The following is a 282,240-nucleotide window of genomic DNA, read 5'->3' as shown; positions in this document are numbered from 1 at the left end:
TTTTTGAGATATGCTAGTCACAGTAAAGCCTATAGGTTCTTAGTTATAGAATCTAATGATTTCATAGAAGTCAATACCATAATTGAGTCTAGAGATGCCATTTTCTATGAAAATAGGTTCACTTCAATTCGTAAAGAAATTGAACCTACAACTTCTGTAGAACAACCTTTAGAATCATAAACAGAAGTTGGTAAACCTAGTGTACAACCTAGTAAAATAAGAAGAAGTTCAAGAGATAGAAGGGATAGGAGTTTTGGCCTTGACTTTGTAACCTACCTGGTAGAAGGGACAAGAGAAAAACTCCAAGGTTCTGCCTTGTTAAACTTAAGCATAAAAAGTGACCCTCAAACTTATGAAGGAGCCATAAAGTCACAAGATGTTGCTTTTTGGAAAGAAGCCATTAATGATGAAATGGATTCTATTATGGGTAATAAAACTTGGATTTTGGTTGATCTACCACCTGGGTCTAAACCTATATGATGTAAATGGATCTTCAAGAAGAAGAGTAAAGTAGATGGGACCATAGGAAAATTTAAGGCAAGGTTAGTTGCTAAAGGGTTTACTTAAAAATTCGGTATTGATTACTTTGACACATGCACCAGTTGCTAGAATATCTACCATTAGAGTGTTGATTGCTCTTGCTTCCATATGCAAACTTCACATTCACCAGATGGATGTTAAAACCACATTTTTAAACGGTGAACTTGCTGAAGAAGTGTATATGGAACAACCTGAAGGATTTATTCTGCCAGGCCAAGAGCATAAAGTATGTAAGCTAATCAAATCATTGTATGGCCTTAAGCAAGCCCCTAAACAATGGCATGAAAGATTTGATAAAGTCTTAATGTCAAATGGTTATAGGATACATGAGTCAGATAAATGTGTGTATAGTAACTTTAAGGGTGGCAAAGGTGTTGTTATTTGTTTATATGTTGATGACATGTTAATATTTAGTACCGACATTGAAAGCATTCAAAGTACTAAATCATTTCTTTCTCAAAACTTTGATATGAAAGACATGGGTGAAGCTGATGTGATTTTGGGTATTAGAATCATAAGACATGATAATGGTTTGATTCTAACACAATCACATTATATTGAGAAAGTTCTCAAAAAGTTTAACCATATTGATTGTACACCCATTTCAACACCTTTTGACCCAAATATGAAATTGTATCGTAATTCTGGTAGGACTATCTCTCAACTAGGTATGCTAGTGTGATTGGTAGTCTTATGTATATTATGACTTGTCCTAGGTCAGACATAGCATTTGCTGTAGGTAAACTTAGTAGGTTTACCAGTAATCCTAGTTTTTCTCATTGGAATGCAGTCTATAGAGTTTTAAAATATTTAAAGAAAACTATAGACTATGGTTTATCTTATAGTGGGTATCCAACTGTAATAGAAGGATACACTGATGCTAGTTGGATAACTGAGCGTATAGACCATTTATCAACCAGTGGGTGGATTTTCACGCTTGGTGGGGGAGCAGTCTCCTGGGCCTCTAAGAAACAGACATGCATAACAACTTCAACTATGAAGGCAGAGTTTATAGCTCTGGCAGCATGTTGTAAAGAGGCAGAATGGCTTCAGAATTTGTTATTGAAAATTTCGTTATGGCCTAAACCAATGCCATTGATTTATGTCTACTGTGATAGTCAGGCCACACTATCAAGGGTATATAATCATGTGAAGGGAATATGATCTGTTGGTATGGATTTGAAAGAGGGGTTTAATGGAGGAGCAATGGAGGAGGGTCTGAAGGTAGGGGTAGTGGTAGTGGTGGTGTAGATGGAGGTTGTCGGATTCCGATGAGAATCCGATCGGAGAAGAAGGGTTTGGTTGGAGGGAGTGGCCGGATTTAATAGTGGTGGTTGGAAGAAGAAGAGGATTAAGAAGAAGAAAAAGAAGAAGAAGAATATTAAGAAAAAGAAAAAGATGAAGAAGAAGAAAGTGGTGGTGGCTCTTCTCCTCTCCCTCTCTGTTTTTCTCTCCCTCCCTCTCTGTTTTTTCCAGAAAATGGGTTTTCTTCTCTAAAACCATATTTCGTTGGGTTTTATCAAAGGGAAACGATAAATTTGACCCCCCCTATTTCATGGACAGCCCCCTTGCAATGCATTTTATACATTCTCTAACCTACAGGGGGCCTTGGGTAAGACAAATCCAAAGGGAAATGATATATTTGACCCCCTCATTCCTTCCATGAACAGCCCAATCTAGTGTATTTATAACTATTTTTATACTAGCAGGGAGGGATCAAGCAGAAGGGGGGAATATTTTTGAGAAAATATCTTCTCCCCCCTTTTGATCCTAGCCCTTCAAATCAGTTTTTTGTTTAAGGGTTGGGATCAAATGAAGCCTAACCACCTAGGAAGCTTCCTAAGATTCCCTCCTAACTAATTCTAGTTCTAAGCCCTTCACTAACCTAGCTTAGGGCCTAATGGTAACTTGGAGGGGAAGAAAAACATCTTTACTATTTACGAAATTGCCCTGGTTCAGGAAAATACACCCCCTAATTATGCTACACACTAATTCGCACACCCCTATATTTTCCTGGACAACCCATTACGAAAAATTTGAACTGGTTTTTCAGGTTCCAGTGCACCCCTATTTCTGGCTAAATCGCCATCCTTATTCCTACACCACACTATACTACAAACTTCGCTCGTTTGGTAGGCAAACCGCGACGGATTGGGATGAAAATTTACGGGGACCTAAATGAGGCCCTAACCTACCTTAAGAACAAATTGGAGACACTAAAACACTACTTTGATAGGGTTTCTATCCTACCGACGCTTATTAGGGTTCGGTCAAAATGGGGTGTCTACAAGTTGTTTTTATCAAGTAATTGTTTTAGAGTTATAATAGGACTGTGAAAGTAAAATACGTGTGGTGCTTTGCTCTGTTGCACGTATGGAACAACAAGCTTTAGTTAAAGGGTGATGTAGTAGTTATTTGCTGTGTAAATAAAATACGATTCTAAAAAGAGAAACGATCATCTTCTATTCTATCTTCTTCTTGTGCATTATTTTTTTCGTTCTTAGAATTCTACAAAGTGGTATCAAAGCAGAAGGTCTTGGGATCTCTTAATCGAGTAGAGAGTAGAAAAGTCAGGGCGAATTCAGAAAATACCGGTAAGGGTTCGGTAAGTTCGCAACATGGCAGGTAATACTAATTCCTCAAATTTTCAACAAAGTGTTCCTTTATTTAAAGGTGAAAATTTTCAATTTTGGTCAATTAAGATGAAGACGTTATTTATGTCTTATGAATTATGGGAATTGTTGGAGAATGGGTATGAAAATTTTGCAGAAGTTGAAAGATTGACCACGGCACAAAAGAACGAATTGAAGGAGAGTAAACAGAAAGATGCAAGGGCTCCTTTCCTCATCCAACAAGCCATGGATGAACCAGTATTTCCAAGGATCCTGGCTGCAACTACATCAAAAGAAGCATGGGATTTACTTCAAGAAGAATATCAAGGTACTACGAAGGTAAACTTTATTAAATTACAAACCCTTCGTCGTGATTTTGATAATTTGATTATGAAAAATTTTGAATCAATTCATGTGTTTTTCTCTAGAGTGAGTTCTATTGTAAATCAAATAAGAACTTATGAGGAAAAATTAGATGATCAAAAAATTGTTGAAAAAGTTTTAAGGAGTCTTCCTCCTAAATTTGATCATGTAGTTGCTGCCATAGAAGAGTCAAGATATTTATCTACATATTCTATGAATGAATTAATGGGTTCTTTGCAAGCACGTGAGCAGAGATTGAATAGGACTGCAGAAAATCCATTGGAACAAGTGTTCCAATCAAAAGTGGATTGGAAGAAAAGATCAAATGATTCAAATAAAGGTTTCCGAGGAGGAAGAGGTCATAGACGTAGTGGATTCCGCGGCAGAGGAAGAGGTAGATGCCAATTCAATGGTTATCAAAGAAATCAAAGTGGAGGTAACCATGAGTCTACTTCTTTATTTTGTTCTATTTGCAAAAGATCAAATCATAGTGATAAGGATTGTTGGTATAAGGATAGTGAAAATCAAAATAGAAATTTACCACAATATTTTTATTGCAAAAAGTATGGTCATATTGAAAAAAATTATCATCAAAAGGCTAGGGAACAAGCAAACTATCATGAAGAGAAAAGTGATTAAAAAGTTGAAAAAGAAGATAACGTACTTTTGTCATGTCTAACTGCCAATGTTGAATTGAATGATGAAATATGGTATTTAGATAGTGGTTGTAGTAACCACATGACCGGGAACAAGGATTATTTTCTTGAAATAGATGAAACTGTCAAACCACGAGTAAGGATGGGTGATAACATTCATGTTAATACCCATGAAATTGGTTCCATAATGGTTTCTACAATGGTTGGCAAGAAACAAATTCAAGATATTATGTATGTTCCTGAGTTGGCTCAAAATTTGCTAAGTTTGGGCCAATTGATAAAAAAGGGGTACCATGCTATCTTTGATGAAAGATAATGTAAACTCTATGATAAGAAAAGTATGAAACTAGTTTTGTCTATTAAGATGACAGAAAACAAGATGTTTTCACTAGTATTTTCAAAACTAGTATTCAATGTTTTTAGTGCATGTGATGATGACTCTATGTTATGGCATAAGAGATATGGATATTTGAATTTTGGTGGATTGTCTTTAGTGCAAAAATTGAATATGACTGTTGGTTTTTCTTCTTTGAAATATGGTGGAAAAGTGTGTGGAGCTTGCGTTTTGGGAAAACACCACCGTGAGCAATTTTCAAGTGGTAAGTCTTGGAGGGCATATAAGCCTTTGATGCTTATACATGCTGATATTTGTGGCCCTATGCAAACTTTATCTTTGAGTGGGAATAAATATTTCATTCTATTTGTTGATGATTACTCAAGGATGACATGGGTATATTTTCTAAAACAAAAAGATGAGGCTTTCTCAATCTTCAAACAGTTCAAGGCACTTGTCGAAAACCAAGTGATCATTCTATTATTACTTTTTGTAAGTCCAAGGGTGCAACCCATTCATATTTTGATTATCAACAAACCCAAATTGATGGTAGATTACTAATGGTTCCTCCAAGACAGGAATCATTGAAGTCATCATTAGAAGCAAAGAGAACAAGGGCTCAACCTGGAGCAAGTCAAGCCTTGGTGGTCATCCTACAAGCATTGAAGACTCAAAGAAACCACATGCACAAAAGCAAGATAGAAGACTCTTCGAAGTGAACATCTCATGCAAATGCCTAGAAGACAAAGACTCAAGAAGACACAAGAAGACTCAAGGTTCATGTAGTATGTAATAGAGCCCTCTTGACATAGAGTCATTTGCATGGATTTATGTTTTCAAAACCCTTTAAAACATATTTTGACAAACTTATAAAAGTATTTGAAAACATAGGACAAAAGCCCAAAGACCTTAGCCCATTGCCCTATAGTTTTAAATTGTAAAGCTAAATTTTAAAGTAGGGCCAGTCGACCGAGGTACCTAGGTCGACCGCGGAAGGGTTGCTGGAATTCCAGCAATTACCTTTCAAAAGCGGGCCGATCGACCGAGGCCAATGAGGTCGACCGTGGATATGTAGCTGGATTTATTGGAGCAATCCAGGAAGGTCTTTGCGGTCGACCGCCACTGTCTCGGTCAACCGCGTATAGGTTTTGAATGAAAAAAATAAAACAAATAGGAAGCCCTCGAAGGACGACCGCGGACACCCCGGTCGACCGCGGCGGTTCGAAATTCAAAATTAAAAATGAGTGCCTGATACGGGCGGATGACAGCCGTAGCTCGGTCGACCGCCCCGGTCTGGTGAAAGAGCCGTTGGGGTCATAAAAACACTTGGGCTATTTAAGCCTCATTCAAGACCTTCCAAAGAACCTTTTTGAACAATCATTTTGCAAACCCTAGAGCTTGTACTCTCAAAATCAAAATGATTCTTCTTCAACCTCTTGAAAGCATTTAACCTTGCATTTACTCCTTGTCAAGAGGACTCCATAAGACTTTGATTTGCAATCATTTGGAGTTGTTGTGAGCTTGAGAGATTTGTATTTGCCGATTTAGAGGCTTGTGAGCTTTCATTTTTCCTTTTCTTTCTTGTATTTGCAAAGAGGAGTTAAACCCTTTGAGGCGGTGTGCGAAGATGGTTGATTCCTTGGAGGCGGTTATTACGAAGAGGGTTTGTTCCCTTGGAGGCAGATTTGATTGTAAAAGCAGGCGCGTGAAATCTCAACATAGTGAAGATAAATCCCAAGGAAAAGACAAAATACTTGGGTAGTGGAGTAGGTCCGTTGTAACCGAACCACTATAAAAATCTCCGAGTGGTCTCTTTACTCTTCCCCTTTTCTCTATGGTGTTTGGTAATTTCTTTTCTTAACTTGAAATATCATCTTGAACAAGGGTTAGCATAATTTAGGTTTAAATCTCACACTCCTTGTAGCTTTTAGAAGAAAATTTTAAATAACCCAATTCACCCTTTCTTGGGTTGCCCTTTGGGATTTCACTATTCGTACTGACCGTGGTGGTGAATTTATTTCCAAAGAATTTCAGGATTTTTGAAAAGAAAGTGGAATCAAAATATAGTTGACAACGAGCTATACTCCACAACAGAATGGAGTCATTGAGTGGAAAAATAGAACCTTTGTTGAGGCGGCAAGGAGCATGCTAAAAGACAAGTGGTTGCCAAATGACTTTTGGGCTGAAGCAATGGCAACATGAGTATACATATGCAATCGCGCTCCTACAAAAGCAGTTCAAGGAAAAACTCCATATGAGGCTTGGAGTGGAAGAAAACCCAATGTGAGTCATTTTAAAAATTTTGGTTCTATAGCCTATGCTTTTGTTCCATCTGAAAAAAAAAGACAAAAGTTAGATGATAAAAGAAGAAAGTGTATTTTTGTTGGCTATAGTGTGGAGACAAAAGGGTACCGACTTTATGATCATATTTCCAAAAAAAATGATCATAAGTCGTGATGTTATTTTTAATGAAAAAGAAGCTTGGAATTGAAAAAACGATGTTGAAGCCCCCTTATGTGTGTGGACCCCGATCCGAGGATGATGAGGAAACGAGTCCCTACATCCTCTAGATCTCCACAACGAGAAGGAGAGTTCTACCAAAGAACTCTTGAAACTGTTGACATCCTCTTGGTCTCTTATGCCATTTATTTATTAACTTCGAAAAATTTTTGGGCAAAATCATGTGAAATGGGAACAAAATATCCCCGGGAAGACGTCTACCTAATCATGCATGACCAGGGGATAAAATAATAAGCACACACAAAATAAAATAAAAGATGTGTCACCTAATGACAGCTAGGTTATGGGTGACATGCCTAACTGATGTCTAAGTTCTGGTGAACAAACACATACATGTTACAGCTAAAGGTATAGGATCAGTACAAGAAAGGAAATCTAAAATTAGCAGTTGATCATGAATAGTAAATGAAATACGGAACAAACAAAAATGTCAGGCAAATAATAGAATAATGAAATAAAAACCTATGGCGTGCATATAGCGCCTATTTACAATGGGGCGAATACATAGCACCTAATATAAAATCCTAACGCATCCCATCTAGAAAACAGTAAATGACAGATAAAAAAATGCAGTAATACAGTAAAGTGCTACAGCCAAGAGGATAAACCTGTGCAATGAGCAAACGTCAGTAGATGATAGTAAAAGATAATAATAAAAAACCTGATAAAGATAGAAAATTACAGCTAAGCACGTGAGAACTACAGCTAAGCAGGTGAGAGCTACAACTAAACAACTAGATAAAACACATAAGCAGATAGATGCTATAGCTAAGCACGTAAATAAGCAAGGAAATGAACACACGCTGCCATGATCCTATGCGAAAATCATCATCAATATGCAAACATAAACCCTCAAGTGCTAATAACAGACCCAAAGACTCTAACGATTTCGCCCGAGTCTTTGGATGGTCTGATGTTCATCCAAAGAAGCCTACGTATTCCCGCCTCCACGAGAATCAAGGCAACGTAGTTCTTCGCACATATTCTAAAATATGATGCCTAAGACACTTAGACATCTATCTTAGACTCGATCTAAAAGACCGGACTAGTTCTTAAAGCTTCTTGTGCGATTGTTTAAATTCCAATAGATTGTAGATTTTAGGACACCCTATATGCCCTAACTGAATGCAGGTTAGCCCTAACCTAATGCAGGTGGTTCCTACAACCTACGTGTAACTAGGCTGTATGTCCTAAGGAAAATAATAGGATTGCTAGCGTATCTAAGACCTAGTCATCAGTCGGCGGTGTGAATCGCCAACTGACCGGAAGGAGGCGCCCCTAGCTAGGACAAACTCTTAACTCTAACACCAACACACAACAAGCACACAACAAAAGACAAACTCCTAACTCTAAAACTCTCTATCTAGGACAAACTCCTAACTCTAGAGGAAGAGCTTTTGAAAACAAGGTTTTAAAGTTGTTTATTCACAAAGGTTTAAAATGCTATTTACAAAAGTTTGGCTGGACTTGGGATAAAGATCCCAAGCTGCACTACGTACCTCGTGAGAGAGGATCAAGCCAACGTAGAGGTGATGGATGAAAGGGGTAAAGGGATTTGGAGAAAATGGCAGAGGTGATGGATGAAAGGGGTTTAATAAAGATGGATTAGAAATAGAAAAAAAAAGGGTAAAAACAAGGGATGTGGGTGGCGTTAATGGTGGAAGAAATAGAGGTGGCGGTGAGGGATTATGCCCGGAGAAAATGGAGGGTTTTCCAGATGTGGGTTTGAGTGGTAAATAAAAAAAAGAAAAAAAATGGTGGAGGTAGGTGGTTGGGGTGAAAATGAAGAGGGAGGAGGGTTTGGGATGTAGGGATAAGGATTACAGGGGGTTGGATCTTGGTGATGGAGGGGATAATGGAGATGGAGATGGGTTAGATTGCAGAGATGGGGTCGGTTGGAGATGGGTGGAGGTGGCTGGGAAGAGAAAGAACAATTAGGGTTTGGATGGAGGAAGGAGATGATGGCTGAGGGTTTAGGTTGCAGAAATCAGAAATGGAAGTGGGTTTTGGGTCCAAAGGAAGAGGTTGAAGGAGGTGGAGGAGAATCGGGTAAGGGTGATGGTGGCCGGGCTTTCCTTTCTTCCTTCTCTATCTCGCTTCTCCTTCATCGCCCTCTCCCCTGCAACTCCCTCTCTTCCTACGCTTCCCTGTTGGGAGCCGCAAATGGGGCTCCCCTGTTGGGAGAAGAAAAAACCGAAAACCCCTCTCCTTTGGAATCCCTAGTTCATGGGTTTTATGCAAGGGGAAATGGTATATTTAGCCTCCTTTTCTCCCATGGGCAGCCTCATCTAGTGTATTTTTAGTACTTTTTCACAGCAAAAGGGGTGGCTCGGGTGGAGAAAGGAGGAAGAAACAAAGATGAGAAATGATATATTTGACCCCTTTCTTCCCAGGGACACTCCCCTTTTAGTGTATTTGTGACTACTCTTTTAGACACGGGAAGGTGGTCTGGGTAAGAATGATGGGGAGGTAAATGCTCTCACTTTTCTTTTTTTTATTCTTGTGCACAAATGGGGACTGGTATGGGCACATCCTTACCTTGATATTTCACCCCCCTTCTAGCCTTTTTTTTAACTAAGAAAATGATATGAGGACAACCATTTTATTTTTTTTGTAAACGCACTCCCCCAGGTCGCCATTTCTCTTTCGGGTTAAAAGTACACGGGAATTGACATGGGAACATCCCCGCTTCGATAAGCCACGCAACATTGAATGAAGGAAAAGGATATTAGTACCTCTTTCCGGGTTTTCAAATAATGTTTTTGTAAACGAGGGAACTTTGGACTTTTCAGGTTCTTTCGCACTCGAAACTAGATTCTTTTTAGAAATTTCGAGATCGATTTTGAGAATTTGAAATTGACTCTGAATTCGGTTTCGAAACTCGGGTTTTGGGAACTTTATTCAATTTCAGGCACTTTAGGGTCCGGTCAAAATGGGATGTCTACAATGTGTTCTAAATGAAAACACGTCAAGTGAAACTCCTTCTCTTGATGTTTGTTTACCAAATCCTGAGGAGTTACTTAAGTAGATCTACAAATCCAAATTCAATGCCGATGGTTCTCTCTAAAGGCATAAAACTCGGTTAGTTGCAAAAGGTTATGCCCAAAAGCCAAGTATTGATTACTTTGAAACATTTGCACCTGTTGCTAAAATAGATACTATTAGAACTGTTTTGGCTTTAGCAGCTCAAAAGAATTAGCAAGTTTTTCAGCTTGATGTGAAATTAGCCTTTCTTAATGGAGAACTTGAGGAAGAAGTATATGTGGAAGAACCTCAAGGTTTTGAAATCAAAGGCATGGAGCATAAAGTATACAAATTGACGAAGGCACTCTATGGGCTTAAACAAGCACCAAGAGCATGGTATAGGAAAATTGATAGGTATTTTCTTGAGAGCTCATTTCAAAAGAGTGCTAGTGAACCAGCTCTTTATGTTAAAATTCATGATAATGATATCCTAGTTGTTTTCTTATATGTGGATGACATGATATACACGGGGAGTTATCTTGATATGATTAAAGAATTTAAAGAGAACATGTTGAAAAAATTTGAAATGTCAGATTTGAGTATATTGCATTATTTTCTTGGAATTGAAGTTATTCAAGGATCCAATGGGATTTTCATATGTCATAAAAAATGTACTTTGGATTTATTGAAAAAATTTGGAATGGCAAATTGTGCACCTGCTAAAACACCTATGAATACTACTAAGAAATTTACTTTGCAAGATGGGGTTGAAAAAGCAGATGAGAAGAATTTTAAAAGCATTGTTGGCGGTTTGATTTATCTAACTCATACAATGCCAGATATTATGTTTGCAGTTAGCATTTTTTCCAGGTTTATGCATAGTCCAATCAAGCATCATCTTGGGGCAGCAAAGAGAATTATGAGATACATCCAAGGCACAATCAATTTTGGTGTTGTGTACTCAAAAGTCGCTAACAATAAATTAATTTGTTTTTATGATAGTGATTGGGCGGGTTTCATTGATGATCGTAAAAGCACAACGGGCTATTATTTTAGCCTTGGATCGGGTGTCATAGCTTGGGCATCCAAGAAGCAACTTTCTACGGCGCTCTCAAGCACGGAAGCAGAGTATATTGCTGCTACAACTACAGCTGCTCAAGCAATTTGACTACGAAGGATTTTGCGTGATTTGAAGGACGAACAAAGCGGACCTACGTTGATATTTTGCGACAACAAATCCACAATTGCCTTAACAAAGAATCCAATTCATCAAGGGAGGACGAAGCACATTGAAATTTGTCACAATTTCATTAGAGAAGTCACAGCCAAAGGAGAAGTTGATTTAAAGCATTGCAACACTGAAGATCAAGTGGCGGACATTTTCACCAAAGCTTAGCCAGAAGAAAAGTTCAAAAAATTTCGTCAGATGATGGGAGTACAACCATTCACATAGTTTGAATTAAGGGGGCGTGTTGGAATACTAATTCAAACGGTGGTGAAGTAGTGGGTCCCACCCTAGCTAAGGTTTGAGAATTTGGTTAGAAGTAGCCTTCTAATGCGGTCGGTTGTAGCTTTCTAGAAGTTTAAATTAGTTTTGATTTATGATGGAGTCTATCATCTAATATTCAGGGAGTTGTTTTTATCAAGTAATTGTTTTAGAGTTAAAATAGGACTGTGAAAGTAAAAAACGTGTGGTGCTTTGCTTTATTGCACGTATGGAGCAACATCATCTGTTTGGTTGCTGGGTTTTTTTTGTTCCTGGGAGTTATGTGGGAGAAAAAAATATCCTGGGAGATAGGTGGGAAAAAAAAAGTCCTAGAAGTATCTTGGTAAAATAAAAATCCCATGTTTGGTTGACCGGATTATGGTGGGGAAAAAAAAAACCTTTGTTTGGTTGCTTGAACTGTTGGGTAGAAAAAAAATTCTTCTCAAGCTTATTTTTGGTTCCTGAGTTTATTTTTGTTCCTGGGGTTATTTTGGGATGGGATGAAAAGGCAATCATTACAAAAGTGGGATTAAAAAATTCACCCCACAAGTAATCATTACAAGAGTGGGATTAAAATAAACCTAGTGCTAAAAGGCAACCAAACATGGGATGGGACCAAAATTTAACTAACTCTTCCTGGGTCAAAAATTTAACTGGCAACCAAGTTAAAGGGTGATGTAGTAGTTATTTGCTCTGTGAATAGAATACAATTCTAAAAAGAGAAACGATCCTCTTCGATTCTATCTTCTTCTTCTTGTGCATTATTTTTTTGTTCTTAGAATTCTACAAGTACCTGGGTTCACAAGGGCCCCACTACAGAGTCAAGCTCAGAAAAGTCCATTGGCCTGACGACTAAAACCTGCTTGGAACGAAAGTTCATCTACCATGGTTCATCATTTTCTCCCAAGAGAGTTTCTTGAAGCCCCAAAAGGAGATGTTCAGAATGTTCAGTTTTCTCCGCTCAAAGATGTTTCAATTGCTCTTACTTTCTTCTCTCCTCTTCATGCTCCCAACCCACACAACGCCCGCACCCGTCTTCCAATTTTGCTTGAAGACAGGTAATTACACCTCTAATAGCACATACCGGACTAACCTCAACCTTCTCCTCCCTACTGTCTCCTCTATCGCAACCCGCACTGGGTTCTACAACGCCACCATCGGGCAAAGTCCTAACACAGTATTCTACGACGGCTGTCATTTACGCTACTCCAACCCATGGTTTAAAATTTCGACCGAAATCCGAAATTTCGGATACCGGTGGGGACCGAAACCAAAATTTTCTGAAATTCAATTTTTCGCCATTTACCAAATTTCGGACCGAAATTTCGGTTTTATGACATTATTTATTTTTTTAAAAAAAGTGTTACAAAATTTCGGCCCAAAATTTCGGAATTTGGAACCAAATTACCCAATTTCGGTTTTTGATGGGGTCCGAAACGGTTACCGAAACCGAAATTTTAAACCTTGCTCCAACCTACGGATATCCCCCACGGATAATTCCCCACGCTTTTATATGTGGAATACCCAGAACGTCTCAAACCCAACTCGGTTTAATGAGACGTTGGGGAATTTGATGAATACTCTAATTTCTCGAGCAGTGGTAGCTTCTTCACCCCGTAATTTTGGGTTTGGACAAGTTAACTCTACAAGCCTTCAAACAATATACGGGCTTGTGCAGTGCGACCCAGATTTAACTGGAAATGAGTGCAGTGGATGCTTAAAAAGTGCTGTCTCTGAAATTCCAACGTGCTGCTGTGGGAAGCAAGGTGGGAGAGTTGTAGGAGTCATTTGTAAGTTCATATACGAGATCTACCCTTTCGTTGAATGGACAACTACCGGGGGTAAGATTTTCAGGTCCTCTTCACCTTAACTCTCAATTACTTAAAACGAATGACTTGGTCCGTTTAGATCCTGGATCAATGCGGGCCCTGCTTTACTTCTTGAAAAGTAATAAAAACTCTAAATTTTATATGCTGTGTGCGCGCCAAGCCTAGTAGTTTTCAAAAAGTACATGAAGGCCCGCTCCACTTGGTAGGATGATCCAAACCACCATTCATTTGTTGGTAGGACTGCAACTTGGGTCAGGTTCAACCCGAAAAATCTCCAGTCGGGTTTTCCTAACCCCGGTTTAGTACAGGTTCAATCTGAGTGAACTGTGAACCCGACATTTTTTCACCATTTTTTTTGTTTTTAGATTTTAGTGAGCGTAAAAACTCAGGTTGGGTCAGGTTGGAACTCGGGTCAGGTTTGCATAAAATGATTCCTTGGGTTGGGTCAAGTTGGAACTCAGGTAGTAGGCTGTGACCATAAATCATCTCCATAAGATGATCCTAACCCTCTGCAGATCGAAGGTTAGGATCATCCTATATATATGATTTACGTTTACAGCCTCGTTATAGATAATGTATGAAAATGATTTATGGTGTACAGCCTACATGTGACCCAATGAATGAACAGTTTGGATCTACCTATGACGTGAGCCCCACTGTGCCTTCGCGTGCACAACATATAAAATCTCATAAAAACTCACGCAACTCCACTTTCTTAAATATTTTTTTTCAGTCCAGTAATATCATGGAGAAATTATATGTGCCCGAGCATTACCCTTGATATTTGATCCGACAGCAGGCTCTTAAAAAGTGGGCCACGGTCAGGTCAGATCAAATATCATGGGTGCTGCCCCCTGTACCGGACTTAAACGCATGGGCAGCATATAAAAAACTTGGTATCATGATCTCGGAGGTGGTCTGTGTTACGTGCCTAATCGGCCGTAACACCCCAAACAAACGGAAAATAGAAAAAGAGGTTGATTCGAGCCAACCGGACCTCCTAGCGGATCGATTCGAGAGGAACCGTGACTCTCCAAAACAAAGTCTCCTTTGCTCTTGTAAAAATCTTCTCTCTTTCATTTCATTAGATTACTACTACATAAATACAAGCAAGAGAGAGTGCCACATCACAAGCACACTTACCCACTAATAAGACACATAACAAATAACTAACACCCACTACCCTAAACACATACACCATAACTAACACCCTTAACTCTAAAAACACATTCCCACAACTAGATAATAATTAGATTATAACTATCCATATGCACCATAATTATACGCACATAACATTCCTTCTCCCTTAGAATCGACCTTGTCCTCAAGGTCGAATTACTGTAGAAAAGATTGTATTCCGCCGGGGTCTCAAATCTTGTTGGGCACACTTCGATTGAGAAACACAGTCAACTTTAGACCTCTATATTCTTTAAAAGTAACGACTGTGATCTTTCGAACCCCGCTTTCAAAATTTGTTGCTCTCAAAGTTAGAAAGGAATATAATTTTTCATCGTAGTCGTCATTGATTTTCACAATTTTCTCTACGTGAGCATCAACTTTCTCAAGATTTAACTTTTCTCCGTCTTTACGCATTTCTTTGATCTCTTTGCTGATTTTTTCCAGCCTTCCATGATTCGCCAGTGCTCCTCCATCATTTTAAAAAACTTCACTTTGATTTGCCGCGTAGGGATTCCAAAAGCTCTGACGGCACAGCCATGGCGCAAGATCTATCGCTCTAATACCAATTTATTACGTGCCTAATCGGCTGTAACACAAGCAAACAAACGGAAAATAGAAAAAGAGGGGGGGGGAGGGGGGGGGAAGGGGGAGGTTGATTCGAGGCAACCGGACCTCCTAGCTGATCGATTCGAGAGGAACCGTGACTCTCCAAAACAAAGTCTCCTTTGCTCTTGTATAAATCTTCTCTTTCATTTCATTAGATTACTACTACATAAATACAAGCAAGAGAGTGTGCCACATCACAAGCACACTTACCCACTAATAAGACACATCACAAATAACTAACACCCACTACCCTAAACATATACACCATAACTAACACCCTTAACTTTAAAAACACATTCCCACAACTAGATAATAATTAGATTATAACTATCCATATGCACCATAATTATACGCACATAACAGTCTGACTCACACACAAGGAGTCCAAGGATTGAGAGTCCCGCCCATGGCGTCTTCAGATTGACTATTGGCTCTATTGGTTTTTGGCATCTATAAGTGGCTTTAACATTTCCTAAGAAAATAGGGGAGTGCAGATATCATGTTGTTTCAACCTTCTCACTAAAATTAGTAGTGATATTTAGCAAAAACCTATGATCCGTGGACACCGACACGGTAATCCTTCAAAATTTAAAAACAGGAACACGGCTAATATATATATATATATATATATATATATATATATATATATATATAGAGAGAGAGAGAGAGAGAGAGAGGAAAGTGTTGGTGAGCTTAAGCTCACCAAACTTATGGTGAGCTTAAGCGCCCAATCACATGGGTCCCACATTTTCTGTGGTGATCCAAATCATTCATTTGCAAGGCCCTATCATAGATAGGGTGTGTACCAAAAATCAGCTCCATAGGATCATCCTAACCCATCCATTTGTGGATGTCAAAATGGACAGACATTATTTGTCCACAAATCTGCCCATTTTTGTCCTCCACAAATGGAGGGGTTAGGATGATCCTATGGAGCTGATTTTTGGTACACATCCTATCTATAATAGGGCCTTGCAAATGAATGGTTTGGATCACCACAGAAAATGTGGGACCCATGTGATTGGGGCGCTTAAGCTCACCATAAGTTTGGTGAGCTTAAGCTCACCAACACTTTCCTCATATGTATATATATATATGTATATATATATATATATATATATATATATATATAGAGGAAAAGGATTGTGAGCAGGGCCCTTACATAGATAGGGTGTGTACAAAAAATCAGCTCCATAGGATCATCCTAACCCATCCATTTGTGGAGGTCAAAATGGACAGACCACAAATCTGCCCATTTTTGCCCTCCACTTTTGGAGGGGTTAGGATGATTCAATGGAGCTGATTTTTGGTACACACCCTACTATGATAGGGCCTTGCAAATGAATGGTTTGGATCCTCACAGAAATTGTGGGACCCATGTGATTGGTGCACTCAAGCTCACCATTTCCTATTAGAGCTTGAGCGCACGAACATATTCCTCATATATATATATATATATATATATATAGAGAGAGAGAGAGAGAGAAAACGGTTCCTACACATATGTGTAGAGAGTTCTCTACACACTAGCTTAAAATACAGTGGGGGCCCACATTGTTTGGGTGATCCAAGCCATTCATTTTAAAGGCCCTCACATAGATAGGGTGTCTACAAAAAATCAGATCCATAGGATCATCCCAACCCTACGATTTGTGGAGGTAAAATGGATGTCTTTAAACCTTCACAAATTAGTCCATTTTTTGCCTCCACAGTTCGAATGGTTAGGATGATCCTATGGATCTGATTATTTATGGACACCCTATCTATGTGAGGGCCTTAAAAATGAATGGTTTGAATCACCCAAATAATGTGGCCCACATTGTATTTTAAGCTAGTGTGTAGATAACTTATCTACACACATGTGTAGGAACCGTTTTCTCATATATATATATATATATATATATATATATATATGAGAGAACATTTCCTACACACTTGTGTAGGTAAGTTACCTACACACTACCTTAAAATACAGTGGGGGCCCACATTGTCTGGGTGATCCAAACCATTCATTTGAATGGTCCTCACATAGATAGGGTGTCCACAAAATATCAGATCCATAGGATCATCCTAACCATTCAAACTATGGAGGCAAAAAATGGACTAATTTGTGAAGGTTTATACACGTCCATTTTACCTCCACAAATCGTAGGGTTGGGATGATCCTATGGATCTGATTTTTTGTGGACACCCTATCTATGTGAGGACCATTCAAATGAATTGTTTGGATCACCCAAACAATGTGGGCCCCCACTGTATTTTAAGGTAGTGTGTAGGTAACTTACCTACACAAGTGTGTAGGAAATGTTCTCTCACTCTCTCTCTCTCTCTCTCTCTCTCTCTCTCTCTCTCTCTCTCTATATATATATATATATATATATATATATATATATATATATAGAGAGAGAGAGAGAGAGAGTTTATAATAAAAGAGGTAAACACAATATGAAATAATAAAACATAATGTTACACTTGACACGACATAAAAAGATGTCTATACACCCACATTAAGTCTAACACTTGTAGCTATATATTTAAAAGTGTCCAAAGGAGTGTCGACACGGGTGGGCAAGTGTGTCGTGTCGACACGGGTGGGCAAGTGTGTTAGCAATAACTTCAAAGTGTCGGCTAAATCATAGGCCTAAACAAAGTATTTTGCTTTCTTCGCAAGGTTAAGTGCTTTACTTAGATGTTTACTTGAGTGTGTGGGGTTTATCATGCTGCAGGCGAGTGCTGTGACATACGTGGCATGTCTTCTCTGCTCAAAGAAAGGACTTGCTTCATACAATGCCCACATGATTTCACTACAGATGACTGCAACACATGCAAAGGCATTGAAATCCATGGAAACATCCCTGGGCTGCCCTGTAAATGTAAGAGGACTAAGCTCGACCGTTACAATGTGGAATCAGCAGCACTTCCTCCTCTTCCTTCTCCGTCAACAAGCCCAACTACGACAGGTAAATCCTTTAAGTTCTCTCCAATAATTTATTCCAAACATAAATTCATTTATTTGAGGTTCTCAAAATCTTTCATGATAGAGTAATTGAGAGCATTATGAGTCAAATTCTATAGAAACACGAACAAGAAACTAAACAAAAGTTACAAATCGACAATACAAAGGATTTATCAAATTCATTAGGGGCGGAGGCACATGAAGCATGAGGGGTAAATCCAACCCCCCACAAACAAACCCCCCCCCCCCCCCCCCCAAACACACCCACACACAATGACTTGCAAAATCCCTTTTATATTGCATGGATGTAAATGCATGCTTAGCTAGTTCAGTGGCCGCTAACCCCAATTACCAATGCAGCCAGGTGTAAATTAGTCTAGCTCCCCCAAGTGTAAATTCCTGGCTCCGCCCCTGAGATTCATAACATTATTTTTTGCAGTCAAATAGCTTCCAAATATTGGTGAAGATTATCAAGTACTAGATATCCACTACGACTTAATATAGATTTTTTTCAACACATTAAATTCACCCAACAGGGTTAACTCCTGGCGTGCTAACTTATCGAGGGACCCTTTAAGCTCTCATTGCACGGGAGAAAAGGAATGTACTTTGAAAAAAATATCAGGTGGTGGATGGACGAGAATATGACGTTGAATGAGAATGCTTCAAGGCCCATTATAACATTGCTTCCCTAAAGCTAAGTTTGGTTGTGCCAGGGTGGCTAGGAGAGTAGTAGAATAAGAAGTCAAAAGGGAAGAGACAAGCATTATTATTAACAAATAATGTTCAATAGAAACACAAAGAAGAAATTTAATAAAAATAAAAAGATCAACAACACAAAAGATTTATGTGATTCTTAACATAAAGTGACTACGAATACAGTTAGCAATCCAGGAGCTTCCACGTATAGGTGAAAATTTCCAATTATCGGATACCCAAAATGTCCACGATCAAGATTCTATATAGATTTCGAGTTTTATTCCAGCACAATATATAAAGTTCACATGAACACAGGTATGAACTTTTCAAATAGTTTGTCCTTCGAAGCAGTTGGAACCCCTGGCTAAGTTATTCAAAGACTCTTTGGGATCACATTGTAGGAGAACATTAGAATATACATGGGATAGAATCTCCTTACTAAAAGCAGAGCATCCTATTAAAGATTGAATGGAAATTTGTTTCCTCCTTCCTTCTTCCACTCTTGCTCTTTCATTCTCTATACTTGTTACAGGAAAAGGGAGACAACCACCAATACGAAAAGGAAGACAACTATCAAGACTTATAATCTTCAGTACTCTGGGAGGATTACTAGGGCTAAGTCTCTTGGGTTTCTGTGTCTACTGTTATCTACGGCGAAGGAAGAGACCACAAGAAGGTAAATTGGTAAAGAAGGATGTAGCCCTTAGAAACATTTTAAAACTCAAAAACCTATATTACATTTACTGTTTTTCTTTACAGGGGGGAATAGGGAAAATATTCATGCTCTATTACATCATTTGGGGCCTCCCACAGGCAGAGATTTGCCATTAATTGATTTTGACAATCTGAAAGTAGCTACAAACAACTTCTCAAATGCAAATAAGCTTGGGGAAGGGGGTTTTGGCCCTGTTTACAAGGTACCAAACATTTTCTAAACTAATGGGTGATTATATCCCCAGTAGTCTTTCTAATTAAAAACTAAGACATGGAACTTATTTCAGGGCATACTGCCCGATGGACAGGAAATAGCAGTTAAGAGGCTTTCGAGGAAATCTGATCAGGGTTTGGCGGAGTTCAAGAATGAGGTGATGCTAATAGCCAAACTTCAACATAGGAATCTTGTGAGGCTCTTGTGCTGGTGTATACAGGAAGAAGAAAAGCTGCTTATATACGAATATATGCCCAACACCAGCCTTGATGTCTTCCTCTTCGGTGAGTTGAATTTGATTGTGGTAGGCAATTTTCGCTAGTCTATCTTTAAGCTAGAGTGATTAGTTAATCGCACAAAGCAAATAGTTAAATTTGGTCTTTACCAGACCCGACCAGGCATGGAGAACTTAACTGGAGGAGACGGCTTGATATTATCATGGGAATAGCACGGGGCCTTCTCTATCTTCATGAGGACTCTCGACTTAGAATCATTCACAGAGACCTCAAAGCCAGCAATGTGTTGTTGGACCAAGACATGAACCCCAAGATATCAGACTTTGGCATGGCCAGGATTTTTGGCGGAAACCAAATGCAAGCTAATACAAATAGAGTCGTCGGAACATAGTAAGTTATTTTTTTTAAGGTGATTGTGTACGAGAGAAGACCAATGCCCTCAGTTGAAAAATAGATAGGATAATAGTACCCAAACATATCAATAAGAAAGTCTAAAGGAAGCTGCGGTGCTACCGTCATTCATATCTTGTTAGGTGAATGATGTTACCATTGCTAATATCTTGTTATCTTTGCATCTTTAATGCCCTAATCTTTCTAACCTCATTTTGATCCCGGACAGTGGATACATGGCTCCTGAGTATGCTATGGAAGGTCTATTTTCTGTGAAGTCTGATGTTTTTAGCTTTGGAGTTCTCCTTCTAGAGATTATAAGTGGGAGAAGGAACAGTGGTTTCTATCGCTCTGAACATGCTCAAAGCCTCCTCACATATGTAAACTTTTCCTAGCCTATAGCTATAGTTTCTCTTCCATTTAGTAACTTTGGGGTAGAAAATTTCTCCTAAATAATACTCTGCCAAAATGCAACTATTACAGGCATGGAGATTATGGTTGGAATGCAAAGGCCAAGAATTGATAGATCCGTCAATGACCGACACATGTCCGCCAAGTGAAGCATTGAGATGCATCCATATCGGGCTGTTATGTGTTCAAGAAGATGCAGCAGACAGGCCTACCATGTCATTGGTCGTTCTCATGCTGGGAAGTGAATCTCTAGGTCTTTCCCAACCTAAACAGCCAGCATTTTCGGTCGGAAGAGGAGCAATTGTAAGGCATCAATCTTCAGAAAGTTCTAAAACATGTTCTATCAATGAAGTAACGGTTACTAGTGTCGAAGTTCGGTGAATGAACGACCCGATGGGGTTGATTCTTTTCTTTGGATGGGTTCAGATCATAACAATAGTATCATGATTTACATCCTGACACACAATGTGTTTGATTTAACATACAGTTTGTAGTATCTAGTGTTTCCTAGTGAGCATGCATCGTGTGAGCTTTACCCAAATTGGGCAAATATTTCTCCAAGGAAAATTTTCTTTGCACCCAAATTACCCATGAAATTCATCCATACCAATGTTCTTGGTTCTCTTTTGTTTTAGTAAAATTACACATTGGAGACAAGAAAATGTTTTACCGAATGCGGGGATTTATGTTACCTATGTGGAATACCCTAATGGGACAAAAGGAAGCTGTTCGCATTATTGAAGCAATTCTATTCTCCTTAATATCCCATTCGTTTTATTTAAATCAAATTCTTCCAATTTGACTTTAAGAAATAAAAAATTGGATAAAATGGTATTGTTTTTGGTGCTCTGAAGTGTTCATCTGAAAGATCGAATCAAAATAGGCCCAAAATCAGAATTGAACTAATCAAAACGTCTTAATTCTCTAGATCATGCACACGGTTGGTGAATTAGATGAATTGGATTGTCCTACAATCTTTTGGGCAATTCTAAGCATTAGAGTAATATGAATATTTATCATCCTTTCTTTAATCCTTTGTTTGAAGGCAACTGATTAAAGAATCAAGATCAACTGATTGGTGTAATTTTTTTAATGTGGCTAACCCACAAGTAGGGGCCACTCATTGAACACCAAGGAAACCTCAGTTCAGATATAAATTAGAGATTGGAGCAGACAATATACATCAGTCCGCTTAGGAATTACTCTCACAAATAACATCAAATTGAAGACGCCGAGATTTAGAGAAGTGTTCCTTGCATTTCCTTGATATGAATTTATTTTAAATACAATACAAGAGATAAAGAGGTTGCAGTAGAGCCCTCAATACATAAAGGAAACTACACTAATCAAATAGAAATAAAATGTAAGGCAATATATTTAGCAATTAAGTAGGAAAGTCAGAGGGGAATGCGATAAGCTAAGCTAAGAAAATTGGAACATATGGGTGTGTTTGGCAAGGCTTGGCGAAACGAATTGATGAGATTATGGGAAGCAACGCCGAGTTGCTCTGAAGAAGCCCATCTTTTAGTCGTGTAAAACATGTAAAGCAAAGAAATTTTGGAAACAGGCTTTGTGCGTGGGGGTGACCCGAAATTGTCACCTTTTTTTCTTTCTCTAAAAAAGAGTCGGAAGTCCATTAAGCATGCTTTCTATACTTTATCACAAATCTTTACTGGTTTTCTCTTTCACAAAAGAGCAGACAACTTATTTTCCATTCAGGGCGGCTTGACCATAAATGCACACAAAGAAATTGTGGGTGGGCCCGATTCGAGCTTCTCCAATGGTTCCGATAATTCATACTCTGCCAAAAGTCCATTGAAAGGTCCTTCAACCATAGTTCATATTTCTCACAAAAGCCCCGTACCCTTCTCCTCCTCTTTATAGTCTAGTGAAGCCCCAACAGTTGATGTTTCAATTCCTCCTTTCTTTTCTTTCCAGTTCAAAAACGTTTTCTCCATTCAAACATGTTTCAATTGCTCATTCTTTCTCTTCTTCTCAGCGTGCTCCAAACCCACACTACTGACGAATATCGAACCTATTTTTGCTTAGAAACAGGTAATTACACCTCTAAAAGCATGTACATCATTAACCTCTACAGACTCCTCTCTTCTCTCTCCTCTAACGCAATGCCCACCGGCTTCTACAAGGACAGTATCGGGCAAAGTCCGGACAGAGTCTTCGCACTCGTTCTCTGCAGAGGCGATGTTACCCCCCTCGAGTGCCAGAGCTGCATCAACACAGCGGGTAAACGTATCATACAAGAATGCCCCAACAGCAAATCTGCAATTATATACTACGACTACTGTCTCTTACGCTACTCCAACCAACTCATAGTCTCCTTGGTTTTTTTTTTTTTTTTTTTTTTTTTTTTTTTTTTTTTTTTTTTTTTTTAACCCGGAAAGGAATGCGACCCCGGGGCGGGCCTCTGCATATTATTTATTGAAGGCACAATACAAGAGGAGGGCAAACAACCAGCCCTCTAGACCGCGACAAACAAAGGGGACCCAAAGACCCTACACAACACCACCTGCTTCGTTCATTTGCTTGGGCGAATATTTGGAAAACCATTAGTGTCGCATCTTGCAGCCCCCCGGGCTATGCGAGGCATTTCTGACCATCCATGGAAAATTTGATGAGATCTAGCTTTGCAAGCTTCATTTGCAAGAGCATCTGCCACTTGGTTACCTTCTCTAAACTGGTGCTGATGATGAGGGCCCATGAAGTCCATGAGGTCTATAATTTCGGGCCAGAAGAAAGAGATGGACCAGGGGTGGCTTCCTTTCTTAGAGATGAAGTCCATGAGAACTTTGCTGTCTGACTCTACTACGAAATTCTTGAACCCAAAGGCTTTGCATAGCCTAAGGCCGTCCAATAGAGCTCTCGCTTCAGCCACCATGTTGGTAGATGTCCCGTAGAAGAACGCAAAAGCAAATATAACTTTTGCTTTGGCATCTCGCATAACTCCACCGCCTCCCGACTCTCCTGGGTTTCCCTTGGCTGCTCCATCAATGTTCAATTTGAGCGAACCAATCATCGGACGTTCCCACCAAATCCAATTATCCCTGCTGATCTTTTGCCTCTGCGGATCAATCTGGATTTGCTCCAAAGCTAAACACTCCACCATATTGTTTTCTTTGGTGAATTTTTGGCTAGAGCTCACAGTTTTTAACTTATTTAATATTTGCTGAATCACCCAATTTGTACTTCTCTCTTTACCTTCCATTCTTCTATTACAACGTTCCTTCCAGATTTCCCAAGGGATAATCAAAGCTGACATGCCAAGGAGAAATCCAGCTTGGGTGCTCCTTTTCCTGCCATATGATATCCAAGCAAGCATCCTGCTCCTTACTGGTTGCAATGGAAGAAGTTTCATGGCCCAGAGGTCTGCGAAGAACTCCCAGATTCCCCTTGCTAGGCCACTGTTACCTAACAGATGATCAACTGATTCTTCTTTACTGTGCTTACAACATTCACATTTGGATGCCATCTGGATTTTGAGATCTTTGATTCTGCTGTCCACTGGAATGGCATTGAGGAAAAGTTTCCAAGAGAAACAACCCATCTTAGGTGGGATGGAATCCCAAATACCTTGCGCCCAACTCACTTTAGGGCCACTCCTTCTACATACTTCCCAAGCCGATTTAGAGCTGAAATTACCTGACGATGTTTTTGCCCAAATGAGCTTGTCAGGCGATCGGTTGATGACGATCTTAACCTTGTCCATAATTGCATCCCAACCACCAGGAAAAAAAGGCAATATATGACTCTTCTTCCACTCTCCATTCTCATTGATCATGTCTTTGATTTTTCCCTTAAGATCGATTCCTTGGAATCCTGTTGTATATTCCACCAATGGCTTATTCCCTATCCAAATATCTGTCCAGAAAAACACCTCTCCTTTTCCAACAGTCCACCTCGCATTTTCTTGCCACAAGGGTTTTGTAGCAATAATATTTTTCCATTGTTTTGATGAGACTGCATTTGGCTCCACTAAATTTAAGTGTTTACCCCTGCTGTAGGTAGATTTCAAGAATGAGGCCCATAGCCCATGGGATTGGTGAAGCCTATGAAGAGCCTTCATTCGGAAAGCAATACATAGGTCCTCCATAGCTTTTATGCCTAATCCCCCTTCGTCTGTTGGCTTGCAAATTTTCTTCCAAGCAACCCAATGGTTTCTAGCCCCAAATTCTGAATTCCCCCACCAAAAGTTGGCCATTATACTGTCAATGCGCTGGAGAACCTTTTTTGGAGGGGTTAATGTTGACAGGATGAAGATGGGAAGGCTTGATAGAACATGGTTGATTAATATAAGTTTTCCTCTAGAGGATAACATTTTCCCTTTCCATCCTTCAATCTTTTTCCGAACTTTATCTATTAGCCCATCAAAGAAACTCGCTTTAAGACGACCCGTGAATAGGGGAGCTCCTAGATACATTATAGGGGACTTCTTTTGCATGTACCCTGTACTTTTGCCAATAGCTCTTTGCCTACTGAGAGTCATCTTGTCTGATGTGGTAAAGCTGCTTTTGTTAGCGTTAACTAGCTGGCCTGACATAGCTTCATACCGCTTTAGGAATCTCATAATCTGGTTCAAGCTTGCTTTCCCTCCATTTGAAAAGATCACGGTGTCATCTGCAAACAGACAATGAGATATTGGGGTGCTATCTTTACTTCTCAAGAAATACTTAGCCTTACCCTCACGGAACAGTTTAGATATTCCTCTGCTTAGGACTTCTTCGGCAATAATAAAGAGGCAAGGAGACAAAGGATCGCCTTGTCTGAGACCCCTCGAAGATTTAAAAAATCCATTAGGTTCCCCGTTCAAAACCACTGAGAACCAGCACTTCTGGGTTGCTTCTTCGATGAGCTTTCGCCAAGACTCCGAGAATCCAAATCGCGCCAACACTTTTTGCATGAAATCCCAATTTAATCTATCATACGCCTTGGCCATATCAATTTTGAGCATTACATTACCTCCTCGCACTTTCCTACCTACTCCCACCATCATTTCCTGGGCAATTGATATATTGTCTGAAATGCATCTTCCTTTAACAAATGCTCCCTGTTCTGGAGAAATCAGGTTAGGCAAAACTTTGGCAAGTCTTGTTACAATAATCTTGGCAAAGATTTTATAACAGAAGTTACACAAACTGATTGGTCTATATTCAGAAAAGTCCTTTGGGTCTTCCACTTTCGGAATTAACGTAATTAGAGTGGAGGTATAGTGTCTCGATAACTTACCTCCGGCAAAGAAGGCTTTTGCTGCTTCCACCACTTCATTTTTAATTACCTCCCAGCAAGCTGTGTAGAAAGTCCCATTAAGACCATCTGGGCCAGGAGCACTCTCCTCTGGGCAGCCAAACACGGCTTCCTTGACTTCTTCTTCTGAGGGAGCTTGAATCAGCGAGACATTGACCTCTTCAGATACAAGACAAGGAATAGCTTCGAGCATTTCTTCATCTTCTGAAACTCCCTCCTCTTGAAAGGCTTTGAGGAAGAACTTAGCAGCCAACTCACGTATTTTCTGAGGGTCCTCCTCCCAAGAGTTATCTTCCATAATCCTCCTCATTCCACAGTATTTCCTTTGCATTTGAATTGAGGCATGGAAGAATTTTGTGTTTCGGTCCCCCTCTTTAAGCCACTTGTCTTTGCATTTCTGTCTTAGAAAGATTTCTTCCTGGAGAATGGCCTCGTTCAACTTTGCCCTAGCCCCATCAAGGCTTGCAGTGTTTACTTGGTTTGGAAGTTCCAGATGAATACTTTCCGCTTTTATTACAGAGTCTTCCGCATCTTTAACATTCTGATAAACATTACCAAAATGCTGCGAGTTCCAAGCTCTTAGGTTTCTTTTTGTGTTCTTTAGCTTTATGGACAAGATCTCAAGGGCGTTCCCATCTACCGGCACACTCCAAGCTCCTCTGACCACCTCCTGAAAGTTCTCATGCCTGCACCACATTCTTTGGAATTTGAACGACCCCACAGGAGGATTGGCATTGGACCTGAAGCTCACAAGTAGCGGACAATGGTCTGAATTGGTTCGAGATAGGTGAGTAACTTTTAATGCTAAGAATTCTGTCATCCACAATGCATTAACAAGAACCCTATCCAATCTAGCCCATACGCACCCTTCATTCATCTGATTATTACATCTTGTGAACCTATTTCCCGAGTATCCCACATCAATCAATCCTGCTCCTTCTACTGCATCTTGGAAGTCAGATGTAGATCGGCAGTTAGGAGGATGTAATCCCAGTTTTTCTTCCGCACTTAATACGGCATTGAAATCCCCACCCACCATCCACGCATCAGTAAAGTATTGACTGCAGTCAAACAGGTAGCTCCAAAGAAGTCTTCTTTCGACTACTGAGCAACTTGCGTATACTAATGTCATGAAAATAGACTTTGCCGAATCCCGATGGCGGGCTTTCACTGATAGAGCTTGCTGAGACGAAGATATTATATTTATATCAATCATATTATTCCACATCAGCCATATTTTTGAGTTTGAGTCTGAGTTTGTCATGTGATAATCCATATTTAACAGATTGGCCACCCCTTGAATCGCTGCTTCGTTTAGAAATGGTTCCATAATTGCGATGAAGCATGGCTTGTGCATCTTATTAATCATATTTAACCTGCTACGGGAGCTCCTGCTCCTAATTCCCCTTATGTTCCATATAATTCCTGAAATCATTTTGAAGGCTTCCCCCATTTCTTTCCTGACCTGGTGGTAAATTCAGATTGAGCTTTGGCTGATTCCTGAGATGAAACTCCCAACTTAGCTGATTCTTCTGTAATCATTATCTCCAGGCAATCTTTCTCCAGTAACAGAGCACTTCCCGTGTTCTCCTGCCTAACTGTGTCCATAATTGCTTGAATTCTGGCTTCAACATTAACTCCTAATTTGATTAGCTCCCTTCTAGGATCTGTTGACTTTGGACTAGCTCCAGCCGAGACTGTGCCTTCTTCAATGTCCCTTCTTGGATTTTGTAATGGAACAGAACTCGAACCAGCCTGATTTCTAGGTGAAATTAAGAGATGAATCTCTGAACCGTCTTCGACGCTTGTGCTAGTTTCCTTCTCCGAGGATGGGGTTAACGACTCTCTTGTTAATCTCCCGGGTTCTGCTCCCTCACTATAATGAACACGGCTTGGAATTTCCTCCTCCGGTTCTCCTGCTTCTGGGATCATCTCTGAATTTTCGGGTCTAACTTCCCTTGATTCATGGTTTAAAGGACTTTCCTCAGCTAGCTCCGTCCCTAGAGATTGGTCTGATGCTGAATGTGCCAGAGACTGTTCTCCTTCCTCATGGGTGCCTGATGGCTCTATTTGGGTGAACTGAATTTGTCTTTGCATATCTTCCTTGAAGGCTATCCTTGCTGATATTTCATCTGCAAAAAATTCTGTTTGGTTCATCAAATCCTCCTCTTCATTAAATCTTGTCTCTTCCAATCCTGTAACCATTTGATCAATATTCTCTTTGTCCTGCATGGTTCTGGTGTCCTCTGGATCTCTTCGATCGGAGAATGATTTTGTTACCCAGGCCTTCGTAGACTTCCCCACCCTGCCAGAGTTCTGCTTTTCACCTTGATCTGGGGCCGAGACATCTGCTGCCCTGACCCTTCCTTCCATTGAGAGATCCTTAAGAGGATTAATTGATTCGTGTTCTTTTTTTGATCTGCATTCTAGTTCATAATGCCCAAATTTGAGACAGTGATCACAGTATTTTGGGATTTTTTCATAGGTCACCTTCTGCCATCTTCCTCCACCGCCCGGGGTGCCAAGCCAAAACTTTTCGTGGAGCTTCTCCCTAATATTGATCTCTATGCAGATTTTTGCAAATTCTGTTCGAGTGCCCTGGATGGTGGGAGCATCAATTTTCAACATTCTCCCAAGCAGCCCTCCTACTGAGGCTAGGTAATCTTCATTGAATAAGTACATGGGAAGGCCCGGAAGCGTTACCCACACAGGGGCAATAGGCGGTTCAATACCTGGCTTGAAGTCCGGTGACCACCTCAGGAACCTGAGGAGGTAGCCCTGTATCTTCATGTTATCTGAGAGCCAGACCGAGAGGAAATCTCGTTCCGTGCCAAATCTGATCAATAAATGCCTTTGATCCAGGATTGTAACAACTGGTTCCACAGAAATATGGAATTTTTGTTTGATCGATTCCTTGACCACATATAGGGGAGGGCGCCCATAAGAACATTTGGCAACTAAAGCTAGTTTGAAAGGAGCAGACCCCTTTCTGACTTCTTCTTCACTGAGAAATAGGGCAGGAATACCAGAGGCAGTTTTGGATGGCTTTAACAACCCCAGCGAAGATTTCGGCAAGAACAGGTTCCTAGCCATTGCGTCGGCATAGCTGCGTCCCAGAGAGGGTGGTTGAGGCGCAGGTTTTGATGCAATAACAGGGGGAGGAGGTACCAGGTAGGTGGCGCCTGCAAATCTGGTTGGAGAGACACGAAGGGATTCTAGAGGAAGAGGAGTCTCCCCATGGGGAGACTCCTCGGCAGAAACCATCGGGACTCACTGAATCATACCAGCACACGAGGACAGCTTCTCGGAGGGTTCCTAGGGTTTTTGAAGCGGGTCAAGGTTGGTTCGCACGGTCCCTTCAAACATTTTTGAAGCGGGTCAAGGTTCGCACGGTCCCTTCAAGGTTGGTTCGCACGGTCCCTTCATAGTCTCCTTGGTTGATAATTCCCCAACAGAGTTTTATATGTATAATCAACAGAATATCTCGACCACCCCTCTAGTTCAAAGAAGGAATATATCTGAAACAGATCGGTTTACTCGGCTGATCGAAGGTACAATGACTGGTCTTGCTTCCCAAGCAGCCTACTCTTCTGACCACATGTTTGCCACTAGAGAAATCATGTTTACAGAGTCTCAAAGTATGTATTGCCTCGTACAGTGCGCCCAAGATTTGACTGAGATTAACTGCAGTTCATGCCTCCACCGTATAATCTCTGAAATGCCAATATGGCTCGAAGCAAGGAAGGGTGGAAGAATCCTTGGGCCGAGTTGTAACTGTAGGTACGAGACGTACCGTTTCTATGCAGACTCACTTGGATCAGCAGCACCCACTCCTTTTCTTGCTCCTCCTCTTCACCTTCCATCATCAACTAACACAACTAGGCAGGGTAAGTTCTTGAATTTATCTCCATTAATTTAGCATAAACTTAAAGTTATTTACTCGTGGATCTCTAAATCTTTCATGACAGCATAACTGATAGCATTATTAGTCCATTTTTAACGAATCACCACAAAAAAGCTTTTTACCAGACTGCCAGTAAAAATCACGTCATCTGCTAATGAAACTTACACCGGCGGATTAGGCGCGGTCAACAATCCGCTGCTAAATGAGGCATCCCCAAGGTTTTACCTGTGGACAAACATGACCGCTAGTGTATATAGGCTTTTTACCGAAGATCGGGTCCCCCTCTACAGAGCTGATGGAATTGCTAAATGTACATTTAAAGTGCGAGCTTTGAATTCAAAGGACTCAGTTACATCGACCGCCGGTGAAAATGAATTAATAATTTAAAAAAAAATACTGACGGTCATGACTGCCAGCGAAAATAGAAATTTCAAAAAATATATATATTTAAGTTTTCAAAAATCTCAAAAACTGGGTACAATATACACTAGTCTACATAAAGCACAACCTGCTTGCTTTCAATCACATCCTGCTTACATTCAATGACAACCTGTTTTACACAGAATATAAAGCTTCCTGTTTACATTCACAACCTGTTTAATTACATTCCTATGCACATAACTACAATGTAGTATTTAGGAAAACAACCTATTTCATTAGAAAACTTGAAAGAAATAACGGCACCATCTACCTCCTCGGAGCTTTCATCCTCATCATCACATTGGTCTTCTCCTCGAAGAATGACCGCATAAAACCTTGAGTACCCATATGATGAAAAATGAGGGTTTTCAGCACATGCGCGGAAGCATAACAATAAGAACAATAAGAGAAGGTAAAATGCAATCATACTACTAATGAAGTCATAAAATAAAAGGTAAAATGCTATCAAAGTACTTATAAATTGCTACAAGAGAACTAAAGAATCATCAAAACATCACACAACAAGAACAATAAGAAATTCGCAATGCCCAAATTAAAGGATAGAAGAAAAGCAATGCAATCATACTACTAAGGAAATTATAAAAATCACAACCCTTCCATCCTGGAAACTAAATCTCTATAAAGATCAAAAAATCGAACTTGCGCATGTAAATAAAGTGATAATTATACTAAATGGATAACCAAAAGAAATTCAGATTGGGAAGTTAAAACATCGATTGAAGAATCTTGTATACTAACTGAATCCATTTGAGCACTGTTAGTCACAATATTCAACTATTACATGCTTTGAGGCTCATGCATCGAGAGGAACAGGGGTTCTTATGCATATCACTTCGAAAGAGGAACAACTTAGCTTTTCCACTTGTGTCAGTTATAAGTGACTCATGTTGAGATCACTTACTGGCATCTATAAACATTCATGTGCATTTATGTGCTTATGTGTATACATCTAACGAAATTCAGCTTGTGGACCAATATTCACTGGCCGGCATGCACATGCTATACAACAACCACTTTTTTTTTAATGCAAAACAAAACACACAGCAATGTAACAACCAGTTTCTTTGAATTCCAAACAAAACACATAGCAATGTAACAACCAGTTTCGCTGAATGCCAAATAAAACACAGTAATGTAATAAACAGTTTCTTAAAATTGTTCAATAGAAACATAAGCAAGAAATTTAACAGAAATAAAAAACCAACATTGTAAAAGATTTATGTGATTAATCACATAGTGTGACTACAACTATGGTCAGCAATCAAAGACCTTCGACGTAGAGGTGAAAATTTTCAATTCTGAATACCCAAAATGCCTATGACCAAGACTTTATATAGATTTCTAATTTTAATTCCAGCATATAAGTTCACCCAAACACAGGTAGATATGCACTTGTATGATGAAAACCTTATGTTGTCCTTAAAAGGAGTTAGAGCCATTGGCTGGCCGAGCTATCCAGAGACTCTTTGGACTCGCATTGTTAGAGAGCATAAGAATATACAAGGGACAGAATTTCATACGAAAATACAATCTTGTTGCTTTATAAAAAGCACGCAATTGTAAACATTCAGGAGGCTATTGGTCTTCTAGAATCATCCAATCAGCAAAAATTAGATATTAGACACTCACACTTTGTTTCCTTCAATTGCTTGATGCGAAAAACAAAATAGATGATGCAGTTTATGCCGATTAATTGCATTTGTATTGGCAAAATGTTTGATTCTAAAAGCAGGGAAAGGGAAGCAATCATCAAGACTTGTAATCTTCAGTACTATAGGAGGATTGCTAGGGGTAGGTCTCTTGGGTTTCTGTGTCTACTACTATCTATGGCAAAGGAAGGGACCGCATAAAGGTAAATTGGTAAACACCACGAATGTAGCTGTGAGAAACATTTTAAAAGTCAAAACTTATATTACATTTGCTGCTATTCTTTACAGGAAATAAGGAAAATATTCTTGTTCATTTAGGGCCTCCCACAGGCATAGATTTGTCGCGGGTAAATACACTTGGTGAGAATGATTTAAAGACTCAAGAATTGCCATTGATCGATTTCAGCACTTTGAAAGCCGCTACAGATAACTTCTCAAATGCAAATAAGCTTGGGAAAGGAGGTTTTGGCCCTGTTTACAAGGTAACAACCAATTAACTTGCAACATTTGATTATTTTTTTTGAAAAGGGCAACAGATTATATATATATATATATATGTAAAAACAGAACCGAGGTGGTCCTGAAGGAACAAAGATAATACAAAGATAGCAGTACAATAATTCAAGGAGGTAGATAGTCAAAGCACTCAAACGCGGCCCGAAAGACTCCTTTCTTGGCAAGGGAGTCTGCTTCCGCATTGGCTGATCTCCTGACATGGCGAAAAACTATTGAGGAGCCCTTAGCCCTGTCCTCTATTTCCTCTAAGAGAGGCAAAAATCGCCAAGGGGGAGAAGCGTTACCCGAAAGCCAGCGAATAACATTTAAGGAATCCCCTTCGACGATAATTTTGTCGCACTCTAGACGAGGCATCGAGAGAAGCCCGCTATGAACGGCTCGGACCTCTGCCTCGTTTGAGTCTGCCACTCCGATAGGTCCCGAGTAGACCCAGAGGACTTCCCCTTTGTGGTTTCTACATAACCCCCCTACTCCTGCCATTCCTGGATTGCCGATAGACGATCCGTCAAAGTTAAGTTTCAGGGATCCCGGAGGAGGAGGAATCCAGGAGGGGAGGATTTTCACTTTGGTAGCCGATTCCAAGCATATGATTGACCATCCTTCCCAGAGGTCGAAAGCTGAAACAAAACGAAACAGAGGAAGGCTTCGAGCCCAGGATATGACCGCAGCTATCAACTGAATATAAATCCAATAGGGAGATCTAGCCTTCCCTTCAAAGATACGAGCATTCCTCTCTTTCCACAAGAACCACCATGAGGCCAGGAGACACATCTTCCACAGCGTTCTGCCTTTCCTTTTCCAAGGAGTCCAGGCCCAACTCTGAATGAATTCAGCCATAGAGTTGGAGGGGACCCAACTGATTCCAAAACGAGAAAAAATAAGACCCCAAATATGGCGAGCAACCTTACAGTGTATGAAAAGGTGGTCAATGGATTCCCCAGCGGATAAACATAGAGGACAGTGATCTACCAACCACATTCCTCGTTTCCTCAAAAAATCCATAGTTTGAATGCGGCCCCAGCTAACCGACCACCCAAAGAAAGCAACTCTCAGAGGGCAAGATTGTCTCCAAAACGAGGAGGACACATGCTCCACTGAAGAAGGGATCAGATGGTTATAAAAAGATTTGACTGAAAATATCCCCGAAGGATTCCAAATCCAAATCCGACGATCTACGCCCGAAGACTTGATGAAGCAAGAATCCAATAAGGAGAGGAGGGCGTTGTAAGAGTTTAACTCCCTAACAAAGAAGTCTCTGCGAAACTTAAGAGACCAAGCCACCTTCCCATGTTCCCTTACAAAACATTCCGACACCCAGGCCTCTTTCTGAGATGAAACGATGAATAAGTCAGGAAACATCACTTGAAGAGGATCGTCCGAACACCAAGGATCCTGCCAGAACCGAATCCGATCCCCCCTATATACTCTGAATCGGACGCCAGGAGCAAATAACGACTTCAACTTCAAGATGTCCCTCCAAGCCGTGAGACCTTTGAGTTTAAAATTATCAACAGAGTCCCAATGCCCATGATCTGAACCATACTTACTTCCAATAAAATTACCAAGGATCCTGCAACATTTGATTATATATCCATTAGTAGTAGTCCTACTCCAGATAGGCTTTCTCATTGAAAACTATGACATGGAACTTATTCCAGGGCATACTACCTGATGGAAAGGAAATAGCAGTTAAGAGGCTTTCGAGGAACTCCGGACAGGGTTTAGAGGAGTTCAAGAATGAAGTGATGCTAATCGCCAATCTTCAACATAGGAATCTTGTGAGGCTCTTGTGTTGTTGTATACAGGAAGAAGAAAAGCTGCTTATCTACGAATATATGCCCAACACTAGCCTTGATGTCTTCCTCTTTGGTGAGTGGAATTTGCTTGCGCTAGTCAATCTTTAAGCAATTAGGTAATCTAACAAAGCAAATGGTTAAATTTTGTCGTTAACAGACCCGACCAGGCATGGAGAACTAAACTGGAAGAGACGGCTTGACATTATTAGGGGAATAGCGCAGGGACTTCTCTATCTGCATGAGGACTCTCGACTTAAAATTATTCACAGAGACCTCAAAGCCAGCAATGTGTTGTTGGACCAAGATATGAACCCCAAGATATCAGACTTTGGCATGGCCAGAATTTTTTTCGGAAACCAAAATCAAGCTAACACAAACAGAGTCGTCGGGACATAGTAAGTTATTCTTTTTTAAAGTGCTTGCGGGTGAGAAGACCAATGCTTTCAGATGAAAAATGGAAAGGATACGTAATACTTACTACCCAAGCAAATCAATTAGAAAGGCTAAAAATAGCTGTTATTATATACCAGAAATTAATCATAGTAAAAATTTATTTAGGAGCCATTAAAATTGAGATGATCATACATCGTTGCTTTGGAGTTTACTGTGCAAAATGCAAAGGGATTTTGTGTGGCTGACATCAGACATGCTTTTTTGTTGTTGTTAATATCAGCCATTCACATTTTTTGAATGGCAGTGAAACAGATATCCGAAGCAAGAGTGTTTAGACGACCTCATTCAAATGTTGTCTTCTAAGTAAAGTTATTCAATGATTAAAAATACTCAGAGACAGCATATACTAGCTTAGAACCAAAGGCAATAGTTTTATTTTGCACATAGACTGCCAAGGAGTCATTGGGTAAAGAACAATCCTTTACCGTATCAGTTGAATGATGTTAGGATTGTTGTGTGGGTCTAACAGTCTACACCACATGGCCCCAAACCCACACACAAATCCTTCTGGAAACCTATTTAGAATAGGAAAAATGAGATATTAGTTTCCCATTTGAAAAATGAAACAAAAGGAGAGAGAAAAAAAATGCGTGCATTGACTGTGAGAAGTGAAAAATCGTGAAAAGAAGAGGGGAAAGAGGGAAGAAAGGAAAAACAAGGGTTTCTTGTGTGTTTTACGGGTTTTGAACGGGGATCAAAACCTATTCCTTTTGGCCACTCTTCTTGAAGATTTTCACCGCGTCGTTAAATCCTCTTGATGCACGGATATTGCATGTGAGGATTGATTTCTCCACCTTGAAGATCGGAATGCGAATTTGCGGTGAGAGATTAAGAGTTGTTGTCCCTATAAAGGTAACCCTTGCATTCTTCTACTTTCTTGTATTTCCTTGAGATTTGGGGCTTAAACATGGGAGAGGCAATGTATACACATTTTAATTAGTGGAGATTTTTCGTCGGATTTTCCCCGTGGTTTTTCCAGGAGGGTTTTCCAGGTAAATCTTTTGTGTTAAAATGTTTGAATGATCTCTTGCTATTTGATTCTTTAATTCACATATCGACTTGCTTTGGAAATTTTAGTGCTTTGTATTGAAAAAACCGTACAGCGAGTACTTATATCTTGTTATCCTTCCGATTTTAATGCCCCCTCATTTTGATTTCGGACAGTGGCTACATGGCTCCTGAGTATGCTATGGAAGGTCTATTTTCTGTAAAGTCTGACGTTTTTAGCTTTGGAGTTCTTCTTCTAGAGATTGTAAGCGGGAAAAAGAACAGCGGCTTCTATCTCACTGGACATGCTCAAAGCCTCCTTGCATATGTACACATTCCTTATCCTATGACTATAGTCTCTTTATCGATTTAGTTAATTTCAGGAAGAACATTTTTGCAAAATAAAACTCTTCCTCTAATGTTAATATTACAGGCATGGGGGTTATGGGTCAAATGCAATGGCCAAGAATTGATAGATCCCTCATTGATCGACACATGTCCGATAAGTGAAGCATTAAGATGCATCCATATCGGGCTGCTCTGTGTTCAGGAAGATGCAGCAGACAGACCTACCATGTCATCGGTTGTTCTCATGCTGGGAAGTGAATCTCTAAGCCTTCCACAACCTAAACAACCTGCATTTTCAGTGGGAAGAGGAAGCATTGTAAGGCATCAACCTTCCGAAAGTACTAAAATCTGTTCTGCCAATGAGGTTACGGTTTCTAGTGTCCAAGCTCGGTGAGCGAGTGGGTCGATGGGGTTGATCCTTCTCTTTGGATGGGGTCAGATCATAACAATTGAATCATGAGTTACATCGTAACACACTTTGTGTTTGATTGAACATAGATTTTGTAGTATCTAGTGTTCCACACATCATGTGAGCTTTACCCAAATTGGACAAATATTTATCCAGCAAAAACTTTCCTTGCACCCAAATCGCCCATTACATTCGTCATTACTAATGATTTTTTTTTGTTTTCTTTTGTTTAAGTAACATTGGATCTTGCTTATTGTATATCTTTTGGTCCTCTTAGTACAATCTGGTAGGGGTCTGCCTAACCCCAGCTTACCCATAAAAAAAAACAGTAACATTGGATACAAGAAAATGTTTCACCTAATGAGGGGATTTATACTACCTATGTGGAATTGGATGCTAGGATTGTATGACTGGGGTGACTTTTGGCCATGTAAGATCCAACAAAGGATCTATTAGAAGGGTGATCTAGATCAATCAAAGGTAGGAGCCACTATGGAATAAGTGGCATGCTTCCTTGTGCTGAAATGAGGCTGCACACACCATGAAGCATTTCTATTCTCCTTAATAACCCATACTTCTAAATTAAATTTTATTCTTCTAATTTTACATTAAGAAATCAGAAATTGGATAAAATTGTATTGTATTTAGGGCTCTGAAGTGTTTATCTAAAAGATCGAATTTTATATGAATGAAGAAATTTAATTGATAAATCACAACACTACTAAATGAAGAAAGGAAAAATCTTCTTTTTTCCCTTGAATTTTCGAATTTATGAAATGGGATGGGAAGGGTTCGAATGGTCGTTTCTTCGCTCGCTGGCTTTTGAAAAATGGAAAATGGTATTGAGACACGCGTGTGTCAAGATCATTCCAAACAACTGTCATTATATTGCCACTTGTCTAACTTAAAAAGTATCATTAGTTAATGTTCTGTCGTACAGGCGCGATAGGGAGAGCTGTTAGGGACATCGGTGATATGAGAGTGTCTTTGGAAAAAAGAGAATCGTTTTGTATGGGTCCCATATGGAGACATTTATATGAGATCAAGACCGTTGATCTTGTAAAACATCACGAGGTGACTCAAATGGCCTTGTAAAATTTAGAATTAAAAAAAAAAAAACTGCAGTTTTAACTTTTGTCTGCAGAGAACCCTAAATCATGTTTCGGAAATGTGTGATTTCGGTTTAAGTCTCCACCGAAACCCGAAATTTTAGACAAAATTTAAATCCATGGAAGAGTAGAGATCAACATGTCCCACCCTGCGTTGTATAAAGGTGCAACTTGGGTCGTGCCCAACCCAAACTTGACAAGTACAATCCGATTTTTGCTCGGGTTGGGTTGGCATTTCCTCATTAGGTTGGGTTAGGGTTATGCTTTTTTTGGTATCTTTTTTTGCCCTTGCTAACCGACTCAATCCGACCGGATTTGCCAAAAAACAAGTTGGACGGGTTGGATTAGAGTCGAGAGATATTTTAGAGGCAGATTGGGTTAGGTCGACCCATTTCAACCCGAAGTGTTGCACACCTAGGTTGTAAGAACATCCTCCATTGTTGTTACCACCCACCCCCCCCCCCCCCCCCCCCCCCCCCCCCCCCCCCCCCCCCCCCAACACACACACACGCGCACAAATTGCACTCTATAATTTTCTGGTTTACAGTTTTCTAAAGTCTGGGTTCCAGGGCAAGAGAAAGGCCAGAGAATTTTGGGTATAATGAGAATAAGCCCAAAATCATAATTTCTCAAATTGAATTGTCTAAACCATCTGCATCATGTAAGATGGTTTAGAATATCCTGTAGTATTTTCCGGTAGTACACTCTTTAGAATATCCTGTATACTTTTGGGCAATTCTAAGCATTATAGTAGAATTTCCAACTGAATATGATCATTGATGATCCTTTGTTTAATCACTTGTTTAGAGGCAATTGATTAAACAATAATGATCATTTGCTGTTGGGTTAGATAGTCTAGATTATCCTGCAATCTTTATGATCAGCAACTCTAAGCACTAGAGTAGTAGAATTTCCAATTGAATATTACCATTGATCATCCTTTGTTTAATCAAGTGTTTAGAGGCAATTGATTAAACAATAAAGATCATCTGACTGATGCAATTTTATAATCTGGCCAACGGACAAATATTCGGCTATACACACCTAGGCTACTTGGTTCAGATATAAAATGGAGATTGGTCCTAGGAATTACTCTCTCAAATACCAACTGATCTTATTGTTTTTTCTCTTTCACAAAAGAATAGACAAACTTTAGTCAAGTAACTGTCGCCTTTACTACATTTCCATGACCTCTTCCATTTTCCTCTACAATCCATCTGCACGTTTCATCCACGGCGGATTTTGTCTTGTTGATTTAATTAGTAAAAAGCCGTTTGCGATGCCCCGGAGGAACAAAATGGAGAGCAGAGAGCATGGTAACCAAATGAAAAAAAAAAGGAGCGGAGACGAAGAGAAAGAGAAAGGTGAATCTGGCGTTTCGGCTACTACAATAGCGTATTCCATCTTCTGGTAGGGGTCCTTCCTAACCTCAGCTTGCCTATAAAAAAAAATATAGCGTATTCCATTGGCCCTTGTTCTTGGAAAGTGCCTCTAAACCACAATTCCTCGTATTGAATTGTTTTAGCCATCTACATCATATAAGAGACTGGTAGCACATTCTGTAGATTATCCTGCAGTCTTTTAGGCAAATCTAAGCATTAAAGCAGTAGAATTTCCAATTGAATATGACCATTGATCATCCTTTCTTTAATCATTTGTTTAGAGGCAATTGATTAAAAATAAAGATGATCGCTTGGTGGGTTAGATTGTCTAGATTATCCTGAAGTTTTTTTTGGGCAATTCTAATAGCAATTAGAGGAGTGGAATTTCCAATTGAATATGGCCATTGATAATCCTTTCTTTAATCATGTGTTGAGAGGCAATTTATTAAACAAATCTGGCTAACGGAGTCATATGGCCTACACCGACCAAGGCAACCTTGGTTCACATACAAAACTGAGATTGGAGTAGACCATCCCTAGGAATTACTATTTCAATATCATCCCATCTTAGGTTTTTCTCTTTCACGAGAGAATAGACAACTTTAGTCCCGTCACTATAGGTTCCTCAATCCAAAGCCTTTTATCCTCCCCATTCCTTTTAATGTAACAACCCTCAAGAAGGGCCCGCAGGCTAGAGACCAATTCCACCTCCCACTCAAAATATGATCTTCTAAACCCAGGGTTCCACACAAGAATACTCTCATTCCACTCAAAGCAATCGCTAACAAAGGCCTCCCTATTTGAAGCCATATTGAATAATCTCGAAAATCTACACTTAAAGGACACATCCCCACACCACACATCCCGCCAGAATGATATTCTATCACCCCTATACACTTTAAATCTAACCTTTAACTTGAAAAGAAAAGACATTTTTAGATGTCCCTCCAAACCGACAACCATTTTTTTGCAAACAAGTCTAAGGATTCTCATCTCCCCATATCACATCCATACTTACTACCAATGACTTTGACCCACCAACGATCATGCTAATTCCCAAATCTCCATAACCATTTACCCAAGAGCGCATGATTAAAATATCTAATTCTCCTGATACCCAAACCACCCAACTTGATGGGGACATAAACCTCCTCCCATTTGACCAAAGCAATTCCTCTCTTATCCTCTTTCATTTTCCTCTCCAATGCATCTATACTCTTCATCGGGCGGCTTGACTAAAAACCCCACAGCGTGTGGCTGTGACTTGGCCACATAAATAGACTGTCAAATAGTGTTGTTAGCGATACTATGAGAACCCTCAGCCTGAGAATCCCTGATCCGAGCCCGACCCATATGACACTAACATGATCTGCACCCTTAATCGGTATGATCAAGGATTGAGATGAACATGACCTCAAAATCTAGAGTGATTTTCAAGTTAATTAGGCTCTCAGATGTAGGGTACCGATCATGCCGAGATCAACTGGTAGGCCCAATTCGTCCGTTTATAGTATCTCATCTCTGTTTCTCTCCCAAAGAAAAGATTTTATAACCAACGAGGTGGGATATTTACTCTTCCTTGCCTCATCTCTGTGTCACATGACGTTAGTACCTGGGTTCCCAAGGGCCCCACTACAGAGTCAAGCTCAGAAAAGTCCATTGGCCTGACGGCTAAAACCTGCTTGGAACAAATGTTCATCTACCATGGTTCATCATTTTCTCCCAAAAGCCCCGTACCCTTCTTCTCTAGATAGTTTCTTGAAGCCCCAAAAGGAGATGTTCAGAATGTTCAGTTTTCTCCGCTCAAAGATATTTCAATTGCTCTTACTTTCTTCTCTTCTCTTCATGCTCCCAACCCACACAACGCCCGCACCCCTCTTTCAATTTTGCTTGAATACAGGTAATTACACCTCTAATAGCACATACCAGACTAACCTCAACCTTCTCCTCCCTACTCTCTCCTCTAACGCAACCCGCACCGGGTTCTACAACGCCACCATCGGGCAAAGTCCTGACACAGTCTACGCTCGAGCCCGCTGCAGAGGCGATGTTCCCCCCGCCGAGTGCGGGAGTTGTGTCGACACAGCAAGTCAAGATATTATTCAACTATGCCCATACAGGAAATCTGCAGTTATATTCTACGACGGCTGTCATTTACGCTACTCCAACCTACGGATATCCCCCACGGATAATTCCCCACAGTTTTATATGTGGAATAACCAGAACGTCTCGAACCCAACTCGGTTTAATGAGACGTTGGGGAATTTGATGGATAATCTAATTTCTCGAGCAGTGGTAGCTTCTTCACCCCGTAATTTTGCGTTTGGACAACTTAACTCTACAAGCCTTCAAACAGTATACGCGCTTGTGCAGTGCGACCCAGATTTATATGGAAATGAGTGCAGTGGATGCTTACAAAGTGCAGTCTCTGAAATACCAAGGTGCTGCGGTGGGAAGCAAGGTGGGAGAGTTATTGGGCCCACCTGTAATTTCATATACGAGATTTACCCTTTCGTTGAGGCCACACAAGTAGCACCAGCACCTGCTCCTCTTCCACCACCTCTTCCTCCTACTCCACCCAACAATACCACCGGGGGTACGTAAGAATTTCAGCTCCTCCTCCTACTCCGTTACACTTACACTTATAGATAGTTTTTAACCATTCATATTCAAAATAAGAAATACTAAATATTTGATTTTACAATTGGATTGGATGATTGATTTGATTTTTTAGGCTATAGTGTATCCATAACAAGGCTTGTCAAATAGAGGGTTCTTTTTATTTATGAGAAACAGAGGGTTCTGATCAACCAAATAAGGAACCCATTTCCTCATAACCATCCGATCATAAATCTTGTTCTTTCCACACACTTATCAACGAGATTACACTACTTCACACATAGCTTCTGTAGCTTCTGTAACTTCTTCAGCAATAACCTTTTCTTCTAGCAGAGTTAAGCAAATTGTGGTGATCTTTGTTGTTCTTTTTTTACTGCTTCTTTATATAGTGTTTCACTGTAAAATCAGCTTTAAATTGAAAGTATATATTGTTTATTTAGGAAGCAAGCGAAGTTCATCTGGGACCATTATTGCTATTGTCGTTCCACTAGTTGTTGCAGCCGTGCTCCTCGCTGCAATTTGTGTTTGTGTACTACGGAAGAAGACAAAGGCAGCAACTGCTGGTAAATAACCATGACCTGATCCTTGAAACCAAGCTCTTAACTTTTAAAGGAGTTATTCATTGCATTTTTGCATGATTAGAGAAATGGGTATTTTCTTTTTTCTAACAAAGTCTCTTGAATCCATTATCTGTTATTTTTTACTCTATGTAGATGGGGATGAAACAATTGAGTCCTTGCAATTTTCATTGGCTACAATTAGAGCTGCCACTAATAACTTCTCTGAAGAAAATAAGCTTGGACAAGGTGGATTTGGTGCTGTTTTTAAGGTATTAACATAATTGGCTAAAGATACTTCAATTCAAATACTGGACTTCTTAGCGATAGTTTTTCAATAATTTGGAATGAAGTAGAGAAATTTCTTGGTTTCTTTTCTATACATTTGCAGGGTAGAATGTCGGATGGGCTAGAAGTAGCTGTGAAGAGGCTCTCTAGAAACTCAGGGCAAGGTGTAGAAGAGTTCATGAATGAGGTATCATTAGTTGCTAAGCTCCAACACAGAAATCTTGTTAGGCTCTTGGGTTGCTGCGTGGAAGGAGAGGAAAAGCTATTGGTCTATGAATACGTTCCCAACAAAAGCCTGGACAATTTTCTATTTGGTTTGTCCCCAGTTCTCTAATGCCCTGTTTGTCTTCGATTTTGGGAACCAATTGCGAGTCCAAAACTGATTATTGGACTCAACAATCATTCCAATATTCAGTTTTGGACTCGCAATCGGTTCTCAAAATTCAAAACAAGAGGGGCTTAAATATTTGAATGATTGTCCTTTCATGAATTATATCTAACTCTCATGGTATATGGAATATCACTTTGCCCTGTTTTCCTTCTAGTTAGCATTTAACATCTCCCTTTTCAGTCGGGTATGCCAGAATTTTCTTCTTTGTATGTTTCGCCTCTTCATATAGATCTTCTGGATTAACTATCAAAGTGAAACGGTACCGGACAAAAATGTAACCCCTGATTTTTTGGGGAATGTCTATTTTTTGTTGAGTTGTGCTTCTTTCGCATTGTTTAACTTGCAAAATTCAGTGTGTTCTAAAAAAATCTTTCAATGACCCTTTGAAAATCTAATTCTTCATTTAGCAGAAGCATGTAATAGTGGTAATCATATCCTTGTAACTATTGTGTATGGATGTGTGATGAATTACTTGCTAAACTCATTTGGATCCCAACTTGACCCATGTTTGGATGTGTGTACAGATCCAACTAAAAAGGCACAACTGGACTGGCAAAAGCGATACAAAATCATAGAAGGGATTGCTCGAGGCCTTCTTTATCTTCACGAAGATTCTCGACTAAGGATTATTCATCGGGATCTCAAAGCTGGCAATGTTTTGCTCGACAGGGAGATGCATCCCAAAATTTCAGATTTCGGCATGGCAAGAATTTTTGGAGTTGACCAAACTCAAGGAAATACCAACAGAATCGCTGGGACATAGTAAGCCTTTAGACCTTGAATCTCATGTTTCCTTCCTTTATCTACTGAACTTAGTTAACGTTCTGGAATTCAAATCTCCTCAAAATTTAACAATGGAATCTAATTATTTATATAAATATAGTTAAAACAAATATCAGCATAATTGAAAAAGATCTTTTATTGATGACAACTTGCAGTGGATACATGTCCCCAGAGTATGCAATGCATGGACTTTTTTCAGTTAAATCAGATGTGTTTAGCTTTGGTGTTTTACTTCTAGAGATTGTCAGCGGTCAGAAGAACAGTAATTTCTATGAATCAGATCGTGCCGAGGACCTTCCAAGCTATGTAAGTATGACTTTTTTTTTATCTTTTCATGTTTGACTGAAATGTGGTGAATTCTGTTCTAACCACTAGAATACTAGTCCTTCTTCACCCAAAGTTTTGCGAATGCAACTTGGGTCGGGTCGGGTTGAGCTTTTGCTAAAGAAATGAATTGGAAACAACCCGAACCCCAACCTGAATTCTCAAAAATCAATCTGATTAAACCCCTTCAAGAACAGTGTCTAAATTCAGATGTTGACAAGTATGAATTTCTACAGGCATGGAGAAACTGGAATGGTGGAACAATTTTGGAGATGATTGATTCATCAGTGAGGGAATCTTGTCCCGTAAGCGAAGCAATGAGATGCATCCACATTGGGTTATTATGTGTACAAGAAGATGCAGCAGATAGACCAGCCATGTCGTCAGTCGTTATGATACTGAACAGTTTCTCTGTAACACTCTCAGCACCATCAGCACCTGCATTTTTTGTGCCTAGCAGAATGGATTTGTACATGAATGATTCTCGAGCAACCGATTCTGAGCAGTCTCTAGGTAAGCAAACACCTTTCTCTGCCAATGAAATGTCAATCACTGAATTAGAGCCTCGTTAGTGTCATTAGAGAGTGTACTTGAATGAGAGCAAGTATATGCGCGGAATTGCTGAACTATTATGATAAAAGAAAACTGTCTATTTGTATTCCACCTCATTTTGCTGTGAGTAGATATTTGAATGTATAATAATGATGTTCACACTCTTTTGTTTTGGTATTGGCACTTCTTTGTTTCTTTCAAACTTTTCTAACAGGGATAAACACTCTCTTGTCGGCACTCTCTTCATTCGACTCCTTGTTGGTACTCTCATTCTCCCCCCTTCTCTTTTTTCTCCCCTCTCATTCTGTGAAGATAACATTTTGGGAAAGTGTATTTGTATTGATATTGAACGAGAATATACGTAAGGTGAAGAATCTATATCCTCCAATCACATTCCTTGATTGGGAGAGTAAATGGTGTATACAAAACAGTTACATGACTAAACTAAAGGGGAAGATAATCTAACAAATGGCATCTATCTCTAATGCTCCCAGTCGAGGTGGAGTGTGTAGATTTGACATACCCAACTTGTGAACCGTACTCTGACAGGCCTCTTTGCCTAAAGGATTAGTGAAAAGACCAACACATTGGTTGGATAAAGAAATACATCTTGGATGAAGAAGCCTTTCTGAATCTTTTCGTGAACAAAATGGTGGTGCAATTCAATATGTTTGGTCCTTTCATGGAGTGCTAGGTGGTTGCGATATGATGTGCAGCTTGATTATTGGAAAACAATGTCACTGACCCCGTGAGTTACTCCATGATCATATGGTAAATATTTGAGCTATTGAAACTCACAAGTTGCCATCTCCATAGTAGAGTATACTGCACAATAAGAGACAATGTTTTGTTTCTTTGTTTTTAATGAAATTGGTAAATGACCAAGAAAGTACAATTGTGGCTAGTAGATCACGTAGTCATGAGATTATTGGAAAAACCAGAGTCACAAAAAGCAGTCAAGTATAGCAAGATGTCACAAGATAATAAGACGCCTTAATAGAAGATAATAAGATGCCTTAGTAGGAGTTTTTCAACCTTGAGGTCAGAGGTTCGATCCCAGCTTATCTACCCCTAAAGAAAGGACGTCTTAGTAGGGATTAGCCTCTAGCTTAATGCTCAATGCTTTGCTCTTCAACCTAGAGATTGGAGGTTCAAATCCTAGCTTACCTACCAAAAAAAAGGAAAAATTACCAACGGGGGACTCCAAAATACAAGAATTGTGAACGGGACACACTGTTGAAAAATTGTTAGAGAGGGACGAAATTGGGGTTATCAAGTCTCTAAAAGGGGGTTATCAACCCTCTAAATGGGGTTATCAAACTCTCAAAAGGGGGTTATCAACCCTCTGTAACAATTTTTCAAAGTTGTGTCCTCCGTTCACAATTCTTGTATTTTGGTGTCAACCATTAGCAATTTTTCTGGGATGCCTTAATAGAGAGTGCCATTTAAATACATTTACCAATCCTAAACCAGCATCATATGTAGTTTTGCGAGGTTCGGGCAAAAATGAAACTTATAATATGTACCACATGAACATTGTTAGGGGCCTGGTTTAGGTATTGGCACTTCTCTATTTCTTTCAAACTTTTCGAACTTACTGTTGATAGCTTTGTTTGAATCGTATCAGAAGGACGAGAAAAATGGAAAATAAAAACGGGATTGATGTGACCATTGATTTCACCTTTTAAAGATGTATCTATTGTTTTTATGAGGATTTGAGCCCCTTCCTTTGTCTTTTAGTGGAGGTGGCTCCAATGAATTATGCCCTCTTTTTTTTTCACAAAACGAATTCTTGTTTTCCTAGCAGTGCTCATAAAGATTGTTAGAGAAATAATTATGTATCTGTTGGAAAGAAAAAGCAGTAACCAGTTTGCTTCAAGGCGCGAAATCGCTTTCCTTAAGACAGATTTCGCCCCCACTAGAAGTGTGCAAAGGGGATCCGCGAACTGCCTCCAAGATACAATGAAGCCAGTAGGAATGTCCTACTAATTTGACGACGCTATGCACAAGCGGAGTCAAATCCGAAATGCCCTTAGAATCTTACAAGCCTGAGAGAATCAGTCTAATTTCTGTTACTGCAGTATAACAGTAATTAGATAAACAATAAGAAAATAGTTTAGTAAAACGAATTTTGGTGGGAGCAAAAAAGAGAGTATAATCACTAGAAGTCTTAAGAATTTATCCAGAAATGGGTAAATTCGATTGTACTTTGAAATGGTTGGGTTCTGCAACTTTTATAGAGCCTCTGGTGTCTTTTCAGTGTGAAAAGCACCCCTGTATAGAGTCTTTCCAGATCGATTTGAATTCTGGCCGTTAGATCGCGCCCATACGCGATTCAACGAACCAGATCAATCCTAGAGAGTCTGTTGGGATATTTAAATTCCCGTCCTCCCATCTAACCGTTAGATGATCCATCTATGGTACAGATCGCACCCCTTAGATCCTTGACCGTTGGGAAGGGACACAACCCAATGGATCGCACCCACTGACCGTTGGAGCACTGGGCCCGCTGGGCCGACCGTTGTGCTCGAATCAAAGCCCAACCCAATCGAACTATTCGACACTGGGCTTGGGCTTGATGGGCCTTTGAACTATTCGGCCCACCCACTAGACCGATCCACAATCGTCTAGATCCAACGGTCCAGATCAGATCTGGAAAAATTAAAGGCTCCAATCGCTCCTCGCTACGATTTTATACTCTGGCTAACGGACTCGTCTTCGGCCTACACACCTAAGCAACTTGGTTGGGATATAAAATGGAGATTGGAGAAGACCATCTGCATCAGTCCTAGGAATTACTCTCCTCATCTGATCTTACCGTTGTTCTCTTTCACGAATGAAAAGACAACTTTAGTCTTTACTACATTTCCATTACCTCTTCTATTATCCTCTCCAATCCATCTTTACTCTTCATCCAGGGCGGCTTGACTAAAAACCCCACAGCGTAAATAGACTGTCATATAGTGTCGTTAGCGATACTATGAGAAGCCTCAACCTGAGAATCTCTGATCCTAGCCCGACCCATATGACACTAACATGATCTGCACCCTTAATCGGTATGATCAAGGATTGAGATGAACATTATCTCAAAATCTAGACTGATTTTCAGGTTAATTAGGCTCCCAGATGTAGGGTGCCGATCATGCCGAGATCAACTGGTAATATCTCAATCCTGTTTCTCTCCCATTTTATAACCAACGCGGTCGATATTTATTCTTCCTTGCCTCATCTCTGTGTCACATGACGTTAGTACCAAGGGCCCCACTACAGAGTCAAGCTCAGAAAAGTCCATTGACCTGACGACTAAAACTTGCTTGGGACAAAAGTTCATCTTTTCTCCCAAAAGCCCCGTACCCTTCTTCTCTTGAGAGTTTCTTAAAGCCCCAAAAGGAGGATGTTCAGAATGTTCAGTTTTCTACCTTCAAAGATGTTTCAATTGCTCTTACTTTCTTCTCTCCTCTTCATGCTCCGAACCCACACTACCGCACAACTCCTGGACTATTTTTGCTTAAATACAGGTAATTACACCTCTAATAGCAGATACCAGATTAACCTCAACCTCCTCCTCACTACTCTCTCGTCTAACGCAACCCGCACCGGGTTCTACAACGCCACCATTGGGCAAAGTCCTAACACAGTCAACGCTCGAGCTCGCTGCAGAGGCGATGTTACCCCCGTCGAGTGCGGGAGTTGTGTCGACACAGCGAGTCAAGATATTATTCAAGTATGCCCATACATGAAATCTTCAATTATATTCTACCACAACTGTCATTTACGCTACTCCAACCTACGGATATCCCCCACTGATAATTCCCCACGCTTTCATATGTGGAGTAACCAGAACGTCTCAAACCCAACTCGGTTTAATGAGACGTTGGGGAACTTGATGGGTAAACTAATTTCTCGAGCACTGGTAGCTTCTGCACCCCGTAATTTTGCGTTTGGACAGCTTAACTCCTCAAGCCTTCAAACAGTATACGGGCTTGTGCAGTGCGACCCAGATTTAACTGGAAATGAGTGCAGTGGATGCTTAAAAGGTGCTGTCTCTGAAATACCAACGTGCTGCGGTGGGAAGCAAGGTGGGATAGTTGTTTGGCCCAGTTGTAATTTGAGGTACTCGACTTACTCTTTCTTTGAGGCCTCACATGTAACACCAAAACAGGCTCCTCTTCAACCACCGACTCCTCTTCAACCAGTGGCTCCTCCTCCTCCTCCTCCTCCTCCTCCTCCTCCGTCATCCAACACAACTGCCTTGGGTAAGATTTTTATGTCCTCTTCACCGCAGACTTGGAATTACTTCTTTTGAGGAAATCATATCTGTACTCATTTCATTTGATTAGGGCACTCTCACTTTGTTATACACTTTTTATGGAAAACAATTCCAAAACGGGATACCGTCTAGGTAAAAACGTCGAAGGGGATAATGGCGCGAATTGCCTTTTCCAAGGATCAAATTTTCAGACAAAATGCCAATACCAAAACAGTTACCAGGAAATCGGATGCCAAAAACACTGCCAAAATTGTGGTGTTTCACTGATCTTAGCTGTCCATCTTATAGGCCTCGATTGATCTCCTATGGCCCAAAAATACAGCCAATAATGCAAGGGAAGTGATATATCGGCCCCTTTTGATTACTTGGGACACCCAGCAGCAGAATATCAATGACCGCATAGGGGCTGATGTACTTCATGTCAGAAAGATTCAATGGGGTTGATTGCCACATACACTGCTGCTGGGTGTCCCAAGCAATCAAAAGAGGTGGATATATCACTTCCCTAATGCAATCCTAACAGCCAATAATTTGTATTTTCCCTGCTCGTTTTGGCTTTTGACAACTGATTATTGGCCCAAAACCCATTATTGAATTCAAAATCATGTTTAATTTTCAGTATAATAATCGGTTTTGGACTCACAATCGGTTGTCAAAATCTAAAATCGTGAACCTATGGATATAGATTGTTTTTATCCATCCAAGTTCATGAACCAAAAATACAAATTATTTTACAGGGATTTGGAAGACAATTTTGCACAAAGCCATTTCACTGCTGACTTTTGCACCAGAGAACAACCACACAGACTTAATTTCTTAGTATATTTTGTCTTATTAAAAGGGGCGTCGATATTTTCCGCCCCCTGCAGTACACATTCACCCCCTTACAACGTGAACAGTGGGCAACTTTAACGCTTTTTTTTACCCCAGATCACGTTAAAAAGGGGGGGGGGGGGGGGGGCAGTGTATCAATGACTGCAGAGGGGGTAATGCACTTAATGTCAGAAGGATTCAACGGATTTGATTGCCACGTACTCTGCAGTTGGGTGTCCCATGTGATGAAAAGGGGCGCATTAGACACGTTTCATCTAGATTGCACTCCTTCATAGATGGCTTCTATAACTTCTTTAACATTAACCATGTCTTTTGATAATTAAAGTAAGCAAATTGTTATGATCTTTGTTATTCCTATTTTGAGCCCTTGATATATTGCTCCACTGCAAAATCAGTTTTATATCTAAATGGAAAATATTGTTTGTTTAGGAAGCAACCGAAATTCATCTGAGACCATTATTGCTATTGTTGTTCCACTAGTTGCTGTGGTGGTGCTCCTCCCTGCCATCATCTGCATTTGGGTACTAAGGAAGAAGGCAAAGACAACAACAGCTGGTAAATAACCATGACTTCATCATTACTATATTAGAGAAAAACTGCATTCTTCCAAATTTAATGGAATTATTCATGTTGCTACGAACTCGAGAAGATCAAACAGCTAGTCCTTTGGGCCTTCAATTATCCATGAAAACAAGTTCATAACTTTTAAGAGAGTAATTCATTACATTTGTTGCGTAATTATAAAAATGGGTACTTGTCCTTTTGTTACGTGCCTAAATAGCCGTAACGCAAATAAACAAAATAAAAAAGACATAAAGGAGGAGAGGTTGATTTGAGGCAACCGGACCTCCTAACGGCTCAATTCGAGAGGAGCCATGACTCTCCAAAACAAAGTTTCCTTTGCTGCTGTAGAATTCTTCTTCTTTTTCATTTCATTGAATTGCTACTATATAAATACAAGCAAGAGGGAGTGCCACATCACAAGCACACTTACCCACTAACAACAAACATCATAAATAACTAACTCCCACTACCCTAGACACATTAGCCATAACTAACTCCCACTACCCTAGACAGATTAGCCATAACTAACAGTCATTACACTAAAACACACACCCACTATTATGCACTAACTAACCCCACATACATCATAAGAAAATACACATAACACCTTTACTAACAAATTCTGTTGAATACACCTCCCGCTTATCCTCCTTCCTAACAAATTATTTTGAGTACATCTCTTGGGTTAGGGCCTTTCCAAGCTTCCAATTTATTTTGGCAAATGATTTATGGCGAGGTTGGTCCGAGGTATGCCCCAGCAGTGAGCATAGGCTGGTTTTTTTTTTTGAAAATTTAAAGGTGGTGGTCTAATTGAGTCCAGCCCTGAGGGCACTATTGGGAACGACCCTCGTGAGTGAGCTCGGCAGCATAGGCTGGTTATTGCAAAGGCATGGGAGCCTCCAACTTGTGGACACTTTAAATTAAACCTTGATGGATTTAGCCAAGAGACCCCGGGTCGGCGGGTGTAGGCGGGCTACTTAGAGATCACAGTGGTGAAACAATATGAGCTTTCTCAGGCCCCATTGGGGTTTCATATTCCACTAAGACAGAGATTAGAGCGGTTCATTAATGCACTAGGATGATTGAGCCCGGTGTTCTGAATCAGGTTAAAATGGAGGGAGACTCCCTGAATGTGATAAATTAGGTGAAGGGGTGTCTCTCCCATCCTTCGAGGTTAGCCCATTCGATTGAAGAGATTTTGGATCATGTGGGTGGATCCTCTGTCTCTTTTCATCACGAAAGAAGATTGGCAAATAGTGAGGCCGGTAAGCTAGCTAGGCGGGGAGCTTCTAGAGGCTTTAAAAATCTTTGATTTCCTTCTCCCTTGGTCTTGTATTCTTTCTTTTTTTTTCTTTTATTCTTTTGTTCTTTGTTTTTTCTCCTTTTGTGCCTTTGTTCCCAATCTTCTCAGTTGGCGGAGCGCTCTCAGGCTTCCTTTTTGCTTGATGTAATTCTTTTCTGTTAAAAAAAATCAGTTGAATCCATTTTTTGTTATTTGTTACTCTGTGAAGATGGAAAAGAAACTATTGAGTTCTTGCAATTTTCATTGCCTACAATTAGAGCTGCCACTGAGAACTTCGCAGAAGCAAATAAGCTTGGACAAGGTGGATTTGGTGCCGTTTTTAAGGTATTTACATCTTGCCATACTGACAAAACTAAAAATTGAATAGAGCAAAGATACTTCAATTAAAAGGGATTTGCTAGCGTCCATCGTAGAAGGCATTTCGCAGATGGTCTATTGCATCTGACAGCAGCCACCTGGTGAATGAAGACAAAATCTGCTGAAAAGTGAGCCTATGTGGCTGCTGTCAGATGCAACAGCCCATCCGTGAAATGCCTTCTGCGATGGACGCTAGGAAATCCCCAATTAATGTATTACTATATTTTTTTGCGATACTGTTTCAATAATTTGGAATGAATTATGTAGGGAAATTTCTTGGTTCCTTTTCTATATATTTGCAGGGAAGGCTATCGGACGGACATGAAATAGCCGTGAAAAGGCTCTCTAGAAACTCAAGGCAAGGTGTCGAAGAGTTCAAGAATGAGGTAGCATTAGTTGCTAAGCTTCAACATAGGAATCTTGTTAGACTCTTGGGTTATTGCGTGGAAGCAGAGGAAAAGATATTGGTCTATGAATACGTCCCCAACAAAAGCCTGGATTATTTTCTATTTGGTTTGTCCCTACTTTCATATATAGCAGTTCTCTATATATTGGAATGATTATCATTTGATGAATAATATCTGTCCCTCTTGTGGTATAAGGAAAGTCTCTTCGCCATATTTTCCTTTTAGTTCTCATATAAAAAATATCTATTTTTCCGCTTAGGTATGCCATAATTTCTTGTTTGTATATGCTCTGCATTAGAGACCGAAGAGAAACCGTGTTTGGAAATCATGTTTACAAAGATTGATATAGTAGTGTTTTCCATAGTCACAAGAAACTTCCGACTTTGGGAAAGACAAGTCCCTTTTTTCACTACAAATATCCATTTCGATCTTAACGTTGAAGAAACCCAAATCCTTGTGAAGTCTCCGTACAACAAGAGACTCAACATCGCTGTGAAAATCTCCAAGAAGAACGCTCCAAACCCTAGGCTTTGATCCTGATGTAGATCTGGTTAGAGTTCTTGCTAGATGCAAGATCTAACTCAAATAACATGGATTAACCCTCTTCTAATTCTTGATTCAAAAGAAACTCAAATGAATCTAAAGCTAACGACAGATCTAGGTCAGATTTGGTATAAGCAAAGGAAAAGATTCAAATTAACTCTTGGATCTATGACTTATGTAGAAGAAAAGAGAAAAAAAAAACTCATTGGACTGTAAAAGGAAGGAAAAAGACTATAGGAAGAAGAAGGATTTTATAACAGGTCTGTAACAAGAGGTACATGAGGTCCTCACCTGAACTAACAGGGAAGAAGATGAGAAAGAAGAGAGCCTTCTGCTACAGGAGCTCCTCCTTCAAAATCCATAACTCCGTCTCACTATTAAAGAATCCCAAATCACTTTCTGAACTGAAATTACCAGCAAGAGAAAAATTGCAAACAATGCCAAGGAAAATTCGTCCCATCTTCTCCTCCTCCCCCCCTATTTATAGGTGAGGGCTGGGGTATTGAGGCCCATCAAGCTTGCTAGATGGCTGCCACTTGTCAGCTTGTGGTCTCACTACAAAGACCCCTCAAATGCAATCAAATTACATCCCTAGCCTCACTACAAATGCCACTCAATGTTTCAAACAATTACATCACATGCCAACACCTACAAGCTATGTACAAATGTACAAAAACAAGCATCCCTTCTCTACAGACTTACCACTCTGTTTCCTCTCTTGGCTGCCTTGTCCTTCAACCTTTCCGATCGCCTTAGAATTTTTGGATGATCTAATCTTTGCATAATCTTCTCCTCTGCCTGTACAGCCATGTCGGATGTGGGGTCAAGAGTAGGATCCACATCAGATCCCACACAAAAGCCCCAAAAAAGAGCACACAAAGAAACCCTAGTTTCTTTCTTTTGCTTCTTCTTCTCTCTCTCTCTCTCTTTTCTTCTTTCTATTTACGTTTTCTCTCTTTTAACGTTTTGAGAAAAACGTCACGCGCACACACACACACGGCTCTGTCTCTCCCACTTTCCCTCCTATTTCAATAGGATATCTGATGTGGGTGTGGGGCCTTCATGGGCTGGACCCCATAACATTTTTCAAACTTTTCGTACACGTTTTGTTAGGTGAATATTTTCTCCTTTTGATAATGTCGAAGGATCATATTTGAAAAAAAAATGTATTTAAAACTTGAAAACTCATTTTAAGTTTCAAATAAAAATTATGTGGATCTTTTTCCAAAAGGTTAAACATTAAATAAACATGAATAAAACATGATAAATTGTACGTTCCGAAAACTTATGATTCTAATTAGACAAAAGTCGTACATTCCTAAAACTTATTATTCTAATTAGACACAAAGTCTTCTTTTCTACTTGTAATTTGTACCAATATTAGCTTTTCATCCCTAACCTACTACAAACGTGCTCTTTCTGTGCACTTCTCATTGGCTTCCAATGAGGCTTATCACATATTTCATGTTAACTTCTAATGATGTGTCCCACCCATTTTCACTCAATTATCTTTTGAAATTTTCGCTTCTCGCACTCACTTCCCATCCTGGCAACTATGGTTTTATTCACAAGAGAAAAAAATGAAACCCATGATCTTTCAACCTGGCCCTTTTCAGATGTTATGTCTATTTTTTTAGGAGTTCTACTTCTTTAACATTGCTTAACTAGAAAACCTTAGTTCTAAAAATAATGCAATGACCCTTTGAAGAAATAGTTCATTTTTCAGAACCATGGAACAGTGGTAACCAAATACATGTTACTGATTTGTATGCATGTTAGAAGAATTACTTGCTAAATTCATTTGCATTCCAAATTGACCATTATTTGGATGTGTGTACAGATCCAACTAAAAGGGCACAACTGGATTGGCAAAAGAGATACAAAATCATAGAAAGGATTGCTCGGGGCCTTCTTTATCTTCATGAAGATTCCCGACTAAGGATTATTCATCGAGATCTCAAAGCTAGCAATGTTTTGCTCGATGGGGAGATGCATGCCAAAATCTCGGATTTTGGCATGGCAAAGATTTTTGGAATAGACCAAACTCATGGAAACACGAAAAAAATCGCTGGGACGTAGTAAGCTTTCAGTCCTTGCCTCTCTTATTTCCTTCATCAACTGAACTTATTGCAGGAGATCCAAAGCTCCTCAAAATTTTGTTGGAACTCTATGCGAACCATTTAAGAATCCAAATGATTTGTCCTACAGTAAGTTATTTTAGTTAAATTTGAAGTCATTTGAGTAATACAACAACTTGATATTTATTCTTAGTGCCTTTGGCTTCAAGGAAACACGTTTCTTCTCTTGAATCTCCTCCATCTAGTTGGTTTCATTTCAACAAATTTCACAATAATGAAATCTAATTATTTATACAAATATGGTAAAATTAAAAATCAACATAATTGAAAAAGATCTTTTATTGATGACAACTTGCAGTGGATACATGTCCCCAGAGTATGCAATGTTCGGACAATTTTCTGTTAAATCAGATGTGTTTAGCTTTGGTATTTTACTTCTTGAGATTGTCAGCGGTCAGAGGAACAGTAATTTCTATGAATCAGATCATGTGGAGAACCTACCAAGCTATGTAAGTAGGATTTTTAATCTTTTCTTGTTAGACAGTGTTAAAGTATATAAATAACGCCTTTCTCCAACAGCGTAACCTTTTAGAGAAGTTGTTAAGTTAACAGACAGTAAGCTTTTGGAGAAATTGGTAAGTTAACAGACAGTAATGTGGCGAATTCTGTTCTAAACATTAGAACATTTTCCCTTCATCCAAAGTTTTGGAGAACATTATCTATGTTCATAAGTTGATGCATGTCTATGAATTTCCACAGGCATGGAGACTCTGGAAAGGAGGAACAATTTTGGAGCTAGTAGATTCTTCATTGAGGGAATGCTGTCCGGAAAGTGAAGTGACGAGATGCATCCACATTGGGTTATTATGTGTTCAAGAAGATGTAACTGATAGACCAGCCATCTCAAAAGTAGTTTTGATGCTGAACAGCAGAGTAAGACTCCCAGCACCATCACCACCTGCATTTTTTGTGCCTAGTAGAATGGATTTGTACTCGAGTGATTCACGGGCAACTGATGATTCTCGAACACCCTTGTGTACAAATGAAGTGTCAGTCTCTGAATTAGAGCCTCGGTAGCGTCATTGGAACATAAAGGACTACCATATTTATGTATAAAAAAAGAAGGCAACTGAGATCTGCACTACCATGTTTTAATGATAGGACAAACTAACCTTGTCCTTTATTATTTAAGTACCTGTCAAAAGCTATTACAATTCCAAAATAAGTTCTCCCCAGTCAATTAAAACAGAAAGGACAAGGTGAGTTCGAGTGCAAATATTAGTAGCCAAAAGGATATTGTCTGTTGAGAGTCATCACCGACTCTCTCATGTTGCCGGAGAGGACGAGCGGGCATGGCGCCGTGCGGCCCACACGGATATACATATCCTAGTTAAACTAGGAATCCTAGTTTGCTTAGGAGGTACACTAGCTTTAGGACTTATTTTGTGGTTTGAGATAGAATAGAGTCGAATCCTAGTTAGATTAGGAGAGATGTGTGGCTGTTTTGTTGTTAGAACAGGAGTTGTTTTGTGGTGGAGTCCGGTTGAAATAGGAGTCTGCTATATGGTTGCTTTAGAATAGGACTTTTATATGATTGGTTAATTTGATTAGGAGTTAGAGTCCTAGATGGTCTCTTAGTATTTTATTTATAAAAGAGGCATGAGTGCCGAAACGATATATATGCAGAGAGAAGAGATTCAACGTTTGTGTGTGAGACAGTTGAGAGAAAAGATACGTGAAAACATTACAGTGAGCAAGGTGAAGCTTGTGTACGGTTTGTGTGGTTTTACTTTAATAAGAATATTTAAAGGTCCCCCCCCCCCCCCCTCTCTCTCTCTCTCTCTCGCTCTCTGTGATTTGTGGGTGTTTTATTTTAGCTTCTTGCAGTGATCTCTTTATTAAACAAGGTATCAAAGCTTTGTGTCTTTGATCCTTGTTTTCTACAAGTGGTATCAAAGCATCTAGTGCTTTGATCTCTCGATTTTCTACAAGTGGTATCCGAGCCACCGGTCTGGCATCGGTGTACGGGTGTTCGTTTCATCTGTTAGGGACGGTGAAAGATCGTCAAAGAAGCCACTAGCATGGGACTAGTGAACGAAAGCCAAAGGAAGAAGATCAAGCCTCTAGGGACGAGATCCCATACGTTTGCGCTCAGGGATCAGAAGTAGAAGTTGTAGATCTGGGATCCAACTTCAAGTTTGTCACTCGTCAGAAGCTTTGATCAAAGAGATGGATTTTACGAATTCCGTCAACGGAATTGAGAAGTTGAATAATTCAAATTATTCATATTGGAAATCTTGCATAGAGTTGTATCTCCAAGGGCAAGATTTATGGGAGATAGTAAACAGTGCAGAAACCACTTCTCCTAGTGGAGGTGTCGAAACCTTTCAAAGACAAACGACGCTAGACTCCAGATGCTTGAGGATGAGATAAGCTCCGTATCTCAAGGGAATATGACGATTCCCAAGTATTTCATGAAGGTGAAAAAGATTTGTTATGAAATATCGCAACTCGACGAAGAGTCCAGAATTTCGGAGACACGGATGCGGAGGATTATTATTCGGGGATTAAAATCCTAGTATAGTGGTTTTATCACAGCAATCCAAGGATGGCCAACTCAATCAACGCTAGTGGAATTGGAGAGTCTCTTGGCAAATCAAGAGAGTCTAGCATCAGATGGCTAAAACTACGATAAAGGAGAACAAGGAGGTTCTCTTCACTGGGTAATGAAGAAAATTCCAAAATTTCAAGAATCAGAAAGGCAAGCCAAAGGCCAGATCAGATCAAAGAGGAGAAAGTTCTGACCTAGGGGAAGCCTCAAGACGTCGTGGTTATGAGAAATAACCACGAAATAAGGGCCACTTTGCCAGAGATTGTCGTGCACCAAAGAAGAATGAGGAAGGTAATTCTGCAAACATCTGAAGACTCCCAAGAGGTTGATAGCAACGAGGAGTGGTGTTCTCTTCTCTCCATCGCCGAAGAGCAAACCGATAAGTGTGAAGTTGCTCTTACGACTATAGAGGTCGTGGATGTCGCTAGTTCGGCGGACACAAACAAAGGTAACCGAATAAACTATTCTAGAGATTGGATAGTTGATTCGGGATGTTCGACTCATATGACCGGTGATGAGCAGAAGTTTGTGACAAAGACCGAATACAAAGGTAGTCGAATGGTGGTAACAACGAATGATGCGAAATTGCCTATTACCCACATACTTAATGTTTCCCGATCTAGTGGAGAGCTCGATTTATTGAAGGATGTTTACCATGGTCCAGACATGAAGGTGAACTTAATGTTTGTATCTCAGTTTACGAGAGCAGGAATTATATTCTCTTTGGCTCAGATGATGTGAAGATCTTCAAGGAATTACGTATTTTGGGTACTCTTATGGAGGGAGAAAGAGTAGACTTAGTCTATGTGATGTCGGCTCACGAAACGTATGTACACAGAACCCGAAAGAACGAGACTGCAGATTTATGGCATGCGAGATTGGCGCATGTTGGGTACTCAAAGCTGAAGGTGATGATGAAAAAGCAATTTGTGAAGGGATTTTATGATCTAGAGATTCGACATGACACGGTGTGTGCCGGGTGTCTATATGGAAAGGCGCATCAAATTCCATATACTAATTCAATGTTTCAAGTGAAGAAGCCGCTCAAGCTAGTGTACTCAGACGTTTTTGGGAAAGTGAGAACACTATCAATTGGAGGTATGAATTATTTGCTTACATTCATTGATGATTTCTCAGGTTTTGTATGGGTTTATTTTCTCAAAGAAAAATCAGAAGTTTTTTAAAAGTTCAAAGAGTTCCAAGAACAGGTGGAGACTAATCTTGGTTGCAAGATCAAGTGCTTGAGAACCGATAACGGTGGCGAGTACACATCGAACAAATTCTCAACTTACTTATGTAAGCACGGGATTTGTAGGCAGCTCACGTGTCCTGAAACACGTTAGCAGAATGGGGTGGCCGAGAGAAAGAATCGACATTTGGCAGAAGTTTCACGGAGTATGATGAATGCGAAGAATGTACCGTCTCGGTTTTGGGCCGAGTGTATGAAAACTGCCGCTTATGTGACGAATTGTCTTCGAGAGCCGAAGCTTGGGTTTATCTCATCATATGAGAAGTTGTATGGTATCAAACCCACTGTAAGTTATTTCAGAGTTTTTGGTTCAATTTGTTATGTGTTTGTACCTGACTATCTGCGCAACAAGTTTGACAAAAAGGCACTTCGGTGTGTCTTTACCAGGTACAACCCTGAAAGAAATTGCTGGAGATGTGTGAACCAGAAACTGGACGTGTGTACGTTTCAAGAAACGTGGTGTTTGACGAAGCTTCATCATGGTGGTTTTCTGATCGAGTTATTCTTCCAGATAGTCCAGAGTTAGAGACTAGTCTGCAAGAGAAGTTAAACATGGATTTTCTAGGAGGAGATGGTGTCGAATTGATGAAACCTGAGGAGGAGGTGGTGAGTAGAAAAGAGAGCCCTAAAAGTCCAAAGCAACGGAGTCCAGTATGAAAAACTGGTGTTCATGAGACAAAACCAAATGAAGAGATGAGACCATTTCAAGTGGAGGAACATTGAAGTGATCAAGCCTAGAAGATCCTCGCGGAGACGGAAGCCAAATCCAAAGTTTGCAGACGCGGCATATGTAGAAACATCAGAGGGTGAAGTCGGTATTTCAGAACCGATGCCTTTGAAGTAGTTTGCAAAGGAACTTGGCGTGACCTGTAGAGAGTCAGCGTTGAAGGGGAGTGTTGAGAGTCATCACCGACTCTCTACATGTTTGCCGGAGGGGACGGGCCGGCATGGTGCGGTGCGGCCCACACGGATATACATATCCTATTTAAACTAGGAATCCTAGTTTGGTTAGGAGGTACACTAGCTTTAGGACTTATTTTGTTGTTTGAGATAGAACAGAGTCGAATCCTAGTTAGATTAGGAGAGATGTGTGGCTGTTTTGTAGTTAGAATAGGAGTTGTTTTGTGGTGGAGTCCGGTTGAAATAGGAGTCTGCTATATGGTTGCTTTAGAATAGGACTTTAATATGATTGGTTAATTTGTTAAGGAGTTAGAGTCCTAGATGGTTTCTTAGTATTTTATTTATAAAAGGGGCATGAGTGCCGAAACGATATATATGCAGAGAGAAGAGATTCAACGTTTGTGTGTGAGACAGTTGAGAGAAAGGATATGTGAAAACATTACAGTCAGCAAGGTGAAGCTTGTGTAAGGTTTGTGTGGTTTTACTTTAATAAGGATATTTAAAGGTCTCTCTCTCCATCTCTTTGTGTGATTTGTGGGGTTTTTTTTTTAGCTTCTTGATGTGATTTGTGGGGTTTTGAACTACTGAAGTGCCTCCGAACAGAACCTAGCATTGCCCATTCGTGTTGATTTAACTAGTAAAAAACCATTTTAGAATTGCCTCTGAACAGAACCTAGCATTGCCCATGGAGAGCAGAGAGCAGTGTAACCAAAAGAAAAAGAAGGAAACAGAGAAGAAGAGAAAGTGTAAGGTGAATCGGGCGTTTCGGCCACTACAATAGGCCCTCGTTCTTGGAAAGTGCCTCTATACCACAATTCCTCAAATTGAATTGTTTTAACAATCTGCAGAGACTGGTAGTACATTCTCTAGATTATCCTGCAGTCTTTTAGGAAATTCTAAGAATTAAAGCAGTAGAATTTCCAATTGAATATGACCATGGATCATCCTTTCTTTAATCATTTGTTTAGAGGCAATTGATTAAAAAATAAAGATGATCTCCTGGTAGGTTAGATAGTCTAGATTATCCTGAAGCCTTTTGGGCAATTCTAATAAGTAATAGAGTTGTGGAATTTCCAATTGAATATGACACTGATAATCCTTTCTTTAATCTTGTGTTTAGAGGCAATTGATTTGGCAATAAAGATCATCCGCTGGTGAGTTATACTGTCTAGATTATCCTGAAGTATTTTGGGCATTTCTAATACGCATTAGAGTAGTGGAATTTCATTGAATATGACAATTGATCATCATTTCTTTAATCATTTGTTTAGAGGCAATTTATTAACCAAAAAAAGATAAAATGAATGATGCAATTTTATAATCTGGCCAATGGACTAATATGGCCTACACACCTAGGCATCCTTGGTTCAAATATAAAATGGAGATTGGAGCAGGAATTACTCCCTCAAATATCATCCCATCTTTTTATTTATTCTTGATGCCTTGCGATGTATCCTCTATCTCAGCCAAGGTATGGAAATTTCATTGTCCATCTAGAGTTTGTATCTTTGGATGGGCGGTTTGTTGCGATCGGATTCATACGATTAACTTCCTTAGGAAGTAAGTTATGTTGCTTGTGGACCATTGCCCCCTATGCTTGGATGATGGTGAATCTGTGGGTCATTTCTTCATGCAGTGTTCCTTTTCTCGTCAGATATGGAGCTATATACTTCTGAGGTTTGGCATATCTTGGATTTTTCCTTTATCTATTCCGGATTTGATGCATTAGTGGGAGTTTGTGCCGTGGAGAAAGAAAGAAAAATTGTTGTGGAAAATTTGTTTGCTTGCAACATGGTGGGTAAATTTGGAAAGAGAGAAATTCTAGAGTTTTTGAGGGGGTTGCTAAATCTCCGTACTGGCTATATATGAAAATTATCGCCCTCTCTATATCATGGGCAAGATGTCTTTCGGCATTCCGATTCGTTTCGGCCTTTGACTTATGGGAGGGGTGGAGAGAAGTTTGCTTTAGTAGGGAGGCTAGGTCTCGGATTGCTCAGCAGTGGGACGCTCCTCCTATTGGGATGTTCAAAATTAACTTCGATGGGTCGAGTTTTGGGAACCCGGGCCCAGCTGGGGTAGGTGGGTTATGTCGTGATGATTGCAGCGAAGTTGTGTGAGCTTATTCTGGCCCTCTTGGGGTATGTGATGCCTCGGAGGCTGAGGTAAAGGCGGTATATCATGGTATTAAAAGACTTGATAGAGAGAGCATGGATCACATTATTGTGGAGGGCGATTCACTCAATGTAATTCGATGGTTGAAGGGGGCGGTGTTGCCTCCTTGGAGATTTTCGTCTATCTTTGATGAAATAGATGATCTAATTTCGAGCTCTGCTATTGTTTTCAATCTTGTGCGGAGATCTGCCAATGGGGAGGCGGATTCTTTGGCTAGAGGTGAGGTTAGTCGTATGACATTGGAGTGGGTTGACTTGTCCTCCTCGGCCCGCTCCCTCATCTAAGGAAATCATTCTACCATTTCAAAATATATATATATATATCGTCCCATCTTTCTGTTTTCTCTTTCACGAAAGAATAGACAACTATAGTCCGGTCACTATCGCGTTTATTACATCTCCATGACCTCTTCCATTTTTGTCTCCAATCCATCTTACTTTTCCTCCAGGGAGGCTTGACTATAAATCCCACACCGCATGGCTGTGCCTTGGCCACGTATATAGTGGCTGTTATATTTACTCTTCAGATTTTTCTCTCGCTAACGATGCTATGAGAGCCCTAAGCATGAGACGCGACATGATATGCACCCTTTTAATTAGTACGTATGATCTAGGGGTGTAGATGAATATGACCTGAAAATCTTGAGTCATTTTCAAGTTGGTTCTCAGATATAGGGTTCCGATCATGCTGAGATCATCTGAGTGGGCGCAATTCGTGCGTCTCATAAGTATCTTACAGAATGAGCATCTCACAGTATCTCATCCCTTTTTTTTCTCTCAAAGAAAAGATTTTATTACCAACGCGGAGACACTAGTTTCCTCATTTTTGTTTCCTGATTTTTAGCCACTTGATCGCCTGCCGTACCCCCTCTCGCTACTTGAAGACGGTAGTTTATTAAAAAAAAATCATGGTAGCCAGGGGCGGAGGCACATAGAGCTTGAGGGGGGCCATGGCCCCCCCATGACTTGCTAAATTCTTTTATATCGTGCATGGCTATGCATGCATGCCAAGCTAGTTTAGTGGCCATGCCCCCCCCCCCCCCAATGACCGATGAAGACAAGTGTAAGTCAATCTGCCCCCCCCCCCCCCCCCCCCCCAACTGTAAATTCCTAGGCAAACGTGCCCTAAAGATCAACTAATTGATGCAATATTATAACATGGCCAATGGACTGATACGATGTACATACCTAGGCAATGCTGGTTCATATAAAATGTAGATTGTAGCAGGCCATCTACATCAATCCTAGGAATTATTTTCTCAAATATCATCAAAGCTTAGGCCACATCTGCCGGCCAAGATTTTTTTTTATTCGAGATAAATCAATGTCTCCAAGCGGTGACAGAGGGGTAGGGCAGTGCGGGAAGGAGAGATTTGAGAAGGCACAATGGAGGTTAGCCTGTGAAGTAGCTAAAAATCTGGAAAAAGTAAATTGTATTTTGAGTTGTGTTTTTTGTTTCCTGATTTTTAGCCACTTCTAGTCACTTATAAACACTAGTTTACTGATTTTTGTTTCCTGAATTTTTAGCCACTTCATCCTCATCTTGAATTGGAGACGGGGGTTTATTACCAACCAACAAAAATTCATGGTAGCCAAGCGTGTCCTAGCCGTATTTCACTTTCACGAAAGAATAGACAGCTTTAGTCTTTACTACATTTCCATGACCTCTTCCTAACTTCCTTTTCCTCTCCAATCCATCATTAGTTTTTTCTACGCAGGCTTGACTATAAATCCCATAGGACACGTAAAAAGAGAAGGGTATACTTACTCTTCATATTTTTCTCCCGTTAACGATACTACGAGAACATGAGAAGCCTGAATCCGAGCCCGACCCATATGACACTAACATGATCCACACCCTTCAGTTCGTATGATGTAGGGTGGAGATGACATGACCTGAAAATCTCGATCATGCTGAGATCATCTGGGTCAGCTCAATTCGTGCTTCTCATACCCTTCTCACAGAATGAGGTTCTCATAGTATCATATCCGTCTTCTACCAAGGAAAGGTTTTTATAATCAACCAAATAAGATTCTCATCTGTTTCGTCTCACATGCAGACTAGTGTAATGACGCTAACCTGTGTTCCCATGGGCCCACTACAGAGTCAAGCTCATAAATGTCCATTGACCTGACAACTAAAAAGCTGCTTCTCCACCATAGTTCATCTCTCTCCCAAAAGTCCCCCAGAGTTTCTTGAAGCCCAGCAGATGATTTTGTGGTTTCTACCTTCAAAGATGTTTCAATTGCTCCTTTTTCCTTCTCTTCTCTTTATGCTTGGAACCCACACTACTGCCCAACCTCTGTACAATTTTTGCTTAAAAACAGGTAATTATACCTCTAATAGCCCGTACGAGACTAACCTCAACCGCCTCCTCCCTACTCTCTCCTCCAACGCAACCCGCATCAGATTCTACAACGCCACCATCGGGCAAAGTCCGAACACCGTCTCTGCTCGAGTCCTCTGCAGGGGCGATGTTACCACGGCCGAGTGCCGGAGTTGTGTTGACACAGCGAGTCAAGATATTTTACAAGTATGCCCGTTCACAAAATCTGCAATTATATTCTACGACTACTGTCTTTTACAGTACTCCAACTTACGGATATCCCCAACGGATAATTCCAATGAGGTTTATATGTGGAATACACAGAACGTCACAAACCCAACTCAGTTTAATGCGCAGGTGGGGAATCTGATGGAGAGACTAATTCCTCTAGCCGCATCAGCTACTTCACCCCGTAATTTTGCGACTCGGCAAGTTAACATTTCGAACTTTAAAAGCATATATGGGCTTGTGCAGTGCGCACAAGATTTAACTGGAAGTGAGTGCAGTGGATGTTTACAAAGTGCGGTCTCTCAAATTTCAAGGTGCTGCGATGGGAAGGAAGGGGGGAGAGTTCTTGGGCCCAGTTGTAATTTCAGGTACGAGATCTACCCTTTCGTTGAGGCCTCACGGCTAACACCAGCACCAGCACCAGCTCCTCCTCTGATACTGGCTCGTCATCCTCCTCCTGCTCCTCTTATTCCTCAATCAAACAAGACAACTACCCGGGGTAAGATTTTAAGCTCCTCTTCCTCTGCCCAACTCAGTTTATACTTTTCTGTTTCTTCCAACATAAAAATGGACGTAAAATTTGTTTTATGCTCATTTTTACAACAAAAAAACAAATTTTACATTCATTTTTATGTCAATGGGCTTAAAAGGGCTTGAGCACCCTCGCTTTGGTTGCCACATGCTTGGCATTCTCAAGGATATCCCAAATAAGGAAAAGCGCAAAAAATGTTTTTCACGCAACTTTTATGGGGTTAATTGGCAGCCAATTTAGCACCACAATCCCTAGAGTTTACTAGACAAGATTCAAAGCTAATTAATGCTTCTCTAGTGATGTGGTACCCATGTTCCCTACTTATACCTTCCATGCCATCCTCTACAAAAAAGGAAAAATTCCTCAAGTAGAATTTTGCTTTTTTGCCTTTTCTCTCTTTTTCTCTCTTCCCTCGCCCTCTTCTCTTTCTATATATTGGTAATGACACCCCCTCCCATTACTCTTACAAGGTTGGCAACCAAACACTACTTATCACTATTCTACTAGGTAAATCCTAGGTAGATCAAACATTTTAATTGTTTGTCTCCTCGCTATTGACTACTTTTAAGGGTGAGTTTTACCAGGTAAATATAGAAGGGTGAGTTCTACCAAAATTTTCCCTTCGATTGGATGCAACAAACACCAGCAGAAGCTCTCTACGCCACAAATAAGGTGTTAGAGCAGAGTCCGGCGGCAGACAAGTCCTAGAGCAATACCAACTTTCGCCGTACGGACTCTCCTCCAAATCTGTATTGTCAGGGCAGAGAGCATCCGGCCGTTGTATAACTGATTCTATCTGATAGGCCATGCTTTGGATCTCCTATGGCCAATCACGCCAATAATGTGTATGCTTACTTTGGTGAATGTGAACCATTTGCCCTAGATAGTTTTTAGCCATCCCTAATGAACAATAAGAAATACAAGCTATTTGACCTAATAATTATGGGATTTGCTAAGCAATTTTACGAAAAGCCATTTTGCGGCTGACTTTTGCACAAGAGAAGAGTCACACAAGCTCACTTTTAAACAGATTTTGTTCTTTTAATTTAGTTCATCAAAGGTGGCTCTTCTCTTGTGCGAAAGTCAGCTGAGAAATTGCCTAGCAAATGCCAATAGTTATTTGATTGACTTTATTTTTTACGCTATTGTAAATCCATAACAAGGCCTATTAAATAGATCGTTTAGATCAACCAAATATGGAGGCCTTTGGGTCATAACAATGCTACACAAAACTTGTTCTTTCCAAACATTTCTTCATCCAGACCTGCAGTAACTTCTTCAACAGTAACCATTTCTTTTCGTAGAGTTAAGCAAATTGTGGTGATCTTTGTTCATTTTTTTAGTCCGTCTTGAATGATTGAAAGCTAGCTAAGTATATAGTGTTAATTCAGGAAGCAAGCGAAGTACATCTGGGACCATTATTGCTATTGCTGTTCCACTAGTTGTTGTGGCCGTGCTCCTCGCTGCCATCTGCATATGTGTAATAAGGAAGAAGGAAAATACAACTGTTGGTAATAACCACGGCTTGATCCTTGAAAACAAGCTCTTAGCTTTTAAGAGAGTTATTCATTACATTGTTTTGCGTGATTAGAGAAATGAGTATTTCCCTTTTTCTAACAGATTCTCTTGAATCCATTTTCTGTTATTTTTTACTCTGTGTAGTTGGGAATAGCACTATTGAGTCCTTGCAATTTTCATTGGCTACAATTAGAGCTGCCACTGACAACTTCTCTGAAGAAAATAAGATTGGACAAGGTGGTTTTGGTGCTGTTTTTAAGGTATTAACATGTTATCATACTGACAGAACTATAATTTAAATTGGCTATAGATACTTCCATTCAAATTGTGGACTTCTTAGTGATACTTTTCAGTAGTTTGAAATGAAGTAAAGAAATTTCTTGGCTTCTTTTCTATATATATGCAGGGTAGGATGTCAGATGGACAAGAAGTAGCCGTGAAGAGGCTCTCTAGGAACTCAGGACAAGGTATTGAAGAGTTCATGAATGAGGTAGCATTAATTGCTAAGCTTCAGCACAGGAATCTTGTTAGGTTCTTGGGCTGCTGCGCGGAAGGAGAGGAAAAGCTATTAGTCTATGAATATGTTCCCAACAAAAGCCTGGACAATTTTCTATTTGGTTCGTCCCCCTTAACAAACATAGCAGTTCTCTAAATAATTGCATGATTATCATCTCAGTTCTCTAAATAATTGCATGATTATCATCTCAGTTCTCTAAATAATTGCATGATTATCATCTCAGTTCTCTAAATAATTGCATGATTATCATCTCTCTCTCTCTCTCTCTCTCTCTCTCTCTCTCTCTCTCTCTGTCTGTGTGCGCGCGCGCGGGTGTGCGCATGTGTGCGTGCGTGTGTTTAAGGAATGTATCTTTGCCTTGTTTTCCTTCCCCCTCGCATGTAACATCTCCCTTATCTCGTCGGTATGCATAGAATTTTCTTGTTTCTATATTTCTCCTGTTCGTATAGATCTTTTGGATTACTTAATTACAGAAGAGAAACGATAGTCGACAAAAATGCAGCCCATGATTTTTCAAACCTTTTTCGGACTTTTTTTTTTCTTGTGTTGTATATCTTTCACATTGTTTAACTAGTAAACCTGAGTGTTCTAAAATCTTTCAATGACCCTTTTTTTTAAATGGAAAATCTTTCAATGGCCCTTTGAAGATATAATTCTTCATTTGGCAGAATTATCTAGTGGTAACCAGATATATGTTAACTGATGTGTATGCATGTGTGATGAATTGCTTGCTAAATTCATTTGCATCCCAACTTGACCCATGATTGGATGTGTGTACAGATCCAACTAAAAGAGCACAACTGGATTGGCAAAAGCGATACAAAATCATACAAGGGATTGCTCGAGGCCTTCTTTATCTTCACGAAGATTCTCGACTAAAGATTATTCATCGGGATCTCAAAGCTAGCAATGTTTTGCTTGACACGGAGATGCATCCCAAAATTTCGGATTTCGGCATGGCAAGGATTTTTGGCATAGACCAAAGTGAAGGAAATACCAACAAAATCGCTGGGACATAGTAAGCCTTTAGACCTTGCCTCTCTTGTTTCCTTTGTCTACGGAACTTATTTAATGTTCTGGAAATCCAAGCTCCTCGAAATTTATCAATGGAATCTAATTATTTATTATAAATATAGTTAAAAAAATATCAGCATAATTAAAAAGGAACTGCTATTGATGACAACTTGCAGTGGATACATGGCCCCAGAGTATGCAATGCGTGGACTATTTTCAGTTAAATCAGATGTGTTCAGCTTTGGGGTTTTACTTCTAGAGATTGTCAGTGGTCAGAAGAATAGTAATTTCTATGAATCAGATCGTGGCGAGGACCTCCCAAGCTATGTAAGTATGAGTTTTTATCTTTTTCTCAAAAATCGACCCAAGTTGCACCCTTTCAAGAACAGAATCTAAATTCAGATGTTCAATTTTATGAATTTCTACAGGCATGGAGACACTGGAATGGTGGAACAATTTTGCAGATGATCGATTCATCGGTGAGGGAATTTTGTCCGGCAAGCGAAGCAATGAGATGCATCCACATTGGGTTGTTATGTGTTCAAGAAGATACAGCAGATAGACCAGCCATGTCATCAATCGTTCTAATGCTTGATAGTTTCTCTGTTACACTCTCAGCACCAGCACCCCCTGCATTTTTTATGCATAGTAGAATGGCTTCGTGCTTGAACGATTCACAAGGAAACAATTCTGAGCAATCTCTAGGTAGGCAAACACCTTTGTCTACAAATGAAATGTCAATCACTGAATTAGAGCCTCGGTAGTGTCATTAGAGAGTGTACTTGAATGAAACCAAGTATATGCTGTGAGTTGCTGAACTATTATGATTAAAGTAAAAGGGGTAGTTGTATTCGACTTCATTTGACTATGAATAGAGATTTGAATGTATAATAGTGATGTCCACACTCCCTTATTTTGTTAATTGCACTTCTTTGTTTCTTTCAAAATTTTTGAACTCGCTGTTGGTAGCTTTCGTTGGAATCGTGTCAGGGGAAGAGAAATGGAAAATAAAAATAACACTCCCTTGTTCACTCTCTTCATTCAACTCCCATGTTGACACTCTCATTCTCCCTCTTTCTCTTGTTTCTCTCCTCTCATTATGTGAATATAATGTTTTGGTAAAGTGTATTTGTATTGATATTGAATGAGAATATATATAAGGAGAACAATCCTATATCCTCCAATCACATTCCTTGATTGGAGGAGTAAATGGGGAGATAAAGTCAATCTAATAAGCATCATCTATCCCCCCTCAAGTTGAGGCGTGTAGATTTAATGTGCCCAACTTGCAAACAATACTCTGAAAGGCCACTTTACCTAAAAATTTAGTGAAAACATCAACAAGTTGAATTGAGCCCCATGTTCTCCTCCAAGAAATCTCGGTATGTCTTAGTTGTAAATATCAACTTCCATGTGGAAAGAGCAAAAGGCAGGGAAGGTCCCTTAACAATAGTTTCTGAATCGAGGTCTCCAACTTCTGGGCAAACTATCCAAGTTACCAGGCAATTTTGGCAGAAGTATCAAGTCAGCAAGTATTGAGGCTTAAAAGGCTAAAATACCTTTAGGGCCCATTTGGATGCCGAGAAGATTTTGATTTGGATTTCTCACATTTGCAGCCCTTTTTACACTGTAATTTGGATCGGATCAAATTCTTGGATTTCTAATTCAGCAGCTGACAGTGAAAAAAATCAGATTTCTGAGTTTGCTGTGGAAATAAGAAATTGGAAATCCACAGATCTGGGAGTTTCCTTCACCCTCTTTGCTCCTCAACCTCTCCCCTCCACTAGGAAGTACCCCCTTCCCTCTCTGTCTCCCCCTACACGAGCTACCGGATCTATTCATTTTGTATTCAAAACTCAATTCCAAATCCAAATACAAAATGGGAGGTATCCAAACTGGCCCTTATTCTTATTATTGTCCATTTTTAGGGTGAAGAAGAAGAAAAAATAGAAAAATAAAAAAACAGTTGAACACTGCTATAAAATTAGGAATAAGACAAACTATAAGAAAATATTTGTAAAAGATATATTGTCTCTCATTTCTAATATGAACTGCTTCATATCTCACAAGTATAGAGAAGGTAATTTGTGCTGCAGGTTCGTTGGCTAATCATGCTTGTTCTACTAGACTCAATGAAACTTTTTGGAACTGGTTGGATCACCCATGAGACACGAGGGAGGCTGTTAGATGTGATCAGCTCGATAGTCCTAATGTTCGAGTTAGATATTTAATATTGTGGTGTGATTTCTTTAGCATTCTGTATGGATTTTAGAGGCAAGGCGGCATGTCCTCTTGTTTATCTTTATTTCTATCAATAAAATTTCATGTGATGTCGCTCGGTTCCAAGATAAATTCTGGGTTAAAAAAAAAACTTAAAAGACCACTAAAAGTTGGATGAGAAGACAAATATTTTTTTTTAAAAAAAAAAAGAACATAAAAATCTCTTAAATTGGGAAAGAAGACGAAAAATTATATACAAACCCTATATTCTAAGAAGCATACTGATATTGGCATGACTGTTTTGATAATTGCACTAACTCCCCTTATCTTTTCTTTCTTAATTGGCTTTCAAGAGCATTTTTAGAAATTGTGATAACCATGGATGGCTGGTTAAATAGTAAAAGACAAGGTCAGTTACTGCAATTATAAAAACAGGGTAGCGCAAATATCAGTAGCCTTTAAATATATAAATAAAAGTCAAGGTCTGTTACTGCAATTATAAAACAGGGAGTGCAAATATTGTTAGTGATTTTGCATTTTCAAAATCATGTATATTACATGTTTTAGTGTTTTGAAAAATGTTTTATCAAAAGCGTTTGGGAAAAAGAAAATGTTTTCTTGGAAATATTTGCTTTTACAAAAGGATGTAGAAGTGTAGTTGAAAAGATAGTCCCGTATCGGATGAGAGAAAAGAAAAAGAATGGCTTATAAAGCACTACCTTTTCTAACTCTTGTTGATTGCACATTGGGTTGGACCCGCGGGACGGTGCAACGCACCGTTCGCACACGCGCACCGTTCGCACCCGCGCGCGGCGTGGGCAATGGGCTATAGGGCGCATAGTGGCGCTTTTTTAGGCGCACTTTGCAATGGGTGAAGCTGATGTGATTTTGGGTATTAGAATCATAAGACAGGATAATGGTCTTATTCTAACACAATCACATTATATTGAGAAAGTTCTCAAAAAGTTTAACCATTTTGAATGTTCACCCATTTCAACACCTTTTGACCCAAATATAAAGTTGTATCTTAATACTGGTAGGACTATTTCTCAACTAGGGTATGCTAGTGTAATTGGTAGTCTTATGTATGCTATGACTTGTACTAGGCCAGACATAGCATTTGCTGTAGGTAAACTTAATAGGTTTACCAGTAATCCTAGTTTTTCTCATTGGAATGCAGTCTATAGAGTTTTAAAATATTTAAAGAAAACTATAGACTACGGTTTATGTTATAGTGGGTATCCAACTGTAATAGAAGGATACTCTGATGCTAGTTGGATAACTGAGCGTATAGACCATTTTTCAACCAGTGGGTGGATTTTCACCCTTGGTGGGGGAGCAGTCTCCTGGGCCTCTAAGAAACAGACATGCATAACAACTTCAACTATGGAAGCAGAGTTTATAGCTCTGGCAGCATGCTGTAAAGAGGCGGAATGGCTTCGGAATTTGTTATTGGAAATTCCGTTATGGTCTAAACCAATGCCATCGATTTATGTTCATTGTGATAGTCAGGCCACACTATCAAGGGCATATAATCATGTTTATAATGGTAAGTCCAGACATATTAGACTTAGACATAGTACTATAAGAGAGTTACTTACTAATGGAGTAGTAACTATTGATTTTGTGAGATCGAGCCAAAACTTGGCTGATCCATTCACTAAAGCTCTTGCAAGAGATCTGGTGTGTAAAACATCATTAGGGATGGGGTTAAAGCCATTAACCAATAGTCACCAATGATGGAACATCAACTCAACACTTGAATAAACATCAAGTCTTGAGTTCAATGAGTCCAAGTACATCATATGGAGTGATTGCAAGCACTATAATCTGTATTATTTGCCATCCCAAGGTAAAGTGCTTGGTACCTGTAATGTTTAAAAGGAGAAGGCTGAGTATTTAAACTCTTAATAGGCTTATAACATAGTGTTGGAGTGTTTTAGTTACAGGGGCACTCTTGATAAGCCTACCTATGTGAGTGTGGAAGTGGTGCCGCTTCCTATGAGACCTGGCTAGTCTCTAGAGCGCTCATGAAACCAAGATATAGACACAAGGCCAGTACATGTGTCGGTTTTAGAAATTGCCCAAAGAGGTGAAATCTTGTGTGTGAGACGTATCCGGTTAACCAAATAGAATAGGTAGTTCAAAGATACATCTACTATGCAATTCTGGTTAACTTTGATATGTCCTCACTAAGTGAAGGTTCAAATCGAGAGATACCTTCATCTATGCATAAGATTTCCAAGCCTGATGAGAAAATTTTCTTTGATTTTGAAAATGATGGGGGATTGTTAGTGATTTTGCATTTTCAAAATCATGTATATTACATGTTTTAGTGTTTTGGAAAATGTTTTATCAAAAGCGTTTGGGAAAAAGAAAATATTTTCTTGGAAATATTTGCTTTTACAAAAGGATGTAGAAGTGCAGTTGAAAAGATAGTCCCGTACCGGATGAGAGAAAAGAAAGAGAAGGGCTTATAAAGCACTACCTTTTCTAACTCTTGTTGATTGCACATTGGGTTGAACCCATGGTTGGACCCGCGGGACGGTGCAACGCACCGTTCGCACACGCGCGCGCGCGTGGGCAATGGGCTATAGGCGCATAGTGGCGCTTTATTGGCGCTTTTTTAGGCGCACTTTGCACTTCGCACGTACGCAACGTCGCGAGGAGCGATTGGAGCCTTTAATTTTTCCAGATTTGATCTGCACCGTTGGATCAAGATGAAGGTGGACCGGTCGGATGGGTGGGTCAAATGGTTCGCAGGCTCATCAAGCCGAATGGTTCAGTTGGGTTGGGCTTCGGTTCGGGCCTAACGGTGGGCCCGTTTCGGTTCGGGCCTAACGGTGGGCCCGTTTCGGTTCGGGCCTAACGGTCGGCCCAATGGGCCCATGACTCCAACGGTCAAAGGGTGTGATCAAATGGGTTGTGTCCCTTCCCCCAACGGTCAAGTGCCAAGGGGGTGCGATCCACACCATAGATGGTTGATCTAACGATGACTGGGTTGGAGAGAGGTTTTACTCAAACCAACAGTCACCTCTAGAATCGATCAGGACCATTCAATATCAATGGGTGCGATCTAACGGTCAGATTTCAAACATTCTGGAAAGGTGCCCTGTAGAGGTGTTTTTCACACTGAAAAGACACTAGATGGTCTATAAAAATGTGCAAACTTCAGTCATTTCAGATAGAAATCGAATTGGCAATTCTGACAGACTTTACACTCTCTTCTACACTCTTACAAAAATCCCCAAGTATTTCTACATACTGTTTTTCTATTGTTTACTGTTCTAGATACTGTTTTTCTGCAGAAACAGAATCTAGAGATTTCTCTAAGGCTTGAAATTTCGGAAGGGCATTTCGGATTTGATTCCGCTAGTGCTACGCTTCATCAAACATTAGTAGGGCTTCCCTACTAGGCTTCATTGTATCTTGGAGGCAATTCGCGGATCCCCTTTGCACACTACTAGTGGGGGCGAATCTTGTCTTAAGGAAAGTGATATCACGCCATGAAGCAACAAGTTTCTGTTTTCTATCATCAACAGTACCCTCAAAATTTACAACAAATATCAGTAGCCTTTAAAAATATAAAAAAAATAACATCAAAGGGTGTCGAATGGGAGATCGAAACATGCAATGATGATGAATGAATAGAAACCCATAATAGGTCGATATAAAATCAATATAAATTTTACACCAATCAAACTGTGCAACGACCAAATACTCTTAAGCTGTTAGAGATGGTGTTATTTAATTATTTATACTTCAACACTCTCCCACATTTGGGCCTCTCTTTTCTTGGGTTGGCCATAATGTGGCACATGTAGCCCCTCTTTTGGGTTGGCTTTACATGTGGGCTTTTAGTGTCAGGAAATTGTGAGTTCTAAACCCAGGACATGGGGCTCTGATACCATGTAAAACAACCAATTACTCCAAAAGCTTTAGCATCAAAAGTTTTGGCTAAAACAGTATTTGTGCGAGTGTAGGAAAAAAAGAAAACATGTTACTATCTTGTGGTCCTAAGGACTCATTTTGTTGGCATCCTCCATGGTTTCTTGGGATGGCTCTTCTTTCTTTCTGTCCTTTCCTCGAGCAGCAATCGAGCCAATTTCTCAAATGTGATACAACCGTTAACTCCACAAGCAGCAACCGTTAACTCCAAAAGCAAACGATTTCTGTTAGGGGGGTGGGGTGTCGTCATATCACTCCCCTAGAAATAATATGATTTCTAGAATTTATTTCTTAGAACCCATTTGACTGCAGAATATAATGAAATGACATCCTTAGTCCTTACTACTTAGTTTTAACAAAGACAATCCTCACTTTATCAAATACTTCTATGACTGTTTATAGCTTTTTAGGATTTTTTAACAGTGAATACCGAGGGACGTCAGGAACCAGTTCCCAAAACTTATCTAGATAACAATGAAAAAGATCGCAATAAATTTATTTTTAATAAAGATAACATTAAATAAATAAAAGAAGATTACAAGTGCAGTTCTTTGCCTCATATACAAGTAAGCGCTAGACGCTCCTGATTTGGCAGGGTGGTAAGCAAAAATATACAAGCTAAAGAGATTATTAAGCATCCAAACAAGATGTTGAAGAAAATTGCAAATGGAAATAGATCAACTTGACTTCTTAAGAAAAATTGTACTTAAATAAAGCATTGTCCAAATTACACACCTAAACTTGTTTATAGGGGCCTTCTATCTCTTCGAGGAAGGATTAGTAATCCTGATTGTTCAGACTCAGTTGCAGTCACACCTGATAGCATATGCGACCTCACCGTAGTCTCAGCACAAAATGCAGGTGTCAAAGGATTTGGAAGAGTAATAGAGTTGCTATTAAGCATCAGAACAACTGAAGACATTGTGGGCCTTTCAGTTGCATCTTCTTGAACACATAGTAGTCCCATATGAATGCATCGAAACACCTCGTCTCTCCTGTATTGCTCCCCAAGTGTTCGATCCACGATATCTAACACTGTTTCTTCTCTCCAATGTCGCCATGTCTGATGGGTCCATGAAAATTGTAAATCCATGTCTCTAGCTAACTACATAAATGGATTATCCATATATAGAATCTACAATCTATAAATTGATACTTACATAGCTTAGAAGGTTTGTAGCGCCATCAGATTCATGGAAACCAGCATTCTTCCGGCCAGTTATGATCTCTAGAACTAAAACACCGAAGCTGTATACATCTGATCTAGTTGAAAACTGCCCACGAATAGCGTATTCAGGAGGCATATATCCACTGCATTTGTCAACAATCAAATTAAGTTTGTTTCATCTATTTAAATTAAAAAGTGCCAGTAAAACAAATTATCAGTCGATAAAATTATGTACGAGGAAATATGATCGGAGGTGTCCCCGTAATTGTTTTATTAATAGGACAAGGGGACACAAGTTTCCTTGACTTTAGTTGTGACATCTCAAAGTGTAAACATATCATTCATTTAGGCCATGTTTGGCAACCATGAATTTTTTTTCATGGAATATTATCTTACCAATTGTTGAGGAGTAGGGAGAGTCAGAGAAAATTGAGAGGGCATGAGTGAGGAGATGATGCGAAGTGGCTGAAAAATAAGGAAAGCAAGAACTATCTACTCATGCCCTCTAAATCCTCTCCTTCTCGCACCCTCCTTTCCCTCTCCACCACTTGATAAACCAATATTCCATGGAAAGAACTTCCATGGCTGCCAAACATGGCCTCAAGGTCGATCTAGTGGTTTTGTCAACAGACATTTATTAGAGTTCAGGAGATTTGAGACCCTTAAGTTGGGATACTCTAGATTTTACTATCAGATTAAAATGAGAAGGACATCAAATTTATTAACTTACTATGTTCCGGCAATCCGACTTGTGCAACAGTGGGTTTCATCAACACCAAAAAGTTTTGCCAAACCGAAGTCTGAAATTTTAGGCTTCATGTCTCCATCCATCAAAATATTGCTGGCTTTCAAATCCCGATGAATAATCCTAAGCCGAGAATCTTCATGAAGATACAGAAGCCCTCGAGCAATTCCTTCGATGATCATGTATCGTCTTTCCCAGTTTAGTTGCTCACGTTTGGCCGGATCTGAATCAACAACAAAAAATGTAGTCAATGTATATAATTATGTAAAGTTATCATCAAACTAAGACGAAATAGAATCGAAGTTCAAGGTCCTGTTCTTTTCAGATTGTGGAAACTGATGTGAGGGCCCCAACTGATTATTAGCCCAAAATTTAACATAAATTTGGGCCAATAATCAGTTGGGGCCCTCACCATCGATTGTCACAATCTGAATCAAACAGGGCCTAAATCATATAGATGGTTCTCTAGTACCTAGAGAGATTTTTAAGATAAAATAATGCAAGATTATATAGGTAAATTGGCAAGAAGCCTTGTGAAAACCAGTAATGAAAACTGCTATTAAGTCCTACCAATTCAACAAGACTTGACAAATTAATTAAAGGATGATCATCAACCTTCAGCTTTACCAATTGCAGTAGCTACTGGATGAAATATTGTTTTTGATGACTTTCAACCCCCACACTTAATTAAATGTTGTAAGGGTAATCCCAAAGAGCCTACAAAAGTTCAGTTCCTTTTGTGGCATTGTTCAGCCAGTTGGTGATTTTTTGTGTTTCTCATGGTGCTCCCTTTGGTAGCCTTATTTCTTAGCTGCCTTGTTTTCTTTGTCATTTTGATATGCTTTTTGGGCTTTTACCCTCAGTTGTATGTAAATCTCAATAAATTCATTACTTAACTATCAAAAAAGAAAGTGATATCCATGTATGGTGGATCTGTTTTCTCTTTAAGCAGAAGATGAAGCTCTTGAGAAATTCAAAACAATGTTGGGTAAAAACAATAAAACCTATATCCAAATCTATTGACTTTGCATACTTAATTGAAACTTGAAACCGAACAACAATAACTTGAAAAACTCATAAGCAAGATTGAGATATCCATGAGAAGATCACAAACCAAATAGAAAGGTGTCAAGGCTGGTGTTAGGCAAGTATTCATAAACAAGCATCTTCTCATTCTCCTCTAAGCAGAAACCCAACAACCTTACAAGGTTCTTGTGCTGAAGTTTAGCAACCAACAGTATCTCATTCCTCAGTTCTTCTATTCCTTGTGTTGATCTTCTTGAAAGTCTTTTTACAGCTATTTCCCTTCTGTCCATTAGCATACCCTATAGAAAATTCCAACAATATTTGAGGAAACCTCTCTAATTCGGAGTAAATTTGGAATAATACTACCCTCTATAGTTTGCAACTGTTGAAATTAATACCATCTAGTTGAGAAATGGCATGGCACAATGCTAGCTATTTGTTACCTTGTAAACAGGACCAAACCCGCCTTCTCCAAGTTTATTTGCATCAGAGAAGTTATCTGTGGCAGCTTTAAGTGTAGCCAAGCCAAATAATGGTGATTCTGAATATGTAAGCTCCTCTTGAACTCCATCATCTAGCAAGAAACAAGTTTTCAGATCATAACCATAGTAATTATCATTTCTATAATCTGTTACAAACATTAATGTCTCTGCCTTTGGTTTCTTGTTCTTGTCATCTGCTTTGCCTCCAGGATACCCTTTGTCTGCTTTTACCACTAGGCTAGGCTCTTGTTATATTTTTCAGTTTCCCTTTCTTAAAATAAAGCACTAAATTGTAATATAAAAGGAGTTACTGTTACTGAAATTGTTGTCTACTTACTATTAGTTCGTTTCGCTGGTTTCCTCTTCCACAACCAAACGCAAATGATGAAGAATAGAATCAATGTAGAAACCACGACTATGATGATAATAAGAACCAATCTCGATCCATTCTTATTTCCTGCATAAACAGTAAACAATTTCCATTTATAAAGTAGTTCGTTTTAATGGTACACTAAAGAGTCCCCTAGGCCCTAGCAAGGTAATTATTGTAGGCGAAAGACACTTACTGGGAGTCTCTGAAGGTGGAGGAGACGGAGGAGGAGGAGGCGAAAGAGGAGGAGGAGGAGGAGGAGGAGGCACTGCAACTGGCTCTGGAGGGGGTGGTGAGGCTGGAAAGAAGATATATGGGTCATACCTTATATTACAACTCACACTATAAACATTCCCTCCAGTTTGATTAGGACAGCTCGGGATGTAACCGATCATCGTTTCAAGACACAATTGGCAGTCTCCTTGAGACAAATCTCTTGTGCACTGCCCCAAACCATAAAGGCTTGTAAAGTCCCCAACTCTGGTAATCCCTGTGGCGTACTTGGATGCGTCTGAAGCAGCATTCGATGTCAAATTTCTCATCAGATCTCCTAATATTTGATTAAAAAGAACTGGGTTGGAAGCGTTCTCTACGCGACATAAAATAATTCGAATCCCAGTATTGAGTTGGGAGAAAAATTGCTGGTTAGAATAGCGTAAGATACAGTTGTAATAGCGAACAACGGCTTGTTTTCGGTTGGGACAGAGTTGGATAATCTCAACCGAGGCATTTCTGAGGCACTCCTGGCAAACTTCAGCCGAAGCACCAGACATGCATTGGGCAAAGCCATAGACTCTGTTTGATTCATTGCCAGAGGTAGTATTGTAGAAGGTGCTGAGATTTTGAGTCCCATTAGGCCGCAGAGAAAGAAGAAGGATGTTGAGGTTGGTCTCGAACTGGCTCCCGGCACTGTAATTAGCGGAGCCCTCGCATACGGTGAAGGTTGGATTTTCAGCTTTAACGGGGCTTTGAAGTAGCAATAAAACAAGGGTAAAAGAAAGTAAATCAATGAGTTTTGATAGAGAAAGATACATCATTTCGAAAGATGGGTATGCGAGAGAAGGGATAGCAAGGAGAAGCACATATCGAATGTGTAAGAGTGGGAAAAAAATGAAGTGTTTTGAGGCCGAACGCGCTTATTGGGGAGATTTGAAAATTCAATGAAAAGGAAAAGATTAAGACCAACGAAACTTCTGACTCGAGCTCTTGACAATGATCTCAGTCGAGCTTAAGATTGTGTGGTCGAGCTTTTACCCTCATTGCCACTTGGAAAACATTTCCTTGAATTTTCAAACAAATGCCACATTCAACTAAACCCGTCACCAAATGCACCGAGTGAAGACTGGAATTCTTCTGCCCAGACAATAATGTGTCCGTGTGTATGCCCCACACCATAGGATGATCCAAACCGTCTATGATTCAAATGGACGGTTTGGATCATCCTATGATGCAACCAGGAAAGTACCTTTCGAAAAATACTGGACTACATGGGCTTGCACCATATAAAAACTCGGTTTAACAATCCCATATTTGGCTTGACATTTGATATATAAATGCCTTATTTGGGATGTTATACACACTCCCTTGTTTCAATGACACTACACTTTGGGTTAATATATTTCTAATTAGCTATTAAAGTTGATCTCACTATAAGGTGATCCAAGCCATTCATCAAATGGAAACTACCTTGCATTTGACCATGTCCTCAAAAGAACCACCAACAACCATGATGGATCTTAGCTATCCGATCCATGACGCAACAAGAATATGCACCGGTCATATACGCAAAAGGTTCTTACCTACACACAGCCATATATGACCCACACTTTTGACATCCCCTGGGGGTCCAAGTAAATTTAAAGTTATGTCAAGGGCAATTTTAGAAGGTTACTAATATGAGCACTACAAATATCTCCACACGATTTTTGCCCCATGTACAAGTAAACGCTATAAGCTACTAATTTGACGTGGTAGTCACCGTATCGTGGAGAGCACGGACCTCAGCTTCTACGCAAAAGAGTAGATGATGTTACACAAAGAGTACTTTAAAACACCTCCAATGCCTGCCAGCAAATGAGTAGATCACAATATATTTATATCTTGTTCCCTTTGACAATAAATTATACTTATTGTGATTGCGACAAAAATATATAAACTAAAGACAGATTATAAGAAGTTGTTGAAGAGAATTGCAAATGAAAATAATATGCCTTGGCTCCATAAGAAAAATTGAACTTAGCTAAAAGCATTGTCCAAATCACAAACCTACACTTGTTTATAAGGGGGTCTTCAATCTCTTCGAGGACTGATTAGTTCTCTTGATTGTTCAGACTCACTTGCACTCACGCTTGATGGCATATGAGACCTCACCATGGTCTCAGCACAAAATGCAGGTGGCAAAGGATTTGGAAGAGTTATAGAGTTGCTATTGAGTATGAGAACAACTGAGGACATTGTGGGTCTTTCAGTTGCATTTCTTGAACACATAGGAGTCCCATATGAATACATCGAAACACCTCGTCTCCCGGATATCGTTCGCCAAGTGTTTGATCCACAATAGCTAACACTGTTTCTTCTCTCCAATGTCTCCATGTCTGTCGGGTCCATGACTATATTAAATCCTCGTCTCTAACTACACAAAATGGATTATCCAGAGAAAAAAAATCTAAAAACTGATACTTACATAGCTTAGAAGGTTTGTAGCGCCATCAGATTCGAGGAAGCCGGCATTTTTCCGGCCAGTTATGATCTCTAGAACTAAAACACGGAAGCTAAATACGTCTGATTTTGTTAAAAACCGCCCATGCATAACGTATTCAGGTGGCATATATCCACTGCATTTGTCAACAATCAAATTAAATTTGCTTCCTCCATTTAAATTAAAAAGTGCTAGTAAAACATATTCTCTATTTAAATTACAAAGTGTCAGTAAGACAAATTAACATAAAATTATGTAATAAAAGGAAATATGATCGGAGGTGTCCCCCTAATTGTTTTAGTAATAGGCCAAGGAGACACACGTTTCCTTGACTTCAGTTGTGACATCTGAAAGGGTAAACAAATCATTCATTTAGGCCATGGCAACCGTGAATTTTTTCATGGAATATTATCTTACCAATTGTTTAGGGGTAGAGAGAGTGGGAGATAATTGAGAGGGCATGAGTGAGGAGATGATGCAAAGTGGCTGAAAAATAAGGAAAGCAAAAACTCTATTTACTCATGCCCTCTCAAGTCTCTCCTTCTCCCACCCTCCTTCCCCTCTCCACAACTTGATAAACCAATATTCCATGGAAAGAATTTAAATCTAAAGAAATTTTGGGTGAAAACCCATTATTTCAAATCTCGTCTCCCATTCAAAAGCGTTTGGAAACTCAGACTCCTACAAACCTTCATATTTCCAAAAGTGCAGAGGAAAGCTCCTCTAGTAAAAAAAAAAAAAGAACGAAGAAAAGAAAAAACAGAAAAGAACATCCTCTGAAACACCTGTTTCAGTGGATCGTGCAATCCTTGAAGAGTTCATGCCTCCTCCTCCCCCTACAGTGAACCAGTTCCTAGCTCCGCCTGAACAGACTTTTCTTCTCCTCAAGGACCCTTGTTCCTCCGCCCCGATTAACTCGCTGGATCCCATCTCCGTGAGGTTGAAGACAAGGGTAGTCCCGGAATTTGACAAAATGTCCTTTCCCACCTTACCTCGAGCAGAGAACCTGCTTCTCCCGAAAATGCAGAAAAAAGGCATGAAGATGAGAAAGGAAAAAGTCACGTGAACTGTGACCACCTGTCATTGGCTGAGAAAGATCTAGCTTCCATTTCAAATTCCAAACGTGAGGGGGAAACCCAGTCTTCCAACTTTACCCCTCATCAAACCCCTGTTATTCATCAGCCCTGGAGTACCCTATTCTCTAATACCCCCAATCACTCCTCCTCTCAAGTACTCCAAACCTGGAATCTACGATGATGGTTCTCCCTGTTAACAGCAGCTGCAAAATACACTTTCTATGTATAGCTTATTGCCTTGTTCAGTAATGGCAACTACAGTGCACACATTCTATGTGTGGCTTGTTGCCTTGCTCTGTACATACTATGTATAGTTTATTGCTTGTTTAGGTTCTCGTTATCCTTATTTGTATTCCCTTAATCAAGGGATTATAACTTTGTAATATCTATAAATACATGTAGCTCATGGATACAGAGCACAAGATTCACAATACAAAAACTCTTCTTTACTCAGTTCACACTCCCTATTTTGAATTTGATAATCCAGAATTTGATGAAGCTTCCAATCGTTGGTCTAACTGCTTGCTTGGCTACTACCTTGGTGTAAGACCTTATTTCCCTGCTCTGAAAGCCCACATATCAAAAACTTGGAAACTCAAAGGGGACTTTGAGTTCACTGCCCTTTCGAGAGGTTTTTTTCTCTTTAAGTTCAGAAACTCAGAGGATTGTGAAAACATCCTTCAAGTTCATCATTCATATGCTGGTCGACCTCTGGTCTTGAGAAAATGGTCCTCGGACATCCCATTTGAAAAGCTAAGCCTATCCTCCATCCCGATCTGGATCAGACTTCAAGAATTGCATCTAAAGTTTTGGACTACAGCAAATTTTAGCAAAGTTGCAAGTGGAGTGGGGAAATCCCTCTACATGGATTCCCAAACATTAGATGGTACTCGCCTAACCTATGCCAGAATTTGTGTCGAAGTTGAGGCAAGTTGCCCTCTACCATCCCACATTACTCTCAAAACCCCAACCGGGAGCATCAAGCAAACTGTAGAGTATGACTGGAAACCTTCCCCTTGCCACCTTTGCAACACCTTCAGCCACACTCCAAACTCCTGTCCCCAATCCCCTCAGACCAATGTTGTGGAGAAACCTGGAAAAAAAGAATGGAAACAAATTGTCTGCAAGCAAGCTACCCATATTGAAAGCCCCTCACCAATGTTGATTTCTTGCCCTCCTGTTATTGACCAGCAATCCATTGCCAAAGAAAATGTAAATGAAGCTCAACCTTCTCCTCCTCCTTCTCCAGGTTTGAATCCATCCTTGCCATCTTTCCCCTCTCTCCCTGAAAATCCTAAACCCTCAAAATCTCCTTGCTCTCCAAGGGATCATGTCTTGATAAATTTAGATAACCCCTACTCTGTTCTTGATGATCTTGATGATACAGAAGATCCACAAAGTACTCCTGCTCAATTTGCTACTGCTAGTTTCAAAAGCCTCACAGGGATGGAAGATAAAGAGAGTGAAGACGAAGAGATGGAAGATAAAGAGAGTGAAGATGACACTGATTCAGAGGACTATTCCAAACCTGAAGAGATTCCCTCAAGCATAAAAAGCCCCGGAGCCTCTCCAAAAAAAAAGTATCATGGGCGGAAGAACTCAATCAAGTCCACCTGATTCAAGTCAATCATGAGGATAATGGAAAATCAAATTGGCAAGAAGTTCCCAAGAAAACCTGGCCAAAACGCTCACAAAGAGCCCATCACACCCCTTCAAAATTAGATGATTATGTAATTAAGAAGTTTTTGTTCTCTTAGGCTTAGTGCTTAGCGCTCATATTTGTAGAGCCTTGGTTCCTCCTTCTCGCTTGTTTCGAGTTAGGGTTGTTTTGTGATCTTATTGTTCTATTTCTATTTCTAATAAATCCGTCGGAGTCCCTGTTAAAACCCAGCTTACCCATCAAAAAAAAAAAAAAAATTCACGGCTGCCAAACATGGCCATAAGGTCAATCTAGTACTTTTATGAACAGACATTCATTACAGTTCAGGTGAGATCCTCAAGTTGGAATACTCTAGATTATAATCTAAGATTAAAATGAGAAGGAGCTTAAATTTGTTAACTTACTATGTTCCGGCAATGTGACTTGTGGAACCGTGGGTTTCATCTCCACCAACAAGTTTTGCCAAACCGAAGGCTGAAATTTTAGGCTTCATGTCTCCATCCATCAAAATATTGCTGGCTTTCAAATCCCGATGAATAATCCTAAGCCGAGAATCCTCATGAAGATACAGAAGCCCTCGAGCAATTCCTTCGATGATCATATATCGTCTTTCCCAGTCTAGTTGCACACGTTTGGCTGGATCTGAATCAAAAAAATAAAATGTAGTCAATGTATATAATTAACTATGATGAAACAGAATCGAAGTTTAAATCATATAGATGTTTCTCAAGCACCAGGAGAGATTTTTAAGATAAAATAATGCAATATCAGCTATTCAAAAAAAAAAATGCACATAGGTAAATTGGCAAGCAACCTTGTGAAAACCAGTAATGAAACTATTAAGTCCTACAAATTCACCAAGACTTGAACAAATTAATTAAAGAATGATCATCAATTTTTAGCTTTGCACTTTGCTGAGATACTGGATGAAATCTTCTTTTTGATGACTTTCAACCAATGCACTTATTTAAATGAAATCAGGGTAATCCCAAAGAGCCTAGAAAAGTTTAGTTTGTTGGTGCCATTGTTCATCCCAGCGTTTCAAAACGCAATCAAAGAAAATCCTAGTCGACTCGGCATGATGTGGTAGAGAACTCTGTTGATAGGTCATAACTCAGGAGAGTCAAAAGAGTTTTTATTGACTCTGTAGGGCAAAATGAGGAACGTGCCAGCAAAATGCGGAACACGGCCCTATATAATTTTATTTTATCATTTTTCTCCCGATATAAATCGGAAAAAAAAAGATTAATATATCCTGAGATTTTCCCTTGCCGAGAAATTCCCGAGAACTCGATTGATGCGGTGATGCGGTGCCAACATGGCAGCCATGTCATGCCTGAGTGGATTAGGTGGAGTTCCAAGGTGCATTCCCGCATTAATGTTGCTGGCCCGTTTTGAATTTGATTTTTGCACTTCACTTCTAAATGGCAGAATCATGGAAAGTTGTAAACTACAAAGTTGTAGGTATCTTTGAGATCTTTTCAACAAGTATTTCTGCTCGAAAATTGGCCAAGTGGTTAGAAAGTTATGGAAGTTTTAGTGGAATGTGTTTGTGGGTTTCCAAAACAGTCAAAGTTAGTGAGTTCCAATGCAATTAATGTTATGTTAGTCCCTAATTTAGCCTATGGAGGAAGTTGGACGAATTTGCTTTGGTTTTCTTTTATTTAAAGAGTTAGAAACCATCTTTAGAGGGGATTTTGGATTTTGATAAACTTATGTAATTGATGAAATATCAATTGGGTTGAGCATTGCTTCCATTTTCTTCTTCTTCTACTGGATGTGATCTTGTGTTCTAAATTCTCTTCTTCTTCCCTCTTAAGCACCCGCATTATCTGGTATCAGAGCCAACGTTACTCTCTTGAGCTAGCTTCAATTTGATTTTCATGGCGGCGCAAAGAGGTAGAGGAAGGCGTGGTAACCAAATGATGGAAGATTTGAGAGACGAAAGAGATGATGAACTTCAACCACTTCAAAGACAAGTTGAGCAACTTACCATGCGACTTGAACGCCAAGAGGATCGTAGTGAGCGCAGTGGATCAAGCCGTGGAAGTTCTAGTGATGAATCCGATGTGAATCCCTTCGCCAATACCCGTGAAGAGGCTAAGTTGGGAAGGTTCTATCGTGATTTCAACACCGTCAAGATTGACTTGCCGGAATTTCATGGACGTCTACAACCCGAAGAGTTTCTTAAATGGCTTGGTGCCATTGAGAAGTTCTTTGATTATAAGGAGACACCCGAAAGCCAACGTGTGAAACTTGTGGCTACAAGGCTTCGTGGCTATGCTTCAACATCCGCAAAGGAAAGCGTAAGATGAAATCAAGGCTTAAGGAGAAATTTTTTGCCTTGGATTTTCCCAAATTATCTTTTCTCAATTCAAAAACCTATGCTAAGAATCTAAGAGTGTGTTGGACTACATCGAAGAATTCTACAAACTCGTGGCTCGTAATGATATTCAAGAGGGTGAAGATCAACTTGTAGCAAGGTATGTTGATGGTTTGAAGTTTTCTATTCGTGATGAGGTGGAAATGCACCGATCATCGAGTGTCAATAATGCATATAAACTAGCCTTGAAGGTGAAGGCTAAGTTTGCTCGTCGTGGTGCTAAGAAGTATATTGATGTCCGTAGTCTCTATCCTTCTTCCAAAGGTGAATCTTCACATGGAGGTGCGAATTCGAAATCCGAATATTTCAATAAAAAGTCTACAAAATTAGCCTCTACACATTATGTTGGAAATCAATCCAATTGTTCCAACAATCAAAATACTTGTTCCAAGTGTGATCAAGTTGGCCATCGTTATAAAGATTATCCAAAGAGACAAGTGGTAGCCTTCGGTGATGAAGAAAATGATGATGATCTTGTTGATGAATCAAATTAGCCCATATATGATGAGGAAGATGACATACAACATGAAGAAATCGAACCCGAAGAAGGAGAAAGTTTGGTGATCCAAAGAGCACTTGCTACACCAAAAAGGTTGAGACCGATGATGATTGGCTCCGTTCCAATATTTTCAAGACTCGATGCAAATCTCATGACAAGGTTTGCACCATTGGAATCGATGGTGGGAGTTGTGAGAACATCATATCTCATAAAATGGTGAACAAGCTCAGGCTCAAAACCGAACCCCATCCAAAGCCCTATCGGATTGCATGGTTTAAGAAAAGAAAGGAGAGTAACATTTTTCTTTCCAAGAACGAATATGATCAAAAGACCAAAGATAATGGTATATCTGATGCTCTACTTGTTGTTGAAGTTAATGAGGAGCACGAGACACTTCAACGGCAATTCAATATATTCATCACCAAATAAATTGGATCCGATTGCATATTAGGTGAACCAATAGAAATTGAAGAGATCGGTGGATAGAAAAGAATTACATCGATTCTTTCATCCAATTACATTGATCCATTTTTATTCGATTCTACACTGAAGCCCATAGTTGATATTTACATATTCAAACATGTTCAAAATCTACACAAATTATTACTTCGTCATGGAAATTATGAAGCGGAGTTTGATCTTCGAAAGTTTCAATTGATGAACATTCTTCGATACTTCAAAATTCGAGGGAGAGTTTCCTTGAACCAGGGAAGTTTGGCGAATTTCAAGATCGTGCGGATGGCCCTTTTTTAGTGCTTAATGCATACAAGATTGAGCTCCTTCCAAATATCAATACTTACCTAACTGCAATGTTAAAGACTTGACAATTTATCATGGAGAGTTTGATAAGAACTCGTGGGCGAGTTCTTTCTCACCCGGAGATAATAATACAGTGCTAACATGGCAGCCATGTCATGCCTAGGTGGATTAGGTGGAGTTCCAAGGTGCATTCCCACATTAATGTTGCTGGCACGTTTTGAATCTGATTTTTTCACTCCTAAATGGCAGAATCATGGAAAGTTATAAACTACAAAGTTGTAGGTATCTTTGAGATCTTTCCAACAAGTATTCGTACTCGAAAATTGACCCAGTGGTTAGAAAGTTATGGCAGTTTTAGTGGACTGTGTCTGTGGGTTTCCAAAACAGTCAAAGTTAGTGTGTTCTAATGCAATTAATGTTATGTTAGTCCCTAATTTAGCTTGTGGAGGAAGTTAGATGAATTTGCTTTGATTTTCTTTTATTTAAAGAGTTAGAAACCATCTTTAGGGGGGATTTTGAATTTTGATAAACTTATGTAATTGATGGAATATCAATTTGGTTGAGCATTTTGCTTCCATTTTCTTCTTCTTGTCTTGGATGTGATCTTGTGTTCTAATTTCTCTTCTTCTTCCCTCTTAAGCACCCGCATTATGCGGTCATAACTCGAGAGAGTCAAAGGAGTAATTATGCGATCATAACTCAGGAGAGTCAAAGGAGTTTTTACTGACTCTCTAAGGCAAAATGCAGAATACGACAGCAAAACGTAGAACACGGCCATGGGAAAAGGGAGTCGACTCGGGGGAATCCACAATGATGTGAGGGAGTTTTAAAACTATACGTCAGCCAGTTAATGATTATTTGTGCTTCTCATGGTTTTCCTTTTGGCAACCTTCTTTCTTAGCTGCCTTGTTTTCTCAGTCATTTTGAGACACGCTGTTTTGGGCTTTTACCCTCGATTGCATTTTAATCTGAATAAATCTAGACCTGGCAAACACGACCCGTGCCCGCGGGTCGACCCAGCCCCCCGCAAATTTGCGGGCACAGGTTGGATTTTTGGTGACCCGTCAAAACTGACCCGCAGGTCACCCAACCCGCAAAAACACAGATCGGGTCGGGTCGGGTCAACCCGCGGGTTTTTAGCTCTTTTTTTAACATTTTTTATTTTAAACGAAAAAATTTGATCAAGGGCTCAGATCATAGCTAGGGTTTTGAAAGAGGAAAACATAAAAGAGAGGCCATTTCTATTTCTCATTCTCTCTTTTGTTTAGACTGTTTTAGGGTTTGAAAGGGGCTCTCTCATTTTCATTGGACGGATCCGAGCATCTTCTCTGATCGGTTCTTTCCCGCCGGCGCTCCATTTCCCCTTTCCGACCACCTTCTCCATCATCTTACCCCTTTGAAACCCACCACCACTACAACCAAACCCATTTCGTTTTTCCCCATAACCATCATCAGCTCAACCCATTCCAAAACTCATCTTCTTCTCCACCAGATCCGCTCGAGTAGCATTCCAGGTCTGATTTCTACAAATTCCTTTCTCTTCTTTAATTTCATTTTTTGGATTTCTCATATGATCTATCGTTTATAATTTACTTTTGTTCGTATGAGAATCTCTATTTTCTAGTGAAATTTCCCGAAATCCTCCGATAGTTATAGATCTGCCAATCAATTTAAGAAAAAAATTTGTGAAGATCAGTTGTAAGCTAGAATCTGAATTCCGAAATTTTGATCTTTATGGAGGTTTATGTGCTTTTCTAGGGCAGAATATCTAGATCTCTTAGCTTAGGTGTTATATTTTTCTTTCGTTTTTTTCATGTTACGAGTTAGAGTTCTGAAATTAATTAAATTGGATTTGTTAGAGATCGTGATGAATTTTAAGTGAGCTCAAATAGTTTAACTTTTTTAACGCATGATATTCAAATTTCTAGTAAATTCAGAACACCAAATCACTGATTTTGAAGGCACTGAACTCAATTTCTTATAAATTCAAACACAAAAATGTGGAAGATGACTCATTCTCTGCCAAAGGACTTTAAGTGCACACAATTCACCTTTTAGATGAAACATTGTTTCATCTCATAGATGAAATTGAATTCTGAATTACCTGTTGAAGCATAACTGATCGAATAACACCAACTCTTAAAGCTTAAGTTTTTGGAGTTGTTGGTTGTTTTCACAGTATCTAAGTTTCATTTCTCATTTTCTCTCGTTCTGTTTTAGGGTTTGAGGAGACTTGAGTTTTTGAGAAGAAACGAACGGAACAGCTGAAGCTTGAAGCGGATTAAGGTGTTCTTTCCATCAATCTATCTGATTTTGTTGGATTTCTTATTAGAAATTGTGATTACATAGTGTTTTATAAAGTTACTGTTAGGATCTTTTCTTTTTGGTGTTTTTAGTGAAATAGAACTGTTTTTTGTACATTTCTCCCCTTTTATTCCTCAAGTTAGTCTACTCAGAATATGCGCGTGGCTGTTTGGAAATGGCTTGTTTTAGCTTTGTTCAACACTTGTAAGTATTGAATGAAGTAAACCCATACTTCTTGATTAGGGCTGATTATTGGTTTCATTTTTTCTGATTGATGTTTTGGTTTCAGTTAATCTTGCAGGGCTGAAAGAGCTAGAAATCTGGATACTTAACTGTTTCAAAAATTCTACTTGAGTTGGTAGCCTTATCTTTCCTTCAAGCATTCAAGGTATGATCCTTCACTCCTTATGTTGTGATGATAATCTAGTCTTCTGGAAACTCTTTTTTAAGTATGTATTTTGAATGTTATTTTGAAGGCCTTATTGAGTCTATGAACACAAACTCTCCTATGAATGAGGAAAGCGATGGCGAAGGTCCTTCTCAAGATCCAAGTATTGCTACTATCGGTAAAAATTCTAAATGCAAATCTAGAATTTGGGATGACTTTGAAATCTATAAATGAGAATGGAAAAGACAGAGCAACGTGCAAGGTATGCCCAAAATGTTTTGCCATAGGTAGTAATACTCATGGGACTTCAAATTTAAAAAAGCATGTTGAAATGATTGGAAAATGTCTAGGACGCACCAATAAGGATGTAAATCAGATGCCTATAGGCTATGCTACATCCTTACGTGCCAAAAACATTTCTCAAGAAACTTATCGTGAGAAGGTGGCAATTTCTATTATGAAACATAATTATCCATTTTCATTAGTTGAACATGAAGGTACAAGGGATCTTCACAACTATTTGAATCAAGATGTAAAACCCTATTGTAGGAACACCGCTAAATCTGATTGCTTGAAAATATATAAGAGAGAGAAAGAAAGGCTTAAGTTTGATTTGGGGAGAGTTACAAGTAGGAAATGTCTCACTTCAGATGTATGGTCATCCATCACAACCGAGGGGTACATTTGTCTTACCGCACATTATATAGATGAGAATTGGATTTTGCATAATAAAATTCTCAATTTTTGTCACTTTCCCCCTCCACACAACAGTGTCCTTTTGGCAGATAAAATGTTTCAATTCTTGAAGGATTGGGGAATTGAGAAGAAATTTTTTTCTCTTACTTTAGACAATGCATCTAGCAATGATAGCATGCAAGAAATCTTGAAAAACCAACTTAGTGTGCAAAATGCTTTGTTATGTAAGGGTAATTATTTTCATATTAGATGTTCTGCACATATCTTGAACTTAATTGTTCAAGATGGTTTGAAGATCGCTAATGTAGCTATACACAAGATTAGAGAAAGTGTCAAGTATGTCAAAGGTTCTGAGGGTAGGATAATAAAGTTTGTTGAGTGTTGTGAATAAGTTGGTGTGAGACACTCAATGGGTTTGCGCATGGATGTACCGACTAGGTGGAATGCCACTTTTTTTATGCTTGAAAGTGCCATCAAATATCATCTCGCATTTCACCGTTATGCTTTGATAGAGCCAGCGTACAATTATTGTCCATCAACTGATGAATGGAAAAGGGGAGAGGAAATTTGTAAAATGTTGAAGCCGTTTTATGACACTACGATGCTTTTTTTGGGTTCCGATTACCCAACGGCAAACTTATATTTTCAATGTGTGTGGAAGATTCAAATCCGTTTACTTGAAGAGAAGGAAAGTGCAGATGATGTAATTAGCAGCATGGCAAATCAAATGATCCCAAAGTTTGAGAAATATTGGGAGTCTTACAGTGTTGTGCTAGCTATGGCTGCCGTTCTAGATCCTAGGTACAAGATGAATATGGTGGAATTTTGCTATAAGAAGATTGATGACAACACACACAAGGAAAAGGTAGCATGTGTTCGAGTGGCTTTGAGTTCACTTTTTGAAGAATATATTTCCCAATTCTCTGTGGATACCTCGAATCATGCTTCAGCTATGACTAGTAGCGACATTTGTATAGATGATGACTTTAGTGTAAGTTACACTTTTTTAATATTCTTATTGTATTTAAACTTTAAGAAGTTGAATATCTAATTATCTATTCCCCTTAAATATATTTGATATTTCTCTCTTGTAGGAATTTGATTACTATGAAAGTGAATTATGTACCACTAAGAAGTCAGAATTAGACCTTTACTTAGAGGAGACAAAGTTTGATCATAAACAACATTTGAATGTTTTAGAGTATTGGAAAGACATCGCTGGTAGATATCCTATTCTCTCTAGGATGGCACGTGATCTCATGAGTGTACCAATAACTACCGTTGCTTCGGAATCGGCTTTTAGTATTGGAGCTAAAGTTCTCACCAAATATCGAAGCTCGCTAAGACCAGAAAATGCTGAAGCCGTAATTTGCACTCGCAATTGGATGTTTGGTTATGAAGTTCAATGTAAGTTTTAATATTTAACTTACCTACCATAGTCCATAGCACTACTAATATTTTTTGAAATATTTACGACTGCTAATAATTACTAGATGAAGATCTTATGATATTTAATTACTTACATTTGTTAAATGTAGGTGAAGATCCTACTGATGAATAACTCGTAGTACCATTATCCAAGATTTCTCTTTCGGAATCAAGAGGATCAACTACCACCGATATCATTTGATTTGGTATAGTTTCTATGCATTGATTTGATATAATTTGTATTCGTTGTTTCCCAATAGTTTCTATTCATCAATTTGCTATAGTTTCTATTCATTGTTTTGGTATAGTTTATATTCATTGATAATTTCTATTCATTGCAGGAGCCTTCTTCATCGTACTGGCAGTGGGAGACGACTGTCACAACTCTAAAGCATAGACTCTATGATTAATTTAAATATTTCTATGATGTTTTACTTATGGATTTGATGGGGACTATGTTTCTATGATGTTTTTATGGATTCAGTTTGCTAGTGATATTTTGTTAATGGGGATTATGTTTCTATGATGTTTTTATGGATTCAGTTTGCTCGTGATATTTTGGTAATGGGGATTATGTTTCTATGATGTTTCTAAGATTATATTTTGCTCGTGATGTTTTTTTACATTCGAGTTTGCAGAAGCTCGGCCTAGTGAATGGTGTGCTCTTGACTAAGGTATCTTCTCCATCTCACAATTTTGCTTCATTTAATCTAGTTTTTGTTGTAATTGTAGATTGGTAAGGCTTTGAAGAAGCTGTTTGAAGATGGTGTAGTGAACGCGAGGATTTGTGGATTACCTCCAAACTCTGGTTGGCTTCTTTGATTGAGTAGTAAAACATTAGAGGCACTTCTAGTGTGCTGGTAGCAGTTTGGATTAATTTTTTTTAATACATTCATCCATTTTTTTCCATATAAACAACGAAAAGTGAATTTCACAGGTGTAGCCATCCTGAAGATATGCCTGTGGTAGTGGATATAACTTTGCAAGAGCTGTAGCTTGATTACGTAGACTTGTACCTTGTATGTGCTTATTGTTTCAATGTTAAATTGTGTACTTGGCAGGTTATCTTTTAGTTAATTGTGTTTAGTAGTATACTTGTAGTTTTATATAGGCTTTGTAGTATAATTAAATGTGTGCCCTCCTGCTGCGAACCAGGTGGAATGCCATCCTGTTTGGCAGCAGAGCAAACTCTTCCAATTTTTTCAATCTAAGGTAATTCACCTGTCTGTAAGCTTTCAAATCATTAGATTGCTCATTTTCTATTTCATATCAATTTATGATTTCTACTTGAATAATTACATACATGTTATGATTCATGCAATGGGTTTTTTGTAGGCTTATTCCCCATTAGGTTCTTCAGGCATGACATGGATCAGATAAAGTGTGATAAAGTGTTCTGAATATGGTTGCAGAGAAATTGGGAAAGACACAGGGAAAAGTTGCTCTTCGTTGCGGGCCTTCAAATTGGTCAGAGTGTAATGCCTAAGAGCACAAATGAAGGGAGGATAAAGCAAAATTTTGATATATTTGATTGGTCTATCCCTGAGGACTTGCTCACAAAGTTCTCTGAAATCAAACAGGCAAGTACATATTTTCTTCAACATCAATACTTTACTACTAACCCAACATAAATATTTTTCTTCCTTAGACCACTTATCATTGCTGATGAATTTGGTTTCATTGGCTAGTTATCTAGTTGATTTAAGTCTAGGTTGGCTGTTGAAATTAGTTATTGAGCATATATGGATACAACACTTACAGTTGAATGTAGGCAAGGCGCTTTTGTATCTGCTCTCTTCAACACATCTAATAATCTTTTTATGTTATCTAATGATGCAGAGACGGCTAATTGATGGTCAGTTTCTTATTCATGAGCTTGGTCCTTAGTCCTTACAAAAATGTCGAAGAACTATGGGATGGTGAAATTTAAGGGACCAATCTATTTTGATGTATTGATAAGTTTAGATTTCTCATGCTTGCTTGAGAATCTCAGAAGAGGTTTGAATTTGTCCGAACACACATGTTCAATGCTATTGTTTTACATTTGAACTACTGTAGCTTTTGAAGTCTGTTTTTAGCATACAAGTTCAGTGTCACTGTTCTATATTTGAATTAATAAAGCTTATTTGAAGTATTGTCGATAGATTGGGGCTGGAATAGTGCACTTGTGTCTAGAAATCAGCCCTTCTAACTTTTTTTTGTTAATGTCGGAAAAGAAAATAGTCATATGATGAAGGGCCGTAGAAACACGTATTGATCATCCCACCCTTGATAATTTTGATCCAACAGCATCTCACTTTCTGAGGACTCCCAACTTCCAGAGTTCCAGTAGCTCATGGGATGGGCACTACTAATTTACTATGCATGAATTCACTCCATATTGTTGTGCCCAAAAAATCATTAGCATAAGATGATTCTACCCCTCCATCTAAAGAGGGACTGACAATATGGAAACTTCTATAGATCGAACGGTTGAGATCATCCTATGGCAAAGTTTTTTGGGGCACGAACTGTTTATGTTGTGGCCCGTCAAATGGTCGGTTTGGATCATCCTATGGTGTAGGCTATACCGTCCATTTTGAAAAAACATGCGGGTGACCCGCGGGTCGACCCGACCCACCCGCACTAGGCACGGGTCACGTGTTTGCTGACCGCAGGAATGCGGGTCATTTTGAACCGCAACCCGCGTGACCCGCACCCGCATGACCCGCGGGTCGACCCAACCCGACCCACCCGTTTGCCAGGTCTAAATAAATCCATTGCTTACCTATCAAAAATGAAAGTGATTATCTGTGTGTGGTGGATCTGTTTTCTCTTTAAGCAGAATATGAAGCTATTGAGAAATAAGAAGCAATATGTTGGGTAAAAACAATAAAAACTATATTCAAATCTATTGACTTTGCATACTTAATTGAAACTTAAAACAGAACAACAATACATAAAGGGTTGTTAACTGAAATAACATGAAAAACTTATACGCAAGATCGAGATATCTGTGAGAAGATCACAGACCAAACAGAAAGGTGTCGAGGCTGGTGTTAGGCAAGTATTCATAAACAAGCATCTTCTCATTCTCCTCTAAGCAGAAACCCAACAACCTTACAAGGTTCTTGTGCTGAAGCTTAGCAACCAACAATATCTCATTCCTCAGTTCTTGTACTCCTTGTGTTGATCGTCTTGAAAGCCTTTTTATAGCTATTTCCCTTCCGTCCATCAGCATACCCTATAGAAAATTTCAACATGATTTAAGGAAACTGGTCTAAATCGGCAAAAAAATTGAAAGAATAATAATCTCTATAATTTGAAATTGTTGAAATTAATACCATCTAGTTGAGAAATGGCATGACTAAATGCTTGCTATTTCTTACCTTGTAAACAGGACCAAAGCCGCCTTCTCCAAGTTTATTTGCATCAGAGAAGTTATCTGTGGCAGCTTTTAGTGTAGCCAAGTCAAATAATAGCGATTATGGATATGTAAGCTCCTCTTGAACTCCATCATCTAGCAAGAAACAAGTTTTTAGATAATAACCATAATAATCACATTTTTATAGTCTGTTTCAAACATTAATGTCTCTGCCTTTGATTTCTTGTTCTTGTCATCTGCTTTGCCTCCAGGCTACTCTTTCTGTCTCCTTTTGCCACTAGGCTAGGCTCTTGTTATAATTTTATTTTTCACCTTATTACAATAGAACACTAAATTGTAATATAAAAGGAATTACTGTTACTGAAATTGCAGGCTACTTACTACTAGTTCTTTTCAGTGGTTTCCTTTTCCACAAGCAAGCGCAAATGATGAAGATCAGAACCAACGTAGAAACCACAACAATGATGATAATAAGAACCAATCTCGATCTGTTCTTATTTCCTGCATAAACAGTAAACAAATTCCATTTCCCCACCTTGTAGTACACATATGAGTCTCCTAGGCTCTAGCAAGTAAATTATTGAAGGCGAAGAATACTTACTTGGAGGAGGAGGAGGAGGAGGAGTAGGCGAAAGAGGAGGAGGTGGCAGTGCAACTGTCTTTGGAGTGGGTGGTAAGGGAGAAGGCGAAAGAGGAGTAGGTGGCACTGCAATTGTCTTTGGAGGGGGTGGTGAGGCTGGAAAGAAGATATATGACTCATACCTTATATTACAACTCTCACTATAAACACTCCCCCCAGTTTGATTAGTACATGTTGGAATGTTACCGATAATTGTGTGCAGACACGACTGACAGTCAGCTTGAGACAAATCTCTTGTGCACTGCCCCAAACCATAAGAGTTTTAGAGTCCCCAACTTGGGTAATCTCTGTGGCGTACTTGGAAGGGTCTGAAGCAGCAATCAACGTCAGATTTCTCATCAGATCTTTTAATCTTTGATTAAAAAGATCTGGTCCTTGACCAACAACAACAACTCGGACAGAAACGTTAGCGGTTACCTGACTCACCTCTGAGCTACATTGAATAGATCGAGTCGAATCGTTGAGTTTTGAGAAAAATCGCTGGCTCGAGTAGCGTAAGATACAGTTGTAATTGCGAACAACAGCTTGTGTTCGACTGGGACAGAGTTGGACAATCTCAACGGAGGCGTTTTTGAGGCACCCCTGGCAATCTTGAGCCGAAGCACCAGACAGGCATTGGGCAAAGCCGTAGACTCTGTTAGGGTCTTCGCCGGAGGTAGTATTGTAGAAGGTGCTGAGATTTTGAGAAGCATTAGCCTGGAGAGAAGGAAGAAGGGTGTTGAGGTTTGTCTCGAACTGACTCCCGGTACTGTAATTAGATGAACCCTCACATAAGTAGAACACTGGATTTTCGGCTTTAACGGGGCTTTGGAGGAGCAATAAAACAAGGGTATAAGGAAGTAAATCAATGAGTTTTGATACATACACTATTTCGAAAGATGGGTATGGGAGAGAAGGGATAGCAAGGAGAAGAACGCGCTTACGGACGAGGAAAAGAATAAGAAACAAGACTTTTGGCTCGAGCTACTGACAGAGTGAAGACTGTAATGAGGGACCCTCTGCCGAAATATCCATTCTAAAAATTAGGATTAATTTTTATCCTCTTTCAGGTTAGGATTGTAATTTTTTAACCTCCACAAATTCTCAATTTTGGTGATGTTGGAAACACGGTTTCACCCGTTGGAGAGTGGACACGTTTAGGCCTTCAGGCTAAAAAGTTGAGAGTATAATGAGAGGGAGACCGTGCGATAGTGATAGATTCTCTGGAGTGAGAAACTTTCGCTCCATAAAATAATGCCTAAAAATTAGGATTAATTCTTAGAAGAGTGGTTGAAATTGCAAAACAACACATTCTGATTTATTTATTTTTAGGCTAAAAAAATGAAAAATCACTCTAAAAGATGGTTAAAGAGCTCACACCATAGGATGATCCAAACCGTTTATGATTCAAATAGACGGTTTGGATCATCCGGTGTGAGTGTTTGTCTATGAATGAGTGAGTGTGTGTGTGTGTGTGTGTGTGAGAGAGAGAGAGAGAGAGAGAGAGAGAGAGTGTGTTGTACCGGTTGTGAACTTCACAACTGGTAAAGGGGGGAGCAAAATTATCCTGAAGGGGGAAGATTTTAGGGAAGTAATATTTACGCCCCTTTTTATCGCCAGGGACACCAGCGCCAGTGTACGAGGAAAACAAACCCACTGGATTCTTCTGATGTCAAGTACATTTTAACATAAAGAGTTAGTTCACTAGCACTCTTTGGAAATGAGCTTTCAAGAAAATACTTGTCAATTTTACTATACCATGCTCTTAGCGCTTGTTTAAGCCCATAGAGTGCCTTCTTCAATTTGTACACTTTATGCTCCATGCCTTTGATCTCTAAACCTTAAGGTTGATCCACATACACTTCTTTCTCAAGCTCTTCATTTATAAAAGCTGATTTCACATCAAGCTGAAAAACTTGCCAATTCTTTTGAGCTGCTAAAGCCAAAATAGTTCTAATAGTACCCATTCTAGCAACATGTGCAAATGTTTCAAAGTAATCAATACCTGAATTTTGGGCATAACCGAGATATGAAACACCGGGTGAATACGCCGGCAAATCAAGCTTGTATGCATCGAGACGGACTTTTTCAATAACTTGAAAAGGCCTATAGTACCTTGGGGATAATTTCAAGGATTGTCGAGTTGCAACAGTCATTTGTCAATAAGGTTGGAGCCGCAGGTAGACCCAGTTCCCCAATTGGAACTCATGTTCCGTGCGATGGCGGTTTGTATTACACTTCACTCGTTCTTTGGCCATTAGTAGATTCTCCTTTAGCAGACTCAAACCATGATCCCTTTCACGCAATAATTTGTCGAAGGCTTCAACTTTTGTGGTGCCTGGCGCTTAGGTGAGGATGTTTGGGGGCATGATTCCGTATACGGCTTCGAAGGGGCTCATTCGTATAGCAGAATGGTAAGTTGTATTGTACCACCACTCGGCCATGAAATCTATTTCACCCAGTCTTTAGGCTTGAAAACCGTGAAGCACCTTAGATAATTTTCAAGACACCGATTTACTACCTCTGTCTAGCCATCAGTTTGGGGATGGTAGGCGGTGTTCATGTTGAGATGGTTTCCTTGCATCTTGAAGTAGCTCCATGACCACTCACAATGGTTCGTGGCATTCCATGTAACTTGAAAACATGCTCGATGAAGAGTTGAGCGACTGTTGTTGCGGTGCAAGGATGCGACAATGTTTGGATTGGACAGTCGATCAACCACCAGAAAGAAAGCATTTTTACCTTGCGATGTAGGAATGCCCTCACAAAATCCATAGAAATATAGATCCAAATGCGGTAAGGATTGGGAAATGGTCGTAGCAAACCGACCGGGGTCATATTCACGTTCTTAGTCATCTGGCAAACATTGCACCCCCGTATGTATCGACGAACCTGAGAATGCATTTCGGCCAGTAGAATGCTTTAGCCATTGATACACTGGCGCTGGGCGTCCGTGGTGATCAAAAGGGGCTTAAATATCGCATCCCTTTTATCATCACCCTTTCAAATACAGTGGGCTACCTTATTCAAAGATCTAACCATTCAGTTGTTGGGCCCCGCAGAGGGTTAGTGTTCAGGGGATATATTATATGTAGAGAGAGTAATAAGTGGGGAAATGATATCCTCACTCCTCAGTTTTAATAAAAACACTCCTCATTTTATTTTATTTTTTTAGACTGGCTGTATATACTTTTTCTTGTTTTGTTTTTTTAATCACTAAAATTCTACAATTATGCATGAACCTTACCATCTTTTAATATAATATAAATCTAGTTATCTGTTCTGCATCATCCTGTGACATCTCAGATGATTGTGCTTATTCTCTTTACCATCGTTCACTGCATCTCCTTTTATTTGCTTATCTGCATTCTTTTCCACAGAAGGCCTTGTTTATAAGAAGTTCCCATCTTGATAGTCACAACTTCGCTCTCTGCATTTCCAATTTGGCTATTATGGTTCCCAGATGAACTTCATCTAGCCATCTGCAATTCTCAATGTCCTTGCAGTAGCCCAGACGTGAGTTAGAACTGTGTCGGATGATAAACCAGCGGCACCCTGGACTTGCATTGCCATGTCAAGCACATGCAGTGCCATATTTTCTTTCTTAGCAAGATCAGACAAAAATGAACCTTGCTCTGCAATCAGCTTTCCAAACACTCTCCAAGGGCTCTTTGCACCACCATCTGCGTGCCACTTTCTGCAACATCAACAAGTCTCATGCAATGGTATAATCATCCAGGCCCAAGCAAGATCAGATGTGCGGCTTCTCCATGAGATCGTTGCTTTCTCGAATTAGAAATCGTATAAAACCCTAACCTCAACCGAACCAGAAACCCGAGAGAGACTGTTCTCCAATGACTAGAGCTCCACAGATAGAATTCAAAGCAATTGTTCATACTTTTTTTGGACTATTTTTAACAGCCTTTAACCACTAATTTGAATAGTGTAAATAATGAGAGAAACAACATCAATAAAACAAACAAGGGAGTGCAGACATCATTTCCCCAAATTTTTTTAGATACCAATGAACAAAAATCTCAATATATTTATATATTGTTCCTTTAAACAATATGTTATACTTACAGTTCTTTCGACCAAAATATACAAACTAAAGACATCTTATGCATCCAAACAAGATGTTGTTGAAGAAAATTGCAAATGGAAATAATTTGCCTTGGCTTCTTAAGAAAAATTGAACTTAACTAAAGAGATGTCCAAATTACAACCCAGCATTTGTTATAAGGTTCTTCTATCTCCTCGAGGTCTGATTAGTAAACCTGATTGCTCAGACTCACTTGCAGTTAGCGATCCCGATTTTTCAGACTCACTTGCAGTCACACTTGATAGCATATTTGACATCATCCGGGTCTCAACACAAAATGCAGGTGTGAAAGGATCTGTAAGAGTTATAGAGTTGCTATTGAGCATGAGAACGACGGAAGACATTGTGGGTCTTTCAGTTGCATCTTCTTGAACACATAGTAGTCCCATATGAATGCATCGAAACACCTCGTCTCTCCGGTATTGTTCCCCAAGTGTTCGATCCACTATATCTAACACTGTCTCTTCTCTCCAGTGTCGCCATGTCTGTTGAGTCCATGAAAATTGTAAATCCTTGTCTCTAGCTACATAAATGGATTGTCGAGAGAAACTTAAAAATCTATATATTAGTACTTACATAGCTTAGAAGGTTTGTAGCACCGTCAGACTCTTGGAAACCAGCATTCTTCCGGCCAGTTATGATCTCTAGAACTAGAACACCGAAGCTAAATACGTCTGATTTAGTTGAAAACTGCCCATGCATAACGTATTCAGGTGACATATATCCACTGCATGTGTCAACAATCAAATTATGTTTAGTTCCTCCGTTTAAATTCAAGAGTGCTAGTAAGACACAAGTCTCCTCGCCTTAGTTGTGACATCTCGAAGTGTAAACATACCATTCATTTAAGGTCAGTTCAGTGAGCATGCATTTACCTGAGTTCAGGAGATTTGAGATCCGCTAGTTGGGATACTCTAGATTTGAGTCTAAGATTAAAATAAGGTGATTAAAATTTTTAACTTACTATGTTCCGGCAATGCGATTTGTGCAACCATGGGTTTCATCTCCACCAAAAAGTTTTGCCAAGCCGAAGTCTGAAATTTTAGGGTTCATGTCTCCATCCATCAAAATATTGCTAGCTTTCAAATCCCGATGAATAATCTTAAGCTGGGAATCTTCATGAAGATACAGAAGCCCTCGAGCAATTCCTTCAATGATCTTGTATCGTCTTTCCCAGTCTAGTAGTACTTGTTTGGCCGGATCTGCCTCAAAAAAAAATGCAGTCAGTGTATATAATTATGTAAAGATATGATCAGACTGAGGAAACAGAATCTTTTGAAGTTTAACCCATATAGATGTTTCTCAAGCACCAACATATATTTTTTCAGATCAAATAATGTAAGATTATATAGTTAAATTGGCAAGCGGTCTTCATAACCAATAAAAAATAGCCAATAACAAAAAACTGCTATTAAGTCCTACCAATTCACCAAGACTTGAACATATTAATTGGGGATTTGCTAGGCAATTTCACTGAGAGCCATTTTGCAGCTGACGTTTGCATGAGAGAACAGCCACACAGCCTCACCTTTTAGCAAATTTTGTCTTATTCTTGTAATCCATCTGAGGTGGCTGTTCTCTCATGCAAAAGCCAGCCGCGAAATGGCTCCCCACCAAATGGCCTAGCAAATCCCTAGTAATTAAAGCATCATCATCAAACTTGAGCTTAGACAACTATGGAAGCTACTGTGTGGAATCCTGTTTTGGGTGGCATTCAATTTTCAAACCCTACCGTTAATTAAATGTTATCAGGGAAATCGCAAAGAGCGTACAAAAGTTAAGTTTGTCGGGGGCATTGTTCAGCCAGTTGGTGATTATTTGTCTTTCTCATGGTTTTCCTTTGGCAGTTGTCTTTATTAGCAATGCAGAATCAGTGCACGGAAGCCAAGTTCTAAGTTACCGGGAATGATAGATGCGTTAAACAAGGAAAAGAGCTCCGAAAGAGACGAAAATGGTGGCTGAAATAATGTTCCTAAGTTCAGAACTCTGAACTAAAGTGTACAGTTGGCTCTCAATTGAAGTCAAGCTCTAGCACAAATTAGTGAAGTTGGCCCTTGTCTTACAATCATGGTTCAACTTCAGTTTCAGAATGTGTTTCGGTCCTCACCGAAACCGAAATTTCAGAATTTCAGCCAAAATCCGACGAAACCATAAAAAATAATATTTTTTTAATACCAAATTTCGGACGAAATTTCAGGAAAATATTAAATAATTAAAAAATCGAGATTTATGGTTGAATTTCCTTAAAATTCGGACGAAATTATTGGAAAAAACGACCGAAATTTCAAAATTTCAGTCGAAATCTTGTAACGTTTCGGGTATTGCCGATTTCGGTTTCAGGGTTGACCGAAATCCGAAATTTCCAGTCGATATTTAAAACCATGCTTACAATACCTCACCTCTCGGGTCTGTTGCTGAGAAAGTGGGAAAATATGGTAGTCCACAATAGCTTTAGCTTTCCATCCACTTTAGCTAATACCGTCCAGCTCACCCTTCAAACCTGTTTTATAGTGAATCCACAAGTATTCGTATATTCCTATATCACTCAAAATGCTTAAACCGAGAGCAATAATTTGAAAGTAATGCTCCTCAAGTCTGCTGAATTTTTAACACCTTGTCATTCATAAATTAGGAAGTCCATTCACAAGGCATGCCTATCAGTTAGTAGCTCACGATCTACGAGATTTAGGAGTTTGGATGCACGGGTTTTAGAATATTGGATTTCCTCAAAATCGTGGATGGAAGACGAGAGAAGGAGGCCATCCGTCGTTTTATGATTTCTCGCCCTTCTTTCCGTCGAGAGACTAGGAGATCCCCCCTGTTTCCAGGTTTTAGAAATCTCAGGATTGGGGAGAGATTTCTAATACCTGGATTTCTTACTTAAACCCTTCATCTGCAAACTACTTCCCCTACATCTGCAACTTACTTCCATTGTAAAATCCAGAATTTCACATTTCTTTCCAACTAAAACCTGGATATTGAAATCCACATATCCAAACAGGGGGTTAGGGTTTTGGAATTTCCTCAAATGGTCGGCATGCAACAGTAAATTCCATGCAAACACAGATAAACCAAGCCTTCCAAGGCAGCGTTCCTAATTCTCGTTGAATGATAAGCTTGCCAAGGATTCTTTCAATATTTGAAATGATAATAAACAAACGTCATTTATACGGGGAAATCATCTCCAATGTGACCTCAACGAGAGAATTCAGGGCTGTTTAAACATGAACTTCCATTTGCTTTGGGTTTCTAATGAGGCCTTGCAACAAAAAAAATGTGTAGAAACCAACACTAGTAACTAACACCTTTCACATGGATATAGTCAAAAGACAACCATGCTTATTCAATCCAGTTAAGGAAAAACCGTCTGGAGCTCTGTGGTTCTTCTTCCACTAAGAAGTCAGTCATATCCACCACAATGGAACCATGCTCAGGCTCATGGAAGCAAATGCAAACAGTAATAAACTGTTATGGAATCTGCTCTTTCCTTCAATTTCTTTCCAATTTTGTCATATCTAAGGGTTTCCCACTTCTTAATGCTAAAGAACAGTTTCAAACCATAATTGGGAGTGCGGGGTCATTAGCCCTTTTTTTTTTTTTTTTTTTGAATGGTCAATTTGCTCATTAGCCACATGGTTTAAAATTTCGTTTTCGGTGGAAAACGAAACGAAATTCACATTGAGTTGGAAAAGTACCAAACTTCGCCGAAATGTTTCGTTTCTGTGAAATTTCGGTGAAACGTTTCGGAAATTTCGGAAATTTCACCAAAATTTGGGTGAAATTTTTAGAAGATTTCATCCGAAATTTCGTACCGAAACCGAGATTTAAAACCTTGATTAGACATTGACAACTAGATTCGTAATACATAAGAGGAAGCAGAGGATACCAAAACCCACTAAAATTTTTGCACAGTTCAAGCAAATGTTCCACACCTCTTTTCACAACATCAACAAGAAATCCATAGATAACGAATATTGCTTACAGAAATGAGGATCACTTGCAAATTGTGGTTCAAACTGCTTGAAATTAATGGAGGAAAAGCCCAACCGACAAAACTCACAAGATAAGCTATTTTCAACCACATTCAGACATGATCAGTAATCTTGCAAAACTTCTTGCTTTTTTGACAATTTTCAAACAAAGAGGCTGATTCAAGTTCCAATTATCAGATCATACAACAACAACAGAAACTTGTTGCTATATGGTCAAAGCTGAGTAAGTGACCTGTGTCGCTGTCCATCCAAGCACTTCATGTTTTCTTTTTGAACAGTTTCGGGTGATCATTCCCTACAGAATTTCCTTGCCATGATGTGTCCCAATTCGTATCTAGGAAGTGAAATTCTCTCTTTGTGAACTTTCAAGTGCTGTTGTTGTTTGCAAAAAATCTTATTGAAGAGGAGATCGTTGAGCCTCTTCAATTGAAACCAGAGATACTGTTTTGGTGAGATAGATAGCACGGAGGGAAAATTTTGCGCGTTGATGTGAAGGAGTTTCCATGGTTTGAAGTCACCATAGAGAATCATTAATTGGTGCAGCAACAATTCGGTACAGAGGCTGGCATTATTCCTAGTCTCAAGATTCAATTCAGATTGAGGATAGCTTATTCACCTGCTTCAAGACTCACAGCTTCCGCTTCTGCATCCTAACCGGTACTCATGTTTTGCGACAATAAAGCTGCCCTCCACATTGCAGCTAATATGGTTTCCATGAGTGCACCAAGCACATCAAAATTGACTGCCACATTATCCGTGAAAAGTTACTTGCTGGTCTCATTCATACATCTTATATCCACACCAAAGACCAACCTGATGATATTTTTACCAAACCAACAGGCGGTGCTTTTTTCCAAGGCCTAACTTGCAACTTGCAACTTGCAACTTGCAAGTTGGGTATTTGTGACCTTCACGCTCCAACATGGAGGGGAGTGTTAGGAAATTTTCTCTCTAGGAAGCTTTCTATGTAGGCAGCATGTCATGTTGTACCGTGTGCATGTTGGGAAATGAAGAAAAAAAATAGGAAAGCACATATGTTTGTAATAAAACAAATTACCTTCTCTATTGACGTAATCACAGTCCTAATTTTAGGATCCATTGCTGTATAGTCTACACATAAATATCTGAATACACGAATGTAATATAGCAAAAATCTGAATCAAATATTCCTTTCGTCATTTTTTTCATTTATTCTTTCTGAGCAACCTTGTTTTTCTCTGTCATTTCGATACACTATTTTAGGTTTTTACCCTCTTTTGTCTTTTAGTCTTCAATGAAAAATTCATTGATAACGTAGCAAAAAAGAATGATTATCTGTGTATAGTGGAGCTGTTTTCTCTTTAAGCAGAAGATGAAGCTCGTGACAAATAAGAACCAATATGTTGAGTAAACACAATAAAACCTTATACCAATATGTTGAGTAAAAACAATAAAGCCTTATATCCAAATCTATTGACTTTGTATACTTAATTTAAATCTGAAACAGAACAACGATACATAAAGGGTTGGTTTTTTTTCGAATGGGGTGCATAAAGGGTTGTTAACTAGAATAACATGGGAAACCTTGCCCCTCTGAGCACAAACTAGACAGAAGTTGAAAAACTCATAAGCAAAATTGAGATATCTGTGAGAAGGTCACAAACCAAATAGAAAGGTGTCAAGGCTGGTGTTCGGCAAGTATTCATAAACAAGCATCTTCTCATGGTCTTCTAAGCAGAAACCCAACAACCTTACAAGGTTCTTGTGCTGAAGTTTAGCAACCAACAATATTATCTCATTCCTCAGTTCTTCTATTCCTTGTGTTGATCTTCCTGAAAGCCTTTTTACAGCTATTTCCCTTCCATCCTTTAGCAAACCCTATAGAAAATACCAACATGATTTGAGGAAACCTCACTAATTCAGGTAAAATTTGAAAGAAGACTACTTTCTATAATTTGTAACGGTTGAGAATAATCTCATCTAGTTGATAAATTGCATGGCTCAATTATGGCTATTTGTTACCTTGTAAACAGGACCAAACCCGCCTTCTCCAAGTTTATTTGGACCAGAGAAGTTATCTGTGGCTGCTTTAAGTGTAGCCAAGCCAAATAATAGCGATTCTGAACATGAAATCTCCTCTTGAAATCCAACATCTACTGTAAAACAAATTTTTATATAACAACCATAATAATTATACCATTCAAATATATATATATATATGAGGAAAAGGATTGTATGCTCGAGCGTACCAAGCTTATGGTACGCTCGAGTGCCCCAATCACATGGGTCCCACATTTTTTGTAGTGATCCAAAGCATTCATTTGCAAGGCCCTATCATAGATAGGGTGTGTACCAAAAATCAGCTCCATTGAATCATCCTAACCTCTCCAAAAGTGGAGGGAAAAAATGGGCAGATTTGTTGTCTGTCCATTTTGCCCTCCACAAATGGATGGGTTAGGATGATCCTATGGAGCTGATTTTTGGTACACACTCCATCTATGTTAGGGCCTTTCAAATGAATGCTTTGGATCATCCTAACAAAGTGGGCCCACATGTGATTGGGCACTCGAGCGTACCATATATATATATATATATGGGAAAGGTGTGCGTACTCGGTCGAGTAGATAAGCTTATCTACTCGGTCGGGTTAAAAACAGTGGGGGCCCACATTTTTGGGGTGATTCAAACCATTCATTTGAAAGGCCCTTACCTAGATAGGGTGTCCACAAAAAATCAGCCCCATAGGATCATCCTAACCCATCCAACAGTGGAGGGAAAAATGGGCAGATTCATGGACAAGCTGTGTTTGTCCATTTTTCCCCATTTTTCCCTCCACTGTTGCATGGGTTAGGATGATCCTATAGGGCTGATTTTTTGTGGACACCCTATCTAGGTAAGGGCCTTTCAAATGAATGGTTTGGATCACCCCAAAAATGTGGGCCCCCACTGTTTTTAACCCGACCGAGTAGATAAGCTTATCTACTCGACCGAGTACGCACACCTTTCCCTATATATATATATATATAATCTGTTTTTTGTGTGTGAATGGTTCAAATGACCATACCCCCAGCAGCCCATCTCACACACCCACCACCGCCCCCCCCCCCTCTCATTTCTTCCTTCCTGCTAACACACACACACACACACACACAAAAACAGATTATAAAAATTATATATATCATTTGTGTGTGTGTGTGTGTGAATGGTTCAAATGACCATGCCCCCCGCAGCCCGTCCCCTCCCCCCACCCCCCCCCCCAAAAAAAAAAAACAAAAAACAAAACAAAACAAAAAAAACACCTAACACACCCACCGACAAGTGTAAATTCCTGGCTCCACCCCTGCAGCCTTGGTTACTTGATCTTGTCATCTGCTTTGCCTCCATGTTTCCCTTTTTTTATTGGAAACCTATATGTTACCCTCTCTCTCCTTTTGCCACTAGGCTAGGCTCTTGTTATAATTTCTGTTTCTCTTTCTTATAATAAAGCACTAACTAGTAAAAAAAATGAAGGAATTACAGACAGTCAAATTGCAGGCTACTTACTATTAGTTTGTTTCACTGTCTTTCTCTTCCATAGCCATGCGCAAATGATGGAGATCAGAACCAACATAGAAACCACAACGATGATGATAATAAGAACTGTCTTTGATCCACTCTTTTTTCCTGCATAATCAGTAAGCAAATTCCATCTATAAACATAATTTGGCCACCCTCTGGTACGCTAATGAGACTCCTATGCTGCTGTAGCAGGGAAATTAAAAGAAGCTAAGCCTCGATTTAGAAAGTTAATCGGTAGTATTGGTCAAAATGACAAAAGCTGGTTAAAAGAAAAACGAAGACAACCCAGAAATCATTCCACAAGCACCCCTACTTTTCTCCATTTTTGTTAGAAGATAGAAGGTAGTGACCCTTGAATTTGAAAAGAAAAAAAAACCTAATAATTACTGAGAAATCCTTCTATAAAAACACACATCCCTTTCTTGTATTGTCCTTCTTCTTTTTTTCTGATTACCCTTTCTTCCATATATCTATTGTTCTTTTTTCTGGTCATCATTTCCCTACCAATTCTGATATTTTTATATTAATTGGTCCCAAGCTTAATTTTTCTTAAAATTAAAAGTTCAGAAATCTGCATATCTTATATATATATATATATATATATATATATATATATATATATATATATAGAGAGAGAGAGAGAGAGAGAGAGAGAGAGAGAGAGAGAGAAGAAGAGAGAGAGAGAGAGAGAACTAAATAAGCAATGAACAAACAACACTTACCGGAAGGCTCTGAAGGAGGAAGAGGAGGTACTGCAACTGTCCCAGGAGGGGGTGGTGAGGCATCAAAGAAGGGATATGTTTCATACCTTATAGTACAACTCACACTATAAAAATTCCCTCCAGTTAGATTAGCACAACCGGTCGGAATGTCACCGATCATGGTTTCAAGGCACGACTGACAGTCTCCTTGAGACAAATCTCTAGTGCACTGCCCCAAACCATAAACCCTTGTAAAATCCCCCACTTTGGTATCCCCTATGGCTATTTTTAAAGGGTTTGAAGATGCACTCAACGTCAAATTGCTCATCAAATCTCCTAATCTCCCATTAAAAAGAACTGGGTCGGAAGCTTCCTGTGCGCGACATATCGGACGTTGAATCCCACTGTTGAGTTGGGAGAAAAATTGCTGGTTCGAATAGCGTAAGATACAGTTATAATAGCGAACAACAGCTTGTGTTCGGTTTGGACAGAGTTGGATAATCTCAACTGAGGCATTTTTTAGGCAAGCCTCGCAATCTTGAGCAGAAGCACCAGACATGCACTGGGAATAGCCATAGACTCTGTTTGGGTCTTGGCCAGAGGTAGTATTGTAGAAGGTGTTGAGATTTTGAGCATTATTACCCTGCAGAGAAGGAAGAAGGGCTTTGAGGTTGGTCTCGAATTGGCTCCCGGTGCTGTAATTAGTGGAGCCCTGGCATAAGGTGAAGATGGGAATTTCGGCTTCAACGGGGCTCTGAAGGAGGAATAATAAAAGGGTAAAAGAAAGTAAATCAATGAGTTTTGGTAAAGAAAGATAGATCATTTCGAAAAGCGAGAGCAAAAAGCCCATACATCGAATGTGAAGAAGGAAGGGGGGAAATGGAAAAGTTTTGGGGCCGAAGCGGAACGCCAAACGCGGTTAGTGCAGAGTGGAAGATTCCATGAGACAAAAAAAAAAAACTCAAAAACTTCAAAGTCGAGCTATGGACAAAACATCAGCAACCTAGTGCCGTCCGTTCACTTAATCCTATTTTATAAAGAGAAAAGTACCGAACAGACAACATAGTATGAAAGGGGGCACCTTTCATCTTGTCGACCAAGCACCTTTCACCTTTCACCTTGCAAATAGTGACCCTAACGCCCTCTCGTTTGAGAATCATTACATGATTATCTTCACAGCCACTTTTTTTCCTATTTTATTATTGTCTTAAAAGAATATGAGCTGCATTTATTGCATTTTACTTCCCCAATTAATGCAGGGGAAGCTAGCGTGTTGCACAAGGCCACCTTGGCTATCATCATTTCGTTCGTGAACTAGACCGGGCAAACGGGTAACCCGTGCAGATACGGGTAGCCTTTATGAACCCGGAACCCACCCGGGCGGGTACGAGCATACCCGCGGGTAATCCGGCAAATTTAAAGAAAAAATTTTATATATATATATATATATATATATATATATATATATATATATATATATATATATTTACCAAAAGAAATTATACGATGAATGGGTGTATGAACACATAAAGGTGGTACGACGGATGTACGAGCCTTGATATTTAATCCAACAGCAGCTTCTTAACAAGTCAGCTGCTGTTGGATCAAATATCAAGGATGGGATGATGAGTACATGTTTATACGCCCATTCATCATACAATTTTTCATTCACTTTAACTAGTGTATGTTTTGATACAACTAAAGATATCAGTTACATAGTCTGATTCGTTTGACTTGTTTTGTTGGCCCACCCACATAGTCTATTTTTTACTGTTTAGTGTTTAGGCCTTAAAAATAAAAAGTTGAAAACGGAATGGCAGGTACAGGTCCCATTTTGCCAGGTCTAGTTTGAACATGTGTTTGAATCTAAAAAATCTTGGATTTGTTTTAATCTTGGTCGTCGACAATAAGCAAAGATAGGTGGATCTTGACACGTGGACGAATTTTGATGGAACGGTAGCGTCTTTCTTTATTGCTAGCTTTGGTTTGGTTTTAACATGTGCCTACAATTTGCATCAATTTGAACCCAGAAAACCTCGGGTTCATTTAAATCTTGGCTATCACCCATAAGCAGAGACCATGAGATCCTTAACAAGTGGACATATTTTGATGTACTTGAGAGATTCTGGTGGCATACTCGAGATTCCGACGGCGTACTAAATGTGTTTGAACCCAGAAATTTTGGAAGTGTACTTGATATTCCGACGGTGTACTCGAGATTCCGGTGGTGTACTCTATATTCCGGCAGCGTACTTTATATGTTTGAACCTAGAAATTCCAGAAGCATACTCAAGATTCCGGCATTATACTCGATGGCTTGATCTGAAGAAGTTAATACACAAATCAAATACTGGCAACATTCTAGACAATCTTTAAAATTCGCGCACACTTTACATAAGGGAAACAGATTTTAAACATGATAACGTCAACTTTTATTTGAAAACATCAGCATTATCCCCTTTATTTGATGTATATAGAGATACACGTGGAGATGAAGCGATGATTACTTGTGCAATTCCATCTAGGGGTGCAACTTGGGCGGGCTCAACTCGAACCCGACGGGTTCAACCCAGGAAAAGGTCAGGTTGGGTTGAGTTCAGGTCGAGGTCGGGTTGGGTTTTCTCAACCCGGGTTGAGTTTGGGTTGAAGGCTTGGGCAACCCGACCCGAGTGAACCCGATTTTTTTAATAATTTTTTTAAAAATTTTTTAAGCTAAAAATCTCGGGTTTGGTTGGGTTGAAGTCGGGTTTAGCAAAAAGGGTTCCTTAGGTCGGGTCAGGTTGAACCTTATCGAGTTGGAACTCGGGTCGGATCGGGTTCGGGTTGACCAAATGGTTGCTTGGGTTGGGTTCGGATTGGAACCAACCCGACCCGAGTTGCACCCCTAATTCCGTCAGCGTTCCATGCATTAACGGGGAATGAGAAATGCATTAAATGCAGCCTCATTTTCTCATTAAGATGCCTGCACTAAAATAATGAAAAAGGTGCCTGCAAAGAGAATCATGACAAGTACCATCTTCCGCCAAATATGATGAGGCTATCTGAGCTCTGATTATATCAGGAAGGGCATCAGGGTCTTTTTATTCACCCGTTTTTTAAGAATTATGCGTGTTTCGTCATAAGATGAATGGTGCCCGCTTTGCGTACTATGTTGCAATTACAATCGCGTCAACTAAAAGACAAAGTAAGGGGCATAAAAGCCAATAAAAGCATTAAATACACCATGAAAAAGATCAAATCAACGGTGATGTCACACACATTTTTATTTTCTAAACGGATCCTCCTTTTTAAATTTGGGCACAATTATTTTTGGGCAGCGATAAATTCACCCCCTATTTTTCACAATGGACTGTACATGCCACACCCTAGGATGATCCAAACCGTCAATTTGATGGGCCTCCGATCTAGGATCATCCTATGGAAATGATTTTTGGGGCACAACCTATTTACACTGTGGCCCATCAAATGGATGGTTTGGATTATCCAATGGTGTGGGCTGTACAGTCCATTTTAAAAAATAGGGGGGTGAATATGGTAATAGAAGGGTGCAAATTTGTCATTGCCCTTATTATTTGGCAGAAATGATATTTATTTGGCAGAAATGATATTTACACCCTCTTTTTCATTATTTCCCCTAACCAGCAACGTTGAAGAGGTCTAACAAAACCGTGCTTAGCTCGATTCCTATTTTATAAATATGGGCACTATTATGATTTGGTGGAAATGAAATTTATTTCCACCATTTCCCCCAACCAGCAACTTTGAAGAGGTCTACAAAAGCCGTGCTTCGTCCGATTCCTATTTTATAAATTTGGACACTATTAATTATTTGGTGGATATGATATTTACACCCCTTCTTCCACCATTTTCCCAACTAGCACCGTTGAAAGTCTACAAAGTATATAATACATATTATCATGTTGTGTAATATTGTGAGGACCACCACCGTTGAAAGTCTCACATCGCAGAAGGGTGTTGAGGTTTGTCTCGAACTGACTCCCGGTACTGTAATTAGATGAACCCTCACATAAGTAGAACACTGGATTTTCGGCTTTAACGGGGCTTTGGAGGAGCAATAAAACAAGGGTAAAAGGAAGTAAATCAATGAGTTTTGATACATACACCATTTCGAAAGATGGGTGTGTGAGAGAAGGGATAGGCAAGGCGAAGCACACATCGAATGTGAAGAAGGGGAAAATTGGAAGTGTTTGTGGGCCGAACGCGCTTATTGGGGAGATGGGAAAATTCGATGACGAGGAAAAGAATAAGAAACGAGTACAGATCCTATGATGCAACCAGTATAGTTCCTTTCGAAAAATACTGGACTACATGGGCTTGCATAATATAAAACTGGGTTTAACGATCCCATATTTGACTTTGACATTTGATATGCCTTATTTGGGATATGATACACACTCAGTACTCCCTTGTTTCAATGACACTACCCTTTGGGTTAATATTTTTCTAATTAGCTATTAAAGTTGATCTCACAATCAGGTGATCCAAGCCATCCATCAAGTGGAAACCACCTTGGATGATCATGTCCTAAAAGGAAACCCCCAACAACCATGATGGATCTTAGCCATCCAATCCATAACGCAACAACAATATGCACCAGCCATGTATGCAAAAGGTTCTTACCTACACAACAGCCATAAAGTGCTCTTGTGGAGATATTTGTAGTGCTCGTAGAGAGAGAGAGAGAGAGAGAGAGAGAGAGAAGGGTAGATCAGAGATCTTTCTCCAATGACTAGAACTCCACAGATAGAATACAAAGCAATTGTTTACACCTTTTTTGGACTATTTTTAACAGCCTTTAACTACTAATTTGAATAGTGTAAATAATGAGAGAAACAACATCAATAAAACAAAGAAGGGAGTGCAGACATCATTTCCCCAAATTTATTTAGATACCAACGAACAAAAATCCCAATACATTTATATCTTGTTCCTTTAAACAATATGTTATACTTACTGTTCTTGCGACCAAATATACATACTAAAGACATCTTATGCATCCAAACAAGATGTTGAAGAAAATTGCAAATGGAAATAATTTGCCTTGGCTTCTTAAGAAAAATTGAACTTAACTAAAGAGATGTCCAAATTACAACCCTACACTTGTTTATAAGGGTCTTCTATCTCGAGTTGCTGATCAGTAATCTTGATTGTTCAGACTCCCTTGAAGTTAGTGATCCTGATTGTTCAGACTCACTTGCAGTAACACTTGATAGCATATTCGGCATCATCCGGGTCTCAACACAAAATGCAGGCGTGAAGGGATTTGTAAGAGTTATAGAGTTGCTATTGAGCATGAGAACAATTGAAGACATAGCGGGTCTTTCACTTGCATCTTCTTGAACACATAGTAGTCCCATATGAATGCATCGAAACACCTCGTCTCTCGGGTATCGTTCACCAAGTGTTCGATCCACTATATCTAACACGCTTTCTTCTCTCCAATATCGCCATGTCTGTTGAGTCCATAAAAATTGTAAATCCTTGTCTCTAGCTACATAAATGTATTGTCCAGAGAAACTTACAATCTATAAATTAGTACTTACATAGCTTAGAAGGTTTGTAGCGCCGTCAGACTCGTGGAAACCAGCATTCTTCCGGCCAGTTATGATTTCTAGAACTAAAACACCGAAGCTAAATACGTCTGATTTAGTTGAAAATTGCCCATGCATAACGTATTCAGGTGACATATAACCACTGCATGTGTCAACAACCAAATTATGTTTACTTCCTCCGTTTAAATTCAAGAGTGCTAGTAAGACAAATTTTCAATCTATATAAAATTATGTGGAAGGAAATATGGTCCGAGGGATCCCCCTAATTGTTTCAGGTATAGGTCAAGGAGACACAAGTCTCCTTGACCTACTATTCATTTAAGGTCTTGTCGTTCAGTGAGCAGGCACTTATCTGAGTTCAGGAGATTTGAGATCCTCTAGTTGGGATACTCTAGATGTTAATCTAAGATTAAAATGAGAATGAGATTAAATTTTTTAACTTACTATGTTCCGGCAATGCGATTTGTGCAACCATGGGTTTCATCTCCACCAAAAAGTTTTGCCAAACCGAAGTCTGAAATTTTAGGGTTCATGTCTCCATCCATCAAAATATTGCTAGCTTTCAAATCCCGATGAATAATCCTAAGCCGGGAATCTTCATGAAGATACAGAAGCCCTCGAGCAATTCCTTCTATGATCTTGTATCGTCTTTCCCAGTCTAGTAATACTCGTTTGGCCGGATCTGCCTCAAAAAGAAAAAGAAAAAAAGCAGTCAGTGTATATAATTATGTAAAGATATGAGCAAACTGAGGAAACACAATCCGTTGAAGTTTAACCCATATAGATGTTTCTCAAGCACCAACAGAAATTTTTTCAGATCAAATAATGTAAGATTATATAGTTAAATTGACAAGCAGTCTTCTGATAACTGATAACAAAAACTGCTATTAAGTCCTACCAATTCACCAAGACTTGAACATATTAATTAAAGCATCATCATCAAACTTTACCTTAGACAATTAATAAAGCTACTATATGGAATCCTGTTTTGGGTGACTTTCAAACCCTACAGTTAAGTAAATGTTATCAGGGTAATCGCAAAGAGCGTACAAAAGTTCAGTTTGTCAGTGGCATTGTCTTCTTTTTTTTAAAGGTAACTAAGAATTTTATTCCATCATCCCAACTTTAACATAGGGGACAAGTTGTCCCCGGAACATAGTATTTCCGTACAAATGTATTAAAACATACAATTTGTATCCAGGACAATGTTCGCATTAAGTCTCCTCCACTATGGCTGCGTCCCCTATGAGAATAGACTAGCGATCCACACCCGCCTTTGTCAGTGGCATTGTTTTGTTCAGCCAGTTGATGATTGTTTGTCTTTCTCATGGTTTTTCTTTTGGCAGCCGGCTTTATTTGTGACAGAGAGTAAGTGTGCGGAAGCCAAGTTTTAAGTTGCCGGGAATAATTAGATGCGTGGAAAAGAGCTTTGAAAGAGACGAAAATGGTGGCTGATATGATGTTCCTAAGTTCAGAATTCTGAACTAAAGTGTACATTTGGCTCTCGATTGAAGTCAAGCTCTAGCACAAATTAGTGTAGTTGACCCTTGTCTTACAATACCTCACCTATCAGGTCTGTTGTTGAGAAAGTGGGAAAATATGGTAGTCCACAATAGCTTTAGCTTTCCATCCACTTTAGCTAATACCGTCCAACTCAGCCATCAAACATGTTTGATAGTGAATCCACAAGTATTAAAGTATATTCCTATATCACTCGAAATGCTTAAACCGAAGCAATAATTTGAAAGTACTGCTCCTCGAGTCTGATGCATTTTTAATACCTTGTCGTTCACAAATTAAGAAGTCCATGCAAGATTTATGGTTTTGGAATTTCCTCAAATTGTAGGCATGGAACAGTAAATTTCATGCAAGCACAGATAAACCAACAAGACAGCACAATTTCCAAATGGGAAGGTGGCTGGCTATTATCGAATGAAATCATATCCAAGCCTCCCTTCCAAGGTAGCGGTTCTAATTCTCCTTGAATGATAAGCTTGCCGAGGATTCTTTCAATATTTGAAATGATAATAAACAAACATCATTTATACAGGAAAATATCTCCTATGTGACCTCAATGAGAATATACACGGCCGTTTCAACATGAACTGCCATTTGCTTTGGGTTTCTAATGAGTCCTTGCAATAAAAAAATGTGTAGAAACCAACACTAGCAACTAACGCCTTTCAAGTGAATATAGTCAAACGATAACCATGCTTATTCAATTCAGTCAAGGAAAAGCCGTCTGGAGCTGAGGTTGTTCTTCCTCTAAGAACTCAGTCATCCACCAGAATGGAACCGTGCGCAGGTTCATGGACGCAAACGCAAATAGTAATAAACTGTTATGAAATCTGCTCTACCCTTCAAATGTTCCAGTCTGAGCAAATGTTCCACACCTCTTTCACGGAGAAAGAAGATTACTTACAGAAATGAGGATCACTTGCAAATTTTGGTTCAAACTGAATGCAATTAATGGAGGAAAACTCCAACTGACAAAACTCACAAGATATGCTATTTTCAACCACATTCTTGCAAAACGTCTTGCTTTTTTGAGGATTTCGAAACAAAGAGGATGAATTGAGCATGGGGATGCCAAATTTCTTCTACAATTGGAAGGACTGCTTCCAATCTACAAGGAAAAACAAGAAACTAGGAAGAAAGCTTGAACCCCAAGCTTTTATTCTTCCTTGCTCATTTGAATTCAACATAAACGGGATTAAAACCCTAAGTTTCTACTGAAAATTATCAAAAGCTCCCCAAATATAGCCCATTACAAGGTTTAAAACCCTAAACTACCCTTACTTAATGAAATGAGTAAAATGCATATAGAAAGACTAAAATGGCTAAAATACCTCCCAAGTAATGAAACAACTAAACAAAACTACTCTAATGAGCTTTTGAAGGCCAATGTAAAGTCTGCTAAAGGGGATACTCTGCATCAATTAGGAAACTTTCTATGTAGGAAAATTCCTCCCTAGGAAGCTTTCTATATAGGGAGCATGTCCTGTAGTAATGTGCATATTGGGAAATGAAGAACAAAATAGGAAATCACATACGTTTGTAATATAGCAACTTGACTTCTTCACTCATGTAATCACGATCCTAATTTTGGGATCCATTGTAATATAGGATATTGGGATCCACTCATGTATACACATTTGTAAACACAAATGTAATATAGCAAAAATTCAAATCAAACATTCTTTTCATCATTCTTTCTGAACAACCTTGTTTTTCTTTGTCATTACAATACAGTATTTCACCCTCTGTTTTCTTTTATCTTCTCTAAAAAAATTCATTGCTAATGTAGCAAAAAAAAATGATATCTTTGTATGGGGGAGCTGTTTTCTCTTTAAGCAGGAGGCGAAGCTTGTGAAAAATAAGAACCAATATGTTGAGTAAAAACAATAAAACCTTATACAAATATGTTGAGTTAAAAAAACTTATATCTTGATAACTTACCAACTTCTCCAAAAGCCTAAGATGTTGGAGAAAGGCTTTATTTATCTTTTATACTTTTAACACTCCCCCGCACGTGTGGCCCACTTGGCAAACACGTGGCACATGTGGTCCCACTTTGGGCTGACCATCGCATGTGGATTTTTGCTATCCGGGAGGTTTGAACTCGAGACCTTTGGCTCTGATACCATGTTAACTTACCAACTTCTCCAAAAGCTTAAGCTGTTGGAGAAAGGCGTTATTTATATTTTATACTTTAACATATCCAAATCTATTGACTTTGTATACTTAATTTAAACTTGAAACAGAATGACAACACATAAAGGGTGGTTTTGTTTTTTTCCAAAGAGGTACATAAAGGGCTGTTAACTAGAATAACATGGGAAACCTTGCTGCTCTTAGTTCAAATGCGACAGAAGTTGAAAAACTCAGAAACAAAATCAAGATATCTGTGAGAAGGTCACAACCAAATAGAAAGGTGTCAAGGCTGGTGTTAGGCAAGGATTCATAAACAAGCATATATGTGAGTATTCATAAACTCATAAACAAAATCGAGATATCTGTGAGAAGGTCACAAACCAAATAGAAAGGTGTCAAGGCTGGTGTTAGGCAAGTATTCATAAACAAGCATCTTCTCATGGTCCTCTAAGCAGAAACCCAACAACCTTACAAGGTTCTTGTGCTGAAGTTTAGCAACCAACATTATCTCATTTCTCAGTTCTTCTATTCCTTGTGTTGATCTTCCTGAAAGCCTTTTTACAGCTATTTCCCTTCCATCCTTTAGCATACCCTATAGAAAATAGCAACATGATTTAAGGAAACCTCTCTAATTAGGGAAAATTTTGAAACAATACTACTTTCTACAATTTGAAACTGTTGAGATTAATCCTATCTAGTTGAAAATTGTATGGCTCAATGCTAGCTATTTGTTACCTTGTAAACAGGACCAAACCCGCCTTCTCCAAGTTTATTTGCACCAGAGAAGTTATCCGTGGCTGTTTTAAGTGTAGCCAAGCCAAATAATAGTGATTCTGAACATGCAATCTCCTCTTGAACTCCAACATCTATCAAAAAACAAATTTTTAGATAATAACCATAATAATCATCATTTTTATAATCTGTTTCAAACATTAATGTCTCTGCCTTTGGTTTCTTGTTCTTGTCATCTACTTTGCCTCCACAATTCCCTTTCTCTCTCCTTTTGCCACTAGGATAGGCTCTTGTTATAATTTTATGTTTCTCTTTCTTATAACAAAGCACTAACTTCTAAAAGAAGAAAGGAGTTACGGACAGTGAAATTGCAAGCTACTTACTATCAGTTCTTTTCATTGGCTTCCTTTTCCATAACCAGGCGCAAATGATGGCGACCAGAACCAATGTAGAAACCACAACGATGATGATAATAAGAACCATCTTCGATCCATTCTTATTTCCTGCATAAACAGTAAACAAATTCCATATATAAACATAATTTGGCCACCCTCTAGTACCCTAGTGAGACTCCTATGCTGCCATAGCAAGTAAATTAAAAGAAGCTAGCCCTCAATTTAGAAAGGTCAAAATGACAAAAGCTGGTTAAAAGAAAAATGAAAAAGATGACCCAAAATCATTACACAAGCATCCCTACTTTGTTCCTTCTTTTTAAAGATAGACGGTTGTTTCTCTTGAATTAAAAAATACATAATGATTACTGAGAAATCCTTCCATAAACACACCCCCACTTTTTTATGGTGTTTTCAATTTTTTTCATTACATCTCTTTCTTGTGTGTTTTTTTTCCTGATAGGCCTTTCTTCCATAAATCTATTGGGCTTTTTTCTTCTCATCTTTTCCAATCAATTCTGATATTTTTAGATTAATTGGTCCCAAGCTTAATTTCTCCTAAAATTAAAAGTTCAGAAATCTGCATATCTTATATATAACGAGAGAGAGAGAGAGAGAGAGAGAGAGAGAGAGAGAGAGAGAGAGAGAGAGAGAGGGAACAACACTTACGAGAAGGCTCTATAGAAGGAGGCACTGCAACTGTCCCAGGAGGGGGTGGTGATACATCATAGAAGAGATATGTGTCATACCTTATATTACAACTCACACAATAGAAATTCCCTCCAGTTTGATTAGGACAACCGCTCGGAATATTACCGATCATTGTTTCAAGACACGATTGGCAGTCTCCTTGAGACAAATCTCTTGTGCACTGCCCCAAACCATAAAGCCTTGTAAAGTCCCCCACTTTGGTATCCCCTGTGGCTATTTTTGAAGGGTCGGAAGAAGCATTCAACGTCAGATCGCTCATCAAATCTCCTAATCTCCCATTAAAAAGAACTGGGTCGGAAGCGTCCTGTACGCGACATATCCCACGTTGAATCCCACTGTTGAGTTGGGAGAAAAATTGCTGGTTCGAATAGCGTAAGATACAGTTGTAATAGCGAACAACAGCTTGTGTTCGGTTTGGACAGAGTTGGAGAATCTCAACTGAGGCATTTTTTAGGCAAGCCTCGCAATCTTGAGCAGAAGCACCAGACATGCACTGGGAATAGCCATAGACTCTGTTTGGGTCTTCCCCGGAGGTAATATTGTAGAAGGTGTTGAGATTTTGAGCATTATTACCCTGCAGAGAAGGAAGAAGGGCGTTGAGGTTAGTCTCGAACGGACTCCCGGTACTGTAATTAGAGGAGCCACATGAGGTGAAGGTTGGGTCATCGGCTTTAATGGGGCTTTGAAGGAGCAATAACACAAGGGTAAAAGAAAGTAAATTAGTAAGTTTTGGTACAGAAAGATACATCATTTCCTCCAAAAAATGGCTAACACTATGGGAGAGAAACGAGAGCAAGAAGAGGAATAATAATACATCGAAGATTCGAAGGTGAAGAAGCAAGGGAGAAAATGAAAATGTTTGGGGGGGCAACGGCTAACGCACTTATGGCAAAGAGTGGAATATTCAACGAGGAAAAGAATAGTCAAAAACTTCTGAGATTGCGGCCACAGCCTAATTAACCTAATGCCGTGCTTCGACCGAATTCTATTTTATAAAACTTGGGCACAATCTATCTATATGCCACGTGTCACACCCACAGGCCGACAAAGAACGGTACGGACCACGTGATATGTTGATCCAAACCGTCCATGTGATGGAACACAACATAAATAAGTTGTGCCCCAAAAATCATTTCCATAGGCTGATCCTATCCCTCCAATCTATAGATGTTTCCATAATTCCTCTTATCTTAAATCGGATGGTTAAGATCACCCTATAGTTTTTTAATTAAAAAATCATAAAAGAGGGGGGTAAGATCGAAATTATACGGCTCTAATGGGTGCCTTTTAAAAGCATAAAGGAGGGGTAGGATTGAAATTATATGAAATAATGGGTGCCTTTGTTAAAAGCATAAAGGAGGGGTAGGATTGCAATTATATGAGTTGAATGGGGGCATTTGTTCAAAAAAAAAAGTGAAAAAAATGTGAGGTGTAATTCTCACGAATTTTTCAAAAAAATCAAAAAAACTCTCTCTTTTCATCCCGACTTATTATAGTAGATAAGTAAAGCTGAACGTGGGAAGCTGAGGTTGTGCCACGTGTCACACCCACAGCTTCCCAGAATTAAATACCGAATTAATTACTAATTTAAGTAGCCGTGATAGCTTTGTAAAATCGCAATTATGGGAGTACTGGGCAACGCTTCACATTCGGTCTCCACCGCCCTCTCTCTCTCTCTCTCTCATGAGAAAAGTAAGGGATTTTTAAATTTGTTTGGAAATTCTGGATTTAAGCATGCTCCACGCGTCTCTCTCTGTCTCCACGCATAGTCTCCACCGCCTCTCTCTCTCTCTTTCTCTCTCTAAGGAGGGCCATTACGTGTCCTTCTCCCTCACTTTCTCTCCCACGCGTCTCTCCCTAAGCCGTTCATGGTCTGCCTCCTCTATCTCCGTCTTCTCCTCCTTGCCATGCCTCCATCCAATCAAATACTATGGTTCCTCCACAAATTCTGACCTCATCACTAATTTCTCCCTTAATCAAATGGAAAGAGAAAAAAGAGGTGAGTAAAATGCCTGTTTTTCTCTCTTTTCTTTATTAGATGGTGTCTTCTTTTTTGTTGTTTCTAAGGGTAGGTTAGATGTTTTTTGTGATTGATTTTTGGCGTGTAAGGGTTTCTCATTTCTATTTGGTTTTAATACTTTTAAGGCATGCCTTGATTTTTTAGATCATTTGGTGATAATTCTCCTGTTTCAGGAAATTCCCTATAGTCCTTATGGAATGGAGGGAATTAAGGGATGGTTCTCTTGGGACGGAGCAACATTTTGTCCCAAACAAAGAATTTTGGGGAAGAATGGCTCCAAAATAGGGTATTGATTCTGAGTTTATCATAATGTTTTCTTTTTATTACCGTTGTGTAACTGCCATCCATTTCAAAAACTAAAACAATTTGGGGTATATAGCAGTAGATGTGACACTTGAAGGAAGTGTGTTTTCATCTTGCTAAATATTTATAAATTCTATGATCGGATTATTGAAGATGAATGGAATTGATGTTCATTGTCTCCCAATTAGTTAGACTATAATGTTCTTCTAAACTAGAAATCAGCTGTTTTGATATCCTTTTGATGAATTCTATTCATATATTCCCTTATTACATGGATTGGAATTTTGTGATTCCATTGCTTTTGCAGTTCGAGTATCATAATACAGCATTCTATGTTGTCTTACTACCGGACCCAGCGCTAATTATAGACCTATTAATTGGATTTTTTTTTTCATGAGATTGGATGCCTGTTATTTCATCAGAGCTTCTGGCAATTTAAGAGTTTCGATCTGATGGTATTTGATTAATTTCATGGTATTGGAGACTATTCAATAAGGTCATGTCTGCTGTTTATTTATGGGGTAATAGCATTGTGTTCGTTTGCATCTTCATACATATTTGATCATAATTTTTGTACTCTCAGACCTACTGAACTTGCAGTTATTGCAGACCTCTTCCTCTTTACTGCATTCTATGTCGTAGTGTGGCTATCGAACCTTGCGCCAATTATAGACCTGCTAATTGGATTTTTTTTCTTGAGATCGGCTGTCCGCTATTTGATCAGAGCCTCCGACAATTAAAGAGTAAGGAAAGAAACAACACAAATAATATTTGGATACCAGAAATGTGGTTTTCATCTTCTTTTGAGTTTTGCTTCATTCAGAAGTTGGGTGGCCTTCTACGCCTTTGATTTTATGGCCGGTTAGAGGCGTGAAAAGGAACGTTATTTCCAAATTTGCTGAAGCCCTTCCAAAGGAGAACTGCGATAATATGGAAGGAGATGGTATCCATTGCCACCTTACCTTTGCGGCCTATTCTCTCCCATTGTGCTTTTCCCGCTTCTCATTTGAACCCAACATTTCGAAATACTCTCAGGAGGAAACCCATCACCCTCGCAGCCTTTAAAAGTTTTAGAAGAACCCTCTCAGCTGATTGGAATCTCTCCGCCTCTGCTGGGCAGTGGATGCCCCAAATTGAAAAGCTCGATATCACCTGCGTGCTCCAATGGCAGTGAATTGTCTTCTTGGCCTCCTAGGTTTGTTGTTCTCCTTTATAATCTTCTCTCGCATTATATTTTAGTTATATTATCTTAAGTTCCAAAGTTCATGGTTGCTGTTTTCTTTTCTTATTTCCTTACTTTTAGCTTTATTTACTGTTTAGAGATGTAAAATGGGTGGCTTTTCAACAACCGAATTTATTGTCACTGTTTTAATTTTAATTATTGAATATTAGGAGTGTCTCTTTGAGATGTGATGCTTTCCGTCCTGTATTTTTACGTTAATGCAGAAATTTTGAAGTAATGTTTGAAAATTTTGGAATAGGTAGGGCATAAAGTCAGATTGGAAAGATTGGATTTGGTTCGAGATAAATACCCATTGAGAAAATACAACTTTTGGATGTTTTGGAAGATTTGAGATTGATTTTGTTAGTCAAAAGGGTAGAGTCCTTAATTATGAAGAAGGATATTGCAGTGCAAATAGTAGAGAAACCATTTTGTTAATAGGTTTTCACTTTTTTTTATTTTTTTTTACTTTTTTTTCTTATACTGAGGTTATCGCTCCCGTATGGAATCTCATGCTTAGTATGCTCACTCACTCCCAATCCTGCTTCTTTGCTGCCTTTGGTTTTAAATTACAGTTCTACAATTCACGCTATTTTGGTGAATAAACAAGTTTACATGTTATATATACATGAAACTAATCTACAAAGTATATAATACATCTTATTATATTGTGTAATATTGTGAGGACCACCACCCAAGAGACCTCGAACTGACTCCCGGTACTGTAATTAGATGAACCCTCACATAAGTAGAACACTGGATTTTCGGCTTTAACGGGGCTTTGGAGGAGCAATAAAACAAGGGTAAAAGGAAGTAAATCAATGAGTTTTGATACAGAAAGATACACCATTTCGAAAGATGGGTATGTGAGAGAAGGGATAGCAAGGAGAAGCGCACATCGAATGTGAAGAAGGGGAAAATTGGAAGTGTTTGTGGGGCGAACGCGATTATTGGGGAGATGGGAAAATTCGATGACGAGGAAAAGAATAAGAAACGAGTACAGATCCTATGATGCAACCAGTACAGATCCTTTCGAAAAATACTGGACTACATTGGCTTGCATAATATAAAACTGGGTTTAACGATCCCATATTTGACTTTGACATTTGATATGCCTTATGTGGGATATGATACACACTCACTCCCTTGTTTCAATGACACTACCTTTGGGTTAATATTTTTCTAATTAGCTATTAAAGTTGATCTCACAATCAGGTGATCCAAGCCATTCATCAAGTGGAAACCACCTTGGATGATCATGTCCTAAAAGGAACCCCCAACAACCATGATGGATCTTAGCCATCCAATCCATAATGCAACAACAATATGCACCAGCCATATAGGCAAAAGGTTCTTACCTACACACCAGCCATAAAGTGCTCTTGTGGAGATATTTGTAGTGCTCGGAGAGAGAGAGAGAGAGAGAGAGAGAGAGAGAGAGAGAGAGAGAGAGGGTAGATCAGAGATCTTTCTCCAATGACAAGAGCTCCAAAGATAGAATACAAAGCAATTTTTTACACCTTTTTTGGACTATTTTTAACAGCCTTTAACTACTAATTTGAATAGTGTAAATAATGAGAGAAACAACATCAATAAAACAAACAAGGGAGTGCAGACATCATTTCCCCAAATTTATTTAGATACCAATGAACAAAAATCCCAATATAATTATATCTTGTTCCTTTAAACAATATGTTATACTTACTGTTCTTGCGACCAAATATACAAACTAAAGACATCTTATGCATCCAAACAAGATGTTGAAGAAAATTGCAAATGGAAATAATTTGCCTTGGCTTCTTAAGAAAAATTGAACTTAACTAAAGAGATGTCCAAATTACAACCCTACACTTGTTTATAAGGGTCTTCTATCTCGAGTTGCTGATCAGTAATCTTGATTGTTCAGACTCCCTTGAAGTTAGTGATCCTGATTGTTCAGACTCACTTGCAGTAACACTTGATAGCATATTCGGCATCATCCGGGTCTCAACACAAAATGCAGGCGTGAAGGGATTTGTAAGAGTTATAGAGTTGCTATTGAGCATGAGAACAATTGAAGACATAGCGGGTCTTTCACTTGCATCTTCTTGAACACATAGTAGTCCCATATGAATGCATCGAAACACCTCGTCTCTCGGGTATCGTTCGCCAAGTGTTCGATCCACTATATCTAACACTCTTTCTTCTCTCCAATATCGCCATGTCTGTTGAGTCCATAAAAATTGTAAATCCTTGTCTCTAGCTACATAAATGGATTGTCCAGAGAAACTTACAATCTATAAATTAGTACTTACATAGCTTAGAAGGTTTGTAGCGCCGTCAGACTCGTGGAAACCAGCATTCTTCCGGCCAGTTATGATTTCTAGAACTAAAACACCGAAGCTAAATACGTCTGATTTAGTTGAAAATTGCCCATGCATAACGTATTCAGGTGACATATAACCACTGCATGTGTCAACAACCAAATTATGTTTACTTCCTCCGTTTAAATTCAAGAGTCTAGTAAGACAATTTTCAATCTATATAAAATTATGTGGAAGGAAATATGGTCCGAGGGATCCCCCTAATTGTTTCAGGTATAGGTCAAGGAGACACAAGTCTCCTTGACCTACTGAGACACAAGTCTCCTTGACCTACTATTCATTTAAGGTCTTGTCGTTCAGTGAGCAGGCACTTATCTGAGTTCAGGAGATTTGAGATCCTCTAGTTGGGATGCTCTAGATGTTAATCTAAGATTAAAATGAGAATGAGATTAAAATTTTTAACTTACTATGTTCCGGCAATGCGATTTGTGCAACCCTGGGTTTCATCTCCACCAAAAAGTTTTGCCAAACCGAAGTCTGAAATTTTAGGGTTCATGTCTCCATCCATCAAAATATTGCTAGCTTTCAAATCCCGATGAATAATCCTAAGCCGGGAATCTTCATGAAGATACAGAAGCCCTCGAGCAATTCCTTCTATGATCTTGTATCGTCTTTCCCAGTCTAGTAGTACCCGTTTGGCCGGATCTGCCTCAAAAAAAAAGAAGCAGTCAGTGTATATAATAGTGTAAAGATATGATCAAACTGAGGAAACATAATCCGTTGAAGTTTAACCCATATAGATGTTTCTCAAGCACCAACAGAAATTTTTTCAGATCAAATAATGTAAGATTATATAGTTAAATTGGCAAGCAGTCTTCTGATAACCGATAACAAAAACTGCTATTAAGTCCTACCAATTCACCAAGACTTGAACATATTAATTAAAGCATCATCATCAAACTTTAGCTTAGACAATTAATAAAGCTACTATATGGAATCCTGTTTTGGGTGACTTTTTAAGTAAATGTTGTCAGGGTAATTGCAAAGAGCGTACAAAAGTTCAGTTTGTCAGTGGCATTGTCTTCTTTTTTTTTAAAAGGTAACTAAGAATTTTATTCCATCAACCCAACTTTAACATAGGGGACAAGTTGTCCCCGGAACATAGTATTTCCGTACAAATGTATTAAAACATACAATCTGTATCCAGGACAATGTTCGCATTAAGTCTCCTCCACTATGGCTGCGTCCCCTAAGAGAATAGACTAGCGATCCACACCCGTCTTTGTCAGTGGCATTGTTTTGTTCAGCCAGTTGATGATTGTTTGTCTTTCTCATGGTTTTTCTTTTGGCAGCCGGATTTATTAGTGACAGAGCGTAAGTGTGCGGAAGCCAAGTTTTAAGTTGCCGGAATAATTAGATGCGTGGAAAAGAGCTTTGAAAGAGATGAAAATGGTGGCTGATATGATGTTCCTATGTTCAGAATTCTGAACTAAAGTGTACATTTGGCTCTCGATTGAAGTCAAGCTCTAGCACAAATTAGTGTAGTTGACCCTTGTCTTACAATACCTCACCTATCAGGTCTGTTGTTGAGAAAGTGGGAAAATATGGTAGTCCACAATAGCTTTAGCTTTCTATCCACTTTAGCTAATACCGTCCAACTCAGCCATCAAACCTGTTTGATAGTGAATCCACAAGTATTAAAGTATATTCCTATATCACTCGAAATGCTTAAACCGAAGCAATAATTTGAAAGTACTGCTCATCGAGTCTGATGCATTTTTAATACCTTGTCATTCACAAATTAAGAAGTCCATGCAAGATTTGTGGTTTTGGAATTTCCTCAAATTGTAGGCATGGAACACTAAATTCCATGCAAACACAGATAAACCAACAAGACAGCACAATTTCCAAATGGGAAGGTGGCTGGCTATTATGGAATGAAATCATATCCAAGCCTCCCCTCCAAGGCAGCGGTTCTAATTCTCCTTGAATGATAAGCTTGCCAAGGATTCTTTCAATATTTGAAATGGTAATAAACAAACATCATTTATACAGGAAAATATCTCCTATGTGACCTCAATGAGAATATACATGGCCGTTTAAACATGAACTGCCATTTGCTTTGGGTTTCTAATGAGTCAATGCAATAATAAGATGTGTAGAAACCACCACTAGCAACTAACAGCTTTCACGTGAATATAGTCAAACGATAACCATGCTTATTCAATTCAGTCAAGGAAAAAACGTCTGGAGCTGAGGTTGTTCTTCCACTAAGAACTCAGTCATCCACCACAATGGAACCTTCTCAGGTTCATGGACGCAAACGCAAACAGTAATAAACTGTTACGAAATCTGCTCTATCCTTCAAATGTTCCAGTTTGGGCAAATGTTCCACACCTCTTTCACGGAGAAAGAAGATTACTTACAGAAATGAGGATCACTTGCAAATTTTGGTTCAAACTGATTGCAATTAATGGAGGAAAACTCCAACCGACAAAAGTCACAAGGTATGCTATTTTCAACCACATTCTTGCAAAATGTCTTGCTTTTTTGAGGATTTTGAAACAAAGAGGCTAAATTGAGCATGGGGATGCCAAATTTCTTCTACAATTGGAAGGACTGCTTCCAATCTACAAGGAAAAACAAGAAAGGAAGAAGGCTTGAACCCCAAGCTTTTATTCTTCCTTGCTCATTTGAATTCAACATAAAAGGGATTAAAACCCTAAGTTTCTAATGAAAATTATCAAAAGCTCCCCAAATATAGCCCATTACAAGGTTTAAAACCCTAAACTACCCTTACTTAATGAAATGACTAAAATGCACATAGAAAGACTAAAATGGCTAAAATACCTCCTAAGTAATGAAACAACTAAACAAAACTACTCTAATGAGCTTTTGAAGGCCAATGTAAAGTTTGCTAAAGGGGATACTCTACATCAATTAGGAAACTTTCTATGTAGGAAAATTCCTCCCTAGGATGCTTTTTATATAGGGAGCATGTCCTGTAGTAATGTGCATATTGGGAAATGAAGAACAAAATAGGAAATCACATACGTTTGTAATATAGCAACTTGACTTCTCCACTCATGTAATCACGATCCTAATTTTGGGATCCATTGTAATATAGGATTGTTATATACGCATTTGTAAACACAAATGTAATATAGCAAAAATTCAAATCAAACATTCTTTTCATCATTCTTTCTGAGCAACCTTGTTTTTCTTTGTCATTACGATACAGTATTTTACCCTCTGTTTTCTTTTATCTTCTCTAAAAAAATTCATTCCTAATGTAGCAAAAAAAAATGATATCTTTGTATGGTGGAGCTGTTTTCTCTTTAAGCAGGAGGCGAAGCTTGTGAAAAATAAGAACCAATATGTTGAGTAAAAACAATAAACCTTATACAAATATGTTGAGTAAAAAAAACTTATATCTTGATAACTTACTAACTTCTCCAAAAGCCTAAGATGTTGGAGAAAGGTTTTATTTATCTTTTATAATTTTAACACTCCCCCGCACGTGTGGCCCACTTGGCAAACACGTGGCACATGTGGTCCCACTTTGGGCCGACCATCGCATGTGGATTTTTGCTATCCGGGAGGTTTGAACTCGAGACCTTTGGCTCTAATACCATGTTAACTTACCAACTTCTCCAAAAGCTTAAGCTGTTGGAGAAAGGTGTTATTTATATTTTATACTTTAACATATCCAAATCTATTGACTTTGTATACTTAATTTAAACTTGAAACAGAATGACAGACACATAATGGGTGGTTTTTTTTTTTTTTTCCAAAGGTGTACATAAAGGGTTGTTAACTAGAATAACATGGGAAACCTTGCTGCTCTTAGTTCAAATGAGACAGAAGTTGAAAAACTCATAAACAAAATCAAGATATCTGTGAGAAGGTCACAACCAAATAGAAAGGTGTCAAGGCTGGTGTTAGGCAAGTATTCATAAACAAGCATATATGTGAGTATTCATAAACTCATAAACAAAATCGAGATATCTGTGAGAAGGTCACAAACCAAATAGAAAGGTGTCAAGGCTGGTGTTAGGCAAGTATTCATAAACAAGCATCTTCTCATGGTCCTCAGTCCTCTAAGCAGAAACCCAACAACCTTACAAGGTTCTTGTGCTGGAGTTTAGCAACCAACATTATCTCATTTCTCAGTTCTTCTATTCCTTGTGTTGATCTTCCTGAAAGCCTTTTTACAGCTATTTCCCTTCCATCCTTTAGCATACCCTATAGAAAATAGCAACATGATTTAAGGAAACCTCTCTAATTAGGGAAACATTTAAAACAATACTACTTTCTACAATTTGAAACTGTTGAGATTAATCCTATCTAGTTGAAAATTGTATGGCTCAATGCTAGCTATTTGTTACCTTGTAAACAGGACCAAACCCGCCTTCTCCAAGTTTATTTGCACCAGAGAAGTTATCCGTGGCTGTTTTAAGTGTAGCCAAGCCAAATAATAGTGATTCTGAACATGTAATCTCCTCTTGAACTCCAACATCTATCAAAAAACAATTTTTTTAGATAATAACCATAATAATCATCATTTTTATAATCTGTTTCAAACATTAATGTCTCTGCCTTTGGTTTCTTGTTCTTGTCATCTACTTTGCCTCCACAATTCCCTTTCTCTCTCCTTTTGCCACTAGGATAGGCTCTTGTTATAATTTTATGTTTCTCTTTCTTATAACAAAGCACTAACTTCTAAAAGAAGAGAGGAGTTACGGAAAGTGAAATTGCAAGCTACTTACTATCAGTTCTTTTCATTGGCTTCCTTTTACATAACCAGGCGCAAATGATGGCGACCAGAACCAATGTAGAAACCACAACGATGATGATAATAAGAACCATCTTCGATCCATTCTTATTTCCTGCATAAACAGTAAGCAAATTCCATATATAAACATAATTTGGCCACCCTCTAGTACCCTGGTGAGACTCCTATGCTGCCATAGCAAGTAAATTAAAAGAAGCTAGCCCTCAATTTAGAAAGGTCAAAATGACAAAAGCTGGTTAAAAGAAAAATGAAAAAGATGACCCAAAGTCATTACACAAGCATCCCTACTTTTTTCCTTCTTTTTAAAGATAGACGGTTGCTTCTCTTGAATTAAAAAATACATAATGATTACTGAGAAATCCTTCCATAAACACACCCCCACTTTTTTATGGTGTTTTCAATTTTTTTCATTACATCTCTTTCTTGTGTGTTTTTTTTTCCTGATAGGCCTTTCTTCCATAAATCTATTGGGCTTTTTTCTTCTCACCTTTTCCAATCTATTCTGATATTTTTAGATTAATTGGTCCCAAGCTTAATTTCTTCTAAAATTAAAAGTTCAGAAATCTGCATATCTTATAGAATGGCTGGTGCACAGGCGAAGATCAGCCAATGGAATGGCTGATATCTTAGCCAAGGAGGGTGTTGACGTCCCTGTAACTCATGTTATTTCCTTCACTGAGAGAGTAATCGCTTCATTTCTGGGACATCTTGTCCCCTGTATTTTATTCATATCAATAAATCTTTGTTACCTTTCAATAAAAAGAAATCTGCATATCTTATATATAATGAGAGAGAGAGAGAACTAAATAAGAAAGGAAGGAACAACACTTACCAGAAGGCTCTATAGAAGGAGGCACTGCAACTGTCCCAGGAGGGGGTGGTGAGGCATCATAGAAGAGATATGTGTCATACCTTATATTACAACTCACACAATAGAAATTCCCTCCAGTTTGATTAGGACAACCGGTCGGAATATAACTGATCATTGTTTGAAGACACGATTGGCAGTCTCCTTGAGACAAATCTCTGTACGCGACATGCTTGAAGTTGAATACCATTATTAACTTGAGAGAAAAATTGCTGGTTCGAATAGCGTAAGATACAGTTGTAATAGCGAACAACAGCTTGTGTTCGGTTTGGACAGAGTTGGAGAATCTCAACTGAGGCATTTTTTAGGCAAGCCTCGCAATCTTGAGCAGAAGCACCAGACATGCACTGGGAATAGCCATAGACTCTGTTTGGGTCTTCCCCGGAGGTAATATTGTAGAAGGTGTTGAGATTTTGAGCACTATTACCCTGCAGAGAAGGAAGAAGGACGTTGAGGTTAGTCTCGAACGGACTCCCGGTACTGAAATTAGAGGAGCCACATGAGGTGAAGGTTGGGTCATCGGCTTTAATGGGGCTTGGAAGGAGCAATAACACAAGGGTAAAAGAAAGTGAATTAGTAAATTTTGGTACAGAAAGATCCATCATTTCCTCCAAAAAATGGCTAATACTATGGGAGAGAAACGAGAGCAAGAAGAGGAATAATACATCCAAGGTGAAGAAGAAAGGGAGAAAATGAAAATGTTTGGGGGCCCAACGGCTAACGCGCGGCTTATGGCAAAGAGTGGAACAATCAACGAGGAGTTTAACAATAGTAAAAAACTTATGAGATGGCCACAGCCTAAATAAATTTAAGCAACCTAATGCCGTGCTTCGACCGAATTCTATTTTATAAATTTGGGCACAATTATTATGTATTTTGATTTTGATGATGGCACTCCTCACTTAATTAAAAGGACAATAGGGCCCGCACCAGAGGATGATCCAAACCGTCCATTAGATGGGCCACAGCCTAAATAGGTAGTGCCCCAAAAATCATGTCCATAGGTTGATACTAACCCTCCGATTTGTATGTTAGAGAGTTGATCCTAACCCTCTATAGATCGGAGGGTTAGGATCAACCTATGGAAATAATTTTTGCGGCACAACCTATTTAGGCTGTGGCCCATCTAATGGGCAGTTTGGATCATCCTATGGTGAGGGTCATACCGTACTTTTAATTAAGTGAGGAGTGCTATCATAAAAAAATAGTAGTGCTGATACCATTTCCCTTTATTATAAATTTAAGCACTTTCAACCAGTTGTCATTAGGGGTGGCAAAGGTTCGGTTTCGGTTCAGTTCGACCCCCAAACCGAACCGAACCGAACCGAAATTTGAATCGGTTTGGTTATACCAAACCAAAACTGAACCAAAACTGAATTTTCGGTTGGGTTTCGGTTCGGTTCCGCCAATTTTACCACCCCTTACTCATAATAATTGGAAATATTTGGTTTCGGTTCGGTTTGATCCCCAAACCGAACCAAACCGAAATTTGAATCGGTTTGGTTTAACCAAACCGAAACCGAATTTTCGGATCGGTTTAGGCTCAGGTTCGGTTCGGCCAATTTTGCCACCCCTTGTTGTCATACTTGATACAATATTATTATTTGGTGGAAATAATATTCACACCCATCCTTTTCCCCCATTTCCCCAGATAGCAACGTTGAAGATGTCTCACATGTTACTAATAAAAGGTGACGATTACAGTTTTGTGGGATGAGTTGATCTCGGTTCTCGGTTGTGTTATTTGTAGAGGAATGATAAACTCAGGGGCTCCGTTGCAAAAATGAGGTGAAAGGGCACCCTATTGGCTGCACATCACCGATGTGCCCTTTCACCTTTTTTGCAAGGGCGCTTTTCACTTGTTGAAATTTGGGAGATGATATTTTCACCCCCTGCATTACGTGCACACACCCCTTATAACCCGATTTGACCTGAAAAGTGGGCAACTTTATGTCAAATCACGTTATAAGGGGGGTGGCAAGTACTGCTGGGGTGTGTGAAAATATCATCACCTTTGAATTTTTTATTTGAAATGGTGAGATTTCATTAATAATAGCAGCCACCACACCAAGGCGGTCATGGCAGCAAGAAAGAACATGCAAAAGATAGTCACACACAAAACTTCTCAAGGGGAAGGAAATCAAATATTTCTAGCGATCCTCTAGCGACTCCTTCGCGAGCAAGGCGGTCCACCCCTCCATTCGCGGACCTCCTAACGTGATTACGAACCAAGTGACCCTGTCCATAATCTCATCAATAAGCTTGGGAAATCTCCATGGGTGGGGAGATCAGCCTTCCAACCATCTAATGACATTGAGAGAGTCACCCTTCACTATGAGTCAGTCAATCTCTTTAACTAATCTTGATCCCTTTGAATTGCTCTCGCTTCTACTTCATTAGAGTCCTTGAACCCAATCGGACATTACAAGGCCCACTTATTGATGTTGCTCTCGTCTCTTACAACACCTCCTATGCCTGCCATCAAAATTTAGGTTCAACCATCCTTGGTTAGGGGGAGACCACCTAGGGGATGCTTCTCGTCACAATCCTTGATGTTGTAAATCTCCTTCAACACCTTCTTATATATGAGGCCAAATACAATGCAAATGTGGGGAGAACTTTAGCCCAAGACAAGACAAAAGAGATGATCCTAGAGAAGGAAAATGAGGCACTTTTAATTGCATTTTTAAGGGTACGGGCATTTCTCTCTTTCCAAATCACCAAAATGGTGGCCATCAAGGACAAGTTCCATAAAGTTTTACCCTTGAAAGGCAAAGAAGCAGAAGACCAACAAAGAAGGAGATCTAAAAGGTGAGCTGGAAACACACTGGAAATTTCAAATTTGCCCAAAATTTTACACCAAATCTAACAGGCATGCCTGCAATGGAAAAACATGTCGTCCACTGTCTCGCCTAATCTCACACAAAGAATGCAGTGCTTAACAAGGAGCATGTGCCAGCGTCGAAGGTGATCTATGGTTTGAAGCTTGCTCTGAAATGCCGACCAACTAAATACATCAACTCTAAGGTGTGATGGAATGCTCCATACCATGGAAAGCCGTGATGGAGGGGAAGAAGGAGCCAGATGATAGTAAAATGATTTGACTGTATAAACCAAAAGCATTCAAGATCCAAATCCTTTGATCTTCTCCATGCTTCCCAATATAGTGAGATTCCAATAAATGGATTAACGAGGTCAACCTTAGCTCTCCACTTCCCAATCAAAGAACTTCCCTCTAAAGTCAATTTTCCATGAAATCCAAGCTATCTCCTTCTCTCTTAAAACATTCCTTAGCTCTAGCATTCATCTTATTTGTATTACTTTCTCCTAAGTTGAAAATAGATTGTCCCTCATGAACTTATAATTTTAAGCATATCCAAGTAAAGCTTACGTGATTGTGTGTCTGCATATTTCCATTACTTTGTGTGTTATTAGATCGGCTCTGGCCATTTGGTTTTCTACAGTTACAAAGTTTGGATTTGAAAATAAATCCAGGAGGCAAAATGTTCAAAAAAGACAAAAATTTGGGAAAAATTTAGGACAATGCAAGTCTTGTCCTACATAAAACTTACAACACATAATTTTTTCCTAAATAAGATAAAAATGCATAGTAAAGTTTGGCTTGAATCAGATAGTAAAGTGCTAATAGATGTGATTAATACCAAGAAGGATCCACCATGGTCTATATATATATATATATATATATATATATATATATATATATATATATATATATATATATTACTGGCAGGAACTTCAAGATCTTCTTCTAGATATTAAGCCAAGGATATCTCATCAATATAGAGAGGCTAACCAAGTAGCTGACTCCCTTGTGAATTTTGCTTGTGACAATAAAGGTAATAGCACGTTCTATCAATTGGGAGACCTCCCTAGATTGGCTAGGGGTGCTATGAGGTGTGATTTTCTAGGTATTCCTAGCATTCGAACTATGTGGGTTTTTTTTTCTCTGTTTGTTTGGTTTGAGGTAAGGTGCTATGTCCCCCTCATGTATTTTTTTCATTCATCAAAAAAATGTAAGGTGCTGGCCAAAAAAAATGCATGGAAGGATGGTTAAGTGCATATGTTTGTTAGCTTAGGATGTGAGTTCAATTTTTAATATAATTTCTTTTTCATTAATTTGAATTTCTCATATGATTTTCTAGCAAAATGTTAGACTGATTAATTATTCATAAAATCTGCATTTATTTTGGAAAAATAGGTTTAATTAAGAAAACACTAGACTTTTTGAACAATTTGGATATAAAACATGGTGCCCAAAAGTCGTATATTTTCAAAATTTGTAATTGTTCAAAGAATTGTGTAACTATACTGTTATCCACATGCTAGTTCTCTAATCAATGGTTATGAATGTCTGGTTGGAGTAATTTTCACATTATGCCAACTATCTACAAAGTGAGGATATCCGAACGAAGGGTTCGGATCACAGTGACACCATGTAGGTAGGCTTGCTCGAAGCTTGTCCTAAATTGATTTAATGTCCTTTCATTCACCTTAGGCTGTGTTTGGAATTGGATTACCAGAATTAGGTGTCAGGATCGGGATCTAATTCCAGTCCAGCTCTATTCAAGCACTTGGTTAAAAAAGAATGGAATCAAGGGCATGGAATTATATAGAGCAAGGAAAGTGCTGAAATCTGTTCCCCACCCCGAGAGGTGGTATTCTTATTCTACCTTGGTCGAAACGGAAATGGGAATCAGATATGATGTCGGTTCAAGCACAGCCCTAAGAGCTTTGAGTGGTTGACAAATTCATGAGAAGCTGTGAAAATATATAATAGGTTCTTTTAAATTGTTTATGTGCTGAATACACCATATTCATTTGTCTAATATACTCTAGTTCTATGAAGCATGTAAGGAAGGTTTTATCCTCCACCATTGAAAATCACATCAATAGAAAATTACTACCTCTAAGTCATGATGCCCACTATAATTAATGAAATCACTTTTTCAAAGAACCTTAAAAACATTACTAAGTTCTTAATACTAAAAGAGAATGGGTGTCAACTAAAATATGTTTCCTCAACTTTCCACATATTATAGAACATTTCTTGAAAAAATCTCATGTGGATTCTCTCCAAATGGGCTGCAACTTGCAACCCAATTCCATTTTGATGGCTGCATTGTTTGAGAAGCGGTCGTGGTACGTAAGAAACTAGAGAACTCCATGATTCCCATCTCTTGTAGATGCTTCCCAGCAAAGCTTCATTGGGTTTTGTATACCTAAGAATAAAGACCATGCTGCTTCCCACATGGAGGAACAAATCAAACCATAAAATATTTTGGCTTTTGCAACGCAGGAAAAGCAAATGATCGAATTGCTGAGGTTGCCACTTTACCAATTTAATGTTTTTTTAATGACTTTGAATTAGTAAAAGTTCTAGAGAGAGAGTAATTTAAAATTCTTGCATATAAATTTACATGATTTGGTAGGCAATTCTGCGGAGAGTCATTTCACGGGTCATTTTTGGAGTAGATAACAGCCACACAGGCTCACTTTTAGCAAATTTTGTCGTATTCAATTAATTCATCTGAGCTTGATGTTCTCTCCTGCAAAAGTGAGCGAAAAAAAGTGAGTGAAATGGCTTTTCGCGAAATCGCCTAGCAAATCCATTTTTGCAAAATTGAGAAGTTTTTGGACCAATTTGATTAGGCCACGAGAACTATCTCAGACCCCATGTAACAATATGCTTCGATGTTGGACATCTAAACCGTATGATTCTCTGTAGAAGTGGTCATCAGTATACATAAATAAATTAGTTAAACAAATTCTAAAAAATGAAACCTAAAAGACCTGATTCCTGAAATTTTATCTGGATTTCATCGATGAATTGGTCATAATTTTCTTATTTTTTTAAACATATTTTATTCTTATTTTTACTAGTTTTCCTGTTAATTACATTGGGCCATGTTGGGCAACCATGATTTTTTTTTTCAAGGAATATTAGTTTACCAATCGGTGAGAGAGGGGCAGAAATAGGTAGAGAATTGAGAGGGGAAGGAGTGAGGAGCTGGTGCTAAGTGGCTAAGCTACTTCTCACTCATGCCCTCTCAATTGCATCCCTTTCCCTCCATCACCCCTTCTCTCACCACTGGATAAAGTAATATTCTATGGAAAAAAATTTCATGGTTGCCAACATGACCTTAAAGGCAATTGGATACTAGATGGTTTGTACGGTGAAATTCAATGTCTAACCACACGAGAGCCCATTTCTCTTTAAGCTGATGTTTAAAACTTTTCGCATACACCGAGTAAATTCATATACACATGCCAGGTCAACCACGCGGACACTAGGCAGAGTCATGTTGCCTCACATAAATTAAGGTATTCTTAAATCTTAACTAGCTGAGTGAATAATTTAAAATGAAGGAATGATCAACACATCTGTCACAAAACTTTAACATATAAAATATAATGAAGGAATGATCAACTCATCTGTCACAAAACTTTAACATATAAAATATTTCATCAAGTCATTCAAACCAGCTCAAGCCACATTGATAGCAGAGTCTCTTCTTCTATATATTCCTTATCTTTACATCAAACCCATTCATCTCTCTTTCTAGCACTAGTCCTTTCTAATCTTTTTCCTTTTGGAGTTGAATCTGTTTCTGTTCATTTTCCACATGAAAATGGCGAACCAGACAACATTTGTTAGCTTGGCTACTATGGCGCTGCTTGTCCAGTTTGCGATGGGGGCGAATATCATTGTTGGAGACCCAAATGGTGGGTGGGATCCGATCACCAACTTGCAGACATGGGCGTCATCCCAGAAATTCACTGTAGGAGACGACTTAAGTAAGTACTATCTAGCATATGAGTCTTGGTTAAATGGTGTATTTTTATCTTCATTTGTTCGATTGTCTACAAAAGTAACAATGGGTCACCTTAAAAAAATGATCCCTGAATTTCTTAAGAGATCTTTGTGTGCATGGTTCGATTTCTTTTTCTCTTGTACCTAGAATTCCCAACAATTTAGCGGATCGCCTGGACAAAGTAGGAGTTTCTAGGGGACTATCTGTACACCCCCACCCCTGTGCACTTGTAATCCATTCTTATTGTTTTAATAGATTTTTACCTTTATAAATTAAAAAAAAAGTTAACCATGTCAAGTCATTCCAAATCAAATGCAGAGTTTCACTGAGTTGCAGGAATTTTAGATGATGAACTGATACAGTTATGTATACTTGATTTTGCAGTTTTCCAATATTCAGCATCGCTGCATGACGTGCTCGAGGTAACAAAATCTGACTACGATTCGTGCACAACGAGCAATCCCCTGCAGACCCACACTGGTGGGAACACAGATATTCCACTCTCCTCACCTGGCAAGAGATACTTCATCTGTGGAGTCGCTGGACATTGCCAAGCTGGAATGCATCTCGAAGTCGACACCGTCGCTTCTTCGGCACCACCGCCCACGTCTTTAGCACCACCGCCCACTTCTTCGGCACCACCGCCCACTTCTTCGGCACCACCGCCCACGTCTTTAGCACCACCGCCCACTTCTTCGGCACCACCGCCCACTTCTTCAGCACCACCGCCCACTTCTTCGGCACCACCGCCCACGTCTTTAGCACCACCGCCCACTTCTTCAGCACCACCACCCACGCTTCCTGCCACTCCACCATCTCCTACAACTCCTTCAACTCCATCCCCTTCTCCCGCTTCATCAATAGTCCCTCCCTCAAAATCTCCATCGCCTGGAGTCTCTCCGTCCCAATCTCCTTCTGTATCACCAATGAACTCTCCTTCAAGCTCAGCTTCCCCAGCCAGTTCTCCAGTGCCACCCCCCATACCATCTTCTGGGTCACCAGGATCTCCTTCGAGCTCTGTTTCCCCATCCCCATCAGTTTCCACCACACCACCATCTCCTTCCTCTGCTAATGGAGGTGGTTTGCAGGTCAAAGTGGCATTGGGTTTCGCATTTGGGATGATGATACTTTTGACCATTTAAATACTGGAAGAAGAATTTGATGAAGATGTAGGCCCTGTTTTTATATTCTTTATGACCCATTTGTTCTGTAACCGTATTTGTTTGTTTTCTTTTTCTTTTCCTTTCCATTGGGACTAGAGTTGAATTCATGAAAATCAGGCCTACCTTACCAGCAAGAATTTTAATGGGCAAATGAATTTTTATTCTTTCATGTGTTATTTGTAATGAAGACTCCTGTTACATAAATTTTCTTGTGAGGCTGAATAAATATTTTGATCAAATGTCGAAAATCCTAGGTAAATTCACCCATGCACTCACATAAGCCCTTAATTGTACTTATTGGAATCTTCAACATAAGGAGCCATGCCACAAGAATCTAAACAGGTTTTAAGGCCGTCGAAAAAACTTATTTTCTATTTTTTTCCATGACCCACGGATCCAATTTAGCTCGAGCTCTGAAGATGAGGGACCATGGTCCTGTGTCAGGTTTTTTTAGGATGACAACTACATTAATAAACAAGAACTCTCTAAGTACTCCGAATTTGCAGGGACAATCTGCCAATTCGTTGGCACTTCTAAGAATGAGAGACATGCAGAAATTGTTCTAGGAACCAATTTTCCAAGAACCCTACTAGACGTCTAGGAAACACCCAAGACATCTCAAACTTTGCAAGAATGCGACACCACAACGCCCTAGCACAGGTTCAATGAAGGAGCAAGTGGTCAACGGATTCTCCATCCTTCAAGCATAAGGCACAATGGTCGATGATCCACATCTAGTGGTTGCATAGATGATCCATTGTGAGAGTCTTGTCTTGGAAGGCAGTCCACCAAAAAGCGCACAATCTAGGAGGAACCGGGATACTGCTGTAGGAGCATCCCCTTAAATCTTTACATAGTATCTATGGACAACTATCTTTTGCAGACGAAAAAAATTTAAGATTATTTTCTTATTAAGTGATTTTCAAATTAGAAATCAACTTCTTATAGATAAGGACTACTACCAAAACCTCGCTATTGAATCAGGACAACTTTATTTTGCAGAAGAAATTTTTTAAGATTATATTCTTATTATTTCCAAATTACAAATCAACTTCTTATAGATAAAGGCTACTACCAAAACCTCGCTATTGAATCAACTTATAGATTAAGGAAAATTGGGAAGAAAAAAGTCAAGAACAATGCGGCCTTGGGAACGTAGATTTGTCTTAAATGTAGGAAGCACTTTCACATCACAGCTTCTTACCTAAAATAATATTATCTGATCGAGCTCACGCACAATGATCGTGATGAAGAATGGCATTTCGCGACTGGCTTTTAAATATTATTGAGGCTAAAGCCCATAATTCTTGCCATGAGTACCACAATCCACGTGCTCTGCTTCCTTAGTGTAAATCTCAAGCAAAAAATTGAATCTTTGATGGGTCTAGTACATACAGCGTAAACTAAACTAAAACATAAAAGCAGATATGAGAAGGAGAAAAACATAAACTAAAACATAAAAGCATAGACATGAAAAAGAGAACAACATGTAAACTACAACATAAAAGCATAGAAATGAAAATGAGAAAGGAATAATATATTACATACTTCATTTGTACTTTGCTGGAGTAGTAGGCTGCCATGGATTACAATTCCCAAAATGCTCTGACCACCCAATCAAAAAGTGTAAGACAAAATCAGAGTGCAATCTCTTATTAAAACCAAATTATTTTTTCCATGATACACTACAGCATCAAAGAATGAAAAGCTGCAACAGTGTTAAAACCTATGTAATGGGCTATGCATCCGTGAACACACACACACAGACGAAAGCTATCTTTTTTTTCTTTGAACAGGAAAAAAACTATTTTCAAAGCTATTTTCGCTCTATGGCAACTCCGATGTCCATAGGAAATGAAACAAAGAAAGAAGTTACAACAACTTCCATACGAAAATAATATTATGCAAAGCTCCCTAAGCATTAAAACTCTCAGATAATAGATCATTCTACATACCTGAGGCCTTTGATTTTTCCCTGTTCGATTCACAATATACTACTGTCTTATCCATCAATTTTGATTGCCCAGGGAAGAGATAGAGAAGTAGCATTAATCATCCCAATTCATGATGATGTAAACCCACTTCAAGATGCCAATGACATATGTGAAGGTGAAAACTTAAGAGGATGTTTTCGTCAAGGAGAAGCACCCTAAATATACATCTTATAAAAAGAGAGGAGGGAATTACAAAAGCATATGTTATTGTCTTGGTCCCAAATTGAACCTGCAAAAGTAGCGTACAAGAGATTAATATGCTAGATTCCCAAAGATCCATGGAGAATTACACTTAGAACAAACAAAAAATAAACCGATGAGGAGATAAGATTCTTACCATATATATTTAGATGATGTTGATCATTGTTGCGGCCGTCCTGCAAACCATTTATACGGATTGAGATGAATGCCATCTTTATTTGGTCATGGCTCTGGTACCGTTTCAACATGAGGAATATGAGATGACGATTCTGGAGTCTTGTGGCTATGCCGCCAGGGAAGCCATGGCGAGGGGAGAGAAATGGCTGCGAAATGACTTATAACATGGACAAAAAAAGTATGTTTTGAATGACATAAAAGGAATACCAATAGCATGCCCCATTTATGCATTCTAGATAAGGAAAGGGTTGTATGCATTTTGTAAACAATTAGGCTTGAGAAGATTTCTAGCCTTTTACTTTCGTATTGATTGACGGTTTTTTTTTTTTTTTTTCGGAATGTGATTGCACTGGAGTTTAGAAGGTGAAACGTTGTGGAACAACTTTTGCAATTCGACTTTTGCACTTTTAAAGCGGGGAAAAATATAGAAGGGGTATAGAATGGCTGACAAATGCCAAATTTTATAAGATGTTTTTAAAGGTACAAAACACGTTTTGGAAGGTGATTTAATGAGGTTTTCAAAATAAGATAGGGTACTTATCTTGAAGATTTAATAGCTTTATTATTGGAGATTTATTTGCTGAGAGAGAGATTTAGGAGAGGGAAAGAGATATTATAGGACATTTAATAGCTATATGCCGAATAGCTTAAAAATAGCTTTACGCAGAACTTGGGTGTATAGAAGGGTGCCACGTGGCACCACCACAGCTTAGAGGATTCTGCTTTACTTATATATATAGGATGGGGGGCCTAAAAAGACCATTTTACAACCATTTGTAGGAAGCTTTGATTTTAAAATTAAAATTTGATTTTGATTTTTGCTCTTTTATCTAGATTTAGAGCTTTGAAAGTCGAAGGGAGAAACATCGTGCAAAGAGGGTTTTCTATTGAATTTTATCCATGGTAGAAGCCATCGATCTTGTATTTCAAGGTTATCTTATTCCTCATCAATTACTTGTGATTGCAAGGATTTTCATCTCAATACTTAGCTAGGCATCCCCTTACCTAATTCCATTAAGGATTTTCATCTCAATTCATTTATCATTTGGAAAGTCATCTGTTCTCCTTTGTATCATGTTCTGTTTCTCATAGAAGCTGGGAGTGAATTTGAGAGTAAAACCGAGAAGTATGATTCAGACCTGCTCTCCGTGCTTCCCTTGACCTTTTCTGTTCGTGAATTATACTTTTTTTGCTTGCTGATAATTTTTTGGATTGGATCCATCTTGTTTCACACGGTCTACATATTAAGGAAGTAGATCTGAACCTCATGTGGTCACACTCAGTTCTGACACTGAATGTTTAATGTGAAATGTGTGATGACAGTTGCACACAATACGCCAATTAGAACCTGAACAAACGTTCTGTTAATGAAACCTGGACTAAATAGAAACATATACAGTTCAGATCCCTACTGGTTGTGCTATAATTCCTGAGCTATTTTGGGTTACATATCATTAGCCTTACGATAATTACACTGTTTTGGTAATAATTTCACTCTTAGATTTTAACCACCAGCTGTTCTTTTAATCCTCCCATGAACATTCTGTACGCAAAAAATACAACTCGTCAATTACTGTTTTATTACAGCACATCAGTAACTTTTCTGAAAGTTTCTAAAGGCACCGAGGGATTCATTTCGCATTGGATTTGAAAGTTTCTGAGAGCTTTCATGTTCTGTACACAACTCTTGGAACCCTTCTTCATTTAGCATGGTGTTGTAGCCCTAAAAAAGGCAAATAGTTCCGACTTAGGTAGTTTCCCACACTCAGCTTAAAGGAACATTGTTCACTGGTTAGACTTGAATCTGTCCCAATAATCACTCAGCTGAGAGCCCAACAACACTTGAAAATTGCTAAAATTTCTAAGGAAATTAAGTAAGCCTTCCTTTGGACATGGAAGAGGGGTCCCTATGGAGGTAAGCAAATTTAGGAGACATTTGGTGTTAAGAGGATTCGGCTAACCAACAACCTACTCCCATCAGTTTAAGTTTTTAACCTTGTGGAATCATTGTCAGTCACCCATCGCTCTATTCATCCAAGATATTTCTCAAGCCCTACAACTTCAGCTGCATCAGATACTCATCCCTAGGCAAGTGAGAGGACTGCAAACAAGATGCAATTAGAGTATAAAAGGACTTTACACTGAACACACCCGAATGACTCCAGATCCAAACCTTTTATCACTTCTAGTCCTACTAATGTAGATAAATTCAAGTGTTCGAATGAAGAGAGCTACTCTGTCGAACTCCCTATGAAAGAAATTTCTCCTAAATTAATCTTCCACGAGATACAAACTTCCACCCTATCAAAGCAGTCTTGGACAAAAGCTTCTTTATCAGTTATCACTGTTGGAAAAGTTGTTGAGGGTACTGTTGATGATAGAAAACAGAAACTTGTTGCTTCAAGGCGTGATATCACTTTCCTTAAGACAAGATTCGCCCCCACTAGTAGTGTGCAAAGGGGATCCGCGAATTGCCTCAAAGATACAATGAAGCCTAGTAGGGAAGCCCTACTAATGTTTGATGACGCGTAGCACTAGCGGAATCAAACCCGAAATGCCCTTCCGAAATTTCAAGCCTTAGAGAAATCTCTAGATTCTGTTTCTGTAGAAAAACAGTATCTAGAACAGTAAACAAAAGAAAAACAGTATGTAGAAATACTTGGGGATTTTTGTAGGAGTGTAGAAGAGAGTGTAAAATCAGTCAGAATTGCCAATTCGATTTCTATATTAAATGACTGAAGTTTGCACATTTTTTATAGACCATCTGGTGACTTTTCAGTGTGAAAAACACCTCTACAGGGCACCTTTCCAGAATGTTTGAAATCTGACCGTTAGATCGCACCCATTGATTTTGAATGGTCCTGATCGATTCTAGAGGTGACTGTTGGTTTGAGTAAAATCTCTCTCCAACCCAGTCATCGTTAGATCAACCATCTATGGTGTGGATCGCACCCCCTTGGCACATGACCGTTGGGGGAAGGGACACAACCCATTTGATCACACCCTTTGACCGTTGGAGTCATGGGCCCGTTGGGCCGACCGTTAGGCCCGAACCGAAGCCCAACCCAACTGAACCATTCGGCTTGACGTTGCGTACGTGCGAAGTGCAAAGTGCGCCTAAAAAAGCGCCACTATGCGCCCTATAGCCCACGCCGCGCGCGCGTGCGCGTGTGCGAACGGTGCGTTGCACCGTCCCGCAGGTCCAACCATGGGTTCAACCCAATGTGCAATCAACAAGAGTTAGAAAAGGTAGTGCTTTATAAGCCCTTCTCTTTCTTTTCTCTCATCCGATGTGGGACTATCTTTTCAACTACACTTCTACATCCTTTTGTAAAAGCAAATATTTCCAAGAAAACATTTTCTTTTTCCCAAACGCTTTTGATAAAACATTTTCCAAAACACTAAAACATGTAATATACATGATTTTGAAAATGCAAAATCACTAACAATCACAACAAACAAATCGGGAGAAAGCTCCATTAGAGGGTTCCCAGAGTACCGCTTGTCCATCTAGAATTTGATTCTATCACCTTTATACGCTCTAAATCTTGTACCTTCATTACATTTTTGCTTAGTTTTCAAAATGTCTCTCTAAAAGGTCAAGCCAGAGCTTCAATATGTACCATTTGAATTCTAATTTCCCTAGCTAGACCCAAACTTATGCTATATAACTTTCGTCCAGGTCTCTTTCCTACCCAAATCTCCATAACCACTTACAAAGTAAAGCAGTGTTGACAAGTCTCAAGTTCCTGATTCCCAATCCACCAATATAATTCGCCTACAAACGTCTCTTCCCAACACACAAGATGAAGATTAGTTTCTCATCTTTTCATGCCAAACAGCTGGCCTGAGATCATGAACAGTTGGTGCTGATCGGAGCTAAAGCAAGATGAGCACCAACCACTGCTCTGCCTAGCAGGACTCTGGCTATTCTATCCTGGAGCCACGAAAAGACTCTCCACAAAACTGCCTAGTGAAGCGTTTAGAGAGAGAACCAGAGTGAGAGGGCGAGGGGGCAGGAGTTCTATTCGAATCCACCAAAATTTGTCTTTAGTTATTAGAAAAATTATTTTAATTTAATCTTAGTTTGTTGATGGGATATTAAGCCTCTTTTGACGTCATTAACTATATTGTTTCTAGGGATTTGCTAGGAACCAATGCGGAAGGCATTTCGCAGCTGGGCTGTTGCATGTGTGAGACGACACAGGCTCATATTTTGTCTGGTTCAGTTAAATCATCTGAGGTGGCTGCTCTCACATGCAACGGCCAAACCGCAAAATGCCTTCTGCGATGGTCCCTATCAAATCCCATGTTTTTAATATTATTATATTTCATTATATGCAAATAATGATATGTATTTCAAAACAATTTGTATAAAAGATTAGGGAGTGTCTAGGAAATTTTTTAAAAGAACTTTTGGAGCCTTTCTTCTTCATGAAAAACGTGCGTCTCATGTGAATTAAATGAACAAGACAAATTCAGCCGTGATGTGGCTTTTCTGAAATCGGCCAAATCATTAGCACTTTCTATGAACTGGTCATGTTTTTTGTTTACTTTAAGCAGGCGGCGTTCATCTGTAGAAGATTCCATAAATGATTTTTGAAATCTCCATTTTCAGATCGGTTCAGATCGGAGGGTTAGGATCATCCTATGGAAATGATTTTTGGGGGGCACACCCTATTTACGTTGTGCCCAAACAGATGAACGGTTTGGATCATAAAAAAAAGTGGGCCGTACCTACTTTTTTAGACTTCACATGTTTTCACGGCCATCCATCATATAAATTCTCATAAAACCTTCCTAAAGTTATATACACCAGGTCAACCACTGGTAAGTGGTAGCCTAGAAAGAGTCATGGAACCTCACATAAATTAAAATACTATATTGACTAGCAAAGATGAAAAAATCAAAACGGGGAACTTGATAAAAAATAAAAATGGTGGAGTTGATCAACTCATCTGTCCCAAAACTTTAACATAAATAATATTTCATCTAGTCATTCAAACCACATTGCTGGCAGGCTCTCTTCTTCTCTATATAATCCTCATCCTTCTATCAAACCCATTCATCATTCTTTCTAGCACTAGTCCCTTCCTAATCTTTTTCCTTTTGGAGTTGAATCTGTTTCTGTTCATTTTCCACATGAAAATGGCGACCTTGACAACATTTGTAAGCTTGGCTATTATGGCAGTTCTGGTCGAATTAGCAATGGGGGCGAATATCATAGTCGGAGCTCCGAATGGTGGGTGGGATCTGACTACTAACTTGGAGACATGGGCATCGTCCAAGAAATTCTCAGTGGGAGACAATTTAAGTAAGTACTCTATCATATCAGCCTTGGTTATGCTCTCTCATGGTGCATTTTAATTCATTTGTACACATTGTCTACAAAATGAACAATGGTCACTAGTGTTTAAAAACTCCTTGACTCGACAAGGAACTCGCCCAAGTCGACTCCCTTTTACCTTGGCCGCATTCTGCGTTGCACGTACCACATCCGCGTTCCGCGTTTTGCCCTACGGAGTCAACAAACTACTTTGACTCCCCGAGTTATGACCACATCAACCGTGTTAACCACGTTCTTGACCACAGCTGCGCTGAGTCTACAAGGATTTCCCTTGCCGCGTTCCGCGTCACATCCATGTTTTTAAACACTGATGGTCACCTTTGCGAAATGATTACTGAGTTACCTTGACCATGTTCTTGGCCGAGTCCATGTTTTGCTCTACAGAGTCAAACAAAACTCACTCTCCAACTTATGATCATCTCAACACGGAGTTATTTTAACAGAGTTCTCAGTCGCATTAATTGAGTAATTGATTGCATCGGGCTGAGTCAATAAGTATTTGCTTTGGTTGTGTTTTTGCCTTCATCCACGTTTTAAAAAATTAATTTCAACTCATTCCAAATCAAAAGCATAGAGTTTCACCGAGTTGCACGATAAACTGATACAATTAAGGGTGCTTGTTTTTGCAGTTTTCCAGTATTCAGCGGTGCAGCATAACGTGCTCGAGGTAACTAAAGCTGCGTACGACTCGTGCACAACGAGTAATCCCCTGCAAAGCCACACTGGTGGGAACACAGACATCCCTCTCTCCTCTCATGGCAAGAGATATTTCATCTGTGGAGTCCCTGGACATTGCCAAGCTGGAATGAAGCTCGAAGTTGACACTGTCGCTTCTTCATCGCCAGCACCCACACTTCCCGTCATTCCACCATCCCCTACTCCATCCATTGTTCCCCATTCCAAAGCTCCCTCAAAATCTCATTCAAAATCACCTTCCTCTAAAGTCTCTCCTTCGAAATCTCCTTCTGTAGCACCAACGAAATCCCCTTCAAGCTTCCTGTCGCCGGTAGGTTCCGCCACACCACCATCTCCTTCCTCTGCTAATGGAGGTGGTTTGCAGGTCAAAGTGGCATTGGGTTTCGCATTTGGGATGATGATACTTTTGGCCATTTAAATATTGGAAGAAGTTGATGAAGATGGTTTTTTAATTTTAATACATTCTTCATGACCCATTTGTTCTGTAACCGTATTTGTTTGTTTCCTTTTTCTTTTCCTCTCCATTGGGACTATAGTTCAATTCATGAAAATCAGGCCTACTTTGTCAACATGAATTTTAATGGGCAAATGAATTTTTTATTCTTTCATATGTTATTGTAATGAAGACTCCTGTGACAAGTTTCTTGTGAGTTTATATAAATATTTTGATCAAATGATGAAAATCTTGGTGAATTTACCCAAACACTAACATGAGCCCTTGATTGTACATATTGGAACCTTCAACATAAGGAGCCACTCCCCAAGAATCTAAACACGTTTTAAGCCCGACGAAAAGCCATATCTGGCAGCCAGGAACTTTTTTTTCATGATAAAATAGTGTCTCCAAGTGGTGAGAGAGGCGTAGGCCAGGTGGGAGCACGATAGAGATTTGAGAGGGCACGACTGAGATGAGGGTGAGAAGTGGCAAGAAATAAGGAAAAATTTGATCTTATTCTGATTAGAGTTTTTGTTTCCTGATATTTTAGTCTATTCTTGCCCCTCCTCACTCTGTCCCTCTGGTATCTATCCCTCTCTCCCCATCCCTCACCATTGGGTAAGCTAATATTGAAAAAAATACAGGGTAGCGAAATGTGCCCTTGTTTTCTATTTTTTTCGCATAACCCACAGATTCAATTGAGCTCGAGCTCTGAACATGAGGGATCATGGTTATGTATCAGGTTTTTTAGGATGATAACTACATTAATAAACAAGGAATCTCTAAGTACTCCTAATTTGGAGGGACGATCTGCCAATTCGTTGGCACTTCTAAGAATGAGAAACACAGAGAAAGGCTTATCTTTGCACATCTTTCAAACCTCGTCTATGAAATGACATGGGTTTCACTGCCCTCTCTTATGTCTTTTGCCCATGAGAAAGTGTTATTAAGAGGAGTCACATTCAATCTCTAAATATCCATCCATTTGATTGAGAAAGATGCTAATACCTTTGAAGAGTGGTGACCTCCGCTTCGACATCATTCGTTAGGTCTATTGGTCATGTATAAGGTTCTGAACTAGCACATATGTCTTTATATTAGAGAAGAGAGGATCAGATGTTCAAAGGAGAAAGAAAAAAACCGATCAAAAGAAAAAAGGAGAAAGAAAAAAACAGATGTACAAAGGTGAAATAAAAAACAAAGATAGGATATCAAATAACCTCAAGGAGAGTGGTTAAACTCTCAGGAGAACCCCGGCTCTGGAAAGCGAATCTGCCTCACTATTGACCGACTGACGGACGTGCTGAAAACGGACCGAATGACCATCTGCAGAGTCTCTAATATCATTAATCAACTCTGAGAATCTCTATGGATAAGGCCTGCTACAATCCAACCATCTAATAACATTTAAGGAATCTCCCTCTAATATTAGCCTGTCCAAAACACTATCTTCAGAAATCCTAATGCCCTGAAGTGCAGCTCTCACCTTGGTCTCATTAGAGTCCTTGAACTCGATGGGCACCGAAAAAGCCCATATAGTCCCTCTTCATGTTAAGTACACCTTCGATCCCTTCCGGACCGGGATTACCTAGGCTAGACCCATCAAAAATTAACTTAACCAACCATGCTGAGGCGGCATCCATGTAGGAGATGTTATCTCCTCCTTATCTGATCCAAAGCAATTCTCCTTCCAGCAAATGCTACGAACAAGAGTAGAATAGAATCAGGAAGAAGGGAGCACCATCACACAAGATATAATCAATGAAATGATCTTAGAAGAAGTGAAGAGGGGCCTTTAGAGTGATTGTTGAAAAGCATGGTGTTCCTCTCCTTCCAAAGGATCCAAATGGTGGCTAGCATCGCCATTCTACAAAGAATCCTTCCCTTTGAGGGACATGGGACTAAGAAACGGTTTTCCAAGAACCCTACCATACGTCTAAGAAACATCAAAGGCATCCCAAACTTTGCAAGAATGTGACACCACACCTCCCTAGCATTAGGTGCAACTCGAGATGGGTTGGGTTGGGTTGAGGCCAACCCGACCGGGTTCAACCCGACCCTACCCAACCCGACCTGACCCGACTTCCATATTGAATCGTGTTTAGACCATCTAAATATGTTGACCCCACATGTACTTTTGCTGCCAGTATTTTTTGTCAGAAAATATGCAAGAATGTCATATAATTCATCTAATTAAGACACTAATTATCCAATATAGAAAGTTAGAAATGAAGGGTCGATGATATAGTGATGCACTAGTTTCTAGTTAAGACACCAATGGATCCAATATAGAAAGTTAGAAATTAGGTGCATAAATGTAGAATGAACACTAGCGAGAGTGCAAGTGGCATTCCCCGAAAGTCTTAACTATTAAAAGTCTAGTAGTAAAAGACTAAAAGTCTAAAACTGTAAATATTACTAAAATTTGAAAAAAAATAAAAAAACTTAGCAGAAAATGCTCAGGTTACAATTCAGGTCGGGTTGCCCGATACTCCAACCCGATTTCCAGTCGGGTTATAAATTCCCAACCAGCAACCCAACCCCACCCGAAAAAATTCAACCCAACCCGCCCAAAAATTCGACCTGAGCTGCACCCCTACCTAGAATAGGTGCAATGAAGGAGCAAGTGATCAACCAATTCTCCATCATTCAAGCATAACGCACATTGGTCGATGATCATCTAGCAGTGCAGGTGATCCATTGTGAGAATCTTGTCTTGGAACCAGGATCCCCTGAAATCTTTACATTGGCCCTCGACTGATCATTAGACTAGGTTTATTTTGTTCTGGTCATTCCAAGCAGTGTAAGGGTAGTGCTAGTTTAGTAATTTTGTGCTCCTCTCATGGCTTTCGTCCTGAGCCGGTCTCTTTCCTACCCAAATCTCCTTAACTAACAAAGTAAAGCATTGTTGACAAGTCACAAGTTCCTGATTCCCAATCCACCAATATAATTGGCCTACAAACATCTTGCCACCACACAAGATGAATCTTAGTTTCTCAACTTTTCATTCCAAACAGCTACTGTTTCAAGTTTATCTTAAGAAAGAAGAGCTAACGAGCGCTACATTGCCCGCAACATCAAGCCTGAGATCATGGACAGATTGGTGCTGATCGGAACTAAAGCAAGCTGAGCACCAACCACTGCTCTGCCTAGCAGCACTGTGGCTATTCTATCCTAGAACCGTCAAATGACTTTTCACAAAATTGCCTAGAAAATTCCTTATTACAGTGAGGTCCTGCTTAGGTGAAGCGTTTAGACAGAGAAACAGAGTGAGAGGGCGAGGGGGTAGGAGTTCTATTGGAATCCACCTAAATTTGTCTTATTTGTAAATAAAATTATTTTAATTTAATCTTAGTTTGCAAATGGGATATTAAGCTTCTTTTGAAGTAATTAACTATATTGTGTCAAATATTATTATTATCATTATATGCAAATAATGATATTTATTTCAAAACCATTTCTATATAAGATTAGGGAGTGCCTAGGGAACTTTGCAAAAGAACTTTTGCACCCTTTCTTCTTCACGAGGGAAGTGCCTCTCATATGAATTAAATGAATAAGACAAATTCAGCCGTGAGATGGCTTTTCAAAAATCGGCCAAACATAGCACTTCTATGAACTGGTCATGTTTTTTGTCCTGTTTAATAAGGCCGCCACTAAGTCAAACCCAATGTAACAATATGGCTCGATGTTTGACATTTTAACCATATAGTTCTCTGAAGACCCGATGGTTCATTTCTATACACATAAATAAATAAATAAATAAATAAGCAATCTCCATGCCTATAATTTTGAAATTCAAACTGGATTGGACATCAATAAATTGCCTATAATTTTTTTCTTTTTCCCATATTTTACTCTTATTTTTAGTATTCTGATGCAGATAGTTTACACAGTCGAGAGTCGAGACCATTTCTCTTTAAGCAGAAGTCGGGGTATAAAACCTTCCTAAAGTTATATACACCAGGTCAACCACTCGAAGTCTAGAAACTAGGAAGAGTCATGGAACCTAGTATAAATTAAGATGCTATATTGACTAACAGAGAAGAAAAAATCAAAACGGGAAACTTCATAAAAGGTGGAGTTAATCAACTCTTCTGTCACAAAACTTTCATATAAAAGATTTCATCTAGTCATTCAAACCAGCTCAAACCACATTGCTAGCAGGCTCACTTCTTCTTCTATATAGTCCTCATCCATCCATCAAACCCATTCATCTTTCTTTCTAACACTTTTCTGTTCTAATCTCATTCATTTGGACTTGAATCTGTTTCTGTTCATTTTCCACGTAAAAATGGCAACCTTGACAACATTTGTAGGCTTGGCTATTCTGGTGGTGCTGACCAACTTAGCGACGGGGACAAATATCATAGTTGGAGCTCCGAATGGGGGGTGGGATCTGACCACAAACTTGCAGACATGGGCGTCATCCCAGAAATTTTCTGTAGGAGACAATTTAAGTAAGTATCATCTAGCACATCAGCCTTGGTTATGTTCACTCTTTTCTTTTTTATTTCATTTGCCTGGATTGCCTACAAAATGAGCAATGGTCACCTTCACAAAATCATCACTCAGTTAAGAATATCAATCATAGTTTCAAAACTCACCCGTGTCCCGAGTTGACTCCTTTTTACCTTGGCCATGTTCTTGAAATATCAATAAAAACTCCTTTAACTCTCCGAGTTATGATCATGTCAACTGATGTTCCTTTAACTGAGTTCTCAGCCGCATCAATTGAGTACTTGATTACGTCGGCCCGAGTAAATAAGGATTTGTTCTGGTCATGAATTGGCCTTCATCCACGTCTTAAAATGCTAATGTCAACTCATTCCAAATCAAATGAGCTGCAGAAATTTTAGACAATGAACTGATACAGTTATGCATGCTTGTTTTTGCAGTTTTCCAGTATTCAGCAGTGCAGCATAACGTGCTCGAGGTAACAAAGGCTGCCTATGATTCATGCACAGCGAGCAATCCCCTGCAGAGCCACACTGGTGGGAACACAGACATCCCTCTCTCCTCTCCTGGCAAGAGATACTTCATCTGTGGAATCCCTGGACATTGCCAAGCTGGAATGAAGCTCGGAGTTAACACTGTCACTTCATCAGCGCCACCATCCCCTACTCCATCCATTGTTCCCCAATCCAAAGCTCCCTCAAAATCTCATTCAAAATCACCTTCCTCTAAAGTCTCTCCTTCGAAATCTCCTTCTGTAGCACCAACGAAATCTCCTTCAAGCTTCCTTTCGCCGGCAGGTTCCGCCACACCACCATCTCCTTCCTCTGCTAATGGAGGTGGTTTGCAGGTCAAAGTGGCATTGGGTTTCGCATTTGGGATGATGATACTTTTGGCCATTTAAATATTGGAAGAAGACGTTGATGAAGATGGAGGACCTGTTTTTTAATTTTAATACATTCTTCATGACCCATTTGTTCTTTAACTGTATTTGTTTGTTTCCTTTCCTTTTCTTTTCCTCTCCATTGGGACTAGAGTTCAATTCATGAAAATCAGGACTACCTTGATCCCGCACGAATTTTAATGGGCAAATGAATTTTTATTCTTTCATATGTTATTGTAATGAAGACTCCTGTGAAAAGTTTCTTGTGAGGCTGAATAAATATTTTGATCAAATGACGAAAATCTTGCTGAATTTAGCCAGACACTAACAGAGCCCTTGATTGTACATATTGGAACCTTCAACATAAGCAGCCACTCCCCAAGAATCTAAACAGCTTTTAAGCCAGTCGAAAAGACTTAAGCCATGTCTGGCAGCCGGGAACTTTTTTTTCATGATAAAGTAGTGTCTCCAAGTGGTGAGAGAGGGGTAGGCCGGGTGGGAGAAGGATAGAGATTTGAGAGGGCACGACTGAGATGAGGGTGAGAAGTGGCAAAAAATAAGGGAAAAGTCGATCCTATTTTGAATAGAGTTTTTGGTTTCCTGATTTTTTAGTCTTTTCTTGCCCTCTCCTCACTATGTACCTCTAGTATCTATCCCTCTCCCACCATCCCTCACCATTGGGTAACCTAATACTGAAAAAAAATACAGGGTAGCGAAACATGCCCTTGTTTTCTATTTTTTCGCATAACCCACAGATCCAATTTAGCTGGAGCTCTGAACATGAGGGATTATGGTCATGTGTCAGGTTTTTTTAGGATAACTGTACTAATAAACAAGGAATCTCTAAGTACTAGCAATTTAAAGGTATAATATTTATCTTTGAACTTCTTTCAAACCTCGTCTATGAAATGAACTGGGTTTCACTGCCCTCTCTTATGTCTTTTGCCCATGAGAAAGTTTTAAGAGGAGTCACATTCAATCTCTAAATGTCCATCCATTTGATTGAGAAAGATGATAATACCTTTTAAGAGAGGTGACCTCCGCTTCGACATCATTCGTTTGGCCTATTGGTCATGTATAAGATTCTGAACTAGCACATATGTCTTTATAGATAAGAGAGAATCAGATCTACAAAGGAGAGAAAAAAACAAACGTACAAAGGTGAAATAAAAAACAAAGATAGGATATCAAATAACCTCGGGGAGGGGGGTTAAACTCTCCGGAGAACCCCGGAGGGGGGTTAAACTCTCCGGAGAACCCCGGCTCTGGCAAGCCAATCTGCCTCACTATTGGCCGACTGACAGACGTGCTGAAAACGGACCGAATGACCATCTGCACAGTCTCCAATATCATTAATCAACTCTGCAGATCTCTACGGATAAGGCCTGCTACCATCAAACTATCTAATAATGTTTAAGGAATCTCCCTCTAATATTAGCCTGTCCAAACCACTATCTTCAGACATCCTAATGCCCTGAAGAGCAGCTCTCACCCTGGTCTCATTATAGTCCTTGAACTCGATGGACCCCGAAAAAGCCCATATAGTCCCTCTTCATGTTAAGTAAACCTTCGATCCCTTCCGGACCGGGATTACCTAGGCTAGACCCGTCAAAAATTAACTTGAACCAACCATGCTCAGGCGGCATCTATGTAAGAGATATTATCTCCTCCTTATCTTATCCAAAGCAATTCTCGTTCCAGCAAATGTTACGAACAAAAGTAGAATAGAATCTGGAAGAAGGGAGGACCATCACACAAGATATAATCAAGGAAATGATCTTAGAAGAAGGGGCCTTTAGAGTGATTTTTGAAAAGCATGGTGTTCCTCTCCTTCCAAAGGATCCAAATGGTGGCTAGCATCGCCACTCTACAAAAATCCTTCCCTTCGAGGGACATGGGACTAAGAACCGGTTTTCCAAGAACCCTATCATATGTCTAAGAAGCATCCAAGACATCCCAAACTTTGCAAGAATGCGACACCACACCTCCCTAGCATTAGGGGTGCAACTTGGGACGGGTTGGGTCGGGTTGAGGCCAACCCGGTGGGGTTCAACCCGACCCAACACGAGGAACAATTTCCTCAACCCGACCCGACCCGACTTCCATAATGAATCGTGTTTAGACCATCTAAATATGTTGACCCCACTTGTAATTCTGCTGCCAGTATTTTTCCTCAGAAAATATGCATGAATGTCATATAATTCATCTAATTAAGACACTAATAGATCCAATATAGAAAGTTAGAAATGAAGGGTCAACGATATAGTGATGCACTAGTTTCTAGTTAAGACACCAATGGATCCAATATAGAAAGTTAGAAATTAGGTGCATAAATGTAGAATGAACACTTCTGAGAGTGCAAGTGGCATTCCCTGAAAGTCTTAACTATTAAAAGACCAAAAGTTTAAAACTGTAAATATTACTAAAATTTGAAAAAATAAAAAAACTTAGTAGAAAATGGTCAGGTTACAATTAAGGTAGGGTTGCCCGATACCCCAACCTGATTTTCAATCAGGTTATAAATTCCCAACCCGCAACCCAGCCCCACCCAAAAAAATTCAACCCAACCCGCCCAAAAATCGGGTTGAACTCGACCCAAGTTGCACCCCTACCTAGCATAGGGGCAATGAAGGAGCAAGTGATCAATTCTCCATCATTCAGTCATAAGGCACATTGGTCGATGATCATCTAGCAGTGCAGGTGATCCATTGTGAGAATTTTGTCTTGGAAGGCAGTCCGTCAAAAAGCGCACACTCTAGGAGCAACCAGGAGGATCCCCTGAAATCTTTACATTGGCCCTTGACTGATCATTAGACTAGGTTTATTTTGTTCTGGTCATTCCAAGCAATTTAAGGGTAGTGCTAGTTTAGTGATTTTGTACTCCTCTCATGGGTTTTATGTCTTTGTAGCCTACTAGGGGTAGGTTGGTTATTTTCCTCTTGCAAAGAGGGTTTTCTATTGAATTTTCATCCAAGGTAGACGGCCATTGATCTTGCATTTCAATGTCATCTTCCTCATCAATTCGTTGTGATTGTGATGATTTTCATCTCAATTTAAGTTATCAATTCCGTTCCGTTCCGGTCTGAATGGACTGGAAATTCTGGTCCGGTCCGGAAATTGGAATGGATTGGGTGTAAATTCTGTTCCGGACGGGATTCGGGTCCATTCCGGTTGGATGTGAGGTGGATGGCTAACAATTCTGAAATTCAGACTGGATTGGACATCAATAAATTGCCTATAATTTTTTCTTCTTTTTTTTTTTTCCAAATTTTACTCTTATTTTTATTATTTTCATGTTATTTTTCCTTGGCTTTTGGGTGTCAGATAGTTTACACAGTCGAGACCATTTCTCTTTACGCAGAAGTTGGGGTATAAAACCTTCATAAAGTTATTATATAAACCAGGTCAATCACTCGGAGCCTAGAAAGAGTCAAGGAACCTCGCATAAATTAAGATGCTATATTGACTAGCAGAGAAGAAAAACTCAAAACCGGGAACTTCATAAAAACTAAAAATGGTGGGTTTTTTTTTTTTTTTTTTTTTTAAATGGTGGAGTTGATCAACTCTTCTGTCACAAAACTTTCATATAAATATTTCATCTAAGTCATTCAAACCAGCTCAAACCACATTGCTATCAGGCTCTCTTCTTCTTATATACAGTCCTCTTCCATCCATCAAATCCATTCATCTTTCTTTCTAACACTTCTCTGTTCTAATCTCTTTCATTTGGACTTGAATCTGTTTCTGTTCATTTTCCACGTAAAAATGGCGACCTTGACAACATTTGTAGGCTTGGCTATTCTGGGGGTGCTGACCAACTTAGCGACAGGGACGAATATCATAGTTGGAGCTCCGAATGGGGGGTGGGATCTGACCACAAACTTGCAGACATGGGCGTCATCCCAGAAATTTTCTGTAGGAGACAATTTAAGTAAGTATCATCTTGCACACCACTCTTGGTTATGTTCGCTCTTTTCTTTTTTATTTCATTTGCCTGGATTGCCTACAAAATGAGCAATGGTCACCTTCACAAAATCACCACTCAGTTAAGACTGTCAATCATAGCTTCAAAACTCACCCGTGTCCCGAGTTGACTCCTTTTTACCTTGGCCATGTTCTTGAAATATCAATAAAAACTCCTTTAACTCTCCGAGTTATGATCACGTCAACTGGGGTTCCTTTAACTGAGTTCTCAGCCTCATCAATGGAGTTCTTGATTACGTCGGCCCGAGTCAATAAGGATTTGCTTTGGTCACGAATTGGCCTTCATCCACGTCTTAAAATGCTAATGTCAACTCATTCCAAATCAAATGAGCTGCAGAAATTTTAGACAATGAACTGATACAGTTATGCATCGTTGTTTTTGCAGTTTTCCAGTATTCAGCAGTGCAACATAACGTGCTCGAGGTAACAAAGGCTGCCTACGATTCATGCACAGCGAGCAATCCCCTGCAGAGCCACACTGGTGGGAACACAGACATCCCTCTCTCCTCTCCTGGCAAGAGATACTTCATCTGTGGAATCCCTGGACATTGCCAAGCTGGAATGAAGCTCGATGTTGACACTGTCACTTCTTCAGCGCCACCATCCCCTAGTCCATCCATTGTTCCCCAATCCAAAGCTCCCTCAAAATCTCATTCAAAATCACCTTCCTCTAAAATCTCTCCTTCAAAATCTCCTTCTGGAGCACCAACGACATCTCCTTCAAGCTCCCTTTCGCCAGCTGGTTCTGCCACACCACCATCTCCTTCCTCTGCTAATGGAGGTGATTTGCAGGTGAAAATGGCGTTGGGTTTCGGATTTGGGATTATGATACTTTTGGTCATTTAAATATTGGACGAAGAAGTTGATGAAGATGGAGGCCCTGTTTTTTAATTTTAATACAATCTTCATGACCCATTTGTTTTGTAACCGTATTTGTTTGTTTCCTTTTTCTTTTCCTTTCCATTGGGACTATGGTTCAATTCATGAAAATCAGGCATACCTTGTCAGCACGAATTTCAATGGGCAAATGAATTTTTATTCTTTCATATGTTATTGTAATGAAGACTCCTGTGAAAAGTTTCTTGTGAGGCTGAATAAATATTTTGATCAAATGATGAAAATCTTGCTGAATTTACCCAGACACTAACAGAGCCCTTGATTGTACATATTGGAACCTTCAACATAAGAAGCCACTCCCCAAGAATCTAAACTGCTTTTAAGCCAGTCGAAAAGACTTAAGTCATGACAGGCAGCCAGAAAATAGTGTCTCCAAGTGGTGAGAGAGGGGTAGGCCGGGTGGGAGAAGGATAGAGATTTGAGAGGGGACGACTGAGATGAGCGTGAGAAGTGGCAAAAAATAAGGAAAAAGTCGATCCTATATTGAATAGAGTTTTTTGTTTCCTGATTTTTTAGTCTTTTCTTGCCCTCTCCTCACTCTGTAACTCTAGTATCTATCCCTATCTCACCATCCCTCACCATTGGGTAAGCTATTACTGAAAAAAAAAATACCGGGTAGCGTAACATGCCCTTGTTTTTTTTCGCTTAACCCACAGATCCAATTTAGCTAGAGATCTGAACATGAGGGATTATGGTCATGTATCACGTTTTTTTTGGATAACTGCATTAATAAACAAGGAATCTCTAAGTACTCCCAATTTGGAGGGACTATCTGCCAATTCGTCTGCAGTTCTAAGAATGAGAGACACAGAGAAAGGCTTATCTTTGAACATCTTTCAAACCTCGTCTATGAAATGACCTGGGTTTCACTGCAGTCTCTTATGACTTTTGCCCATGAGAAGGTATTAAGAGGAGTCACATTTAATCTCTAAATGTCCATCCATTTGATTGAGAAAGATGCTAATACCTTTGAAGAGTGGTGACCTCCGCTTCGACATCTTTCGTTAGGCCTATTGGTCATGTATAAGGTTCTGAACTAGCACATATGTCTTTATATTAGATAAGAAAGGATCAGATGTACAAAGGAGAAAGAAAAAAACAAATGTACAAAGGAGAAATAAAAAACAAAGATAGGATATCAAATAACCTAGGGGAGAGGGGTTAAACTCTCCGGAGAACCCCGGCTCTGGCAAGCCAATCTGCCTCACTATTGGCCGACTGACGGATGTGCTGCAAACGACCAAATGACCATCTGTACAGTCTCTAATATCATTAATCAACTCTTCGAATCTCTACGGATAATGCATGCAACCATCAAACCATCGAATAACGTTTAAGGAATCTCCCTCTAATATTAGCCTGTCCAAAACACTGTCTTCAGAAATCCTAATGCCCTGAAGTGCAGATCTCACCTTGGTCTCATTATAGTCCTTGAACTCGATGGGCCCCGAAAAAGCCCATATAGTCCCTCTTCATGTTAAGTTAACTTTCAATCCCTTCCGGACCGGGATTAACTAGGCTAGACCCGTCAAAAATTAACTTGAACCAACTATGCTCAGGCGGCATCCATGTAGGAGATATTATCTCCTCCTTTTCTGATCCAAATCGATTCTCGTTCCAGCAAATGTCACGAACAAAAGTAGAATAAAATCTGGAAGAAGGGAGCACCATCACACAAGATATACTCAAGGAAATGATCTTAGAAGAAGTGAAGAGGGGCCTTTAGAGTGATTTTTGAAAAGCATGGTGTTCCTCTCCTTCCAAAGGATCCAAATGGTGGCTAGCATCGCCACTCTACAAAGAATCCTTCCCTTCGAGGGACATGGGACTAAGAACCGCTTTTCCAAGAACCCTATCATACGTCTAAGAAGCATCCAAGACATCCTAAACTTTGCAAGAATGTGACACCAGACCTCCCAAGCATTAAGGGTGCAACTTGGGACGGGTTGGGTCGGGTTGAGGCCAACCCGGTGGGGTTCAACCCCACCCAACCCAAGGAACAATTTCCTCAATCTGACCCTACCCAACCCAACCCGACCCGACCCGACTTCCATATTGAATCGTGTTTAGACCAACTAAATATGTTGACCCCACTTGTAAATGTAGAATGAACACTACCGAGAGTGCAAGTGGCATTCCCCGAAAGTCTTAACTATTAAAAGTCAAAAATTAAAAGACTAAAAGTCTAAAACTGTAAATATTACTAAAATTTGAAAAAAAATAAAAAAACTACGTAGAAAATGGTCGGGTTACAATTCAGGTCAGGTTGCCCGATTCCCCAACCTGATTTCCAAATGGGTTTTAAATTTCCAACTCGCAACCCAGCCCCACGCAAAAAAATTCAACCCAACCCGCCCAAAAATCGGGTTGAACCATACCCAAGTTGCACCCCTACCTAGCATAGTTGCACCCCTACCTAGCATAGGGGCAATGAAGGAACAAGTGATGAACAGATTCTCCATCATTCAAGCGTAAGGCACATTGGTCGATGATCATTTAGCAGTGCAGGTGATCCATTGTGACAATCTTGTCTTGGAAGGCAGTCCGTCCAAAAGCGCACACACTAGGAGGAACCAGGATCCCCTGAAATCTTTACAATGGCCCTCGACTGATCATTAAACTAGGTTTATTTTGTTCTAGTCATTCCAAGCAGTGTAAGGGTAGTGCTAGTTTAGTAATTTTGCACTCCTCTCATGGGTTTTATGTCTTTGTAGCCTACTAGGGGTAGGTTGGTTATTTTCCTCCTGCAAAGAGGGTTTTCTATTGAATTTTCATCCAAGGTAGAAGGCCATTATCTTGCATTTCATTGTCATCTTCTTCCTCATCAATTCATTGTGATTGCAATGATTTTCATCTCAATTTAAGTTATCAATTCCGTTCCGTTCCGGCCGGAATGGCTGGAAATTCTAGTCCGGTCCGGAAACTGAAATGGATTGGGTGTAAATTCTGTTCCGGACGGGATTCGGGCCCAGAATTTCGGTCCATTCCTGTTGGATGTGACGTGGATGACTACAATTTACCGAGCTAGACCCAAACTTACTCCCTATACCTTTCGTCCTGAGCCGATCTCTTTCCTACCCAAATCTCCATAACTATAAAAGTAAAGCATTGTTGACAAGTCACAAGTTCCTGATTCCCAATCCACCAATATAATTGGCCTTCAAACATCTTGCCAACACACAAGATGAATCTCAGTGGCCGTTTGGATACGCACATTTTAGAATCCAGGTTTTTAGTTTGAAAACAGTGTAAAATGGGGTTCATGTTCAAGCTGCTGTATGCTGTCCTGACTATGTTTCTTGGATTTTAAGTGAGAAATTCCGGTTTTAAAAATCTCTCCTGCATCCTGAGATTTCTAGAACCTGGAAATATGGGAGGAACTGCTACTCTCTTGCCGTTGGAAGGAAGGGCGAGAAGTCAAAAATGAGTAAAAACGACTGCTGGTCCGCTTCTTCTCGTGTCACTTAGCTACAATTTTGAAGAAATCCCGGATTCTAAAATCCGCGTATCCAAACAGCCCCTTAGTTTCTCAACTTTTCATTCCAAATAGCTACTCTTTCATGTTTATCTTAAGAAAGAAGAGCTAGCTAGCGCTACATTACCAGCAACATCAAGCCTGAGATCATGGTCCTGCTTAGTGAAGCGTTTAGACAGAGAAACAGAGTGAAAGGGCGAGGGGATAGGAGTTCTGTTTGAATCCACCAAAATTTGTCTTTATTTGTAAATAAAATTATTTTAATTTAATCTTAGTTCGTAAATGGGATATTAAGCTTCTTTTGAAGTAATTAACTATATTGTTTCTAATATTATTATTATCATTATATGCAAATAATGATATTTATTTCAAAACCATTTTTAAGTAAGATTGGGGAGTAGCAAAAGCCTCGGTGGAAGCTCGCACCTTAGCAGAATTGATAAAAGGAATCATCAAAAGACACTGGAAGGAATTCCAGGAGGACTACAGGATCAACGTGAAAGAACTTTATCCTATATCAGGACCTTATAATGTCAAGGATATTTGTACTCCAGTTTACAAGCTCCCTTATTTAAGAGGCCGTCTAGGGTATGAAAACAAATTGCGACGGCTAGACTGGGAGGCCAAGCAAATCATTTGCATTCAAAAGATAAAGGAACTAATATCCATCCGGTTGGATCAAGGGGAAGAGGTTCCTTTCCCGCAGTACGCCTCAGTCTTCTTTTCCAAAGAAATGGAATTGGAATTACAGATTGGGATCCTAATGAGGGAGTTGAGAAAGTGTGCGTAAAAGTTCTGACTCAGAGTTAATTGACGTTTCGGTGTATGGTTTCTTAAAGTTTTTGATAGACGGTTTTTTGGGGGAGAATTGTAATTAGTTTTTGATGGATGGAGAAAGTAAAAAGATTGCAAGGAAGTCTCTTTAAGTTAGCCTATAGGTAGGTTGTTGATTCGGAATATTCAGCGATGATTAATGTGTAGAGGATGGTACAGGAAGTATATAGTTTTTTATTTTTTCGGGAATCTGGAGTGGGTTATGCATAGGACAGGTTAACATATGGTGATGGTTTCTCACTGAACATGGTTGAAGATGATCTTGAAAAGGAAGGGACACAGTGAAATAGCAAAGTGGAATGCAAGAAAGAACTTTCTTTCTTTAGTGGTTTCACGAGAGTAGATTTTGTTTTGTTCTCTTGGCCGAGGGGTATGCCCCTGACCTTACTTACTTGATACTATGTAATGCAAGTTGGGACCTCCCTGTTGTAATTTTCATAGCATCAGTAATAGGGAGATGATATATCCGCCCCTTTTGATCACCAGGAATACCCATGTCAGTGTATCAATGACAAAAGGATTGAATTTCATAATTAAGGGCATGAAGATTGCATTTTTAGCTTGTGTTTAACTCAAGGAAGCAGGATTCTTCCCTGGGAACCTTCGATTCCCGCTTCGATTCCCGTTTCGATTCCCGCTTTCGATTCCCGCTCTGGCAACCTTGAGTAGGATTCTTCCCTGGGAGCCTTCGATTCCCGTTTTGATTCCCGCTTTCGATTCCCGCTCTGGCAACCATGGTTTAACTACTTATTTATTTATTTATGTATATAAATGAACCATAGGGTCTTCAGAGAATTATATGGTTCGAATGTAAAACATCGAACCATATTGTCACATTGGGTTTGACTTAGTGGCGGCCTGATTAAACAGGACAAAAAACATGACCAGTTCATAGAAGTGCTATGATTTGGCCGATTTATGAAAAGTCATCTCATTGCTGAATTTGTCTTATTCATTTAATTCATATGAGAGGCACTTCTCTCATGAAGAAGAAAGGCTACAAAAGTTCTTTTGCAAAGTTCCATAGGCACTCCTTTATATTTTTTTTGAAAGTTGACAATTTTATTGGGGAAGTGATTAGGGGGGGGGGGACATGGTTTTGGTTCGAACCGAGGAACTGAACCGATACCGGCACATATGGTTCGGTTCCGATTCTAATATCCTGGAACCGGTGGAAATTCAGTTCTGTTCTAGGTTTGGGATCCCGGAACCGAAAACCGAACCGAGAACCGACCCTCACCTTAAAACCCAATGCCTCCTCATTTGATAAAATCGCCCCACCCCTTTTTAATTCACCCCTCTTTAACGTATTACTATGCTTATAAAATTTTAATTCACCCCCCAAATTTGTGCCTGTTTGTAGTTCATATATAATTTTTGCATTGCCCAAATTTGTGCCTGATTATCCCAAAATTGTGCATGTTAGTGTTTATAGTTCATATATAAACAGGACGACCCAAACCGAACCGATTATAAACACGATTAGGTAAAATATCTACATTTGGTGAAGGTTGGGTAAACCCGGAACCGAACCGAACCGAACCGATTATATATGGTTCTGGTTCAGTTCGGTTCCAAACATATATGGTTCGGTTCTGCCTCCAATTTCAAGGAACCGACTATATATGGATCGGTTCTGGGTATACCCCAAAACCGAACCGAACCATGTCCACCTCTAGCAGTGATATATTCGCCCCTTTTGATCACCAGGAACACCCCCTATCAGTGTTGTGGCAATAAGGGGCGTTGAATTCTTCTGATACAAGTCCAACAATTTTTTCTTTTTTCCGTATTTTACTCTTATTTTTATTATTTTCGTGTTATTTTTCCTTTAGGCGGTGTCAGATAGTTTACACAGTCGAGACTCGAGACCATTTCTCTTTAAGCAGAAGTTAGGGTATAAAACCTTCATAAAGTTATTATATACACCCGGTCAATCACTCAGAGCCTAGAAAGAGTGACGGAACCTCGCATAAATTAAGACGCTATATTGACTAGCAGAGAAGAAAAAATCAAAACCGGGAACTTCATAAAAACTAAAAATGGTGGAGTTGACCAACTCTTCGGTCACAAAACTTTCATATAAATATTTCATCTAAGTCATTCAAACCAGCTCAAACCACATTGCTAGCAGGCTCTCTTCTTCTTATAAATAGTCCTCATCCATCCATCAAACCCATTCATCTTCTTTCTAACACTTCTCAGTTCTAATCTCATTCATTTGGACTTGAATCTGTTTCTGTTCATTTTCCACGTAAAAATGGCGACCTTGACAACATTTCTAGGCTTGGCTCTTCTGGCAGTGCTGGCCAACTTAGCAACGGGGGCGAATATCATAGTTGGAGCTCCGACTGGCGCGTGGGATCTGACCACCAACTTGCAGACATGGGCATCATCCCAGAAATTCTCTGTAGGAGACAATTTAAGTAAGTACCATCTAGCACATCACCCTTGGTTATGTTCACTCTTTTCTTTTTTATTTCATTTGCTTGGATTGCCTAAAAAATGAGCAATGGTCACCTTCAGAAAATCATCACTGAGTTAAGAATGTCAATCATAGTTTCAAAACTCACCCGTGTCCCGAGTTGACTCCTTTTTACCTTGACCATGCTCTTGTCCGGGGTCCATTTTTTGCTCTAAAATGTCAATAAAAACTCCTTTAACTCTCCGAGTTATGATAATGTCAACTAGGGTTTCCTTTAACTGAGTTCTCATCCGCATCAACTGAGTACTTGATTAAGTCGGGCCGGGTCAATAAGGATTTGCTCTGGTCACGAATTGGCCTTCATCCACATCTTAAAATGCTAATGTCAACTCATTCCAAATCAAATGAGCTGCAGAAATTTTAGACAATGAATGCTTTGTTTTTGCAGTTTTCCATTATTCAGCAGTGCAGCATAACGTGCTCGAGGTAACAAAGGCAGCCTACGATTCATGCACAGCGAGCAATCCCCTGCAGAGCCACACTGGTGGGAACACAGACATCCCTCTCTCCTCTCCTGGCAAGAGATACTTCATCTGTGGAATCCCTGGACATTGCCAAGCTGGAATGAAGCTCGAAGTTGACACTGTCACTTCTTCAGCGCCACCATCCCCTACTCCATCCACTGTTCCCCAATCCAAAGCTCCCTCAAAATCTCATTCAAAATCACCTTCCTCTAAAATCTCTCCTTCAAAATCTCCTTCTGGAGCACCGACGACATCTCCTTCAAGCTCCCTTTCGCCAGCTGGTTCTGCCACACCACCATCTCCTTCCTCTGCTACTGGAGGTGATTTGCAGGTGAAAATGGCGTTGGGTTTCGGATTTGGGATTATGATACTTTTGGTCATTTAAATATTGGACGAAGAAGTTGATGAAAATGGAGGCCCTGTTTTTTAATTTTAATACAATCTTCATGACCCATTTGTTTTGTAACCGTATTTGTTTGTTTCCTTTTTCTTTTCCTTTCCATTGGGACTAGGGCTCAATTCATGAAAATCAGGCATACCTTGTCAGCACGAATTTCAATGGGCAAATGAATTTTTATTCTTTCATATGTTATTGTAATGAAGACTCCTGTGAAAAGTTTCTTGTGAGGCTGAATAAATATTTTGATCAAATGATGAAAATCTTGCTGAATTTACCCAGACACTAACAGAGCCCTTGATTGTACATATTGGAACCTTCAACATAAGAAGCCACTCCCCAAGAATCTAAACTGCTTTTAAGCCAGTCGAAAAGACTTAAGTCATGTCAGGCAGCCAGGAAATAGTGTCTCCAAGTGGTGAGAGAGGGGTAGGCCGGGTGGAAGAAGGATAGAGCTTTGAGAGGGCACGACTGAGATGAGGGTGAGAAGTGGCAAAAAATAAGGAAAAAGTCGATCCTATATTGAATAGAGATTTTGTTTCCTGATTTTTTAGTCTTTTCTTGCTCTCTCCTCACTCTGTAACTCTGGTATCTATCCCTATCCCACCATCCCTCACCATTGGGTAAGCTATTACTGGAAAAAAAAATACCGGGTAGCGTAACATGCCCTTGTTTTTTTTGTTTTTTTTCGCGTAACCCACAGATCCAATTAAGCTAGAGCTCTGAACATGAGGGATTATGGTCATGTATCACGTTTTTTTTGGATAACTGCATTAATAAACAAGGAATCTCTAAGTACTCCCAATTTGGAGGGACTATCTGCCAATTCGTTGGCACTTCTAAGAATGAGAGACACAGAGAAAGGCTTATCTTTGAACATCTTTCAAACCTCGTCTATGAAATGACCTGGGTTTCACTGCAGTCTCTTATGACTTTTGCCCATGAGAAGGTATTAAGAGGAGTCACATTCAATCTCTAAATGTCCATCCATTTGATTGAGAAAGATGCTAATAACTTTGAAGAGTGGTGACCTCCGCTTCGACATCTTTCGTTGGGCCTATTGGTCATGTATAAGGTTCTGAACTAGTACATATGTCTTTATATTAGATGAGAAAGGATCAGATGTACAAAGGAGAAAGAAAAAAACAAATGTACAAAGGAGAAATGAAAAACAAAGATAGGATATCAAATAACTTAGGGGAGAGGGGTTAAACTCTCCGGAGAACCCCGGCTCTGGCAAGCCAATCTGCCTCACTATTGGCCGACTGACGGATGTGCTGCAAACGACCAAATGACCATCTGCACAGTCTCTAATATCATTAATCAACTCTGTGAATCTCTACGGATAATGCATGAAACCATCAAACCATCTAATAACGTGTAAGGAATCTCCCTCTAATATTAGCCTGTCCAAAACACTGTCTTCAGAAATCCTAATGCCCTGAAGTGCAGATCTCACCTTGGTCTCATTATAGTCCTTGAACTCGATGGGGCCCGAAAAAGCCCATATAGTCCCTCTTAATTTTAAGTTAACTTTCGATCGCTTCCGGACCGGCATTACCTAGGCTAGACCCGTCAAAAATTAACTTGAACCAACTATGCTCAGGCGGCATCCATGTAGGAGATATTATCTCCTCCTTTTCTGATCCAAAGCGATTCTCGTTCCAACAAATGTCACGAACAAAACTAGAATAGAATCTGGAAGAAGGGAGCACCATCACACAAGATATACTCAAGGAAATGATCTTAGAAGAAGTGAAGAGGGGCCTTTAGAGTGATTTTTGAAAAGCACGGTGTTCCTCTCCTTCCAAAGGATCCAAATGGTGGCTAGCATCGCCACTCTACAAAGAATCCTTCCCTTCGAGGGACATGGGACTAAGAACCGCTTTTCCAAGAACCCTATCATACGTCTAAGAGGCATCCAAGACATCCTAAACTTTGCAAGTATACGACACCAGACCTCCCAAGCACAAGGGTGCAACTTGGGACGGGTTGGGTCGGGTTGGGGCCAACCCGGTGGAGTTCAACCCCACCCAACCCAAGGAACAATTTCCTCAACCTGACCCTACCCAAGCCGACCCGACCCGACCCGACTTCCATATTGAATCGTGTTTAGACCAACTAAATATGTTGACCCCACTTGTAATTCTGCTGCCTTTATTTCTCCTCAGAAAATATGCATGAATGTCATATAATTCATCCACTTAGGACACTAATAGATCCAAAATAGAAAGTTAGAAATGACGGGTCAATGATATAGTGATGCACTAGTTTTTACTTAAGACACCAATGGATCCAATATAGAAAGTTAGAAATGACGTGCATAAATGTAGAATGAACACTACCGAGAGTGCAAGTGGCATTCCCCGAAAGTCTGAACTATTAAAAGTCAAAAATTAAAAGACTAAAAGTCTAAAACTGTAAATATTACTAAAATTTGAAAAAAAAATAAAAAAACTAAGTAGAAAATGGTCGGGTTACAATTCAGGTCGGGTTGCCTGATTCCCCAACCTGATTTCCAAATGGGTTTTAAATTTCCAACTCGCAACCCAGCCCAACCCAAAAAAATTCAACCCAACCCGCCCAAAAATCGAGTTGAACCATACCCAAGTTGCACCCCTACCTAGCGTAGGGGCAATGAAGGAACAAGTGATGAACAGATTCTCCATCATTCAAGCGTAAGGCACATTGGTCGATGATCATTTAGCAGTGCAGGTGATCCATTGTGAGAATCTTGTCTTGGAAGGCAGTCCGTCCAAAAGCGCACACACTAGGAGGAACCAGGATCCCCTAAAATCTTTACATTGGCCCTCCACTGATCATTAAACTAGGTTTATTTTGTTCTGGTCATCCCAAGCAGTGTAAGGGTAGTGCTAGTTTAGTAATTTTGCACTCCTCTCATGGGTTTTATGTCTTTGTAGCCTACTAGGGGTAGGTTGGTTATTTTTCTCCTGCAAAGAGGGTTTTCTATTGAATTTTCATCCAAGGTAGAAGGCCATTGATCTTGCATTTCATTGTCATCTTCTTCCTCATCAATTCATTGTGATTGCAATGATTTTCATCTCAATTTAAGTTATCAATTCCGTTCCGTTTCGGCCGGAATGGCTGGAAATTCTAGTCCGGTCCGGAAACTGAAATGGATTGGGTGTAAATTCTGTTCCGGACGGGATTCGGGCCCAGAATTTCGGTCCATTCCTGTTGGATGTGACGTGGATGACTACAATTTACCGAGCTAGACCCAAACTTACTCCCTATACCTTTCGTCCTGAGCCGGTCTCTTTCCTACCCAAATCTCCATAACTATAAAAGTAAAGCATTGTTGACAAGTCACAAGTTCCTGATTCCCAATCCACCAATATAATTGGCCTTCAAACATATTGCCAACACTCGGAGTTAATTGACGTTTCGGTGTATGGTTTCTTAAAGTTTTTGATAGACGGTTTTTTGGGGGAGAATTGTAATTAGTTTTTGATCGATGGAGAAAGTAAAAAGATTGCAAGGAAGTCTCTTTAAGTTAGCCTATAGGTAGGTTGTTGATTCGGAATATTCAGCGATGATTAATGTGTAGGGGATGGTACAGAAAGTATGTAGTTTTTTATTTTTTCGGGAATCTGGAGTGGGTTATGCATAGGAAAGGTTAACATATGGTGATGGTTTCTCACTGAACATGGTTGGAGATGATCTTGAAAAGGAAGGGACACAGTGAAATAGCAAAGTGGAATGCAAGAAAGAACTTTCTTTCTTTAGTGGTTTCACGACAGTAGATTTTGTTTTGTTCTCTTGGCCCGAGGGGTATGCCCCTGACCTTTCTTACTTGATACTATGTAATGCAAGTTGGGACCTCCCTGTTGTAATTTTCATAGCATCAGTAATAGGGAGATGATATATCCGCCCCTTTTGATCACCAGGAATACCCCCGTCAGTGTATCAATGACAAAAGGGTTGAATTTCATAATTAAGGGCATGAAGATTGCATTTTTAGCGTGTGTTTAACTCAAGGAAGCAGGATTCTTCCCTGGGAGCCTTCGATTCCCGCTTCGATTCCCGCTTTCGATTCCCGCTCTGGCAACCTTGAGTAGTATTCTTCCCTGGGAGCCTTCGATTCCCGCTTTCGATTCCCGTTTTGATTCCTGCTTTCGATTCCCGCTCTGGCAACCATGGTTTAACTACTTATTTATTTATTTATGTATATAAATGAACCATCGAGTCTTCAGAGAATTATATTGTTCGAATGTAAAACATCGAACCATATTGTCACATTGGGTTTGACTTAGTGGCGGCCTGATTAAACAGGACAAAAAACATGACCAGTTCATAGAAGTGCTACGATTTGGCCGATTTATGAAAAGTTATCTCATGGCTGAATTTGTCTTATTCATTTAATTCATATGAGAGGCACTTCTCTCATGAAGAAGAAAGGCTACAAAAGTTCTTTTGCAAATTTCCATAGACACTCCTTTATATTTTTTTTGAAAGTTGACAATTTTATTGGGGAAGTGATTAGGGGGGGACATGGTTTTGGTTCGAACCGAGGAACCGAACCGATACTGGCACATATGGTTCGGTTCCGGTTCTGATATCCTGGAACCGGTGGAAATTCAGTTCTGTTCTAGGTTTGGGATCCCGGAACCGAAAACCGAACCGAGAACCGACCCTCACCTCAAAACCCAATGCCTCCTCATTTGATTAAATCGCCCCACTCCTTTTTAATTCACCCATCTTTAACGTATTACTATGCTTTTAAAATTTTAATTCACCCCCCAAATTTGTGCCTGTTTGTAGTTCATATATAATTTTTGCATTGCCCAAATTTGTGCCTGATTATCCCAAAATTGTGCATGTTAGTGTTTATAGTTCATATATAAACAGGACCGACCCAAACCGAACCGATTATATATGGTTCTGGTTCAGTTCGGTTCCAAACATATATGGTTCAGTTCTGCCTCCAATTTCAAGGAACCGACTATATATGGTTCGGTTCTGGGTATACCCCAAAACCGAACCGAACCATGTCCACCTCTAGCAGTGATATATTCGCCCCTTTTGATCACCAGGAACACCCCCTATCAGTGTTGATGCAATAAGAGGCGTTGAATTCTTCTTATACAAGTACAACAATTTTTTTCTTTTTTCCGTATTTTACTCTTATTTTTATTATTTTCGTGTTATTTTTCCTTTAGGCGGTGTCAGATAGTTTACACAGTCGAGACTCGAGACCATTTCTCTTTAAGCAGAAGTTAGGGTATAAAACCTTCATAAAGTTATTATATACACCCGGTCAATCACTCAGAGCCTAGAAAGAGTGACGGAACCTCGCATCAATTAAGACGCTATATTGACTAGCAGAGAAGAAAAAATCAAAACCGGGAACTTCATAAAAACTAAAAATGGTGGAGTTGACCAACTCTTCGGTCACAAAACTTTCATATAAATATTTCATCTAAGTCATTCAAACCAGCTCAAACCACATTGCTAACAGGCTCTCTTCTTCTTATAAATAGTCCTCATCCATCCATCAAACCCATTCATCTGCTTTCTAACACTTCTCAGTTCTAATCTCATTCATTTGGACTTGAATCTGTTTCTGTTCATTTTCCACGTAAAAATGGCGACCTTGACAACATTTCTAGGCTTGGCTATTCTGGCAGTGCTGGCCAACTTAGCCACGGGGGCGAATATCGTAGTTGGAGCTCCGAATGGCGCGTGGGATCTGACCACCAACTTGCAGACATGGGCATCATCCCAGAAATTCTCTGTAGGAGACAATTTAAGTAAGTACAATCTAGCACATCAGCCTTGGTTATGTTCACTCTTTTCTTTTTTATTTCATTTGCTTGGATTGCCTAAAAAATGAGCAATGGTCACCTTCAGAAAATCATCACTGAGTTAAGAATGTCAATCATAGTTTCAAAACTCACCCGTGTCCTGAGTTGACTCCTTTTTACCTTGACCATGCTCTTGTCCGGGGTCCATTTTTTGCTCTAAAATGTCAATAAAAACTCCTTTAACTCTCCGAGTTATGATAATGTCAACTAGGGTTTCCTTTAACTCAGTTCTCATCCGCATCAACTGAGTACTTGATTAAGTCGGGCCGGGTCAATAAGGATTTGCTCTGGTCACGAATTGGCCTTCATCCACATCTTAAAATGCTAATGTCAACTCATTCCAAATCAAATGCTCGCTATGCATGCTTTGTTTTTGCAGTTTTCCAGTATTCAGCAGTGCAGCATAACGTGCTCGAGGTAACAAAGGCAGCCTAGGATTCATGCACAGCGAGCAATCCCCTGCAGAGCCACACTGGTGGGAACACAGACATCCCTCTCTCCTCTCCTGGCAAGAGATACTTCATCTGTGGAATCCCTGGACATTGCCAAGCTGGAATGAAGCTCGAAATTGACACTGTCACTTCTTCAGCGCCACCATCCCCTACTCCATCCACTGTTCCCCAATCCAAAGCTCCCTCAAAATCTCATTCAAAATCACCTTCCTCTAAACTCTCTCCTTCAAAATCTCCTTCTGGAGCACCCACGACATCTCCTTCAAGCTCCCTTTCGCCAGCTGGTTCTGCCACACCACCATCTCCTTCCTCTGCTACTGGAGGTGATTTGCAGGTGAAAATGGCGTTGGGTTTCGGATTTGGGATTATGATACTTTTGGTCATTTAAATATTGGACGAAGAAGTTGATGAAGATGGAGGCCCTGTTTTTTAATTTTAATACAATCTTCATGACCCATTTGTTTTGTAACCGTATTTGTTTGTTTCCTTTTTCTTTTCCTTTCCATTGGGACTAGGGTTCAATTCATGAAAATCAGGCATACCTTGTCAGCACGAATTTCAATGGGCAAATGAAATTTTATTCTTTCATATGTTATTGTAATGAAGACTCCTGTGAAAAGTTTCTTGTGAGGCTGAATAAATATTTTGATCAAATGATGAAAATCTTGCTGAATTTACCCAGACACTAACAGAGCCCTTGATTGTACATATTGGAACCTTCAACATAAGAAGCCACTCCCCAAGAATCTAAACTGCTTTTAAGCCAGTCGAAAAGACTTAAGTCATGACAGGCAGCCAGGACATAGTGTCTCCAAGTGGTGAGAGAGGGGTAGGCCGGGTGGGAGAAGGATAGAGATTTGAGAGGGCACGACTGAGATGAGGGTGAGAAGTGGCAAAAAATAAGGAAACAGTCGATCCTATTTTGAATAGAGTTTTTTGTTTCCTGATTTTTTAGTCTTTTCTTGCCCTCTCCTCACTCTGTAACTCTAGTATCGATCCCTCTCCCACCATCCCTCACCATTGGGTAAGCTAATACTGAAAAAAAAAATACAGGGTAGCGTAACATGCCCTTGTTTTTTTTGTTTTTTTTCGCGTAACCCACAGATGCAATTTAGCTAGAGCTCTGAACATGAGGGATTATGGTCATGTATCATGTTTTTTTGGATAACTGCATTAATAAACAAGGAATCTCTAAGTACTCTCAATTTGAAGGGACTATTACTTCTAAGAATGAGAGATACGGAGAAAAGCTTATCTCTGGACATCTTTCAAACCTCGTCTATGAAATGACCTGGGTTTCACTGCAGTCTCTTATGACTTTTGCCCATGAGAAGGTATTAAGAGGAGTCACATTCAATCTCTAAATGTCCATCCATTTGATTGAGAAAGATGCTAATACCTTTGAAGAGTGGTGACCTCCGCTTCGACATCATTCGTTAGACCTATTGGTCATGTATAAGGTTCTGAACTAGCACATATGTCTTTATATTAGATAAGAAAGGATCAGATGTACAAAGGAGAAAGAAAAAAACAAATGTACAAAGGAGAAATAAAAAACAAAGATAGGATATGAAATAACCTCGGGGAGAGGGGTTAAACTCTCCGGAGAACCCCGGCTCTGGCAAGCCAATCTGCCTCACTATTGGCCGACTGACGGATGTGCTGCAAACGACCAAATGACTATCTGCACAGTCTCTAATATCATTAATCAACTCTGTGAATCTCTACGGATAATGCATGCAACCATCAAACCATCTAATAACGTTCAAGGAATCTCCCTCTAATATTAGCCTGTCCAAAACACTATCTTCAGAAAACCTAATGCCCTGAAGTGCAAATCTCACCTTTGTCTCATTAGAGTCCTTGAACTCGATGGGCCCGGAAAAAGCCCATATAGTTCCTCTTCATGTTAAGTAAACCTTCGATCCCTTCCGGACCGGGATTACCTAGGCTAGACCCGTCAAAAATTAATTTGAACCAACTATGCTCAGGCGGCATCCATGTAGGAGATATTATCTCCTCCTTTTCTGATCCAAAGCAATTCTCGTTCTAGCAAATGTCACGAGCAAAAGTAGAATAAAATATGGAAGAAGGGAGCACCATCACAAAAGATATACTCAAGGAAATGATCTTAGAAGAAGTGAAGAGGGGCCTTTAGAGTGATTTTTGAAAAGCAGGGTGTTCCTCTCCTTCCAAAGGATCCAAATGGTGGCTAGCATCGCCACTCTACAAAGAATCCTTCCCTTCGAGGGACATGGGACTAAGAACCGGTTTTCCAAGAACCCTATCATACGTCTAAGAAGCATCCAAGACATCCTAAACTTTGCAAGAATTCGACACCAGACCTTCCAAGCATTAGGGGTGAAACTTGGGACGGGTTGGGTCGGGTTGAGGCGAACTCGGTGGGGTTCAACCCGACCCAACCCAAGGAACAATTTCCTCAACCTGACCCTACCCAACCCGACCCGACCCGACTTCGATATTGAATCGTGTGTAGACCATCTAAATATGTTGACCCCACTTCTAATTCTGCTGCCTGTATTTCTCCTCAGAAAATATGCATGAATGTCATATAATTTATTTAATTAAGACACTAATAGATCCAAAATAGAAAGTTAGAAATGAAGGGTCAATGATATAGTGATGCACTAGTTTTTATTTAAGACACCAATGGATCCAATGTGGAAAGTTAGAAATTAGGTGCATAAATGTAGAATGAACACTACTGAGAGTGCAAGTGGCATTCCCCGAAAGTCTTAACTATTAAAAGTCAAAAATTAAAAGACTAAAAGTGTAAAACTGTAAATATTACTAAAATTTGAAAAAAAAAAAAAAAACTAAGTAGAAAATGGTCGGGTTACAATTCAGGTCGGGTTGCCCGATAGCCCAACCTGATTTTCAATCGGGTTATAAATTCCCAACCCGCAACCCAGCCCCACCAAAAAAATTCAGCCCAACCCGCCCAAAAATCAGGTTGAACCCGACCCAAGTTGCACCCCTACCTAGCATAGGGGCAATGAAGGAACAAGTGATGAACAGATTCTCCATCATTCAAGTGTAAGGCACATTGATCGATGCTCTTCTAGCAGTGCAGATGATCCATTGTGAGAATCTTGTCTTGGAAGGCAATCCATCCAAAAGCACACACACTAGGAGGAACCAGGATCCCCTGAAATCTTTACATTGGTCCTCGACTGATCATTAAACTTGGTTTATTTTTTTCTGGTCATTCCAAGCAGTGTAAGGGTAGTGCTAGTTTAGTAATTTTGTACTCCTCCCATGGGTTTTATGTCTTTGTAGCCTACTAGGGGTAGGTTGGTTATTTTCCTCCTGCAAAGAGGGTTTTCTATTGAATTTTCATCCAAGGTAGAAGGCCATTGATCTTGCATTTCATTGTCATCTTCTTCGTCATCAATTCGTTGTGATTGCAATGATTTTCATCTTAATTAAAGTTATCAATTCCGTTCCGTTCGGCCAGAATGGCTGGAAATTCTAGTCCGGTCCGGAAACTGAAATGGATTGGGTGTAAATTCTGTTCTAGACAGGATTCGGGCCCAGAATTTCGGTCCATTCCGGTTGGATGTGACGTGGATGACTAACAATTTACCGAGCTAGACCCAAACTTACTCCCTATACCTTTCGTCCTGAGCCGGTCTCTTTCCTACCCAAATCTCCATAACTATAAAAGTAAAGCATTGTTGACAAGTCACAAGTTCCTGATTCCCAATCCACCAATATAATTGGCCTACAAACATCTTGCCAACACACAAGATGAATCTGAGTGGCCGTTTGGATACGCGGATTTTAGAATCCAGGTTTTTAGTTTGAAAACAGTGTAAAAGGGGGTTCATGTTCAAACTGTTGTATGCTGTCCTGACTACGTTTCTTGGATTTTGAGTGAGAAATTCCAGTTTTAAAAATCTCTCCTGCATCCTGAGATTTCTAAAACCTTGAAATATGGGAGGATCTGCTACTCTCTTGCCGTCGGAAAGAAGGGCGAGAAGTAAAAATGTGTCAAAAACGACTGCTGGTCCGCTTCTTCTCGTGTCTCTTAGCTACAATTTTGAAGAAATCCTGGATTCTAAAATCCGCGTATCCAAACGGCCCCTTAGTTTCTCAACTTTTCATTCCAACTAGCTACTCTTTCAAGTTTATCCTAAGAAAGAAGAGTTAGCTAGCGCTACATTGCCAGCAACATCAAGCCTGAGATCATGGACAGATTGGTGCTGATCGGAACTAAAGCAAGATGAACACCAACCACTGCTACGCCAAACAGCACTGTGGCTATTCTATCCTAGTCCCGCGAAATGACTTTCCACAAAATTGCCTAGAAAATTCCTTATTACAGTGAGGTCCTGCTTAGTGAAGCGTTTAGACAGAGAAACAGAGTGAAAGGGCGAGGGGGTAGGAGTTCTATTTGAATCCAGCAAAATTTGTGTTTATTTGTAAATAAATTTATTTTAATTTATTCTTAGTTTGTAAATGGGATATTAAGCTTCTTTTGAAGTAATTAACTATATTGTTTCTAAGATTATTATTATCATTATATGCAAATAATGATATTTATTTCAAAACCATTTTTATATAAGATTGGGGAGTAGCAAAAGCCTCGGTGGAAGCTCGCACCTTAGCAGAATTGATAAAAGGAACCATCAAAAGATACTGGAAGGAATTCCAGGAGGACTACAGGATCAACGTGGAAGAACTTTATCCTATAACAGGACCTTATAATGTCAAGGATATTTGTACTCCAGTTTACAAGCTCCCTTATTTCAGAGGCCGTCTAGAGTATGAAAACAGATTGCTACGGCTAGACTGGGAGGCCAAGCAAATCATTTGCATTCAAAAGATAAAGGAACTGATAGCCATCCGGTTGGATCAAGTGGAAGAGGTTCCTTTCCTGCAGTACGCCTCAGTCTTCTTTTCCAAAGAAATGGAATTGGAATTACAGATTGGGATCCTAATGAGGGAGTTGAGACAGTGTGCGTAAAAGTTCTGACTCAGAGTTAATTGACGTTTCGGTGTATGGTTTCTTAAAGTTTTTGATAGACGGTTTTTTTTGGGGGGAATTGTAATTAGTTTTTGATGGATGGAGAAAGTAAAAAGATTGCAAGGAAGTCTCTTTAAGTTAGCCTATAGGTAAGTTGTTGATTCGGAATATTCAGCGATGATTAATGTGTAGGGGATGGTACAGGAAGTATATAGTTTTTTATTTTTTCGGGAATCTGGAGTGGGTTATGCATAGGAAAGGTTAACATATGGTGATGGTTTCTCACTGAACATGGTTGAAGATGATCTTGAAAAGGAAGGGACACGGTGAAATAGCAAAGTGGAATGCAAGAAAGAACTTTCTTTCTTTAGTGGTTTCACGACAGTAGATTTTGTTTTGTTCTCTTGGCCGAGGGGTATGCCGTTGGCCTTTCTTACTTGATACTATGTAATGCAAGTTGGGACCTCCCCGTTGTAATTTTCATAGCATCAATAAAAGGGAGATGATATATCCGCCCCTTTTTATCACCAGTAACACCCCCTGTCAATGTATCAATGACCAAAGAGTTGAATTTCCGAATTAAGGGCATGGAGATTGCATTTTTAGGGTGTGTTTAACTACTTATTTATTTATTTATGTATATAAATGAACCATCAGGTCTTCAGAGAATTATATGGTTCGAATGTCAAACATCGAACCATATTGTTACATTGGGTTTGACTTAGTGGCGGCCTGATTAAGCAGGACAAAAAACATGACCAGTTCATAGAAGTGCTATGATTTGGCCGATTTCTAAAAAGCCATCTCACAATTGAATTTGTCTTATTCAATTAATTCATATGAGAGGCACTTCTCTCATGAAGAAGAAAGGCTGCAAAAGTTCTTTTGCAAAGTTCCCTAGGCACTCCCTTATATTTTTTTTGGAAGTTGACAATTTTATTGGGGAAGTGATTAGGGGTGGACATGGTTTCGGTTCGAACCGAGGAACCGAACCGATTCCGGCACATATGGTTTGGTTTGGTTCGGTTCCATATCTATATGGTTCGGTTCTGGTTCTGATATCCTGGAACCGGTGGAAATTCGGTTCGGTTCTGGGTTTGGGATCCCGGAACCGAAAACCGACCCTCACCTTAAAACCCAATGCCTCCTCATTTGATAAAATCACCCCACCCACTTTTAATTCACCCCTCTTTAACGTGTTGCTATGCTTTAAAATTTTAATTCACCCCCCAAATTTGTGCATGTTTGTAGTTCATATATAATTTTTGCATTGCCCAAATTTGTGCCTGATTATCCCAAATTTGTGCATATTAGTGTACGATTAGGCAAAATATCTACATTTGGTGAAGGTTGGTTAAACCCCGAACCGAACCGATTATATATGGTTCCGGTTCGGTTCGGTTCCAAACATATACGGTTCGGTTCTGGTTCCAATTTCAAGGATCCGATTATATTTGGTTCGGTTCTGGGTATACCCCAAAACCGAACCGAACCGAACCAAACCATGTCCACTTGTAGCACTGATATATCCGCCCCTTTTGATCACCAGGAGCACCCCCTGTCAGTGTTGTGGCAATAAGGGGCATTGAATTCTTCTGACACAAGTACAACATGTTTTTGCCTTTTTCCATATTTTACTCTTATTTTTATTGTTTTCGTGTTATTTTTCCTTTAGGGGGTGTCACGGTCGAGACTCGAGACCATTTCTCTTTAAGCAGAAGTTGGGGTATAAAACCATCATAAAGTTATTTATATACACCCGGTCAATCACTCAGAGCCTAGAAAGAGTCACGGAACCTCGCATAAATTAAGATGCTATATTGACTAGCAGAGAAGAAAAAATCAAAACCGGGAACTTCATAAAAACTAAAAATGGTGGAGTTGATCAACTCTTCTGTCACAAAACTTTCATATAAATATTTCATCCAGGTCATTCAAACCAGCTCAAACCACATTGCTAGCAGGCTCTCTTCTTCTTATATATAGTCATCATCCATCCATCAAACCCATTCATCTTTCTTTCTAACACTTCTCTGTTGTAATCTCATTCATTTGGACTTGAATCTGTTTCTGTTCATTTTCCACGTAAAAATGGCGACCTTGACAGCATTTGTAGGCTTGGCTATTCTGGCAGTGCTGGCCAACTTAGCGACGGGGGCGAATATCATAGTTGGAGCTCCGAATGGCGCGTGGGATCTGACCACCAACTTGCAGACATGGGCATCATCCCAGAAATTCTCTGTAGGAGACAAGTTAAGTAAGTACCATCTAGCACATCACCCTTGGTTATGTTCACTCTTTTCTTTTTTATATCATTTGCTTGGATTGCCTACAAAATGAGCAATGGTCACCTTCACAAAATCATCACTGAGTTAAGAATGTCAATCAAAGTTTCAAAACTCACCCGTGTCCCGAGTTGACTCCTTTTTACCTTGACCATGCTCTTGTCCGGGTCCATTGCTTGCTCTAAAATGTCAATAGAAACTCGTTTAACTCTCCGAGTTATGATAATGTCAACTAGCGTTTCCTTTAACTGAGTTCTCATCCGCATCAACTGAGTACTTGATTAAGTCAGGCAGGGTCAATAAGGATTTGCTCTGGTTACCAATTCGCCTTCATCCTCATCTTAAAATGCTAATGTCAACTCATTCCAAATCAAATGAGCTGCAGAAATTTTAGACAATGAACTGATACAGTTATGCATGCTTGTTTTTGCAGTTTTCCAGTATTCAGCAGGGCAGCATAACGTGCTCGAGCTAACAAAGGCTGCCTACGATTCATGCACAGCTAGCAATCCCCTGCAGAGCCACACTGGTGGGAACACAGACATCCCTCTCTCCTCTCCTGGCAAGAGATACTTTATCTGTGGAATCCCTGGACATTGCCAAGCTGGAATGAAGCTCGAAGTTGACACTGTCACTTCTTCAGCGCCACCATCCCCTACTCCATCCATTGTTCCCCAATCCAAAGCTCCCTCAAAATCTCATTCAAAATCACCTTCCTCTAAAATCTCTCCTTCAAAATCTCCTTCTGGAGCACCGACGACATCTCCTTCAAGCTCCCTTTCCCCAGCAGGTTCTGCCACACCACCATCTCCTTCCTCTGCTAATGGACGTGATTTGCAGGTGAAAATGGCGTTGGGTTTCGGATTTGGGATTATGATACTTTTGGTCATTTAAATATTGGACGAGGAAGTTGATGAAGATGGAGGCCCTGTTTTTTAATTTTAATACATTCTTCATGACCCATTTGTTTTGTAACCGTATTTGTTTGTTTTCTTTTTCTTTTTCTTTTCCTCTCCATTGGGACTAGAGTTCAATTCATGAAAATCGGGCATACCTTGCCAGCACGAATTTTAATGGGCAAATGAATTTTTATTCTTTCATATGTTATTGTAATGAAGACTCTTGTGAAAAGTTTCTTGTGAGGCTGAATAAATATTTTGATCAAATGACGAAAATCTTGCTGAATTTACCCAGACACTAACAGAGCCCTTGATTGTACATATTGGAACCTTCAACATAAGCAGCCACTCCCCAAGAATCTAAACAGCTTTTAAGCCAGTCGAAAAGACTTAAGCCATGTCTGGCAGCCGGGAACCTTTTTTTCATGATAGAGTAGTGTCTCCAAGTGGTGAGAGAGGGGTAGGCCGGGTGGGAGAAGAATAGAGATTTGAGAGGGCACGACTGAGATGAGGGTGAGAACTGAGAAGTGGCAAAAAATAAGGAAAAAGTCGATCCTATTTTGAATAGAGTTTTTTGTTTCCTGATTTTTTAGTCTTTTCTTGCCCTCTCCTCACTCTGTAACTCTAGTATCTATCCCTCTCCCAACATCCCTCACCATTGGGTAAGCAAATACTGAAAAAAAAAATACAGGGTAGCGAAACATGCCCTTGTTTTTTATTTTTTTCGCATAACTCCAATTTAGCTAGAGCTCTGAACGTGAGGGATTATGGTCATCTGTCACGTTTTTTTAGGATAACTGCATTAATAAACAAGGAATCTCTAAGTACTCCCAATTTGGAGGGACGATCTGCCAATTCGTTGGCTCTTCTAAGAATGAGAGACACAGAGAAAGGCTTATCTTTGAACATCTTTCAAACCTCGTCTATGAAATGACCTGGGTTTCACTGCAGTCTCTTAAGTCTTTTGCCCATGAGAAAGTATTAAGAGGAGTCACATTCAATCTCTAAATGTCCATCCATTTGATTGAGAATGATGCTAATACCTTTGAAGAGTGGTGACCTCCGCTTCGACATCATTCGTTAGGCCTATTGGTCATGTATAAGGTTCTGAACTAGCACATATGTCTTTATATTAGATAAGAGAGGATCAGATGTACCAAGGAAAAAGAAAAAAACAAATGTACAAAGGAGAAATAAAAAACAAAGATAGGATATCAAATAACCTCGGGGAGAGGGGTTTAACTCTCCGGAGAACCCCGGCTCTGGCAAGCCAATCTGCCTCACTATTGGCCGATTGACGGATGTGCTGCAAACGACCGAATGACCATCTGCACAGTCTCTAATATCATTAATCAACTCTGTGAATCTCCACGGATAAGGCCTGCTACCATCAAACCATCTAATAACGTTTAAGGAATCTCCCTCTAATATTAGCCTGTCCAAAACACTATCTTCAGAAAACCTAATGCCCTGAAGAGCAGATCTCACCTTGGTCTCATTAGAGTCCTTGAACTCGATGGGCCCCGAAAAAGCCCATATAGTCCCTCTTCATGTTAAGTAAACCTTTGATCCCTTCCGGACTGGGATTACCTAGGCTAGACCTATCAAAAATTAACTTGAACCAACTATGCTCAGGCGGCATCCATCTAGGAGATATTATCTCCTCCTTATCCGATCCAAAGCAATTCTCGTTCCAGCAAATGTCACGAACAAAAGTAGAATAGAATATGGAAGAAGGGAGCACCATCACACAACATATACTCAAGGAAATGATCTTAGAAGAAGTGAAGAGGGGCCTTTAGAGTGATTTTTGAAAAGCATGGTGTTCCTCTCCTTCCAAAGGATCCAAATGGTGGCTAGCATCGCCACTCTACAAAGATTCCTTCCCTTCAAGGGACATGGGACTAAGAACCAGTTTTCCAAGAACCCTATCATACGTCTAAGAAGCATCCAAGACATCCTAAACTTTGCAAGAATGAGACACCAGACCTCCCTAGCATTAGGGGTGTAACTTGGGACGGGTTGGGTTGGGTTGAGGCCAACCCGGTGGGGTTCAACCCGACCCAACCCAAGGAACAATTTCCTCAACCTGACCCTACCCAACCCGACCCGACCCGACTTCCATATTGAATCGTGTTTAGACCAACTAAATATGTTGACCCCACTTGTAATTCTGCTGCCTGGATTTCTCCTCAGAAAATATGCATGAATGTCATATAACTCATCTAATTAAGACACTAATAGATCCAAAATAGAAAGTTAGAAATGAAGGGTCAATGATATAGTGATGCACTAGTTTTTACTTAAGACACCAATGGATCCAATATAGAAAGTTAGAAATTAGGTGCATAAATGTAGAATGAACACTACCGAGAGTGCAAGTGGCATTCCCCGAAAGTCTTAACTATTAAAAGTCTAAAACTGTAAATATTACTAAAATTTGAAAAAAATAAAAAAACTAAGTAGAAAATGGTCGGGTTACAATTCAGGTCGGGTTGCCCGATACCCCAACCTGATTTTCAATCGAGCTATAAATTCCCCACAAACATCTTGCCAACACACAAGATGAATCTTAGTAGCTGTTTGGATACGCGGATTTTAGAATCCAGGTTTTTAGTTTGAAAACAGAGTAAAAGGGGGTTCATGTTCAAGCTGCTGTATGCTGTCCTGACTACGTTTCTTGGATTTTAAGTGAGAAATTCCGGTTTTAAAAATCTCTCCTGCATCCTGAGATTTCTAAAACTTGGAAATATGGGAGGATCTGCTACTCTCTTGCCGTCGGAAAGAAAGGCGAGAAGTAAAAAATGAGTCAAAAACGACTGCTGGTCCACTTCTTCTCGTGTCTCTTAGCTACAATTTTGAAGAAATCCCGGATTCTAAAATCCGCGTATCCGAACAGCCCCTTAGTTTCTCAACTTTTCATTCCAAATAGCTACTCTTTCATGTTTATCGTAAGAAAGAAGAGCTAGCTAGCTAGCGCTACATTGCCAGCAACATCAAGCCTGAGATCATGGACAGATTGGTGCTGATCGGAACTAAAGCAAGATGAACACCAACCACTGCTACGCCAAACAGCACTGTGGCTATTCTATCCTAGTCCCGCGAAATGACTTTCCACAAAATTGCCTAGAAAATTCCTTATTACAGTGAGGTCCTGCTTAGTGAAGCGTTTAGACAGAGAAACAGAGTGAAAGGGCGAGGGGGTAGGAGTTCTATTTGAATCCAGCAAAATTTGTGTTTATTTGTAAATAAATTTATTTTAATTTATTCTTAGTTTGTAAATGGGATATTAAGCTTCTTTTGAAGTAATTAACTATATTGTTTCTAAGATTATTATTATCATTATATGCAAATAATGATATTTATTTCAAAACCATTTTTATATAAGATTGGGGAGTAGCAAAAGCCTCGGTGGAAGCTCGCACCTTAGCAGAATTGATAAAAGGAACCATCAAAAGATACTGGAAGGAATTCCAGGAGGACTACAGGATCAACGTGGAAGAACTTTATCCTATAACAGGACCTTATAATGTCAAGGATATTTGTACTCCAGTTTACAAGCTCCCTTATTTCAGAGGCCGTCTAGAGTATGAAAACAGATTGCTACGGCTAGACTGGGAGGCCAAGCAAATCATTTGCATTCAAAAGATAAAGGAACTGATAGCCATCCGGTTGGATCAAGTGGAAGAGGTTCCTTTCCCGCAGTACGCCTCAGTCTTCTTTTCCAAAGAAATGGAATTGGAATTACAGATTGAGATCCTAATGAGGGAGTTGAGACAGTGTGCGTAAAAGTTCTGACTAAGAGTTAATTGACGTTTCGGTGTATGGTTTCTTAAAGTTTTTGATAGACGGTTTTTTTGGGGGGGGAATTGTAATTAGTTTTTGATGGATGGATAAAGTAAAAAGATTGCAAGGAAGTCTCTTTAAGTTAGCCTATAGGTAGGTTGTTGATTCGGAATATTCAGCGATGATTAATATGTAGGGGATGGTACAGGAAGTATATAGTTTTTTATTTTTTCGGGAATCTGGAGTGAGTTATGCATAGGAAAGGTTAACATATGGTAATGGTTTGTCACTGAACATGGTTGAAGATGATCTTGAAAAGGAAGGACACAGTGAAATAGCAAAGTGGAATGCAAGAAAGAACTTTCTTTGTTTAGTGGTTTCAGGACAGTAGATGTTGTTTTGTTCTCTGGGCCGAGGGGTATGCCGTTGACCTTTCTTACTTGATACTATGTAATGCAAGTTGGGACCTCCCCGTTGTAATTTTCATAGCATCAATAAAAGGGAGATGATATATCCACCCCTTTTTATCACCAGTAACACCCCGTGTCAGTGTATCAATGACCAAAGAGTTGAATTTCCGAATTAAGGGCATGGAGATTGCATTTTTAGGGTGTGTTTAACTACTTATTTATTTATGTATGTATATAAATGAACCATCGGGTCTTCAGAGAATTATATGGTTCGAATGTCAAACATCGAACCATATTGTTACATTGGGTTTGACTTAGTGGCGGCCTGATTAAGCAGGACAAAAAACATGACCAGTTCATAGAAGTGCTATGATTTGGCCGATTTCTAAAAAGCCATCTCACAGTTGAATTTGTCTTATTCAATTAATTCATATGAGAGGCACTTCTCTCATGAAGAAGAAAGGCTGCAAAAGTTCTTTTGCAAAGTTCCCTAGGCACTCCCTTATATTTTTTTTGGAAGTTGACAATTTTATTGGGGAAGTGATTAGGGGTGGACATGGTTTCGGTTCGAACCGAGGAACCGAACCGATTCCGGCACATATGGTTTGGTTTGGTTCGGTTCCATATCTATATGGTTCGGTTCCGGTTCTGATATCCTGGAACCGGTGGAAATTCGGTTCAGTTCTGGGTTTGGGATCCCGGAACCGAAAACCGAACCGAGAACCGACCCTCACCTTAAAACCCAATGCCTCCTCATTTGATAAAATCACCCCACCCCCTTTTAATTCACCCCTCTTTAACGTGTTGCTATGCCTTTAAAATTTTAATTCACCCCCCAAATTTGTGCCTATTTGTAGTTCATATATAATTTTTGCATTGCCCAAATTTGTGCCTGATTATCTCAAATTTGTGCATGTTAGTGTACGATTAGGCAAAATATCTACATTTGGTGAAGGTTGGGTAAACCCGGAACCGAACCGAACCGATTATATATGGTTCTGGTTCGGTTCGGTTCCAACATATATGGTTTTGTTCTTATTCCAATTTCAAGGAACCGATTATATATGGTTCGGTTCTTGGTATACCCTAAAACCGAACCAAACCAAACCATGTCCGCAGTGATATATCCGCCCCTTTTTATTTTATCACAGGAACACCCCCTGTCAGTGTTGTGGCAGTAAGTGGCATTGAATTCTTTTGACACAAGTACAACAATTTTTCCTTTTTCCATATTTTACTCTTATTTTTATTCTTTTCGTGTTATTTTTCCTTTAGGCGGTGTCAGATAGTTTACACGGTCGAGACTCGAGACCATTTCTCTTTAAGCAGAAGTTGGGGTATAAAACCTTCATAAAGTTATTATATACACCCGGTCAATCACTCAGCCTAGAAAGAGTCACGGAACCTCGCATAAATTAAGATGCTATATTGGCTAGCAGAGAAGAAAAAACCAAAACCGGGAACTTCATAAAAACTAAAAATGGTGGAGTTGATCAACTCTTCTGTTACAAAACTTTCATATAAATATTTCATCTAAGTCATTCAAACCAGCTCAAACCACATTGCTAGCAGGCTCTCTTCTTCTTATAAATAGTCCTCATCCATACATCAAACCCATTCATCTTTCTTTCTAACACTTCTCTGTTGTAATCTCATTCATTTGGACTTGAATCTGTTTCTGTTCATTTTCCAAGTAAAAATGGCGACCTTGACAACATTTGTAGGCTTGGCTATTCTGGCAGTGCTGGCCAACTTAGCGACGGGGGCAAATATCATAGTTGGAGCTCCGAATGGCGCATGGGATCTGACCACCAACTTGCAGACATGGGCATCATCCCAGAAATTCTCTGTAGGAGACAGTTTAAGTAAGTACCATCTAGCACATCACCCTTGGTTATGTTCACTCTTTTCTTTTTTATTTCATTTGCCAGGATTGCCTACAAAATGAGCAATGGTCACCTTCACAAAATCATCACTGAGTTAAGAATGTCAATCATAGTTTCAAAACTCACCCGTGTCCCGAGTTGACTCCTTTTTACCTTGACCATGCTCTTGTCGGGGTCCATTTTTTGCTCTAAAATGTCAATAAAATCTCCTTTAACTCTCCGAGTTATGATAATGTCAACTAGGGTTTCCTTTAACTGAGTTCTCATCCGCATCAACTGAGTACTTGATTAAGTCGGGCCGGGTCAATAAGGATTTGCTCTGGTTACGAATTGGCCTTCCTCCACATTTTAAAATGCCAATGTCAACTCATTCCAAATCAAATGAGCGGCAGAAATTTTAGACAATGAACTGATACAGTTATGCATGCTTGTTTTTGCAGTTTTCCAGTATTCAGCAGTGCAGCATAACGTGCTCGAGGTAACAAAGGCTGCCTACGATTCATGCACAGCCAGCAATCCCCTGCAGAGCCACACTGGTGGGAACACAAACATCCCTCTCTCCTCTCCTGGCAAGAGATACTTCATCTGTGGAATCCCTGGACATTGCCAAGCTGGAATGAAGCTCGAAGTTGACACTGTCACTTCTTCAGCGCCACCATCCTCTACTCCATCCATTGTTCCCCAATCCAAAGCTCCCTCAAAATCTCATTCAAAATCACCTTCCTCTAAAATCTCTCCTTCAAAATCGCCTTCTGGAGCACCGACGACATCTCCTTCAAGCTCCCTTTCGCCAGCAGGTTCTGCCACACCACCATCTCCTTCCTCTGCTAGTGGAGGTGATTTGCAGGTGAAAATGGCATTGGGTTTCGGATTTGGGATTATGATACTTTTGGTCATTTAAAGATTGGAAGAAGAAGTTGAGGAAGATGGAGGCCCAGTTTTTTATACATTCTTATGACCCATTTGTTCTGCAGCTGTATTTGTTTGTTTACTTTATGTGTTCCTTTCTATCGGTATCAGAGTTATATTTTCATGAAGATTAGGCCTACCTTACCAGCAAGACTTTTAATGGGCAAATGAATTTTTATTCTTTCATATGTTATTGTAATGAACATTCCTGTGACATTAATTTTCTTGTGAGGCTGTATAAATATTCATCAAATGACCAAAATCTCGGTAAAATAACCCCGACACTGACATAAGCCTTGAACCTGCAACAGGAGCCACTCCTCATGAATCTAACAGTTTTTACGGCCATCGAAAAGACTTTATTTTCTACTTTTTTCCATGACCATCAGATCCAACTGAGAGATAGGTGTGAAGATGAAGGGTCGTGGTCATGTATCAGGTTATTTAGGAGGATAAATTTAGGGAAATGATTTCAGCACAACTATGTTTTGATACATGCATTCATGTATCTTGTCTTTTAGCATTTAATTGTCACCTAAGTGCTTTTTGGGGACGGTAACCTTTTACAACTCTTTAAATATAAAAGACAAGAAACATGAGCATCATGTATGAAAACATGTTTGTGTTGAAATCATTTCCCTAAATATAATAATAAAGAGGAAGTCTAAACTGAAGGGAGCCCCTTGCAAAAAAGAGGTGAAAGGGTTCAATTATTGGCTACACATCACTATCATGGGTTTTATTATTGGCTACACATTACCATCAGGCGTTGTTAATGCATGATGGTGATGTGCAACCGATAATAGAACCCTTTCATCTCTTTTTTGCAAGGGCTCCCTTCAGTCTAGAATTCCTCATTTATAAAAAGAAAGATTACAAGTGCACTTCTGGATAAAGATGACCCCATATACAAGCCGGATCTGGCGTGAGGATCCGCCAATTGTTTGTACTTCTAAAATGAGAAAAAAAAATGACATCTTATATTTGCACATCTGTCTAATCTTGTTTATGAGCTGTCCTAGTCTTTACTGCCCTCTCCTGTGTCTAGGAAGTGTTGAGAGTCATATCCCTCCATTTGATTGAGAAAGAAGGTGATACCTCTATGAAGAGCGGATCTCTGCTTCGACAGCGTTTGTTAGGCGTACTGGTCATGTACCAGGTTTCGAACTGCCACACACATCTTTACCGTTGTTGGCCTAAAGTGGGACCACATGTGCCACGTGTTTGCCAAGTAGGTCACACCGTGCGAGGGAGTGTTAAGAGTACAAAAGATAAATAACACCTTTCTCCATAAGCTTAAGCTTTTGGAGAAGTTGGTAAGTTAACAACCGTAAAGAGAATAGAAACAACATAACTAAGAAAAGGATACAGATATTCGCACTGGTTTTCTGTTTTGAAAAGTGGCAGATTTTTTATTTTTTTTTGGGCCAGGGAGAGGTAACAGATTTTATTAATGAACGAATTTACAGCCTTACACATAATACAAACATATCTCATATCTGTACTCCCTATTTGATATAACAGCATGCTGCATTGCGGCGTATTGTCCCATTTTTGTTAAATATTTATTTTCTTAAAACGAATTTACATCCCTTTTTGTTAAATGTTTATTTTCTTAAAACGAATAAATAGCAAGCAAAATACACCGCCTTGCAAAATGCAGCACAACAAAACAAACAGAAAGAGAAACTGAGGAAAAACTATGATTCCTTCTGAAAATCTTCAAATTCTTTGTAGATACATTGCTAAGCTCCACAGATTTCCAAGCTGACTTCACAGAAAATGGGTTTCCCATTTCTTTCTAACAGGGGGAGTTACTCTAATGTGAAGGTTTCTGGCAGGTCAATGGTTTTAGTCCAGCTCTCGGAAGTGGGAGGTTAGTAGAGATTTCCCAACTTTCCTCTTCCTGGTGGCAGTGGGAAGGTAGTATGGATTTCCTAACTTCATTTCAAACGACATCATTCACCAAGTCACAAAACTCACATCAATGTGTGTGTGGTTATTGAATAATGGAGTGCAAATATCAGCTCCCATGAGGAAAATGTAAAATTAAATTACTTATTCAAATTTACAGGTAGTCGAGAACCAATGCTAGAGCAGTCCCAACATTCAAAACATCCATCATCCTAATTCAGTTTTTCTGGCTAACGACTAGCTTAGTCAAGAATGATAAAAGCATGTGCCTGCCACAAACAAAGATGCAGAGTTGCAGATCTGCCATTGATGTTTACAGCTTAAGCAACTGGGGGATGGCGGACATGGTCCTCTGAGGTATCAACAAAAGTAGGCGGCAAGAATTGCCACATGGCAACTCCCGGATAGCCAATGAAGGGCATCGCCTTGTTGACTGGCACTTGCCCTTGGGCTGCAAATGCAGAAGGGTGAGGTACAAAGCTCGGTTGCACGCTCATGGCTTTGACTTGCTGCTCCAGCTGCTCTTTCTCTGCCTTCAGCCTCTGCTTCTCATCGCGAAGCTCATTCTTCTCGGTCTGCGAAATGGTAGATAGAAGGTAATCATAGGTGGTTGAAAGGAAATTATCAAATTCATTCCACTTCAAGAGCCCATGTTGGCTTTTAAATAAACTAATCATAAACATAGAAGCGGAAATTGGAACCAACGCTTACTACATTGGAGAGTAATGGAGGATCAGATTTGTCTTTGGTTGAATAGCTTCAAAATAAGGCCAACCAAAGACATGGAATTTTGACCTTTAGGAGGCTTGTCATCAGTAAGCCAACATAATTTATAATCAGCTGATATAAAACAGCTTAGGCCAACAGAAACCAGTATAGGCGAATGTGAAACCCAGATAAGCTTGGAATAACTGTGAGAATAGATATCACTCTCACCCGATCTTCTCCATTTAAAGCCCAGAACTACTTTGGACACTATATTTCAAAGACTCAGATGGTGACTAAGCTGACAAAAAAGGATTGGAGTTTTGTTCAATGGATTTAAGTTGGAACACTATTTGAAAGACTCAGTTATTATCTAAACTAGCAGAAATAAGGATTAGAGTCGTGGTCGACGGATTTAACTGAGGTCGTCAACCCCAGCCCCAATTTATGATGAGCTGTGTTTGATATAAAATTTGTAGTTCCATTGTAATGCTATTATATGTAAATACATCCACAAGCACAAAAACATATCAACAAAGACAAAAAAAAAAGAAAGAAAGAAAAAAATAGGTAGCACAAGATCTACAGATCTATGATGTAATTAATGGTAGATTAGTCGCATATTAGCATTTTTTTTATTAGTGTCTCCTATTTTTATTGACGATCGTATAATCATTAAAATATCACCGAAACATATTAAATGTTTTTTTTTCGAATTTCTTTAATATTTTATATTTTCCCCCTACTACCATACTATTTTTTAATTTTTTCCAATGAAAGAATCCCAAAATTGCAGATGAAACCCATATGTATCACAAAGTGTTGGTTTTGGTCATGGCCGAGTCAAACACCAGACTGCTACTTTTTACTTCATCCAGAAGCTACAAAACAATGCTGAACATAACCGTAGACAGCAATGCTAAACATGGCCAGAGATTAGATAAGAAGTTTACATTGGAAATTCATCCACGAAACAAACTACGGACTTTCACGAAATAAAGGTAAGAGTAACATGCACCCACCTTTAATTCTTTCACCTTCTCTTGGAGATTCTCATTTGATTCCTTCATTTTTTGTGCTTCACTTCGCAACTGAGTCACCATGCGGACAGCATCACTCAAGATAGCAGCTTTGTCCATTTTGGGTGGCTTTTCTGGCTCCATGATGGAAGCTAACTCCAAGAACCTTATGATCAGACCAAAATGAGTCAAAAGTAACCTCACAATAAAAAAAAAACTAATCAAAGAGAGAATATGTGTGCCTGTCATTTAGCATATCCCTTCGTTTTTTCTCTCTACATGCTTTGGAGGCAGATCCACCACAAGATTCAGACTGTACACTGTAACATAAATCGCCAAATATAAATGAGTAAAGAAAACAAATGCCTTCCAACATCCTAAACCCTCAAAGTAATACATTCAAATGAACTGATAGTTGATATTCCAATAAATTCAAGCTGGGAAACAAGGTCCTTGTCAATAAAAGACAACAACTGAGGCCTCACCAAAATTCCAATCACCAAAAATTATATCCAAGAGGAGAGAAATTATATGATGAAAGGGCATCCAAACACGTACTCATCATCCCATCCTTGATATTTGATCTAACAGCAGCTCACTTTTTGAGAAGCTGCTGTTGGATCAAATATCAAGGGTGGTACTTCCATCGTACCACAGTTAGATGCTCGTATGCCCTTTCATCATATAATTTCTCCAAAGAGTAAATGGGAGCAGACTTACTATTTAGCTATTCAACTACTTTTTTTTTTGAGAAATTAACAATTAACTATTCAAGTACTTGAATCAAGACAAGTCCAATAAAAGGAATATCAGAGGTATACCGTTTTCGGGATCCTAGCTTTATGAGACCATCTGAATCCTCAATGGAGCCACCAATTTCCACACTGGCAGAAGACAAGGCAATCTATCAAAATACTTGAAAAAAATAGCAAATTAGTGTATATGAAATGCTTCCTCAAGTTAAAAATGGGAAATTTAGCAAAAGAAAAAAAAATCAACATGATTGTTCGCAGTTTGCACACTCTTCAAAACAACACAAAAGAACGCAATTCAGAAAATTTCCGTAAGGCTCCATTCAAATCGCAGTAAAACTGTCATATAGTAGAACATTTAAATGGGAAACTTTTTCATCGTAAAGGTTTGCTTTTCTGTTGATCCATTACACGAAGTAAAACGAGATGTAAATCAAATACGTCTCAATTACCAGTAGTTTTACGATGTGAAATTTGAAATTCTCATAGCTGTCTATTTTTATTACAATAACATCAATGGGCTAGGTTCATCTTTCAAGAAAATTTTTGGGCAGTAGCTTATCACAATAGGAACCACGAACTGTTTACATCGTGCTAATGAGTAGGGACCTTGAACGGCTTAAATCGTAAGTATGGGTGGGCCCCACGGTAAGAAGAGACAATAAAAGTCCAAATTCTAGAATAAAGTCTTCGTCAATAAAAACCCAAAGCCTTTTGCAGATCCCAAACCAATGATGGGAAGCCTCCTATCAGAAGTCTTGAACAAACAAAAGGACACCAATTGTTTTTTAGTGAAGATAATGAAAACTTTGTTGGAGAGAGAGAGAGAGAGAGATATCACAAGGGAACATCAACGAGCAACTAATGCTCAAAAGGCAAAGAAGATCTAGTGGCTCTCGATTTGACAAAACGATCAGCCAACTCCTTAGCACTGAGCAATAGGAATATTAATTCCCCTATACATGTCTCTAATACAATCAATGAATTTAGCCAACTTCCACAGCCCTCTACAACTATAATTAGCTCATGACATCATGTTTTTTTTTTTTTTGAATGATCAGAAATTATATTAAAAAGAGAGAAAAAACAGAACCGGCCCACGACCGAGCTGAACCGAAGAGGGGGAGAGAGGGAATAAAGAATAAACACATATACAAACCACCCCACAGGGAGGGAGGAAATCAAAGACCTCTACGCCCTCCCTAACCACCCTATCCTGAGCTAGCATGTACGCCTCGCTATTAGCCGACCTCCTAACGTTACGCCAAGGGAGCAACCATCAATGTTGAGCTTCAAAACATTGGTTGAGGGAGGACTGCCAACTACGAAATTTCTTCATCATGGGAATTCTGCCCATCATAACGATCTTCCAACTCCTAAGGATGCAGCCGATTGAATAACCCAGAAAATCTTTTTGGGGTCATCTCCCAATTCGCGACTCAAACTCTAATGTTCCAAGCCAATTACTGAAGAGTACAACAACGATCCTCTAAGGCATGGATATTTCTTTCCTTCCAAACCCCCCACATGATAGCAAAGAGAATGAGATTCCAAAGAATCTCCCTCCAAAGAATCTCCCTCCCTCACACGAAAGTAAATGCACAACCAAAGATTGCCCATCTGTAGAAAAAATAAGATGTATTCTCAAAGAATGCGACATCAACACAAGCATAATACAGATGGAAACTATGATGAAAACATTGGCACCCCTTTTGAGTACGAGAATATCCCAAAAGGACACATTTTTTTGCCCAAGGTGACAACTTATTATGACATGGACCCGAATTATGAACAAAGCACACAACAACATAAGAATCGAGAAGACAGCTTAAAGAATTGCAGGTTAGGAAATAAAATGGAATGAGAATCTGATTTTCAAGAAACATGATTGCATTCGCCTGATAAGTTAACAAGCAAGAGATCAGCATCCCCCCAAGATTGTTTTGCAACATCAATATTAATCATCAAGGCTCGGGCAGCCTCAACATATATATGTTCTTGTACTCAGCTACTCTATTTTGTTGTGGAGTATTTGCACAACATGTCTAATGAAACATGACATTTAAGGCGCAATAGTCTTGCAAAGCAGTTTTCAGATATTCTTGAGCATTATCAGATCTCAAAATATGAATGCATGACCCACACTGGACTTCTATTTCCTTAAGAAATCATTTTAAAATAGATAGAAGCTTTGAACGATCTTTTAATAGGTACAGTCACGTCATTCTAGAATAACCATCAATAAATGAAACAAAGTATCAATAACCCAATAAAATTATGTGTCTCGTAGGATCCCAACTATTACAGTGGATGACTACAACAACAACAAAAGGGGGCTTACGACTCACAATTCTAGAAGGAACATCACTCTATGATGTTTGCCTAATTGACAAAACTTATAGTCAAGATAAGACACAAACTTTAATGAAGGAACTAACAACTTTAACCTCTCTAGCGATGGATGACTCAGACGACAATGCCATTGAGTTGCAGAAATGCTAGAGTTGAGAGCAGTAGCACCAGACCGAGGATCAACATCCAAATAGTATACATCATCCAACTCACATCCACCACCAATCATCCTCTTCATCTCAAAGTCCTAGAACAAAAAGTATGATGGATGGAAAGTTACTTAACACTAAAGATAATGTATTAGTTTACTAATAAAAATAAGACAAAATGGAAATTGTGGTACAAATACACAAAAGAAAGGAAAAGAGAGGATTTAGGACGAACAGTTCCATTTCCAGTAACAGTACAGGACGATCCATCAGGCATCAGCAAGCACAATAGTAGAAGTGGAACAAGACGTATCACAGGTACAAAATAGAGTTGACATACGTACCATCCATATGCTCAGAAGAACATAAGTAAACAACCCAAGGAGAGAGTTGTTGCGAAACAAGACATGCATTAGTAGCTGAGTGAGCTAATATACCGTGGATGTGGAATAGCCGATAGAAATTTGCTAAAATCATTGCAATAAGGAATTAAATTGCTGATGGGATACTAGTCCAGATCCACTCCACCATATGTTACTGGTCGAGTACCTGAAGGCATATGCTTTTAATTTTCAATCCCATCACTCGCATAAATTTTTGTTGGTCTCGCATAAATAACCTGATTTCCTCATGGTTGTTTCCCCCAATTATCTGAGTAATTGTCAGCTGAATGGTTGGTGAGGCCACAATGGATGCATTTTCAATAGTCACTAGATCCACAATTCTCACCATAGCTACATCCACTACCTCAACCACCGCCAGTACCTCTACCACTAGAGAAATCTCCATGTCATCTAGCAGATTCCCTTCTCTCAACATTAGATACTAAAGTAGAGCTCTCATGAATCGTAGATGCGGAAGATGTTGGTCACGAAAGAGTAGCTCTCTGTAGTCGTGAAATTGCATTGTTGAGAGAAGGTAACATGTCCGCTGACTAGAATCTAACTCCAAATGGATTGAAAATAGGATTTGGTCCCAAGAAAAACTTCTCCACCTAAAACTCATCTCGTTGCTTCTTTTGTATCTCAATATCCTTAGTGAGAAGTTGATAGAGACTGCTCTTACCAGATGCCTTTAAGAGTGTTATAGGAATCACTGACACTTTTTTTTTTGAATACTTAAAATGAATTCATTAAAGAAGACTGAGATGGTCAATGAAGAAGATCATCGGAAAAATAAAATACAGCACGAGAGGAAGTAGAAAGAAACAAAGGATCAAGGAGGTAGAAACTCATAAAGCTCCAATTCTTCCTTCTCTACCCCTTTTCTAGCGAGTCTATCCGCCACCTCATTCGCGGAACGCCACACATACTGAAATACAATTCTTGAGGCCCCCACCCAATCTTGAATTTCATCAAAGTACCTAGCAAATCTCCAAGGACAAGGACGGAGATTTTAAGCCATCAGATTACATTCAAAGAATCCCCTTCAACAATCATTTTATCAAGGCAATTTTTATCAAGCAATTCAAAACCTTCGTGCACCACCCGAACCTCAGCTTCACTGGAATCCGTAACACCAATTGGATCGGCAAAGGCACAAATCACCTCCCCTACATCATTTCTTAGTACTCCCCCGACTCCCACTGGGCGGGGATTCCCCGTACTGGATCCATCAAAGTTGAGTTTCCATAAACCCAGAGGTGGAGGCTCCCACCCCCGAACATACTTTGTCTGTTTCTCCCCACTGCAGCACACCTCCATCCAACCTTTCCAAAGATCATACGCAGATACAAATCTGAAGCTAGGGAGGGTTTTAGCCCAATAGACCACCAAAGCAACCACTTTCCAATAAAGGAAAAGGGATCCGTTTGAGAAGCCTTTTAAAAACTCCAGCATTCCGCTCTTTCCATATTACCCAGACAGTTGCTAGAAAAGATAAATTCCATAGAATCTTCCCTTTTTTCTTCCTAGGGATCAGAGACCAACTTAGAAATAGATCCGATAGATTGGCAGGGAAAACACAAGCAAAGTTGAATAGGAACATACTCATACAGTTGATTGATTCGAGATATATTGTGATCGATAGATACATCTCATGAACAGCCACCAAAAATCTGTTTGGTTGTATCCACAAACATCACATTACCACTGATTGTGCGGCCCATGCTCTCCAATAGTCATGTCATGATCTCCTAAATCCACTCTACGTACTTCATTTTAACATCTGCTAGAAAAGGAGTATCTATCAAAAAAATTATTTTGTCCAAAGCACCTAGAAATATTTTTACAGAATGGGCCCGAAGCAAACAATTTGTACCATACTGTTTACTAGAATCGTTTGAAGGCCACAAGCATCAGACACGTTCAGTATCGAAACCTGAGATTCATCAGTTGAAGCAACGATTCCTGCGTAGACTTGCACCAAGTCTACACAGCACTTTCACAAACATTCACACACAATATATTCCACATTTGTACATTCCAAAGCAAAACACAGCCACATTAAGAAAGAAGGACAACACTTTCTGATGAAACTTAATTTGTTAATGCAAAAACAGATTTGTGATCTAAAAAACTGTTTCGTGACACCATTCAAAAAAAAAGTTCCGCGATCACAAAATGCCGAAACCAGCAGCATCGTGCACTACAATTCCATGTGCACCCACACGCACGTTTTCAACCATATACTCTCATAAAGAGAGACTTACCACCCACAGGACACGCAATCCATGGAAGCCTTCATGGCAAAAAAATAAGAAAACCTAAAAAAAACATGAATCAGTCCACGACGATTGGATTCACCTATGAAAATAAAAAGGGAAATTTTGAAGAAGAGGAAGAGAAATAGAAAAGTACACTAATCAATGGATCGAAGTTATGATAATATGATAGTTGAAAAAGAAAGGTTAGAAAAGATAAAAGAGAACAGGAAAGATATAGTGTATAGGTGCAATCTATCAACCTTCCCTTCTAATGCACATATACTAAGTGCCAAATACGCTTCTTGGGTACACATGCAGGCCTACTTCTAACAATTACCAAGAATTCTTTCTCAAAGATAGAAAACCCATGTTACCATTCAAAATAATATGGAAAACACAAGTAGCTCCAAAATCTTATGACGCATGCCCTGTCAACAAACTTATCTTAGAAAGAAAAACGAAATTCATCATCAATTAAAATGGCATGTCTCACTGTAACAGCTATAGTAGACAACATGCTTCACTTGACTGTCCCTAATTATCGGCAAGAAAACCATTTCCTTTAGAATCCCAGGTTGTCAGTGAGCCTGGTGGCATCTTTCAAGATGCATATGGTTAAGTAGATCCTTATCCCTCAGTTTCCAAATGCTTATACCAGAATAGCAATTTACTTTCTGAACAGAAACATTCAATAACACAAAATAATGAAGTAAATTGGTAGGCATTAGAGTATTAAAAAAAAAAGGTAAAACCATTGCAAATATGTGGAAAGAAACAGCAAACGAACCTCCAAAAATCCACCCCTTGATGTATTCTCATAAAACGGAACCCTTCATTGTTGGGTTTGTCAAACTAAAGATGTGAGCCAAAGGAGGTCCCAGGGAAAACTAGAGGAGGCATCATTAGGGACAGCGATGGCCAGTTTATTGCAGTCTATAGCATCTACTTACACCAAAAGACTAACCACTTTGCTGGGTGGGCAGCAATTCACAAGAGACTTAGACTAATTGATGAACTTCATATCCAACCTGTGCAGATTGAGGGAAACTTGGCCAATGTCATACGTCCAATCCACAGCAACAGCAACACAACATGGGTGACAGAGGCTCTGTTTCAGGATTGCTATTTGTTTCTCAGCCGGTGTTCCTGATGGTAGCTACTAATGTGTGCAGGGAAGCAATGCGACAGCAGATATCCTAGCTTCAGTTGTGATAAGTTCTAACCAGAGTACTGTTTGGTTTCACAATCTCCTAACTTTAGTGTATAGCTTGTTAACGGATGATGCATCAGGGGAAACTTATTTGTGTACATTTCAGTACTTCATAACTTAATATAATCATTATTGTTTTAACAAAAAAAAAGACAATCGAAATTTTGCTTCAAATGCTTGAGCATCGGGCAATAGCATGTTAGCTAGTTTTTTCAAAGAATTACGTGCAGGGAAACTTCAGTACATAAAAAGAATCGTGCTAAATGATTTGGAGCTGTGAAGAGATAAAGAAAAGTAGTATAACTTCCTCAAATGCTGAGTGGACTAGAAATCCCAATGATTATTTTTTTAGGGTTATGTTGATTTCTTTGGAGAAAGTATATTTCATGTGAGATAGATCCGGTTGTTGATTTCCGTACACGTTGTCAAGAGTCTATCTTTGTGTAATGCATGTTTATATCTATGTGTATGCCCGTGTGTGGGCATTGCTTCAAATTGTGCAGCAACCATTGTATGTGTTTTTTCACTTTCTCTAAAATATCATACATAGGGCATGTTGTTGGCATTAGGTATACAGTAAGAAATTGACGAATATAATGTATTGAACAAAGCTCAAACAAACAAAGCAATGTTAAGAAAAGCAAGAAAAAGAAAAAAACCACAGATTGTTCAATTGACTTCCAAATCCAGAAATCCAAACAAATAGGGGGGGGTGTGAGTTCCAAACACAACAGTGAGTAGATCTTCTAAAAGCTATAAATTGTATAGAAACTGATAGCAGATTGAAGACATGCAGGAAAAAAAAACAAAGTCTTTGCGAACATGATTACAATCATACAAATATATAGATTTATAAACATCAGTTAATACAGTGTAAAATTGAAAAAAAACAGCAAAAAGTGTATGAATTTCAGACATTCTTTTGTTATTCCAAACAGAAATCAAATAAAACTAGACAAAAGATATTGAAAAAACAGAGAATCAAATATTAAGAGAAACCCTAGAAAAAGAAACCCTAGATTTTTCATGCGATCCGAATATCATAGCAACATTAAAAAGCATAGCCGCACCTAACATCATTAGAAACGTCCAAACCCTGAGAAGGCCAGAAAAGACCGGGCGCCGGTGCCTGAAAGTCGCCGCCGGGAACGGAGCTCCCGTCGATAAGCCCGTAATCGAAGAGCCAGTTAGAGTTTTCCGGAGAACACATCTCCAACCTTTCACCGGAGACTGAGATTTTCCGGCCAAACTCACCGTAGAATTTTTGCTGTGTTCTCCCGTTTGGGGAAAATCGAATCGTGTTTGACTTTGATACATGAAGAGAACGGTTTAAGTTTTGGGCCTCGGTATTTGTAGGTGGGTAGTAGGGTTTGGCTTAGGAGACCTAGTCCAATGGATCTAAAGGATCCGAACGTAATGGACAGGATTTTGTGCACATTAGGGTGGATCCGAACCGAATCCATTGGGTCTATATCATAAGGTTCAAAATTGTTTGAAGTGTGACCCAGACTTGGCCAAAAAATCCGACGAAGCATCTTAGACCCGAATGGAGGGTATAAATATACGAAATTACCTTTCATGTTTGAGGAATGATATAATGAAGGGCGCCCTTGCAAAAATCAGCTCCAAGGGCGCCGTTATTGGTGGATTTTTGCAAGAAAAAAGTAAAATTGGCCTAAAAAGTGGAAAACATGTTGACTTTGCAAAAATCCACCAATAGGGCGGGCTTGGAGCTGATTTTTGTAAGGACGCCCCTCATTCTATCATTCCTCTGCATTTTTCTTTGGATTATGGTTATTCATGAGGGGTATTTTGGTAGGGAGAAGGCATTTCGCAATGGGCTTTTTCATGTGAGAGCAGCCACCTCATGTGAATTGAGTGAATAAGACGAAATATGAGCCTTTATGCTGCTCTCATATGCAACAGCACATCTACGAAATGCCTTCTGCGATGGTCCCTATCAAATCCCTTTTGGTGATATTTTAGAACTTATTTTAAACTACAAACAACCTTTCATATAAAAAAAAAACTACAAACAACATTTCATTTTCTTGCTTTCCATTCTGATTGTTCTCTTAACTCTCGAGTTTCTTCAATCCACTAACCCTAAACCCTAATTAACAGCTTATGTATGACCTAGAGCACTCCGATGAACAGTCCTACTTGAAATGAATCATGACCAAACTACAAACAACATTTCATTTTCTCACTTTTTTCGTTTTGATGATTCTCTTAACTCTCGAGTTTCTTCCATCCACTAACCCTAAACCCTAATTATATACAGCCAATCTCTTATTGGCCTCGCCATCATGTAAAAAATTTTTGCAAAATGATAAACCACTGGAGCCACCCACCCAATTAGGCTTGTTGATGGGGTTGAGCCTCAAGCTCAATTGGGGTGGCAATCGGTTGTAATAATCCCAAACGAACAGGGCTTTGGATATATCTGCGTTCATGTGTCATTCCTTAGTCAACTAATAGGAAGGAGAATTACTTCTTGTGTATTTGATAACAACAGTGTATAGCATGGACTTCTCAATCGGTTGCTAGCTCAAATAACCTCGATTGAATGCCTAGCTGCTTTGAAAATAATAAATAGCAGAACCCAATTTCACCCCTTATTATTCACAAAGTGCCCTAACGATTCTTCAAGAAGGCCACTAACCCTATCTTTGTACCCGCTATTTTGAGAGTGTAAGTTAGTTGAGAAGTTTAGCTTTGTCTCCGACCTCTTCAAGACTAATTTTCACAAGTGCGCCACCAATAAAGTTGGAGTTTCTATGGTGATAGAGGTGGGGGGGGCCGGGGGGGTCGTAAGAATAGTGAAGTTAACTCCTCTATGCGACAATACAACGTTCTCATTACGAAGCCTGAAACCTTTAAAAAGTGTTGGGGGGTTTGCTCTCATGCTACTGTTGTATCTTTTCTCTTATCTAATATATCTGGTAGGGGTCATGCCTAACCCCAGATTACCCATCAAAAATAAAAAAACACATAAGTAGGACTTACGGCAATCCAATTCGAAATAGATTGTGACCTAAACAGTAAAAGTAGGATCCGAAGGACCCTCTAAATAGGATTTGACTGATAATGGGTCCGAACATATGGTGACCTAGATATAGTTGGATCCTATTCAAATTTGATCATTCATACCCTTAATGTAAATTTTTGTTATTTTATTTTTGGGTTTTTTACAAATGCCAACCTATTATTTTGCATATTCTTAAAGCACCACCTCTTTTTTTCAAATTCCCAATAGACCACCTCATCACCTCTTGTTTACAAACGCATTAGGATCATGATTCTAATTATTGTTCTTCACATAGATATTTGGAATAAATAACAATTCTTTTCATCAATATAGTCCATTTTCAAGTCATATTCGATGGTTAGGATTTAACAATCTTAATCCATGAATAGTTGCGGTGGACGATCTTTAACATTGATTTTGACTTTTCATCTGGTAGAACCTTCCGTCCACCGTCAAGTTCTTGGCAAAGAAACTGACTGTAAATAGCATATGGTCTAAATAACTGGTTGTTAAGCCCACGCCAACACCCCCCCCCCCCCCCCACACACACACACAAAACCCCACTGAATTCCAATTGTGGTCCCGAATTGGCAACTAATGATGAGATAAAAAATTAGGTTGCTAATAAGTTTTAACCTTTTGAAAACTCAAACCCAATTTTGAAGATTAAGAGATCAAGATGAAATTCAAGCACACAGGTTAAATCTAAAGGTGCAAATGCAAATGTGAAGCAATAAGATAAGAGAGAGTGCACCCGAGATTTAAAGTGGTTCGGTCCTCCAAACGCGAGGCCTACTCCACTCCACCAACCAAACTCGTTGATGGCTTCACTATGTGATCTTCTTAACTTCGGCGAAGATCAATGCCGATTACAATTCCGATCGCCTTTAACCTTGGTGGCAATCTTCACCACGGAGAGTGGGCTCTGCTTCTCCGAATACTCACCCAATACAAGTTCTTGAATAAGAAAGAAAGAACAAAAAATTCCTTACAAGGGTTTACACACTTTGTAGAAGATGTAGAAATTGAGCCTAATGATCCAAATCCTAATCTTAGAGGATGAGAGGCATAAACAAACTTTCATTCACTCTTGAGATATTCAAGTAGAGTTTTTATAATGTTAGGATTGATGATTGGAAAGTTTGGAATGCCTATATTTATAGAAAAATCCAAATATGACCGTTCAAGGGCATAGTGGTAATTCCAGCGAAAATTACCAACGGCTATTTTTCTTACCGTTATAGTGTTCTCGGAGTTGAGAAACTCTCGGAGTTCCAGGAATACACACAGAAGTTGGAAAATTTCTACTGGACCATTTCTCGGAGCTCCGAGAATTCTCTCGGAGTTCCGAGAAGCTTATCAGCAGCAGATTTTCAATTCTGTTTCTTGGACTTCCAACTTTACACTAAGATGGGATTGCTATGAGGGTTCCAAGATATTGGAACACCACAAGGACAAGCTCTTAAACATTTTAGGGGTGTGTTAGATTACATTATTTATGCCTCTTAAAATCTAAGCTAAGATTGGATCTTATATAATCTAGAACGACTTCGATCTTCAATGCGATTCTTCAAGTCTTCATTCGTCTTGGATCTCCGATGTCTTTGGCATTCATAATGTGGTCCAATGAGTGCTTCTTGGCCTCAATCCAAGCAATCTTGTCTTTAAGCAATTATGATCTACAACTTAGACAATCAAACACATTAGTGATCTTAAATCACTTTTGTATTGGAATCATCAAAATAAGATGGGAATACCAAGGTGGGAACCATTGGACTTACACCCACGCACCCACCACACGCGTGCGCGCACAAAATAGTTTTAGTAGAAAAGAGCTTTATGGTTGGAATGTTCTTAGGGAAATGATAGATGCGCCCCTTTTCATCACTTGGGACACCCAGCAGCAGTGTATCAATGACTGCAGAGGGGCTGATGTACTTCACGTAAGAAGAATTTAACAGATTTGATTGCCACGTACATTGCAGTTGGGTGTCCCATGTGATGAAATGGGGCTCATTTATCATTTCCAGTTTTTATTTTCCCAGTAGAAAGGAGTTTCATGGTCGCCAAACATACCTTTCAAGGCATATATATAGTGGAGGTGGATTTTGACGTATATCCCATGCATTCCAAGGCACAATAGATTCATTGTTTTGATCATTCAACAAGATTTCTGTGAAAATGTCTGAATTAATTATTGGCATGAATATCTATATGGTGACATAAATAAGGTAAATGTCTACAAGATTCTCTCTCAATCCCATTGATTATGTTCGTAAGAGAAACTAACCCACAGAAAAGAAGATTGTGAACAACTGTAGGATGGTCTATTTATAATTAAATATGTTACACGATCAGTTTTGAACTCACAATCGGTTCTCATAATTCAAAACAAACAGGGTTTTTCAAAAAGAGAGAAATACAGTAGATTGAAATTTTCTACTCTGAAATAGAATGACCATATGGGGATTATATTTGACTAAGGATTCATATTTGAAAAGGTTTCATTGATGTCATTCACCATTAGTTTCTTCACTACTCTTGGAATCAATTGAGACCGCTCCTACCGTGCTCAAGCGCATCACCCTTTTGTTTCGTTGTAGACAGCTGATCCTTTTCTTCCCCAACAAACGGCATCCACAAGCCTCTTCAGGTGGAGTATCTAAATACGAGCCTTGTTCGTCGACTACTATGGCGGTGGCTTGCTTGTACTTGCCTTTTTATTCTTTGATTTCTTGCTTGACTCTATTTGATTTCTGAGGTCATCTTTTCCTCTCTCTCCCTCTAGGCTGCAATGTCAGTTAGATCTGAGAAACCATTTAACCTTTTCTGCCCACTTAGACTGGGAATCACCTCATTTATGAGGCCGAGAGCTTTGTGTGTGGATATTACAGATTCCTCAGCCTTGGGTTTGGCCTTGTCTCTTTGCAACACTTCCTGTTTCTGAAAACAACGAAGATGTATCAGCAATATATTGTAATATCAAAGGTAAAACTCAAGCCTTTCTATTTCCATGGACCCTCTACTTTCATCAAAAGAGAGGCCTTAGACGAAATGCACCATCCCTCCCAGTTGTAAACCAATGACCAGACACTAAGAGCTACATGTCTAACTTATCTAGAGAAAATTGATCAGCTACAACTACATACCTTAGCAAGGTTCCACGTATTTCATTACCGTGGCTTGGAGGATGACATCAGAATAGAAGTCACTTGTAAACAGCCTTGGATCTACAGGTCCTTATACGAAGAAAGAAACCATGAATGGGTCAGGTGGGCAAAGGTGTTGTGTTTTCATCTCTAACACTTTGGCCTCCTTTAGAACAAATTGCTTTTTAGAGGATTCTCGTGAAGATCCGGTTTTATAAAGAATGTGAAAGATGGTTAGGGCTAGAGTTTCTTTGTTGCAAAACACTTTGTCGACCAGTTTGGTCGACTATACTAATTACAATTAAGGGGGTTTTGCAACAGAAGTACTCTACTTTGCTTTATTGGAAAAAAAGACTACCAGTTCGATCTGGGTAATGATAAATGCGCCCCTTTTCATTGGTTTGACTTGAAAAGAACCGTTGCCACCCCTAATTAGACCCATGCCTAGGATGAATCATGTTCTTTGTGATGAATAACACTGATCGTCACGATGGCAATTTGAAAATTCTTTTATGAAAGAAATGATATCGGCACAACCATGTTTTAATAATTGCACTAACCAATCTTGTCTGTTATCATTTAAAGAAAAGACAACTTAAGTTAGTGTAATTATTAAAACATGGTTGTGCTGATATCATTTCCCATATCAATTGTGTGTGGCTGCCAACGTGTAGTAGATGTCATGACATCGTTGCGAGCCTCAAAACCACCACTTTTCTTTTCTCCTTCATCACATCAAATGGCTTCCAATCTTCTCAAATTCACCCCTCAAACAACACTCAAAATCTCAAATCATCCTTCAAATCCATTCATTCACAAAACCCACTTCTCATCTCTCCCTATTCTTCTCCAACGCCATTCCCATCTCTCTTTCTCAACCCAAAACCCTCTTCATCACAAACCAAACACAATTTCATTATCACTCAAAACAGACCTCTCTTTCACACCACCCACCACAAAAGAAGAAGCCATACAACAAGCCAAAGCATGCCTCTCTACCTCCTTAGAAAAGCCTCTCAACAACCCAAGACTCGCCTCCTCAAAACTCAAGAAACAAAAGCAGCCCAAATTCCGAGTCGAGATCCCAGTCCTCGACGAGTCGTCCGAGTCACTAACCCAACTCGCTCTCCAACTCTTTGCAGACCTACGCATAAGAAAAAAAGGTGCCCCAGTTAAGATCCTACTCCTATGGCCCAATCCCACCTTGACAGAACTAGCCGTTCAGGCCACTGAGTCCAAGTCCTTACCCAACTCGGTTGCTAACTCGGACCTTAAAGACGATTCCAAGGGAGTTTTCTTAAATTCTGCTGACGTGGCAATCTTTATAACGCCAGAGTCGTCTCAATTAGACGCGATTAAAGCCACGTGTAATGAGTTTTACCCGAAACCGGTGGTGGTTTTCAATCCGAAGTGGGGTTTTGAGGAGGAAAGCGGTTTTGGGGAGTTATGTGGTTTTGTGGGGTCTTTTGAGGTGGTTTATTCGTTTATGGGGCTTGAGGTAAGAGGGATTTTGAGTAAGAGGAGAGGGGTTGTTTTTAGGTGTGTGAAGGATGGGGGTTTTGGTGAGGGATGGGTGGTTTTGGTAGAGGAAGAAAAGGGGGAATTGAAGGTGGTTTCGAGGTTTAAGAAACGGCCTTTGATTGGGGAGGTTGAGAACGTTTTGTATAATCTAATGGCTGTGAATTCGCCTGTTACCAAGTCCGTAAAGTTTGTAAGGGATTTGGTATCCAATGTAACAGGGAAAAAGGAAAACAAGTAAGCTATTGTTCTTGCTTCTTCTCTCTCTCTTTCATTTTCCATTTGTTTTCTACTTGTCTTTAATCTTTCATTATGCATATAAAAGAAAAGTTCATATCAACAAATCTCGGCTGTACATTATAGAAACATCCATAGATGGGAGGGTTAGGATCATCCGAGGGAGATGATTTATGGTATAAAGATGAACATCCTAATGCTTCTACTGTAACAGAGGGATCTCAGAATATATAGTTTATTTATTTACAGAAATTATTTCCATTTATGGGAAATGATTTCAGCGCTCCAGTGTTTTGATAAACATGCGCTCATTTGTTTGTCGTGTAGCACTTAAAGAGCTTTAAGAGCCTTTTGAGAACTGTTAAATCCTCTGACATCCCTTTAAATACTACACTACAAACAAGTGGAGCGTATGTTTACCAAAGCACTGGAGGGCATAAATCATTTCCATTTATTGATTCGTTAATATTGTTAGGGAGATAATTTTTTCACACAACTACCCCCGAGGCAACCCCTAATGAGGGATGTGCCCCCTGTAACGTGCATCACCGTATTGGTGTTTGAACTTTTAATTTGAATGGATAGAGGTAATCGTCAATTGTCCAGACAAAATTGTACCATGACTGCTTAATGCGGCCATCTCAAATACAATTTCTAAGGATGGATGAATCCCTTCCTCAATAGACATCATCCAATAAACTATAAAAGTTTAGATTTTAAATTATTCTACTAATAGTCTTTGGAAAAATTATTAAAAAAATGCAAAGTTTTGTCTAAATTGAGAATAAAAGGTAGTGATTTGAAAATTATAAAAAAGGTGTTGTCAGGTGAGAGAAGATGGCTTTTAGGACAAATATACCCCTTCTACCTCTTTTTTCTCTTCACTTTTTCACCTATCCCTATACACTTATTACCTTCTCACGTACCTCCTTCTTCTTTCTCATGGCTTTTCTAACGTGGAAAACTCCATGAGAGGGTTTTGAAGGTGCCATTTACCTACCACCTTCTTCTTCCTCAAGGCTTCATGGATAGTTTTTGAAGCTTGCCATTGCCATTGTAGTTTTGGAAAAAAACTCCATTGCCAACGTTTCCAAGCTCCATTGCCAATGTTTCCAAGCTCCATTACCATTGTAGTGTTGAAAAAAAAAAACTCCATTTGCAACGTGATAAAGCTCCATTGCCATTGTACTTTTGGAAAAAAGCCATTGCCAAAGTGATATAGCTCCATTGCCATTGTAGTTTGGAAAAAAAACTCTATTGCTTATTTGGGTGATAAACATAGCTTCGGTTAGGTTTAACATCTTCTCTTCATGTTTTCATGTTTTTTGTGCTTTTGTTTTTTCACCCTATTTATGAGACTCTTTGTTTGGTTGCAATGTTTATCTTGACCTCTCTATATCTCCCTCTATGTATACAATCATGTTTGGTTACATGTTATAACCTAGTGGTTCCGGGGTATAAAATGTAGTTCCGAAGTGGTTCCGGGGTAGAAAATGTGGTTCCCTAGTGGTTCTGAGGTATAAAATGTGGTTCTGTAGTGGTTCTGGGGTATAAAATGTGGTTCCGTAGTGGTTCCGGGGTATGTGGTTCCCTAGTTGTTCCAGGGTATAAAATGTGGTTCCCTAGTTGTTCCGAGGTATAAAATTTGGTTCACTAGTGGTTGTTGTGTATAAAATGTGGTTCCGGGGTATAAAATGTGGTTCCCTAATGGTTCCGGGGTATAAAATGTTGTTCCATAGTGGTTCCGGAGTAGAAAATGTGGTTCCGTAGTAGTTCTGACGTATAAAATGTAGTTCCCTAGTGGTGGGGTATAAAATGTGGTTCCCTAGTGGTTCTGAGGTATAAAATGTGGTTCCGTAGTGGTTCCAAGGTAGAAAGTCTGGTTCCTTAGTGGTTCCATGGTATAAAACGTGGTTCCCTAGTGGTTACAGGGTATAAAATGTGGTTCCCTAGTGATTCCGGGGTAGAAAATCTGGTTCCGTAGTGGTTGCGGGTTATAAAATGTGGTTTCCTAGTGGTTTCAGAGTAGAAAATGTGGTTCCTTAGTGGTTCCGAGGTATAAAATATAGTTCTGTAGTGGTTCCGGGGTATAAAATGTGGTTCCCTAGTGGTTCCGGGGTAGAAATGTAGTTCCCTAGTGCTTCCGAGGTATAAAATGTGTTTCCCTAGTGGTTCCGAGGTATAAAATGTGGTTTCCTAGTGGTTCCGGGGTAGAAAATGTGGTTCCCTAATGGTTCCGAGGCATAAAATGTGGTTCGGTAGTGGTTCCAGGGTAGAAAATGTGGTTTCCTAGTGGTTCCGAGGTATAAAATGTGGTTCCCTAATGGTTATGAGGTATAAAATGTGGTTCCGTAGTGGTTCCGGAGTATAGAATGTGGTTCCGTAGTGGTTCCGAGGTATAAAATGTGGTTCCCTAGTGGTTCCGGGGTATAAAATGTGGTTCCCTAGTGGTTACTAGGGAACCGTGGTAGAAAATGTGGTTCCCTAGTGGTTCCAGAGTAGAAATGTGGTTCCCTAGTGGTTCCGGGGTATAAAATATGGTTCCCTAGTGGTTCCGGGGTATAAAATGTGGTTCTGATGTATAAAATGTGGTTCCCTAGTGCTTATGAGGTATAAAATGTGGTTCCCTAGTGGTTCCAGAGTATAGAATGTGGTTCCCTAGTGGTTCCAAGGTAGAAAATGTGGTTCCCTAGTGGTTCTGAGGTATTAAATGTGGTTCCGTAATGGTTACGGCGTATAAAATGTAGTTCCGTAGTGGTTCCGAGGTATAAAATGTGGTTCCCTAGTGGTTCCGGCGTATAAAATGTGGTTTCATAGTGGTTCCCGGGTATAAAATGTGGTTCCCTAGTGGTTCTGAGGTATAAAATGTGGTTCCCTAGTGGTTCCGAGGTAGAAAATGTAGTTCCCACGCCGGGCCCGTACGGGCCATGTCGACCCGCGGGTCACCCGGATTTTTGCTGTATTTTTTAAGATGTTTTTGGGAAATGTTACCCGCACTACCGTATTTTGATAAGGACACCCCTCACTTTATTAAAAGTACGGTATGGCCCCCACCATAGGATGATCAAAACCGTCCATTAGATTGGCCACAGTCTAAATAGGTTGTGCCCCAAAAAACATTTCCGTAGGTTGATCCTAACCCTCTGATCAGAATGTTAGAGGGTTGGTCCTAACCCTCTATAGATCGGAGGGTTAGGATCAACCTATGGAAATGATTTTTGGGACACAACCTATTTAGGCTGTGGCCCATCTAATGGACGCTTTGGATCATCCTATGGGGGGGCCATATCGTACTTTTAATTAAGTGAGGAGTGCCCTCATCAAAATACAGTAGTGTGGATAACATTTCCCTTTTTTTGTATAGGAATTTGCTAGCCACCTTCGCCGAGGCAACTTCTCGGCTTGTGGCCTATCCTTTGATGCAAAGATTGGGGGTGCAAAGGTGGCTAACAAAAACATAATTGCAAAAAATAGTAATCATTACGAATTTGTGGCTAAAGTTTAAGTTTTAAATGAAAAATTACAAAAAAATGGAAGCAAAGTAGTAAAATTATGAAAAAAATACCAAAAGATGCACTAACATATGACAATTACCGAACTACAAAGTTCGACTGTCTTCCGTCGGAAGTCCGAACAAACCTTCAAACTTCCGAATGGAACCAGTATTTTGGTTACGTATACTGGCTTTCATTCAGAAGTCCGAAGTTTTGTTCAGACTTCCGACGGAAGCCACCAAAGATTTTTATTTTCAAATTGAGTACTAATTCCAAGGATAATAGATATTTACAAGTATTATATAAGAAATTGATGAATTAAGTTTGCGTTGAACTCGGAAAATTTTGGGTTTAATTCTGAAAATATGTATTTAATTAGAAAAGTATAAGAATTTTTGAATTATTCATGATTTTTAAAGTTTATTTAAAGGCACAAAAATTTTTGAGTTAAAAAAACATTATCTCTCTATATCATAATATAATAGGCCGATCATATCAACATGCAACCCTTTCTCATGATTGGGTGATAGAAATCTCATGGGTCCTACTATGAATCTGAACGTGCTAGGGTTGCAACTTGAATTGGGTCAGGCTCAACTCAAACCTGACGGGCTAAACTTGATTTTGGCCCTGCTTGGGTTCGTATTTCATCGAATTGGGTATAAGGTTAGGGTTGGTAAAAGCCAACTCAATTTAATTTCGGGTTGTATTAGGGCTGAGGAATTGCGCAATCCGACCGCACCGAGGATGTCCCCGAATGTTACCACAGTTTTGAAATTCTGAGTGTTATGTTTATATTTCCACTTTTTTCTATTTTTGCCTGGGTCAACCCAACCCAACCTAACTCAAGACGATCCGATTTGGACAAAACTAGTTAGACGTTGGGTTAGGGTTGAGAGATTTAGAGGGAGGGTTGGGCTAGGGTTGATGCTACGTGATGTTGAGACCCGACCCAAGTTGCACTCCTAGCATGTGCTATTAAGATAATTCACATGGAAAAATTCTCTAAAAAAATTTGCTGCCCGTTTGGGAACCATGGTTTTAGATATCGCAATAGATGTAGATTGGGTGTGCCCAGAAAATCTTCTCCATGGGATGATCCTAACCCTCTAATCCGAGAGGTGGAAATATTGTGCCATCAATATTAAACCTCCACAAATTGGAGCTGGAAAAGATTTTAACCTTATCTACAGCAGGCCCAATAAATGAATGGTTTGGATCATCCAAACATCGTGGGCCCCACAGAGGCTGCACGTGCATGAACAGCCATCCACCATATAATTTCTCTGCTTTATATAATGGCTGATACATCGGGACCTTTGAGCCTAGTCGACACTACAGAATTTTGTTGTGTTATTAGTTTTAGGGAAATGGTATGAACACAACCACATTTTGATATTTGTGCGGTTCTAGCTTGTATTGTTTTTTCTTTAAGTGGCTTGTGAGAGCTTTTCAAATGTCAAAAGCATGGGTTAACTCAAATATCAAAACATGGTTGTGCTGATCACATTTCTCTTAATTTGATTTTCCTTGATCGGGCATAGAATGGCTTGGATAGTCCAGTGGAGAAGATTTTTGGGCATGGCCTATCCACGAACAATCACAATACTGACTTGGGTCATTGAAAAAATGGCCTCCCACTGTACTAAAGCTCCTTTGCCTTTTTGTACATATCATGCCCAACTTAAATATGGGCACTGATATCTCCCCCCCCCCCCCCCCCCCCCCCCCCAAACGGTTTCTGTGAGAGTGTTTCACAGCTTTAGGATAAATTCACCCCTTTAATTTTTTTTCTTTTGCCTTTAAAACCTAACGAATAACGTGTGGGGGGAGGAGATTTTATCCATCACCATGGTTTAAAATTTCAGTTTCGGTCACCGTTTCGGACCCCACCAAAAACTGAAATTTCGGATTTCACCGAAATTTGGTAATTTGGTTCCAAATTCCGGACCGAAATTTTGTGACACTTTTAAAATAAAATAAAATAATGTCATTAAATCGAAATTTCGGTCCGAAAATGGCGAAAAATTGAATTTCGGAAAATTTCGGTTTAGGTCCCCACTTTCGGTCGAAATTTTAAACCATGTCCATCACAAAGGGATGGGGGGGGAGGGGAATATCATTTACCTTAAGTATCTACTTTTGTAGCCATTCTATGTCCTTTTTCTTTCTGCTTTTACTTGAATACGAATGAAACTTGACCCTGAAACAAAATCAAATGGATGAACGATTTGACTTGAAAAATTAAAAAAGAGAGAAGAAGAGACCTGCATGATAGGGACGCGTGTACAATAATAGTACAAGAGAGAGGACCATATTTGTCGGGATAGTTTGGGCTTTGGAACAAAATTACCAAAATAGATAGATTGCTTTCTATGGTTTTAATGAATCTAACATTAGTTTGAAATTTACACCACTAAGGGTATTTTTGTCATTTTGAGTAAAACAAAACTTAGCTCTCTGTTTTAGAAAGTGATATCCAAACAGGGAAAGGACTTCAAGAAGAAGCTTTGGTGATTGTAATTCCTTCATTTAAACTCAACATGGCCACCTTGTTCTTCACTAGATTTGCAAAAGGAGAAGCAAAAAAGAAAAATTAATACATTCTTTCTCAGAAAAGAAGAATACTCACCACCCATATTCCTTAAATCTAGATTTTTTTTCTTTCGTCCCTTATTCTCCTTTTGGGTGGATATAAATACATATGAAATCTTCAATTGAACGTAGAAAGCATTACCAATCTTTGTATTTGGTCTAAAGTTTTGGGTGAGCAACAAAGAAGATGACAATCACCATGGCAAGTATTTTACATTCAAAGGTAGCCTCATGGGAGAAGAGAATTGAGCCCAAGAAGTCGGAATCTTGCCGGAAAACATGTCAAGCCGATCGCCCGGCAAGCTGTAACTTGAGATTCCGGCATGCTAACGAGCTAGGCCTTGGAGGTGGCGTCTCATACACTCCCTTCAGAATGCATAGAACTCCAATGGCAGTGGCAGTCGAGGCTCCGACTAGAACTTCTGAGATACAGGTAACTTCAAACCGAAATTTGAATTTGGCTGTTCAACTCAATCGGGTTCATTCCTTTCTCAACCATCTGAATAAAATGAGGAGCCCTACCTAATAATCAATCCGTGAAACAGCCAATTACTCTAAAAGCTTAAGCGGTTAAAGTTGGTGTTATTTAATCATTCATACTTAAAACACTCCCCCACATGTAAGGCTGGCAACGGGGCGGGGCGGATCGGGATCGGGGCCGGATGTTGCATTCCCCGTCCCCGCTTCGGGGAATGGCAGGGAATCCCGTCCCCACCCCCACGGGGAATACCTAATCCCCATCACCGCCCCACACACAAAAACTCACCTCAAAAAAGTTTTTTAACGCCCATAAAAAAGAAAAAGACAAGCCATGTTTGTGCACATATCAAAATATGGTAATGCCAATATCACTAGCATAAAAGAAATATTTACCGGGAAAAAAAAAAAAACACTAAAACAATACTAAAATAAGAGGATATTGATAATGACTTGCATATTAAAACGGGTGGGCCGGGGCGGGCCCATCTCCATCCCCAACCCGCTCCAAGTCGGGGAGTCCCCGTCCCGTGCAGGGCAGATCCCCGTATTCACGAGTGAAATTGCCAGCCTTACCCACATGTGGCCCCTCTTTTGGGTTAGTCATGCAGGTGGATTTTTAATATCAAGGAGTTATTGGGTTTTGAAGCCAGCCTTGAGGCAATAGCTCTGGTACCATGCGAAACAACCAATTACTCCAAAAGCTTAAGCTGTCTTACCCACATGTGGCCCCTCTTTTGGGTTAGTCATGCAGGTGGATTTTTAATATCAAGGAGTTATTGGGTTTTGAAGCCAGCCTTGAGGCAATAGCTCTGGTACCATGTGAAACAAACAATTACTCCAAAAGCTTAAGCTGTCTTACCCACATGTGGCCCCTCTTTTGGGTTAGTCATCCAGGTGGATTTTTAATATCAAGGAGTTATTTGGTTTTGAAGCCAGCCTTGAGGCAATAGCTCTGGTACCATGCAAAACAAACAATTACTCCAAAAGCTTAAGTTGTCTTACCCACATGTGGCCCCTCTTTTGGGTTAGTCATCCAGGTGGATTTTTAATATCAAGGAGTTATTTGGTTTTGAAGCCAGCCTTGAGGCAATAGCTCTCGTACCATGCGAAACAACCAATTACTCCAAAAAGCTTAAGCTGTTAGAGTCGGTGTTATTTTAATCATTTATACTTGAACAAGATATACTCGAGTATTTTTACCGTGGCATCATATATATCAATTTCAAATTTGAGTAGCTTTTTTTTCTTTATCCTACGCTTTCCCTATAGTTAAGGGACAAAAGATTCAAAACCTTCCTATTTCAGTGTATTGCACTACATCCTTCCAACCAATGGGAACTGGGACACCAAACAACAGTGGGACCCACTTTAGTATCTTATTGATTTCAAAAGAGAAGGATAGACAGATAGATTGCTTTATCCGTTCTGAAATAGAGGAAACATATCTCTATCGCCATTCTCTCAAGCACAGCAGAACTGAGAATCCTTTCCTTTTTCCTTCCGGGTAATGATGCAGGTCGCTCCTCTAGTCACAGAGAAAGAGAAAATGTTGGCAAATTACGTACCCGTATACGTGATGCTTCCTGTAAGTTGTTTCAATACTTGGAAGAATATAAAGCATTTTACTATAGTGAATGAACACAAAATTCCAAGAGACATATACTGACATTTTCTTGTTTGAATAGTTGGGAGTTATTACAGCTGAGAACGTTTTTGAAAACAAGGAAGAACTAAGAAAGCGGCTCCAGCAACTCCAAGCTGCAGATGTGGATGGAGTGATGGTTGATGTATGGTGGGGTATTATAGAGAACAAGGGGCCCAAGATGTATGAGTGGGGAGCTTACAAGGAGTTGTTCCAACTAGTACAGGAATGTGGGCTGAAAATGCAGGCCATCATGTCATTTCATCAATGTGGTGGAAATGTGGGGGATGTTGTAAATATCCCAATTCCCAAATGGGTTCTTGACATTGGAGAAACAGATCCCGATATCTATTTTACTAACAGAAGTGGGAATATGAACACTGAATATCTCACTATTGGAGTCGACAATAAGCCCCTTTTTGGTGGGCGTACACCCGTTGAGGTATGGTTTATGAAAGACCCTCTTTTTTGTTAAGCATATATCATAAATGGGTACCTTTATTTTTCTCTTTAAAGCTTGGTGTAGTCTGTTGTAGGTTCATATGTAGTTTATCTTTCATATGTGCTACATGGGTGGTTAATAATTTTGGTATAGAGATTGGGGTTAGTGGTTTTAGATTTATATGAAGTTGATGTTGAGCTATGTCACTTGGGTTGTTCATATTTTTTATAATCAAGCTTGGTGTTGGTTGTTGCAGATTTACAGTGACTATATGAAGAGCTTCAGGGAGAATTTTGCAGAGTTCTTGGATCCTGGCCTCATAACTGACATTGAGGTAGGACTTGGTCCGTGTGGTGAGTTGAGATACCCCTCCTATCCAGCACTTCAAGGATGGGTATTTCCAGGCATTGGAGAATTCCAGGTAAGATTGCCAATTTTAGTACTAGCAAATGTGATATAGGTATAAATTACAATGGGTGTGTGTGTATTGCGCAAGTGCAAGAGAGCATATGAGAGAGGTATTGTTGCGGTCTCAAAGACAGCACCATCATAATACTTGACATGCAGAACAGACAATTCATCTAATGGGTACCTATGGACGTCTGAAGGCTCTAAAGTCTTAAAAAGTGAATGGTCTGAATCAGTGTTTCAAATTTTGGACTTTGACAAGAACTCGGCCAAGGTGAAAGGGACTCAACTCGGGCGAGTCAAATGATTGACATGATCAAATTTTATTAACCCTGTAGGAGAAAACTCAACTCGAATGAGAAGTCGGCAAAAGTAAAAGGGAGTCGACTAGGGCGAGTAAACAGTAAATGAACAGTAGATCAACGGAAAAGTCATTTTTGGACCATGGACCATACCGCAGAGGGGCTCACCCAAATGAACAGTCCAACTCGTGAACCATGGTGCCACGCATCTGACATCCATGCCAGGCAGACATGATGAGCAGTATTTTCTACTAGCTCCACACATATTTCTCCTATATTTTTTACAGGACTGCTTTAGCATTGGACTTTTGCCTAAAAATTCAAAGATAAGGCCAAATTATTTCTGTAAAATTTTTTGAGTTTATATGTTTAACTTTATATGCTTGGATTGTTTACTCGTTATAAATATCCACCATTAGTTTTATTTTTTGGTTTTTGTTTTGAATTAAAAAATAAATATGATTTTCATATAATTTAAGACTTTGTTATGCCATTATTAGATTGTTTTGGCTAATTGTTAGGAAATGTCATCTCACTTAGTTTAGCTATTGAATTAAGAATAACAATATTATGTCGTAAGAAAAAATGTCTGGACTTGTCAACTTATAAAATTAATAAGAAGTTAAGGTTAAAAGAAAAGAATTTGTGAATCTTTTACTTTTGTTAGAAAAAATCTTTTTGTTTATTTTTACTTTCTTATATTGATATCGAACTAAAATCTATTTATGTAATCACTGAACTTTTCTGAGATAGTACCTAAATTTAATTTTTCCCTTTACCTCTCTCAAAAAAATTTGTAAGCCTTTTCCCTTCGTATTTCTATTTTTTTATGTTTTTCTGATCTTTTACTTTCATATTTTAATGCAGCCAAGCTAAACTTAAAGAAATTTTACTTTTTTCAGAAATACTTGCCTGTTTTGGTCTTTCTTCACTCTGTTCAGCCTGTCGCAGATGCTTCTTACCATTACTTTGCTCCTTATAAACGGATAAGCTTACCTGTGCAAATTGACAAGCCCATGATTAAAATACACTTGAAATAAAAGAAAATGATATCCACACTCACTTGCTTTGATAATGACACTCCATACTTTATTAACCACTTTTCTCATTGGCTGATGAGGCATCTAGGGAATTGCAACAACCTTTAAAAGATAATTAAAAGTGTAAAGTAAGAATGGAGGGCCATAATTGAAACAAGGGAATAAAAAAAATGTCCACATATTATTTCCCAAATAAAAGTTCTTTTATCTAGTTAACCCATTGTTGAGAATGACAATATTTTCCCCTCTGTAACTAATTAACTAATTCTCCCAAGCCAAACATGGAGCAACTTGATAATCTTACACAAATATGATGCAGTGCTACGACAAATATATGAAAGCAGACTTCAAAGATACGGCAACAAGAGCGGGGCATCCAGAGTGGGACCTACCCGGTGATGCTGGGGAGTACAATGACAAACCCGAATCAACACAGTTCTTCACAACAAATGGGACATATCTTACTGAGAAAGGGAAGTTTTTCCTAACATGGTATTCAAACTTGTTGATAAATCATGGTGATCAGATTCTTGACTCAGCCAACAAAGCTTTTTTAGGCTGTAAAGTCAAGCTAGCAGCCAAGGCAAGTGTCGCAGAAACAGTTAGTTTCATCTTAATTCTAGTTACAATCATTTATATATAGATTAAGCAGGTATTTTTTGGATGGGGCCCACAGGTAGCCGGAATTCATTGGTGGTATAAAGCTCCAAATCATTCAACAGAGCTTACCTCAGGATATTACAATTTGGACGACCGAGATGGGTACAGACCCTTGGCAAGGATGCTTTCAAGGCATTATGCTATTTTGAATTTTACGTGTGTTGAGATGAGAGACTCTGAACAAAGTGCAGATGCGAAATGCGGGCCCGAGGAACTTGTTCAACAGGTTAGAGTGATTGTTATATGTATTAGAGAAACAACGGGTGGTGAAGCTTTGAATGTGTTCTTATGTAACAGTTTCTGAAAATGATTTCAGGTGTTGAGTGCTGGATGGAGAGAGGACATTGACGTTGGGTGTGAAAATGCCCTTCCCAGATATGACAGAAAGGCCTATAACCAGATCCTGAAAAATGCGAGGCCAAATGGTGTTAACAGAGAAGGACCACCGAAACTGCGGGTTGGTGCTATGACATATCTCCGACTGTCAAATGATCTAATTAATTGGAAAAACTTCAGGATATTCAAGACATTTGTCAAGAAAATGCACGCTGATCAGGTAAAACACCTATAAATAATTGATCAGTAAAACTAGAATCAATACTAAACTAAAGCGGACTCTGTTTATTTCAGGATTACTGTCCAGACCCAGAAAGGTACTACAATCCTGTAGTTCCTTTGGAACGATCAAAGCCAAAGGTGCCAATTGAGGCTCTTATGGAGGCAACGAAACCAATGAAGCCATTCCCATTCAATGCTGAAACTGATACGAGTGTTGGTGGTGACTTCGCTGATTGGGTGGATGGAATAATAGATAAAATCACCTCAATAATTCACTAACCACCAATCAAATTAAACTAATAAGTGCAGATGTAAGCTAAACAGAGGATTTTGTGTTTGATGAATCCAATCACGCTGCAGGATTTCGAATGCTGGTGAGATGTTAATCATCACGCGATTGTTTTATAGTTTTGTAGCCATGTAACAGCTTCATCTAGCTACATGTTGAGTAAGATCTAGGTATTTTGGCTTTGTTTCAAGAAATAAACGGTTGTGGCACTTTCTGATTGGCCTGTTTGAGAAGTGAGAATCCTATTTTTGATAAATTACATCTTTCTTCTCTGTGTCTTTTATTGTTTTTTGACACACTCCATTCCTTTTTTGGTTTGTCTATTGAGATAATTTATTTGCAAGCTTTATTCATGACCCACTTTCATTATGGTTATGTTAATCTGTGTAGAATGAAATGGAACAAAGATACCTCCAGTCAAGAACACTTGAATCCATAAGTAGGTCAAGCTAGTTGCTCAGGTATTTTTTTTACGACAGATTTCTAGCTCTAACCCTAAGAATGTTTCGTAGTGCAAAATATGCAATGAATGCAACAGGCAAGAGCACAAGGGAGGAAGGAAGATCCAAATAAGTTGAAATCAGCAGTTTAAACCTTCCTCTACTGGAGAAAAGTGCAAACACTAGGAAGTCAGCAACGATAATCAAGGGAAAGAAATAGAAATAACAATTAGTCCATCTAAATGGGACTGGAGCAATGGAAATCTGAATACTGTCTTAAAGACAAGATTCAGGAAACACAGAGAAAGTGAAACCAATGATAGAATGCACACTGACAAAAAAGAACCCGTGGCACAAGGTATTAAATGCGAAGGGACTGATATAAGGTGAGGATGCAACATTTCCAAAACTCCTTATGGAAGACATGCTGGTATCCATGTCTTCCATGACTTTCTCTGAGCATTGGGCTTCAATAAGTTAATCGTAAAAATGGTATAAAAGCCTCTCATGCAGATATCCTTTGATAAAGAAGACACTGGCTAAAAGATAGTTTTCTTTTTCGAAACTTACCGATAGTCACCAAAAGAGCAAGATCCATCGTATAAGTGGTGAAATCGATGGGCTATACGATGGGCATCCCTCACAATGATTTCCTGAGTGACAAGTTAGAGATGAGTTTAGTGATAGCTGGCAATCACCACAAAACCGGAGGTTCTTTGTAATGATGATAGTCATTCCTGGGACATTGAGAAGTGCAAAGCAATGGCCAGCACCTCACTGTGATCCCAGAGCATCTTACCTTCACATCTTCCTCAACATTATATAACACCAACCGCACTAGTATGTGGTTTATAACCAGCATTGTTAGTTGCCGACCCAAGTCTTCCAGTTTAGTATATATATGCTCTGTCTGTGGGTGTCACTTGTCTCCAACTAGAAACTGATGAACTGACTTAACAAATCAATAGAACTGCATCTTGGTAGTTTCTTCAGTCCCTACCGTCTCACCATCACTCTTACCGTTTCCACATATTTCCATCTTTTTTCTGTTTATGCCTGTTGGAAAGTGAAATGTAAAGACCAATATCATTTGGCCTCAAAAGAAAGCATTCTGTTCAGTTATTTTTGATAGCTTATGCTCATCATTGCGATTGACTCTGTACACAGATACAAGTGCTGCCCAGAAATCAACATTAGGTTCTACTTCCATATTTAGTACAAACTCATATGTTTCATCTATATAACCAGCATGGCCAAGAATGTCTAACATACAGGAATAGTGCTCAACCCTACGGCTTAAAGTGTATTCACTCTGCATTTGGTAGAAAATCTCCCAACCCTTTTTTTTTTGAAATGGCAAGATGAATTCATCAAAAAGGAAGGGGACCGAGGTGGGCCTCAACCAAAATTACAAGAAAATAAAACAACAATAACAAGAAAGACAAATCTCAGGGAAGAAGGAAGTCAAACCACTCCAACTCCAACCTCCTAACCCCACTTCTAGCCAAGGAGTCCGCCTCCCCATTAGCAGATCGCCGAACATGATTGAAAACAATAGATGAGCCCGCAATTAAATCATCTATTTCATCAAAAATAGAAGAAAATCTCCAAGGAGGAGACACCAACCCCTTCAACCATTTAATCACATTCAAAGAATCTCCCTCCACAATAGTGATATCCATGCTATCTCTCTCAGGCCTTTTTATGCCATGATAAACCGCCCTCCCATAATTTTTTTTTTTGAAAGATAACCCTCCTCCCATAATCTTGCATGGCTACATGCTGACAAAACTGAAGTGATCCTCTGTTCAAATATCCTTTCCCGCCGTTTCCTTAAAAACGGCAACTGCCTCGGTCCCTCTCCCATGAAGCCCATATCCTGGAATCATAGCACTCCAAGATACAGAATTCCACCAATGCATCTCGTCAAAACTCGATGTAAAGAACCTACACTCCCACATTTAGCACACATGTCTCTAAGCGCAGTTTCCCCCATCATGTCTGCATCCAACCCATTTCTACAATGATAAGCATGAGCTTACATACCAGATTGCAACGCTGCTTTAGGAGCAGAAGCTCCAAGCACATTCATAAGACTCCCCTTCCAAATTAGCTGATTATGTAGTTCACAATTATTGAGCATTTTGATCTATTAGGCTTAGTGTCTGTCGCTCATATGTGTTGGGTCTTGGTTCTCCCTCTCTCGCATGTTCCGAGTTAGGGTTGGTTTTGTGTTTTTATCGTATCATCTTTCTCTTTTTCAAATAAATCGGTTGGGGTCCCTGTTAAACCCCAGCTTACCCATAAAAAAAGAGTCATAGGCATTCAGCCATATCACCCCTCCAAGCATAACCCGAAATCAGTAAGGCCACGTTTGGATACCCACAAGAATTAGATTTGGATTTAGTTGACATTTTGAACTGGATCAGATCCTAAAAATTTCCAAATCAGCTACGACAGTGCAAAAAATCCGATTTTCAAATCTGTTCTGCGAGATATTATTTGGAAATCAATATTTGTGGCAACTTCCTTCACCGTCGCTGCTCCTCGACGTTGCTCCGGCAGCAGCGAGACATCCCTCCCACCCTCCCTCTCTCTCTTTCTCTCTCTCTTAAAACATGTTCATGAAGATGATGGATGAATTGTGTATCCAAAACTCAAATCCAAATCAAAATACAAATGCATCAGGTATCCAAACGGGCCCTAAATTCCATAAGATGATATCTTTCCCTACAGTCTCCTGAAACAAAGGTCCTGCACCCACAGTACAACTAGAACTGCAGTACACATCAATAAAAGCATTTATCACAGAACCATCAAATTGAGAAAGCATTTCGCACAACATAACCATGAATTTCCCTCCCCTTCTTCATTCCTGCTAAACACGGACAAGCAGGCAGCACACTGATATAAGTCAGAGAATCTGATCTTATTCCAACCTTCCCCATTAGATAAAAAACAATAAAGCCTCTCTCAGATACTCATTCTGCACTTAACCCAAAATCAGTGTGTTCCAACAAGTTAAATCTCGAACGCGCATTTTATCCAATAGTTTCCTTGCAGTACTAATGTCGCCGAATTTCATATACATTGCAAGAAGGGATTTACCTACATAGGTATCCAAGTTTAACCTACAAATCACAGTCTCTCATTGAACTTTCCTACCAATTTCTACCATTAAAGATCTCAACAGACCATAATAACAAAAGTGAGATACAAGAAAAGGGAATTCACTGAAAACCCATTGCAGGCATAGCCTATAATAATGCATTCCACAAGAATGAATTTTTCAGTAAAATTACATCGAAAAGGAAGAGGGTTTTACTCATGCTTCCACAAATCACATACACTGAAGAAAGTTTGGCATTTAAATAAAAATTGTTGAGAATAATGTCTCTAGGAATCGTGTAACCATGAATCTGCTTACTCATTTTGATGAATTTAAGATTAGTGAGTATCTGCAAGAGAGCTCCACATTGTAAAGAAGTAAGAGGGCCATTGACAGTATCTCTTGTGAATTGAACGTAGAAGCAGTGGTTTTGGAGGAGAAAATTGGGGGTTTTGGGGGAGCTCACAGTACTGCATAGTGGGTCTCACTTTAGAATGATCCGAACCGTCTATTTGGTAGGAATGCAAACCAAAAATCACACCCACCACGCAATCCTAACATCAGATAATGGGTGCTTTTAACTGTTGAATGTGAACCGTTTGGCTATATGCAGGATTTGACCATCCATATTAAACGACAAAAAGTATGCAGTCTGTCTTAGGTTGGATGATTGGGCGTTTAGCCACCGGTTTTTAAATGACCAAGATACACCAACCACCCTATTTTGGTCATTCCCTTGATAGTGGGTCCTACTTTTCATTCCCCTTCAATTGCAATTACCAAAATAGCCTTCAGATCAAACTTCCCCGACCTTTTCATTTGGATATCCTTCTAGTGGCCCGAAGCTGCCAACACTCTTTTTCAAGATAAAAAGAGACAACCCAAGTAACACAACGCCCTCCATTATTAGCCTGGTTCTTCATCTCAACCATGGCTCGCCTAGCTAATTTCAATGCAGCCTGTGAGACCCTTCTTACCAAACCCAATCTTTACAACTTCAGGAAGACTCCAAGTTCTAAGATTCTTGGATTCACGGACAAAAAAACACAGGAATTTCAAGAACACTCACCTCAATCATCAAAAACCAGTGGCATTTCTTTGCAAACTACAAGAAGAGCTGCCATTGGGCTTGGAATCCTCACTCTAACTGGGCAGTTATGCGGGAACTCTCTCGCCGAAGAGGAGGGAAATGGTTTGTGGCTAAATGGCCCCTTACCAATACCTACGGTCGTCAACAGTAAGCTTTCTATCTAACTAATTCTATCCCATCTGGGTCAGAATTTCGTCCACAAATTTTCGTTGTTGTTACATCCTTTTTTCAGAGATTGTGATATTTTCTTGTTAGACTTTCTATTTTACAATGTAAATTAGACTTGTTTGCTAAATATTTTAGTCCTGCAAAGTTGTAAACTTAGAGAGGTTTGGTTGATTTTTGAAGACTTTTTGGTGAACTTTTTGAAAAATGTCTTTAGCATTTTCTTTTCAGAGATTTGTGTATTGCATGGTTCAGTTCAAAGGAGACTATTAACACAGTAATTACATTTAGAATGAGATTGTGAGTAAGATTTCACTGGTTCAAACAGTTCAGACTATGTTGCAAGTAATATGTTTTAGGCCCTATTTGTTTTGGATTTTGAGAAATGAGTGTGAGTCCAAAACTGATTATTGGACTCAAATTTACGTTTAATTTTGAGTCCAATAATCAGTTTTGGACTCATAATAGTATCTCAAAATCCAAAACAAGCACAGCTTAAACATGATTTTGCGTCCAACAATCAGTTTTGGCCTCAGAATCGGTTTGCAATAAATTGTGGATCCTGTGTACCATATTATTACTCTGTGTACTATCAATAAATTGAGTTTGTGTTTAATAGGATCATCTAATGTCATACTACCTACATCATTCATGTATCTCTAGGTTCTTACTGTTGTGAGAATTTGTTGACAGAGATTGCAAACGAAGAAACAGGAACTCGTTCTTTCCTAAAAAATGGCATTTATATAGCGAATATTGGTCCTGAAGGAAGCGCATATAGGCTGAGGAAGTATGCATTCGATCTGCTGGGGCTGGGGGATTTGATAGGGCAAGATGCATGGAGTTATATGAGGAGATACCTTCGTCTCAAGTCCACCTTCATGTATTATGATTTCGACACTGTTATTTCGGCAGCTCCGGTCGACAATAAGCAGCCACTTACAGACCTAGCTAACCGGCTGTTTGACAGTGTAGAAAAGGTAATAAAACATTCATCCATCTATATTTATTTTCACGTTACTCATTCCAAAAATAGCTTAAGTTCACTAGGGAAATAATAATCTGTTGACAACTAAAAGCAATTCAGAAATGACATAGTTATTAAACCCTGCCGGAATCTGTGATGCGAATGAAGCTGAGGCGAGGGCCCTACCATTCGGTCTAAAGTGGTGTGAAAAGCATAATCTGGGCCCTCTCATTGCGTGGGCAATGAATCATTGTTTGGGACCTTGGGGCTTGCTTTCACGTTAAATGAGATCCGTGATCTGGTTTGCGTAGTCCATCCCAAATTGACGAACATGAGGAGATCCGCTAACTCTATGACGGATGGTCTGGAGAAAGACGGGGCACATTTGCCTACTACTCTGGTGTTGTTCGATGATACTACGGTGGGGGTAGCATGATCACCCTTGTTTGCAATCTGTAACTTTGGGTCTCTATGGGATGTAGTCCAATGGTTAGTCTTTGTATCGGGGACATCTTGTTCCATCTTGTTCCCGTCTCTTGTAAGTTCATGATAATTGGAATGGAATTGTTGGCTTTCAAAAGGGCGAGCCTTGGCGCAACGGTAAGCTTGCTCCAATGTGACCAGGTGGTCACGGGTTTGAGTCACAGAAACAGCCTCTCTGCAAAGCAGGGGTATGAGTGTGTAGACCCAGCAATGGAGGGAGCCTCGTGCACTGGGCCGCTCTATTTTTTTAATTGTTAACTTTCAAAAAAAAAATCCAATGTGAAACAACCAAATTGGGAATTCACTAGAGGTGAATCTTACCAAAGTAGCCCCAATGCTTTTCTCTTAGAGGAGTCAAGTGGGTCTCTTATAAAGATCACCAATAGTGAAAAGTGGTTTAAAAATGCTGGGATTATTTTTTTCACTTGCTGTTTGAATGTGTTCAAAAGGACAATGGAATTCTTTGTTTTGTTGTTTCTTCCAAATAGATAGCCACCTGAGAACTATCGTATGTTGGCAGCTTGAAGATGCAGTGAAGAAGCGTGATGATCCTCAGATAAAATCATGTTATGATGACACCACAGCTATTCTACAGGAGGTGATGACTCGAATGGCATAACTGTGTAAAATTTGCAATCTTTGATTCACTTCATGTCAGAAGAGAAGAATTTAAATATGCGGTATATTTTCTACTCTTCAAATCCGAGATTAACATCTCATAACTATTCTTAGCTTCCCTAAGTTACCATTAACAAATTAACAAAGGTAAAACAAATGCCTCACACAATTCCAAAACAGAAAACTAAGTCCCTAGAATATTAACTCTCACAAAGGAAATTTCCAATGCCGTCAGGCCCATGTTGCAAGCTCACAATGTAATAGTCAAAATAGCAAAATTACAAGTTATGAAAATTGAATGAGTGCATAGCAAGCTCCATGCATGTAATGAGTTCCAAGAGAGTCATGTGGTCAAGTTTATATTTCCGACAAAACCCAAAACCCGCAGCGGGCATAAACATGAGATAGTTAATGGCTGTTGTGATCCTCTTGGTGCGACCTCTCCTCTTACTGGAAAAAATCCTAGATTGAAATACGAATCCTAGATTAGAACTTCTAAAACCCAAACAAAAACCCTCTGTGAGCAAAAGACATGAGATTATGCTTGTTGTGATCCTCTCAGTGTGAAGAAGCTGTTGATTCATCCTCTCCTCTTACTGGGGAAAAACCATCAATGTCATCAAAAGAGGTGTCCTCGGGGTACACCCAGTTGAATGTGAATTCGAATTTCTTGCTCGGTAAAATGACCCGCATCCTCGGTTTCTTCCTGCCAAGGCACTGTTCTCTGATGCTCCTTTTCTTATCACCAGTGTTCTTTTCTTTAATGGTGGGTTCGTTTTCTTTCTCAATCTCTCGCTTGGCTTGTTCGTCCATCTTGATCTTGGGTTCTTTCCCCGGATCATGTTTTTCATCGGCAATTTCTTCTTCACGATGCGGGACAATGAACTTCTTGTTTTTTATTTTGGTGAGCAACACGGGCCTTTTCATCGTTACTTTGTAAGAGAGGCTGCTGCAAATTATCTTCGAATTTAGGAAGTTGGGCTTTCCTTGCTTCAAAAGAACTGAAAGAATCGAAATAAGTTAGATTTCTTTTGTTTCGTTCTTAATCTCTTCTGGACATTGTGGGGACGAAAAAGAAAGAGATAGTACAAGGGCGTATCTGGTTTTCGTGTTCCAGATAGATACAAATTTGCAAACCTCACCAACCGAGAGATTCAAGAACGCAGGCAACACAATCAACAGAAAATACTTCTCAGCTTCTTCGGGAGAATCGGAAAGGCGTCCAATGCATATATAGTATGGGGCCTGTCATCTTATAGAGATTTTGATTGGGGTGGGTCCCACCAAATCCACTCATACCTGTGCATCGAGTGGGTCCTATCATTTTTAACTCATATTTTGATAGGTCCCACAATCTCCACCCAGGCCATAGGGTGGGCCCACCATTTTACACGCCATGTTTTGATAGGGTGGGCCGGGGCTATTATTTTACACCTACATTGCATAGTTGTAGGGGTGTCAACGGATTCATTTCATGTGGGATCCACATGTCCTGGTCCGTTCAGGAATCTCATTGATCCCGTCATTTCAGAGTCTTTTTGGCCAAGAAATTAGACAAATATTTCTTGCTGTTTCCAAATCTTTTGCATTAATACTCGGATCCTTTGAACCCGTAAGACCATGCGGGTCCATTGAATCCCTAAGGATTTGCTAGCGACCATCCATCGTTTGAGGCATTTCGTTGGCTGCCGGAATTTTTTTGGTTCTTAGGACTTTTGTGGAATTTCCGCAGGAAACCCACGTTTGGTTGGTGGGCCCAAAATAATCTCAGGAACCAAAATAACCCCGCACGAAACCCCAGGAAGGGAAAAAAAAGTACTCCCAGGAACCAAAAAATAAGCTTGCGAAGAATTTTTTTTCTTCCCAACAGTTCAAGCAACCAAGTCCGGTCAACCAAACATGGGATTTTTATTTTACCGGGATACTTCTAGGGAGTTTTTTTTGCCACCAATCTCTCAGGAAGTTTTTTGGTTCCACAAAAATCCCAAGAACCAAAAAAATTCCGGCAACCAAACGGATCACTGTTTAAGTTTGGTCACAATACATTTTTAGGGGTTTTTGCAAAAGAAGTTGTCACTTTGCTTTATTTACACAAAGTCTTGTAGTTTCACAATTTGCAAATAGAGTCGCCACCTTTGAGTGAATTTTGCAAATCGGGTCATGCCGTCAATTTGTGACCAAAATGCCCATGATTATTTTACTCGTAAATGACCAAAACTTTCTTTTTTATAAAAAGATGAAAATTACCTAGTAAAAGGACCAAAATACCCATGAAGCTCAGTGATATGATTGATAGGTGGATCCCACTAACCCAATTCAAATCCATACCTCAAGTGAGGCCCACCATTTAGCCTCATGCTTTGATGTGGTAGGTTCCACGGTAGAGCCATGTATATGGTGGGCCCCACAACTTTACACGTCATGTTTTGTTTTGATGGGTGGGCCCACTTTTTGACACTCATGCATAAGAATGCGAGTATATGTAAAAATGATATTCCCACACCCTTGATTCAAAATTGATCTTTGAGTATCAGATGTTTTTTGGTCTTTTTAATCTTACTCTTTAAAGTATAAGGAGTTTTTTATCTTTTCAACAAGTCAACAAAAATCTAACATGGGTATTTTGGTCAAATACTGATGGAATGACTTAATTTGCAAAATTTGCTCAAACATGATGGGTCTATTTGCAAATTCTCAAATAGAACTCTTTTTGCAAAAAAAGCGAAGTAAAAGACGACTTTTGCAAAAAAATCCCTACATTTTAAATCAGACCGTCAAATTGAGTGTCCTAGGTCCTTCTTACACTGTACACTGGGCCTAGCGTTAAGACGAGAGAGAGAGAGAGAGAGAGAGATGTTATTTATCATCTTAAGCAGATGTTAGAGATGTTGGTTTTTACATGTTATAAAATATCCCTCATAAATATAGACATAAATGAAAGAAAATATGAAGGATATGAATTTCCCACGTTAACACCTTCTGATTTAGAAGGTTCTATCAAAATTTGTGGCCATATTTTGGTCCTGATCCAAAATTATTTTGAACCTTATGATGTGGATCCCCCTAGCTGATGTGTCCCCCTCCATTAGGGACCGTTTGGATAGGTCATATTTTGTATTTGGATTTGGGATTGAATTTTGAATACAAAACGAATAGATGCACCAGCTCATGTTGAGGGAGACAGAGAAATGAGGTGTACTTACTACCGGAGGGGAGAGCTTGAGGAGCAAAGAGGGTGAAGGATCTTTGGATTTTCAATTACTTATTTTCACTGTTAGTCGCTGATTTGGAAATCCAAGGATTTGATCCAGACCTAAATCAAAACATAAAAAGGCTGCAAATGTGAGAAATCCAAATCAAAATCTTCTGGGCATCCAAACGGGCACATGTGGATCCATAAAACTGCCCGGGTCCATTTACACACCTCGGATCTACTAGGGGGGGGGGGGGGGGGTAATATTTCTCGAGGAAATTTTCTTAGGAATTGTTTTTTATTTCCACCGGAATTGTTTCTAAAGAAAACATCAAATTTCGGAAAACTTTTTCTTTTCCAAACATTTACAAAAAATTCCTGGGCCCAACTTATTGCCGAGCAGAGGAGAGACCTTTCCAAGCTTATTCTCTTCAAAAAACCCCCCGACAGAAAGCCATGGGGCTTCTCTCCTGGTGGAAAGGTAAAGAAGCTCCCGCAACGAAAAACAAACAATCCACCGATCCGAAACCCGAAAATTCGGTCAGCAATTCCGCTACCGGTCCGGAAATTCCGGGCCTGAACGGCGCCATGGAAGTCCAGCGACCTTCCGACGCTACCGTCTTCGAATTCGGCTATGCCGCTGCTTCCGCCGATAAGGTGACGCTCGCCGGATATTGCCCGGTTTCCGACGACCTGGAGCCGTGCCACTGGGAGATCTTACGGTCGGCCGGCACGGACGCTCCCCAATTTCGGGTAGTTTTCTGATAAGAAACCCTAATTATCTTTCTTGTTGTTGGAGATGGAATGGGTTTCTATTGATTGTGTTTTGTAAAATGGGTTATTAGATGTAATCGTAGAATTTCGCTTGAATTTTGATTATGCGAGAGTGAAATGGAATGGATGAAAATTAACTTTGTTTCAAATTTGTCGATTATTGGTGATGCTTCTATTTTAAGGTTTTTTTTTTTTTTGAATGGTTGCTTGAATTTTATGTTGGTTTGTTATTTTGTATTTCCTTCAGCAAAATACAAAATGGGATTGATGTTTGCTTTGGAGTTCTAAATTGGTTGCATTTGCTCGTTAAATCTCTAATTATATGGAAAATTTGCACTCTTACGCTCATCTGTAGCCAAGTTACTATCCCTTATAATCAATAGGAAAGCAATGTAGATTCCTTTTTTCTTTACTTTCCTTTTTCTCTTGATTTAAAAGGAAAGTCAAGCAATCTATGACGCTTCTTGTATTTGGAAAATTACAGTTGACAAGCACTGACATGTTATTATTTTTTCCCTTAAGAGTACACTTCCCATTTAGGTGATTTCTTTTTTCTTTTCTAAAATAGGGTTTTTGCCTTTTGATAACACCGAATAGGCGAATACCGAATGAGCATATTTAAAAGAATAGTGCATTTAAAACTTAAAAACTCATGTTTCTTTGAATGATAAAAGATTTATTATGAGAAATGACTAGGAAATTGAACGACCGAGTCCAAGATGTTCAATACAACATACAACTCAACTCAACTAAGCCTTTGTCCCAAACTAGTTGGGGTCGACTAATGAATCCTTTAGAAAATTTACATGAAGAAGCTGAAAAGATCTACCCGGCTCAAATTGGCATGGTCAATACAACATAATACTACAACTCAACTCAACTCAACAAAGCCTTCGTCCCAAACTAGTTGGACAAAGGCTTACAATTTAGTCACTCTCAATCCGACGGACAAACCGAAGCAGTCAATAGAACACTTGGGAACATGTTAAGAACCCAAGTGAGGAGCTTTGTCAATTGGGACCTCGTCATTCCCAAGATTGAATTTGAGTTTAACTATATCCAAAACCGAACAACCGGCCTCTCTCCTTTTCAAATTGTCCATGGAAAGAATCCGAAGGGTCCTCTAGACTTGCTGCCCATACCAAGTGTGGAAACAGTATTGAAGAAAGTGGAAGACCGGGTCATAGATTTACAAGCTACCCATGCTCAAGTTAGAGCAAACATTAAGATTGCCAATAATGACTAATAAAATAAAAATTAAACAAGGTCATACCAGTGTTTAAAAAAGTGGATGCAGCGTGGAACACAGTTGAAGAAAACCCTAGTCGACTCAGCACGACACAGTCGAGTACTCGGTTGATGCGCCTGTGTAGTCGGTTGACTCAATCATAATTTGGGAGGGTCAAAGGAATTTCTATAGACTTTGCAGGGCAAAATGTGGAACACGGCGGCAAAATGCAGATTACGGCCAAGGTAAAAGAGAGTCAACTTGGGGGAGTCCACGATGACGCGGGGGAGTTTTTAAACTATGGGTCATACAACAAAGCGGAAACTCTCAAGGAGGGAGAAAATCAAAGATCTCAAGTCTATATCTCTCAAGTCTTAACCCTTTATCTGGCTTGCCCGTCGGTGTTAGAATTGGCCTATCTCCTAACATGCTAAAAGGAAATGGAGGAGCCCGCCGTATTCTCGTGAATTTCGTCTAACAGATGAGCGAGTCTCCGTGGGTGGGGATGACCTCCGTCGAACCACCTAACATTAAATCTATATGAATAAAACATGTGAAACTATAAATCCCATAAACTTGTAATTTTAATCACTCTCAAAATATTCGTTATTACTTGTAATCTTTACCTACATTAACCCTTCCTCCCTAACCTCCTATAACTTTACTCTTTCTATACTCTTCTTGTTCCCTTCCAATGTGTCTTACATGCTTTATGTTGACTTTCAATGACGATTCTCACACATTTCCTATTTACTTTATTTATAGCTTTTCGCTTCCCCCATTTTCTCTTTTATAAATCCCTCGCTTCTCTCTTTATCTTTCTGCATCTCTTCTCATACTCACTTCCCACTCTCGCAACTATGCCGTCAACTTCCTTTCTATTATGAGCTTTGGAGCTTAGCAATTGTCCTTCTAACTACTGTTTAGAAGTTGATTTATGAATGAACCCCATCTCACAACATAATCCGGTGCTCATTACTTCTACTGATTGAGTAGAAAGGGGAGAGGTTTATGAATACCCGTCGCGCGGGAAGGGGGAGGAGGGGTTCCCTTTCTGTTCTTATCTTGCAAATGAAGAAGTGGAGAAGGAAAAGGTCGTAGTAGTCAATAGTATGTGCTAGATGCTGGGTGGGAACTGCAGGTTCTTTTTTGTATTTTTGGGCAGTTTCTATTGTATTGGCGTAGGGATATCTCGTTCCATTGCCTACAATATGTAGTAATCTTTGGGTAAAAAAAATTATGTTTCCTTTTAGGAAAAATAGCATTGGTTTACCACCATGTATGTCATGCATGAGTAGTCTTTCCCTCTCCAGTCTCACTGCCACAATTGGCTGTTGGCCCTGTTGGTTGCAGTCTCTTCTCTTGTAAATGGCTTTAAACTACTCCCTTGTTTGTCGGTCACTGATTTGATCTCCCAATCATGCCTTTAAAATCTCTTCTGGAATTCCTGGCGGGGATCTTCTTCACCCTTGCAGTTAATCTTGTTAAATTGTTAATGCAGGTGCTTAAGAGGGAAGAAGAAGAAAATTAGAACTCAAGAAGAGATCTTACGCTTGGGAGGATTTCTCCTCTTTGGGTGTCTCCATTATCTTATGCTTCGGCTTAAGGAGTTCTAATTTTCTCCTTGAGCCTTGACTTCTAAGCCTTGACTCAAGAAGAGATCTTACGCTTGGGACGAACATCAACAAACTCAAGAAGAGATCTTACGCTTGGGAGGATTTCTCCTTAAGCCTTGACTTCATTTCCTTCCAAGAAGAGATTTTACGCTTTCCTTTGCAGATTCTTATCTCTTAAAGTTTATATCCCACCATGTTGAAGCGTAACCACAATTATAGCGACAAGCTTCGCAGGTTGGCTTTCGGGTGTCTCCTTGTAATCAAAGAACTTCTCAATAGCACTAAGCCATTCAAAAAACTCTTCGGGTGGTAGACGACCATGAAACTTCGGCACGTCAACCTTGATGGTGTCGAAATCACAATAGAACCTTCCCAACCTATTCGCCTCCCAGTATTTGCAAAGGGATTCACATCTGATTCATCACTAAAACCTCCACGGCTTGATCCACCACACTCACTACGAGCCGCGTTCAAGTCGCATGGTAAGTTGCTCAACTTGTCTTCGAAGCTCTTGAAGTTCATCATCTCTTTCATCTTCCATCATTTGGTTACCACATCTTCCTCTACCTCGTTGCATCAAATCGAAACTAGCCCAAGAGAGTAACGTTGGCTCTAATACAAGATAATGTGGGTGCTTAAGAGGAAAGAAGAAGAAAATTAGAACTCAAGAACACAACAAGAGAAGAAGAACCAAAATGGGAGCAATGCTCAACCCAATTGATATTCCATCAATTACATAAGTTTATCAAAATCCAAAATCCCCTTCTACAACTTATTTCTATCCCTTTAAATAAAAGAAAATAAGAGAAAATTCGTGCAAGCTCATCCACCTACTAGCTTAGGGACTTACATATCATTAATTGCTTTGGAAGTCACTAACTTGGACTAGCTTGGGAATCCACAGACACAGTCCACCAAAACTGCTGTAACTTTTGAACCACTTACCCATTTTTTGAGCACAAGTACTTGTTGGAAAGGTCTCAAAGAGACTTAGAGACCTATAACTTTGTACTTTACCATTTTTCATGATTCTTCTATTTAATAGCCCAAAAACTTGGTTGAAAATCGGTCAGAAGATTTAATTCGGGAATACACCTTGGAACTCCACCAAAGCCACCTAGGCATGATGTGGCTGCCATGTTGGCACCTCATCAATTGTCCACTGTTTTCTTTACTGAATTCATAGCTTGCTTTGACAAAGTCTAGTGCAGCATCTTAGCAGCTTTCGAGGGTGTCTGGAGGGTTGGGGGTTGGTTGGGTTTGCTTTAAAAGCATTGTCCTCCTCACAGTTTCAAAACTCCCCCACGTCATCGTAAACTCCCCCCAGTCGATACCCTTTTACATTGGCCGCGTCTTTGTCCAAGTCTGTGTTTTACCCAATAAAGTCAATCAAGACTCCTTTGTCTCTCCCAAGTTATGACTGCGTCAACAGAGTACTCAGCCACATCAACCAAGTTGACTATGATTTTCTTTGACCGCGTTATGACCCGCATCCGTTTTTTGAAACAGTCCTCCTCTTCCTTACGTCATCATGCAGTTATCTTGAGGGATTTTCAATATTTTATTTGTGGTATTTGAAATGGCTGAAACATTGTTGAAAGGGATCCCAGTGGAGAGAAAACGAGAGACAGCATGAGTCTTCAATCTTCTTTCTGTTTCTGTATTCTTGGGTTCAGACGTCACTTCTATTTATTTATCCAATAGGAATGCTAGATTCACAGGCGCCCTTGCAAAATAAGGGGCAAAAGGCGCCCCAATTGGTCAAAAACCATTAAAGGCAGCTATGATTGCAATTTTCTGTGCCATCTTTAATGGTATTTGACCAATGGTGGCGCCTTCTGCCCCTTATTTTTCAAGGGCGCCTGTGAATCGAGCATTCCTCTTTATCCAAATATCTCAACATAACTAACCATTTTCCAAAGGTTAAATGGTATTTATATCTTAAATTTTCCTAAAACCCCGCATTTCTATTCTGCACTATACTTAAACTGAATGCCAAAGCAATGCCTTTTGGTTGAACTGCTTAGAAACTATTCTGTGCCAAGATTAGCAAAAATAACACAGTGCAATTTTCAGTTATATTAGGCAAGCATACATAAACTTTGCAACAGTTCTGTAGTTCATGGAAATACTAATCAAGTTATGGATTACTGTTTTGTACAAGAAATCCATAATTAAAAGACTGATTTGTTCTTTTAGCTGACAATGACGTGATTGTGTTTCAAGGTGTTCTTTAGCTTACAGCAATATTAGAAAACGGAAAGATCACAGAAACAAGTTTGAATGTAATGAGAAATAATGGTGGATCAGGTGAGGCAACACAGCTTAATTGGTTCAGGGACTGAGTTCAAGTGCACAACCTCGCAAATCATAACCTGCTGTTAAATACTAGTAGTTGCCCGCAGCTTTCATGCCTTGTTGAGTACCAGTCCTTGAGTTTGTGCATTCACCTTGTCACTAGTCTATTTGGGTTGAAGCTTAGGGAGGGTAACTAAATTTTATCGAGTGAGATCATTTCCTCACTCTATGGCCCATAGTATACTTGTAATTTTGGTCATGGTTCGGTCTATTGAATCATGTTGAGACTACTATTTTTGTCATGGTTGGATCTAATCCAAAAATTGTGGACACACTGGGTTGTGTGGGCTTAGTTCTGGTATAATGGGCTCTTTTCCTTGGAGCACAATCTGTCTTCATGGTGGCCGTAAATCCGAAAGCCCAATGTCACTATGGATTTAAACGATTTCATTTTCTCTTATAACGTTAACAGTATCTTCGTTACTGCTACTATGTAATAGATAGTTATGCCGGTAAGTTTAAATAAGTTGCCGCCTAGTTTGGTCAGTAACATTTTGGTGGCTAAGATGATGCCGGGTTTGGAATTTTGTTTCATTTTTAACGTGTGAAAATTGCAATCATGGATCGGCAACTATACTATTACTAGGCATGAATATATGATCTTTTAATCCAGAGTGTAAATTAAGGCCCAGTTTGTTTTGGATTTTTCGAAACGAGTCCAAAGCTGATTATTGGATTTAAATCCACAAGGGCAGTTACTGTTTGAAACTCTGGTTATCTGCAGGTTTCTTCCAAAAATGGCAGGAACCCCTCAGCCCCTGCCCCTCTTCCTCCTCTCCCTACTTCTCTCTTCCTCCTCCTCTATCTCTCTCTGCAATTGTCCAATTTCCTCTTTCTATTAACCATTTCCTGGCAAAATGCAAATTAATCTCAGTTTCTGGGTTTGTTTTTGGGGTTCATTTGACTCTTGCATTGATGGTCATGACACAAATAAGAGAACTTAAAAGAGGTGTCATTCATGAATGGCCCCTGATGGGAAGTGGCTCAAATATTTAAAAGACACGATCTTGACCATTGCTCTTTGCCAGGGCTAACTAAGGCTAAGATTTAATTCCAACAGTTAAGCAGACACCCCTTTTAGTCTACAGAGGTTTTATATGATCTGCGCGGGTAGAGTCCTCTATTTTTCAAAAATTACAATGGGCCCCCTTATAGGATGATCCAAACCGCCCATTTGTTGGGCCATAACGTAAATTGGTTGTATCTCATAGATCATCTCCATACGATGATCCTAACCCTCCAATCTATAGAGGTTGCCATAACATGCAGTCCCTCTACATGTCAGAGGGTTGGGATCATCCTATTGAAATGATTTTCGGATGAACCCTAACAATCATATTAGCATTTAGCATATGCATATCTTGCCAAACAATGTTAAAAAAAAAAAGAGATGAGTTGTACAATCCGCCCGGCCAAGATTTTAAAAACGGCCCCATTTGTTGAACTACCCAACTGCCAAAATGGCCGACCTGAAACCTCGTTATCAAATTGGGGATCTCTTGGTTCTGAAAATCTCAACACGAAGGGGAAAAATTCAACCTCCTCTGTTCGGAAAATAGGTACATTTTTCTCTTCCCCTTCTTTAATTTTCCATGGAAAAAATTATGGTTTCACGCTTTGATAGTATGCCTACAGATCAAACCCAGACCATCCGTAAAATTTCCTCCTGTCTTGTTGATCATAACACCCTCTTCCACAGAAAGGTCACCGTTTTTTCTGGGTCTGATTTTTCTTTAAACAGATGTAAAGTCTTATCTCATATTAAGTGTTCTTCACTTGAACAAGGGTTGCAACCAAAACCCAGGCCAAAACCCCAGCAAATTCTTCAAAGTTCTGGTTTAGAAACTGATTCACGAGAAACCCAGATCAGAAAACCCACTTCAGATCTCTGTAATCAAATTGAGAAATTGGTTTTCTTCAAAAGATATCAAGACGCCCTTGAGTTGTTTGAAATTATAGAATGTGGAGAGGAGTATGTTGTAGGTACTAGCACCTATGATTCGCTTGTGGATGCTTGTATTGGGTTGAGATCGATTAGGGGGGTCAAAAGGGTATTTAATTACATGATTGAAAGTGGGTTTGTACCTGATCAGTATATTAGGAACAGAGTTTTGTTAATGCATGTGAAATGTGGGATGATGATAGATGCTCGCCGCTTGTTTGATGAAATGCCTGAAAGAAATTCAGTTTCTTGGAACACCATCATTGGTGGACTTGTTGATTTGGGCAATTACAAGGAGGCATTTCAGTTGTTCTTGCTGATGTGGCAGGAGTTATCTGATGCTGGGTCCCGCACATTTGCTACCGTCATTCGGGCTTGTGCTGGTTTGGGACTATTGTTTGCTGGTAGACAATTGCATTCTTGTGTATTGAAGATGGGAATAGATAGAAACATTTTTGTATCTTGTGCATTGATTGACATGTACAGTAAGTGTGGGAGCATAGAAGATGCTCGAGGTGTCTTTGATGAGATGCCTGAGAAGACTGTTGTTGGATGGAATTCAATCATAGCCGGGTATGCACTTCTCGGCTATAGTGAGGAAGCTCTGGATTTGTATTACGAAATGCAAAATTCCAGTGTGAAGATGGATCACTTTACTTATTCAATATTTATTAGCATTTGTGCTCGATTAGCTTCCCTAGAACATGCTAAGCAGGCACATGCGGGTCTGGTCCGTCATGGGTTTGGATTAGACATAGTAGCTAACACAGCATTGGTGGATTTCTATAGCAAATGGGGTAGGGTTGAAGATGCCCAACATGTTTTTGATAAGATGCCACGGAAAAACGTCATTTCTTGGAATGCTATGATTGCTGGCTATGGAAACCATGGCCGGGGAAATCAGGCCATAAAAATGTTTGAACGGATGCTTAGTGAGGGAATGGCACCAAACCATGTGACATTTCTTGCTGTTTTATCTGCTTGTAGTTACTCAGGCTTATCGGATAAAGGATGGGAGATTTTTGAGTCGATGAGTCGAGATCACAAGATAAAGCCTCGGCCGATGCACTATGCGTGTATGATTGAATTGTTGGGCCGAGAAGGGCTTTTAGATGAAGCTTTTGCTTTGATAAGAGATGTTCCATTTAGGCCCACAGAGAACATGTGGGCCGCCTTGCTAACTGCTTGCAGGATTCACACCAATTTAGAGCTTGGAAAATTTGCTGCGGAAAATCTTTTTGGAATGAGACCTGAAAAGTTAAGTAATTATCTTGTGCTTTTAAATATATATAACAGTTCTGGAAGGCCGGATGAAGCCGCTAAAATCACAGAGACCTTGAAAAGAAAGGGATTGAGATTGCTTCCCGCGTGTAGTTGGATTGAAATCAAGAAACAGCCTCATGGGTTCCATTTTGGAGATAAATCGCATGCTCAACACAAAGAGATATATAGAAAGTTAGATGAACTTATGAAGGACATAACAAAACTAGGTTATATTCATAATGGGAAGTCTTTGCTTCCAGATGTAGGAGAACAGGAAGAACGGATGTCGTCTTATCATAGTGAGAAGCTCGCAGTTGCTTTTGGGCTCATCAGTACATCTGATTCAACATCGTTGCAAGTGGTGCAAGGCCATAGGATTTGTAGCGATTGCCATACTGTGATGAAGTTAATAGCAATGGTTACCAGGCGGGAAATCGTTGTGAGGGATGGGAGCCGATTTCACCATTTCATACACGGGACTTGTTCTTGTGGTGATTACTGGTGACTGCAAATATAGGTTATTATTATCATGGCAAAACATAGACCCAGAGGACCTTTTTGACCATCCATTTCTGTGCAGAGAAGCTTGTAGTGTAGCCTTTGGAATAATATAATCTAAAATGTCCTTTGTATTTATCCAGTATTGACAAAAAAACTGAGAATTCTTTTCATTGAAGGTTGTGCAGATTCGTATTTGAAATTTACGTATTTGTCTTTTCAATACTGCAATAGTGAACTGCTAATGGAGTCATTGATTCCTTTTTCAAAATGAATTTATTCTAAGACATCTATGTTTTGTTATCACTCATACGAATTTAGATTCTTTGGTCTCCACTGCCTTTTCCGTGGTATTATTGGATTCAGTTTCATTCCGCGGAATTTTTCTCGCAGCTCAAGCTACCTGACATATCCATGTTCCCACCATAGCCCAGTTCTCCAGTCTTTTGTATGAGATTATCATTGCCCACTGATCTCCACTTCCCATTGTCCACATATATTTGCGCTAAAGCTGCTTCAGGGTCAAATCTTATTGTCAAGAAATGTTCTACAACATCTTTCTAAATGGAAAATTTAACCTACACACAATGGACATGCTTAACTCTTCTGATCCTGGACATTGAATTGTTCTCTCCTCGTAGCACTGACCTTTTATTTTTTTTGTTTTGTTACTTTTTGGTGGGTAAGTTGGGATCAGCCCATGTCATTAGTGTTCCAAACCTTCAAGTTTTCCGAAGGAGATCTGGAGGTCATATACATGGCTTCCCTTGAGCAGTTGACTGACTAGGAATTTAAGGATAAGCTCGTGAAACATCTATTTTGATCTTCCTTCCTAAATATAGAGATAAAGGGGCAGTGTTGGGGGTTAGTTAACAGTATCTTTAACCCCTGCCTTCAGCCATGGCATCTGTCCATCTCTGGGTGCAACATGAAATCACTTAGGGCCCGTTTGGATACCTCATGCATTTGTATTTTGATTTGGATTTGAGTTTTGGATACAAAACACATCAATCATCTTCATGATCATGTTTTAAGAGAGAGAGAGAGAGATGTCTCGCTGCTGCCGGAGCAACATCGAGGAGTAGCGATGGTGAAGGAAGTTGCCACAAATATTGATTTCCAAATAATGTCTCGCAGAACAGATTTGAAAATCAGAATTTTTTGCACTGTTGTAGCTTATTTGGAAATCTAAGCATCTGATCTAGTTCAAAATATCAACTAAATTCAAATCTAAATCTTGTTGGTATCCATACGTGGCCTTACTAGATTCAAAATCTAAACAAGGCTAAATTTTGGAGTTTTTGAAGCATGGGTAAGTCTCAGGGAACACCAAGCAAAAAGATAAGGAGAGAATAACTGTTAAAAGTTACAGTTACCTGGTACTTCTCGTCTGAGTACATGTTCAGTATCTGTTGTGAACCAATTGATTCTACGTCCAGTGGAGCCCTGGTGTCCCAGCAGCAGAATCTTCGACTCAAAGTCCCATAGAAGATTGGCATCAGAGGGGTCGAAGAATTTCCCAAACAACAATAGGCTGAACAATGCTCCCTCACCGAAAACCCTATGTACAGTGTTGCCTCCCTTTGAAATGAAAGAATCAAGCACATCATCCCTCAATTATACACAACATTTCTGCGGTGTTGGATCTTCCAATCGAACTTCTAGCACTTTCTGGCATGACATCAGGAATATTGTCAAAGAAATCCTGCTGTTTGTGCTTCTTATAGAGGTGGGGCAGACCCTTTAAGCAAAAGCATTGGACAGATTCCTGTAGAATTCATGGAGGAGTGGAGAAGCAGAGAGAATATCTCTTTTCCAGAGTTTCATCCTGGTTAAAGTGAAATGCATGGACATTTCAGGGTAACCATCGGCATTAGTTGGTTTTCAATTAGTCTAAACCAACATCACTTCCCTCTGTGCTAGCGATAAAGCACTTTCCATTGTTATTTTATTTTTTTTGAAAATTTATAGAGCACTTTCCATTGGTTGCATTATCAGGGAGACGCATAAACTTTTTTGTTAACACTTACAATCACAAGCTCTTTCAACCATCTTAATCATCTCATATAAAGAAGCAATTTCTTGTTGGCTTGTGAACTGATTCCCTACATAAAAGAATGGATGATACTGAGGAACATTGGAACAACATTCTACTGAGGATTATGACAGAAAGAAAGCCTCCCAAAAGACTTCCTGTGTGAACTACTATCCACTACTCAAACAACAGAGTAAGGTGATCAATAGCTAGTCTAGTCTCAGAAGCAATGGAGAAGGAAATTATGACATGGGGTTTCAGGAGGGTGAGGCAGAAAATATGACAGCAGTACATTTGAATCTTGAAGAAGAGATCATTGTCACTTGCTCATCAAATGTGTTGACATGGGCGCATGATAAAGCACCACTGGACCCATGGGAATTGGCAAATATCATTACAGAAGTAAGGGATATTTGTGTGGTCATCCATCCCGAGTTTGTGCACATGAAGAGATCCACTAATGAGGCAGCAGATCATTTGGCAAAAGAGGGAGCAGAAAATGTCGATGTGGTGGGAGATATTAAATTCTAGCATGTTGGGAGATCTGCCAATCTTCCATTAAAAAAACCTACTTAAAAATGGGATTTGCTAGGGACCATCGCAGAAGGCATTTCAAGAAGCGGATAGCGAAATTGGCAAGATTGAAATATTGAGACCCCAGGAAACTGCTATATATTTGATAGATGCACTCCCCTCTGTTACTTTATACTTTTTATTGGATGCAGCAACTTCTTGGAGACGGTAATAACAATTACAACAAGTAATTATCTAAGAACTCCTCTCAAAATCTTCTTTTTCCACTTCTCAAGCTTTACAGTAGTTTAACAAGAATTTTCTTTCTGTAACATACATAGTCATATAGACTACCAATCAACAATGCAGCTATAACTCAAGCTACATAATCCAACACCTAAATACAATCTGCAAAACCCAACTCCCTACACAAAACAAACTAGAAGCAAGAGTCATAAAACGAACCCACCAAAGAGCTACTCATCATCCACATGAATGCCAAAGTGCCCATAATTTCCAACCTGTTCAAATAAAGCAGGAATAAGAAGACAGACCCATCAAGCAAAGTATGAACACAATCAAACTATTAATCACACAAGCACATCATCTTGCTCTAGATTTTAATGATACTTCCTTGTACGGGTCACATTCCCTTGGCTTTGTTGATGAGTCCTTCCTCTGTTTCCATCTTAATAAATTCAAACGATTCAGCCACTTAAAGAACAGTAAATTACCAGCGTGTTTGATCTCCGCTTGTTTAGCTCCTGTGTCCTAGCTTTACTTAGAACTGAATTTGGTGAAAGAAACATCCTCTGCAATGAAGAAAACAAAAATATTTTTAAAAAAATAACACAAGTACAGATGCTAAAGGGCAAGGCAATACCTTTTCTTTAGATGAAAATGATTGTTTTTTTGGATGTTTCGGTTCAAAATCAAAAACATCATGGAGGAAGGAGTTGCCCTGCAAGTCATTACGATGGAAATGAACTTTCTGCTTTTATAATTTTCGTTATACGAGAAACGAAGAATCAAATTCAGAGGAGATTGGGAACTTGCCAGCATGTGTGCCTGGAATCCACCACCAAGAAAACTCCTAAATATGTTCACCTAGGAAATTTCATACCGGTTTTGTATTAGTTTTAAATGATAATAAAAATGACCAAGGGAAAACCAGTATCCTGCATCATGAAAAGAATGTACCTGAATTGATTGTGCCCATGTGGAAATCCTCAAACAATCGGAACCCAAATTTAATGAAATGTCCGGTCGAACACCATCCTGTACAAGAAGAAATGTCATAAATCACAACTCTGTACAAGAAGAAATGTTATAAATCAAAACTCAAAGGGCCAAGGGTCTCTTTGGATGCCACCAAAAGTGGTCCCTTCTACAAGTAAGATCATTCTACTTTAATCTTTTTTGCAGATGGGACACCAGGGCCTCCTTCGAAGCGATTAACTATATGGTTTCTGAAACCATTTTACTTATTTACAGATAATGGTATTTAACCACAAAACCATTCCTATATAAGATTATAAGCAAATGATTTTTAGTGGTATTCAAAGAGGCCCCAAGACTTTGGAGTACAAATCCGAAACAAATTGATGTTTTATATGATGATGATAGTATTGTCCAAATCACAATAAGAAAGTAACTTTATATAATGAACAACCTCTATAAATGCCAAGATATCATAGAAAAATTTGCGTTGAGAACCAAGTTCTTTCTTGGAAATGCCCTTCCCACCAGCTTCAGCAGACAAATCCTTTATCTGTCTGGTGACATCTTCCCAATCACTTCTGCGAATGAAGCTGCTATCTGAGGTGGCTAAGGCGGATTTGTTATCACGAAAGTGAGAAGCGTTTAACCCTATACACTCAAAAATTACAAATATTCCTTCCCCAGCAGCTAACCGAACAGAGCGATCCTTCATTTTTAGAAGCTGTAGCAAAGCAGGAAATGCTCTGAATCCAACACAAGAAGGGATTGAATCAAACAACAAGCCACACTGCAGTGAAGTTTCATCAATACTCAAAATACGAAAACTATATAGGCATTCATTTCTACTCACTCTTCTAAGTGACTGAAATCAAACCAAGAACAATTTACTGTAGTTAAAAGAAATGCCCACGAAGTTAAGGCAGCTGCCCTGATTTCCGGAGTTGGTTCAGTAATTCCAAGAACCTGTAAAGATTACCACACAAGAGACTGAGAAAATAATAGTACATAAAACAAAAATATCATCACAAATTTTTTTTTAAGGAAGAAATCACCGATAATTATGATTACCTTGTCTGTGCCCTTGACCATATTATATGAACTGATTTCCCATAGTACATTCAGCATACGAGCAGTATCTTCACCACTTCCAACAACAAATGTCAAAATTGCAAGAGACTTCAGTGCCTGAAAAGTAGAACTTAAATACAACTTGGAAGTACCTAAATGTCTGTCACTTGGATGCTAAATGAGTTGGAACATTAACATATAGGATACTTGGACCGCAACAACAGAAAAATTAGGAAACTAATTGGAGGAACGCTTGTGTTTAAAAAACTTACAATTGTAACAGAATATTAGAGAATAAACAAATGTAACATGCCATACCGAGATGCGACAAGAAGCATTCAAATTCTGCTTAGCAATGCGACAGAAATGAGGAATCGAGTCATTGAAAATAATATTTGCCATTTCACACTCTCCAACAGTCAAAGCAAGCAAACCTGCAAAAGACTCCTATTGCTTAATTAACTGCAATAACATAGTAGCAAAATGAAATGCATTTATTTTTCCTTACCCAAGGTGCGGGCAGCTAAAGAAATTTCAGGACCAGATCCCCTCTTGATAATAGATACACATTGGTGAAGAATAGTCTCACCCCTGCATTGGAACATAATGCAAGTGTAATTAATCAGCAGAACGGCAGCATAAATGTCAAGATTAACATGGAAACTTTTGAACAAAGATCCAAAAATGGTTGGCATCATAACTATCAAGATTAACAAGTAAAATTCTAAACAGAGAGTCAGAGATGGTCTTACTTGTTTGTTGCAAAATCAAGTTGCACCTTGAATGTGAATGCCTTTGTCAAGCTACTTAGTCCTTGTTCTCGGCTTGACGACCTAATTACAATACGGGTATTTTGAGTAGTAGAACTCAAGAAGCTTCTATATCAAATGGTGCCAATGCTCATGTATATGAAATTCATGAGTGCATACAGAACTAAATTGTGAACATGGAAACGAACTCGAGCAAACCCCTGTAATCTCAGATCTGTATTTTTTGTCTGGGTAAGAATGCATTTTTTACAGAAAAGAAAATGAGAAAAATAAATAATCAAAGGTAAGAGAAATAAATAACACGTGACCAAATACAACCAGAATACCAGAAAGAAGTCAATGAGGTCACATTAGGGGAAAGAACTCCATGACCAAATATAAGCAGAATACAGGACAGAAAGCTTTGAGGTAGCATTAGAGTTAGCCATCAGAGTTAGCAATATTGGATTAGTCGTTGAACTTCAAAATCACAAGATTACCTCAACCCGACACAGATTACATAGCTACTGGAGGATAGCAGTTCCTTTTATTTAATTTTGTCCGGACTAGCAATTGGGTTCTTTGAAAAAGAGCAGATTTTGTACCAATGCTTAATAGTGACGCATCCCCGAGATAAATAGCTAGTCACAACTTGAATGTCTATCAGAAACTTTGCCTTGATGATTGTTTTATAAACACCCCAAAGGACCATTGTTCATGAAATTAACCTATAGCTTCTGTTTTCACATAGATAAATCAACAGAGCACTCGGGTTATCGATGCTTAGAAAAGTGTGGTTTAAGAATCTTTTCAGTCTTCCTAAGTATGAATTTTGAGCTAATTTCAATTATCAATCTGTAAGGCCATGGCGGTGTACTAAAAACCCTATGGTCTGTTTGGTTCCCTTTTTTTGAGAAAAATAGTAGGGAATGTAATTCTACTAATTCGCTATCAAATATCAAATTGCAATAAAACTGTCCGCATTCTCCAAGCACAGATAGAAAAAAAAAATATATATATATATATATAAAAAAAATACCTCTTCTGATAGAGCAAATCCAAATAAGCTTCGAGGTCTTCAGAGGCAGTGAAATCCTCAGCACCTTCACTGGCTAAAGAGGGCTCATAAGACCCTGCAGTCGAAACCGTACTCCACGCCTCGTCCTCCCCCTCGATCTCCACCTGTCGCTGCTTCTTACCTACAAAATACAAATTCACACAATTCAAAGAAAACCCAAAATCCCAAAGAAGAAGAAAAAGAAGAGCACTCACTCTTTCCCATATCTAAGCCACCTCCTCTTTCCTCTAGACGTAACCGATATTGGTTTCGCTGGATAAAAGAAAACCCAAACTGAAACCCAGGATGGAGACACAAATGGGGTGAAAATTCAGGGAAGGGCTTGAGCCTTTGGGTGCAAAATCCATGCGGATTTGGAAATTTGGGAGAGAAATAGAGAAGGGATTACGGTTTAACGGGTTTTTTCAAACAAAATTAAGAAACAGAGGGAGGAAATCTCAGCATTTGCTTTGGAGAGAGAGAGAGAGAGAGAGAGAGAGAGAGAGAGAGAGAGAATTCTGATTTCTCTCACAACCGCCAAATCTAGCGGTATAGAGGACTAACCGCCATATTTGGAGGAAAATGGATAAAAAATAAAGAAAGCAACGGATAACGGACAGCAATATTCTGGCTAACGGCTATAAATTACACGTGGAAGGAACGTTGCTGATGTTTTGTACATGTGGCGTGCATTTGGAAGCCTGTGCTGACGTGTTCAGTGAGACACGTGGCATCTCCTGGTAATTAGTTTGGCATACGTTGGTGAGAAAACATGTAATAGATGGGATACAGGCGTGGAATTTGTAATCACAACCATACATCTTCTGGGTCCCACCTTTAAATAATATGAAACGTGTATTTCACAGGCCTTGATTTGGATATCCTCTAGCCCAAAAATTAGACCTGGCAAACCGGCGGGTTGGGTTGGGTTGGGTTGGGTTACCTGCGGGTCATACGGGTGCGGGTTAAACGTGTTGCGTAAAAAATGACCCGCATCCCTACGAGTCAGCACTTAGGTGACCCGCACCAACTTCAGGTGGGTTGGGTCAACCGCTGGTAACCCGCAAATTTTTGCTAAGGAGTACATTTTTGGGCGGTTATACATTCAACCCTTCTATTTATGAATAAACCTCCTAATTTTCAAAATGGACGGTACAACCCACACCATAGGATGATCTAAACCGTCCATTTGATGGGCCACAACGTAAATAGGTTGTGCCCCAATAATCATATACATAGGATGATCCCAACCATCTGATCTATAGAAATTTGCATAATGTGAGTCCCTCTTAAGATCGGAGGGTTAGAATCATCCTATGGCTATGATTTTTTGGGCACATCCTATTTACGTTGTGGCCCATCAAATGGACGGTTTGGATTATCCTATGGGCTTTACCGTCCATTTTGAAAAATTGGGAGTGTATTCAATTTAATTCCACTATTCTAGCCACTCAAACCAAAGAAGAAAAAGAAGAAAAAACGAATTGCAGGTACCCGCGGGTTCACTCGACCCAACACTTGTTTTGGTGGATTTGGATGACCCGTGGGTCAATTTTGCTGGGTCACTCAAATGTCAACATGTACCAGCAAATTTGCGAGTGGGTCGGAATCAAATCAAATCATAGAATTTTGGATATCCACTAATCTTGAATGATTACAATTTTATCTAAATGCGTACTTACATAGAGCACATACATGATAAACATTTAATCAAATATTGATAACTATGGAAAGAGATGTGAATGGAACATTCTATTCTAGCCTAATTTCTAATTGCCTAATCCTCCACTAAGATGATCCAACGGTGAGATCTACACCAAATCCAATGGTCAAATTTTACATTTTCTAACATTAGCATCATATCTTCTATGATTTGATTTGATTAGGTTAGAATGAGTACTTGGATTAGATTAGGCAACTACATTAGATTAAGACGATCTTTTTTATTGATATCTTTTTCTTTCTTTGTTTATCCCTTGAGTAGTTGAGTGTTCTATATAATACACGGAGTCTCCGTCCTCTAGCGGACAGCTGTTCCGTTTTCAAATCCACTAGTTTTACAAAAATAAAATCGCTCGCTCCTTCTGTTTTGCTCTATCTTCCTCCTCTGTTCCGTTATGAGCATAGTTCTAAGGTGATTCAAAGTGGTAAGCGAGTGCTTGTCAATTGGAGACGGTTATGACTATTTTATCCTAAAGCTTGATTCGCATATCCCAATTGCATCGTAAGAGCGGATACGATTCTTAAGGGGAGTGACCGTGTGATATGCTTAGTAGATCTTCCTTCTTCTTACAAAGGGATTTTCGTCAAATTGATAAGCGCAAACTGACTTTTAAAATTTTTATTGTAATTTTGACTTTTCAAAAGTACATAAAATTTCCAACAATCTCAAGAATTATGTTATTCATATATTATTTTATAGATTTGCTAGCGTCCATTGCCTAAGGCATTTCACAGATGTTGCATCTTACAACAGCCACATAGGCTCACAGAGGCTCACTTTTCAGTAGAGTTTGTCTTCATTCATGAGGTGGCTGCTGTCAGATGCAACAGACCATCCGTGAAATGCCTTCAGGCTCACATAGCCTCACTTTTCAGCAGATTTTGTCTTCATTCATGACATGGCTGCTGAAATCCCTTCTGCGATGAACGCTAGCAAATCCCATTATTTTATCTTACAAAGAGAGAGATTACCGGGTTGGAAGTGATGCCGATACAAAAGGAAGTCGAGTTTTTACCGGGTTGGAATTGATGCAGATAAAAGAGTGCTGATGTCAGAAATCCACATGGCAAATTTATCTATCCCCCTTTTGTTTGGTTGGCAATTACTATTCACTTGACAGTGACTGTCTCATGGGCTGTAGATTTTCCAAATACAAGCCTTTTTCTTCACTATTCGAGTTTTCCTCTCAAATTAGGAGGAAAAAGGATAGTTGAGAAATGGGTATCTATTTTCATATCCTTTGACATAACTAAGGGCATCCAAACAGACCTGAGTGCAGCCACATAGCTAATTTTCTTTTTATAAAGTTTTAGATTAACTTAGTCTTTTACATTTCGATTTTATAGAGACAAAAGTTTTACTTTTTCCCAATTATTCACTGTCATTTTGCAAGATCGTAAAGAGTGGCATTATCAAAATCAAAATAATGTAAAGCCGAAATCATTTCCTACCCTTTTCATTATAGACCCTAACGCCACAATCAAACTTGTCAAACCCTAAAAACCCTAAAAATATAAGCATCAGTAGTGTCCCTTTTCCTTCTTCATCTCTCTCTTCTCTCCTTCCCTTTTCTCTGCAACAAAATGGCCCCAAAACGCCCCGCCGTAGCCCCAAACCCCCCTCCTTCCTCTTCATCAGAATCTGGTTCCGAAGAAGAAGAAGATGAAACCAGCTCTTCTCCTCCTTCCCCTCAGCCCCAAGAAAAACCCTCCCTCAAAAAGCCCAAACCCACCCCTCAACATGATTCAACCCCCAAATCCCCCCGCCCCAACCCCTCTGATAACGACGATGAAGACGAAGAGTCCTCCGATGACGAGGACGATGCCCACCGTTTCAACATTAAACCCTCCCAACCCAAAACGCAACCCAAATCCGATTCGGACTCCTCTGAGTCCGATCCCGACCCTTCTCCAAAAAAGCCCGTCCCCGATGTAAAGCCCATTAACTCCAAGCCCCTGGACGAAAAGCCCAAGAAGCCTGCTCCATCAAAGCCCGCCGCAACACCGAGCCCGCAGAAGCGCCCGGATGAGCCTGGAAAGGACGTGAAGGATTCAAAGAGGAGACGAAAGGTGGGGTCCAATGCGAGTGCAGATGAGCCCGCTAAGAAGCAGCAGGGATTTGCTAGATTGTGGAGTGAGGAGGACGAAATTGCGATTTTGAAGGGCATGGCTGAATACACCAAGAAAGGGTCTAACCCTACTTCTGACAAGGAAGGTTTTCACAGTTTTGTTAAGGATTCTCTACATGTTGAAGTCAGCACAACCCAATTGAGTGATAAGATTACGCGGCTGAAGAAGAAGTATCAGACCAATTTGAAGAGAGCAACCAAAGGAAAAGAACCCGATTTCGCTAAGCCCCATGAGAAAACGGCCTATGATCTCTCAAAGAAGATATGGGGTGGTAATATGGATGGTGAGGATGATGACATTGGGGTGGAAGCGAATGGGGGTGATTCAGTACCAGTAAATGCGAAGGCTAGTGGAGTGAATGGGGGTGATTTAGTACAAGTAAAGGCGAAGGCTAGTGGTTCGAGAAGTCGAAAGACAACGGTGAAGGCCGCAACTCCAGCGAAAGTTCTTGCATTTCTGGAGAATCGGAATCCCGAGGTCGTGAATAGAAAAGCACAAATTGAATCACTCTACTCCCATGTCAGTAGGAATTTGAATCTTTTAGCTTATGATGAGAGGATCTTAAAGAAAGGGTTTAATTTGATTGAGCCTTCGAAGGCAAAGGGGCTGGAGGAGCGCTGGAAGGAACTCGAATTGATGGAGATGAATCTATACAAGCGGCGCATTGCTTTAATTAAAGATCAGATTGATTTAACTTTTGATGCTCTTGAGCAGTCAGATATTTAAGTTTTAATGAGGTAATGGTTGGTAGATTATCGCATCTTTCTAACTTTTTGGGGATTTTGCTTTCTGTTGGAGAGGATTGTTTACATATCCGTTTTGTCTAAGGATTTTTTTTTGCTGTTGAACCCTCTCTTTAGCTATGTCGTCTTAGAGTACGTTACCTATGATGTCTTTTTATTTCAAGTTATTAAATAGTATTGAAACCTTTATGATGAATTCTAGTAAGTGTTGCGCTGGTTCTTTCACTTAATTAGTTAATCTTGTGCTTTGTTGTTTATGCGATTCTTCTCTTTATGTTTCTTTTGGGTAAATTGCTCAATTTTGGTTTACTTTATAACACTGAATAATTGATGTGAATTGCAGTTGGTTTGCATTAGTACCTATAAAGATGATACAACTTATGCTGTAATTTGTGATTTGATGTTTTGATTTTAGTTGATGTCTTTTATCTTGTCGAAAACTTAACTTTTTGATCGTATATGAATGAAGTGAGTGAGTATGGCTTGACTTTTGTTTTCATAAATCATGATGGATGTATTGAGATTGATTTCTCTTTAACATCAAAGTTCCATTGTCGTCATTTTTTAGATTGAATTGGGTGGGCTTTTCCATTGAGAGTTCAAGCTAGTGAGTCTTGATCATTTGAATTAGTTGAATGCTTGGGTAGGGGTTTCTGGTTTAGGATATGGAGGTACAGGACTGTTACAAGTTATAAAGTGGACTGTTTAGAGGTTTGAGTGAAGATATCATGTAACAATTGATGGCAAAAATTTTGTACGAATCTTAGGGTAACAGAAAAGGTATCTTATGGGTTTTAGTGAAGCTATCTGGAATTTGTAAAAGAACTCACAGGTAAAACAGTCCTAGAAAGTGGATTGGAAGGGCACAGGTTTCTGCAGGTTTGATATCTAGAGGTTGGGGTTAATTAGGCTTAGGTGTTTGTTCTTGAAGGATTCTTGGATCTGTAATTATTCAAGACTATCAGAATTTACAGGTTTCTAACAGTTCTGTAAATCTGTAACAAAAGTCTGTCCATAATCTGTAATAGAATTGTATGACAGATCTGGAATAGATCTGAAATAAATTCTGGTAGCAGTGTTTCGCAGTACTGGGGTAAACCTTTAAAGGAAAAAGCTGTGACAGACTAGGGTGGATCTGGATCAGATTATAGCTTTTGAGTAAAAGATTTAGAAGACGGACAAGTCTATAATTAAAATTCTGTAACAGATATTGAATAAAAATCTGAAACAGATCTAGGCTAAATCTATAACAGTCTTTACTACAGTAGGGTACACTTTTTGGTTGGGATTTAGCCATTTAGGTACTAGCTGTGGATTGCAGGCTTTAAGTAATAGTAATTCTTGATGGGCGCAGGGTTGGGGAGTCAAAAAGAGAAGGGATCAATGGACAAAGGCTTGGAAGAATAGAGGAGAGGAAAGAAAAGAAATATGGGAAAGAGAGAAAAGGATAGAATAAAGAAAGGAAAAAGGGACAACAGGGTTCTATTTGGCATCACAACATAGGAGTTGACCCATAGGATTTGAAGCATCACACGTCGGTAAGAGTATCACACCCAAGCACATAAATAAAAATGCAATTTTCATTCAAATTACATTTTTTAAAGGGAAGTGATGTTTACGCCCCTTTTGATCACCAGGGGCACCCCGTGCCAATGTACGTGGCAATCAAACCCCTTGGATTCTTCTGACGTCAAGTACATTAGCCCCCCTTTAGTCAGTGATACACTGGCGCTGGGTGTCCCTAGTAATCTAAAGGGGCGTAAATATCACTTCCCTTTTTAAAGTTCAACAGGCCTTTCATATTTATAGGCTATGGAAATTGAAAAAAGGACTCCTAGTCCTAGTTTCATAACCATAAAAATAAAACTCCTATTTGCAATAAGACTCTTATTCTAAATAACCCTTTACAAGCAATCTAATCTCCCAGTACCTACAAATAGAAAAGGCAAATGTTTGAAGATCTTTCTTTTTATATTATGTCCGAAGATCCTTCAGCTTACTAAATCTAGACCACTAGCCTTTACCTAGAAGTGAGAAACGAGCAGTATACAGCACCATATCCAGTTTCTCCATATTTGGTTCCATGAAGGGTCGTCTCATAGGTCTTCCTAGCTTACTAATGGAGGGTCTAGAGTTGTAAGGCCATTAGTAAGTACAGTAGACAACAGTTCAACAAGTTGGCTGGCCACCATATGGTGAAAACAGCCAAGGGAGGAGCAGTTATCTATGTAATTAAGGTCTTTGATGGCTGTCGTTGTTTGAAGAGACCCTCCACTTCAATTGATTCTTTTTCAGGATAACCATATGATTTCTACTGGCAATAAGACTCTTATTTTAAATAACCCTCTACAAGGACTCCTACAGGCAATCTAGACTCCTAATATCTACCAATAGGATCAAGACAAGTGTCCAAAGACTCTTTGAACTTACTAAATCTAAATCAATAGTCCTGCTTCTGCATGGCTTGATGGGACCTAATCACACTTGATAATCACACCCACAAAAATGAGGTTCAATAGTGATATTGCCACCTTTTGATAATGACCGAAATTTTATACTGACACAAAAAAGATTGAAGGGGTCAAAGATGGTCCCCTCATCAACACTTCCGTTTGGAGTTTTGGACAATCAAAATTGAGAAATGCACTTGTCAGCCTGAAAACGCCAAGTTGCAGTTTCATCAGACAATACTATTAAATATGATGATATAGTTCTTGGGGGTTGAGAGGGTCTAGTGTAGGCAATCTCTCTGCAGCTTCCTTCATCAGCTTAATATTATGGTGGATGTGATGAGAGAGAGAGAGAGAGAGAGAGAGAGAGAGAGAGAGAGAGAGAGAGAGAGAGAGAGAGAGAGAGAACTGTTTTTTAATTTATAGGGTTAATTTGTCTAGTCAAAGATACCACTCTTAAGAGTGGGAATTCACGAGGGTCTTCCAAGGGTACTCCTTACATGGAGAGTATCACTGATATTACCCCATAATGAGAAGAGTGGAGGAGATATTTCATTTACTATTTTAGTTTTTTTTTTTTTTTGGGTGCATACACACACAAACATATACTTGACAACAAAGATCCTGCCGGAAATGTGAAGGTTGTGTGCCAGATAGTAAAAAGAATAATACTTTTTAAATGGAAGAAAAAGAAAACAAATAACTAATGACTATTATTTTTTTATTTTTATTTTTTTGAATGGTAACTAATGACTATTATTCTCCAATGAAGTTCACGTAAAATCTCTTTTTGGAGCAACAATTAGTTAGTACATGCTACTATGGGTATGTTCTAAATGCATGTGTGGGAAGTTGTAAATAGTAGGTTCATAGTGAGAACATGTAGCTTCATCTGTGTGCGTGTTTGGAGAGTTGTAACTTTAAACTCCATAACCTTATCTTTAGGAATTGGGGGCAGCAACATTTTATTCTCTTTTGACTGTCACATTTGTGGCTTTTGAGGGATGGTATGAGCTAATCTAATAAGCTAGAAGGCCATCAAATGCAGAACAGTTTGATCTTATTATATTTTCAATGTTGCAGTGAGAAAAGAGGGGATCGGGGTGATAGCTTAGGTAAAAAGAAGAGTGGAGCTCCTACCTAACGAATGGAGAATCACCGCCGCTTATTAAGTGCTGGTTGTATCCTGGCCTAGCAAACAAGTCTGTGTATCTAGGTTGGAATAGTGAAACAAAGAGCATGGAAAAGGTTGTTTTTATAATGGCAACAGAAGCCCAAGCTGATGGCACTGTTGATGTTTTCGTACTGGGGATTTAGCATAAATCTATACTCCATTTTGAACTGTACCTCGAATGGGCTGTTTTTCTTATCCCCAGATTTTACTTTTTGCTATCCCTGTATTCTGGAAGCGATATGTAGTCTAATTAGACCATGAATCATGTTGAGATAAGTTGATGAGAATAACACAACTGTACATCTTTCTTTCAAAAGATGAGAACATGCTAGCTTATCGATTGTGCAAAAGTAATAGTGAACTATGAGCAAACAGCAGGTGTAATCTAATTATAAGATGCCACCTCCCATTTTTGGCACACTGTCTGATGAACCTAGCATGCCACTCTTTGAGGACTGTCTTCAACCACTCTCCTATCATCTTGGAAACTAATGGGGAGATGATGTGGCCCGACACATTCAGATTTGAAAACCTTTGGCTGGAGGTTCCCACTTTAGTGAGACATCTGGACTCATGGTGGACAAAGATTGAGGATGAAGTTAGGAGATGTAGTTAGCATGGAAGCTTAAGGTCTTAAAGTGAAAGATCAAGGAGTGGAAATCCAATGTTTATGTGAATGTCGTCCTCAAGAAAGATGGACTATTGAAAGAGATCAAAGGATGAGACAAAATCAAAGAGGGTCAACCTATTGTAGGGACTGAGTGGAGAAGAAAGAATCCTCTTGTGAAGAATGGGGAAGAAGAGTGGCCCTTTTGGAGTATGCGAAGGTTGTTGGATGGGAAGAAATTGGTTGAAGACAGAAATCCGAAGTTTTGTGGCTCAAAGTGAGTGATAAGAATGCGTTATTCTTGCACAAGATTTTTGTGGAGGTGAGAAAGGAGATTGCTGAAGCCATTGTCGATTATTATATGAATACTTTTGGGAAATCTGTAGAGCTATCATTAAGGCTCTAAATTGTTTTGTTTTGAATGATTCATTAAGGCTCTAAATTTTGATAGGATATTAGCAGAGTTTTTTTTTTTTTTTTTGAATGGTATATTTGCAGAGTGTTGAGCAGCTTGAAAGTCCGTTTGAGGAGGAAATAAGAAATGCTACTTTTGATATGAATAGGGATAATGCTCTTGGCCCTTGATGGTTTCTCTCCTTTTTCTTTCAAGCGAAGTGGGAAATAATCATATGTGACTTGAGGAGGATGTTCAAAGACTTTTATAAGAAAGGGGTGATTGGCAAGGAATGTAGTGCTACCCATGGTTTTAAATTTCGACCAAAATCGGTGGAGAACGAAACTAAAATCGGGTAAACCCGAAACCTTTCAAAATTTCAACTGAGATCAAAATTTCGGTCCGAAAATCCCAAAAAATCTGGATTTTTAACATTATTTTATCTCGTGCCGAAATTTTAGGATGAGATAAAATATTAGTTTTATAGCTTTCGTGGCCGAAATTTTGAAATTTCGGTTTCAGTGAGGACCGAAACGCATTCCGAAACCGAAATTTGAAACCATGGTGCTACCCATAGTTATCGAAAGCTTCCTAGTTGGATGGGAAGCGAGCTTCGGAAGCTAAATTCTTTTGGCTTCCCAAACACAGGGGAAGCACACTTCCCACATGTTTCCTCTTAATTATTACTTATTAGGACACTTCTTAATTGGGTGATTATTTTTTCTCAAAAAAATAATTTATTCTTTTGATAAGTCCAAAGGAGTGTATTTAAAAAACAGTGTATTTAAAAATTAAAAACTTATTGTAAGTTTCTAATAAAACTTATGTAGGCTTTTTTTCCCAAAAAGTTTACATTAAATCTACATGAACAAAATGTGCAAGAAGTTTAAATCCTTAAAACATGTAATTCTAATCTGCCGCGAAGTTCTCTTCATTACTTGTAACCTCAACTCAACTCAACTCAACAAAGCCTTTGTCCCAAACTAGTTGGGGTCGGCTAAATGAATCCTTTAGAAAAATGTCACGAAGAAGGAATCTATCCGGCTCTAATTATGGCTCTAGTTGGGTTCTTCTACGTGGATTATTTTCTTCCATTCTATCCTATCCAAGGTCATGTTATTCGTTATGTTCCTTGCTATCATGTCTTTCCTCATTGTTTCTACCCAATTTGTTTTCGGTCTGCGCCTCCCTCTTTTTACTCCATCAAGTTGGCTCATTACTTGGGTCCCATTCGTAAAAGAAAGAGATCGCTTCCCTGGAATTAATCGAGTGGGTTGGTTGATTGATGTAGGTGGATGTATTCTATTTCTTCACTTTCTCTTTCTTCGCTCCCTCCTACGTGACTTTTTGAGGCCCATCTAAGTGATGTGCGCGGTACAAAGTTCATGGTGCCGAACTCTTTTGATTCATTCTATTGGCTTTGCTCATCCGAAATGGATATTTTCTAACCTATAACCTACATTAACCCATTCTTCTTAACCTACTATAACCTATCCTTTTCTAGATGCGTCTTCTCTGCTTCCAAATGAGGCTTATTACGAGCATTATGTTGGCTTTCGATGACGTTTCAAACACATTTCCTCTTTACTTGGAGGTTTTTGCTTCCCACATTTTCTCCTTTTCAGATCCTCGCTTTCGGCTTCCACTTCCCGCAATGCTTCTCGCACTCGCTTCCCACTCTGGCTACTATGGTGCCATCTTTATATCTTTTATTCTAAAAAAAGAGGGATGGGGGGAGATTAAGCACTATCAACCCATTAGCTTGGAGGGTAGCCTTTATAAAATTATTGCAAAAGTCTTGGTAACTAGAATTTTCAAGATCATAGGGGAGGTGGCCTCTCAAAACCAAGGGGCCTTTGGGGAGAGGAAGCAAATTCTAGAAGGAATCTTAATTGCTAATGAATTTCTTGGCTCTAGGAAAAGAGACGGTACCCAGGGTTCATTTGTAAAGTCAATATGGAGTAAGTGTATGACATGGTGAAAAAGAGATTTCTTTCACTATTTATTGGGGAGGATGGGATTTGGGCATAGATGGAGGATGTGGATCATGGGATGCAACACCTCGCCGCATTTTTTCGTCATTATTAATGGGAAAGTTACTAGGCTCCTCAAGAGTTCAAGGGGTCTATGACAATGGGACCCTCTTTCCCTATTCCTTCTTATCTTAGTAGGGGAAGCTTTGAGTCGACTCCTCCTAAGATCGGTCAAGGCGGGCCTCTTCGAAGGATTCCATATGGGTCGGAACAGTCCAACTATTTGTCACCTCCAGTTTGCAGATTATACCTTGATTTTCTTTGACGCTTCCTATGTGCATTCACAATGCGAGAGGTGCTGTTTGGTGGTTTGATGTGGTATCAGGGTTAAATGTGAATGCTTCAAAAAGCTTCATCGCAGGAATTAATGTGGAAGATAGTGAGAGCTAGGGAACTCGCAGCGTCTTTTAGGTGTAGTGTTAAAAAGCTTCCTATTTACAATCTCGGTTTATCCCTCGGCATTGGGATCCCTAGCAAAGTCGTTTGCAAGTTGGTGGTCATTTGAATAGGTCTTACCTTTCATTTGGGGGATGGATAACCTTAAGCAAGGATGCCTTTACGAACCTCTACGTGTACAATTTGTCTCTCTCTAAGATTTCGAAGGCATCTGCTTATTGGATCAAAAAATTCCAGAAGGATTTCCTTTGGGAAGGAAAGGAGGAGGGGACAAGATGACATTCATAGTGAAATGGTAAATCGTGTGTCGTCCCAAATCAAAAGACGGCATTAGAGCAGGCAACATTTGTCTAAGGAATAATCGCTCATAGAATAAGAGCAGGTTGGTTGAAGTGGAAGCTTGCCTCAGGAGTTCTGTGCGACCGTAAAATCCCTACCAAGTTGAAGGGAAAGTTTTATAAGACAGCTGTGAGGCCAGCCATGCTGTATGGCTCAGAATGTTTGGCTACCAAAAAGCAGCATGTGCATAAGGTGAGTGTAGCGGAGATGCGAATGCTTAGATGGATGTGCGGCCACATAAGGTTAGATAGAATTAAAAATGAAGACATTCGTAAAAAGGTGGGGTGGCTCCAATCGAGGAGAAGATGAGAGAGCACCGCTTAAGATGGTTTGGACATATCCAACGTAGGCCTTTGGATGCGCCGGTGAGAAGAGGTGACTCGTGCCAAATTGAAGGAGTAAAAAGAGGTAGGGGTAGACCGAAAATAACATGGGTAGAAACAGTGAGAAAAGACTTGATAGCTAGGAACATAACCTTGGATAGGATAGAATGGAAGAAAATGATCCATGTAGAAGAACCCAACTGGAACCAGAAAATGATCCCTTTTACCTTCTTCATGAATTTTTTTCTTTTTCTTTTTCTAAAGGATTCATTTAGCCGACCCCAACTAGCTTGGGACAAAGGCTTTGTTGAGTTGAGTTGAGTTGAGTTAGGGATGTTGCTGTGGATGTAGGAGAAGTATGGGGAGCATTGGAAATGAGCGTGGCTGTTTGTAATGTTAGGGAGCAGTTCCTTCTACTAGGCTTAGGGTGGGGAAGGGAGATAGGGCAAGCTTTTGGGAGGCTGTGTGGTCAGGTCAGAGTTCATGTATTGAGTTCCCGAACCTATGTAGAGTCGTCTATGAGAAGGTTAGTGGTTCCAATTGCTTTTTTTGGCCACTCCTTAGGCTGAGTATGTGTGCAACTCAAACGAGGCCTAGGTTTGTACTGTTCTTATGGGGCTAAAGATTATATGTGCTTCATCATGTTGGACTCTTGTTAGTAGGGGATGGTGATTCATCCAATCTTTTGGCATGTGTTAATGGTGATTCTATCTTTTGGCATGTGGTTATGGTGATTCTTTGGGGGCCGTATCAACGAAATTGGGGACTTCTTGACTTGTAACCAGCAATTGTCTGATATTTTAGTCAAAGGGGGTGTGAAAAATAGAGTAGTCGTATTTGGGGAATCCCTGTCCTCTCTGTAACTTTCGTTTTCTGATCTTTATATAGTGCTATTCTTTACCCTGTCAAAATAAAAGTTCTCTGAGAGACTCGATCGTTTTTTTAACACTCTCTCCAGCAGTGCAGGTCTGTTTCGCATCCACATCTTCACTTAATTCAAGGACTGCATATTCTGGATTAATATCTGCAGCTTTGGATCAATTTTTATTTGTTTTGTGTAGTGAGATGGTGTAAAATGTGCTTCTCGTTGTAGCATCCTATGTACACAGATAATTCCAGACTGAGTTGTAGACGACATGTATTTTGTGGTTTCTTGAATTTTTGTCTAAACAAATTCTTTATATTTGGACTGCAAGGCCTTGGAACATCAGTAGAAGATACATATTTGATTGTTTTATATTCGTAATCGCTTTTCTAAGAGTTAAATTAAGAATTAAACTGGGTATCGTCACAGACACTTTTGATGTGTAGTAACCCCTTTTGGGTAGGATTATTTTTCTGAAAATTGACATATATATTCATAATAGCATATATACAGAGATTGAGGACCAGTAGTCTTCCCCATCCCCTCTCCTCCTCCTCCTCCTTTGGGTAGGATTATCCCTTCCCAAATCAGTAGTAGGTTCTGCCAAGATCACAATTCAGCTAGTTCAGAGTCAGCAGTCTTGTTGTTTAGAAGATCTGTATTATATCCATATCTATGTGCCTTTTATTCGGTTCTTCATGGATGCTATACTACATAGATTCTTCACTACAGAGGAGGCACATACAAATGAGGCCAATATTTGCAATAAGGTCCTGCTTGGATTGCAGGAATTTTGTTTTTTTGGAAATGTTTGGAAATGAGAACTTTTTCCAGAAATTCTTGCAGAAATGTTTTATTACACATGGAAAAATGTAATTTGAACCGTCATAGTTCTAGTTTTATATACTGGGACTTTCAGTTTATAATGATACCCCTCTAAGTATCAGCTACTTATTTATTTTGATAATAGGGTGAACTGACCTTGTTTTATACCTTTTGATTGGATGCTTAAGGCTTTTGGGATTTTAATAGCCTTTGACAGCTAGTTAAACAAATGTAAATCAACTTGAGTTTGTCTGAGCATAAAACCATGGTCATGCCAATATCAGTAGCCTAAGGCCCTAATTATTAATTTTGGGCCAGTAATCGGTTGGGGTCCTTACCATCGGCTGTCACAATCTGAAACGAACAGGCCTAAGTATAATATTATAAGTTTATAACGATATCATTTCCTTCTAAATCTTGAAACAAAAAATTTCTGCAAGAAATATTTCCCTGCCATCCCAACAGGGCCTAAATGGCACTTAAGAAAGCCTAATAAAAAATTATGCCGGGCTCTAAAGGGTACTTGGATCATCTGTATTATACCCCCACTGATCCACCAGTGTGATTGCATGGCAAAATATGCCCCTCACGCTGACCTGCTTATAAGCTGTAAAACCCTTTAAGCCCTATTTGTATTGCATGAATTTTGTGGAAAACGATTGGAAAGGAAAAACTTTTCCATAACTTCTTGCTTTTCAACTGTTTGGTTACACATGAAAAAAACAACTTAACCCTGCACAGTTCAAGTTATATTTAGAGGGTCATTCGATTTATGATGATAAAACATTTTCCGACAGAAGGGCCCAAAACGAATGAAGCCAGTAACTGAAGCATGCATTGTTAGAGAGTTTCAAAGAGCTGAAAGGAAAATAATAGAATGGAATATTATTTTGAAAACACTTCTCTTCCAGCATTTTCACCTCATTTTGCTTGCCTGTTCATACAAATGAATGCATTTCACCACCCTTTTGTTGTTCTTTTCCTGAAAACGATGCAACCGAAGATGTGGAAATATCATTTCCCTTGTGTTTTTTCCAAGTATTTATATAGCTAAAAGATCTTCTTGTGAAATTCACTTCCCTAATTAGAGACAAATTAGAATTCACTATGCCTTGAGATGCACTGTAATATCCGGCAGAGATTTTTTTTTGTCTGAAATGCTTCCAATTCAGCATAGAAGTGTCAGTAGCGCCGTGTGTTGTTATGGGATATGGCTGTTGACTGCGATAAGCCGAGGAAATAGAGAAGGGTCCTCTACCGGTGCACTTCCAAATAATTTTGTAAGGTGAAGGGTTGAAAAGGAATCTCAATGTTCATATAAACTGATGAACTGTAGAAGGGTACCAGCGTAGAAAAAGGACATTTATGTTCCATGAATGATCTGTTGGTTTGATGAGAAAATTTTCAGAATTAATGAGATGGAAGTCTTGTTGATTTTCGACAGACTGAACCATTTTCAAAAGCATAAGAAATCACAAACTAGAAACAGGACCAACGATACCCCAGCTTTAGAGGAAGAATCTTACATTGAACCAATCAGGCCGTTGTGACTTACTAGGTTCCATAGAATTAAGGGTATCCGAGACCTCATTTTCTGTAATCCTATTGACTGAGATTTTGCTCATCTGCATTGGTGAATCTGTTCAAAGTTATACGGGATACATTGCTAACACCAGTTGAGGTCTCTGAAATGATGTAGCAGGTCTAAAATGTCTTTCTCAGTTTTAAAAACAGTATTATCAGACTTCTTCAAGCTACTGATTCTGTCTGAGAAACTGTTGTAGCGGAAGGCTAGCATTTCGATCCCAACAACATTTCAGCATCTGTAGTTTGTGATAAAGGTCTAACATGCATGCCAATCTCTCAGCTCCTTATCTTTCTGTTGAACTTGAGAGGTAATGTTACCACAGCAGGGTTCGACATTTTTGCAGCTTACGACAGAGCATACCCATTCGAGGCCCTGAAATGCTGATTCCAGGAAATTACCAACAAGCTGCTTGAAATCAGGATGTAGAGCCCATATCTTCAAAGCAAAAGGGGCGCTTCTATTTGTGGGCAGAGTTGGGGTATAGTCAAGTAAAATAGGGCTGTGACTTGAAGCAAAGATAATTAAGTTTAAAAACTTTGGTATCAAGGAATAAAGATAATTTGAAGAGACTAGAGCTCTATCAAGCCTTCCACAAATTAAAGCACTTTAGGCAATTTTTCCACAAAAATCTAGGCCCCATAGATCCCAGGTCAATGAACCCCATAGAAGAAATGGGAGCAAAGAGATCTCTAAGCAGGTGCAACTGGCAGACATTGCAACCAAATTTCTCTTGGGCTCTTCTACCGGTTAGTGCTCAAGTAAACAAAGGAAGGTAGCATGGGGGAAGAGTTGATTTCATTGTCTTGATACAGGATATGAATGGCTTGGACGACCTGCATTCTTGGAAAAATATTTAGATCCTTACTAGTTCTAATACCCAGTTCTCTGAGTCGTTGTCCAAGACAAAATTCCAGCTAAGAACTAACTGGTTGCTAGAAGAATTGAGGTTGATCTACTCTGTCTGACATGCAAAAGTATCTAAGAAACAGCCAAGAGCTTACCACCAATTGATCCATTGCCAATATGTAGGCAAGTTTGAACAAGCCTCCGGGACAAAATAAGGCATCAAACTCGGTTCAAGAATAGCAGAAGAGTTTCGTTTCACTTGGGTAGAGGAAGGAACCCTAGTAGGGAGATTTAAGGAAGTATTGCTTGCCATTTCACATACAATCTCCAAGAAATATTCTGGCTGATTTGCTGGAGTCATTGTTTACTCATGTTAAGCCTTTGTAGCTTTCATTCTTCCTTTTGTTTACCCAAAAAGTAAGAGAAGAATAAACAACTTGCATAGAGAGGGATAATGAATTTCCCCCTTCCATACCCTTAAAACCATCAATGAACTTATCTTACAGACATCAACATTTTGGACAAGTTCCAGATAACAGAATATATCTCTCCGCTCAACAAATGCGACCTGTCTCCATTAACGAACTCCCAAACAATACCATCCACCTCAATCACACTCCCTCCACTTTCCTTTTTCATACCTCGATCATTCATCAGCTTCCTTATCCTCAACACATCCCCCCACATTTTCTCCTCAGCATATATATTCGACATAAGAACGTACATCCCAGAATCATCAGCTTTGAGCTCCACAAGCTGCTCAACCGCAGCTTCAGCTAGATCAACACGTCGATGGATCCGACAAGCTGCAAGAAGAGACCCCCACAAAGCTGGATTGGGTTCCATGGGCATTGTCTCTATGACATTTTTAGCCTCATCTAATCGCCCTGCGCGACCGAGAAGATCTACTAAACAACCGTAGTGTTCAACCTTGGGTTCCATTCCATAAGAAGTTCCCATTCTTTCAAAAATTCGCAGTCCATCACTTTCTAAACCTGCATGAGTACACGCAATCAGAACACCAAGGAAAGTCACATCATCCATGAAAATTCCTTCTCTCTCCATTTGAGAGAAGAGCACGAGAGCTGCTTTTCCACAACCATTAATCCCCAGTCCAACTATCATCACATTCCATGAAATGGTATTTCTTTCGGGCATGCTCTCAAAAATTCCCCTCGCATAGTCCAAACTCCCACATTTCATGTACATATCAACAAGAGCAGTTTGAACCACAACATCAAGTAAAGTTTTGTTCTTCTCTAGGTACAGATGTATCCATCTCCCTCGATCAAGAGCACCCAACTGAGCACATGCCGTAACAGCGCCCAGAGCAGAAACTCTATCAGGCCTTATGCCTTGCGGAAGCATTTGCTCAAATAATTTCAAAGCTTCCTTAGATTTCCCATTGCGTGCATAGCCATCAATCATGATACTCCAAGAAATCACATTCCTCTCTGGCATTTCTTCAAACAATTCTCGAGCAGTGATTGTATCTCCAACAGTTGCATAGCCATCAATCATAGAATTCCAACAAACTAGATCTCTTTCATTCATTCTATTGAACAGTTCCCGAGCACGACCAATATCACCAATTTTCTGCACCGTTTGAAGATTTCTTTTTATAAATTATACACACAAAGGCTACTGATATTCCCACTACAATGTTTTAATAATGGGACAAATCGTCTTGTCTTTTATTATTTAACCAGCTGTCAAAGGCTATTGTAATTCCCAATGAGCTTGCAGGCTTGCAGCTACCCATTAAAGAGGAAAGACAAGTTGAGTTAATGCCATTATCAAAACATGGAAGTGCAAATATCAGTAGCCATACACAAAATATATCAAAAGAACACAAAAACAAGATTAAAATTAAAAAAAATAAAATCAATCAAGCTATACAAAGGGACCTATAAAAGGATAGAAGACAAATAAAATCCCACACCTTTCCATACCCATCTATCATAATCGCCCATGAAAACATATCTCTTTCAGGCATTTCATCAAACAGGTTCTGAGCTTCTCCCATCTCCCCACAACGAACATACCCACCTATAATAGAATTCCAAGAAACTAAATCCCGCTCAGGAAATCCATCAAACAGCTTCCGAGCCAGACTCGTCATTCCACATCTACAATACATACTGATCAATCCATTCCTCACAAATAAATCTGACTCAAACCCTCTCTTTAAAATCTCTCCATGTATTTCCATCCCTTTTTCTAAACCCCCCATAAGACTACAAGCCTTGAGAACAAAAGGGTAAGTGTGTTTATCAGGGGCGACGCCATCTCTTCGCATTCGACTGTAGAAAAGGAGAGCTCTTTGGGGACTCGAGCTTTGGGCATGGCCTCTAATGATTGTATTATAAATGAAGGAATTGGGTTGGGGAATTTGAGAAAAAACTAGTTCTGCATAGTCCATGTTGGAGGCAATTGAGACTGAGGAGGCTAAGATCAGTCGGCTCACAGCGAATGTGTTTGAGATGAGGTCTGTTGTGATCATTTGGGCATGGATTCGGAGGATTTGTGAGGTTGTTTGGGCTTTTTCGAGGAGGGAGAGAAGTGGGTTTTTGAGGAGGAGTTTGGAGGAGGAAGATGGAATCATGGCGATGAGTGAGAGATAAAAAAAATCTGCCATTTTGGGGGGAGAGTGTGGAGGGTTTTTCATGCTGGGTAGGAAGAGAGTAAAGGAGGGATTGGAGTATCCAGACAATTTAGAAGAGTGGCCATTTCAAACAAAGGAGAAAATCGGCCAATGAGAGATCCACAGGACCCCATGAGATAATCCAAGCGTGTGTTGATGATACTATATAATATAATAATAATGGATGGATATATAATATAGTATGGATTAGCTTATGAATCTTCCCTCCAAAATGAAAATAGCTGCTAGCCGTCCAAAGTACAAGGAAACCCTTGTTATTTCCGAGCTTAGGAACCAACGATACTACCCCTTTTCATTCATTCCACTTGTTAATTCCAAAGCCCGATAATTCAATCATTTAATTCCTCTCCAAATGCTAAAGGAGGAAGAAATTAACATAACAGAAGAACACTAGAAACAACAGGAGAGATGGGATTTGGATCGTCCGGAGAGAGCGTAATCGTGGTCATGGATGCCGACCGAAACAGAGGTAAAGTTGACGCCCTCAATTGGGCTCTCAATAACGTCGTCCGTCCCAAAGATACAGTCATCGTTCTTGGAGTCCTCTGCGATTGCTGCAAGAAGAGCTCATGTTTCCCCTTCGACATTGGCATCGGTGTCACTGCCATCTGTATGTAATCTCTCTCTTCTCATTCTGTTATGTTTTCCTTCAATTTACATGTATTCACAATTCCAATTTGGTCCTACTTAGCTTGAAATTCACACAAACTGTGATATGAAAACTGTGAATTGTAATCTAAGAAGGCCCAAATTGCATTTCATGTGTACACCCAAACATTCCCTATAACTGTAATAAACTTTAAGTCAGCTGTTTTTTTTTTCTTCTATCGTTTCAACTTGGGCATACTTAGATTGAAATTCACACAAACTAAAGAGTCATATATAGATTGCACTTAAACACTGTCCAACCAAAAGACACCGTCATCGTTCTTTGAATCCTCTGTGATTGCTGCAAGAAGAGCTCTTGTTTACCCTTTGACATGGCCAATGGTATCACTATTTATGTCATTTTTGCTGAATTTGAGATTTTATAGGGTGTATGCCCGTATAATCCAGTATTTTTCAAAAAGTACTGTACGGATTACACCATAGGATGATCCAAACCATCCATTTGATGAACCACAATGTAGATAGGTTGCGCCCAAAAAAATCATTTCCATAGGATGATCCCAGCCTGCCGATCTATAGAGGACCCCTCTATAGATCGGCGGGATCTGATCATCCTATGGAAATGAGTTTTTGGGACTACCTACTTACGTTGTGGCCCATCAAATGTACGGTTTGGATCATCCTATGGTGTTAAACCTTTCAATACTTTTTGAAAAATACTGAACTATATATACAGGCTTACACCACAAAAATCCATATTCACAAATTCCAATTTGGTCCTACTTAGGTTGAAATTCACATAAACTTCCATATAAAACGTCATAGATTGCAGTGTCAGTAGACCCAAATTGCAATTTCTGTATGCACCCTGTGAAACAACCAATGACTCCAAAAGCTTAAGATGTTAGAGCTGGCGTTATTTAATCATTTGTACTTCAACACCCCCCCCCCCCCCCCCCCCCCCCTCACGTGTAGACCCTCTTTTTTGGGTTAGTCGTGTAAAAACTTTAATTAACCTTAATCGGAAATAGATCGTACCTCCACCATGATGATCAAATTGAAGCTCCGACCATGCGCGAGATCTGATTGTTGAAGACGCTCCATGACAAACACGACGAACTCGGTTCTAACATAGCCTTCAAATCTATCCAAGCCGTATGCTTAGATCAATGGAAACATGGGCTGTTCTTGGTAGATCTAAGACCACTCAGAGAAAACCTTAAGCTCAATTTCTTGATGGAGTAGTGCTCCCATTAAGCAATTCTTGTATTTAATCTTTAGGGAATTGGGTTAGTTTCCCAATTGCACTAACACTCTTTCTTTTTAGGACTCTTAATGAGAGTTATCTTTAGTAAGCCAAAAACCCATAGTAAAAAAACATCTAAGATTTCCTTAGATTTTTAGGTATGCCAATGTGGGCCACCCTTAATGGAAACATGTTTCCAACAGGCGGCATACATTGATTTTTAATATTTTTTGAATCTAGGACCTGGCATGAGGCAAAAGCTCTGATACCTTGTGAAACAACCAATTACTCCAAAAGCTTAATCTGTTAAGATTTGGTGTTATTTAATCATTTATACTTCAACACACCCAAACACACCGTTAAATTCTAAAAAGCTTTAAGTCAGCTGTTTTATTTTCATTTCAATTCTATTCACAAATTCCAATTTGGCCCTGCTTTGGTTGAAAATTTACACCAACTTCCATATGAAAAGTCATAGATTACCGTGTAAAAAGGCCCAAATATCACCCAAATTGCAATTTCTGTATGCACCCAAACATGCCATTAAATTTTAAAAAGCTTCAAGTCAGCTGTTTTTTTTTTTCCATTTCAATTTAACATTATGTCTTCCACAGGGGAAAGATTGGACTTCTCATCACAGGGTGAGAAGTCACTTAAACTTCTCGAAGAGGAGATTACGAAAAAGAAGGAAGAATATCAGCACACTCTCGAGCCTTACCACCGACAATGCAAGAGGAACGAGGTATGTGGTCTCCACGCGATTGAGTTTGGGTCGGTTGGATTTCCAATGTCCCAAAAAACATGCTTGTTGGATGATCTGAGGTTCTCAATCATCTCATCAAGAACTTATAGATTTGACATCAAAGAAAATAAAATAAAATAAAAGCAACAGTTCATATACAGCCTGAAATATATTTGATCAGATAGTTAGGATCTTCCGATCAGCGAGATTGTTGAGCCATAGGATATCCAATGTGGGATCAACCAGGTAGGTGATGTGGGCTGCTTTTAGGTGGGCCCTACCTATTAGTAGTTCATGTGTCCTCACAGTATTACTGAGAGATTGTGCCTCACTGGATCATTCCTTGGTTTGTTATTACCTGTTAAACAGATGGTCACCAGTCACTTGTCAAACATGCAGGTGAAGTTGGAAATGAAGCTTGTTGCAGGATTTTCTCCCAAGGTGGTAACTGTTGAGGAAGCACAAAATAATAATACTCGCTGGATTGTATTGGATAGGTAAATATATTTTCTCAATTTTAAGGTCGAAACTAACATACGTTTTCCTATGTATGTTAGTTAATTTTTATTTTTTTTCAATTCTTGTTTTGACTCTATGAATTGAATCAACATGAGCTGAATTTTGGTTACTTAATTGATGGCTTTTATATTTCCGATCTCCATTAATCATTTTATGTCTAAAAGATGTCAAACTCTATGAATTGAATCAAAATGAGCTGAATTTTGGTTACTTATTTGATGGAATTTATTTTTTCTGATCTGTACGAATCATTATGTGTACAGATCCGAAATCCATCTAGACTGACATCTTTTTATTTAGAAGAGCTTTTTGACTCTTTTTTAGGAGCTAAGTCATGCAGACTTTGTCTATTTAGGTTCATTATGCTTATTTAATACTGTTGAGCTTTAATTTGTTCTAGCATTGAATTTCAATCCTTTGCTTCTTTCTTAACAGCCATTTGAAGAAAGACCGATTCTGTATATATTCACAAGTAGGATGCAATATTGCAGTGTTGAAACACAATGACGTTGCAACTATAATGCCATCTCTAGCTCCTGAGGGATCAGGTTCATCTGTAATGTCTGAGAAACCACACAAGGAGGACGGTAATGCTGCCAAAGAAGACAAAGTACCTGGATCATCTCCTCCAATTCCTAGTTGGTATCCACTTTCATGGCAACCTGGTTTTCCCCGGGAATTTACTCATGCTGAACTTGAAAGTATCACTAATGGCTTTCCCAATGAGGATATTATTTTTGAAAATGAAAACTTGAAAGTTTACCAAGGCATTCTTCTCAAAGCTCCAGTTTTTGTCAAATGTTTCTCCGGAGACCACGAACGGTTCAGGGCTGAACTTAAGGTCTACAACAGGGTTCGCCATCGCAACATTTTGAACCTTATTGGGTACTGCCGCATGGATGATTCTATGTTTCTGTTGAGTGATTATCCATGCCAAGGCTCTCTAGATAAGCACCTACGATGTAAGTATATAATTTTTCTAATTCAGTTTTCTTCTTTCAAAAGATTTGTTGCTATTTAATATTTATCATTCAAAAAAAAACAAAGATTTGTTGCTATGGCACTATCACAAACGATTCATTTCGTGTCAAGTACACAGCTGATTACCTGTGGGAGACCTGTCAGACTGGGAAGGCAGTTGAGCTGAAAGAAGATGGATACATTCTCTTGAAAAAAAAACAAGATTTTCTTTGGAAAAGAGAATGTATCCATTTCTTATCTAAAGCAAATTTTTTTTTTTCAAGAGAATGTATCACAAACGATTCATCTCTTGTCAAGTACACAACTGATTACCTGAGCTGAATTTTTTTCCCCTAGAGAATGTATCCATTTCTTGTCAAGCACACTTCATGCATTATGCCACATATGTGCTTGCTACCGTAGTTTAGCTTGTTCGCTGATACGTTAGCAAGGCACCAACACTCCAGATACTGTAACGTATCAGTAGATTTTTATATTTTAATTTTATTTACTTCTTTTTTGAGAAAGTACCTCATACAGATACTGTATATCTGTATCTTCTGGTACAGAATTCTTGCATGGTTTAACAGTGACCTATCAACACTCTACTAATCTACTATCCAATGTTTGCTTGCTGCAAGTGTTTCTTTGATTGTGAAATTGAGGTTGCATAAATGTAGGTGATGAGTTGGCAAAGAATCTATCTTGGAAAATAAGGTGGGACATTGCACTTGGAATTGGTGGCTGCTTGCGTTATCTTCATGAGGAGTGCCTCTATGGACCCCTCCTACATCTTGCTGTTACCTCCGGCCACATTTTTTTATCTCGTAGTTTCTCTGCACTGGTAAGTATAGAGCAATTATTCTGAACTGCAACAACACTCAGTTTACAAATTGAATGTGTCTAAGACAATGCCTTAATTTTTAAGCTTACCAACTTCAGTTTGGCTAAGTGGCTTGAGGATGATGATGATGCATTTGAAAAAACTTCATCGATGGAAGGATCCATCAAGTAAGGATGTTTCTTGATCTTTTAATCTCATTACTTTCGTGAGAAATGATATAAAAATTGGACCAGATGTCGAATTAGAGAGGTTACTGGGTTTTTCTTATTTTTTTTGTCTTCTATATTTTCTCCAGTTAAACTGGCAGTTGAACTGAATCATCATAAATGCTTTGACTATGTAAGGTTGCTTAATTTTTCTGTGGTTTTGATGGTTGAAGACATACAACTCTGATGGGAAATGAGCGCTTTTCTATTGATGTATATGCATATGGACTGTTGCTCCTGGAACTCATAACTGGACAAAAATCCTTTGGTTTTGATACCCGTGAAGGTCAGAACATGGTGGACTGGGTAAGTTACAGTGTTACTAACTATTGTAAAACTGACTTGCACGTGTTTGAAGGAAGTAAAAATGAGAAATGGTTATTCTATAACTTTGAAAATTTATGAGTGTTTGCATGTTTCAGACATTATTACTATTTATTCATTTATTATTTTATGAGGGGAGTGTTGGCAATTTGACATACTGCACAAAATATACACTTCCCGTTATATAAGATCACAATATCAGATTTTAGAGCGTTGTCAAAATTCCTTTTGACTTGATGGAAATGGCCATGATATTCACAATTATTTTCAGAAAAATAACAAGACAAAATGGCCTTGAGTCCTTGATGCACCATAGTTCTGTTCTGTCTATTATATAGATATGATGATGTGCATGGCTAAGTTTTCAGAATTTTTTGAAATGACCTGGAAATTATTGTATCCATCCCACCATTAAGGTTGCAATTGATCTGCTAAAACAGGCACTGCCCCTCTTAGAAAATAGATATCTGAGCCAGTTGATGGACCCACGGTTGATATGTTCGGGTGATACTAAGGAGGTTTGTTATATGGGATCGGCTGCATTGTTATGTCTAAAGAATCGTTCTGGTCCTTGGCCTTGTATGAGCGAGGTAAGTCTCTAATTTCCATTTCCCTTTTATAATAGATTTTTGATTGGGATTCGAGATCCGGATGCTCTTTGAAATGTCTTCACTGCTTATACAACGAAAAATGATGCAACTGCCAATGTTCTTATGAAGTGTCAATGTTTCCAAAACTTGGCATAGTTTATGCTTATGGTTGATTGCAAAATTGGTAGCTTTATCTTTCTTCTTTACACCATAAAACAATGTCATGTAATTCCCATAGTTACCAATCTGCATCACGCTGTTCTTTCGTGAAGGTCTTTGATGTGAATCACTAGACTAGAAACAGCTAAGATTTCTGCTACTGCCTTCCCTTCTCGACCAACACTGTATAATTTGTAAACATTTGGATACCCTTATGAACATTTGATACTTTTTGGTCACAACAAATATAGGCATGAAACAAAACACACGAGGTTGATGTCCTGCCTTGTGGGGATCTTCTTGGTTTGTTGTGTCCTACATTAGTCAAATAGGATTATGTTTTATGGAGCATTTCTGTATAGTACTGGTCTTGTGTGTTTTCATGCACTCTTTTTTGTGGATTGTTGCACTTTCATGACCCACCCCCTCGCACACGCTTACGCAGCCGCATGAAGGTTCCATTACCTTTGTGTGACTTCTATCTTTGTGCAACTGATGCGATTTCTGTTTCTCGTGGGGACATCTACATATTCATGTGAACAGCTATGTTATCTTATGGGTGTCGTTCTTTCACATGGGCTGTGCTTCATTCGTGAGTATTGTGTTGTTGTGCGGTCCTAACTTCATAGAGGGGTTTCAGTTGTTGACGGAGAAAGTGCAATGAGTTGGGGAAACCTGGTAGTGGTAGAAGAAGTGCAAAATTTCACATGCTGACTCTTACATGTGTGAGAGTGAACATTTTTCAGTGGTCTGTGTTTCAAGCTGGGTGTGGATGTTATCCAAGATGATTCTTGAGGGGGGTGTTCGAGAACTTTAATTAGAGAGAGCCCACCGCCCACCGCTAGGGCTGCAAATGAACCGAGCCAGATCACGAACATGTTCGGGTTCGGCTCATTAAAAGCTCGGCTTGGGCTGGTTGGGCTCGTTCGTTTACTAAACGAGCCGAACCCGAGCCCAAAAATTAGGCTCGTCAAATAAACGAGCTGAACTCGAGCTTTGTATAGTTCGGCTTAGACAAGCTCGTGAACTTTTTAGGCTTGGTTCATAAAGCCGAGCAGAGCTTTAAAGCTCGGATTATGTTCGTTATATTACTATATATTATATTATGGGGAGTGATAAATCGACTCCCAAATATGATAAATCGACTCCCCATGTGTCTTTCTCTCTCCTCTGGGTTAGAGAGAGAAAGAGGAGAGAGATAGACACATGGGGAGTCGATTTATCATTTTGGGGGGTCGATTTATCATTGCCCTATATTATATTATATTATATTATATATATATATGTATATATATTATATTAATGGTATTTATTTGATGTGTTTACTAAACGAGCTGAACCCGAACCCAACCAAGCTCGAGCCTGGCTCGGCTCGGGCTCGTTCGTTTACTAAACGAGCCGAGCCGAGCTCGAGCTTTGTTGAATTTTGGCGAGCTGAACACGAGCCCATAGTATAAAGCTCATCACGAACACGAGCCGACGCTCAAGCTAAGTGAGCCGAGCACGAACACGCCAAAGTTCGGCTCGGCTCGGCTCGTTTACAGCCCTACCCACCACACCTACAAAGTGTTATTGATGTAGGCTGTGGAGAAGGAATTAGAAGAAGAAGAAGAAAGAAGAAGAATTAGGGGAAGAAGAGAGAAGAATAGGGGAGAGAAATAGACGAACTTAAAGAGGGGAAGAAAAAACGCTCAATATCAATCAATATTAATCCAAAAGTGAGCCTAAATGTGTGCTTTAGGCCTATAAATAATCAAATTACAATCCAATAAAATAGAAAACTACTAAAACTAGAACTCTAAGAAATAGAAACCTGATAAACATGAATTATGACTATAATAACCATAGACGCGCAAAGCCGCTGATCTCCATCAGTTATGTTCCTTAGAGTTAGTACTTCATACTAATTAGTGTCAGCTTTACATTGATTTGATAGGGCCTGTCATTAGGATGGCCATAGTGGCCCCTTTTTGTAATTATGTTTAGGTTGAATATTATAAATGTACCATGATGTGGGATTGGGATGCAACCTACACAAATTTGGTCAGGTAGAGAATCAGAGATATTCTTGATGGTATTAAGGTATTTAGGGACAGAACGAGAGCCACAATGGTTTGGAGTTGGCCGTATTTGATTTCATGGCCTGTGAGTGTTTAAGGAAAAAGTCAGTTAGGGTGTTCTAGATGTCTTTAGAGGTAGATATGTTGAGAACCTGAGAGGCAAGTCTTTCAGAGAGATTTACGTCGATTCCACTCTTATATGGTATAATTTCCCAGTCCCACATTCGTCCTTTGTATTGAACTTTTTGAATTTTCTTTGTTTTATTCTCTGCTCGAAAGTAAACATCAGACCACAAACCACGCTCAACTTTCTCGTTATGACAATTTGGGCTGGATCCCCTTCCCCATCTTCGCTCATGACAGTGTGATCTGACTCTCGACCTAAGGCTTCTCCAATGGTTCCCATATGTCCTGCCCTCCTGACAATGGCAGCCACCGATGCCTGATCTTCAACTCTCGCCGTGTTACAGATGAGATCCGACGTTGACCTTCTTTGGCTCACCTCCCTCCTTTACTCAGTTTCCCTTCTCATGATAGCCTCCAGGCAATCCAATGCTCTAATGATTTCCTGCCTAAGGCGGCAAACACATTTGAATATGAAAGATATGGACCTATTTCTATACTTTCTAGGCATTGAGGAAGTTCAATTTCCCAGTGGGTGTTTTTCTTTCACAAAGTAACGTACCTAGGATCCTAGGTCGTAGAGAAATAATGGAACTCTACTAAAGTTGAAAGTAAACTTCCAGTATGGGACAAATTATCAGATCCTACACTAACCTGCAGATATACCGGTCAGAGGAAAAATTACTTGTAGCTTCATATACCTGTCAGAGGACTTGAAATTGTCCATGTCGTGTCTAGAATTAATCAGTTGATGAAAGATCCTATGACGCTGTGTATGCACTTCATCCATCACACTCTACTCAAGGTCAAGGCCTCCTCATGGGTTCTAAATTCTAATACCCTTCTTTCTATAGTTACCATTCAAAGAAAAAAACCCTTCTTTCTATAGTTGTTTGTGCAGATTCAGATTGGGTTTGGTGCTTAGACACTTGCCGCTCAAGCACTGCTTATCGTGTGTGTGTGTGTGTGTGTGTGTCTTTGTTCTTTAAGAAGAAAGATACAGTTGCAAAGTTCAGCATGGAGGTTGAATATGGGGACATTTGCTGTTTTTTTTCTGCTAGATTATTTGTTGATGGTTTATCAAAGGACAAACGGATTCATTTTCATTTCCTAAAATTCTCCTCTTCGACAATGTTGGCACAATTGGTTGCTATCCTATTTTCCACGAGAGCACAAAGCTTATTCAGTTACCATTTTTTCATTTGAATCATATTATTTCGTTGTCTCATACTTCCCTTGATTATTTGACAACAAAAGTTAATTCACTCAAGCTTCAGGATGCCATAAATTTCTTGTTGAGTAATTCTCGTGTTCAGTGAAGGGAGGGTACTAAGAGAACGTGTCTTCATAATTATATTCAACCCATCATATGTATTCTGGACCTGCAGTTTTTTCATTACATTCTTTTAGTACTATCTAAGAATTAGAGTTGATCTCTGATCCATGTTGGTGAACAAAAACCAATACGAACCAATCTGAATTATTATAAATATCCATTGAGGTAAGAATATCGCAATAGAATATTTTATCTTTTTTTTTTTAAAGATAACAAGTTTATTAATAACTGTATTGAGGTTAGAATATCGCACTAGAACATTTTATCTTTTTTTTTTTAAAGATAACAACTTATTAATAACTGTAAACGGATTACAACACAGGGACAAGGAGTCCCCCACATACAAACACAATACAGCTACAATCCTTGGACATGACAACAAACACCCAAAATCCGATAAAAAAAAATTACTTATTATGCAAAAGCCCCTACAATTGAACAGGGGCAGAGATCCAATCCCTGTAGGAGAGATGGAGATTCCTCACTCCCACCCTTCTCAACAGACCCCAACCTACCATGGTAGCAAGAGAGAAATATCCTCGCTCTATTTTCACACATGCTTATTGAACATAATTCTTCAGAAAATCAAACAAACCAAGTTTTGTGGGCGGAAATGATGACCCCACCAACTTATAACATCCATTCCTACTCGAATCAATGATGGCATCTGATAATAATGAACAGGTAATAGAACATTATTCTCTCTCTTCTCTGTATTTGACCATCTCAGTCTTTTTCTAATGAAATTTCCTGCCATTAAAAAAAACATTATTCTTTCTCTTCGTGCTATAAAGTGTCGAAGGTAATGACTGGAAAGTAGGTTATGGATGAAAAACACATGTCTTAAAAGCAGGGTAATTCCTCTTATAAATATCAGATGGCTTGAAAGCTGGTTAGATCTTTTGCAGGTGGTGGCTTTGGTTCAAGGTGACCGGTTCACAATGTCGCAATGGTGATTTCAGTGATGGAATTTCGGGATTTGGGCTTCGAATTTGCAAAGAAAGACACATTTGCCAACAACTCAACTATTAAAAAACTTGATTTGTGTATTTCTATAATTTCCATCTATAAAATTTGTAAAGCTTTGTCATATATATTGCTTGACTACCAAGAAACTGAGAAATGGGAGAAGGCTCTCTTCCCTCATGTTGTATTGCTATAAGGTTCAACAGCTAGGAAACTTTCATGTTAACAGTGTTTTAGGAGCTTTGGATATAAGAACACTTGGAAGATCAAGAGCAGAATTAACTATGTGCTTTTAAATATATTGATTGTAGGGTTTCATATTTCCTCAATCTGTCAGTGACAGCCTGAAAACTAACAGTTTGTCAGTGATCTGGGAGAAGGTGGCTGAAAACAAAAAAAAATAGCAATGAAATGTATTTAATGGGAACAGACCCTACAATCTGCCAGGCTTACCGATTGTTGGATTCAAAATTACCCTCCAACTAAAGGGCCTGTGCGTTCATTTTTCTCACTTGGATCAATTGTGTTCTTCCACTCTAACATAAATATAGAACAAAATAAGATCCACCCATGATTCATTGAGGCGGTACCTTACTATAGTATTGTCAGCATGCGTATTTAGCAGCTATAACGGGGGCCCCACACAAACCGTTCATCTCCATTCATATAGTGACTCTTTTCTTAGATCTCCACGACCCCCAAATTCATGTTCATTTTATAGCAGCAAACAAATATTTAGATAATTAGAATCTCTACTATTTTGTTAGATTTGCACTAGAAGTTGTTCAGAGACGAGTAAAATTTTGGGTTAGTAACTAGTAAGTGGGTCAACCAGTGAAAAATAAATATAGAGAAAAGTACGGAATTTGGGCGGATATTTAGAGGAATTATGGATTGTGGGCACCTTTTAAAACAAGAACAAAATGCGGGCTAATCTTCAAAATCGGATGGTCAAAAGACCCTGATACCCTTCTGAACGCGGGCTAATCTTCAAAATCGGGTGGTCAAAAGACCTTATACTCTTCTGACATGGACATAGTCATCATTTTTCATTACTGCCTATTAAATTGGTGCGCTTCACGAGGCTTCTTTTGGTTCGTTTGAATGCGTATTTGAATCGAAAGAACCTTGGGTTCGTTTCTATCTTGGCCATCGGAAATAACTAGAGACGGATGAATACTTGACACGTGTTGAAAAACTTTTTTGAACGCTGACAACCAAAAGTCAATCATAATCTTTTCTCACTTCTCTTTTGGTTTAGAACGGTAACGTTATTGAATATGTCTCTTTTGACTTTGGGTTCGTTTTCATCTTTTCACTTCTCTTTTGGTCCTCACTTCTCTTTTGGCTTATAACGGTAACATTATTGAATACGCCTCTTTTGGCTTAGAACGACGACGTTATTGAATATTTTATTATTTCTTACGTCTCTTTTGGCGGAGAACGCCGCCGGAATATTAAGGGGTATGCCGATGGAAATAGGGTGTAAGCGGCAATATGGTGTACGCCGACGGAAATAATGGGTACGCCGGCGTAATTAATGCGTACGCCGGGGGTTAAATAATGGGGTAAGCCGTCGTAAATAATGGGGTCCAAAAGAGAAGGAAAAAGATTCTAACCCAAAAAAGACGTATTCAATAACGTTACCGTTCTAAACCAAAAGAGGAATGAGAAAAACGTTAGCGTTCCAAAAAGTTTAAGTTTTCCAACACTTTTCAAACATCCATCTGTCTCTATTTATTTCCGACTGCCAAGATAGAAACGAACCCAATATCCTTTCGGTTCAAATACCCATTCAAACGAATCAAAAGAATCCTCGTGAAGCGCGCCAATTTAATCGGCAGTAATGAAAAAGAGGACACGTCGATGTCAAAAGGGGTATTAGGGTCTTTTGACCATCCGATTTTGAAGATTAACCCCAGTTTCGTTCTCGTTTTAAAGGTGCCATAATCCGTAATTTTTCCAAACATCAGCTCGCATTCCGTACTTTTCGCAAAAATATAAGCGGTCGCCGCCTCCTAGATATTTTTTGTTGGGACACGTATCGAGGGCATTTTCGGAACAATTGAAATAAAAGTTGGTCATTGTAGTTGGCTCCCTCCCACGGTCCTGCCTACATGGCCTCGTCATTTCACAAACAAGGAAGGCTACTTTCGTCCTTTTAAATGTCCAACTCTTCTTACTTCAAAGTTCAAATATCCTGACACCGTACCGCCCACCGCATCTAACCGTTCAAACCCGTGTAAACTGACGGCCTAAGATTGCGATCCGTGTGCTCGCTTCTGATTGGACCATTATTCTCTCCACACACCTATAAATACCAGATTAGGGCTAGAGATACTTACCTAGAAGGCTAGAACAAAAACTCTCAAATCTCTCCCCCAACTAGAGATGGCCGGCCGTGGAAAATCTCTCGGCTCCGGAGCTTCCAAAAAGGCAACATCCCGAAGCAGCAAAGCCGGCCTTCAGTTCCCCGTCGGCAGAATTGCCCGTTTTCTCAAAGCCGGGAAATACGCCGAGCGTGTCGGTGCCGGAGCTCCGGTCTATCTCGCTGCCGTTCTTGAATACCTAGCCGCAGAGGTAATTTTTCTCTTGGGTTTTCTTTTTTCTATTTTCACGTCTATTTTTGGTGATTTATTTATTGAATTATTATTCTTGGTTTTGTGTGTTTTATTTAGGTTTTGGAACTTGCTGGGAATGCAGCGAGGGATAATAAGAAGACTAGGATTGTGCCTCGGCATATACAGTTAGCGGTGAGGAATGATGAAGAGTTGGGAAAGCTTCTTGGGTCTGTTACGATTGCTAATGGTGGTGTTATGCCTAATATTCATAACCTTTTGCTCCCTAAAAAGGCTGGTGCCTCTGGTTCTTCCAAAGCTGTACCTGCTGATGAAGATTAGGGCACTTTTTCTTTTGCTTTTCTTCGTTTAATTTTAGGCTTTTGATCTTTTTTTTTTTGTTTTTGTTTTTGAACTTATAGTAGGATTTCTACCTGTTTGTAAGATCAGGTGAATATAATGTATGCATTGTGAATTTTAGTGGTCTTTTATCCAATGACTGGTTTTTCTTTTCTCAAAAAATTTCCTTTCTATCCTTGGTTTTTTGGAACTGTACTTGAATTGGGTTTTCTTAATTTCTTGCATACTTTTGCTTATATATTATAAGGAATAGCGATGTAGAACGAAGATGTCTTATTCAAATCCGAACGCATCTCGAGAGGGTTTATTTTTGAATGCATGGCGCTTGATTGTCTTTATTTCCTAGAACTGTTGAGACGAACAGTGATTTGCTAATGTAAAGGTGCTCTAAACGCATACAAGAAATGCAGTTAGAGGTAGGAGGTTCTGTGGGTTTTGTTCAATTTTACTCGGTTGGAGAAATTTAGGAATATTTGTTTGTGAATTGTTCATGGTCGGCACCATTTAGTTGCTATTTATGGTAAGATTTCCTAAACCTAGGAAGCCCAGTTAACCGTCTTATGCAAATAAAATCTGAGGATTACAGACTAAACGCTCGTTCAAGAATAACATAGTTGAATTTAGTTTCCAAGTGTGTTAACCGTCTTAAGAATAAATCTCGGGTGAAAGGCTCATCTACGAATCCCCTTCACCACACCTTTGAGGTAGCAGGAAGTTGGGCCTTATTGGACTTTTTGGTAAATGAACCACCTATTGGATTCTTGAGCTTAGGAGTGATGGCTGTCGGAGTTGTTGAACGGGAATTTTATTTGCAATACGGGTTATGCCCCATGATAAGCGCCTATCATTTAATTTATATGCCAATTTTGCCCTCACTGGAGATGATGCCATCCGGTTGGCTTTCGGTGCACTGCAGTCAGTTGGTGTTGGTTTTAAGTGTTAGATTTGTTGAGCCTATCATAAGCCCCTTGGGCATATGGAAGGCTCAAAAGTTGGTTTTGTTACAAGTTTTGGATTTATTGAGCCTATGATCAGCCCCTTGGGCATATGGAAGGTTCAAAAAGTTCAGGAAAGCCTGGGGTTTTTGCTATTTGGATGCCCTAAGAAGGCCAGAATCTGAAAGTACCGACGTGGCTGATAGGGGAAGGAATGGAAAATTTTAGATTGATTCTCTTTAGAAAGTTAAAAAAGAAGAAGCAATGATTTAGCAAGACTATGACACGCTAAACAACAACCATCCATAGCTGCGAGGATTGCAGGCAAAGAGAGGATCTGGATGAATCAATGGAGATTTTTAGGGCATCATCATCTTAAGTGCAGCAGACGACCTTGAATCTCGCCGCATAGAATGGAGATGTTCCAGAGAGAGAGAGAGAGAGATTTCCGCCTAAATCTGCTTGATTTGGGCATAAAATTATTTGAAGGGTGTTTTGGGTGAGACGTCATCTGACCAGTGGAGACAACAAAAGTTGCTAAAATCTAAAGGGCGGCTGATATTTTCCCACCGTTAGGCTTTAACGTATATGTCACGTTTCCCATTTGACCGCTCTCTTCCTCTCCCACTTCCTCCTAAAATCTAATGCTATGTTTGGTTACGTTTTTTTGAGTAAAATAGCAGGAATGTAATTCTCCTAATTACTCGAAGGGTGTTTGATAGGAATTTAGCAGAAATTGGAATTTTTTTTTTGAAAAGGGCAACAGAATATATTATATATATGTAAAAAACAGAACCGAGGTGGTCCTGAAGGAACAAAGATAATACAAAGATAGCAGTACAATAATTCAAGGAGGAAGATAGTCAAAGCACTCAAACGCGGCCCGAAAGACTCATTTCTTGGCAAGAGTGTCTGCTTCCGCATTGGCTGATCTCTTGACATGGCGAAAAACTATTGAGGAGCCCTTAGCTCTGTCCTCTATTTCCTCTAAGAGAGGCAAAAATCGCCAAGGGGGAGAAGCGTTACCCGAAAGCCAGCGAATAACATTTAAGGAATCCCCTTCGACGATAATTTTGTCGCACTCTAGACGAGGCATCGAGAGAAGCCCGTTATGAACGGTTCGGACCTTTGCCTCGTTTGAGTCTGCCACTCCGATAGGCCCCGAGTAGGCCCAGAGGACTTCCCCTTTGTGGTTTCTACATAACCCCCCTACTCCTGCCATTCCTGGATTGCCGATAGACGATCCGTCAAAGTTAAGTTTCAGGGACCCCGGAGGAGGATGAATCCAGGAGGGGAGGATTTTCACTTTGGTAGCCGATTCCAAGCATATGATTGACCATCCTTCCCAGAGGTCGAAAGCTGAAACAAAACGAAACAGGGGAAGGCTTCGAGCCCAGGATATGACCGCAGCTATCAACTGAATATAAATCCAATAGGGAGATCTAGCCTTCCCTTCAAAGATACGAGCATTCCTCTCTTTCCACAAGAACTACCATGAGGTCAGGAGACACATCTTCCACAGCGTTCTGCCTTTTCTTTTCCAAGGAGTCCAGGCCCAACTCTGAATGAATTCAGCCATAGAGTTGGAGGGGACCCAACTGATTCCAAAACGAGAAAAAATAAGACCCCAAATATGGCGAGCGACCTTACAGTGTATGAAATTGGAATTTTGACCGCCGGTTATGTTGGGCGCTTGTCGGGTGATGTGGAACCCTTGAAATTTGTTGGATGAATTTCTCCAAATCGAAGGAAAAATGGGAGAATGTGGAACCCTTCTAGTTTTTTCCGTAATTGTCATATCCTATTACATTTAGTTGGTATTTTTTTTCGTAATTTTCAAACTTTATAACCATTTCTAGGTAATTTTTCATTTAAAACTTTATAACTTATGCTATTTTTTTTTAATGATTACTTTTTTGCTTATTTTTACTTTTGCTAGCAACCTTTGCCATGTGGGCATCTTTGCACAAGGATGGCCACATGCCGAGAAGTGGCATAGGAAAAGTTTGCTAGCAAATTCGTATATATAAAAAAAAGAAAATGTTATCAACACTACTTTTTTCTTATAAGGGCACTCTCACTTTATTAAAAGTACCGTATGGCCCACACCAGAGGATGATCCAAACCGTCCATTAGATGGGCCATAGCCTAAATAGGTTATGCTCCAAAAATCATTTCCATAGGATGATCTTAACCCTCCAATCTGAATGTTAGAGGGTTGATCCTAACCCTCTATAGATCAGAGGGTTAGAATCAACCAATGGAAATAATTTTGGGGCGATGGCCCATCTAATGGACGGTTTGGATAATCCTATGGTGCGGGCCATACCGTACTTTTTATAAAGTGAGGAGTGCCCTCATCAAAAAACAGTAGTGCTGATAACATTCCCCAAAAAAATCTTAAAAAATACGGTAAAAAAACTCCTGCACATCTCCTACCCCCAACCAAACAACGTCGAGGAGATTTGCTCACAATCTCCTCGTCGACTGATTTCCTTTTGATTTCCCTTTGACTTCTTCTTCTTTAAATCCCCCCAACATCTACCAGCATCCAAACAGAGCATAAAGGACGCTGATATTCCTCCTCCCCCCCCCCCCCCCCCCCCCCCCCCGCGCGGACAGCTGGCTAATGTAAAACGTTAGGCTTTAACGTATATGTCACGTTTCCCATTTGACCGGTCTCTCTCTCCACACACACACACACACAACAGTTGGTGGGCCCAACAGAAACAGTTGGAATGGTGGGGCCATCTTTGATAACGTAGGCCCCGCCGATACCACACCATAGGATAATCCTAACAGTCCATTTGATGGGTCATAAACGTAAACAGGTTGTGTCCCAAAATATCATTTTCATAGGCTGATCTTAGCCCTCTGATCTAAATCCGCTTGATTTGGGCATAAAATTATTTGAAGGGCGTTTTGGGTGAGACGTCATCTGACCAGTGGAGACAACAAAAGTTGCTAAAATCTAAAGGGCGGCTGATATTTTCCCACGTTAGGCTTTAACGTATATGTCACGTTTCCCATTTGACCGCTCTCTTCCTCTCCCACTCCCTCCTAAAATCTAATGCTATGTTTGGTTACGTTTTTTTGAGTAAAATAGCAGGAATGTAATTCTCCTAATTATTTGAAGGGTGTTTGATAGGGATTTAGCAGAAATTGGAATTTTGACCGCCGGTTATGTCGGGCGCTTGTCGGGTGACGTGGAACCCTTGAAATTTGCTGGATGAATTTCTCCAAATCGAAGGAAAAATGGGAGAATGTGAAACTCTTCTAGTTTTTTCCGTAATTGTCATATCCTATTACATTTAGTTGGTATTTTTTTCGTAATTTGCAAACTTTATAACCATTTCTAGGTAATTTTTTATTTAAAACTTTATAACTTATGCTATTTTTTTTTTAATGATTACTTTTTTGCTTATTTTTATTTTTACTTTTGCTAGTAACATTTGCCATGTGGGCATCTTTGCACAAGGATGGCCACATGCCGAGAAGTGGCATAGGAAAAGTTTGCTAGCAAATTCGTATATAAAAAAAAAAGAAAATGTTATCAACACTACTGTTTTCTTATAAGGGCACTCTCACTTTATTAAAAGTACGGTATGGCCCACACCATAGGATGATCCAAACCGTCCATTAGATGGGCCATAGCCTAAATAGGTTATGCTCCAAAAATCATTTCCATAGGATGATCCTAACCCTCCAATCTGAATGTTAGAGGGTTGATCCTAACCCTCTATAGATCGGAGGGTTAGAATCAACCAATGGAAATAATTTTGGGGCTATGGCCTATCTAATGGACGGTTTCGATAATCCTATGGTGCGGGCCATACCGTACTTTTTATAAAGTGAGGAGTGCCCTCATCAAAAAACAGTAGTGCTGATAACATTCCCCAAAAAAATCTTAAAAAATACGGTAAAAAAACTCCTGCACATCTCCTACCTCCAACCAAACAACGTCGAAGAGATTTGCTCACAATCTCCTCGTTGACTGATTTCCTTTTGATTTCCCTTTGACTTCTTCTTTAAATCCCCCCAACATCTACCAGCATCCAAACAGAGCATAAAGGACGCTGATATTCCTCCCCCCAGCGCGGACAGCTGGCTAATGTAAAACGTTAGGCTTTAACGTATATGTCACGTTTCCCATTTGACCGGTCTCTCTCTCCACACACACACACACACACACACACAACAGTTGATGGGCCCAACAGAAACAGTTGGAATGGTGGGGCCATCTTTGATAACGTAGGCCCCGCCGATACCACACCATAGGATAATCCTAACCGTCCATTTGATGGGTCATAAACGTAAACAGGTTGTGTCCCAAAATATCATTTCCATAGGCTGATCTTAGCCCTCTGATCTAAATAGAAACTACATCTTATGTAACCTCTATAGATTGTAGGGTTGTGATCATCCTATGGAAATGATTTTTGGGGCACAACCTATTTACATTGTGGCCCATCAAATGAATGGTTTGGATCATCCTATGGAGTTGGTCGTACAGTAACATTAAGGCCCAATCGTAGGCCCCACCAATATTTTTCAAATTGAAGCGTACCGTCCACAACATAGGATGATCCAAGCCGTCCATGGTTTGGATCATCCTATGGTGTGGTTCGTTCAGTAACATTAAGGCTCAATTTAGGCCCCACCCATATTTTTGAAAATGAAGTGTACGGTCCAGACCATAGGATGATCCGAGCCATCAATTTGATGGGCCATAACGTAAATGGATTGTGCCCCAAAAGCCATTTGCATATGATGATCACAACCCTCCAATCTATAGAGGTTTCCATAATAAGCAATTTCTCTTTATA

The 282,240-nt window shown here is 39.4% G+C and overlaps 24 protein-coding genes, 6 long non-coding RNA genes and 4 pseudogenes across 47 annotated transcripts in view; 20 read left to right on the top strand and 14 right to left on the bottom strand.

Moving 5' to 3' along the window:
- LOC143884005 (cysteine-rich receptor-like protein kinase 10) overlaps positions 1 to 21,293 on the top strand; it is a 26,401-nt gene extending 5,108 nt beyond the window's left edge. The window contains exons 1-8 of one of the 3 annotated variants that reach the window (XM_077387354.1): positions 13,184 to 13,316; positions 17,816 to 18,049; positions 19,277 to 19,420; positions 19,504 to 19,661; positions 19,746 to 19,956; positions 20,061 to 20,298; positions 20,528 to 20,678; positions 20,782 to 21,293. In XM_077387354.1, the coding sequence (XP_077243469.1) occupies positions 17,839 to 18,049; positions 19,277 to 19,420; positions 19,504 to 19,661; positions 19,746 to 19,956; positions 20,061 to 20,298; positions 20,528 to 20,678; positions 20,782 to 21,090 (1,422 nt within the window). In that variant the 5' untranslated portion in view covers positions 13,184 to 13,316; positions 17,816 to 17,838 and the 3' untranslated portion in view covers positions 21,091 to 21,293. Of the gene's footprint in view, positions 1 to 13,183; positions 13,317 to 17,815; positions 18,050 to 19,276; positions 19,421 to 19,503; positions 19,662 to 19,745; positions 19,957 to 20,060; positions 20,299 to 20,527; positions 20,679 to 20,781 lie in introns of those variants that run through there. The other 2 variants (XM_077387353.1, XM_077387352.1) reach the window with 2 other exon arrangements.
- Positions 21,294 to 29,396: 8,103 nt separating this feature from the next.
- On the top strand, positions 29,397 to 36,765 carry LOC143884004 (cysteine-rich receptor-like protein kinase 10). The gene is made up of 7 exons (XM_077387351.1): positions 29,397 to 29,855; positions 32,046 to 32,165; positions 32,251 to 32,444; positions 34,137 to 34,347; positions 34,432 to 34,669; positions 35,892 to 36,042; positions 36,148 to 36,765. Exons 1-7 carry the CDS (start codon positions 29,432 to 29,434, stop codon positions 36,454 to 36,456), a joined length of 1,647 nt encoding a protein of 548 aa, XP_077243466.1. The 5' UTR covers positions 29,397 to 29,431; the 3' UTR covers positions 36,457 to 36,765.
- A 3,778-nt stretch (positions 36,766 to 40,543) lies between these two features.
- LOC143884003 (cysteine-rich receptor-like protein kinase 10) lies at positions 40,544 to 44,657 on the top strand. The gene is made up of 7 exons (XM_077387350.1): positions 40,544 to 41,558; positions 42,022 to 42,144; positions 42,295 to 42,410; positions 42,530 to 42,740; positions 43,342 to 43,579; positions 43,756 to 43,906; positions 44,161 to 44,657. The coding sequence occupies exons 1-7, from the start codon at positions 40,667 to 40,669 to the stop codon at positions 44,494 to 44,496; spliced, it is 2,067 nt and encodes a 688-aa protein (XP_077243465.1). The 5' UTR covers positions 40,544 to 40,666; the 3' UTR covers positions 44,497 to 44,657.
- A 3,131-nt stretch (positions 44,658 to 47,788) lies between these two features.
- Positions 47,789 to 56,028, top strand: LOC143884001 (cysteine-rich receptor-like protein kinase 15). Of its 2 annotated transcripts, none has more exons than XM_077387347.1 (7): positions 47,789 to 48,732; positions 50,061 to 50,135; positions 51,656 to 51,771; positions 52,107 to 52,317; positions 54,595 to 54,832; positions 55,191 to 55,341; positions 55,592 to 56,028. In XM_077387347.1, the coding sequence occupies exons 1-7, from the start codon at positions 47,871 to 47,873 to the stop codon at positions 55,907 to 55,909; spliced, it is 1,971 nt and encodes a 656-aa protein (XP_077243462.1). In that variant the 5' UTR covers positions 47,789 to 47,870; the 3' UTR covers positions 55,910 to 56,028. The 2 variants fall into 2 exon arrangements, with proteins under 2 accessions (XP_077243462.1, XP_077243461.1); XM_077387346.1 differs by having other exon boundaries at positions 50,010 to 50,135.
- Positions 56,029 to 63,545: 7,517 nt separating this feature from the next.
- Positions 63,546 to 68,821, top strand: LOC143884002 (cysteine-rich receptor-like protein kinase 25). 2 transcript variants are annotated; one of them, XM_077387348.1, is made up of 7 exons: positions 63,546 to 64,817; positions 66,242 to 66,361; positions 66,513 to 66,628; positions 66,775 to 66,985; positions 67,666 to 67,903; positions 68,076 to 68,226; positions 68,328 to 68,821. In XM_077387348.1, the coding sequence occupies exons 1-7, from the start codon at positions 63,974 to 63,976 to the stop codon at positions 68,661 to 68,663; spliced, it is 2,016 nt and encodes a 671-aa protein (XP_077243463.1). In that variant the 5' UTR covers positions 63,546 to 63,973; the 3' UTR covers positions 68,664 to 68,821. The 2 variants fall into 2 exon arrangements, with proteins under 2 accessions (XP_077243463.1, XP_077243464.1); XM_077387349.1 differs by lacking the exon at positions 66,242 to 66,361.
- Positions 68,822 to 74,549: 5,728 nt separating this feature from the next.
- On the bottom strand, positions 74,550 to 80,263 carry LOC143883998 (cysteine-rich receptor-like protein kinase 25). 2 transcript variants are annotated; one of them, XM_077387344.1, is made up of 8 exons: positions 80,128 to 80,263; positions 78,055 to 79,921; positions 77,826 to 77,945; positions 77,450 to 77,580; positions 77,095 to 77,305; positions 75,966 to 76,203; positions 75,228 to 75,378; positions 74,550 to 75,130 (listed from the first exon to the last, which is right to left on the bottom strand). In XM_077387344.1, exons 2-8 carry the CDS (start codon positions 78,893 to 78,895, stop codon positions 74,813 to 74,815), a joined length of 2,010 nt encoding a protein of 669 aa, XP_077243459.1. In that variant the 5' UTR covers positions 78,896 to 79,921; positions 80,128 to 80,263; the 3' UTR covers positions 74,550 to 74,812. The 2 variants fall into 2 exon arrangements, with proteins under 2 accessions (XP_077243459.1, XP_077243460.1); XM_077387345.1 differs by having other exon boundaries at positions 80,124 to 80,138.
- Positions 74,550 to 109,175, bottom strand: LOC143883997 (cysteine-rich receptor-like protein kinase 25). 4 transcript variants are annotated; one of them, XR_013252629.1, is made up of 8 exons: positions 108,086 to 109,175; positions 107,349 to 107,468; positions 105,828 to 105,961; positions 105,470 to 105,683; positions 100,799 to 101,036; positions 100,411 to 100,561; positions 99,900 to 100,319; positions 74,550 to 74,742 (listed from the first exon to the last, which is right to left on the bottom strand). XR_013252629.1 is itself a non-coding variant. In XM_077387341.1 (7 exons), exons 1-7 carry the CDS (start codon positions 108,912 to 108,914, stop codon positions 99,969 to 99,971), a joined length of 2,037 nt encoding a protein of 678 aa, XP_077243456.1. In that variant the 5' UTR covers positions 108,915 to 109,175; the 3' UTR covers positions 99,760 to 99,968. The 4 variants fall into 4 exon arrangements, 3 of the variants coding, with proteins under 3 accessions (XP_077243456.1, XP_077243457.1, XP_077243458.1); XM_077387341.1 differs by lacking the exon at positions 74,550 to 74,742 and having other exon boundaries at positions 99,760 to 100,319; XM_077387342.1 differs by lacking the exon at positions 74,550 to 74,742 and having other exon boundaries at positions 99,760 to 100,319; positions 105,828 to 105,958.
- Positions 79,923 to 97,888, bottom strand: LOC143882460 (cysteine-rich receptor-like protein kinase 25; annotated as a pseudogene). Its single transcript, XR_013252243.1, has 8 exons — positions 97,595 to 97,888; positions 95,715 to 96,716; positions 95,495 to 95,614; positions 95,118 to 95,248; positions 94,762 to 94,972; positions 83,697 to 83,934; positions 80,542 to 80,692; positions 79,923 to 80,452 (listed from the first exon to the last, which is right to left on the bottom strand). The product of XR_013252243.1 is annotated as a cysteine-rich receptor-like protein kinase 25 (transcript).
- A 3,616-nt stretch (positions 109,176 to 112,791) lies between the features above and the next one.
- LOC143883999 (cysteine-rich receptor-like protein kinase 25) lies at positions 112,792 to 120,016 on the bottom strand (annotated as a pseudogene). The gene is made up of 7 exons (XR_013252630.1): positions 119,085 to 120,016; positions 118,407 to 118,526; positions 118,027 to 118,157; positions 117,673 to 117,883; positions 114,082 to 114,319; positions 113,629 to 113,779; positions 112,792 to 113,538 (listed from the first exon to the last, which is right to left on the bottom strand). The product of XR_013252630.1 is annotated as a cysteine-rich receptor-like protein kinase 25 (transcript).
- Positions 120,017 to 120,757: 741 nt separating this feature from the next.
- Positions 120,758 to 122,855, top strand: LOC143883996 (uncharacterized). Its single transcript, XR_013252628.1, has 3 exons — positions 120,758 to 121,125; positions 121,320 to 121,432; positions 122,050 to 122,855. It is a non-coding gene; the product is annotated as an uncharacterized LOC143883996 (long non-coding RNA).
- Positions 122,856 to 124,318: 1,463 nt separating this feature from the next.
- LOC143883995 (cysteine-rich receptor-like protein kinase 25) lies at positions 124,319 to 131,343 on the bottom strand (annotated as a pseudogene). The gene is made up of 7 exons (XR_013252627.1): positions 130,602 to 131,343; positions 129,744 to 129,863; positions 129,363 to 129,493; positions 129,002 to 129,219; positions 125,442 to 125,679; positions 124,966 to 125,116; positions 124,319 to 124,875 (listed from the first exon to the last, which is right to left on the bottom strand). The product of XR_013252627.1 is annotated as a cysteine-rich receptor-like protein kinase 25 (transcript).
- Positions 131,344 to 136,823: 5,480 nt separating this feature from the next.
- LOC143882583 (uncharacterized) lies at positions 136,824 to 138,863 on the top strand. Its single transcript, XM_077386050.1, has 2 exons — positions 136,824 to 137,453; positions 137,855 to 138,863. The coding sequence occupies exons 1-2, from the start codon at positions 137,282 to 137,284 to the stop codon at positions 138,610 to 138,612; spliced, it is 930 nt and encodes a 309-aa protein (XP_077242165.1). The 5' UTR covers positions 136,824 to 137,281; the 3' UTR covers positions 138,613 to 138,863.
- A 6,994-nt stretch (positions 138,864 to 145,857) lies between these two features.
- LOC143882582 (uclacyanin 1-like) lies at positions 145,858 to 147,599 on the top strand. Its single transcript, XM_077386049.1, has 2 exons — positions 145,858 to 146,319; positions 146,982 to 147,599. The coding sequence occupies exons 1-2, from the start codon at positions 146,148 to 146,150 to the stop codon at positions 147,464 to 147,466; spliced, it is 657 nt and encodes a 218-aa protein (XP_077242164.1). The 5' UTR covers positions 145,858 to 146,147; the 3' UTR covers positions 147,467 to 147,599.
- A 3,952-nt stretch (positions 147,600 to 151,551) lies between these two features.
- LOC143882581 (uclacyanin 1-like) lies at positions 151,552 to 152,952 on the top strand. The gene is made up of 2 exons (XM_077386048.1): positions 151,552 to 151,944; positions 152,383 to 152,952. The coding sequence occupies exons 1-2, from the start codon at positions 151,779 to 151,781 to the stop codon at positions 152,841 to 152,843; spliced, it is 627 nt and encodes a 208-aa protein (XP_077242163.1). The 5' UTR covers positions 151,552 to 151,778; the 3' UTR covers positions 152,844 to 152,952.
- Positions 152,953 to 156,262: 3,310 nt separating this feature from the next.
- On the bottom strand, positions 156,263 to 157,794 carry LOC143882580 (uncharacterized). Its single transcript, XR_013252273.1, has 2 exons — positions 156,901 to 157,794; positions 156,263 to 156,825 (listed from the first exon to the last, which is right to left on the bottom strand). It is a non-coding gene; the product is annotated as an uncharacterized LOC143882580 (long non-coding RNA).
- Positions 156,305 to 157,814, top strand: LOC143882578 (uclacyanin 1-like). The gene is made up of 2 exons (XM_077386047.1): positions 156,305 to 156,753; positions 157,192 to 157,814. Exons 1-2 carry the CDS (start codon positions 156,588 to 156,590, stop codon positions 157,650 to 157,652), a joined length of 627 nt encoding a protein of 208 aa, XP_077242162.1. The 5' UTR covers positions 156,305 to 156,587; the 3' UTR covers positions 157,653 to 157,814.
- Positions 157,815 to 164,017: 6,203 nt separating this feature from the next.
- Positions 164,018 to 165,330, bottom strand: LOC143882577 (uncharacterized). The gene is made up of 2 exons (XR_013252272.1): positions 164,586 to 165,330; positions 164,018 to 164,510 (listed from the first exon to the last, which is right to left on the bottom strand). It is a non-coding gene; the product is annotated as an uncharacterized LOC143882577 (long non-coding RNA).
- A 5,378-nt stretch (positions 165,331 to 170,708) lies between these two features.
- LOC143882576 (uncharacterized) lies at positions 170,709 to 172,157 on the bottom strand. Its single transcript, XR_013252271.1, has 2 exons — positions 171,277 to 172,157; positions 170,709 to 171,201 (listed from the first exon to the last, which is right to left on the bottom strand). It is a non-coding gene; the product is annotated as an uncharacterized LOC143882576 (long non-coding RNA).
- Positions 172,158 to 178,423: 6,266 nt separating this feature from the next.
- On the bottom strand, positions 178,424 to 179,800 carry LOC143882575 (uncharacterized). Its single transcript, XR_013252270.1, has 2 exons — positions 179,030 to 179,800; positions 178,424 to 178,954 (listed from the first exon to the last, which is right to left on the bottom strand). It is a non-coding gene; the product is annotated as an uncharacterized LOC143882575 (long non-coding RNA).
- On the top strand, positions 178,576 to 179,954 carry LOC143882574 (uclacyanin 1-like). Its single transcript, XM_077386046.1, has 2 exons — positions 178,576 to 178,882; positions 179,344 to 179,954. Exons 1-2 carry the CDS (start codon positions 178,717 to 178,719, stop codon positions 179,802 to 179,804), a joined length of 627 nt encoding a protein of 208 aa, XP_077242161.1. The 5' UTR covers positions 178,576 to 178,716; the 3' UTR covers positions 179,805 to 179,954.
- A 5,481-nt stretch (positions 179,955 to 185,435) lies between these two features.
- On the top strand, positions 185,436 to 186,986 carry LOC143882573 (uclacyanin 1-like). The gene is made up of 2 exons (XM_077386045.1): positions 185,436 to 185,870; positions 186,332 to 186,986. Exons 1-2 carry the CDS (start codon positions 185,705 to 185,707, stop codon positions 186,790 to 186,792), a joined length of 627 nt encoding a protein of 208 aa, XP_077242160.1. The 5' UTR covers positions 185,436 to 185,704; the 3' UTR covers positions 186,793 to 186,986.
- A 1,847-nt stretch (positions 186,987 to 188,833) lies between these two features.
- On the bottom strand, positions 188,834 to 198,873 carry LOC143883994 (transcription factor ILR3-like). 3 transcript variants are annotated; one of them, XM_077387338.1, is made up of 6 exons: positions 198,616 to 198,724; positions 193,638 to 193,789; positions 191,260 to 191,322; positions 190,681 to 190,758; positions 190,442 to 190,604; positions 188,834 to 189,289 (listed from the first exon to the last, which is right to left on the bottom strand). In XM_077387338.1, exons 2-6 carry the CDS (start codon positions 193,778 to 193,780, stop codon positions 189,035 to 189,037), a joined length of 702 nt encoding a protein of 233 aa, XP_077243453.1. In that variant the 5' UTR covers positions 193,781 to 193,789; positions 198,616 to 198,724; the 3' UTR covers positions 188,834 to 189,034. The 3 variants fall into 3 exon arrangements, with proteins under 3 accessions (XP_077243453.1, XP_077243452.1, XP_077243454.1); XM_077387337.1 differs by lacking the exon at positions 198,616 to 198,724 and adding an exon at positions 193,927 to 193,983; XM_077387339.1 differs by lacking the exon at positions 193,638 to 193,789 and having other exon boundaries at positions 198,616 to 198,873.
- Positions 198,874 to 204,426: 5,553 nt separating this feature from the next.
- LOC143882572 (plant/protein (DUF1995)) lies at positions 204,427 to 205,504 on the top strand. The gene has a single exon (XM_077386044.1). The coding sequence runs from the start codon at positions 204,465 to 204,467 to the stop codon at positions 205,482 to 205,484; it is 1,020 nt and encodes a 339-aa protein (XP_077242159.1). The 5' UTR covers positions 204,427 to 204,464; the 3' UTR covers positions 205,485 to 205,504.
- A 7,753-nt stretch (positions 205,505 to 213,257) lies between these two features.
- LOC143883992 (uncharacterized) lies at positions 213,258 to 221,640 on the bottom strand. 2 transcript variants are annotated; one of them, XR_013252625.1, is made up of 3 exons: positions 221,258 to 221,640; positions 215,756 to 215,839; positions 213,258 to 213,574 (listed from the first exon to the last, which is right to left on the bottom strand). It is a non-coding gene; the product is annotated as an uncharacterized LOC143883992 (long non-coding RNA). The 2 variants fall into 2 exon arrangements; XR_013252626.1 differs by lacking the exon at positions 221,258 to 221,640 and adding an exon at positions 218,401 to 218,453.
- LOC143883991 (beta-amylase-like) lies at positions 213,477 to 217,741 on the top strand. The gene is made up of 7 exons (XM_077387336.1): positions 213,477 to 213,634; positions 213,735 to 214,133; positions 214,390 to 214,554; positions 216,203 to 216,470; positions 216,564 to 216,769; positions 216,860 to 217,099; positions 217,174 to 217,741. The coding sequence occupies exons 1-7, from the start codon at positions 213,557 to 213,559 to the stop codon at positions 217,378 to 217,380; spliced, it is 1,563 nt and encodes a 520-aa protein (XP_077243451.1). The 5' UTR covers positions 213,477 to 213,556; the 3' UTR covers positions 217,381 to 217,741.
- A 139-nt stretch (positions 221,641 to 221,779) lies between the features above and the next one.
- On the top strand, positions 221,780 to 224,336 carry PNSL3 (PsbQ-like 1). The gene is made up of 3 exons (XM_077387335.1): positions 221,780 to 222,176; positions 222,888 to 223,174; positions 224,165 to 224,336. Exons 1-3 carry the CDS (start codon positions 221,870 to 221,872, stop codon positions 224,261 to 224,263), a joined length of 693 nt encoding a protein of 230 aa, XP_077243450.1. The 5' UTR covers positions 221,780 to 221,869; the 3' UTR covers positions 224,264 to 224,336.
- A 3,575-nt stretch (positions 224,337 to 227,911) lies between these two features.
- On the top strand, positions 227,912 to 230,988 carry LOC143882459 (uncharacterized). Its single transcript, XM_077385943.1, has 2 exons — positions 227,912 to 228,208; positions 230,959 to 230,988. The coding sequence occupies exons 1-2, from the start codon at positions 227,912 to 227,914 to the stop codon at positions 230,986 to 230,988; spliced, it is 327 nt and encodes a 108-aa protein (XP_077242058.1).
- A 3,800-nt stretch (positions 230,989 to 234,788) lies between these two features.
- On the top strand, positions 234,789 to 237,421 carry EMB3141 (Pentatricopeptide repeat (PPR-like) superfamily protein). Its single transcript, XM_077386043.1, has one exon. The coding sequence runs from the start codon at positions 235,024 to 235,026 to the stop codon at positions 237,139 to 237,141; it is 2,118 nt and encodes a 705-aa protein (XP_077242158.1). The 5' UTR covers positions 234,789 to 235,023; the 3' UTR covers positions 237,142 to 237,421.
- A 16-nt stretch (positions 237,422 to 237,437) lies between these two features.
- Positions 237,438 to 239,075, bottom strand: LOC143882458 (21.7 kDa class VI heat shock protein pseudogene; annotated as a pseudogene).
- An 858-nt stretch (positions 239,076 to 239,933) lies between these two features.
- Positions 239,934 to 244,343, bottom strand: LOC143882569 (uncharacterized). The gene is made up of 13 exons (XM_077386042.1): positions 243,993 to 244,343; positions 243,760 to 243,919; positions 242,724 to 242,804; positions 242,480 to 242,562; positions 242,290 to 242,405; positions 241,972 to 242,088; positions 241,754 to 241,866; positions 241,355 to 241,646; positions 240,883 to 240,960; positions 240,739 to 240,789; positions 240,566 to 240,643; positions 240,417 to 240,494; positions 239,934 to 240,203 (listed from the first exon to the last, which is right to left on the bottom strand). Exons 1-13 carry the CDS (start codon positions 244,000 to 244,002, stop codon positions 240,159 to 240,161), a joined length of 1,302 nt encoding a protein of 433 aa, XP_077242157.1. The 5' UTR covers positions 244,003 to 244,343; the 3' UTR covers positions 239,934 to 240,158.
- A 2,630-nt stretch (positions 244,344 to 246,973) lies between these two features.
- On the top strand, positions 246,974 to 257,298 carry LOC143883989 (STOREKEEPER protein-like). 4 transcript variants are annotated; one of them, XR_013252624.1, is made up of 3 exons: positions 246,974 to 248,366; positions 249,727 to 249,910; positions 257,055 to 257,298. XR_013252624.1 is itself a non-coding variant. In XM_077387332.1 (2 exons), exon 1 carries the CDS (start codon positions 247,084 to 247,086, stop codon positions 248,353 to 248,355), a length of 1,272 nt encoding a protein of 423 aa, XP_077243447.1. In that variant the 5' UTR covers positions 246,974 to 247,083; the 3' UTR covers positions 248,356 to 248,366; positions 257,055 to 257,298. The 4 variants fall into 4 exon arrangements, 3 of the variants coding, with proteins under 3 accessions (XP_077243447.1, XP_077243446.1, XP_077243449.1); XM_077387332.1 differs by lacking the exon at positions 249,727 to 249,910; XM_077387331.1 differs by lacking the exon at positions 249,727 to 249,910 and having other exon boundaries at positions 257,050 to 257,298.
- Positions 257,299 to 259,158: 1,860 nt separating this feature from the next.
- Positions 259,159 to 263,784, bottom strand: LOC143883987 (pentatricopeptide repeat-containing protein At1g08070, chloroplastic-like). Its single transcript, XM_077387329.1, has 2 exons — positions 262,155 to 263,784; positions 259,159 to 261,808 (listed from the first exon to the last, which is right to left on the bottom strand). The coding sequence occupies exons 1-2, from the start codon at positions 262,878 to 262,880 to the stop codon at positions 260,708 to 260,710; spliced, it is 1,827 nt and encodes a 608-aa protein (XP_077243444.1). The 5' UTR covers positions 262,881 to 263,784; the 3' UTR covers positions 259,159 to 260,707.
- LOC143883988 (putative serine/threonine-protein kinase PBL16) lies at positions 261,964 to 273,881 on the top strand. The gene is made up of 9 exons (XM_077387330.1): positions 261,964 to 263,487; positions 265,347 to 265,474; positions 265,874 to 265,971; positions 266,429 to 266,955; positions 267,634 to 267,797; positions 267,882 to 267,964; positions 268,177 to 268,309; positions 268,768 to 268,917; positions 273,504 to 273,881. The coding sequence occupies exons 1-9, from the start codon at positions 263,286 to 263,288 to the stop codon at positions 273,549 to 273,551; spliced, it is 1,533 nt and encodes a 510-aa protein (XP_077243445.1). The 5' UTR covers positions 261,964 to 263,285; the 3' UTR covers positions 273,552 to 273,881.
- A 2,010-nt stretch (positions 273,882 to 275,891) lies between these two features.
- On the top strand, positions 275,892 to 276,615 carry LOC143882568 (histone H2A.6). Its single transcript, XM_077386041.1, has 2 exons — positions 275,892 to 276,141; positions 276,240 to 276,615. The coding sequence occupies exons 1-2, from the start codon at positions 275,953 to 275,955 to the stop codon at positions 276,459 to 276,461; spliced, it is 411 nt and encodes a 136-aa protein (XP_077242156.1). The 5' UTR covers positions 275,892 to 275,952; the 3' UTR covers positions 276,462 to 276,615.
- The last annotated feature ends 5,625 nt before the right edge of the window (positions 276,616 to 282,240 follow it).

Source organism: Tasmannia lanceolata, unplaced genomic scaffold (genome assembly GCF_043159265.1).
Source record: "Tasmannia lanceolata isolate RefF3 unplaced genomic scaffold, GAP_Taslan_0.1 ptg000008l, whole genome shotgun sequence".
NCBI classification, from domain to species: domain Eukaryota; kingdom Viridiplantae; phylum Streptophyta; class Magnoliopsida; order Canellales; family Winteraceae; genus Tasmannia; species Tasmannia lanceolata.
This window is presented reverse-complemented; position numbering and strand designations above follow the sequence as displayed.

Excerpts from the sequence above, each read along its gene's own strand:
- LOC143882574 (XM_077386046.1), top strand. The coding sequence starts at position 178,717 with ATGGCGACCTTGACAGCATTTGTAGGCTTGGCTATTCTGGCAGTGCTG. Across the intron at positions 178,883-179,343 it reads CTCTGTAGGAGACAAGTTAA|TTTTCCAGTATTCAGCAGGG; the intron begins GTAAGTACCATC and ends TTGTTTTTGCAG.
- LOC143882568 (XM_077386041.1), top strand. The coding sequence starts at position 275,953 with ATGGCCGGCCGTGGAAAATCTCTCGGCTCCGGAGCTTCCAAAAAGGCA. Across the intron at positions 276,142-276,239 it reads TTGAATACCTAGCCGCAGAG|GTTTTGGAACTTGCTGGGAA; the intron begins GTAATTTTTCTC and ends TGTTTTATTTAG.
- LOC143882581 (XM_077386048.1), top strand. The coding sequence starts at position 151,779 with ATGGCAACCTTGACAACATTTGTAGGCTTGGCTATTCTGGTGGTGCTG. Across the intron at positions 151,945-152,382 it reads TTCTGTAGGAGACAATTTAA|TTTTCCAGTATTCAGCAGTG; the intron begins GTAAGTATCATC and ends TTGTTTTTGCAG.
- LOC143882572 (XM_077386044.1), top strand. The coding sequence starts at position 204,465 with ATGGCTTCCAATCTTCTCAAATTCACCCCTCAAACAACACTCAAAATC.
- PNSL3 (XM_077387335.1), top strand. The coding sequence starts at position 221,870 with ATGGCTCGCCTAGCTAATTTCAATGCAGCCTGTGAGACCCTTCTTACC. Across the intron at positions 222,177-222,887 it reads AATACCTACGGTCGTCAACA|AGATTGCAAACGAAGAAACA; the intron begins GTAAGCTTTCTA and ends ATTTGTTGACAG. Across the intron at positions 223,175-224,164 it reads TGTTTGACAGTGTAGAAAAG|CTTGAAGATGCAGTGAAGAA; the intron begins GTAATAAAACAT and ends GTATGTTGGCAG.
- LOC143884004 (XM_077387351.1), top strand. The coding sequence starts at position 29,432 with ATGTATAATCAACAGAATATCTCGACCACCCCTCTAGTTCAAAGAAGG. Across the intron at positions 32,166-32,250 it reads AAGGAAGGGACCGCATAAAG|GAAATAAGGAAAATATTCTT; the intron begins GTAAATTGGTAA and ends TATTCTTTACAG. Across the intron at positions 34,670-35,891 it reads AACAGAGTCGTCGGGACATA|TGGCTACATGGCTCCTGAGT; the intron begins GTAAGTTATTCT and ends GATTTCGGACAG.
- LOC143883994 (XM_077387337.1), bottom strand. The coding sequence starts at position 193,968 with ATGCCTGATGGATCGTCCTGTACTGTTACTGGAAATGGAACT. Across the intron at positions 191,323-193,637 it reads AGTCATCCATCGCTAGAGAG|TGTGGAAATTGGTGGCTCCA; the intron begins GTTAAAGTTGTT and ends GTCTTCTGCCAG. Across the intron at positions 189,290-190,441 it reads AGAAGGTGAAAGAATTAAAG|ACCGAGAAGAATGAGCTTCG; the intron begins GTGGGTGCATGT and ends ACCATTTCGCAG.
- LOC143882578 (XM_077386047.1), top strand. The coding sequence starts at position 156,588 with ATGGCGACCTTGACAACATTTGTAGGCTTGGCTATTCTGGGGGTGCTG. Across the intron at positions 156,754-157,191 it reads TTCTGTAGGAGACAATTTAA|TTTTCCAGTATTCAGCAGTG; the intron begins GTAAGTATCATC and ends TTGTTTTTGCAG.
- LOC143883991 (XM_077387336.1), top strand. The coding sequence starts at position 213,557 with ATGATGCAGGTCGCTCCTCTAGTCACAGAGAAAGAGAAAATGTTGGCA. Across the intron at positions 216,770-216,859 it reads CCGAGGAACTTGTTCAACAG|GTGTTGAGTGCTGGATGGAG; the intron begins GTTAGAGTGATT and ends AAATGATTTCAG. Across the intron at positions 217,100-217,173 it reads AGAAAATGCACGCTGATCAG|GATTACTGTCCAGACCCAGA; the intron begins GTAAAACACCTA and ends TGTTTATTTCAG.
- LOC143883987 (XM_077387329.1), bottom strand. The coding sequence starts at position 262,880 with ATGAAAAACCCTCCACACTCTCCCCCCAAAATGGCAGATTTTTTTTAT. Across the intron at positions 261,809-262,154 it reads TGATAGATGGGTATGGAAAG|AAAATTGGTGATATTGGTCG; the intron begins GTGTGGGATTTT and ends CAAACGGTGCAG.
- LOC143882573 (XM_077386045.1), top strand. The coding sequence starts at position 185,705 with ATGGCGACCTTGACAACATTTGTAGGCTTGGCTATTCTGGCAGTGCTG. Across the intron at positions 185,871-186,331 it reads CTCTGTAGGAGACAGTTTAA|TTTTCCAGTATTCAGCAGTG; the intron begins GTAAGTACCATC and ends TTGTTTTTGCAG.
- LOC143882459 (XM_077385943.1), top strand. The coding sequence starts at position 227,912 with ATGGGGCTTCTCTCCTGGTGGAAAGGTAAAGAAGCTCCCGCAACGAAA. Across the intron at positions 228,209-230,958 it reads CGGACGCTCCCCAATTTCGG|GTGCTTAAGAGGGAAGAAGA; the intron begins GTAGTTTTCTGA and ends TTGTTAATGCAG.
- LOC143883989 (XM_077387332.1), top strand. The coding sequence starts at position 247,084 with ATGGCCCCAAAACGCCCCGCCGTAGCCCCAAACCCCCCTCCTTCCTCT.
- LOC143883988 (XM_077387330.1), top strand. The coding sequence starts at position 263,286 with ATGGGATTTGGATCGTCCGGAGAGAGCGTAATCGTGGTCATGGATGCC. Across the intron at positions 267,798-267,881 it reads CTCGTAGTTTCTCTGCACTG|CTTACCAACTTCAGTTTGGC; the intron begins GTAAGTATAGAG and ends TTAATTTTTAAG. Across the intron at positions 267,965-268,176 it reads TCGATGGAAGGATCCATCAA|ACATACAACTCTGATGGGAA; the intron begins GTAAGGATGTTT and ends TGATGGTTGAAG.
- LOC143884002 (XM_077387348.1), top strand. The coding sequence starts at position 63,974 with ATGATTTTGTGGTTTCTACCTTCAAAGATGTTTCAATTGCTCCTTTTT. Across the intron at positions 67,904-68,075 it reads AACAAAATCGCTGGGACATA|TGGATACATGGCCCCAGAGT; the intron begins GTAAGCCTTTAG and ends GACAACTTGCAG. Across the intron at positions 68,227-68,327 it reads GCGAGGACCTCCCAAGCTAT|GCATGGAGACACTGGAATGG; the intron begins GTAAGTATGAGT and ends GAATTTCTACAG.
- LOC143884003 (XM_077387350.1), top strand. The coding sequence starts at position 40,667 with ATGGTTCATCATTTTCTCCCAAAAGCCCCGTACCCTTCTTCTCTAGAT. Across the intron at positions 41,559-42,021 it reads ACCCAACAATACCACCGGGG|GAAGCAAGCGAAGTTCATCT; the intron begins GTACGTAAGAAT and ends TTGTTTATTTAG. Across the intron at positions 43,907-44,160 it reads CCGAGGACCTTCCAAGCTAT|GCATGGAGAAACTGGAATGG; the intron begins GTAAGTATGACT and ends GAATTTCTACAG.
- LOC143883997 (XM_077387341.1), bottom strand. The coding sequence starts at position 108,914 with ATGGGCTTTTTGCTCTCGCTTTTCGAAATGATCTATCTTTCTTTACCA. Across the intron at positions 101,037-105,469 it reads CCTTGACACCTTTCTATTTG|ATCCGGCCAAACAAGTACTA; the intron begins GTTTGTGACCTT and ends TTTTTGAGGCAG. Across the intron at positions 100,562-100,798 it reads AATCGCATTGCCGGAACATA|TGGATATATGTCACCTGAAT; the intron begins GTAAGTTAAAAA and ends TGACACATGCAG.
- LOC143882569 (XM_077386042.1), bottom strand. Across the intron at positions 242,805-243,759 it reads GATTTGCTCTATCAGAAGAG|GTCGTCAAGCCGAGAACAAG; the intron begins GTATTTTTTTTA and ends TATTGTAATTAG. Across the intron at positions 241,867-241,971 it reads TGGTCAAGGGCACAGACAAG|GTTCTTGGAATTACTGAACC; the intron begins GTAATCATAATT and ends TAATCTTTACAG.
- LOC143883998 (XM_077387344.1), bottom strand. The coding sequence starts at position 78,895 with ATGATGTATCTTTCTCTATCAAAACTCATTGATTTACTTTCTTTTACC. Across the intron at positions 75,379-75,965 it reads AGTCGGATTGCCGGAACATA|TGGATATATGCCTCCTGAAT; the intron begins GTAAGTTAATAA and ends TGACAAATGCAG. Across the intron at positions 75,131-75,227 it reads CTACAAACCTTCTAAGCTAT|ACATGGCGACATTGGAGAGA; the intron begins GTAAGTATCAAT and ends TGGACCCATCAG.
- LOC143882583 (XM_077386050.1), top strand. The coding sequence starts at position 137,282 with ATGAAAATGGCGAACCAGACAACATTTGTTAGCTTGGCTACTATGGCG. Across the intron at positions 137,454-137,854 it reads CACTGTAGGAGACGACTTAA|TTTTCCAATATTCAGCATCG; the intron begins GTAAGTACTATC and ends TTGATTTTGCAG.
- EMB3141 (XM_077386043.1), top strand. The coding sequence starts at position 235,024 with ATGGAAAAAATTATGGTTTCACGCTTTGATAGTATGCCTACAGATCAA.
- LOC143884001 (XM_077387346.1), top strand. The coding sequence starts at position 47,871 with ATGTTCAGAATGTTCAGTTTTCTACCTTCAAAGATGTTTCAATTGCTC. Across the intron at positions 48,733-50,009 it reads ATCCAACACAACTGCCTTGG|GAAGCAACCGAAATTCATCT; the intron begins GTAAGATTTTTA and ends TTGTTTGTTTAG. Across the intron at positions 50,136-51,655 it reads GGCAAAGACAACAACAGCTG|ATGGAAAAGAAACTATTGAG; the intron begins GTAAATAACCAT and ends TACTCTGTGAAG.
- LOC143882582 (XM_077386049.1), top strand. The coding sequence starts at position 146,148 with ATGAAAATGGCGACCTTGACAACATTTGTAAGCTTGGCTATTATGGCA. Across the intron at positions 146,320-146,981 it reads CTCAGTGGGAGACAATTTAA|TTTTCCAGTATTCAGCGGTG; the intron begins GTAAGTACTCTA and ends TTGTTTTTGCAG.